The sequence below is a fragment of the Mustela lutreola genome, chromosome 7 (genome assembly GCF_030435805.1).
Source record: "Mustela lutreola isolate mMusLut2 chromosome 7, mMusLut2.pri, whole genome shotgun sequence".
Classification (NCBI taxonomy): domain Eukaryota; kingdom Metazoa; phylum Chordata; class Mammalia; order Carnivora; family Mustelidae; genus Mustela; species Mustela lutreola.
Window position 1 is genome coordinate 141,510,009 of NC_081296.1, and position 203,356 is coordinate 141,713,364.

The following is a 203,356-nucleotide window of genomic DNA, read 5'->3' on the forward strand; positions in this document are numbered from 1 at the left end:
ACTAACATCAAATAAAGTAAATTTTAGGGAAACAGGTATTACTAGACATGAAAAGGGCATTTCATAATGATTAAAGGCATCAGTTGGTCAAAGCAAATCTTCCAAATTCATATACACCTAACAATGTAGCCTCAAAATATATACATCAAAACTTGAAAGAACTAACAGTAGAAATAATTCTACATTGGGGCGCCTGGGTGGCTCAGTGGGTTAAAGCCTCTGCCTTCGGCTCAGGTCATTATCCCAGGGTCCTGGGATCAAGCCCCACGTCGGGCTCTCTGCTCCATGGGGAGCCTGCTTCCTCCTCTCTCTCTGCCTGCCTCTCTGCCTACTTGTGATCTCTGTCTGTCAAATAAATAAGTAAAATCTTTAAAAAGAAAGAAAGAAAGAAAGAAAGAATTCTACAAATACAGATCTGCCCCCTGCCCAAATCAGTAAGAATATACAGGATCTCAATAACATAACAAAACTGACTTAATTAATGTATTCAGCATCAGAAGGCTGCCATAACTGCATAATACATGTTCCTCCCCCAAATGCCCACTGGAACATTTACCAAAACTGACAATACACAGAGCTACAAAGCAAGGCTAAACACATTTCAAAGCATCATTAGGAGAGCTTCCTTGATCACGGTTATTAAGCAAAACCTAGGAAATCTCAAATATTTGAAAATTAACCAAATGACTCTAATTAACTCATGGATCAAAGAAGAAAAATAATGGAAATGAGAAATTCTAATGAAAATTGATAATAATGATTGGTAATGAAAGATGACATGTCAAATCTTGTCTGATGAAGCTAGAATCAATGCTTAAAGACAAATGTACAGCCTTGGGGTGCCTCGGTGTCTCAGGGAGATAAGCGTCCAACTCTTGACTTCACCCCAGTTCATGACGTCAGGATTGTGAGATCAAGCCCTGTGTTGGGCTCCATGCTGGACGTGGAACCGGATTAAGGTTCTCTCTCTCCCTCTTCCCTTGCCCCTCCCTCCCTTCTTGGGTGTGTGAGCTCTCTTAAAAAAAATAAATAAAATAATAATAAAAATTACACCCTTAAAATACATACGGTAAAGAGCAAAGGTTGAAAACCAAAAAGCTGAGTGTCTATATCGACAAGTAAGAAAAAAACCCCAGCGAACTAACCAGAAGGAAAAAGAAAGGAATATAATGTGGAAATAAAGTTAAAGCAGAAAAGACAATACAAGAATGAGCAAAGTCAAAAGTTCATTCTTTGAAAAAATAATCTCTTGTTGAGCTAATCTAGAAAGGAAAGACAAAAATAATCAGTTTTAGGAATGGGAAAGGGGACAAATCTACAGATGTTACAGACACAAAAAAGGTGAAAGAATATTATAAACTACTTTATGCCAATGAATTCGAAAATGGAAAATGGAATAGATATAGTCCTCTAACAGTGAATCTCACCACTGGGAGAGCCCAAGACTCCCTCAGGGAATCCATGAGATCAAAATTACTTTCATAACAATACTAAGATATCATCTGCTTTTTTCACTGTACTGACATTTATAATAATTGTGCAGAAGACACGGTGAGTCAAACTACAGGCACTTTAGCAGGAATCAAGTCAACGGCACCAAATGACTACTGGCCATTGTATTCTTTACCACTGTGCACTCATGGGGGGAGCGGGGATCAACTTCACCTAAGAGCATCCTTGATGAAGCAACAAAAATTGTTAAATTTATTACATCTTGTTCCTTCAAAAGTCATCTTTTTGGGACTTCTGGGTGGCTCAGTCAAAGCATCTGCCTTAGGCTCAGGTTGTGATCCCACTGGGCTCCCTTCTCAGTGAGGAGCCTGCTTCTCCCTCTGCCTGCCGCTCCCCCTTTGTGCTTTCTCTGACAAATAAATAAAATAAAATGGGAAGTATGTGGCAAAATGGGAAGTATGTACAAAGCACTTCTTCAGCATACCAAAACATAGTTTTCTCAAAGAACAGCCCTTTTGTGATTGAGTTAGGAGCTGAGCTAATGATTTTTTTTTTCATGGAATATCATTTTTACTTGAAAGAAAGACTACGAGACAAACTATAATTATTCAGACTTCAGTATTTGACAGATTTTTCTCAGAAATGAAGCGAGTATTTGGCTTTAAAGACAACAACTGACAATATTTGTTACCAATGATAAAATCTGACTCTTGATAAAAAGTTTAGAATTCTTGTATCACCCACTAAGAGCTTTCTACTCCCCAATAAAGGTGTATCTGACTAGCCTGATGTTGATATGAAAAAAAGTGATTTTTTTAATGCATAATGAAATGTGTCAATGTTTGGAGAATCTGCATAACTCAGGGAACCATTACTTTCTACATAAATAATGTAACAAAATCACACCCAAGTGAAAGATCCATCCCAAGTAAGGTATGGCAACGGGTTTTTAAATAATCCAGTACAAATTCCACATTGCAACTAACCTTTAAGAAAGTACCACTTGTCTAATTTTAGTGAAATATCAAAACAAGAATATCAACAATTTTCAGAAAAGGCTATTAAAATAACTCCTCTCTTTTCCAAATATATATATATGAGGCCAGGTTTTCCCCATATGCTTTGACCAAAATAATATAATGGAACATACTGTATGTAGAAGCAGATAATTCAGATGTCTCCTACATTTTTTAAAATTGGAAGCATAACTTAAAATAAAAATGTTTAACATGTAATGAGTTTAATTCATTTAGAAATAATATCTTTAAAATGTGTTTTAATTTCTCATGCAATTAAATATCCATATAAACCACATAAACCAAAACTCTTTGGGATGGGGGAGTCCTCGGTAATTTTTTTCCGAGTATTCAGAAACCCAGAAGTTTGAGAACTGTAGTCCTAGAAAAAACCCCCTTACCAAAACTAACAATAAAGAAATAGAAAATATGAATCCATAATTAGAAGCCTTTGCCTAAAGACCATTCCAGGTCCATACGGTTTCAATGGTAAATCTCCCTACCCAAAAATCTACCGAAGGAAATAATTTACATGGAGAAAAGCACAAATGTCATGAGAGGTTAGTGAGGCTGCCCCCGAGGAAGGAGAACATCTGGACCCATGTCTACCAGTTTCTGATTTTCTGCTCTAGATCTGCTACAGATGCATCTTAGAAGAAACACCTTAATTCTCAGGTGGTCTGAATCTCTGTTTCTTGAAAACGATACTCCGTTTCTGGAGAGTATATACACGAATCTAATGTGGACACTTTAGTCAACACTTTTGTAGGCACTGTGTCGCAACCATCCAGTCTGGGGAATGGACTCCAGCTTCAAGGCTAACTCTGATTTGCCTGAGCCAATCATGGTAATTCTGTTTCTGTTGTCCATGTCAGATCTTTTATTAAAAGGACGCACAGACAAATATGCTGAGGCTTCTGGGAAATTTTCCGATGTAAGAGAGAGAACTAGAAGTTTTTTCTTTCTGGATGATGATGTGTATAGAATGGCGTCTAGAACTACAGACAACTGAAGTCTGAAAGGAAGCCAGCATACACAGGGGGTAGTAGAGTTGAGAAAATCATAGATATACAGAGCTGAAGTAACACAAACAAATCAATCCTAAAAACCCAATCTACCCTTAATTTTGTAGTGAGCCAACTGCCTACATTCAGCAACTTTGAAATGAGTTTTCTCTTTCTTACAACTATAAGCATCCCAAATAAACTAGCAGTTTGAAACTATTTAGATGAATACTGTTTCATATTGCAATTGTACAAAAGGAGTCACTCCCCAATTAATAAGCTAGATACACCTGCATTCTGTCTGAAGGCAGACCTTCCATTTGCACTACACTGGATTGGTAGAAAATCAAGAAGTCGTGGGTGTTGTGGGAGAGCAAACCCATTACCATTGTGAATACTGGGGTGCCTAGGTGGCTCAGTGGGTTAAAGCCTCTGTCTTCAGCTCAGGTCATGATCCCAGGGTCCTGGGCTCGAGCCCCCATTAGGCTCCCTGCAGCCAGCCTGCTTCCCCATCTCTCTCTCTTCCTGCCTCTCTGCCTACTTGCGATTTCTGTCAAATAAATAAATAAAATCTTTAAAAAAAAAAAAGAGTATTATGAATACAGAGGCTCTACTTAGTTATCTGCTTAAATTCAACATTGTCCTGGGATGTTGATTTTATCTGATAAAGACAGGTCAAGAACATATGCTTTAGAATTGGAGACCTGGAGTATTCCTATTCCTGTAAGGGCCAATTATTATGTATTCACACAAGCTTCCGGGGAGAAAAAGGGAGCCCTGGAGCAAAGGATGACTCTTCCCTTTAGCACAGTTTACCGCGCGTTGAAACTGAGTAGTTTCTGGAATGGCTACCAGACCAGAAGGAGTCATCTCCAGCCACTTGCTGTTACTGTGTATTTAAGAAGTTACAAAGCAATCTAGGGATCCTCATACACCAAATTACATTTTCCCAAGTATAAAGTTTAGTTATGCTTAATTTCCTTTAATAAGCACCTAAGATGGGGGGAATAAAACCAGTATTTCGCACACCACGTGCAGGTGAATACCCAAGAAACCACCATTTGGTCACGACCTTACTTTACCGGGTCCTCTTCACCTTTCCGCACGGGAACACACATCTAACCTGGTGAGACCCAGTGGCTACCAGGTCAGCAGAACTTCTGGAACCTTTAGGAGGAAAAATCCCAAGTAAACTAACCACGCTTTAAGAACGATAGAGAGATTTTATGGGACTCAAATTTCATGTCAACCCCCCTTTGAATCTCTGGCTCTAAATTCACGTACCGAGAATTTCTTTGAGGACGTGTTTCCTTTACCGGTAGGTAGTTCCTGTCACTGGAAAAAATAAGACTAAATGCCACTACATCTCCAGTTGTGCCCTGTGATCCTGGGCGGGGGGTCGTGGGAGACAGCACACTGTCTGGGGCTGTGACACAGATGGCGCATCCCGTGCAGCCTGGCAGTTCTGGTCGTTACCGATAGTTAGAATGACTCACTAAAGGCTTCCTGAGTGGTTTGAGTACATCTATTCCTGCTGAGTCCGCTTGTACTTCCTCTAGGTATTACACGCATAAACAGTGAGCTCGTGCTTGTCTCAGGTTAGCGTCTCCCTGATTTTGATGACTATAATCCAAATGTTCACCTCTTTTTCTATGCTGTAACTTAGTGTACCATAGTGAACTTTTATTATCCCGTATGTCCCATCTAATACTCTATCATTAATATGACACATCAGATAAATTCAAGAGCTAAACTACAACCTTTCTACCAAGTATGAAAAGTTATCCTTTTAATATGAAATATGTGTATTTGTTTTAAGCTGAATCACATCTTTATAGGCTTCTGATTAAAAAGATTATTTCAGGACCAAGTACATGTTTCAAAATATACTATGCAGAGCTTAATATGGTATACCTGAATTTTTCTTAATTTGACAAAAATGGACAGAAGGCAAAATGAAAAAAAATTTATTTCCGCAGTGTTTTATCCACTGTCAATACTGTATTTTTGATGCAATATATTTGCAAAGAAAAAAAAAACAATCTCAGCTTTTATTTTCCATTTTAAACAACTACAATATTTACAAGCCATTTAGAATAACAAACACTCAGACGCACACACACTCACAGACCCACGCAAGTACATGTATTCTTATCTCTGGTTTATACTGAATGCTGGTAAAGGCAATGAACGCTTTCAGAGCCCATGATCAGAAAAGGGAAACCCATTTTCCTTCCTCACACAGATCTTCCCGAACCACTGTGAATCTTCTTCCTTCCATTTCCTCATGCAGAGCTCATTGTATAGGCTTAATCAGTTTTTACAATTTATTTTTACTTAAACTATAAGCTTTAAAAAGCATAAGCAGACATGATTTCCCCCACATTTCTGTTATTTTGGTTGTAGAATCAAGCTTCACATATTAAGAAATCTTGTTTAACCACAGTCACACTAAACCCAGGAGTCATCTGGAGCAGCCATCTCATTTTCTACCTGCTACTCTGTTTGGAATCCAGGGCACCACGTCACCTGTGAGAGCAACACCTGAGCATCCAACCCTCCCACCATCTTACACGACTGTTGTTCCTTCTAGCGTGGCCCCACTGAGTCATAAATTGTCAGGTGCAGAGCTGAGGCATAAGAAAAAGTTCTGACCCTATATAATAGGTATAAGTCTTAGGACAGAGTTGTCATGAAACCTCGCGATGACCATTGGCTCTCGTTCCCCCAAAGAATGTTGCTTTGCTTCCATAAAATGGCAGATATTAAAGTCTAGCTCGCAAACAGAACTTATCTACTCTACTTCAGAAAGAACATGTGGCCAATAGGCAGTAAGGAGAAATTCTTATCATACAAACTTCTTGACAGATGACTCTGCTGAGGTGATTCAAAGCAGCAAATATACTTGTTTCAAGCAAAATTAATGCTCCACTCACATACCTACCAGATCTATTTGTATAATAATTAATTCCTTTCCAGTCACAGTTCTTACCTAAACATTTCACAAGTTAAAAATGAGAAGTCCTAGGTGTCTACCAACCAGATTTTTTCAATAGAGAAATGAAGAAGTGAGAGGCTGGTTTTTAAATAGTTAAAAACCCCTACAGATGACCAATGTGATATTAAAACTTATGCTGCACAAATACATGGTCCTATCTGATTTTCCTCTTTCTCTAGATCAGTAACACTCAATTTCCACATGAGACTGAAACCAAAAGTTCATAGGCCATTTACAGGTTCCAAGTACCATTTTAGCCTTAACTGACATTCTTTTTCCACTCATTTTAGAATTACAAGAAAAGCCTCTGGACTAAAAATTGATTGTGTATACCTTATCTGAACAATTCATCATATCAAAGGAAAATGGACTGGGTCTGTGTCCAGGTAAAGTAAGTTTGCGTGATGATATTACACTACAGAAAAGAATAAGAATGAAGCCTGAGGGCTTAAACAAAAGGGTGGGGGATTGTCTATATTAATGGAAGAATAAGGAAGATAAACAAAAAGTAATTAATCTGGCCAGCAGTTTGTAGTTTAATAGCTAGTAAACAATTCAAAGACTTCTCAAGCAAAATTACTAAGGTGTCTTTTTCTCAAGTCATTTATTTAGGAGGAAAGATTTTTGAAAGTTAACTAAAAGAAGAAGATAATTTTAGACCCTGGGCAAATCCTAAGTTGAAAGACCTTGTTCTGGATGAGGGACTCAATGCAGCAATCTGCCAAATGAAGAGTTTCTAAGCATAGGCAGAAGGACGCTGCTCGGAAGCAAAGTGGAATTTATTAAGGCTAAGCTACCCTTGCTTAGATCAGAGGCTTTTTTTTTTTTTTTTTTAAATATATTGTTAGAAGATAGAAAAATAAAGCAACTCAGGAAGAAAGACACATCTTCCTAATGAGCTTAGTCTCTACATAAAAACTTGCTATTTTCATTGCCTGACATTTGGTACACAGAGTGATTTTCCACACCTTACTTAGGATAGAAACATTGACTATCTCTGTTTCAAGGATTAGTAGAAGTATCTCAGATATACTTGAAATATTTTTAAAACTACTTCAAATCTAATGGAAGCTCATCTTCCTATAATAGAAACTCAAAGAATGCAGAACACTGATGAAGTCTGTTCATTAATTTCCTGAAAGATAATTAATTTCCTCTTACCTTAAAAATATACAGCCTCACCACCTACTCTCCCAAGCCCCTTAGATATCAACAGCTTATATGAATCTAGACTCTTGGAAAATTAAGAATACTTTAGAAAAAAGTGAACATTTAAAGTTTTATGAAGTATTTAAAATGGTGCAAAAAAGAGGGCTCACACCAAAGTTATATGCTGGAAGATTAACTAAAAGCTTAATTTTGAGTTATAAAGTGATTTTTGCCACTGAATGAGAAGAAATAAGGGGGAAAAGCTAACAATTTATAATCCACTCCAGGACTCTCTCTCAAAAGAAGGAAAAAACCAAAATCAAACAAGAAAAAGATGAGAGAGATACCAATGAAACTCTGTTTAAGAGAAATGCGTAAAAAGCTAGTATTTTAATTCCATATTTTTATTTTCCAATTATGGAACTCTGAAAGTTTTGGCAATTGTGAACTAAAAACACTAGTGTATGTATACTCGAGTCTTCCACACTAAATGAAGAAAGTTAATCGCGGAATCTTGACAAACAGCTCACTGTTCTCCAAGGTGGGGTGGGAGGGAGAATACGATCAATTACTTAATGGAAGCATGTATATATGTATGTAATCACTCAGGTCCAATTATTGTTAAGAACCTTTCCTTCAATGATCACTGCTTCCTCTGACATAATTATTAGAAAAGTATTTTGACTTTCAAAAGACTATCAGTTTTAGACTTAAAAAAATAAGAACAGGGCTCCTGTTAGGGGTTCCTAACTGATAAATTCACTGAAGGGCTATCTCTGATAATAAAATTCGACTTGCTTTGAGATGGAAGTCCATAGGTGCTACCCCAAATCAAGATGCAATATATATGTTTTGTATAAAATCTAGTCTTGCATTTTTAGAGTATGCAATGTGTTTAAAAATTGGGGGTACGAGGTTAGGAATACAAATAATTCTAACTCTTCTGACTGAATCACCTGAAGCTTAGATTTTCTTTCCCCCATGTAGGAAAATGAATTATCTTCTACTTAAGACTGAAAGGGCTCCACTTATCTTCCCATTTAGGTAATGGCCACGAAAAGATCATATTCATTTCAGAAAGAGAACAAGCAGCGGGAATCATAACTCCTTTGAGAATATCTTAAATAAACATAGACAGTTAGACAGATCATATATAGTCAGTTTCAGAAGAAAAAATATAACAGCCTGAACCTTAATGACGTGCTGCAGATTTGCCAAAATAAGGCAAATACGGAATACAGAATATCATGACAGTTATCAGGAAAATACATTTTAATTGGTCAATTTAGCAAAGGTACCCTTTGTGCAAAGGTTCAGGAAATCACTCAACAAATGTTTTTAAACAGTAAATTTGGCGAAGTGTGAAGTACGGAAACATCAGCACGAGGCACACTGGGTTCTGAATTACCACAAAATTTTTAATTAGAAAAGGGCCTTACAGATGAAAATGCAGTCGGGTGGTGTATTCTTATAGCTACTGATTTCCTCAGTTTTCCTCCCTTCTACTGAAGTGTTGGGCTGCATCTCAGGAGCAACAGCGGGGAGCGAGCGAGGAGGGAGACAGCTCCCCTCTCCTGTCACCTCCTCAAAAGACACTTGAAGCCTGTGCCGTCCGATGCGGGAGCCGCCAGGCACATGTGGCCAGTGTGTACTGGAAATCTGGCTAGTGCCACGTGCTGAACAAGGAACACTTCGGGTGCACTAGATCCGCTAAACTGTATGATTAAAATCAATTCCACCTGCTTCTTTTCACCTCCTACTCACAGCGGGGTAGAAAGATGGCTGCTCCTAAATGCTCAGACGAGACACAGAGTCGTCTTTGGAGTTTCACCCGAAAGGGGAAAGTTTTTTGGAGGCTCTAAAAAATGCCAAAAGTTGGAAATTAAATCTAAACTGCAGTTTCTACCCAGCCCGATTGTAAATCTGAATTATAGATTTCCCTGAATACACAGATTTAAAAAAAAAAAAAAAACAACAATAAAATTTATGAGACAACATCTTAAGTCAATTTCACAGTTATAAATATCTCAAATTACACCTATATACTATAAATTACAGGAAATAAAATTCAAGTAATAGAAAAAGAAGACAGGAGCAAAATAAAAGGCAAGGTTATTTAGAGAGGGATATAACAATCAGAACTGCACCATTTGGAGAATTTCGCTTGAAAAAATTTTACTTGATTAATTGAACTGCATATGAGTCCCTTCAAGAGCTAATACCTCTTAAAAGAAAAGCGATCAATTCTTTCTTTAAATTCCTGGATGTTCATCTTCGTCTTTGAAAAACAAAAATATTTTCTTCCCAGAACCCGGCAGAGCTTGCCCCAGTGCAGAGAAGCTGAGGGCCTGGGGCACACGCAGTGCTGGGGCTCATCTGACATGTGGACACAGGAGCTGGCAGTAGTGTTCACAGGACCGATGCGCTGTTATCGCTGGGGAATGCCAAAGGCGAAGCTAAGTGTGTCTTCCGATCTAGTGCGCATTTTAAAGGAAACACCCAGTGGACTGGCATGAAGTACAGACTCTAACAGAAAAGGAGCAGCACAGTTCCTGCTATGTATGTTTTAGGGAAAGGGAAGGGCTTAATCCCAAAGGCAATTTAAATAATGGTATTTTATTTTTATATATAAATAAACGTTCTGAGAAATCTCAGACTTTAGTGCATTGTTGTAAAAAATTAGTGCAGTTTTCTCATTAAAGTTTTTAGCGCTCAAGGAGTTAGATAAATCTATGTCTGTTCATAGTCTCTTTCGCTGTACATTAAACGTTCAGACGGCTAAATGTCAAACTGAAGGTTTCTACACTGGTCTGTTCTTAAAAATCAAGGTAAATGGATTTCATGTTCTGTGACAAAACATGGCAATTATTTTTGGCAAAGAAATTAGAAAAATATGAGATCATAGTTTAGAAATGAAGAGTTTGTTGATGTAAAGCATAGGCAATACATAGGAAAAAACTTTCTTTAAGGATGTATTTTTAACAGAACTTTATCCTTCATGCAGAATGTTTTCTCGGCAGCTAACTTAAAAAAATATTTCAGCTTTATTTGGGGATGGAGACAGTGACAGGAGTCGGGGCGAAGGACGAAGGCGAGGCGCAGAACCAAGCCCGCTCTCCGTCCCCGTCTCTCCCGTCCCGGAGCCACGGGATACCTGCAGCCATCTTCCATGCTCTCCTCTCTTCTTCCAACGGCTTGGAACGGAGAGGGCAAAGAACCGTAGTTATCCGACACTGGCTCACACTTCAGCCCCAAGTTCTAGTACCCCAGTTTCTATCACAGTCACGTATTTATCATCAATCTGGACCAGCAGTACTGTCTTGTCGATGTGGGATCTAGTACCTGGATCTCTGCTGCAAGGCACCCATCGGTGAATCACCTATTGATTCAGAATACAGTCAGTGAGGGGCAGAGACCTGGAAAATAGTCACAAAATTCACTCACACTTACGGGTAGTAATTCTGTTTAGTGAAAAGGTACATTTAAAATAACATAAGCATAAATTAGCTAAACACATGCCAACAAGTCAGGCTATAAAAAAGTGAGAGGCTGGGTCAGCTTCATGAGAGAACTTACATGGCCTTCCATGCCCTCCTGAGGACTCCAGTCTTTCCAGCTGTTTCTCCCAGCTTTTAACCGAATACCCTCATCAGGCCACTGCAGCTCCTTCCTTTTGGACAGGTTGATCCCATCCAGAATTTGACTGGGATCTACAATCTATATTGCAAATAAATATGGGTCATTTCCAGTTCAATTTTTTCTCGATGATGACAAATTCTATAAATCTCAAACAAAATTTCTTTCATAGACTCCCCGTGTCTCCACTGCCTATAACTGAACAAACAAACAGTCTGAAGGGCCTCCTCCTGAATTCCCTGTAGCCTACTGGCTGACCGTACCACAATGGCCACATGATGGCAGCTGAGTAGAGACAAAAGTCACCACTGAAACGCTACTTGATTTTGGTTCTTATGCGGGCAGAAACTTTTTCTCAACATTCAAACGTGTCCTAGTCTTCAGACTAATTATTACGAAGGTGTGTTCTCACCAGAATGCTTCATTCAACAAATGAGAAAAAAAAAAAAAACCAAAAAACAAATGAGTGACACGAACAGCACAAGAACCACGGGCTTACTCACTTGGACTCTGTAAATCACTTCCCCCCTTTTGGTGTGTGAATTATTGGCAGGACTTAAGGTGTTGCCTGGCTGGGCGTCAGTGGCACTGCTCTGACCTCCCTCTGTCCCAAGAAAGCCCACGAGAGTGTGATGTTTGCAGGCCGGGATGCTCTGGCTGGAGCTGCTGGACGAAGGCAGGCCATGCTGCACACAAGCCATGCCGCTCTGACCGGAAGGTTCCATCTGGTTCACCATGGAGAGGCGGGACTGGATGGAGGACGGTAAATTTCGAAGCGATATCTGACTCGTGGAAGAGCGCCGACAAGGCACAAATCCCGTGGTGGACATCCGGAGGGACGAGTGCCGGCTGCTGTAGCAGTAAGAGGACTGGCTGGCCACTGAGGCGCGAGCAGGGGACTGTCTGACCAGGCTTGACTGCACGGAGTGGGAGCTGTGGCTAGTGCCTAGGGAAGGACAAACAACAAGCTCATTCTAAGTGCGATGATTCAAACACAGGGTTGTTTATTTTTCCTTATAGTTTCCAAGAGTTTCCCCCCAATTACTTGGTCAATTCACTGAATTTAAATTATACCGAAAATTTCTTTTAAAAAAGTTTATATTTCTACCCAAAACTTTTTAAAAAAGATTTATTTGAGAGAAAACAAGAGAGTGCACAAGCGAGCGCAAGCACAAGTTAAGAGAGGGACAGAGGTGGAGGGAGAGAAAGAATCTCCACCAGACTCCTAGCGGGATGTGGAGCCCAACGCAGGGCTTGATCTGACCTTGAGATCATGACCTGAGCCAAAACCAAGAGTTGGAAGCTTAACAAACTGTGCCACCCAGGCGCCCCATACCTAAAACTTTTAATGTTGTCAAAAAGAAATAAATATCTGAGAACTGTTATCTTGTGTGCTTTTGAATTAATAATTTTAATTTGCTAATGCTTTTTAAAATTAAAATTCTGGGACAAAAACAAGACACACATGATTTCTGCAAATATCAGGATTTAACACTGAGGTGAATCCTAAAATATCTTCCACAGATATACTTCAGAAAAATAAGAATACCTCTTTAATATTTCAGAAATGAAACATCTCATGGAAATGCGACCATAGAAATATTTATTAAGGAGGTAGTATGTGGTAGGATCTATAACTACTACTTCTCAAAGTAGAGAATTAATGTCCTTTCAATCCATCCCAATGACAAACGACACAGTCTGTAGAGAGATTGTGATTCCACACTGTAACTTTCATATCCATTAGGGGGTTACTACTAAATAAGAATTATCAGTGATATGGAATGGCAGGTCCTTCTGTGTCCTTTTCCAAATGGCTTGATATGATTCCTCTGGTCTGTCTTTTCCCTGACTTATAACAGTAATATGAAGATTGGGAAATAATTAACTATATTGAAAAAATTGCTCCATGTACTTTCTATCTGAAAATAGAGCTGATCAAAATAAAAGCATTTAAGAAAGCACAATCAAAGTTCTAGCTTTTCACTCAGAAGTTACAAAAGAACATAAAAAATGTTGGTAATACACCTATTTAGAGTCTTAATTCCAATGCTGTCGGATTTTTTTTTTTTAAACAATGAATGTCTTAAGACTTCTCATTCATGTGAAGCAGTAGGGGAAAGACAGCACTGGATCAACCAACTAGCCGTATGAAAGCAGAGTAAATCTGATTCCTACTGCATACCAGGTGGATTACAGATCTTGTGGTAAAGGTAAATTAGTAAAAACAAAACAAACCAAAAAACAAAACAAAGAAACCTGTCATGCCTTGGGACAGGAATAATTTTCCTAAGTTAGGATACAAAAAGTACTAATCATAAAGGGAAAGATCAGTAAACTGCTCTACACTAAAATTAAAAAGACTTTTGTCAAGAGAAGAAGAACCACCCTTCTTAGGAAGAGAATGGAAAGCCCAGGGATAGAATGGGAAGAGATATTTGTGGTACAGAAAACTGACAAAGAACTCAAACACAGAATATACAAATAAGAAAAGGATAATCATGGAACTAGAGGATAGAGGATATTATGCTAAGCAAAATAAGTCAGCCAGAGAAAGACAAATATCCTATTATTTCACTCATGTGGAATTCAAACAACAACAGATGAACAGGGGAAGGGAAGTCAAAATAAGGTTAGTCCAGAGCGGGAGGCAAACCATAACAGGCTCTGAGCGTTGATGGAGAGAGGTGGGGGGGCAGTGGGCTCAGTGGGCGCTGGGCATTACGGAGGGCACTTATGGGGATGAGCACTGGGTGTTTTATGTGGGTCATGAACCACGGGACCCTGCTCCTGACCAGCGCTGCACTGTATGTTAACTTGAAATTAAATTTGGAAAAGAGAAAGATGACCAAAGAGAGTAATAGGCAAGAGACTTAATAGGTACCTCAAAAAGGGAAACCGGTGATAAACTCATGTAAATTAAAACAATGAATTAAAGATCACCCCTTCCTCCAAGCAAGTAGGGAGCAGAGATGAGAAATGATAATACTCGAAAGCTGGTGAAAATTTACAGGATGGGCATTCTGATGTATGACTGGGAGAGTACCAATTGGTAAAAAAACAAAACAAAAACAAACAAAAACTTGCTGGAAAGATTTTTGGTATTATGTGTCATAAATATTAAATATTCTCATAAACATTGACTTAATGATTGTATTTTAAAAGTCTCTAGCCCAGGAAAATAGCGATTACAAAAAGTTTATTATAACATTCAGAAGAAACCAAACCATTGTCCAGTGAAAAAGAAGTTAAATAGATGATACTAAATATTATTAACCTTTAAAAAATATGATATTCCAAATACATATATTTAATTACTATAAATAGGATAATGTCCAACCAGAAATCAAGCAAAATACTCTATTTACATATTTCCAAGTAGGTAATACAGAATTCCTTTTTCTTTTTGAGAGAGAGAGAGAAAGAGAAAGTGAGCACACGCCCGTAAGGGAGGGGTTGGGGAGGGACAGAGGGAGAAGGAGAGAGAGAACCCCAAGCAGGCTTCATGCCCAGTGCAGAGCCCATGGGTCTCAGGGCTTGATCCCACCACCCTGAGATCATGACCTGAGCTGAAATCAAGAGGCTGATGCCTAACTGACTGAGCCACCCAGGCACTCTGGTAACACATCATTCTCTTTATACACGCACACTAAGAGGCTAATTTAGATACATAATTTTGTTTTCACATTACCTAGTGCTGGAGGATAAGATGTGACCGGTGGATGGAGTCCGGCTCCTGACCCTTGCCCTGGATTTCCAGTGCTTCCCTGGGACACACTGCTGTGGGGGTCACTGGCGCTCACTACATTGTTGCTAGTGCAGGACAGTCCCCCTCCAGTGTCAGAATCTTCAATATTGCCCCCGCTGTTACAGCCGGCTCCACAGCCTTTCCTTAACCTAGGAACAAACACCAGAGGAAGCAGAATTATCCCATGATCACTTCAGGCGAGGTGTTTTATTCTACTTCGAGCTATTCTGAATGTTTAATGCTACTAATGTGCAATCAATATTAGAAACAACAAAAAAAGGCATTTACATTTTCAAAGAATGGCCTAAGAACTATCCTCTCCTTCTTCTCGCCACTTCAATTCTCCCCAATCTACCTTCACTTTAATATAGTGTATCATCTTTCCCAATCTTTTCATCTTTCCTTAGCCGTAATGAACCGCACATAACAAAACTGTACCATTAAGGTGGAAATAGGACTCTTGCCAGCGTCTGCTCAGTGCCTCTGACGTGTATACCCCCTGAAAACCCCTCATTTCTGCTGTAGCAAACTTGGGAGAAAGCTGCTGCAATCATTTTTCCTGATTTTTGTGTTTTTTGTTTGTTTGTTTGTTTGTTTTTTAAATATAATTTTTTATTTTTTGTTTGTTTGTTTTTTTAATGTAGGGTGACCAACTATCCTGGGTTGCCCACAACTGTCTCAGTTTTGCATTGAAAGTCCTGCTTCCCAGGACACTTCTTAGTCCTGCGGAAACCAGGACAGCTAGGAACCTTAATCTCTATTACCATTTCTCTTGAGGGAAGAGAGAAATCAATCTCTTTAAGGCAATTCCAGCAAAACAGATAATTTTTTAAAAGAAATTTTGAACACCACTCTGCTTTATGTTCTTCCTTCTGTTTGGATAGAGACTGATATTAAAATGTGAGACTTTTTTTTTTTTTTAGTATGCCTAGAGGAAAATGCCTTCTTGAGAGTTTGCCACCCTAATCCCACATTCTGTTTTTCCTAAGTTCCGTTATTTAAGGATCTAAACAAAAGCCAGTAAGAAATTGAAAAAATACTCTGTGATATTTCTTCACCATCCACCAAACTATGATGTTCCTATACTGAACACCATAATTTACAAGACAAAAGGCAGAGAAAAAATTCGTGTGCATACTTGAAGACACTACAGATTGGAGATCAGAGCGATGACTGATTGTTAAAATGGCAACAGTGTTACATACCGAGGAGTTTGAGCAAGTACAGCATGCTCACCCTTCTGCACCCTGGACTAAAACAGAAGGTGAGCAACTTCAAGTGTCTTAGGTTCTTCTCTAACTTGCTGTTTGTTGACCCACACATCCTACTAGTGTCATTAATGTTGCAATACAGAGTCAAAAAAGTTAAAGAAAAGAGAACTATTCAAGATTCTACCAAATGCTGGATCAGTGCAATCAGAGTTGGACATGAGACTTATCTAGTGAGAGTCTGAAGATAAAAATTGCTCAGATCGACTTTCTGAAGTTCCTGATAGAATAGGTTTATATTGCGCTATGGCATCTGTATTTTTCTGTAAGCTTTCTAGGTGATACTTAAGTGAATTGCCTCGATGAAGGACAGAGCAAACCACCAATGAAATATGCAACCCCACAGCTCACCTGTGCCAGGTTGACACTATGAAGTTTCTGATATTTCCCAAACTGATAGGTCCCCCAAGGATTTCTTTAAGCTGTTCATGGCTGTCAGAGTAAGAAGTCGTCAGGGGTGAGACAAAGATTGGGTAGCCAATAGGTTGGTCACAAGATGAGTTTATCATGTTTCTCAGAGCTTGTTTGGCATTCTGGATGCTACCTCTCTCTGGGTTACGGTTACGTAGAAAAACAAGCTCTTGCTGTTGTCCTGCCCAAAGACCTCGGACGCATTCTTTATTAACCTGAAAACCAGAACACACGGGAATTAGGTTAAGGGGCCAAGAATGAAATTCACATAAACAGAAGAGTATAAATCAGAGGGATACAAAAGACACATGAAAGCCAACTGTAAAAAGCAGGAAACAAATACAAGTTGGTCACGATTGAATAGAAGTTCATCAATTTTCCATTGTCACATGCAGAACTCTTTTCCCTGGTCTGGTAAAAATACCAAGTTTTCCAAATTAACAATGCACTGGGTTTTGTAACTGAGATAACAGATATATTTGACAGAAATCAGAAATAACAAATATTCAGAGTTAAAAGGATGTTTGTGACCTTGCAGGCTGATTAGATGAAGTAGATAAAAAGTGAATCATTATAACCTATTAAAATAAAATTTCAGAAATTATGTCTCCTGAAGCCATGAGATGTTTAAAAAAGCAACAAACAAAGGGAGGTAGATGGGCAATGGGGAAATTGGGGGATGGGCATTAAGGAAGCCACGTGATGAAATGAGCACTGGGTGTTCTATGCAACTGATGAATCACTAAATTCTACTTCTGAAACTAATTTTTAAAAAAAGACAAGCAAAAACCAAAAAAAGTACAAGCTATGGTATTGTTTTGAAACCTGGAAATCAGATTAGCAATATGGTGTTGATGTTTTAAGAAGAAACAGTGCCCGGAGTGTATATATAACAGATAAAAGACTGCCAAAATGGAAATAAGCAAAAATTGTAAGACTTTATGGCACATGAAAAAATTTCAGAGGACAGAATAGATTGCAAAATAAATCAAATTAAGCGCTCACAATCAATGCTAATGTAGTATGGTCATTTTTCTTCTATAAAAAGTTTCAATCCCTTTCTAAACTTGAGTTAAGGTTATGTAACTTTTTTTTTCAGACACAAAAACTAACCTTAATGACCCTGAAGCTCAGGTAGCGTCTATTGAGCATGATGATCTTGTATTCATTGGTGCCGTCATCCATGACATGCCGCAGAGCAAGAAGGGAGGGAGAGTTGGCGAGGACTGCACTCCGCCATGCAGGGTCCCCTTCATGGGCTATTACGAGGTTCTTTTCATGAGACACAATGGCTTCGTAGAGCACAGTAGGGTCGTCATACTCATCTGGAGAAGTGAAATGATCCTAAACAGAGAAATAAAAAATATATACTTTACAGGAAAAGAAGGACTTCCAGATAAATGATAAAAGCTTCTGCAGTTACTAAATGAAAATTCTGAAAAACTGGTTTAATATGAATATTTCATATCCACACATATTATCATTGTCAGAGACAGAGTGTCTTAAATTTAAGCAGGTTAGGAATTAGCTCTTTACTTTTGTAAATACTTCAACCCAACCCTATCTTCTAAGTTTTAAATAAACAAGTATTTTTCCAATTTTTAGATATTTTCTTTGTTTTTCTCGTTCAAGTGAGGTTTTACATGTCTACATTCATACATATTTTTTTCTCATAAAGGACTGTCTCACTGGTATCAGTTAAGGAAGGCTAAACAATATAAAAGTCCCCTAAGTTGTGTTCCTTTTTAATGAGGCATTTTTCACACACAGCCACATCTCTAGAATGATCCCAATAAATATGCATTTTATCTCTTCTAGTTAAAATAAGGAGATTAAGGGCCCCAGTCCTAAAGAAGCTAGTCAAGTCTTCCCTGAGAAATCTCCTGGTCTAGGTAACCACCACTCCTGCATTCCACAGCTGTTATTTAATACCTCTCCTGTGTGGGATTCTGTGGCAGACAGCACGGATGAAAAAGGACTATGTGGAATGTATCCCCCTTCAGAAACCTGCAAGTTAACAGGGGATGCAGGACATATACCCACATAACCTTAAGACAAACTCAAAGTTCTGAAATGAAGAGTATATAATTGTAGCTATTCATAGTTGGGAGGTTGATAAATTTTTACACCCAAGTAAAGTCACTCATTTCCACTCAAGCCAAGTGACCAGTCTGTGTATGGTATCTGAGGGGAGATGGGTAAGTACAAGAAGGCAAGCTCCCCAACGATGCACCTCCACATCTGGGGGCTGGCCTCTACGAGAATAGAAAAAGTATTCACTTGTGTATGTGAATAATGCTTCAGAATGTAAAAAATTCAGGCAACACCCCCAACCCACCCCAGCAACTCTTAACAACCTTGCCAAGCAGATTAAGTACGTAATAACCGGCTTTGCAAATATCAAATCTGAAGCTCAAAGAGTCTTCGCTGCTTCCTAGGTTTAGAAAGTTAGTAAATGATTAAGCCAGGACTTAAACCCATCTTCAAAGAGAATTTACCATTCTAATTTTAAAAAGTGTGTGATTACAAACGTTAAATGAAAAATCTGTAAGCCCAGCTGATGTGATTAGGGAAAGTTACACAGTGCAGGTGGTTTTGAACTGAATCTACAAGAATGAAGACAATTTCCGTGGACGGAGATGGGCACTGTGCCGGAAAGGGAGAGAGCTCCAGGCAAGACATCCTACAGGAGAAGCACAGGTCAGTGAAGAGCACAAAGATGATTATAGCCTAAAGTCTCTCTGGGGAACTGAGTTTCTGTGACGTTGCCAGGCAGCGCTGTGCTAGACACTGGAGAAAGGCCAGTGAGTGAGACAGATACAAGCACTGTTCTCAAGGAACTTAGGGTCTAGTTAGAAAATACTGAAAACAAAACAAAACAAAACTACAAAACTAGCTTTTAGGCAGGTTGTGGAGCATCTCCCTTATACCTTACCCAGATTTCTGCTGTTGGGCTGGTGCACTTCCCTCTGTTACTCCCTCCTCTTAGAACTGCCTTCAACTGATGGGGCTGCCTCGGCAGGAAATGCCAGGGGAGGGTTATTCCCCCACCTGGTTGTGAAGGGGGCGAAGGTCCTTCATATAACTGCTGGTGACACGGACACTCCAGAACCCCCTCTAAATCCAGGAGAAGCCAGAATTCAGCTGAAACAGCTTCGCTTAGCTCCTTCCCTCTTCCTGCTCCCCACCCTTCCTTACAAATTCACCTGAGGACACTTGCAGTCTCTGGCCCAGGGATCCTGGGCTCTGACTCTGCTTCTAAAGAGTGTGGCCTAAGCTAGCGCTTATGACACCTCTGGACATCAGACACCAGCCCTCCTGACCTTCCTTTGAAATACCGAGCTCGCCTTCAGTAGAGAGCTAGATATCGTATGACGGGCTCTCCTTTAGCAAACAGTTCCTTTTAGGGAAGGAATTCTATCTTTGTATAGTAGTCTTCGTACAATTTTTTTTTGGGGGGGGGAAGTGCAGACATAGGCAATAGTTACAGTCTTAATAAAATGGACAAAGTTGGAAATTATTAGACATGCCAAAATGGAGTATGATAAATCTTGCTCAATTATTTCTTTTCACTGGGCTTAAGATGGTTGGATGAGTTGTTTTAGAGGTGAAGTATTTGAAACAAGTAGAATGCTCATGAATAGGGAAATTATATTCTGGAAAACTATAGATTAGATTTCTACATTAAAAATGTAGAAAGCATCCAAGTTATATTAAATATGGGGGAGGAGCACGTAACAGATCACTTTATGTAGCACAAAGGAAAATATTTGTATATATAGATGGAAATGTCTATGAACTCAGGAAAATCAAAAAAGATATGCATCAAATTATTGGCAGTGACTGCTTCCTGGAAGGGCCATACAATGGTACAGGGTGATAGGAATACTTATTCTTAGGGCACGCTCACTTTTTAACGTTTTTCATTATTTTTCAAATACAAAGAGAAAATGTTCCCAGTTTGGGGAAAAGTTTTCAAAGTCATTTTAAAAATATATCTGAAAAGTTAAAAGCCAAAGCACAGTATATATTTTTGAAAAACGAAACGCATTCATTTTACATTCACGAGCAACCAACCCTCGTGCTAAGCAATGAAGATATAAATATCAGTAAAAAATGATTCCTGTCCTCAACCATACATTGTAATATTTTTTCATGTATCACTTATAAGCCAAAATGGACTTTGATTTAGTTCCAACAACCATGTAATCATCAAAGAGACTAATGAAAAAGGTAGAACAAATAAGGATGTAAAGTGTTTTGTTTTACAAAATGATTAAATAGAGGATAAGAACAGGAGAACATGTGAAAAAGGCAATTTGCTTAATTTCTCTGAGTTGAGTCTTCACCTGCCAAACTGGGATGAAAATCATTTTCTCTGGTATTATGTATATGCTAGCACTAATATGCTGTACAACACTACAATTATTAAATATCACACAGATTATGACCATTTTTATTTATAAAGTAAAAACATAATACAGTCAATTGGAGAATTAAAAAAATTTTTAAAATGGTAAAGGAAAAAACAAAAATTAAAAGCACCTACAAAGTGTGCTAAACACACATTATCAAGGACTGTCTGAGAGGCAAGAGTTAAGAGAAATTTTGTATTTCTAGCTTTCTGGGAACAAATCCTTTTCTTTACATACAAAAAATTACACCATTTTACGTGTGCAGTTAGATGCATTTTGACAAATACGCACACCCACGTAATCCCCGCCACAATCTAGATCTAAAACTTTTCCATCACCCCAAAACATTCCTTCCTGTCTTTTGGCATTCAATCTCCACATCCTACGGAATCACTAATCTGCTTTCTGTGGCTGTAGACTAGTTTGGCTTGTTTTAGATCTTATATAAATAAAATCATACAGTATGTACTCTTTTTATGTCTGGTTTCTCCCGCCGTGCATAATGTTTGAGATTCATTCATGTGGTATCTAACAGTAGCTCATTTCTTTTTATGGCTAAGTAATATTCTATCACGTAGATATACCACAGTTAGTATGTTCATCTATTGATGGACACAGGAGTTGTTTCCAGAATGGGTCTATTACAACTAAAACTGCTAGGCACATTCTCTTAAGTAATTATCCAGGAGGGGAACAGCTGGGTTATAAGGAATGTGTATGAATCATCTTTCTTTTAATATATATGCCTATGGTTCACTTTTGTGGGTTGGGTTTTCAAGAGTATATAACTCATGAAATGTATGAGTAAATATGAGTATGAACTTTGGAGATTCCCAGTACTGATTTACAGATCTCTCTTTTCTTGGCCTAAGAGTCCCTCATGGGCAACCCAACATGTGTCTCAAAATGATGCTCACTAAGTGGTTGTTTCTGGCTACTGCAGAGGTCGATCTCACCCTCCTCAAAGGTGTATCAAAATTATGGGACTTTTCCTGGCTGCATTTGTGTTCTCTATCTTCCCCCCGCCACCAACCCTCTGTGGCTCCCCGGTTCCTGATTCCAACTCCTTACCCCCATGGTCTGTCACGGTTGTTGTCAGTCATGGCTACTGAAAGTAAGCTGTAGTGTGTAGCCCATGTGTGTTGGGCCAAATGTAAGGTAGAGAGACCCTGTCACAGACAATAATGCCACAGCCAAAAGAACATGTAAGAAAATGGACCTGACAGCAATAGGGAAGAGCACCTGTAAGGAGAGACCGGCAAAGACCTAAGGTATCCAAAAATTCCCTGTGCCTCAGTTTCTTCTCTGACTGATGGAGAGAAAATACTTGTTATAATGTTTAGAACTGACTGAAGATGTCGCTCTAGAGGTGTTAGATAACCATGCTGTATAAAAGAGTATTTCTTACATACAGATATATTATTAATCAGTGCCTTTTGAGAAATTCTGAAGTTTTAAAAACATTTTAATCTAAAGTCATTATCTTTTTCATTTAAACACATTGACTTGGCTCAAAACTGTAAAGCTCGTCTGAAGACAGACAACTCTTAATTGTTCCCAAATGTGTATTTTCTCAATGATCCTCAAAAGAGTATTCCATTTTCCACAGAGACTTTCAGATAATATATCCCTTCTCAGTAATCTCCTAAATAATACGGGAAATTGACTTTATTCTAACAGTTCAGATCATAGTAAAATCACTTGAGGAGTAATTCACCCTTTATTTGGGGGGGGAAAGATTCAAACAGATCTGAGTAGAGTCAATGCATTTTATTTTATTTTATTTTAAGATTTTATTTATTTATTTGACAGAGAGAGATCATAAGTAGGCAGAGAGGCCGGCAGAGAGAGAAAGAGGAGGAAGCAGGCTCCCTGCCGAGCAGAGAGCCTGATATGGGACTCGATCTCAGGACCCTGAGATCATGACCTGAGCCGAAGGCAGAGGCTTAACCCACTGAGCCACCCAGGTGCCCAGCTGATGCATTTTAATGAGGCTTATCATGTGGTCTCTGTCATCAGATCTGATGACTACTATTACGTGGAATGACTAGAGTAGCTCATACTGGTACTTAATTTCCTAATACAGTTTTGAAATAATCCAGGGCTTGGATATGTATTTTGGGTCTGCATTTTATTACCCTACTAGGATTATTTAAGTAAGGCTAAATCTGTCCTAATCATCTATTATTCTATATAACATGATACATGAAACAGCAGCACTTATAACCCTCCTGAAATGTTACCACAATGCATTGGGAGTTAGCTAACATTTGCCTACAGAAGAGGCTTGAATCACAATTATGTGAAATGTGAGGTCAAATTAAGGGCCTGAGAGCTTTATTCCTAGTTTGTCACTGCCGACAGTTTTCCTCAATTTCATGTCCAGATCAGTTACTCTCCAATATTAATATTCAAATTTACCCTTAGAAACACAGGTTGAGGCTTCTAAGATCTAGTATCTTGTCATAAATCATGTTTTCCCGTGTTTCAAATTACAGCATTTCTCAAAAGGTTCTTAAGAAACATAATTTGGAAGTCAAATGAAGAAGTGCCATTAAACACCAGTAATGCATTATAATTCTCCTCTTCTTACCTGATGAAGTTTAATGGACATGCGGATTCCCGGGACGACTACTTTCCTTAGCAATTCCATGTCAGCAAAGATCCATTCATCTCGAATTGAAGAAATACGGAAATCTCCCTTAAATAGGGCATGCAATCCATAGAGGAATGACTCTAAATTACTGTTAGGATTGGAGATAAAGGTTTACGTATTGTGACAAAGAACTTCCATTACACTGATTCTTACATGTGGTTGAGCATCAGAATCATCTGGGAGTGTTTTGCAAATACAGAGTCCAATGACTATACTAATATCAGAACCCCTGAATCAGACTCACAAGGGACAGGGGCCCTTTGACCTGGGATCCTTGTTTACGAACCACTATACGAGTAAGTCCATGAAAATAAACAATAGACAAAGAGTGTATAAGCCACAAAAGCTTACAGAGGGTCAAATGGAAAACATGTAGTAATCACAAAAGAAATTTAAAATATGTAATATTGCTTAGTTCTAATTCATTCAGAAGCTTATGACAAGAAATTCAGCTTATATTTATACTCCCAAAAAATCTAATGTACTAAGTTAACTATATTAAGAGCATAAATGCTCTGGATCAAAAAAAATTACAAGGAAATATGGAAAAACAAGAAGAAGTAACTCATTAGAAACACAGATGTAAAATGGGAGAAGACCAATCAAACTTTACGGGCGATTATTTTTAAAATGTCTTAAATCCATGAAACTCTCATTATCAGTAGTCACCCACGCATGTGTGAATTTTAAAAGCCAGCCATTAACCACCAGGGAGAACTCAATTATGTCAGCAAAAGATATATAAAAAAACAGTATCAGAAGAGAGTTCTGCAATAAATTAGCATAGAATGCTTCCATGAAAGGCTAATTCAGATTTATGTTATACAGCTTCTCCTACTCTCTTCCTGAAAACAGAAATGCCTTCCTTACCTGGACATATGGTGGGATGCGGTCCCCAGAGCTCTCCGTCCCAGCACACAAAGTCCGTAACAAAGAGTCACTAGGGATGAATCTTTGTCTACATCCAGTGGCTTGAAAAAACAAAGAACACTCATTATCAGAAAGACATAAAGGTATTTAACAAATCGGAATAGCTAATAAATTAGAGGATGAAGAACTCAACTAATATATAAGTTCTAGGTCTTTAAATAGTTCTAATGAGACAAAACTTAACAAATCAGTGTAAAATGAAGTATGAGTGTATATGAGGTGTTCCTGTGAAACCTTTAAATAAAATCTAATGCTTTATAATATTGGGACACACTTTTTAAAAAATCCTGACTTTTATAAATTATTAGGATCTTAGCAAAACATCTCAAAGTACTTACTGGCATACATCATTCCTGATAATGTCCTGTCCTGAAAATACAATATTCTTTCTATTAATTAGTTGTTTGGGGACATAACCTGGCAAACAGGTTATTAGCGACAGCTGTGTTAGCCTACTAGTGACGATTACCAGAGTGAAGAAAATCAAATTCGTATCTGTGAAATACTGCTTCCCCTCAACCTCTCAATTTTTTTTTAAACAACTGAAGGTTTTCAAATCCAGATGGTCAGAAAGAAAGAGGTCTGGAAAAACTGACCTCTTAATAACAAATGGGGATATTCTTTCCATCTCCAAAAAAAAGGACTCAAACAGTTACAAATGAAGTACATGAGCTCTACCTTTGCTCTTCGGGAAGAGCAGTACTCTATCCAGTTGAGGTAAATCACACAAAAACTCTCTCTGGATATGCCAGCCAGTCGATGGTCATAGTCTTCATCGATGTTTGGGTTAAATGTTGGGTCCACATCAACATAATTTCGATCTGCACACAGACGTAGTCCTTCCTGCATTGTCTCATTGGCGAGCCACTCCTCCAGTTTGGAAGAAGTTGTAACATAATAAATGATACCCTAATGGGGAAAGATTAAAACAGCAGCAACAACAACAACAACAAACCCAGGTTAAGTTACAGTTTGAATTAACTCCAATTCTTCATTAAATAAAGTCCAATGGTTTATACTGATTGTATAACTAAAAAACATTTTATTCTAGCTCAATACTCTAAGAATACATTTTAGAAATGCTGTAAAAAATACACCTCAGGCCTTTCTGGATGAACAGTTAATTTAATACTTTAAAAAAGTCACAACCATAAATTCATCAAGACAAATTCAAAACAATTTTTTTTAAATTGATTTTAGAACTTTTGAATTGACATTTTTAGAGAGGTAGAAAAACTTTACTGTGATGCATTTCTCATAGAAAGTTACTAAATCATCTTGTGAAGCTAGGTCAAGTTATAGAAATATAATAGTAAAGCAATAGAAATATACCTATTTAGAACCAGAGACAGAAAATGCCATATACACAGAGACACATAGCACATAAATAGTGCAAACTCAATCTATTTAGCTTCCTGAGTTTGGGTTTAACCAACTACTAATTATAAGACTAACATTCACCCCAGTCAGCACAAGCAAAGTGGTACACAGAGGTAGTAACACAAATACGGAAAATCCAGATATGGGTCACTAAAATTCAGCATACATTTTCCTCTTCAAAATACTGCTTTGCCTGCAAGCTCCAAATCATAGTTTTGCTATAATCCTGTAAAATCTTTAGTAAAAACAGAACACCTGTATAGTAATGAACTAACCTTGCCCAAAGAAAGGTTTGGTCTTTGCCCTTGGGTCCTGGGAGGGAACTTCTACTCCTCTGGAATGTCTTTGTTCACCTATGAGCTTACAGCCATAATCTCTGGAGGAGCTGGGAACTAAGGCTGGTCACAGGGTAGTCAACCACATGTAAGTGACTACGCTCCAATAAAACTACACACCCAGGCTCAGGTGAACTTTTTTGGTTGACAACAACTGGGAGAAATGGGCATTATCTGCATAACTGCACTGACAGAAGACAAGTGGAAACTCATGCCTTGGTGTCTCTGGCCCCTGCCCTACACACCTATTTCCTTGGCTGATTTTAATCTGTATCCTTCCACTGTAATAAACCCTAACCATGAGTATAATGGTTTTGCTGAGTTTTTTGAGTACTTCTGGCAAATTACCAAACCAGAGACTAGTCTGTGGGGATGCCAAAATTGCAGCTGGTGTTGCAAGCGAGGGTGGTTTTGGGGACCTCCCAAATCTTGCAATACTTTTATTCAGGTTATTGAAAGCAGCGCAAGAAATGGTTAGCGGCAAGGGCTCAGCAGCTGGACAAGCCCAGATTTAAAATCCTTAACTCCACCTGCTAATTAGAGGACTTTGGGCAGGTAACTTCTGATTCTTGTTTATTTCTAAAACACAGAAGGAACTGTATGCATATTCCTTAGCCCAGTGCCTTAAACATATGAGGCACATATGGTAGTTATTATTCATGAACAAATGGAATGAGTTTCACTAAAGAAGGAAACAGCAATACCATAGTAGGTATACTTTACTGACTTAATGGATACTAGAGATTTTTTTTTTTTTTTTTAAACAATAGACTCCAGCTGGGCATGAAGCCCAAAGTAGGGCCAGAACTCACAACCCTGAGATCAAGACCTGAGCGGAGATCAAGAGTTGGACACTTAACAGACTAAGCCACCCTGGTGTCCCAATAATACTAGAGAATTTAAATCACTGCTTAGAAGCAAAGCACAAGTATTTTTTTAAAAAGTTTTTTTCCAAGAAGATCAAAAGCTCTAACTGGGCATACAGCCTTACCTTGACATAGTAAGTGGTGAGTACTTTCCGAAGGTCAAAGACTTGGAGCATAGAGGCAGCACTGTTGTCAGTGATACTATAACCCTCCAGAATATACTTAGTGACGATCACCTCCCAAGCTAGCCAGCGCTGGCTAAACGCAGCATTAAATGAAAGCACATGAGGAATATGTCCAGGTTCACAACAGCAAAATCCTTCATCTTCTTCAACGCCTTCAGTAATGGCCTCCACTTCCCGTTGTTGACAGTAAGTACCTTAGAGAGAGAGAGTGACAGAGAGAGAGATCACTGCATACAATGGAGAAAAAAATCACATGCAGTAGAACATGAATGCTCCAAAGACACCAGAAATTTAGGGAAAAAACAACAACAACACACCTTTTATAGTAACTGAAAGTATGGGAGCGATCTGCCTTGGAACGTTCACTAACCAACAGCAGGAAGCTCGACACCAGGCATATTATATATTCACGTCCCACAGAATCACGACATGCATTAGCACATTCCAGCTTCTGAAAACCTGCGCAGTTACCTCCTTTATTTTCACTCACTGATCCCAAACTTTTCAAACCTGGGCTTTCAAATGCAGTCCTATCACGTGAAGGCCAATGAGTAAAGGGACATCACATGACGGTTTGAGTTAATTCAGTATGGGAAGAATGGATTTAGAAATGAATCACTGCAGGGCACACAACAGAGACAGACATGCAGAACCGAAAGAATGGGAGCTCCATTTACCAGCACCATGTCCATGTGGCAAGAAGAAATATTACATACACGTATTTGGTTTTTTTTTTTTTAAAGATTTTATGTATTTATTTGACAGAGAGAGACACAGTGAGAGAGGGAACACAAGCAGAGGGAGTGGGAAAGGAAGAAGCAGGCTCCCTGCTGAGGTCAAACCCAGGGGTCAAACCCAGGACCCTGGGATCATGACCTGAGCCACCCAGGTGCCCCCATATATATGGATATATGAACTGTAATGGTTCATGATAATTTTATCTTAAATTCATAATTACTTTTTCTGTGGCCAATTCCAACAGTAAGTGGATAAAATTACATGATTGGCATTTGAAGCTTACCTGCTGATAAAGTTTCAATTAGCCATGAACTCTGATTATTCAACACTAGGAAACAATCCTTTGAAATTACATTCTTTTATATAAGATATTAGACATACCCTGCATTACTGTTACTGAAGTAAAAATACAAAATCAGAATAAATACAGAATTACACCCACAGCAATCTAGTGCCAGTAAAATATCATCTGTCACATTAATGTTCATTTTTATTTTGTTCTGTGGCCTTGCTTCCACATAAACAGCAAATTCCTTAAATTCTGTAAGGACTACAAGGGGATTACACTTAATTTTATAAAAGCACATTATTTCGGTTATATAATAACTTATGTGGACTTCATAATTTTTTTTTTCCTTTAAAGAGAATATATGCACCATCCATGTTTGAAAAACACTGCTTTTTTTATTTTAAAGATTTTATTTATTTATTTGAGAGGGGGAGAATACTCGTGGGGGATAGGGCAGACAGAGGGAGAAGCAGACTCCCCACTCAGCAGGGAGCCCGATGTAGGACTTGATCCCAAGACCCTGGGATCGTGACCTGAGCTGAAGGCAGAGGCTTAACTGACCGAGCCACCCATGCGCCCCTGAAAAACACTGCTCTGAGAGAAACAGATGCCATGAAAACTAGCCGCAATTGGTGGTGGTGCTATAAAAGATAGAGGCAGAAGAGGTATGAGCTGTGCTGTTTAACTCTCTACAACTCTCTCGTTTCATTTCTTGCTCGATTACATTGCCGAGCACGTCCGGAACAATGTCACCCAGTGATGGAAAGAAAAACCCTGGCTTAAACCTCACGTCAACAGGAATGCCCGCTGCAGTTGATCATTACACATGAGTGGGACTACAGATCTATATACACAAACTTTTTTCTCCCAGAATAAGGATATGTGCAATTTTATAAAGTATTTTTCAAACCAATAATGGAAATGAAATTCAATCAAATGTCTGCTGATATCTTCTGAGAGGATCATATTTTGCTTTTTCCCTGAATTCTATCAGTTTGCTAATATTAATTTAAAAAAAATGAAATGAAAATGGCTCAACTATTGAGAGGTAGGTATTTAAAAAAAAAAAAAGGGGCTGCTGCTAACGTACGCTTATTCGGGTTCTGAGGATTTTTGCATCCAGGCTCTCATGGGAGTTAAACTACACTTATTTTTTTGCCAGTTTAGTCATATTTTGCAATCAGTGTTACAGTGGCTTTGTAAAAAGCCTGGAGAAATGTTCCTTCTTTATCCATGTGCTGCAATAGGCTAGAGAGGGCAAACAAATTATTCGGTTTCTAGAAGAAACATCCCGAGGCTGGGATTTTAAAACTGTGGCCCGAAGCTGGGTGTGTTCCTGAGATTTTCTGTGTTATTACTTCATTTTATTCATTTTGTCATCTTGCTGGAAGGTCAGTCAAAGGTTTTTAAGTAAAGGAGATGACATAATGAGAGCTGTTTTTGTGCAGATGACTTTAAGAGTACACAGAAAAGATATGTGGCAAGAGGGAACTTGGAGATTGACCTTTTCGCAGAAGACAGACTGAGATCCCTGTTCAGAGCAGCAGGATAGAGTGAACAGAGTAACTAACTAAAGTGCGACGTTTTTACTCTACCATACAAATCCCAAGAATATTTTCTACCCCAACATGTCCTAGCAATAAATTGTGCTTAGGAAATAAAGTCAATGATAAGCATAGGAGTTAATATTGGCAACTGAAAAAAGAACTCTGAGACTTGGAAAGGGATGCTAGAATATCTGTAAGAATTATTTACCAACTGTTTCCCAGATTAGCTAAGTCTTTCAGTCACTTCATAGTGACTATTATCAGTAAAACTAAAGCTAGCAGTTATGAAAACTAGATATATTAAAAGTAATTTGAGTAAAAACTGAGATGAATTCAATCAGCATAATACATTTTTGACCCATAAAGTTTGACCTGGATAACTGTAAATGGTTGAAGTAACATTTACAAACAGAAAGTTAGCACTGTAGAAGATACACTAAATTTTTGATAGACAAAAAATGATTGATAATTAAATCTATGACATAAAATTTACACAGAAAAGAATATGAGGGTATCGGTAATATAAAAATGGAAACTAACTGAAAATAAAGGGATTTAAAACCAAGACATACAGGAAACTGATGAAGAAATTTGTTTAGCTAAATGTCATATAGCACTTAGTAACCACTACAAGATGCAATAAAATGAATGAATTAAATTGGCTTAGTGGAGAATACCCCAGAAAATATATTAAAATGCATCAGGAGATCCAAATATCTATCTGGCAACATACTGACACTCTCGAGTAATATTTTGAGAGGCAAGAGGTAGACGGGACAGGGAATAACTCTGAAGGAAAGTAAATAACCAACAATTTTAAGATCTGACCAAGAATATAATCATATCTCACAAGAATTCTGGAATGCAGAGAAAGGAGAAACAGCTATATACTTATATCATTTAATCATTCTACAAAATAAACTAATTATGTATTATATGCTAACTGATAAAGCAGCAACTAGATACAGTGTTAATGAATGAAGCAGAAAGGATTCCCGCCCTTGAGCAATTTATAATCTACAGCAAAGGTTTGCAAAACATAGCCTTAGGCCAAATCCAAGCTAAGAATGGTTCTTATATATTTTATTTTATTAATTTATTTATTTTCAGCATAACAGTATTCATTATTTTTGCACCACACCCAGTGCCCCATGCAATCCGTGCCCTCTCCAATACCCACCACCTGGTACCCTGACCTCCCACCCCCCCGCCACTTCAAAACCCTCAGATTGTTTTTCTTTTTAAAGTATTGTTAACAACAACAAAAACAACAAAAATCAAAGAAAAATATGCAACAGAAAACGTGCATGCCTCCAAAAGCCTACACTATTTACCATCTGGCTCTTTAAGAAAAAGTTTGCCAACCCCTGGGCTCAAGAAGAAATAAACTTTAAACAAACACAAATAAATATGAAATTATGAAATTATACTTATGCTAAGTGCTAAAGAGGTAAAAATGGCAATCTGAGAGATAATCATGTGGGACAGGTGGTTAGAGAAGGCTTCTCTGAGAAAGTGGTATTTAGACTAAAGCTTAAAGATAATTAAGGAATTAGCCAGATGGAAGACTGGTGGGACGAAGGGAGATGGCTGGTACTTTCTAGGCAAAGGGAAAGGCAGTCGGAAGTCCTCAGTAAAGAATTTTGCACAGTTAAGACCCTGAAGGAAGGCGAGTGAGGATGAAGGTATGAAATGGAGCTGCAGAGACTGGCAAAGACGGATCACAGTGTTGGGAGAGCGTGTTCAGGAGTCTGAATTCTATTTAAGTGCAATGGAAAGCTTCATGGACAGTTTTAAGCATGAAAGCGACATGATAAAATTTGCCTCAAAAAAAAAAAAAAAAATCACTATGCCTGAGTGAAGACTTATAGATACCCACTGCTATCCAAATCCACCACAAATTCAGACAGTAAGATGTACTGGGTTCCCAAATCAGTTTGAGTTTTGTTTGGCAAACAGAGTTTGAATGGCAAAAAATTTGTCCAAAACAGTCTCAGTACCAGAGACTGTAAGCTGGGAGAGTGAGAATTTGGATTTCTGACCAATACGGTAAAATGAGCACATCCTAAGAAGGACCCTTTTCCAATTCACACAGACAGAAATGCTAGATACAACAGCTTCCCCAGACAAATATGTTTAAAAAAAAAAAAAAAGTTAAAAAACAAAGGTAAAATCTCCAGGTACTGACAATTTAAAAAGAAGTTAAAGTCATGGCAGTAGTAGGTACAGTGGTGAGGTGAGGGGGTGCCGACTTTTGGATGAGTCCGGTTGGATTACAACTGAATATTAGGTAAGACTCTATAGAGAGATGGAATTAAGGTCCTGGGCTCTCGTGGAGAAGCAGAAACAAACCATAAAGCGAGGACAGGACATTTTGAGAGAGAGACTGGATGACAAACATCACAAATGAATAACAAACACCAACATTTACTGCCTTAATCTGAGTGTCACACAAGTACAATCTTATTTCCAGTCAATTTTATTTTATTTTATTTATTTATTTAAAGATTTACTTGACAAAGAGAGAGAGGGTGCACAAGCAGGGGGAGCGGGAGAGGGAGAAGCAGCCTCCCTATTGAGCAAGGAGCCTGATGTGGGGCTTGATCCCAGGACCCTAGAATCATGACCCGAGACAAAGGCAGATGCTTAACCAACTGAGACACCCAGGTGCCCCTCCAGTCAATTTTAGAAATGCACTTGCTCCATTAACAAAGACATCACTTAACAAAGGTCCAAACCTTCTGATTCAACACCAGTGAGAAAATAAAGCTATACGGTATAAGTCTAATTTGATCCTCTAGCTGGCCTATTTTATGAGCCATCTTGGGCTTATCTGGTTTGAACTGGCTTCTGTGGCTTCTTCACTTTGCAGTATTATCAGGACAGGCCTCTGGCCTTCCCAGAAGTTGGCCCTGGCTTCCTCTTGCCTGACTTCGAGGCATCCTGTTAGGACCTAACCAACTGCCTATACTCACAGCTGTCGAACACTGTGAATGCACTAAATGCAACTGACTTGTTCACTTGAAAACTGTGATTTTAATGTTATGGGAACTTCACTTCAATACCAAAATGTGTCCAAAACAAAGGCATGGTGTATACCTAAAAGTACTTGGTTAGCTACATACGAACACAGCACTCTACGCTCCAGCCGTCCAACAAAGACATGCAACTTCTCACAAAGAGAATGGCAAGAGAGAAAGCACGAAACAACAAAAATTAAACACTGCCAGGGAAACAATGATTTACACAAGAATGATACTACCTTCACTTATTTTAGCATAACACAAAAACCATTTTTCTCTGAATGTGAAATTTGGGGAAAAACCTAATTGTTCTTTTAACAACACTTCTCATTCCACAATTCCAAAGGATCTAACTTTATGTTAATTTTTAATTTGAGATGTAAACAAATAAAATTCAGATGTGACAGGAATACACTGCAGAAATTAAAGGTGAGTATCTTACCTCTGAATTCAAGTCCCCGCAGCTGGAAAGTGACCAACCCATTGCCTATCTCTATAAGGTGTACTAATGCATTGAGGTAGTCAGAGGCAAGAATGAAACAGTCGCCTGTACTGTAATTTCCCCATCGTCCTAGGAGCAAATCACCACAGAGACTGTGTTGTAGGGATCTGGTTAAATGCTCATAAAAGATGGAATTCAGATTGTTGTCATCTGATCCTATAAGAAGGAATTAAATTATGTTACTTTTTACTCTAAGTCTTCACTATATCAACAAACAGGATCGTTAAAAATATTAAAACTAATTTCCAGTTAGGATTATATCTGTATTTTTTTGACAAGGAAAATATTAACACTCTTAGAATTCTTATATAAAAATGAAACACAGGGTAATGAGAAAGCTTTCAGAATTTAGAGTTAGAAGTCACATAACTTCTCTGGTCTCTGGCTCCCATTCATAATATGTGCCAACTAGATTAGATGAAATCGAAGGGTTTTCACCGCTTCAATAACCATGATCTTCTATCACTATTCAATGAACTCCAACTTATAATGAAAACCGCACAAGAAAAATGAAAAAGATAAAAGGAATTCAGGACTGGAACAAAAAATACATTAATAAAGAAAGGGGGTAAAGGAATACCAAATTTGAACAAACAAGACAGTCCAAAATGAACAGAAGTTGGTTTAAAAAAAAAAAAGTAAAATAATAATAACAGTAACAAAAAATCCTGAATATTGATGGCTAAAACTAGCTTAATAAAAATAAAAACATAATAAAAATTAAAAAAATAAAAATAAATTTATTAAAACTTGATAAAAATTTAAAAATAAAAATTAAAAAATAATATATCTATAGAAACAGCAGCAAAGAACCTATAAAATTTATTAGAGTCATCCTTTAAGAAAAAAATTAAAATAAACTAACCATTTTTAGAAGTAACCCATCCAAAGCAATAATCTGTAAACAGGTGCTCACAGTATAATACTGGAGGAAAGCAAAATACACAAAGCTTATTCTTTTAAACTCAGTCTAAACAATAAAATAATGAGAAGGGTACTCTAGATACTAATTAAGTAAGATGGTCATATCTAATGCCCTGTCTGCTCATTACAGAACTGTGCATATTAATTCAGGATACAGTCTCTTTGATAAGCAGGATGGCATCATTAGCATCATGAGAATTCTAAGCCCCTTATATAAGGACACACTAGAGCTGAGATGGTTGTTTTATCTACCAGAATGTGATAATGACAGGCGTTATTATCAAGTAACTAGTCCTACTAGTGCAATTTATAACTATAAAACTATCTGATTATTGTTAGTTTCTCAAGTAGAGCAGTTGAAGGGATCAGCATTTGAAGGAATTTGACAGTCAAATGGATATAAATACTTCAGTCTATCGAGAGTAAGATTTCTTTTAATAAATTAATACACTGGAATTCTGGTTAATTTCTTATGGCTGGATTAGTGAGAGTCACCCCCTGTGTGTCCGATTACTAACAGATGGGCAGACAAAAGGATGTTTCCGAAACAATGAAATGAAGAAACCAGACTTTAGACAATGGTACCACCACCAAAATGCCATCCACTGAAGCTCGATCTCAAGGACTATTTGGCTGCCCCATATGACATCTCTACATTTCATAAACTAAATGAAATTAAATGGACATTTACCTAAACATCTGGGGAAGCAGGAGAAGCAAATATATTAATACACCTGTTGGTCAGACTGCATATTCTTTAATACACTTGACCGGTTTTACTTTAACTGCTCTACTTTTTAACCTATGTAAGAAAAATCTTTGAATGGCATTTTTTTATTCCTATGAATATTCTAAAAATGCATTTTATAAAAGATGGGTATATACATTGTAGATACTTGAGTTCACACTTTGCTAAAGTAGAACAAGAAGCTAAGGAGATACAGTCTTTAAAAAATGACTGTTTGGAACTCAGAGGATTCTCAACAAGTTAGGAATGAACTAAGTACATAACAAATTCCTTGGACTTGCTTCTTTACTCCAAAACAGAGCTTTTACCTGGATTTCTATCAAGCTGGGAAGCCAATCTGGTATTTGAATGATCCACCCGTTTTGTGCTGAAGAAGGCAAAACAGAACATTTTTAATATGCTTTAATGAAAAAGGAGAAAACAGCACAATATAAATGAAATAAACATTACCACTTCATGAACATCTCTGAAAAAAATCTATGATTGGTATACTGATAAAATTCCTGACAAGTGTACTTTCAGGTGGAAGGTTTTTTACTCACTCACCTCCATCATCCATAAACAGCCATTATTTCCTAAGTGATGTTTCCATGAACAGGATGCAGAAAGTTAATGAGTTTAATCCACCCCCTAAAACTTGATCAGGATGAAACATGCATTCTACATGTAGTTCTTAGAGATACATGAAACATTCTGCACAAGGACAAGGTACATTTATTATGCCCAGCTGTACAGTGTTCTTAGAACAGTGGTTTCCAAACTGTGGTCCACAGAATCTGAAGCAGCAGGGAACTTAAGACCCTTTTAGGGAGTTTTCCAGATCAAAATGATTTTCATAATAACACTGAGCTGTTACTCGCTTTTTTCACTGTGTTGACAATTGCACTGATGAATATAGGTAAGGCTCCAGGCACTTTAACATGAATCAAGACAGTAGCACCAAACTGTATTTTTTACTGCCACATATGTACAAGAAAAAATAAAAATTCAAGTTTTGCTTTAAAATCTCTTTAATGAAGCAATAAAAAAAAAATCCAGTTTTATTAAATCACAACCCACCCCTCAGTACAGGTCTTTTCTAAAATTATGTGTAACAAAATACACATAAAGCACTTTTTTTTCCCAAGATTTTATTTATTTATTTGACAGAGAGAGATCACAAGTAGACAGAGGGGCAGACAGAGGTGGGTGGGGATGCAGGCCCCCCCGCTGAGCAGAGAGTCTGAGGTGGGGCTTGATCCCAGGACCCTGAGACCATGACCTGAGCCAAAGGCAGAGGCTTAACCCACTGAGCCACCCAGGCGCCCCCACATAAAGCACTTCTGCTGCATTCTGAAGTAGGATGGTTGTCTCAAGAGAAGCATTTGTGTAGTTTGAACTGTAGGCTGCACTAACTCTTTTTCATGGAACACCATCTTTACTATGATTATTCAGACTGACACACTTGACAGACATTTCTCAAAAATAAAGAAAGTGGGTCTGTCCTGCTGCCAATAACAAAATTCAAGTTTCTAAGCAAAAATTCGAATTTGGGAAAATGTATATATATTTAACCAACAAGCTTGACAGCTTAGCAATACTTAAACACATTTCTTTAGAGATGGGTGGTGATATGAATGAATACACTTTTTAAAATTATATAGTGAAATGTATCAGGATCTTGATCAAGAACTGTAAGATCTACATTACCCAGTGAACCAATATGTTTTTAATGATTAATAAATGCTGTTATAAGATTATGCATGGGTAAAAAAAAAATCCATTCAAAGTGTAAGACACATCAGTGAATTTTGATGTAACACAGTTCCAAAAATTCATGGGGCCAAGGGGAGGCCACCACAAGATGGGTCAGTTGTACATGAACATTATTTTGAGCTAGAAGCAATCAAGGGGCACCTAGGTGGCTCAGCCAGTTGAGTGTCTGCTTTTGGCTCAGGTGATGATTCCAGGGACATGGAACTGAGCCCTGCATCAGGTTCCCTGCTCAGCAAGGAGCCTGTTTTTCCCTCTCCCTGTTTCTCTCTTTCTCTCTCTAATAAATAAATAAATAAATAAATAAATAAATAAATAAATAAAATCTCTAGAATAAAAGAAAAATTAAAGCACTCAAAACCCAGTAGATTCAGGGAAAGAGCTTTACCTCCCCCTCAATTGCTTGCTTGTATCACAAAGAGATCTATTAAGAGAGATTCCTCTTTACCTAAGCAACTTATCTACAGAGTGGGGCAACCTTTGTTTTCCAAACACCTCTTTTCACCTTCTTGCTAATGATCTTTCCCCACTTTGTAACCTAAGACGCTTACCCTTCTCTTTAGCTCACAGAAGCACCATGTTACCGGTCTTTGGAATTTCCATGTCTGTGTGGATTTCCCTCATGTGTACACTAAATTTGATTTTTTCCTGTTTATTTGTCTCATGTCAATTTGATTCTTAGTTGAGCTAGAAGGATCTTGAAGGGGAGAGTAAATTCTTCTTCCCCAACAACAGATAACGGTTTTAGACTCTAACTGCAACAAATCTTTAGAAAACTACCATGTGTTAACTTTTAATGAAGGATCAAAGAAAAATATCCACAATTGTCTAAAAAGGCTATTAAAATACTTCTTTCTTTTCTAACTATATGTCTGCATGAGGCCAGATTTTCTTCATATACTTCAACTAAAATAACATATTTTAAGAACAGATTGCTGCAGAAGCAGATATGAGAATCCGGCTGTCTTTTACTGAGCCAAACATTAAAGAGATTTATAGAACTATAAAAACAGTGACACTCTTCTCACTGATTTTTTTTTTTTTGGTGGGATGGAAAATATAGTAATTTTCATTACAAAAATATTATTTATATTAACACATAATGAATTTGTTATTGCTATTTTAAACTAATAAACATTTGAATTTTTCTAAGTGTTGATTTCTAATACAGTAACTATCTGAGACTTTAATAACTGTGAAGAGAGTAAAGGGGGGCACACGGGCGGCTCAGTGGGTTAAGCCTCTGCTTCAGCTTGGGTCATGATCTCAGGGTTCTGGGATCGAGTCCTGCATCGGGCTCTCTGCTCAGTGGGAAGCCTGCTTCCCCCTTTCTCTGGCTGCCTCTCTGCCTAATTGTGATCTCTGTCAAATAAATAAGATCTTAAAAAAGAAAAGAGAGAGAGAGTAAAAGGGTCCTTCGACAAAAATTGCCACCACAGACATTATTTTGGGCTCAATTTAAGTTAGCTGAGAAGAACAGAATATAAATAACACTGAAATTCATCAAAAAGAGAAACACCATGTGTGATTTTAGATAAAAGAGCAAAAGCTTCAAATTCCCAAGCTAGTCCATTGTTTAAATGGTGAGACTACTACTCTCACCTATTATATATGCTAACGTGTCAAAGTATAGAAAGAAAAGAAGCACTCATGAAGATGGCCTGTAGAATTAAAAAGTAATATAAGCTCTTTCCAAATCAATATGTTGATATACGTTAAAAGGCTTAAAATGTGTAGGCTCCGTGACCCAGTAATTCCCCTTTTGGATAATCTTTCTTAAATTAAAAAAAAGAAAGAAAGGAAGGAAGAAATAAATAAATAAATTCACCTGGAGAGATTACATGTCAGGACAGTTAGCAGGCATCATATAAAACAGCTAACCAAAGGTACTAAATCTAAATGGGCAAAATACTTTATGTAAAAAAAAAAAAATGGATCATTAGGAAGTTATTCTCCTAAAAAGCCAGAAATAATCTACAGAAAAGTAAGCTCTACAAATAATTATTTCTAAGAAAACTATGAGAAACTAATTTTGACTGCCATAATGAAATGACATTGTATAGCATGAAGCTTCAGAGTAGTATTAACATGGAACCAATTCAAAAGAAATAGCATTAAAAGAAAAAAGACAGAAAAATGAGTATACTCAACAATAACTAGGTTTTTAAAAAAATCTTTTAAAAAATCAAAGAAAAAATATAGAGTAGTTATTCTGACTTCCAATTTTATGATTTTGAAACTTTAAGAGTATTTATAAAATAGTTTCAGCAAAATATTTCAACACAAAAAATTACTAGCCGTGAATTATTATAATAATGCTGTTGATAGTTTTTCTTAGTCAAGAATAGATAAAATCTATTTTCAAATGTTTTATTGTACTCACTTATAGTCTCTCTCCCAGAATTTCACAGGTCGAACATATGAAGTGATGAATATTGCACTTCCCAGAAAGGGATTTAGTGGAGTAGAAAAAAAGGCGGATACAGCAGCCTGAACAAACAACATGGCTGAATCTATGAAAAAACTGGTTAAGGATTTTAACATTCACCTGAGTGAGCACGCGCGTGTGCACTCACACACACACACACATACATACATCTCACAAGCATACTGCAATTACAGAAACGAGAACAATGAGGTTCATCAGAGGAACACAAAAGAGGGTGTCATGGACAATATAAGGGGGTAGAGCAGAAAGACACAGCCAGGAAAGTATAACCTGGCATGATGCTTTGAAGGGAGTCAGATGAGTATTTGCTAATATGTATTTGATAAAAGTCCACACACTAACTCTTGAATAAATATGTCTGGGTTAAATTTTCCGAAAGGTCAAACTAAAATTTACAGATACAAGAAGTCTGTATTTCAACATCCATGTGGTCACTAACCTTTATTTTTATTTAGAAAGTACTTTTAAGAAATAATTAGAATAGGACATTTTAAACATAGTTCAAATACAATCATATGATTATGAAGAATGTTTGTATCTTCATTTGAAAACATTTCTAAACATTTTGTATTTATTTAAAAATTCCTAGCCTTCAACACACATGTATACATAAAATTTTAAATCAGCGTTGCTTAATCATAAAATCTTAATACTGTCCTTGTGTTCAGAGGATCTATGGGTCACAGATGGTAATATAAATTAAACGATCAAAATCAGTACAGATATGGACTCAAAAGACTGAGAATATTGATAATTTATCACCTAGTAACCGATCTTCTATACCTATAAAAGGTTATGCCTACAAACCGACATTCACATCAAGGAAGTGACTGCCCTTTCTTACACAACTTTTATTGGAAGGATACGGGGCACGGCAAAGGGCTGAGCAAAAGCATGGAAAGCAGAACCCCATGTAATTTGCCAGGGCGCAATGTAAGTATACACAAACTGCAACTTATAAAGGAGTTCCCAAAGCTGTAGGAGGAAAAGGAAAACAATCAGCAAAAACCTTATCATCAGGTACTTGAATTAGAAAATGAAAGACCTCTAAAAGTTCTTTTTTTTAATAGAAAAATGGCATTGAAATTATGTGCCATATGCGTAAAAGGAAAAGACATGTCAACTGCCAAAACACTGGATATATATTTAAGTAAAGACAGCGAGCTGATTTATGAGCTTGTGGTTCACCTGTTTAAACAACTCTATGCCCTCTATTGGTTATATTCCTACTACTACAAGCAAAACATAGAAAGGTAGGATCCTAATCTAGATGTTTATAAAGCTTCAGAAATTCATACATATTTTTATTCTAAGACACATTTTCCTCAAATTTAGTGTTTTGAAAACTGAGTATGTTTTAAATGCAATGTCAAAAGAAGTGTGAGAGCAGCCAGGCAGGAAATAAAGTTGGAGTACAGCTGTCAGTGCCTGTCTGCCCAAGACTGAGTAGCACATATTAGGCATCTGTTCTTAATTTCAATTGTGACTGTCAGTGGAAACACAATACACATTTTAACTTTACATAAGTTAGGATTTGTTTTGTTGTTGAGCGTGTCCTCGACACCGGGACAGAATGACTGTGCTCGCCTAAACTGCCTCTGTAGCTCAGGCAATGCAAGGCCCAACTCACAGAACAGACACGGGATCTTGGGGCAGGAGGTTCAAATTAATTCGGTGCCGTGACTCAGGCACTGAACATCTCATACTTATATTGCTCAATTAATTGCAAATGAACCTGTTTAACTTTCAATTTAAAAAAAGAAATTACAACTTCAACCAATTACAAAATGCAGATGAACTCCTGCCTTCTTTGCCATGATTCAAAATTATGCCGGTAATCCTTGATCAGGATGTGATCAGGGTAAGAGAAGTAAAAGCAGCATTTGTATTATCAAGATGCCATTGTAACTGCCTAAAGCAGTACTTTAGAAAACTAAACTTCAGGTTCTAAATATGAACCAGACTGAACTCAAATTCTGATGTAATGTTGAAGAAAAAATGATGTGCAGTTGCACAGATAAGTGGTTAGTGGGTAAAAGCACTTTTGTATATATTCATATTTTTTCTGTAAGATTATTTAACTGATGCTTCATTTTACAATGTTATCTTTAAAAATGTATTAGAGAGCTCCTGAAGATTATTTGCTTGCTATCACTGTTAAGTTCTATTAGCTAACCTTACATAATGAAGTCCTTAAGGGCAGAGCTTTCCCTATTTGCTCACCGATCTAGAACAGTTCTGGAGCACTGTATGCGCTGAAGGACAATTTGTTTAACAAATGAAAGTATTAAGAAAATCCAAACTAATACAAATTAAGTCTATTTCAGAGATTGTTTCTATTTTACTGAAACTTTCACTTTTTTCCCAACCAGAACAAGATGCCATATAATTTTCAACCTAAATATTTAAATTTGTGAGGGACCACATGCTTCTTTATACAAACTATTCTTTAACTTTCTGTCTTCCTCCTTTGGTTAACCAAGCTCACTAGAAGAAGAAATAAATGATAAAAATGCATAGAAATTAGTGATTGAACAAACATTATACTGCAATATTTTAGAAGCTACTTAGTACAATATTTAGCACAATATTTTGAAACTGACTATCACTAAAACCTTGTTCAGATTAATGGTTTTACATTTGTACTGTTCCCATCCTAGGTTAGACCTCTATCACATCTAAATTACTGTCACAGTCTCTTAAACTATTCTCCGTACCTTTAGGTTCTCTCTTCCCCAATTCATCCCAAATGTGGCTGACCAGGCTAACTTGCCTAAAATTGGTCTTTCATTGTGTTTTGTAGCTGTCATATGCTTCAGCTCTGTTACCTATCAAATGGGATAATATATGTCAAAGTCCTTTGTATGTGGTCAGTGTTAACATGAAATCTAAATTCAATTTAACTTACAAATAATCTGACTCACAACCTATTTCATTTAGAAAGGTAATATGGTTCAGTAAAAAGATTCTTAGAAAGGGAGGTGGAAGACCCAGGTTTTGCCATCTCATCTGTAAAAGGACTAAAAATACCTCTCTTAGGGGTAGATAATAAATCTTAGAAGTGTTTTGTAATTTTCAGACTATTCTACAAATGTTGACATCAAACTAACTTCTGATTCCTCCCACACGGCCTCACTGGCCTCAGCATCTAACATCTTCATTCAGCTATCAGGTTATTTCCTCCCTCCATCTGTCCAGGAGCCCAAAGCCCAGTTCCATTACTGCCATGTCTATTTCTAAAATTATTCAAAACCACACCCACTTTTAGAAGAGCCTAATACTTAAAAATACATAGCTAATGGTGTTTCTCTAATTTTTCTATATAACTTAATCTTATCTTCCTACCTATAGCAAGAAATATCTTTTATAATGACTAGCATTATCTAGTGATTCTAAAATGCCCCTAAGTAATTGCTTGATTGAAGAAAGGTATTACTTAAAAGATAACAAAGCAAATTAAATGCAAGCAGAATCCTCACTAAACAGTGTATTACTTAGGGTGATACTTTTTACAGATAGGGATATTCCATTCAGTGATAAATTACCTTGTTGAAGAGAATGGACATGAAGAAGAGATCCAACAGCATGGTCTCTGAAAATGCTTCATAGTCAATTTTGAAAAAGAGCACAGTAAAGATGACTGTAACATACTGATATGTAGGGCTGCTAAAAGAGGATCGTAGCAACTTCAGACCAGCAATGGTGATCATTAAAGCACCTAATCTAGAATATAAAGAAAGCACCACTCATCAATCAATGACTGAGAACTTCAGAAAATCTACTAACTTCTGAAAAATCACCATTTCATTAGCCATGCTTACAAAATATATATATCAAATTGTGAACTTCAGGAAATCGCATCCGAAAATAAACTACTATAGTATTTCCTTTTAACAATATGTAATATGATTCTTATTCCTTGATATAAATAAGCATGTTTAAAAAAAAAAGTAACAGCACTGCAATTCTAATATATGGTTCTCCAGTTTCTGGGCATTTTTATTGCTTTACTATTGATAGCATTTGGCACGTAAAAAACATGTATTAAGGCTTACCCAACATGTACCTAGCCTAGTGGGAAGGCTTACAGGATGACCATACAGGCAAGTGATCAACGATACAGCCTCATTTACACGGTACACAAAAACAGGCATCTCTCAAACTTACCATTTAAAATTAAAAATTAATTTTATTTAATAAATGTCCTCTCATGAAATATCAGTTGAGGGTAAGATGTCTGGAGTGTGATATACAAGAGCAGAAACAGATGTTGGGGCAAGGGAAGTTACAGACACAGCATCACCTGAATTTTTTTTTAATCTCACAGTGCACTGCACCAAAGAGACACTCAATTATTGCTCCTTGATCAATGTCTTAGGACATTGCTTATGACGGCCCCTAGCAGCTAAACATAGATGAGAGGAGTATTGTACTTACTCTGTATCCAGTTTTTTTGGACTAGCAATTGTTTCTGCACTGCTACTGAGTTCATTGAGAACAATCAATGGATAGATGATATTCTTCTCCACAAAAAGAAGCCATACGTGAAGTTTCTCAAACCACATCATAGTGGCTGCATCTAACAAGACAATGTAAGAAGATCACATCATCTACTGTGTAAAATACAGGCACACCTTATTTATTGTGCTTTGCTTTATTATACTTTCCAGATCTGCATTTTTTACAAATGGAAGCTTGATGGAAACCCCGTGCTGAGTAAGTCTATCGGCACCATTTTTCAACAGCATTTCTCACTTCATGTCTCTCTGTCACATGTTGGTAATCCTTGCAATATTAAAACTTTTTCATTATAATTATATTTGCTATGGTGACTTATGGTCAGTGATCTTTGATGCTACTGCTGTATCCGCTTTGGGAATACATGAACTGTACCCATGGAAGAGGACAAACTTAACCAATAATGTATGTGTTCTGACTGCTCTGCTGACCAACTGTTCTACCATACCTCTCCCTCCTTTCAGGCTTTCCTATTCCCTAAAACTGAAATTAGGCCAATTAATAATTCTACAAGGGCTACTTATAAGTGTTCAAGTGAAAGGAAGAATTACACATCTCTCATTTTTAAATCAAAAGCTGGAAATAATTAAGCCTAACGAGGAAGGTGTTAAAAGCCAAGACAGTAGTGCCTGGGTGGCTTAGTTGGTTGAGCATCTGCCTTCCGCTCAGGTGATGATCCCAGCCTCCTGGGATAAGGTTAGGTCGGGTTCCCTGTTCAGATGGGAGTCTGCTCCTCCCCTTTCTTCTGCCTCTGCCCCGACTTGTGCTCTATCAAATAAATAAATGAAACCCAGAGAAACCATGAGAAGACAAATATTTGTTGTCAAAACTAAAAACAAACTAAACAAACCAACTAAACTCTACAGATGGAACAACAAAGCCTGGATGACAGCACATCTACACATGACATAGTTTACTGAGTATTTCAAGACCACTGCTGAGGCTGACTGCTCAGAAAAAGAGATTCCTTTTTTTTTTTTTTTTTTTTTAAAGATTTTATTTATTTATTTGACAGAGAGAAATCACAAGTAGACGGAGAGGCAGGCAGAGAGAGAGGAAGGGAATCAGGCCCCCTGCCGAGCAGAGAGCCCGATGCGGGACTCAATCCCAGGACCCTGAGATCATGACCCGAGCCGAAGGCAGTGGCTTAACCCACTAAGCCACCCAGGCGCCCCCCCCCCTTTTTTTATTAAAAGATTTTATTTAACAGACAGAGATCACAAGTAGGCGGAGAGGCAGACAGAGAGAGAGAGGAGGAAGCAGGTTCCCTGCCGAGCAGAGAGCCCGACGCGGGGCTCGATCCCAGGACCCCGGAATCATGACCTGAGCCGAAGGCAGAGGCTTTAACCCACTGAGCCACCGAGGCACCCGAGATTCCTTTCAAAAGGATGCTCTAAGCAATTTTACCAAAAGGTCCAGGAAATTTGCTTTGAGAATGCATAGTCAAGTCTGATACAGAAAGCTTTTAAAAGCTTTAGAATTCTCTGAACAATTAATCTTCAAACAATTGAGGAATTTACTGTCATAATTCACTAACTAAAGAAAAAGTCTTAGGAAAAACCACTGGTTTATTTAATCACAGATATATAATAAATGATGACATAGTTAGGAACTTTTATTATTTCTCTAAAATGACGAAGTATGGCATACCACAGGTCATGGGGCCAATGAATAAAGACCAACTACTTATGACAGATAAGAAAAGTCAGGGTTTAAAATGGACCAGATACCTGCCTCCTTCTGAGTCAGTTTATACCTTATCCCACATCTGAAGAAGTAAAAATGATTACAAGTGTTTTAAACTTCTTTTCATCTGATCTACTCTTACACCCTTCTCTAGTAGGACATAGTGTCACTGGTGGAAACAGAAACAAAGTGCTCTCTATTTCCCCTAAGCTCCGAGTTAAAAATACTTCAAATAGAAGTCTTAAGGAGAACTGGATTGCCTATATATAGAAAAGAACATTTAGGGAAAGGGTAGGGACTGGAAGAGAAGCCACAGACATGCACAGGATTCATCAGTGAGAGGTCTATGAAGAACAACATAGAAAGGAAGGAATTTATTTTGTGGAAGTTAGCATTGTGGTACTGACATTTGTACTTCAACTGAAATTAAAGCATCCCGCAAAAGGTCTGACTCATCACAACTTCAAATCTAAGTATAACAAACACAAGCCAAAGTGTTACTTGATGCTACTCATTTAACCATCATCTGCTAAAGTTAAAAAAAAAAGAATCGTAATATTAAAAAGAGCAGAGTTAACAAAATACTTACTCCGAACTTCGTACTGGTTGTACTCCATGGTCTTCAGCAGAGGGTGGGAGAAGCAGTGCCATGGCAGCTGTTTTCTAAGCTGAGGCAGCACATAATGGGTTACAAAACCCACGAAGCCGACCAATGCATACAACACATACTTGAGAGCAGGCTAAAAGCAGAATAAAATTAGGAAAATTAAAAGTGATTTTGAGATTTATAGAAACTTCTAGTTTGTCAGTTCAATCTTCCAATTATTAATAAAAAATAACAAAGTGAATTTTTGAATCTAAGAACCAAACATCTGTCAACAGTTAACACTGCTTTCTTATGTGGGTTTTCCAAAACTCGTACCAGGGTTGCCCTATATGATCCAAAGGTACGGAAGAAGTGGTGGTGTGTTACATCTGACATCAGTTATAAAGGACTGATGCTTCTGTCCTGGGCTTTCTCTCTCTAGGACGACTGGCTCTGGGGACAACCAGCTACTCAAGCAGCCTATGGCGAGGGCCACACGGAAAGGAACTCAGATCTCTGGCCAATGGTCAGCAAAGAACAACGGCCTGCCTCAGCTGAGGGCAGCCCCATGACTGCAGCACCGTAACGCAGCCTGAACTGGGATCATCTAGCTAAGCTACAGATTCGTAACCCAGAGAAACCATGAGAAAATAAATATTTGTTGTTAAAACTAAACAAACAGAAAGTTATATATTTCAGCATTACTGACAAATACTGCAGTCAAATAAAAAATGAGTCTAAACAGTTATTTCTCCCCCATCCAAAGATCAAAATTCTTTACCTGCAACACTGTGAACACTGTGCTTACGTGAATAGCAAAATATAGCACACCAATTACGATGCATACTACCAGGTCAGACTGTAAACGCTCACTCTGTGGAACAAAACATTATTACCCAACAATTACATAAAATTTAAAAATACATATTTCTTTTATTCCCACTAACAAAGAAGTAATTTTTCATTGATCCTATTCTTCTAGATAGTTTTTATATATAATAATTGGCTATTAATTTTTTCTTTTCCAACTTCCTGATATTTTGGTTTGAAACTGCAATATCAAGAAAATGAAACTAGTTCTACACACTGTATAACATATTAAAACAAAGCCTTTTATTTGTTTCATTTTAAAAGATTTTTAAACTAATCTCTATACCCACTGTGGGGCTCAAACTCACAACCCTGACATCAGGAGTCCTATGTTCTACTGACTGAGGCAGCCAGACGGCTCATAACAAAGTCTTTTAGAATGAAGATTTCCCACCCCCCCATTGCTCTGTAAGTTTGATTTTTTACATATGGGAAAAGGAAATGAGGTACTTAAGTTACTATATCAGTTATAGGGGATATTCTTTTGGATAACAAAGTTATAATTTCATTGATTTTTTAAGATGTTGAAACTGCAAGTCCTATTTCACTGACTAGATTTTGATTCTTTTAGTGGTTGTAGTAAATAAGAAATGTCTCAAAATCTTGACTGGTCATCAACTGACCCACAGATTTATGCTAATTTTAAGCTACATTCAGAAATCTCTTACCACATTTAACATGAAATGACCTTGCTAACATGGAACCTAAAGTCAGAAAAAATTGTTTGAATTCTATCCTGAAGCAGTTTTGTATTTCTAAAGTTTCTGAGAATACATGAAGAGCTCAAGTTCAGTAAAGGTAAACATTATGACTTATTCAATACCCATATAAATGAGAGTTTTTCACAAGTAGAAATAATCTAAAGTAACTTTAAAAAAAATGTTTTATGCTTTGTTCCATAAAGCAGATATGAATTTATAAAATTAATTTTTCAAATAATTACTAAAAGAATACAGACATCATTGAATTCACTAAACTAGAAAACTTAAATTCCTACATTTTCTTAAATATATTATATTAATACAGATAACTGCTCTCTTCTTCAATCTGAAAAATAAACACACATACAATTTTTTGATTGCCCTAGAGGAATAAAACACACTAAAACATTAGCAGATGATTTAAAAAGACATAGTTTTATCAACAAGAACAATAACAAAAAACTATTTTAAAATATGTATTTTTCATATCCTAGTTTAAACTGATTAGGATTAAGAATTCTATAAACAATGAAATTACTTCATTTTACCTACTCAGAAAATGAATGTATAGCATACTTTTTCACATAGAAACAACCTTTGAGAAATGAGCATTTCTTAACAGGTTAAAATTTGACATAAAGGCAGTCAACAATATACACCTGTTCACACATTTTCCCCAATTTCAAAAGGCCTTCATTATATAAAATGATGAACTGTCTAAAATTTACATCTTTCAGGTGACTGTAAAAGCAAAAACTTACAACAGAATTTCTAAGTTTTTCAGGCAGTGGATCTTTTACTTCAGACAGAGGGTCTTCTGGATTTTTCTCTTCTGTTTTTGGAAAAATCTTGGATTGCACCAAAGAGCTTTAAATTTAAAAAAAAGAAAAAGAATGAAAAGTATATTCATAACCTGATAACCTGTACTTCAAATGACAAAATTAGTTTATGATAAAAAATCAAGTGTTCCAGGGGCGCCGGGGTGGTGCAGTCAGTTAAGCATCCAACTCTTGGTTTCTGCTCAGGTCGTGACCTCAGGGTCCCGAGATCAAGCCCCATGTTGGGCTCCCACACTTAGTGAGGAGTCTGCTTGAGATTCTCTCTCCCTCTGCCCCTCCCACTCATGCACGTGTGCTCACTCACTCTCACTCTCTAAAATAAATAAATCTTTAAAAAAAAAATCAAGCATTCCAAGTATATTTAAACGTAGCAAATGATAATGTCTAAAGAGTTTACAATGCTATAAATAAGCATACAAAGAGCATATTTTTATTAAAATATATTTTTAATACCTCTTAAGAGAGAAAATATGAACAAATATTCCCAGCCAAACTGGGATCCAAAATTGATCCAAAATTAATATATTTGAAACCCAATATAGATTAAGTCAACAGCACTTTGACAAGGCAGTGGGAAAACAGATCTTGAAAGTGAAATTTGAAAGAAATGTGAACTTACTTAAATTTCTTTAATTCAATAACAATTGATTTCACTTACAAAAGTACAGATGGATCACTGCTTTGTCGGCTGAGATGATAGGATATTGCCACTAACAAACCACAAAAAACGGAGAAAAGTACTGGAATATGCTGGCCATCCCAGGAATCCTGTTGGAAAAAAGTTTCATAAAACAATATGCATCTTTTTTTATCATCTATCATATAATCTTTTATGTTAGTATTTTGGAGGAAGATAAATTTACCAAAAACTTTTAGCCATATTACTAATTGTATTTTGTTTCACATAAATTTAGAGTTACTACTTTTTGATGAGCTAGAATCTAACTACTAGATCATCTTCAGATTTCTTTTGGTACTAAAGCTGTATTTATATGCTAAGGATAATACATTTGCTTCTGATAACATGCTGCTGTCAATTTCTTTGTATTTCAAGTGGTATAAGGTTTATGGTAAACTACATTCTCCCTTTAGAAAATGAAATAACTTGGTTGACTTCTACATAGTGATGGAATAGAGAAACGGCAACACATGGTACAACACATTAGATAAAACAGAAGAGACACTGCTGTGCTTTTATCCTGATATCTTTGCTCATACATAATATGCCATTATTTCACAGTCTTCCAGAAAATTGAGTAGGCATTCTGTGCTCTTGAGTAATGAACTGCATATTCCCCAAAAGAAATAATGCAAAGGGTAGCTTCTAAAGCCAACCAAACATGTGGATGTGGATATGTCATGTAAAGCCTGCTCACTGCAATATTTCTGGAGTCTACTAGCATGGTGCTTGATAAAAGAGTAGGTAATACTGACGAAAGGAAGAGTCAGTAGTTCTTAAGTATGGCCAGTAAGTAAGTAGCATTCTATTCCTTCTTCTTTCTCTGGGGTTCAAGAGGGGCAAATGAGAGGTGTAAGAATCCCAATAGTAGTTTATTACATAATTTGGGTTTCTTTCTTTTTTTTTTTTTTAAATAATGAAGTCTTCAAAATTGTTACACATCACAACACAGAGACATTTTTGTAATAGCTACATCAAAATATCATTATCATCGCACTGAACACTATGTGTCAAGCCCCATTCTTAGCTCTTTGCTAAGTATTTCCTAAATTAATTATTAAGATCATCCTTGGAGATATGTACTATTACTCCCCAATTTATAGATGAGAAACTCAGGCACAAAAGGGTTCAAGTAATTTGTTCAATTAGGTGGTGGAGCCAGGAACTGAACCACCTGATGTCTGGATTTACTGAGAAGGAAGTTAAACAATACAAGAGTTTGAGAATTTGAAAGAGAGATAAAAATCTTACAAAACAAACTGAGGGTTGCTGGGGGGAGGGGGGTTGGGAGAAGGCGGGGTGGGGTTATGGACACTGGGGAGGGTATGTGCTTTGGTGAGTGCTGTGAAGTGTGTAAACCTGGCGATTCACAGACCTGTACCCCTGGGGATAAAAATACATGTTTATAAAAAAAAATAAAAAATTTAAAACATTAAAAAAAAAAGAAAAAGAAAGAGAGATAAACACAGAAGGAAAAAAGTAAAAGAGAAAATACACTGTATATTGGAATAGCATTTTCACAGTGATAATAAGGGAAACATAATCAGGCTTATGAGAGAGACAAGGAATACCATATGTGGTTGACATGTGCGGTGAGAGATTAAAGAAAGTTAAGCCTACAACTTCCATAAAGCACAGTCCATGGATAATGCATGGACAAAGCTTGACAAAATATAAGAAGTATAAGTCAGTTACTTAGACACCAGGAGGCAAATACCAAAAGAATCAACTCAAAGAAAGAACTGAAAGTGGTAACTCTTTTTTTTTTTTTTTTAAGATTTTATTTATTTGACAGAAATCACAAGTAGGCAGAGAAAGAGGAAGGGAAGCACGCCCCCTGTTGAGCAGAAAGCCCAATGTGGGGCTCAATCCCAGGATCCTGGGATCATGACTTGAGCCAAAGGCAGAGGCTTTAACCCACTGAACCGCCAGGTGCCCCTGAAAGTGGGAACTCTAGGGAAGGGATAAAGAGGTAGGAGATGGTTGTTTCTGGTGATAAGTCTTGTAGAAATATTTGATTCTTTGAAAGATATACATGTACAACTTAAGTAAACATGAAAACTAATAAAAAGATGACCAGAACAGCTGCTTTAGAAAACTGGCAATTCTATTTCTGGGATTTACCCAAGTAAAATTAAAACATATGTGTGTTCACTACAGCTTTATTCACACTGTTCGTAAACTCCAGGGGTGCCTGGGTGGTTGAGTCTGTTAAGTTGTTGCCTTCAGCTCAGGTGGTGATCCCAGGGTCCTGGAATAGAGCTCCAAGTCTGGCTCCCTGCTCAGTGAGGAGGCCTGCTTCTCCCTTTCCCTCTGCTCCTCCCTGCTGCTTGTGTTGGCTCTCTGTGTCCCTAAACAAATAAATAAAATCTTAATAAAAAATATATTCCTAAACTCTGAACAACTCAGATGTTTCCCCTCAAGGGCAGCAGAGAAGCTGACATATGCATACAATGGGAGTAGGAACAATTTAAAACTAAATGGGTTATTTTCTTGCAATAAGAATCTCAGAACATTATATTGAACAAAATACATCAGCTACAAAAGAGGTATGATTCTATTTATATGAAGTTCAAGAACCCCAAATGGTAAAAGTGGTTGGGGCAGGGGGAACTGAAAAAGGAACATAAGAGAAATTTCTTGTGGTAATGGAACTACATTTTGAGAAGGATATGTATTACCCAGGTATATGCATTTGTTAAAACTTCTCAAATTTGTGATTAAGTTACATGGATTTCACTCTACGTAAATTTTTCCTCAATTAAAACAAAACAAGGGTTTGGAGAAAACTAAAGATTACTGCCTTTATCTGACAAATGTTTGACACTACTTTTTATTGCTCTCAGACAAAGGAAAAGCATTCTAAATTGATCTCAAAATCACATACTTAGATCAATAATTCATAATGATCACATATTTAAAATAACTCAAGAATATTTAAAAGTAGTAACTACAACCTTTATTGAATCACTAACTAAAAAAGTAAAAAGCAAAACAAACCCAACCAGCTCTGAGTTTTCAGTGAACTCTGATTCAGAAATGGGAGAAAATTCAGTAACTATAAAAAACAAAAGGGGGGGGCACCTGGGTGGCTCAGTGGGTTAAGCCTCTGCCTTCGGCTCAGGTCATGATCCCAGGGGCCTGGGATCGAGTCCCGCATAGGGCTCTCTGCTCAGCAGGGAGCAGGGAGCCTGCTTCTCCTCATCTCTCTCTCTGTCTCTCTGCCTATTTGTGATCTCTCTCTCTCTGTCAAATAAATAAATAAAATCTTTAAAAAAAAAAAACAAAAAAAAAAAACAAAAAAAAACAAAAGGGAAGTGAACCTACTTCAAAAGATTAAAAGATGGGTCTGTTCTACCCACTGTAGTGGGTTTGAACATTTTCTCTTTACTCTGTAATGGCCCAAATTCTAGCAATCTCTTAAAAATATGAAAACATTAGAAAGTATACACATATTACTAGAATGCATTAAAGTTATTTTAGAAAAAAAATTTAGCTTTTAATGAGCCAAAAAGGTCAAGGCAAAATTAAAGAGTAAACACAAGGAAAGCAGAAATCAAGAAATAATAAATGTAAAAGTCTGCATTAGTAAACAGATTAAAAAAAAAAATTCCTAATGGTATGCAATAATGTCTCCCAATGCATCTAGCTGCCCAGAGGTAGCTACAGTTATCAATGTCTTGCACATTCTTCCAACATTATTCTATGTAAATACAAGCCATTGGAGGTATTTCAGAAACAAAAGCAAAAGCAAAAAGGAAACATCCATTTTGGGGGATAGTACCTTCCTTTTTATTAAAACACACACACACGAAAATGTGATACATATATATGTGTACACACACACACACACACACACACACACACAGAAGTATTACTCAACCTTAAAAAGGAAGGAAATCTTGTCATTTGTAACAACATGGATGAAACTGGATGGCATTTTGCTAACTGAAGTAAGCCGGACAGACAAAAGACAAGCAATGCATAGTATCACATATACATAATTTTTTTTTTAAAGGAAAAAAGTCGAATTCATAGAAACAGGAATAGAAAAGAAGCCTCCAGGAACTGGGAGGTGTGGGAAATAGGGAAAGGTTGGTAAAAGAAGTAAGAATATAAACTTTCAATTAAGGTCTAGCTGGGGGGGTGTGAGAAATGAAGGCAGCACTGCTTATTTGAAAGCTGCTAGGAGGAAGACATTAAAAGTTCTCATCAGGATACATACTCAAAAATCTTTCTGTGTGCTGAACAATGTTGACTTATTGTGATCATTTCACAATACATATAAATATCAAATTATGTTGTGCATCTGAAACTAATAATGTGTCCAATTATACTCAATTAAAAATTTAAATAAACTTAAAAGTTTTTTTAAAAGGATGAATAAGGTCTGAGAATCTAATGTGTAACATAATGGTTACGGCTGATGACACTGCACTGTATAACTGAAATTTGCTTGAAGAGTAGAACTTAAATGCTCTCACCAAAACAAAACAAAAGAAAATGTGAGGTGATAAATGTAATAACTTGATGAGGAAAAGAATCCATTCACAGTGAATCAAATCATCACATATACTTTTAATATCTTAACATTTTGTTGATTATACTTCAATAAATCTTGGGAAAAAACACATTTTGTCTTGAAAATCATTCCACATTAGCACATAAAAATGTTTTAAATCTGTAGATTTATTGTAATGGGTGATATAAAAAACTAAAATAGTGTAATGGAATACCATAACCAACAAAAGAGGAAAATAACCTATCTTCCTGCGGGCCTTAGGATACAAAGTTCTGTTTGGCAGTTTTATAATTGCTGTTCTGCTACTAGATAATTAGAGTTAAATAACCCTTTGTACACTGGGCTAGAAAACTTATTGCATGGTTAATATCTATGATTTCAACTTCCAAATAATCTCTCAATTTCCAAAACATGACTCCTGTAAGCTAGGATGGTTTACAGGTGGTGAACTTGGGAGAAGTTTGCATTTGGATCTCCTTGCTTCCAATTTCCTCCTGGACTTATTAGCTCCATCAAGTATCTCCCTCTCTACTGGATTTCCCGCTCTTCTTTTAAATCCAATCAAGTATCAAATCTTTTTAAAAAATAAAAACCTGAAAACAACCCCCATTATGTACATGTTTAGAAAGCTTATCATATATTTCCTTAATATTTATTCAAACCCAGCCTTAAATTAATCTAGCTTCCTCAGCCAAAACACCAAAAAGCTGTTTTGTTGAAGTCACCAATAGCTTGTTAACTGCCAAATTCAATAAAAAGGTTTTTCAGACAATCCTGCCTCTGAAGTTTCCTTTGTGGGACTCTGTTCTATCCATCACTTAAATACTTGTATTTCCCAGCGATCTACCTGTAACCATTTCTTCTTGTCAGTCCAGGTTAGTAGTCTTTTACTTACACTTTCATTTAGTTGATGAATCCTAAATCTTTCAATCATTACCTCAAGCCTTTCTACATATAACTACCTATTATGCATCTCTGGATACCCCATAAAATCGTCAAATGAGGGGCGACAGGGTGGCTCAGTGAGTTAAACCCTCTGCCTTCGGCTCGGGTCATGATCTCAGGGTCCTGGGATCTGAGCCCCGCATCAGGCTCTCTGCTCTGTGGGGAGCCTGCTTCCCCCTCTCTCTTGTCTGCCTCTCTGCCTGCTTGTGATCTCTGTCAAATAAATAAATAAAATCTTGTTAAAAAAATCATCAAATGAATGTATCCATCTGTAAACAACCACTTTCTTCACTGATCTCAAAGATTTCCAATCAGAGGCACTAGTACTACTATTTAACCAGCTGTTCAAGGCAGAGCCTACCCAGAAGTCATGCTGGACCATCTTCTGGCTTTTCTCTCTTTATCCATAGAGTCCCCTAATATATTCACTGAACCCAATTTTAGCTAGGCCCCTCATAATTTGAAGACTGTAATATAACTCATTCCACTGCTGATCCTTCCTGCTTATATTTCAATGTCCTTTCACACCAAAGACCAAGTAGTCTTTCTGAAACACACACTGATCATTTCCTTACCTTACCTCAAATATTCCAAAGGTCTTTTAAAAAAGAATATTATGATGGTTTTCCATCTCCACCCAATACGTTCAGGGTAAGGTATTTCATAATCTAGCCACTGCTTATCTTTGCAGCCTTACTGAAGGCCATCTTTCCTCATGCACCCAAACCTCCAGCAATTCCAAATTATTGGCTGTTTCCTATATGCACATTATCTTGACAACTCCATGGCTCTCCATCCCTTGTTTCAACTAGCTGATTTCTATTTGTCTGTCAAATACTGGTTAAAAAGCTAGCCCTTGGAAAATTATCTTTAATCCCTCTTGACTAAATAAGGCGATGACTTATATACCTGTACCACTCCATTTTCACAGCCTTCATCATCCTCTGCTGAAAGTGCTGGCTGACTTATTTAATCACAGCTAACAGACAAGCAACTTAAAAGCAGGAAATGGTGTTTAGCGCAGTCCTGGGAACACAGCAAACACTCCCTAAATGTTACTGAATAAATGATGCAAAAGAGGATGCTTTAAGCCACTTCTCTTAGTCCTTTCAACCCTATCATTCTCTGACTGTCTTGCATTAATGGTAAAAATAAAAATAGGGCGCCTGGGTGGCTCAGTCGTTAAGTGTCTGCCTTCGGCTCAGGTCATGATCTCAGGGTCCTGAGATCAAGGCCCACATAGGGTACCCTGCTCAGGAAACCTGCTTCTCCCTCTGCCCTTCCCTTGGTTGTGTTCCCTCTCTCTCTGTGTCTCTCTCAGTCAATAAATAAATAAAACCCTTAAAAAAATAGTAATAAAAAAAAAATAATAATAATAATAATAATAGGTGCTGAGAGTTGTTCACAAGAAATTTAAAATTTTTATGTTTACAACTTGGTGGCAATCTTTAACATGTAGTGAATTAGTGCTCATCCAAATCCTTCTAAGCCAATAATGACGTTAAATTTCAGTGCATTAATTTTTACTAGAATGTATCTTAAATTGCAGTCCTTGCACTTGTATTCACATGTCTTAAGATATCTTGATGTGGGGGTGCCTGGGTGGCTCAGTGGGTTGGGCCTCTGCCTCTGGCTCACGTCATGATCCCAGAGTCCTGGAATCGAGCCCCGCATCGGGCTCTCTGCTCAGTGGGGAGCCTGCTTCCCCCTCTACCTCTGCCTGCTGCTCTACCTACATGTGACCGCTCCCTGTGTCAAATAAATAAATAAAATCTTAAAAAAAAAAAAAAAGGGTATCTTGATGTGAATAGCAGTTATATATATCCTTAAGTAAAAATTTAAGATTAATTTCATATTCTATTACTACCATGACCACCTCTACCCCAGACAACCTTTTTTAAATAATCTGTTTCTAGTATTAACCTATGATTACTACTACATGGAAAAGGGTTTACTTTTAATAATGGTTAACCATGAAACTGCTTTTAAATTCAAAGTAAATGAGAATGATAATAATGTTCAGTATACAAAGACCATGGAAATCAGTGCTAAAATGGCGATAGGGAGAATGCGGGAATGGGAGCTTAAATCATTATTAGTCCATTTAAAACAATCTTCATATAGAAAAATAGCCTTAAAGACAAAATGGGGCCATAGTGTACTGCTTACCTTTAAAGCGCCATAACACAATCCATACAGTAAGGCAACTGCCACAATGCTGCAGATGAAACTGTAAAGTGCTGCAAGCAAGCTTGTAGTGGCTGGACAGGAAAGGGGGAAAAAATTAATATTTTATATACATTTACGGAAAAAACACATCTTAACAGTATTTAAAATGCTATAATACTGACTACAATGAAATATGTACTCATTTGACTTTAGAAAATTCAGTTATGTCAAATTCAGTTACATCATCCTATCCTTCGAAAAGATTCTGAAATGACAAAGGTTTATTACCCACAATTTTTGATAAAAGACAAAATATATTCACCTTGTAAGTAATGAACATTTATACATGGCAGAAAAAATTGTACCTATATTATGCTTTGAGACTTTATCTTCTTATTTACAAAAGTATGGGAAAATGAAGCTGACAGAAACTTAAAAGAACTGGCAATGTATTAAGTATTCATCAAAAGATATTAGGCTCTGTAAACAGAACCTACATTACCCAAGGAAGTAAGTTTATTTTACCATGTGTCAATTAATTCTCACAAAGTACAGATCTGACTAATTACTAACAACAACAAAAAAACAGATCCACCTCAAAACTTGACAGCTATAAACAAAAGAATTAAACTGTAACATTTTCTTACACCACACACAAAAATATGCTCAAGATGGATTAAAGACTTATAATGTAAGACATAATATATTATAATATAAGACTTATAATGTAAGACAATATAAGACATAAAGTCTTATAATGTAAGACTTTTAAAAGAAAACAGACAGTGATGTCTTAGACATCAGCCTTAGCAATACTTTCCTGGATCTGTCTCCTCAAGCAAAGGAAACAAAAGGAAAAATAAACAATCAGGACTACATCAAACTCAAAAAGCTTTTGCAGAGTGCAGGAAACTAACAACAAAACAAAAAAGGCAACCTACTGAATGGGAGAAGGTCATCTGCAAATGACACATCCGATAAAGGGTTAACATCCAAAATATCTAAAGAACTCACACACCTCAACATGGGCAAAAACCATAAGTAATCTGATTAAGATCTACAGAATACCTTAAAAGACATTTTTCTAAAGAAGGTATATAGATGGCCAACAGACACATGAAAAGACATTCAATATCACTAAACATCAAGGAAATGCTAATCAAAACCACGGTCAGATATCAGCTCATACCAGAGTAGCTACCGTCAAAAAGACAAGGAGTAACAAGTGTTGGCAAGGATGTGCAGAAAAGGGAACACTCATACACCTGTTCATGGGAATGTAAATTGGTGCAGCCTCTAAGGAAAACAGTATGGAAGTTCTTCAAAAAAATAAAAAATGGAACCATCATATGATCCAGTTAATTCCATTTCTGGTTATTTATGCAAAAAGAATGAAAACACTAATTCAAAAAGATACATGCACTCCTATGTTTACTGCAGCATTATTTGTAATGGTCAAGACATGGAAGCAAGGTAAGTCTCCATCAACAGATGAAGAGATAAAGACTCAGCCACAAACAAGACTGAAATACTGCCACTTGCAACAACATGGATGGACCGACAGGGCATATCCTAAGTGAAACAGGTCAGACAAAAAAAGACAAATGCCATATGATTTCACTCACATGTAGAATCTAAAAAACAAAATGAGAAACAGACACACAAATATGTAACAGACTGGTGGCTGAGAACCGGGGCGGGGCTGGCAAGATAGGTGAAAGGGATAAAGAGACAAACTTCCAGTTATAAAATAAATAAATCACAGAATGTAAAGTATAACATAGGGAATACAGTCAATAATATTGTAATAACTTTGAAGAGTGACAGATGATAATGACACCTACAGGGGTAAGCATTTTTTTAATGTATGAAATTACTGAATCGCTATGTCATATACCTGAAACTAATATAATACTGTATGCCAACATCAACTACACTTAAATAAAAAACAAAAAAAAATTTTTAATTCTATTCTTACAAGTGGAAAAAAACAGAGTCAATGGGATTACTAATAATAAGCACTAGGGGACAGCTAAAATAGCTCTCCTTTATTTTTAAAATATGGATAACAGATTCTGTTCATAGTAATTTTATATGATAACCATGAAAAAAAAACCTACAGGAAAAAACCTTCTTTAGGAGGTTTTAAAAAACTAGTATCTTGCACAAGTTTTTAACAATATATGATGAAGCTCACTATTATCAATATCCTACCCTAAGTACCCTCCATACCATATATACTTAAAACAGTCTACTACCCATTAAGCTATGCTAAATTTAGACCAGCCCAGTCTTTATTCATTCCCCTTCAAAAATTTTTCAAAACACAGAGATACTTCTAAAAATCTTATTTAGGATAATACTTTTACTAAAAGCATCTGGTTTTTGGTGTTTCTATTCTAAAGAAATAACAGTGCTCTGAAACCACATACAGAGACATATCAAATACACATACTAGTTCAAAATCCAAATATAATGCTACGTATCAGGGGTCAATCTATTTGGGATATATATAACATTTATAAATATTTCATAAGTCTATGAAGACATCATCTAAACTCACTACAACTTTTAGTTTTAGGCAACAGTACTTGATCATTTCTTATAAAGTAATTCCATTATTCCTGGATCTTTCAATAAAGTGGCAGCCTTGACTACTTCTTCCTATCTATGAAGTAATTCCTGCTCAGTCTTTAATTATTAAATAATTTCCTTTTTCTAATTTCAATTCTACTGTTAAAGTATTTTAATGTTACTTTATTAATTAATAATCTGTAAAAGTAATACTAGAATCTGTAATTTTTAAAAGGAATAACTCACCATTACCACCAAAGATATGAATATCCAATTGCTCACAAAGGTACATTACAAATGTATTCACCTGAGGCAGGAGACCAATGAAAAATACTATTGGGAAACAGAGTGTAAACACTACAGAAGAAAAGAAAGGCATATTAAAAACATTTACACAACATCTATGCTTTTGTTCATTTTAAGATCATATGTGATTAAGAAAAAAATCCAAAATGAATATAAACTGGTAAGCAGTTTTTTTAAAAAATCATCTTAAATTATTTCTATGCAATTGCTTGGGTATTAAATAATTTTTTCAATGATAAAGAATAGCTTTTAAAATTACTTCAATCATCTTCATATAATAGTTATCTGAGATACAGAATCCAAAGGAAAATTTCCATCACATCTACTTTGAGAACAAAAGAATTACTATAATATTTATTCATCATTAACTTTTTTCATTCAAATAGTTTTGTTCCTCACTGAGAGGATTACAATAAATAGCAAAGTAAGCCTATTAAAACCATTTTTAACTATATAATTGATCTATTTATTAGGGAACTATTTGTGTACAAATAAATTAATGTTAGATCTGAAACACTTTAAAGATGACTCACCTATAACTAAATCCCTGGCTGATATAAACACCAGTGGATTAGTGAAAGTTATTCCATATAATTTGAACTTGGTTGTAGTAAGGTTTCTGCTACCATAATCCAAGAGCCAAATAAGACCACAACACAAACAGAAATAAACTGGTCTACTGTAGGCAATGATACGATTATGGCCCTGAAAATGATATTTAAAAAAGTCAGGTTAGTTGATTTTAACACTCACAACTAGCTACTGAGATCTTTGATAGCTTATATTCTAAGGATTCAAAAATGTATCTATGTGGAAGCCAAGTTGCTAACTGTGGCAGAAGGAAATCACAAATAAGGGAAGGAAGAAGAAGAGACTGAACCCTGTGACACTGGACTGATATCAGAGGTATCAATATGAACTTTTCATTTTTAATATACACACAAATTGACAGAAGATGTGTGTACACACATATGCATGCACATATGTATATACACAAATATATTTCCTAGCTTTAGCCATTGCGAGGACCTAGAAGCAATGACATTCTAGAATAAAGATTACTAGTCTCAAGATCTTAGTTTATAAATTACATTATTGACTAAAAAAACTCAAGCCTTCACAGAGAAAAGGCTGGTTTGGGCCTAGGGTAGGTAAAGCATATACAGATGAGCCTGGAATGTACTACTGTAAAAAGGAACGAAGTACTTAAAAGACTGATAAGGATATGTCAAAAGGACAGAGAGGGCAGCTTGGTGGGCTCCCAGTGGCCAAATCAGAGATAATTTGTGCCTCAAAATAAACATTAGTAATATTATAGTTCACTGAATAAAATATGAATCCATACCATACAAATAGGTAAATACAGAAAGAAAAGTTCTTCCTTACAGTAAAAAGTCAACTAACAAATATGGAAGGAATGAACTAGAAAATCACTATTTGGCAACCATGAAATGATAACTAACTCAGGCAAGAAATATCAATAGATTTTTACTGAAAACAAGTAGGTGGAAGTTTACGGGGCAAGGGGACATATATGAAATCCCCAAATAGCTCCCTACCAGACACTTATTAACTCCAGAAGAAATATGGTAACATTACAATCATTAGTGGTTCTCAAGGGAGTGGGAGGGAATTTTGCCCCCTAGAGGACATTTGGCAATGTCTGAAGACATGCTGGTTGTCACAACTGGGGAGTATGCTACTGGCATCTAGTGGATGGAGGGCAGAGATAATGCTAAACATCCTATACTGTATGGGACAGCATCCCTCCTCGCATATATTCTCAACAAAGAAGTGTCCAGCCTCAAAAGTTAATACTGTGGAGTTTGAAAAACCCTGCAGATACTACCCTCAGCCAAAAATGAAAGTTAACATCACCAATAAAAGGATGAATCAACATCACATGCTTCCTGAAATGATGCACTGAGAAAAACACATCACTTTCATAATTTTCCTTCCAAAAATGCATATCCTGTATCTAATCAAGAAGAAAACATCAGACAAACTCAAATTAAGGGATGGTGTACAAAATAAATGCCATGTACCCATCAAAAGTGTCAATATTGTGAAAGACACATAATGAGGAACTGCTCCAGATTAAAGGAGGCTAAAAATAGTAAACGCATAATCAGGAATTTACTATTGCCAACTGAGTCAACAGGAAATGCCTGAGTAAGATCTGTAGACTAGAAAATAGTATTCTATCAATGTTCAATGTCCTGATTTTAATAATTATATTGAAATTATAAAGGATGCCTCTGTTTCTAGGAAAATACATGGGTGTATTTAGAGGTAAAGGGGCACTGTGTTTACAATCCACTCTCAGAAAAGCACATGTGGAATGGACGGGGTGGGGAAGGGGTGATGGAAAAAACTAGGAAGGGAATAGGCAAATACGGTAAATGTTCACACAGGATCTGGGTGAATGGCATCAAGAATCCTTTGTGCAAGCCTTGCAACTTTTCAAATTATGTCAAAATCTGAAGTTTAAAATCTGAAGTAAAAAAAGAAAAAGCTGCCATATATCATACACTTCAAAAGCATTCAAAAGCGTATTAAACAATCAGTTGAAAGAAAATAATTTGTTTCCCTGTTCTGTTTTGCTCATCCACAGTCACTATATTAAGTATTCCAGTGTACAAATTATTATATTCAAGAAAGAAGACATCATCATAAACTGTTTTTGGAGTCTGTTTTTGCACTATTTTAAAGAGAATGCCCTTTAGTCTATTAAAGACTATGTTGAGTTCTAAAATTGGATCACACTTCATAAAAAATACCATTTAGCAGCTAATACTCTTTACAAAGTCACAAAGTGAATAATAAGGTTTTTAATCTCTTTAGTGTCCACAGGTCTAAACACGTGATCAGTTTATTCCTTCTTTATTCTTGCTCTTAATGATTACCTAAGCAAAAGAATGTACAGTTCTCCTTACTTCAAAATTCTATTTTACAATACTTACTCGTGATTTATTCTTCAAAATTTGTTAAATTTAAGTTATTAAATAACTATGAGTTTATAGGAACCATGTCTACTTCATTGGTAACCTCCTCCTGAAACAGGCTGTCAAAAAATGAATTATTATGCTCATTTTCAACTAAGACTTAGATTCCACAATTAGAATGCCATTTTATTTCACGCTAATAAATCACCTCTCTTTCTAGTAGAGTCAAAACTTAGATGAGAAAATAATAACATAAATCTTAAATCAATCTGACATATGACCAAAAGAAGGTTTCGATGAATGTGAGAGTACTGTAAGTTACAGGCATATTAGAGTGACTTACGTGTCTGGGAGAAGAAGAATCTGGTTGAACACTCTAAAAATTAAACAAAAGAAAGATTATCCTACTGAGATCCTGGTAACTTTATAAGCAACTTTCAAAATGCCGGAAATAATTTTAAGTAAAGTAATTCCATAGCTAAGAAGTGACCTACATTAAATCTGCTGAAATAACAGAAGATGAAACTCCAGATACTGGTGTCACTCACTGTGTTAGCAAAGAGATCTCAAATCTTTCCTGACTCTTAAGTTTACTACAATTAATTAAAAATTTGCAAATAGCTTAACACTTCTGAAATCGTATATGGTAGGCAGTCTATCTTACTCTTCGGCTCATTACTACATGTAAGTATAATTGAAGTAGGATGCTTTCTTGTATGATACCATTCCATTCGGGATATGCACAAAATATGGGTTCGTTTATAAGAAGAATTCTAGTTCAGCCCACAAATTCCAAGGCTTACTAAATAATTCCATTGTATCTGTATTAAACTTATTATCAGAATTTTCACATCAAAATCTTCAAGTTAAGCTGTCTCCCTGTAAGAGATTTTATCAACTTTCTTTAAAAGCATTTAAAAGGTATTTTGCAGCCACTTCCCAAATCATGACTTTTCTCCCAAGTTCCAGCTCATTTCTAACAGCATACCAAACCATTTCATTAGGATGGTCTATGACCGCCCTACAAGTCTATGACGGACCAGCTTAGTGAGTCTGGCATGTGACCCTTGGCTGGATGAGACCAGGTAAGCTCTAAACTCAATTCCAACATCTGGACTCTAAAAACTTCTGGTCCAGTCTTTCTTTCTTCTCTTAATGGTATTACCATTCTTCTGGTCAACTAGATTTTTTAAATCTAAAAAAAAAAATTTTTTTTTAATTTCAGTCATCTTTTACCTTTCAGGTTCTAACCAGATTAACCTGAAACAGTGGACAAAACTAACGAGACAAGAGACTGAAGCAAAGGAATGAATCTAAATAGTTTATGGTAATAAAAGAGATGGTTTATAGTGGTTGGAATAGAAAGAATAAAAGCCAGAAATTCTGACAAAGAATCACTAAATTTAATCAAAGGGACCTATTATTATTATAATAGATACAAATATAGAAATATATATTTATATATATAATGTAATTATTACTTGTTATTAGGCGTCGAGAAGTAAGGAACAGAAGAGGCTTTAGGATTTTGAGTCAATATACTACTGTCAAAAGCAAAGGAACTAGGAAAGAAAAATATTTACCAGAAGATGACGATGTGCTATTTTTAAAATGTGCCAAACTGCCTGTTAGGTATATAGGACTAAAGCTTGTGAGAAAAATGAAGACTTTGAGATATAGATCTGGACATGATTCATACATAAGGGCAACTAATAAAGTAATAAAAGAGGGTGACTTCACCGGCAAGGAGTCGCAAGCTGAAAAGAGGGCCAAAAAGAACCCTAAAAAATTCTTATAAACTAAGAAGTTGTCCAAAGACAAAGGCGTCAACAAAGGAAATTAAACTTATCTGAGAAGTAGGAAAATCATCATCATAGCATAAAGGCAGATCAAAAATGAGATTTATACAAAGAGAAGACAGTATTCATAGGTACTAAATGATACAACACTCACAAAGAATGAAGAATGAAAAAGGACACAGATTTGGCTACTGGAGATTATTAGCCCATAAGGACTATAATTTCAGTACTGCAATGAGGAAAAAAGCAGGAATGGGTCTTGAAGAAATGGAGTTGACACAAGTAGTCTTTCTGGATGTGTATCTATAAACAGAGAAAGGACAGCTAACAGTATGAAAAGAACTAAACAAACAGTTTTCAGGATGGGGGAGAGTTCTGCATGTTAGCATAAACTGGGTGAATAACCAATATAGGCAAGGGTTTTCACTAGCGCAGAAGAAAAAGGAAACAGTCTACATTAACAGTCCATATTGATTTTGCATGGAAGGTGAAAAATTAGGTATTTGATTTTTTCCCTTTTTAGAAAGCTTAAAGTTAATAACATTTGGCTACTGTTTAAAAAGCAAAGGGATATCAATTTTCTGCCTTCAGTGTCCCCAAGAACATACAGCCTTGCCATTACTATATCTAACCAATGATGGATTTTAATAAATTTAATCTACAGAATAGAAGACTTAAAATATGGGAGTGGGAAAGATGATGTTCATATTTTTTAAACAAATTTCAAGAAAGCTGGGGTGCCTGGGTGGCTCAGTCAGTTAAGTGGCTGCCTTAGGCTCAGGTCATGATCCTAGGGTCCTGGGATCGAGCCCTGCATCAGGCTCCTTGCTCAGGCTCCTTGTTTCTTTGCATGTTTGGTAATCTTTGGTTGGATGTCGTGGGGGATCCTTTGACTGGATGATACTGTGAACATTTTTGGTCATGACGATTTTCAGATTTCTATAAATTTGCTTCTCCCCTGCCTGCCATTCCCCCTGCTTGTGCTTGCTCTCTCTGTGTCAAATAAACAAGTGAAATCTTTAAAAAAAATAAAATAAAAATTTCAAGCATGTTAATTCTCATTTTTAACAAATGCCCAAATATTTTAATACCAGCCCCCCAAAATAGTTCTTAGGAAGCTTCATTTACATATCATTATTTTTTAAAGTTTTTATGTCCCCTTTCTTCCCTATCCAATCTAATATAAACATCTAGGGAAAATAAATCTAAAAATTAACAGCTTACTATAATGCAATGAATTATACAAAACGTCTGCTTTTTATCACAAATATTATTCCCTATTCTGAAAAGAAGAGTGATGCTGGTACCTTAAGTAGTGAATATTGACAGCTGGCTATCACTAGGCAGAACTGGAAGACCCAGATATCTCTGAAGAAGCCTTGTATGAGAAGAATAGATCCCAAAAAAGCCACAAGAATAGCCAGGATGACAGCTAACACATTTTCCAGAATTTCACGATTTCTGTAGACAGAAAAATTTACGAGTAAGTATATCATCAATATAAGAAATTAGAGTGAAAAAAGGGGGAAGACATCATTAGGAAGTTCATACCATGCTTGCTGACATGCTTTTCTTGTACTGGTTTTGAATAAGGTTTTAGCACATACTGAAAGAGAAACTAGTCTGTATTTAAAATTAACAAAAAACCTTATGTAGAGATAAAGCATGCTATGGTAAGTGAAGTTCTAATTAAAGACATAATATTAGTTTTAATTTCTGTTTCAAAAGGTTACTTTTCTTTAACATCTGTTTTTTTGTAACATTTGTTGCTTAATAACTAAGTAACCAACTTGAAAAGGATACATGCAAAGAAACATGTTTAAAAAACAAAATCTCAAAAGTTTCTAGAAAATTAAAATGAGAAGTTATTTTATATGACAAAGTTTATAACCAAATTGTGAACCAAGTGATTTCATTTTCCGCATCTTGAAACCATCTGAGATAACCTCAAAACTAATTCACTAGAATTACTTAAATATAGGCTATTGCATATAGTGAAAATGAAGGCAGTAATAAAAAACCATCAGTATTGTCTCTATCAAAGCTGCTGAGACAGTTCTGTATTTTATTAAACTGAGTAAATTAAACAATGTGATAACCCAGATATTACATGTACCAATGAAGATGATTTTTTTGTCATACCAAAAAATAATCTCATTACTTCTTGGGGAAATTTTATTCATAAAATGCTGGATACTTGCGAAAAGTCTTGTTTTTAAAAAACATTTACCAACATGGAAACATGCTCGTTGTATGTGCTATATAAAGAAAGCAGGGCATAAAATGGTATGCATAGGAAGATAAAAGTTGTTATTTAGAAGCATATACACATAGGTTAAAAAAGACAATATATCAAAATGATACTACTACTAATGTTCTCTCTGGGTAAAATTACGATGGTTGGCCTCTTCTTGTCTTAAAAATCTTCCTATACATTTTTAAATTTTCTAGAATAGGTAAAGAATTATTTTCACAATTCATAACTTGTTTTTTTTAAATTTTAAACTTTTTAAATTAAGTTTTTTATTAACTTGCTTTTTATGAACTTGCTTTTTCATTAAGTCAATGCCATATTCATAATCATTAATTGACCTAATTCACAAACATCTCTGTACTAATTCATTTTATAGTCTTCTTGGATGAAAACAAGTTCAATAGTACTTTCAAATCAATACACTGGCATTCTCATTCGTTCTTCTATTGCAGCTGTCCGTCAGCAGTTCTGCCGCATCATATACCGTCTGTAGTTCTCATCACTGAACGCGTGCTCCCCTTACACTTCTGTTAGTTTTTAAATTTTTGACGAATTCGGTTTATCAACTTTGTTTACTGTTTTTGCTGTCACATCTACAAAATTTTGCCTACCCCATGTCACAAAAATTTCCTCTTACTGTTTTGTTTGGTTCAAGGAATTTTATTGTTTTAGATTTTAATATAGACCTATAATCCATTTTGAGTTGATTTTCATAGTTTTTTTTTTTTTTTTTTTTTTCACATGAAAATCGAATGGTCCCTAGACCATTTGTTGAAAAGCCTACATTTCTCTACCTAACTGATTTGGGATATTATTTTGATGCCATTTATGCCTAGAGTTTCCTCATAGGCAGGTGTTTAACTATAATTTCCATTTAATAGATATAGTAGCATTAAGGTAATGTATCTTTCAGAATGAACTATGATGATTTCTACCTTTCAAGAAATCTGTCCATTGTCAAACTTATTTACATGTAGCAGATCATAATATCCTCTTATAACATCCGTAGACTCTGCAGTGATATCCTATCTCATTCCTGTTAAAGCAAATTGAATCTTGTCTCTTCTCTTCTTTTCCCCCCTTAATCAGCCTGGCTACAGTTTCATTAATTTAATTGAACTGCCCCTCTCCCCACTTGCACTCTGTTTCTCTCTGGCTCTCTAAAATAAATAAAATAGGGCGCCTGGGTGGCTCGGTGGGTTAAGCCGCTGCCTTCGGCTCAGGTCATGATCTCAGGGTCCTGGGATCGAGTCCCGCATCGGGCTCTCTGCTCAGCAGGGAGCCTGCTTCCTCCTCTCTCTCTCTCTGCCTGCCTCTCTGCCTACTTGTGATCTCTCTCTCTGTCAAATAAATAAATAAAATATTTTAAAAAATAAAAAATAAAATAAAATAAATAAAATATCTTTCATGTCTTAACTTTTTTAACATACAGAGTACAAATATACTTGTTTGAATGTCTTTGACAGTTAATTCTAACATCTGTGAAAATTACAGGTTGGTTTCGATTGATTCATTATTTCTCTCATGAATCATGTTTAACTGTTTCTTTGCATGTTTGGTAATCTTTGGTTGGATGTCGTGGGGGATCCTTTGACTGGATGCCACTGTGAACATTTTTGGTCATGACGATTTTCAGATTTCTATAAATTTTCTTCAACTTTGTTTTGCTACTTGGAAACAACAGTCCGATCGTTTTAGGGCTTGCTTTCACAACTTGTTTGGTGAGTCTGAAGCAATGCCCATGTTAGGGCTAATTATTCCCCACTTTTTTAGGCAAGTCTTTCCTGAGTACACAATGCACCATAAAAATGTGAATTACGAGTTTCTTCAATCAGACAGGTAGGAACAGGCACTATTCCTATCCCTGTGTGTCAGGCACTGTCCATCTACTTCTTTCACATGATTCTTACCCTGGCCTCAGGTAGTTTCTTCACATACATTCACTTATCCGTACTCTGCTGAAGAGTTGTGGAGACCCACTGCAGAACTGAGGTTCTCTCTGTGAACAGCAGTCCTCTCTCTGATACTCTGTCCTCGCTGTGTTGGGTCTCCCTGTACTCATAGCTCTGTCTCCTCAACTCAGGAAGTCTGCTGGGCTCCACTTCAGTACCTTCTCCCTATGTCGGAGCCAGCGAGGAAGACAGGGAACTCTCTTAAGGCAGTAAGCTGGGACAATGTAGGGCCCACATAATGCATTTCCCATCTCTCAGGAATCACTGTCCTTTGCCGTCTTATCTCCAAAGTCTTAAAAAACCACTGGTTCAGGCATTTTGTCTCTTTTTTTGTTGTTTCAGATAGGAGAGTAAATCCAATCTTTGTTACTCCAGTCTATAGGAAGCACCAAGTTTTAATAGACTAATACTTTTCATTCTTAAGACTAGTACTATGAAATAGGGAAAGAGAAGTTTCCTCTTACACCTTTTATATTTAGAGTCATATTACTTATAGGGCGCCTGGGTGGCTCAGTGGGTTGGGCCGCTGCCTTCGGCTCGGGTCATGATCTCAGAGTTCTGGGATCGAGTCCCGCATCGGGCTCTCTGCTCAGCAGAGAGCCTGCTTCCCTCTCTCTCTCTGGCTGCCTCTCCATCTACTTGTGATTTCTCTCTGTCAAATTAATAAATAAAAAAATCTTTAAAAAAAAAAAAATAAATAAATAAAAAAAATAAATAAAAAATAAAAAATAGAGTCATATTACTTATAACCTATGATCATTAATACTGGCTTTTAAGTATAGTTCCATGATTCCTACTGATGATAAAAAGGATTTTTTTTAATAAACATACTAAAATTGCCACAAAAAAAATTTTTAATGGATTTAGGAGAGTCAACGTTTGGGAGCTCTATTAACTTAAATTTTACCTCAAAAGAACCAAAATAGAAAACATTTTCCAAAATGATAACCAAGTAAAAGCCTCAATGGGTAATTAGGTTCATTTCAATTTAAAAATAAAATCTACACATATCTTTGATATCACACTGTATTCTCACCTATCAAACAGGGCCAGAAGTGTGAGTCTGTCAAAGTTAATGCCGATCCACAGCTGGGGTAAGATCCAAAAGCGGTAATAGTGTTTGACCTTTTGAGCAGCTTCTTCTGTTGGACCGTAAGTAGCTGCCAAGTCAGGGCTTAGATCAATGTCTTGTTGCTCCAACAAATCTGTATCGATGGTCAATAGTCTGTTCAATCGAATCTGCGGAAGAGAGAGCTAAAAGAAAGTCAGTGCTGAAAGCCTCAAAATATCTTTAGTTAAGTCATGATTCAAGGGCTACTCAATCAGCTTGATCAGATGATCTAAGTCCCCTTAATTCTCTACATTTCTAGATATTTTATGATCATTAGAAACTATAAAAGGTGATAATGGGAAGTAAAGCAAATTAGTCAATCAGTCCTTTGGAAAAGCTGTATTGGGGAAAGTGTTTCCAATCTTAACACTGTGTGATTGTAGAGCTAGGGAATCCATTAAAATCACTTAATGTGAATCATTAGTGGCTTCTCTAAGCCCTGCCACTATGGCCTTTTCTCAAAGCTATAAACTTCATTACTGTGCTAAACCTAAGCTCCTCTGGATTGGATTTGAAGCCTTCAACTCTCATGCCTTCCTACAGTCTCTTATCACTGTTGTTTTCAAATACCTCCTACGCCCCCTTTTTTTTCTTTTGTTTTGGCAGGCTACTCTTGGAGGCTATACAGGAAATTACCACATTACATTTCTTTTAGCTTTAATTCACCCACTCAGCAGTTCACCAGTTTCCCCTTTCTCTGAAGGAGTCTAAAGTTTCCCTTATCTAGCACAACCCTAGCCAGGATTTCACTATCCCAAGGTTCCCATACCATTCAATAGTAGAAAACAGGGGCGCCTGGGTGGCTCAGTGGGTTAAGCCGCTGCCTTCGGCTCGGGTCATGATCTCAGGGTCCTGGGATCGAGTCCCGCATCGGGCTCTCTGCTCAGCAGGGGCCTGCTTCCTTCCCTTACCCTCTCTCTGCCTGCCTCTCTACCTACTGTGATCTCTCTCTGTCAAATAAATAAATAAAATCTTAAAAAAAAAAAAATAGTAGAAAACAACAACAACAACAAAATAATCATTTCCCTATTTTTGGCTTTCCTATGAAGTTTCCAAGAATATACTCCACCAAAAAAGCAGAGACAATCTTTACTTATCAAACACATATGTGGTTACAGTGAAGAAAATCTGCTTCCTATAAATAACATAAATATTTTTATCTCTAAGCATTGACAAGTACCTCCCCAGACACTTTTTTTCTTATCCTCTATTGGCACTACAGGTATTTTCAGTCAGATAATTCCTTGTTTGGGGGTTGTATTGTCCACTGCAGGACATTTTATGGTATCCCTGGTTTCTATCCATTCACAAGACACCAGTAACATTCCCCTGGCTGTGACAAGTTAAAGTGTTCTCACACACTGCCAAACGCTGAAAACCATTGTTCTATGCCAACTCATACCTATGGTCTTAAAACACAGCTCACCACTAAATCTTCTTCAGAAAGCCACTAATAATTAACCTCTTTGGCACTACATTTATTTAGAGGTATCGCTTATGTGTTTCATATAAGAATTTCATTTTATATGTTAACTAATTGAATCTAACTAAAATAAGTTAGGAAAATAATTTCATTTGTTTTGTCTTTTCTAAGTTCAATATATACACCTTGAGGGCAAAAGCAGTGTTATCTTTCTAAAACAGCCTCACCGTATCTCACATGATATACTTTTTACACAGAGATATCATCACTAAGCTTCACACAAACACACTGGTATGAGTAACTAATAATTAAGAATTAGATAATATAATATTCAAAATTATACTTTTCAAACATAAGTTTTAAGATGGCACAACCAGATTATGACATCGGTGAGCAAATGGACCTTTACATATTCTCAAAAGTGTAATTACTGATTCATACACAGCTTAGGAAACTTCCTGGGGTTTTGTGTTTGTTTCCTAACAGGACTTACAAGAAGAGATCCACTATGAAACAGCAAAGGTGATTTTGCCAGAGTTTTCAACAAAATTGGCATTTTTTAACTTCAACTTTTCTGATCTGCATCGCTGCTTAATCTGAATGTACATCATCTTATAAAAATAAAGGAAAACCTACCACATCATGTGGATAAAATCGAACTGAGGTAGAACTGGATACATGAGAATCCGTGTCACTAAAATAAAATGAAAAAATCTTTAGGGACTAAAGAACTTGTCAAGGAACGGAAAGAAAAATAATCTTTTAACAATTATATAATATTTACACTGTATTCTCTTTTCCAAGTACTTCAACATACAAAATAGCATTTTCCTACAGATGTGATTAAGAGCACAGCTTCTGGGCCAAAGTATTTATATTAAAAATCTCTTCATCAGCTAAATGATATTTGGGAAAGTTATCTAACCTTTTACACCTCAGTGTCCACCTAAGTAACTAACATAGGATAATAGAACCTCTTATCACAAAGTCCCTGTGAGATGGGTTTATGAAGGCAATTAACATACTGCCTGGAGCCACAACAAACTTAAGCTATACTATGACAGCTTAAACTGCAACCATTCCATTTCTATAGTCGAGTTTAGATTTTTGAAACTTGAGACCTTACCACATTTATGGTATAAGGAAGTGTTCTTATCCTAAATTACATTGAACAATTATTTCCACTGTTCCATCTTTCTATTGTTTCCACTGTTAGGAAATCACCTCACACTCCAATTTTTGGTCATTCTCGACAGGGTCAGTTTCGAAACTGGATTCAAGAAGCTTTTTAGCAAGTATGTTCTGTCTCTCCAGCGAGTTAGGCTAAGTGACTGCAAGATCCTAGTGCTTTAAATGGCCCCTAGAAACTTTTAAAAAAATAAGTGAATTGCCCATAGATGTGTAACATTTAAATAGGTATGTCCCATTATTAAATATAAGTCCTAAAATAGGATTCAAATGATCCCTGTGAAAAAAGTGAGCTAATCACTTAATAATGGATTTCAAGGCAACAACTTGAATAAGTGAGAAAGATTAAAATTTTAGAAAAAACTTTAATACATTCTAAGTTATAACTGATTGCATGCTCAAGATTTCTATTTCTTATTTGCTCTTCTCCTAACTTCTTCCTTATCTCATAATGTCATTTCTTCGTAAGGGAAGGAGAGAAAAGAAACTAAATGTAACACATGACCCATATTTTAAGAAATTCCTCTTTCTTATAGCTGGTAAACAAATTTTAAAGCAAAAGAAAAGAAGGTCAGGTAAAAAGATATTTGACCAAAACACTTACACAGAAATAAAATTTTTAAATTACATAAAGAGAACTGATGGGTTTGAACTTAGTTGTGCATTTTCCTAATAAGCCTTTTTTAAATATGCTTTTTTATTGATCTTGCAAAGTGCATGCATGTGGGTAGCACAAAATCTATAGTTAAATTCGAAATTGTGGGAAACTACTACCCTGCACTATAAAACCTACAGAAAATTTTTACTTAATTATTTAAAATGCAGAACAGCTTTTGTTTTAAGAAAACAAAATTTGCTCTTTTGTTTTAAGAAAACAAAAATTGCTCTTTTTCCAGAGCAATAAATTCTACCTTATATCTTTGGAGACAAATGCCCAGTGACAAATTACTTAAGCCAATATGAACAAATATTTTCAAGATAACTTTCCCATTTCAAGGCCTAAAAGCAAGGCAAATACATGCAAGTACATACATTCTCCTATGATGACTTCACACATACCAGATATTGGATGCTCTTCTTGCTGCTGGTTCAAAATTCACAAGTGACATATCACAGCCACCAGTCTCATAAAGCGTAGAAGAGAACTTACCTAGCAAATAAATGATTTTTTTAAAAAAACCATTAGAATACTCAGAATTTTTCCATCAGGAAACACTACACTTCAAACTTGTTACAACTTAAGAAAATGTACTATAAACTTTCCCCGAAATATTTGAAAAACAATGATCTGCCTGTAATTCAGCATGATGTGAAGTGAAAAGGAATGCAGAACAGTGGGGCAAAATGTCAACGTACATAATCAGGTTTTAACAGTAAGGGATTGAAGTCAGCTTTGCAATCCAGTCTCCTCTTGTCTCCTCGTGTGACATTCGCAGTTGAAGCAATCACATGAATGAACTTAATGTCGTTTAGGTGCCCGGCTAGCTCAGTCGGTAGAGCATGAGACTCTTAAAAGGCACCTGACCGCTCTGCAAGTGGTGAGTGGCCATTTGGAAAGCTGCTTAAGTGTTAAGATGGCTCAAAACTATGAAACAACAAATTCCTGAGATTACCTTCAGAGAGTTTTGTTTTTTATTTTTCCCTTCTTTGTTTTTTTAAATAGTTAAACACAGCATAATATTAATTTCAGGTGCAGAATTCACTGAGTCATCACCTACAACACGCAGTGTTCATCACAATGCACTCCATAATACCCATTACGTTTGGTTTTTAAGGAAAAAATTAAGCGTCAAAATGAATCTAAGGAAGTTCTATGAATGGAGTATAATAACATTGGTGAAAATTAAATTGCAGTATTTAATGAACATTACTAATTGCATGAATCTGTAAGAATTTTATGAAAAAATTTAGTAACACCGTTTGCTGAAAATAATAAAAGGTTTAGAAATTACATTGGGTGCAGAAAACTCTTAAAATGAACTCAATTAAGATGAAATGGTTTCTCCTAGTGAAATTTAAAAAAATCTGCAGAGTGTCTAAAACGCATTCTTTACCTTGACAACCCATGGTAGCCCTATCAGAGGTAAGGAGCGTAAAGAAATGAATATGTAAGTTTCCAGTAGGGCAATAAGATGAGGAATATGACTGCAACCATTGGGGACTACTCCAGGCTGCTTCTGATTATTTTTTACTGACCTTATAAATATGATGAATCTTAAGGGCAATTTCAACTACATGGCAGGGCTAAAAGATCTCTCTTAGATGATTACAATGTAAACACGGTATAAAATAAAGACTTTTATTTAATGAAATCCTTGAAAAATAACAACAGACCCCTTACTATACTAACTATAACTAAGGATTGCAGAGTATTTCAACAATCACTTCATTCTTTAAAAGGATTAGAAATTGAAAAGTATTAAATAAGATTATTTGAGTACTTTCTATGGGTCAGACAGAATATGCAAATATTTTATTATGATTTTTCTGTAGCAGCAATTTCTTTGTCAGAATAATATACTCCTGAGACAAGTGAGGAAAAAAGCATTCTGTAAAATGTCTTCTTCATTTGCTGTTTTCCCCAGGAGGATTATTCAGCATGTGGATTTGCTAAAACTCTGCTTTTTACCACCCCCACATGCCACATTCATTGTTTAGTCATGAATCATTCACTCTTAGCACCTCAAACACAAAGCAGATTCATTAACTAAAATGAAATAATAAAAGCTGTCCATTTGGCCTCTTAGGTGTCTTACTGAAAACCTTTTAAGGTGGGGATGCCTGGGTGGCTCAGTTGGTTAAGCAGCTGCCTTCAGCTCGGGTCATGATCCCAGCACCCTGGGATCGAGTCTCACATCGGGCTCCTTGCTCGGCAGGGAGCCTGCTTCTCCCTCTGCCTCTGCCTGCCTCTCTGTCTGCCTGTGCTTACTTGCTCTCTCTCCCTCTATCTCTGACAAATAAATAAATAAAATCTTAAAAAAAAAAAAAAAAAACTCTTAAGGTGATTAAGGTGGTTGCAGAAATTGTTAGTGAAGAAAAAAATTTAAAAAAAAAAACCTGACTTGACTGAGATTTCAAAGTTATTTTTAAATCATGTTTTAGGCTGTGCCCTCTCTTACAATGGAAAATGAAAAATTGGCTGTGCTACTATAATTAGCTTACAATAATAGAAAAAAGAAACATCTAATCAAAATCAGATTGCATAAATGCAGAATAATTATAAATCCATGTAAATGACTAAATCACAGAGTAACAGAGAGCTGGCAGGGGTTGGCTACTGTGTGAAACCCAGTAAGAACTGAATGGATAAAAAATAGGTCTTTATATCACCTAATTTGTGTGTATTTTTAGAAATAACTTAATACTATATTCAAGAGAATTTAAATTATTAGAATATATTCTGAGTAATTAGGCACTTATCAGATTTTTAATAATAGAAGTCTTGTTTGAGGAATACTGAGTATGATAAATGTTTATATGCAACTGAAACTGACTAAAGATATTATTTTTTATAATATTCAAATGGAACCGGAAAAGAACATTAAGTCATACAACCGTATTATCTTTTATATACAGATGTCTCCTATGAAACACAGTTGCACTTCAAGTTAACAGAAACATAAAAATAAAGCATGCCCTCCCAAAAGCTCTTTAGATAAAGAAAGCTGGAGAAACTGAGTAGTTTGCTTCTTTACAAACCAATGACTAACAAGTTATAAATTTTGGAAATTTAAACAAAGCTTAAAATATATCTATGAAAAGGGAGGCTATAATTTTAACAAATGTACAATGGCTTCAACAGTGCTTTTTTTTTCCTATGAAGCTTTTGTTTACATACTAACTTTATGAACATGCTCAGGTCAGAACAAGCTAACACTGTATTAAGGCTTCATGTTCTGTTCCTAATAAAAATCCACCAAGAGAATAGATTCTCTGCATCTTTGGACTTGGCAAGTAGGATCACTTCAAAAGAAACAAATTTTATTCAGAGCATAAACAGTTCAGGAAAAATTATACTAAAAAGTATTTAGCTTAAGGTTTCAGTGAAAAACTTAGTAATATCTTAAGGTGTAATAATCTACTAAAGCATCTTCAAAAACCAAAACATAAAGAAGCATACATTACCAATGGTTTATAAAGATTAAGAATATACTAAATTTGTACAAATATCCTTAGCATACATAACAATTTTACATATATCTCATTTAAGATTAAAATCATAATGTAGTTATCCTTTAGGTCCAAAGTGAAATGTGCTTTTAATTAATAATCCTACTTTTATTCTGTGTTGACTATTAATTTTTTTCTAATTAATATAAACTGAGGAGCATATCAATGAAATATGCCATCACATGAATTATGATTAAACACGAAGTCATCTCATCATATCCAACTCCCAGGTCATAATTAATTATATCTAACAGAATGGTTTTGTCATGATTTCAAGAAAACAGTTACTTTCTGACAAAATAAACAAGATTGGAGGCTGGATCTCAGGCTTAATGGTACTGGCCATGAGAGCGCATCTCTAAAAATAAAAGAAAAAAAATTAAGGTACCTGGTATTTCTCAGTTTTGAACATTTGATCGCTATTGCCTATAAAAATTACATTTCATTACATAAAACCATTTTTTTTAGGCAGGAGAATTTCAAACAGGTGATGCACAACAGGAAGATGAGTAAAATTAAGATACTGATTTAAAGAAAAGGACACTTGAAACATCTCCCTGAAGCCACAAATGGTGGACAAAATACACACGGGCAAGACGCTGATAAAAGGCATGAGAAATCAATGGGATCCTCTAACTCATCCTTTCAATAAAATTCCTTGCTACACTGCACAAACTGTATAAAGACTGCTCAGATAGGAAACTGCTAATCATTCTTTTTTTTTTTTTTAAGATTTTATTTATTTATTTGACAGACAGAGATCACAAGTAGGCAGCGAGAAAGGAGGAAGCAGACTCCCTGCGGAGCAGAGAGCCTGATGTGGGGCTTGATCCCAGGACTCTAGGATCATGACCTGAGCTGAAGGCAGAGGCTTTAACCCCCTGAGCCACCCAGCTGCCCCTGCTAATGCATTCTTGATGCTACTCATTTTACTTATGTACTTTGGAAAAAGGTAGTTACTAAGACAGATCATCTGCAGGCTTTTCCAGTTCCAACAACGGAGGCCTCTTAAATTTCTTGATTTCCTTCTTTGGATCCCCCTCCCACCTCCGTTAATTCTGCATCCTCTAAGCCTAACCTTAGCACACTGTTAAACGAGCTCTCTCTTTCCTAGTATTAACTCTTAAGACAGGCAGGGGCTACAAGAGCAAAGTCAGACACAAGAAAGGCAGCTTTATAAAGTGCTTTTCCGAAGGCTATCGGAGGGTGTGCTTGCTTCAGTGTGCCCCACATACCAGAAGGCTGCTGAAGGAACATCCATCTCCATGCCTCACTTAAGTGCTCTAGAAAACGTGCTTATTTCTGATGTGAGGAGTACTCTGTTCACAATGCTACTTCAATGAATACATTATTCTACTTTTAAGAGCAAGACCTTTAAGACTAGTTTCCTGGATAGCCGCCACCCTTATTATTATGAATGGTACCTACGAGTCCCTGAGGAAACATGAGTTTTCACCCTGACAGAAAGACCTCTTTCTATTTCTGCTTATGGGTTAACAGACTTGTTTCTCCACAGACCAGTGGTCAGCACACTTTTTCTACAGCAGGTCAGAAAATAAGTACCTTAGGCTGTGCAGGCCATATGGTCAGATGTGATTCAAGAATGCCACTGCAGCATGGAAGCAGCCACAAAAAACATGTAACATATATTTACTTTATTTCATTTATAAAAATAAGCATCAAGCTGAATGGATTTACCCCCAGGCCATAGTTTGCTGCCCCTGTCCACCACCAAAAGCCTCTGGCTTCCAAAAACCTTTTAAACTATTGTACTACCATGGTAATCAAGTCACTATGCTATTTGTAAGTGAACGTTTCAATACTGAGAAACGGTCCTTTTTCCTGGGATGTTCAACACTATGCTAGGTTTTTTGAACAGGAGAAAAATTAGGAAAGAGCAGGAAGAGGCCTGGTAAGCAAAGACAGAGGTCTCTACTGCTTGGCAGCAGTAAAATAGATTTATTCGCCAACATATTTTACTGACATGGCCATTATCCTCTAGTTCTGACTCAACACCACATGCCTTAATTCATTAAGTCTCCACTCTCACTGCCTAATCCCCAGGGTCAGGTGAACCTTCCAAAAGTGAATGCACAAGTTCATATTCTACTATGATTTCATCATCTGCTCACATTTTCTTTCAAAGAGATGTTTTCCTTTTCTTGGTAAAACCTACAACATGACAACAATACTGACCACATTACAAATGATCGGGTACATAAAAAGACAAGACACAGAATGGGAGAAAATATTTGTAATTTTTATCTAACAAATTTATCTTAAATACCAAAAAAACTGATACCTCAATAATGATGCAATTTTAGAGAGTGAGCACAAGATTTGGATACACTTCACGAAAGAAGATATATGTATAACCAAATAACACATCAAAAGATGTCCATCATCCTTACTCATAAGAGAAATGCAAATGTAAACCACAATAAGATACAACCACTGGGGCCAAAATGTTAAAGGCCAACAATAACAAATGGGGACATTTATGGACAAGCACAATTCATATACACTGCTGTGAGTACGTAAAACCACTTTTGAAAACAAGTAAGTTTTATTAACAATGGCCCAAATCTGGAAACAACACAAATGCCATCAGATGAATGGATACACAATATACATATTCATATACAATGGAATAATACTCCGCACAAAAAGAATAAACTAATCCATGCAACATGATGAACTCAAAAGCATCCTATCAGGTGCAAAAGGCCATATTGGGACTGTCTTAATCCGGACTCCTAGAAGAGGGAGAACCATAATGGCGGAATGTATGCAGGGGCTGCCTGGCGTGGGCTAGAGGAGGGAGAACCATAATGACGGAACCTATGCAGGGGCTGCCTGGCGTGGGCTAGAGGAGTGGGGGACTGCAATGGGGGCAACAAAGAATCTTTTGAAGATGCCAGAAATGTTCTGCATCTCCACTGTAGTAATTCAAAGGTGTGCACATCTGTTACAGCTCAACTGATCGCACACGTTAAATGGATGTGATTTATCATACCTACATTTTAGATCAATAAAATTGATTCAAAAACAAAGAAGAAAAAAAGACCGGTCAGGTAAGAGTCTAAGCCGATCATTGCGTATGAAACAGCACGTAGTCAGCGGAATTCCCACAAAATACGAATCATGATTTTGGAGAGTGAGTGATATTTGTTTTGGTTTTTGTGTTTCTTCATTTTTAAAAGTACTATGTGTCATCAGATTCAAAAGTAGTATATTAAATGAAGAAAAGTTCCCTGACTCCCCAGAGACAGCCACTGTGCTCTTCTGAATCATTTTTATGTACACTTGTTCTGTAACAATTGAATCCCTCTTCTCAAACACACTTTCTAAAACTTCTTTTGCTTACTAAGTAGCTTAACTTTTCACATCAATAATAAAGATGCACCAAGTTCTAAATATTATACTAAGTTTTATGTACTATCATTTCTTTCAGGGGTTCTCTAACAACAGACATGTAGATTGTTTAAAGTCTTACAAAATTACTGACAAAGCTACAATGAATGCTCATGTACATGTATCTTTACCAGTTTATAAAATCTGTAGATTAAAAGCCATTGACATTTTTGGTCTACAGTTCTAAAGTACACTCCAGGAGCATTTAATCTTAAGACCTTTTCCAATAATAGACATACTCCAATTTCAAAGATGAAAAAGATCTCAACTTTTTTTAATTTGCAATTTAAAAAATTATAATAAAGCTTAACTGTTTGCCTCTGATTGCAAACCACTTGTATTTTTTAACTCTTGACTTTTCTAGTTATTAATCTTTATCTTACTGATGATTTGAAGTGCTTATTGTGGCAAAGACTGATGACTGACCTCCCTTCCCCTTCCATAATATAACATTCCCTCACTGAATCTTGGCTGGGCCTATGTCGGCCTAGTTAGAGACATTCCCTAGCTAGTCTCTCCTGCAGCTAGAAATTGCCATGTGACGATGAATGGGCCCACAGGAGAGAGAAAGTGACAGGCCCATGTTTCAAGTCACAACGTGAAAGATACAGGCTAACGGTCCTTACATTGTTTTAGCAACATTTCTCTTCCTGTTTTTCAGATAAATCTCGATGATAGAAGCTGTCACTAGGGATCAGGAGGGAAGTGACATGTGGAAGGTAACAGAACCAACCCACCTGCTGGGGACAGCTCCCCTTAAACTGAGAGACGTGTAAGCTTCTCTCTTATTTCAGGGACTGACTGGTGAGGGGCTGGGGGTGGGGGGCGGGTATCTTCCACGGTAGAATCCAACCTGTATTTCAGTTAATGCATACATTAACCAAATTTAACTTAGGATCTTAAAAATGTTAATGTCAGAAAGTAGGTAATCTAGGCTAGTACTTCACTGAATTCTTTACAACAGAGACAAGCAAGAAACAAACTGGATATCTCAACCGGTCCCTGTTATCTTGTACAACATTCCTAGAGCAGTTGGGGCATCCAAACTTTTTAAAAAATAATATACCAATATACCAGAAGTCTTTCCACAGTAACAGCAATAAACTTCTGAGCATTGTCCAGGGGATGAGTTTGGAGAAAATACAAGTTGGTCTAGGTTTTTCATTTATAATATTTGGGGAGGCAAAACATACACTATCAACTCCTGCCAGATAAAGTATAAACTAGGACAAGCTTCCATAAAGCAATGGACAGTATATGTCAAAGCCCCAAAATGTTTATTCCCCTCGATGATTCCCTTCAACATATTTATCCTAAGGAAATAACCATAGCTGTACTGAAAGGTTTATGTAACGGAGGTCCAGCAGAGAGTTTACTACAACAGGAAATATCAGGGATCATCATGAAGATTAACAATGCGGTTAACTGGTTAAATAAATTTATGTTAACAAAGGTTATTAACATTAATAGCAATGCTTAGTTATGTAATTGACTTATTATTGTCAGGCACTATTCTAATTGCTTTGCACATTTTAATTGATATAATTCTCACCATAAGCCTGTAAGTATTATTATTACTGAGGCTTTGATAAATGAGAAAACTGATGCAAGGGAGAAAAAATAACTTGACCAAGGTCACACAGCTAGTGAGTAGTAGAGCATGGACTGGAAGCTGGGAAGTTTGAGTCTACAGTCTACTATGCTACACTGCCTTTCATGGAGATTTAAGAGATAAAATAACTTGCCATCGCCTAAACAAGTTAAAAACCATAACATGAGTAAATAACACATGTGCTAAGTGAAAAAAGCAAGATATAAAGCTCATACAGTAGCACAAAAGTCACACATCATGATCCCAATTCTATTTCAGAAAAGTATATAAATGTATGCATTAAAAAAGACAGGAAGGAAAGAAATCATAAAGTTTCAATAGTCAATATTTCTAAGTGATAAAATTATAGATGGCTTACTTTTCATTATATTTTCTAATATTTCTAAACTTTTTTTTTTTTTTTAATTTAATTGGTACAGACCAAGTGAGAAAGAGATAGAGAGAGAGCCCAAGCACAAGCCAGGAAACAGCAGGCAGGGGAGAAGCAGGGTCCCCACTGAACAAGGAGCCTGATGTGCAGCTTGATCCCAGGATTCTGGGCTCATGGCCTAAGCCAAAGGCAGATGCTTAACTGACTGAGCCACCCACACAGCCTTAAACTTGTATTTGTGTTAAAAGAATGGGAAATGCACTTTCTAATTTTATCAAAAGGAAGAATATATCCCAAAATCCATTAATATTTCCTCCTTTTAGCTGTAATGAAGGATTTTTACTGCTTCAATAAAAATAAACATTTACTTTCATTTGTATATCCTTTGTGTTGCACTTCACCCCAAAATAAAACAAAATTCAGTATTTTTAATATTCAAAAATAACAATAAAGAACACTGAAGGAGAAGATCCAAGCTGCTGCAAAATGAATCTAACGTTTTGTTTAGATGAGTGAAAATGATCTGCCATAACAAGGGGCACTGAGATACAGACTCAGATCTCTTTTACCTACTTTATATTTACAGTAACAAGGAAAAGTTCCTATAATGTACTACAAATGCTAAGAATAGTACATAATATATATAACCTTTTAAAACACCAGGTCTAACTCTAATAAAAATCACTGAAAGTAGGGGCGCCTGGGTGGCTCAGTGGGTTAAAGCCTCTGCCTTCAGCTCAGGTCATGATCCCAGGGTCCTGGGATCGAGCCCCACATCCGGCTCTCTGCTCTCTCTCTGCCTACTTGTAATCTCTCTTTCCCTCTGTCAACTAAATAAATAAAATCTTAAAAAAAAAATCACTGAAAGTATTATAAATCATATAAGCCCCTGCTCTTTAAAGTAAAAAATTTAAAAGTCTCCAAATCATATTTCTGCTTAATAATGCATAGCTGTTATAAGCCACTTAATAAAAAGAGCAATAGGGTACTGCCAAGATTTAAGACTTTTTCTACAGCTGACCATATTTTCAAGTTGATAAGTTCTGTAGCAAAGCAGATTATCTCAAAGAATACCTTCTTTGTCAATCCTCACATAGCAATGAAACAAAAGATAACCTTAGAAAAATTCAATTCACACATCACTTTTTAAACCTCTAATGCATTAATGAAATTAAGACTCAAATTCATCAAAGGAATACCATCTATGAGAATTTATATGTATACATATATTATTTTTAACCACAGATATAAACTTGTTCTCATTTCTTGTATGTTACAGTTTATTTTTTACATGAAAATTTTATGTAACTTTATATATACTTTTTCAAAGCATATCCTCATCACTGACCACCACTAATTTCGTATACAGAAAACACACATAAATTTTCCTGCTTTATCAGACCTTATCTAGAATATTTCCTCTGAGATGAGCTACATATTAAGAGTTTAATTATCAACTATACAGGCATCATTACATCAATATATTAGTCTTAATTTATAAGAGGAAGCTGAGATTAACATAAAAATTGAGAAGTGATCACCAAGTTTCCTAGAAAAAGCTTAACAGATATAAGACACAACTTTAAGGCTACCCAGACTCAGTCTCCTGTGTGACTTATCTGGGCACTAAGCACAGCTTGCTTTATTAATTGTAATTGCAATTTAATTCAGAGTATAGTAGGAAATCAGCTGAAAACATATGAGTCCACTAAAGGACTGTTGAAAAGAAAATTAACCTTTATGACGTGGTTAAAAAAAAAGCAATAGGTCACAATGATGGACTTAAGAAATTCTTAGATAGTAATCAGATAGTAATCTGTCACTTCCATCATTTGAGCCTTTTTTTTTTTTTCATGGAAGTGAAGTCTGTAAGTAAGAAAATCACCCAAATTTTTCCAACCAAGTTCTAAGTTACATACTTATAATTCAGCTTTTAAAATTATAATTAACAATTATGCCTCCTGAGTATGTGTAATGAAAATATTTTCTTCTGCTGAAAAACTTTCTAATAAAATAGCATATTCAGTGAATCTTTCCACCATGTCTAATGTTATCTGGTAACCGTGAAATGCTAGTTAAAATTCAACAGAGATATAAGGATTCTCAGGGTTTAATATAGGAAATGGATGTGGTTATCTAGTAGGACACCACAAAGTAAATATGTAGAAAGTAGTTAAGGAAAACTACCTAAGCTTAGAATTAAACAGTGCCTGACTGCAAGTTTCCTTGAATCCAAAAAAGCTATACCTCTGCTTAAACAACCAATTATAATCTATACATGCGTACATATGCAAACAATTATATGTACTCAAACATACACGTGTGAATGCTTATATAAGTGTTTTATATAAGAGTATTACGTGTATATATACATTTTCACATATAAAGATTTAAAAATTTTTCAACTGAAGAAGCTAAATTTGGGGAAAAAATCCTTTCTAAATATTCCACACTTTCAGGGGATATTATGACTAACTTTATTAAGATTTTATTTATTTATTTGAGAAAAAGAATGAGAGAGAGAAAAGGCACGCATGGGGGGGGGGGGGCCGAGGGAGAAGCAGGCTTCCCCCCTGAGCAGGGAGCCCAATGTAGGGCTTGATACCAGGACTCAGGGAACATGCCCTGACCCAAAGGCAGACACTTAATGCCTGAGCCACCCAGGCACCACAATATCATGACTAACTTTAACATCTGAGTACCCAAATTCATTTACCCCAAGTCATCTTACCACTGTTAATTATAATCATGTAGAAATTAAACCATGCAACAAAAATATTCTAGTGGAATGTTATAAAAATCAGTGTCTCTACCAATTCCTTTAAGTTCAACTGTAGCCCATCTTCAGGATCTTTTCTGGTCAACTTCATTTGCTATGGAACATGTGTACACTGACCCCTGTGGCTTGTTTTGTGCTCCTTATCACAATACATTCAGTGTGGCAGCACCCAGCTACCACAGGTCAGTAACTAGCTACCAGAAAGCAGGTAAGAAAAAAATCCAAATTTCAAGACAACAGCATCCTGAATATCCACCCACAGATGCTAAAGTCACCTCCAGGCTTCATCCTCAGAGCTGTGTAGAGAGTTCATATATACATATTTTCAATATTCTGCAAGTGGATTAAGGATGGCATTTTACAATGAAGGTTCTCTTAGCAAGTTTTTCGAGTAAATTAGGTTTTTATAGAGGAAAATCATCTACGCATCATCGTATGCTTGATTTGACAGAGGTGCAAAAATCCAAAACAGATCAAAATTAAGTCTTTTATTTTAGCAAATCTGCTACCACAGACCCAATGGGCAATGGTGATGGTCACTGTGATTTTATATGCACAAACTGACAAATCTTCTGTTCCAAAGACTTTGGGGATTAACCTGAGAGAAATAGTGATAGAAAGACATTAATTGCATATATTTGCAACTAAAAAAAGTATCACTATTTTAACTCAAAGCAAGTAACTAAACTGAAGACCCTCCTAATAAATGTCCTTACTTTTTCAAATTACAAACGCAAAAGCAAAAGCACTCTAAAATTTAAATGTTTTGTTGCCTCCTCTTTTATTTACAATAACTATATATGTGAATGTTATAAATATTTCAGTGACCATTTTCAAGTTACCATAAAATTTGCTAAAGATAATCATTTTCATCAATATACATACCTAACAGTTGTTAACCTTCTGGAAACAATAAGGATTTTTACAAAATGGGATGAGTCAACAAACAGCCCATGAAGCTGGGCGCCTCACACCATACAGCCTTCTAGCCAAAGTGTCACGTGCATTATCATCTTTATAAATGAAATAGTTATAAACAGGGATGAACAAGACCACAGTGAGCAAATGTTATGCTTTCAACTGTGTTTTTTTAATAACATTTTCTTCATTGTATTTACTTAAATTGTTATTAATCTGCATTCTGAACACAAGAAAAATGGATTAGAGAAACAGAAGACCAAAGCAGTAATAAATACTGTCTTTAAGATACAAAACATATATCTGCGTGGATATTAATAACATATTTATACACATATGAACAGGAAAAAGAAAAAACCTGATGGCGTTATTGATAGTCATACAGAGCCATGGCACTGCAGAGTGCTATATGAGGATTATAGTAAGTCAGTTTCAGGTGACAGACACTGAAGTAAAATACAGAATACCCAAAAGAAAGAATCTGTAGTAATACACCATGAGAAAGTATTTATGCCTTTCCTGAAGCCAGCGAATTCAAAGAAATTAAAGTCTAATCAAAATAACTTTTGAAACATCAACAATTCCCCTCATGGTATAAGTGCCAAGGATAAGTGAATTGCCCGAACCACTGTAAGAGAACACTAAAGCATGAACATTTATTAATACTTTTAGCTACCTTTCAGTAATAGACATGCTAAAAAAAAAAATGCAGAATGCTGAGAGAAAAATAGAAAATGGGAAAACAAGTCAAATTTTCCTCACACATAGGACATATCCTATAAGAAGTGCTCTTATGCATAGTTCCAAATGAAGCTATCTCACAAAAGAAGAGCAATCACTGTCACCCATTATCTACTGCATTATAGTTTTGTTATCACCAAGATTACATAAGGCCTGCATACCAAGTTCATCGTGCAAACTGCTGCCGCCTACAGCAGATGCATTGTCATGTGAGGCTTCTAAGTGGATACTCCCATTTCTCACCAGCAAGGACGCACTAGCACTGAGCACTGCAGCCTGGGAAGGGGGGCGGGACTGGACTTTGACCTGGGCTGTGGACTGCTGGCCTTGCTGACCATCTTGAAGGCTAGGAGAAAACATGGATTGGGGAGACATTACAGGGAAGAAAAGAGAAAACAATAGCTAGAATGAAGTCAATACAGAAAACTGATTTTGAAATGTAACTTGATTTTTTCAGTGTAACCTAAGAAAGAGCTAACAAACTTTGTAAAATATACAGATTATACTGTTGTCTTAAATCTTCTGGTCCTTAGAAATCTGATGCATAGTGATGAACACAGCAAACATTTAATGTATATGTAAGCTAATCAACCTGTGACTTTTTCCCACCACAAGCCAACAAAATTTTAGTACAAGGACAAAGAAAGCAGCAAAGAAACACAAGCACATTAAATATATGTGGGTTGTAGCTGGTCCCTAATAAATAAATCCTCTTTTTCAGTTTAAATATGAACTTTTATTTATAACTTTATAATAATTCTAGAATTGTGCTTTCAAATATTCTGGCATCTCAAATTCACAATAAAACAAAGTTTTTATGCACTTGAAAACCAAAGAATCTTTATCAAATGCAACCAAGGTGACAATTTTGAATCAAAAGAATCACAAACTAGTACAAGAGAAACAGTAACAAACACCAACTCAACCAAGTGAAATATGAATGACGCTGGGATGCTGGAAGTGTGATTAATTTATAAAGTATTTTCTTCTATGAAAAGCCTACATATTTCGTAAAGAAGGCCACAGGCTCTATCTACATGTTACTACCTTCTCCAATCCATTTCATTGTTTCATTAACAAGGATCCATTATTTTAGAAAATCTTAAGAGTAATTTGAAAACCAGTAATTTCTCAAGGGATATTACAGTCTTTTTAAAATCTTACAGATTTTTAAAATACGTAGTATTTTATTATAATTTTGTCACTTATTAAAATTATTTATAAAGATCATCTAAATATCTAAAAATTTGTAACTAAGAAACTGTATTCTTAACTCATATTTTAGATGTTTATTTTAAAATACTATGAATTTTAACGTTCTTAGTATAATACTCAAATTTAAAGTGATGAAACTCATGGAAATATTTTCAGTATACAGTATTTCATTCTCTACATGACACTCAAAGTAAATCCGCATTTTGTTATTAAATTAGAACTTCTAAAAAAAAAAAAAGAAAATGGTGCTTTGGATGACCTCATTAAATTACTTTATCATTTTCTTTAGTATCAACTCCTTTTTAATGTTTTGAATTCAATACAATGGTTTCTCTAATGCCTATGAAACAAACTCATCTGTACAGACTGTGAAAAGAGCTGTAATTTGAAGTAGCCATGTAATAAAAGACTAACTAGAAAATACTGTTTATGTTGCTTAAGCCTACGGTTATAGCAACAAAAATCCACTCTGGAATTACACTGTCTTCATATGGTAACCACATGTGACCACCTACTCAAATTTTACTTCCTCAGTCCCTCTAAGTACATCGTAAGTGCTCAATAGCCACATAAACAGCTAGCAGCTACCATAGCTAAAAGCTGCCAGAGTGGACAGAAGCTGGTAACAAGCATCCACCACACTGCACAGTACAAATTATATAGTATTTCCACCACCATATAAAGTTCTATTACCCATCACTACCTGGAACATTCACATTTCAGGCTTCTTTTAGGGCCAAAGAAAAGTATACACTCTAAGTAGAGCAGAGGAATGTACAGAACACATGAAAAAAACCAAGTCTACCCAATGTTGACTTGTCAATGCTTATTTGCATTCTTTAAGCCATAACTATGAAAGTATTCATTTGATAACTTCTTTGGAGTAGAATCTTTGTACAATCAACATAAATCAAGAGATGATCTTGGGAACTGATATTATTAAATATGGTGGTATCTTCTATATATACATAGTAAGTCTGTTACTCCTCCTCAAAATTTATCTCAAGTTATCCACAAACCTTATAAAAATGATCAAATTGCACAAGGGAGAAAATTCTGATGAATAAAACATTTAAGTAGTTCAAATACTAGGTCCCTTTTGATTCAGAAGACATTAAAAATTTTATACAATATGTACTCAACAAATTTTTCTTTACTTTGTTGTTTTCCCTTCAAGTCAAAAACGAGATGCTATACGACAGATGTATTTTAATGTGAACACATCTGAGAATACAGTAATCCTCAACATATCCAAATATACAAAAAGGTTTTCAAAATAGCCAGTAATACATGGGAATCAATTCCAGAAAAAGAAACCAAGGAAACAACTGAAAATCTATGTGGCCATCAAGTTTTTGAACAACAAAAGCTAGTCGTAAATGCTACGTCCCTTGAATTCCTGTTTTCAGAATCCTTCAACAACAAAAATGACTGTCATTTTTGCAGAAGTTAGCGGGAAAACTACTCCTGGTGGGTTGTACTTCACCTAACTAGTAACTAACAGGAACTACTATTTTTTAAAGTACCAATTATATATCAAAACATAGCAAAAGGAAAAGGTAGGAATTTAGGTCTATCGGCTATGAACAGCATCACTGACATGCACTCTTATAATGAACATTTCCAGTTCAAATACCTGGTCCTGGTCTTTCCTCCCTCCGTACTACTGTAGTATTCGGCACACTCTGTCTTACGTTATTGTTTTCTATGTGTCTCCACAACTAAAAAATAAACCCTAAGAGTCTGCCTTACTCTTATGAACCTCCAGATTCCAGAGAACATTCAAGAGATTGTTTTAAACACAGTACACAAACAACAAATATTTGGTGGATTTATTCCTGAGCACCATGAAAGGATCCCTATGAATTTCTAACCATGAACTGACTGTTAATACTACTATGAACTTCTTTGATTACAGATCTTTCAATCTTATAATACTTTAAAAAAAAAAAAACTTAGGAATATAATAAACTTTTTTCCTTTCCCCAAAATGTACTAATTTCTTTTCATTCCAGACCATTAACTAGAGTTCTAAAAGATATATTTGGGTTGATAAAAATAGATAAATATGGAACTCTTAGTTTTATAAAATTTCTAAATATTAATCTTTGCTTTTATCTCTAGTAACCAAGAACTGGCAAGGGCCTAGAAAACCTACGTACAAGGCTAACTTAATGAAAAAAAAAAAAAACCACTTTTAAAAATAAAATTCTGAAATAGGACATTCTAACAATTATTTTAAAAATTTGCAAATTCCCTTCATGAAGAAATTTATGATTCATTTACAATCCTTAGAGGCCTATATTTTACCAAGTTGCTTTTGATTGTCAAATACTTAAACTATTCATTAAAGTTTAAAATAAGTTAGTACATTTTTCAAATACATAATTATAATTATCACTCCTATTCCATTTTATTTTGACAAGTAAGTTTTTCAAGTTTTTCATGGCCATACCATCCATATTTACTTAAAGATGAGATTATTATATAACTCAAACTGAGAATTAACACCAATTTACTCTACCTGAATTTTTTTTGCAATTAAAAAAAGATTTTATCAAATTGGTCTTTCTCCTAATTCCTCTAAGCTAAATTTTGTCATATTTCATCCACGATGAAGTCAGCCTATTTAAGATACATGCAAACTTTATACTGGAAATATCCTGGAACCTTAACAAAATCTACATGCTGACTACTAGATGACTTTCGAAAACCTCTAACGTGAGCCCTTTACAGGGAAGCTTCATACCATATCCTCAGTTGAATGGTGACGTATTTAAAACCCTACAAAATTCTACATAATTGGCTAGAGTCAGAACATAGTTCTTTAATATTCCACCAGGCAAAGAAAAAAAGTAATTTGTCTGCATTTGTTTGGTGAGTGGAATCCAGGAGCCTCATTTGTGCCAAAGAATGAAAGGATTTGTAAAGACTAAAAAGAAAATGTTAAATAAAAGGATTAAGAAAGATCAATATGGAGTAAGGAAGCAAACATGTCTATGGCAAGTATTATTCAAGGGGCAAAATGAAGCAGTTAGAAAAAAACAAAACCAAAAGTGAAACGAAATGCTGAGCTCTTTCTGCAGGTTGGGCCCAGACCCCCCAATCCAGCAGCAGAAGGAAAAACTACTCCAGGGAGCAAAGGAAAAGAAGGGAAGGGCATGGAGAAGGGAGGGTTTACAAAAAGCAGCAGAGCTCAGAAAAGTGTCTAGACCAAATCTTTTTTTAACTGGTGCCTTCCCGTTTTTACATTTTAAATGTTGGTTTAACTAATACACACTACTTTTAACAGAATTATGTATTACTGCAGGATTAATTTGGAACATGACCTACTGAAGATGAAGCACCCAACTGTAATGTAAAATCCAGAAGAATAAGCAAGTCTTAAATCCCAGGGAACTATAAAAGCAAACATTTTGTTAATCTCAAGAATAAGATTTTACCAAGAGAAGAGCTCTGGCTCTTCTTATCTATTGTGCATTTAATAGCAGTTATGTCATCAAATGCTCTTCCTTTTGAATGTCAAATTAAAATGTAGGAAAACAATTTGGTGGTGTTTTTCAACACATACATTAATAAAAGCATAAAAGCATAGGTATAACAGATGTGCTGCTTAAGCAAGCACATGTAAAGCATTTTTGTTCATATTTGTCTTTGTAAAATAAAAGACAAATCTTTTGTCTCATAAGACACACTTGAGAATAAAACACTAACATTTTAATCAAAAACTATTCCTAATATTATAAATTGGTGCTTTCTCAATTAGGAGTATTAGAAAAAGTAAAAATGTCTTCAGTACTATCCAGAGGTTGAGAAATTCAACGCAGATATATGCAAATATACAGAAATACCCAATTGACCATACTTTACCATTAATGGAGTATTTTAGTTCCATGTCATTTACCAGGTCCTAGTAATTATGAAATAAAGGACACCAATTTTTAAGTAATACAAAATACATATTCTAGTGAAATAAAATAATCAAGCTGGCTTATCAAGCTAAGGGCAATTATCTGTATTCCTCAACAAGCTCCCTGCTCGGTCCATATTTGTTCCTATTATATTGTCAAGATGTTGGGAGGAAAGATGCTGCATTAGCATTAATTTAGAGCAGAAAAAAAATGAAAAGCTAACTTAAGGCATCTGTTTACATTTATATAACTGCACTCAAGTGATTTTACTGTTTAAAATTGACTAAACCAATCTGATCGTTTTGTTCAAACAGTGCAACGTAAGGCATGCATAATGCAACAAGCTCATGTGACATGCAAAGAAAAGCTCAGAGAACTGAAAACTACAGGAGAGGAACGGGAGGAAAGAGAAAAGGCCATCTGAATGCTTTTTTGGGACTGACAGAACAGGTTAGAAGGTCTGTTACAGGCATGCTAAGCTTGGTGGAATTTTAAAATACCATACCTTAGGGGTGATCCGATGAGCAATGTAGGAGGGGTAGGGTTACTCCCTGCATTGTGCCGGCGCCGAACTGCCTGGCGCCTAAATGTGCTGCGTTCGCGGCGAAAGGACACTGCCTCCTCGCTGGCCTGTGCCGCTGCATCAAGATAGACTTAGGTCAAATAGAAGCCTAGGTCACAGATGTACATAGCAGCTGAGCCTGCCTGTCCCCTGACTTCCCACCCTCAAAGGTAAAGGGAACTCGTCTAGGTGAGCCAAACAGTTTTCATACATAAGCGGTTAATCTATTGTAGTCAGGAATACACAAAATGTACATGTCATTTATTTAAATTGTTTCTTTAAAAATGTTTCTAATGTAGCTGGCCTTACTATCTTCTCTTCGATTTCAATTTCCTATTTTAATATCTCTGTTGCTTTAAATCTTTTTCTAAAAGCCTCGATTTAATCCCATGATCCTCTATTCCCCCTTTAATTAAGTCAACCCCAAAAGTACAGTATTTGTTAGTCCCAGCCAACAGGAATGGGGCATTACTTTCTCACTCTCAAGAGGACAGTTCAAGCAAGAAATGGTAAAACGTCATTTCTGATGCTGAGGAGTATGGCGGTCTGGGCCCCAACTTTGGCAGCTTTTTAAATGTTTAATTCAAGACAGCATGGTCATATCCTAACAGTAAGGTCGTTTGCTTCCACCAAGCAGTATTCAACTATGCACCCTAGCACAGGTCCCCTCAACACTAGGAAGCAAGTATCAGCTAGATGACAAGTACAGAAACTCATAGCTTAATCCAAAAGCAATAAAGTACAAGCTAAAGCCAAATACACAATGACCAAATCACAACAATGCCATTAAAGAATTATGTAAAATTTTATAAAACCATTCTCATTGACTGATTTCAGTTTCTAAAACAACATGCAAAATGATGCTTATTATCTAAATTTAAAACAACTGTTTCCTAGTGATCTGAATGTTGTGATCTAAATATTTTTAAGGATGATCTTGACTATGACAAAGGGTATTTTCATACCAAATATGAATAAAGACAAAACAACTTAGTACAGCAGCATTCTTTCCAAACACTTTTTTCCTATTCAGTATGAAAAGGTTACAAATCCAAGAATGTTGTATTCATATTTCAGTTCTGCTGCAAACTTTTAAAAAATTTTAAAAGCGTAGTTACTAATTCTCAAATCATTATTCCGCTTAGCAATACACATTTCCACCAATGTGAATGTTGATTTTTTTTAGTGTTTTAATTACCATATTTTTAACGTTTTTAATGTTTACATTTTTATCCCTTCGCCAGACTATACCAGTGAACGTTCTTTATGTAATGACTCTCTTATGATAAGGAATGTACATACTACCTCCAGAAGGCATAGAGTTTCTGTGCAGGCATTGTTTTCTTTTATTGCAGGAGTGACAAGCAAATAATTATTTCATCCATTTGGCAAGCTTCTGCCAGTGAGAAGCAGAAGTCACAAATTACAGGACACTTACTTATATATTTTATTTTTCAGCTCATACACCACAGTGACATTCTAAAGTTAGGCAACTACATAAGAATGAGGCTTTGGTGCTTTGGCTCCAAATCGGACTTGACTCCTTGAGCTAATATTTCTTTCCTTTTTTCTTCTCCAGTTTCACTGGGATATAATGAAAGTTCCTTTAAATGTGAAAAAGGTTACTTGTGAGAGCTCACATATGCAAAAATTATATATGACCTATGAGAACAAATGATCATTAAACCTGGTCATCTAGAACCATGCTGTCCAACATGGTAGTCACTAGCCATATGTGGCCATTTAAACTTATATTAATTAAAATTAAGAAGGATTAAAAACCAATTTATCAGATTCCTGAACCACAGTGCAAGTGTTCAATAAGTACATGACTAGTGGCTACCATTACTGGGGCAATACAAATGCAGAATATTTCCAACATCACAGAAAGTCGTATTGGATAGTGCTGATCTAGAAATTCAAGGACGCCTTCCTGTCACCACAATCTACAAAGCATATTGTGCACTTAGCCTACTCCTGACAACTGTGACCTCATAAAAGGAAACTGCAATCAGCACCGTCACAAAGGAGAAAACATACTAGCAGGGTAGGTATTGGATAAAGGATAAAACAAAGAACATGAGCTATTTGCAGGAAGACATGCAAACTTACATGAGTGACTGGTATCCCTGCTGGTGGCTCTTAGATATCAGCAAGGTTAACTCAGGTTATGAAATTTAAAATTACTCTTTTGAAACTCAAGACATTTGTGATCTTATACTAAAGATTTCTATTACCATGTAACAAACAACTGCAATTTACAGTTGTAACTTCATTAAGGAAATTATATACATTCTCTCTAGTTTTAGATATCTAGTTTAGATAATTTTATTCTTTATCTAAGATATAACTTATGAGAAATAACTTAATCCATAAAATGTATTAAAATTACTCTGACAGGGGCGCCTGCGTGGCTCAGTGGGTTAAGCCACTGCCTTCGGCTCAGGTCATGATCTCGGGGTCCTGAGATCGAGTCCCATATCGGGCTCTCTGCTCAGCAGGGAGCCTGCTTCCTCCTCTCTCTCTGCCTGCCTCTCTGCCTACTTGTGATCCCTCTGTCAAATAAATAAATAAAATCTTTAAAAAAAAAAAAAAAAAAAAATTACTCTGACAGATTTCGTGTTTATAATCACTGAATACTGAGAATAAAAGAAGGGAAACAGCCAACAGTATTTTTTACTCTCTTCCTTCTCCTGAAGACATAATGGTATGAATTTTAAGTAAAAGCCAGTTACTCCAGAATACTAATATGAAAACACAAACTACAGTATCCATTTATAGTCAAAATATTCTTTGGCTTCTTCAGAAAACAATTTTTTTTCCTATTATCACACCATTTATATTTTGTCATCTGCCAAAGAACTGCATAATACTACTCATTCTCCTAACCAAATAGTTTTGGAAACACTTCAAGATAAAAGTTTAGCCATCGACTGAACAATGTTTTAAAAAGGAGTTATGATTATTGCCTGTGTTGTCCTTGTAACATTCAGGGTGTAAACATCTACAGCTAAAAGAATTTTCAATGTTTACTATTGCAACTACTTTAACAGCAGCTAGGGTCACACACTCAACTGAAGACGCTATGCCATAGTTCATGTCACAACAAATAAGACTAAACCACACCCCCTGAGGAACATACTTCTTAGACCCATCATCTCTATTCAGAAATAGGAGCCGGAGGGGTCCAGTTCTACTCCTGACAAAGAAAGAAAAGTGTCTTTACAGCTTAAAATAATTTGCTGTAAGCACAATCATACAAGTAAAAGCCACTTGATGTAAATTCACTTCTACAACCCAATTAGAACAAACTCTTTTTGAATCCTTTAAATTTGTAAGAGAAAGAAACCAAAGCACATACAAAAAATCTTTGAACTAGGGAACCAGACAGGAGGGACAAAACACTCTAAAACCTGGTTTTGAAGTTGATATTTTGACATTGCTTGAAACCCAGAATGAGATTAACTACAATAGTAACAGCATAAAATGCAAACAGTGAAAATTTAACACTCTGGCTACAACTAAAATTAAAGGATTTGTAGGTAAAGGAGGAAAAAAAATACAACAATTAATCTAATTGATTGAAAAACCATAAATAACGACAGATTTAAAAATACTTTCAAGGACAAATACTTAGACAATTGTGAATCTTTTAATACATATTTTCAAAATCACCAATCATTTCTTTGTGTTAGAAGACTTCAAGAGACTGAACTATACGCACAAGTTTAAGAGAGAACCTTGGATCATGTAGCTCTTTATTTTTGAGAAAATAAAACATTCATTCAATTAAGTTTAAACATTTACTGGGGGACTAAGGGCAATTCATGCACAAGGCACATAGATCCTAAGATATTTTAGACAGGTGTGTGAGCTATCTATCCTAAAGATCCTAAAGATCAAATAAAAAACCCAAACCACAATACATACCTCCCACTTCAGAAGTGACTTCCCATTTACCTAAATGAGTTAAGGAAAATTCTCTAAATTCTGTACTGAATTGCTTTAGTGAATGATTTATTCTTATATTGGGGATAGTGAAACAACAGACTATCAGTTTGTTTTACTCTGTGAATGGAAACAGGAAAACTATATCAAAGGCAGTAAGTACTTTCGGGATGGCAAGGAGGTACAAAAGAGGGAGGTAGAAGCGAGGGTTATCCATATTCTATCTCAAACACTGGAAAGCTATAATTGTAAGTAGGTACAGAAAAAGATACCACCTGAAAACATATCAATCATACAACTGATTGCTTAACGTAAGGTTTCAAATGTAATAAGTAATCTAGTTGCTATATACAGTTGTGAATGGCCTCTTTGATAGCTCAATTGTTATTAAAATGAATAAAAATTTAGACAAAACTACTCAAAGGTGTTCTTTTCAGTAGGGAATGCTTATTATTGGAAAAAGTAAATTTGGGGGTGGGACGCCTGGGTGGCTCAGTTGGTTGGAACGACTGCCTTCGGCTCAGGTCATGATCCCGGAGTCCCAGGATCGAGTCCCGCATCGGGCTCCCAGCTCCATGGGAAGTCTGCTTCTCCCTCTGACCTTCTCCTCGCTCATGCTCTCTCTCACTGTCTCTCCCTCTCAAATAAATAAATAAAATCTTTAAAAAAATTAAAAAATAAAAAAAATTTTTTAAAAAAGTAAATTTGGGGCAATTGTGAAAATAAAAAGTTGGATTTTGGTACCTCAAAGAGATTAGAAGCAAATGATATTAGAAAATGAGACTTTAAAGAGAGACAAAAATACAGACAAGTATATATAAATCTCAGAAAAATAAAATATATACAGACATCCTGAAATACACTGAATATTCTTCAAGATGAAACTATTTTACTTAAGAATATAAAGTTACTACATAAAGAAATACATATTCAAATGATTATACAAAAGACATTTTCAAAGAAATAGTTTAAGTCTAGGCAGGAAACCCATCTGATTTAAACATCTTTTCCCCTTCTTACTTTCCATGTCAGCCAAGGATGATGCTAACACCAGCATGCCAAGATTTTGTTCTAAAATAAAAACAAATACTCATCAGTGTCATTTTCTGGGAGGCTAAAGAACACTGAGAGTCTACTGCACAACCTCAAAACATTCATCTGAATTAAAACAATTTCAAACTGTGAACATTTTAAAGGACTACTTTACTTTTCGACAAGTAAGCCAGCAAACAGTAACCAACAAGAAAGGATTAGCTCTGCGTCTTGAGTGAGGGAGTTTGCATTCCTACTGATAGCTTCCACAATCCCAGGCAGCCAAAAGTAAATCCAGGTGGGTAGACAAAATGCTTTCAAGAAATCAAACCACACTCTGGAGGCGTGATACACACACAGCAGTTCCTAAAAGCCACAGTTTCAGGATCACTTACTTTCAACAGTGGCTTCTAGTGTTTTTTAATCCTTTGTAAATGGGACGAAAAGATATAGACCCTCTCCCAAAAAACTGCACCCAGAAACTATTTTGCAGATATTCTCAGAGATGCACCTAAGAAGGGGTCACAAGTGGAGTATATTTGAGGTGACATCTATTTGAAGAGGGAACTTCCCTTAACAAATGATTAAAAGGCAGTTTTTAGAGTAAATATATATACTTATATATTATATAATAGTATTCATAATAAACCTACAATTTACAGAGCACTTTTACAAATCTAAGCTCACTGGAGTCTAAGAGTTAATGGTGACTCAGACCTACCAGCTATTATTTCTGTTTTATAACTGAGGAAACTGAGGCACCGATTTAATTACTTGCCTAGCATATCCAGTAAGTAATTAGACGTGGTATTAAAATGTAACGGTTTAATTCCTTATCCAGAACTTCTCTGCTGCGAGAAAGAAAAATACTGTATGGCTGCCTCTGACATACAAAATCAGACATGAGCTGGTTTGGGGAATTCTATACACCTAAGCCTTACTTGCCTCATCAGTATCTTTTCTTCATACTGCTTTAAGATAATTTTCCCAAGTGAATGAAGCATCCAAATCTGTTTACTACACTGAATGAGCATCCTTCTCTGTTTTATATGCCTAAACTTTCTTCTCCATATAGATTAATATAACCCTTTCCCTGAATCAGGGTCAGTTGCATTCACATTTATTACGGAACTGTACTACACTACAGCAATCAGCTATGATCCCACTGTGTCCTTTGAAAACTATCAAATTAAAAAGACAATCTGCCCCTTCATTTAATGGTGTACCCTGTATGCATGGTCATGCAGCTTCTCCTTTCACATGAGTAGCACTTTCTGCCGGTTTCATTACTTTAACCTTTCCAAGCACCAATCCCCTCTACTAACCGTGCTGCTTTTAACTTGCCATATGGACCAAGGGATCAGAAAATGAATGTATTAGAATTTAGAGTCCCTATAGTTAGTAAAGTACAAAAGCTTTAATTCTCATGTTCTTGTCTGTTCAGTGGTCTTCCTAAGGTTCAATGCTATCTGGTTCAAGTAACTGACCTTCAAATTACACACGTGCCAAAAACCCTCATAAATTATTTATTGAGTTTTGGGTTTTCTTTGAATAAAGTAATATTCACTTAACAAAAGATTATCTTTGGTTCACAACACAAAAAGAATAATAGGATCCTATTACAAGCTTGTAGAATAGGGACCCACACATTACATTTAAAATAATTTTCTCAAACAGAAAAACAGAGGTTAAGAAATTAAGGAAAAAAAATTACAAAGAATAGAGTAAATATAAACCTTTCCATTCTGGTTGTTCTTCATAATCTGTTGAATCATGCAGTAAATTAAGGGATGCAAAAGAAAACGGTTTTTTAAAAGCAGTGTAGGCTACACAACATGACACTTTTCCACCATATATAACCATATATAACTTATCTGAAATTTTTCCTTTAAAAATAGCCATAAATTATTAAAGACACACTTTATAATTATAAAAGAAAATTTAAATACAAAAGACATCAACAAAAGAAAAATGCTTTAGTTTGCACCTAAAACTTTTTTCCTGCCTAAACAGAAAAACTAATGAAATCCAATTTTAATATTTTTTTTAAAAGATTTTATTTATTTATTTGACAGAGAGAAATCACAAGTAGATGGAGAGGCAGGCAGAGAGAGAGAGAGGGAAGCAGGCTCCCTGCTGAGCAGAGAGCCCGATGTGGGCCTCGATCCCAGGACCCTGAGATCATGACCTGAGCCGAAGGCAGCGGCTTAACCCACTGAGCCACCCAGGGGCCCCAATTTTAATATTTTTTTAAAGATTTTATTTATTTATTTGACAGAGAGAGAGATCACAAGTAGGTGGGGGGGGGGGGGGAGTAGGCTCCTCGCTGAGCAGAGAGCACGATGTGGGCCTCGATCCCACCTGGGATCATACCCTGAGTGGAAGGCAGAGGCTTAATCCACGGAGCCACCCAAGCGCCCCTGAAATTCAATTTTAATAGAAGTACTTGATTATTGGTGAGAAGTCCTATGAAAACAATCACTTATGACGGAGTATCAAAGGTAAATTATAGGACATACCTATTACCAAAATAAGATTAAAATCCTATTACTTGATTAAATGTTAATATTTTTCTGTTGGTATTACGTAAGAAATTAGGAATACCAATATTCTTATTTTTACGACTATCGAGTTTCACAATAGCTTGATTAGAAATCTCTGAACTATGTCTAAATTGAATCATTTTCTTCTATTTTAAGGACAGGATACATTTGAGTCTGTATAATAAAAATAGTAGCACTATTAAGCATTTCCTAAGCATTTTACATCTGGGAATTCCTTCTATCCTCACAGCAACGCTGTGAGATGAGAAGGCTGAGGCTTCAAGAAGATAAGCAGCTTTCCTCCAACAAAGTGCATATACACGGGCAAGGTTGTCCAAGTTCATGTTATCATGTTAGATCACCTCCTATTTTAGAGTACTGGATTCCAGAACTTTAGAGTACATTTTCTAGATTTCATCATTCCACACTGCCAACATCGTTCAGTTTAAAAATTTTAAAAAAATCATTGGAGAACTCATCAACACTTTCAAGTTCCTTAGAATAAAATCTATTTATGGTTTATGTATGAATGGTCAAACTATATGAATGGTCAAACAGCATCCTGTTTTGTTGACATGTTTGAGGAGTGTGGTACGTAAGAACAGATAGCCCAGAAAAATATCTCCTAAAGTTCCAGTAAGGAGTGTAGCAATTAAAGCAAATATAAACAAATCTTTACCAATTATTTGACATTTTAGGTAATTTTTAATTGGCCCCTCACTACCTCCAATCTTCCAAAAAGCTCAAACAAAACTCTAATAAAATGTAATAAAAAAACCAACTAAATATAAACCCTTCACATATTTAAGCAGTTTAGTTTTACTCTTATTTTCATTCTAAAAACAATGAAACTCAAATAAAAACAGCCCCCACGATGTTCTTCCTTTGGCAAAAAAATAAATAAAATTTTTTAACAGCCCACAGACTATCACATTTATTCCATCGAAGTATATGGAAATTTTCAGTTCATCATCTGTTTCTTATTAACATTCAATGAGTTGTTTGTTTTTAAAAAAAAAAAAAACACAAACAAAAGAAGACAAAACCTGGAATCGGGAAAAATAAAAGCTTATATTAGCCAAAGATCTGCACCAAGAAGCAAATAAAACCTTCCATGTAACTTTTCCTAAAAATCAGAACACCTCATATTCCCTGTGGAAAGGAAATGACATTTTAAATACAAAGACATAAGGATTTACTTATAGCTCTTGTCCATGTGTTTTTTTTTTTAGTATTTAAATTTCCACAGTATTTAGATTCAGAATAGTAGTATTTTTCTACCATAGCATGTTCATTCTTTTAAAATTTACTTTAACGACACCTTGAAAAATTAAACTATACTTTAAAACTCAATAGGTTCTTGCATAGTCGTGAACATTTCTGGTATGACTTGTGTGAGAAATCACTAAAGCATTTCAAGACCTTTTATAAAAAACAGAATGATAACCACATCAAAGATTCAAGGGAATTTAATTACTATATGGTCACCAAATGGTTATAATCATTTCTGATATTAGTTCTCAATATTCAAGTCTGACAGAATATCTCTTCTTAAAGATCATTTTTTAAATTCCCATTAGAAATTAATCTGTGTTAGAAACGACACCAACGGAAACAAGAGAATTTTTACAAGGGATAAGCTTGAATACAGGGAATAAATTGAAGTATAAAAAGATCTATGATGCCAGCAACAGAAGTCGTCCGAATTCTTGTGATCCTACTCAAGAACCAGATTCCATAATAACCACAACAGAATAAACTAACTATTTTGGGTAGGAGGAAATAGCAAGAAACAACTCTGAAATAAATAAAATGGCCAAAACACTGACAATATAAAACCACCCACTGAATTTTGCACAATTTCCCATAAACCTCAAATAAATAAGCTTTTAACCAAAACACCATCACTGTTATCATAGGAAGCATTATGTATCCACGGAGGGATACTAAATGCCGATATAAACTACAATTTAATAAACTGTAAGTGTGAAGCTAAAAGAAAAAGTATGTTAATGCCTGATACTTGAATAAGCAAGAAATAAAACCAAAGCGACAGACCAAAAAAGAGGCACAAGTTTTCAAAGTACGCAGTCAGAGATAAAGTAATATTTGGAAAAATCTTACATAACCGATAGAGTGATCTAATTCTGTGGGCTCCGTGGCACACACTGTATGCGAGATGACTAAAAATGGTTTGTGACCTAATAAATTTCGACATTTTCCTGTTGCTACTGTCGTACAAAGAAAGAAGAGAACCGATTTTTGTTATTCCTGGGAAAACATCAGGAGGTGGCAATGGACTTTTTCAGAAAAACCCAAGGCCAAGAAAGAACTGATATATTCAAATAACACAACTAAAAATATATTTCTCGGTGTTCATACCAAAGCCTCTTCTAAGACAACCATCTCCTCCTACATGGAAGAAAGTTTATTTTAACGGCACCGCGGAAGGAGGGAGAGTAACACCAAGCGTATTTCAGTAAGTACCGCTCTCATCCACAGCACCAGCAGCTGCCGTGACTCGTGGGAAATCCCCTCCCGTGATTTACTTACCTCCACCGCCCGCATCTTGCTCCTCGCCTTCAGGAAACGCAACCGGGCTTGGCAAGCTATTCCTCGACCGAGTGACCGTCTCTAACTGGGAAGCCCGGCCCAATAAAGATAGCTCATCTAGCACCTCTCCCTCTTTGGCCTCGAGATCTGATTTTGAAGTGGTTAAGGGTTTTATACTTTCGGGCGCCATCAGCCTGTTGGAGTCATTCAAACACGCTACCGTGCCACTGTCTAGGCTCAACACCCGGGCCCGAGTCTTGGCACTGTTTGTGCTGGAAGTCCGACGTGCTGTCCGCTTTTTGCCAGCTCCGTCAGGACCCAGGTGGGCTTTGTGTGCGTGCTCGGAGTCAGCGCCCCTTTCTTTAGGGACGTGTTTGGTCTTTAGGGCACTGTACCTGCCCTCAGGAGACTGACACGAATGAGAAGTGGTGCTAGAAGAGCTATCGCTGCTGAACTGGTGGGCAGACTGAACACTCGACGCTCTGCTCAAGTCACTTTGGTCACTCGAGTCCTCGTCGTGACAGAATATAGCACTGTGTGGCTTTGTGCCAGCAACACCTCGAAAGGAAACATAGTCCCTGTGCCGACTTGAATCAAAACTGCTGGCCCGTTTTTTCCCTGTCCGTCTCCGGCCCGATTTATGGGCAGAGGCTGTCCGGTGGATCAAGCTCGACGATTTAGGCCGTACGTCCCCTTCCTTTTGCTTTCCACTACTGTCTTTAGCAACTTTGGTATCCCCTGGAACAGCAGACTTTTCACTCTGCTCCTCTTTGTCTTCGGCAGTTTTCTCAAGTGGTTTGTCCTCCTGTGACGTAACCTCGTTCGCGTGGGGATTTTTATTGGCTTCTTCGGACGCAGAGGTGCTGAGGCCTCTCTGATTGTGCACATCATCGGAGGTACTGGACTCCTTGGGCTCTTGAACCCCACTGTTGGTACTCGCTTCCACGGCGGTCTTTTCGCTGCTAGTCCTTTTGTCACTGGTACAGCTACTCTTGTCCTCAGGGTCAGCACAGCCCTCTTTCTTCCTGCCACCCTTCTTTCCTCCTCTAGGAGACTCCTCATGCTCCGACAGGATGCTCTCGATGTGCGTTGAGCTGGTTTGCTCGCTTTTGTAGCTGCTGACGGTACTGTTGGTGTCACGGTCCGTCCCACTGCAGTAGCTCTCTGTTGACCCGCTACTCCGCGTGCTCAGGCTCCTCAGGCTGTCCATGCTTTTGTCTGCCTTCAAAGGTTTGCTCTTCCCACTTCTGGGAGGTGGCTGAGAATTACTGTTTTTCAGCTCACCAACAAGCTGAAATTCCCCAGACAAACAAGAATTGTCCACCAAGGATTCTTTGGATCCAGAATGAGGCTTGGAAGATTCTAACTCGCTAACTGGATCCAAGCCCCGTCTTTGCTGATAAAGGGGGAAGTCATTCAGGGAAGTGTCTGGGAAAGCCACCGCAGAGCTCGAAGTCCGTGGCACCCCTCGTGGCCGGTGATCTTTTCTGTAAGAGTGTGAATGTAAAGGGACGAGAGAAGCTACTTCCGTATCACAGGCATTGGACAGAGACTGATCGATGTGGTGGTGGTGGCTGTGACTCGGCAAGCTCACTTTGTCACTGAAGTCCCTTGGTAAGTCCTGCCCACAGGAGGATAAGGAAGGCTGAATGGAGATGAAGGAATCATTGGAGACCAGACGGAAGAGCTTCCGATCAGTTGCCAGATCTGTTGCAAACACATATTTGGAAATGTTAACACAAATCTATCATCTGCTTTTCTACTGCTTAACAATGGAAAGAACTCACACCACACTGAAAAACGAGGAAAAACAAGTTCCCAAGTAGTTCACTGAATTAAAGTTGGCCAGACATTCCAAAGAGCTGGTTTCTATTTCACAGCTGCACAAAGAGAGCATTCTACTGACAGAATGAACTAAACCTCTAAATCCTCGAATGGCCAGAGAAAAGGTTTCACAGACTACCAACAATAAGAGGCAACACAGCATTATATTTAAAACAGCCCTGGATTTTTTCTTTCGTGAAGATTTTATCTGAAGTAATTTCTACACCCGCTACGGGTCTTGAACTTCCTCTCCTGAGATCAAGAATCGCATGCTCCATGGAATGAGCCAGCCCGGCGCCGCATAAAGCGGACCTGGATTTTTATGTGAAGTGTGTCTTTAGCTTACTAACTGCATAGCCTTGGGTTACCTTTCCAAGCCTTGGTTTCCTCATCTATAAAACAGGACCTCAGAATCATTAAGTAGCACCATGAAATAACTGAGTTAATGTGCTTTAGCATATACACGGCTTGGCACAATGCCTGACACGATTAACAGTAGCTACACTGGTTTAGTTCACTAACACAGTACAAAATCTTTTTTGAAAAACTAATGTGATTACCTTATTTTAAAAAAAATTAAAAAAAAAATACTAGAAAGAGGGGAAAAAAAAAAATGAAAGGCTGAACAATCCCCAAGGAAGACAAGATACAATGATGTAAGATTTTGCTGTTCACAATGACCGAAAAGATTAAAATAGTTGTGGAGCAAAATACACTTTCTCTTTCATCATTCATGCAACAATTACAAAAGACCTCATGAAAAACTACATTATCCTTGTCAGACCATTCCTTTAACCCTCCACTTAGGGCAGTGATTAGTGACTTGACTGTCCATACTCTCTGTATACACAGATATAAATAAATTCACCTACCTACCTACATTGTAATTTCTCTTTAAACACACCCTGGCAACTGAACTGTACGACAGCTGACTTTTTATACACTTTTGACAGACAAGTATAGCTGAATCTGCTGTTAGTTCAATAAAAAGAAAAATAACTACTTTATTTGTTATAAGTGCATAGTAAAAACACGATAGATTCTGCAGTTAAGTGAGACCCCTCTAAGGAGAATCTCAGTAATAAAAGCATACCCTTCCCAAGATTGATATAAAATAAAAATAAATTACTAGAAATGTGTGTGTACTTTTAAAAAATCTAAACCTAGATTTAAATAAATAAAAACTTAGAAACAGGGCACCTGGGTGGCTCAGTGGGTTAAGCCGCTGCCTTCGGCTCAGGTCATGATCTCAGCATCCTGGGATCGAGGCCCGCATCGGGGGTCTCTGCTCAGCGGGGAGTCTGCTTCTCCCTCTCTCTGCCTGCCTCTCTGCCTACTTGTGATTTCTCTATTTCAAATAAATAAGTAAAATCTTAAAAAAAAAAACAAACAAACTTAGAAACAGCCTCTAGAATATACCACATAAATTGATTTATAAATGACCTATCAGGCTCTATCTTAGGTTTTAAAGTCTTCAGCTTTAAGTAAAATTCATGTTCTTTATCCAGAACAGCTGCCACTGTCCTTGGGTTCTAAATATCAAAATTTAAAAGTTAGCATCATATTTAATCTTTTGTAATATTAAATTATAAAGTTATTTCTAAAAACTCTCTCTATAGCTCTACTAAGCAATTAGAAATAGTGGATTCACATTTCAAAGTTATGGATTTTATAGAACAAAAACTTAACTGAACAAGTAACTGAAAATCATTAATTCTAATATACAAGAAAAAACTTTTAAAAAACTGCTAATAACCAAAACCAATTCCCTTCTAAGACATTAATAAACCAGAAATATAAGTTTTTCATTTAAAAAGACACAGTCAAACTTACTGTAATACATGTACTCTTTTCAATGTGGCTAAATATACCATAAGAAAATTTAATCTTATCAGGAAGAACTTTAGGTTGTTTTAGGAAATTTTCAAATAAATATGCTTGCTTGGACGTTTTTCTTACTGGTAGCAATATAGTCAAAGACAGGCTCAAATCAACACAAAGAGATACTATTTTTCATAAGCAAACTTTTTTTTCAATGACTGCTACTTCTTGGCATTTAGGATAAGAAAGGCATGCACACATGCTGCTTGTCCTGGTGCAAACTGGTATAACCTTCTATAAAGCAATCTAGCAATATGGCCAAAAGTCTTCCAAAGATATACTCACCCTTTATCACTCATCTTTTTCTAGAAAATGCTGCTAAAGGATAAAATCAGGTATGTATATAAAGTTTTGGCCACAAACTGTTCTTTTCAGATTATTATAAAACTTAAAACCTTAAAAGTATTAAAATGTCCAATAAAAAATAGGTTGAATAGACTGTCTATTAAAACATCACACAGGGCACCTGGGTGGCTCAGTGGGTTAAGCCGCTGCCTTCGGCTCAGGTCATGATCTCAGGGTCCTGGGATCGAGTCCCGCATCGGTCTCTCTGCTCAGCAGGGAGCCTGCTGCCTCCTCTCTCTATCTGCCTGCCTCTCTGCCTACTTGTGATCTCTCTCTGTCAAATAAATAAATAAAATCTTTAAAAAAAAAAAAAAATAAAATAAAACATCACACAGGCACTAAAAATGTTTTCAAAGATTACATACTCATATGAGAAAAAGTAGTTTAGTGAAAATGATACTATAGGGGCGCCTGGGTGGCTCAGTGGGTTAAGCCGCTGCTTTCGGCTCAGGTCATGATCTCAGGGTCCTGGGATCAAGTCCCGCATCGGGCTCTCTGCTCGGCAGGGAGCCTGCTTCCCTCTCTCTCTCTCTCTCTGCCTGCCTCTCCATCTACTTGTGATTTCTCTCTGTCAAATAAATAAAAATAAACTCTTTAAAAAAAAAAAAAAAAAAAAAAAGAAAATGATACTATATAAAAAGTATGATTCCAATCTATAAGAGTTAAAAATATTAAGAGTATATTTGCATATGTGTATTAGGAATATTAAAGGTAAGATACCTATGGCATAAAGTCCTGACATGCTATATAACATGCTAAGTCAAGGAAGCCAAACACAAAAAACTACATATCCTATAATCCCATTTATATGAAATATACAGAATAGGCAAATGCATAAAGACAGAAAGTAGATCAGTGGTTGCCAGGGGCTGGAGGTCAGAGGAAATGGGGAGTGTAATGGATATGGGTTTCTTGTTGGGGTGACAAAAATGTTCTGGAATTGGTGGTGATGAGCATACAACCATGTGAAATTACTAAAAATCACTGAATTGTATACTTTTTTTTTTTTTAGATTTTACTTATTTATTTGACAGACAGAGATCACAAGTAGGCAGAGAGGCAGGGAGAGAGACAGAGGGGGAAGCAGGCTCCCTGCTGAGCAGAGAGCCTGATGCAGGGCTCAGTCCCAGGACCCTGGGATCATGACCTGAGCCGAAGGCAGAAGCTTTAACCCACTGAGCCACCCAGGCACCCCTGAATTGTATACTTTAGAAGAGTGAGCTCTGGGACACCTGGGTAGCTTAGTCAGTTAAGCATCTGTCTTCAGCTCATGTCATGATCCCAGGGCCTGGGATCGAGCCCTGCCTGTTCCTTCCTCTCTCTCTGCCTGCAGCTCCCCGTGCTTGTGCTCTCTCTCTTACTATCCCTTTCCCTCTATGTGTCCAATAAATAAAATCTTTTTTTAAAAAAAGTGAATTCATAGTATATGAATTATATCACAATACAAAAATAATTTTAAAAGTGATGCACCAAAAAACATTGTTATTTTGGTGTCAGAAGTGTGAATTATTTTCTTCATATTAACTATTTTTTTCTAAAATTAACATATGTTACTTTCCTAAACAAAAACCACATTTCCTCCTCTCTTCTGGATCATCTCCATCAATTATAAAAACAAGCTGTTCTCTTGCGCATTCTTACAAAATCCAAATCTCTCCTTTACCCTCCCTTCCCCTTCTGGCTTTCGCCTTCCATCTCTGACCCTCTTACACAAATTCACCAAAATAGTCTGTATTGCCTCCTTTCAGTTGTCCTCTAATTCTCTCCTACTTGTATTCTGACCCCTTTCATGAATATGCTTATCAAGGTCACCAACAACCTCTGCACTGCTAACCTCAATGTCAAGTCTCAGTCTCACATCTCCTGGCTTATGAGTAATGTCTGACAAAGCTGACCACAGCACTCTCCTTGAAAAACTGGGATACAACACTCTAGGTCTTCCCGCACCCCACCAGTTGCTCCTACTCAGTCTCCTGCACCTATTTTTTTTTAATTTTTAATTTTTATTTTTTAAAAATTTTTTATTTTTTTATTATCATGTAATGTATTATTAGCCCCAGGGGTACAGGTCTGTGAATCGCCAGGTTTACACACTTCATAGCACATACCTTCCCCAATGTCCATAACCCTACCACCCTCTCCCTAACCCCCTCCCCCTGGCAACCCTCAGTTTGTTTTGTGAGATTCAGAGTGTCTTAAGGCTTGTCTCCCTCCCGATCCCATCTTGTTTCATTTATTCTTTTCCTACCCACAAACCCCCCACATTGCCTCTCAACTTCCTCATATCAGGGAGATCATATGATAATTGTCTTTCTCTGATTGACTTATTTCATTAAGCATAATACCCTCTAGTTCTCCTGCACCTAACAAACTGGAGCGGCTCAAAGTTCAACCCTGGGAACTTCTCATTCCATCTATACATCCTCTTTTCTATCTCTCGTCCAGTATTCTGGTCCCATGATAACTAAAATTCAGGAATCCTTGTAACTAGTTTCCTCCATCTTCTAGCCAGCCCCCACACTCATATGGAATAGGCTAACGTACTGACCTTAGGTAAGGAAAACATGAGTGTGGCCGTAGAGGGAAACTGTATGTAAGTCCTTCTTAACAGTGAAAAAAGCAGAACCCACATCCCCACATCCTCAGGTCACTCTCAATCACACTAAATCATGTTGATAAAACGAGTGCCAAGTAATCACTAACTGCCAACCAACTAAAGGTCGCTATCCTGTAAACCCAAACCAGCTAGAGAACTTAATGCGCCCCAACTGATAATTAAGCCAGAATGAACATCTGCCACTAGGTGGTGCCAAATCACAGCCACGACCCACAAATTTGGATCAGGGCACTCAGGACATGGGAATTCCAGGTTAGGCTAACCATGCAGGCTTGCCCAGTTAGTTTATGAACTTCATGATAACCCATTTAGCTGGTATCTATACACTGAAAACTCCTAGTTTCAAATCTCAGCCCATACTTCTTACCTGAAGTCCAGACCTAATTATACACTAATTACTGCCACTTAGAGGTCTAACAGCATCTCCGACGGATGTGCCCAAAACTGACCTCCCTATCCTAGCCTCATCCCTGCTCTCCCTGCTTCTAAGTCTGCTCCTTTTCAGTTTTCCTCCTTCCCATCTTCCCCATCACTTAACTCAAACAACTTACAGTCATCCATGAGTACTATTTCTCTCACATAACATATCCATCGACATCAAAATAGCCTCTCATTAATATCTTCTACATACACAATCAGACTACTTCTCACTGCCCTCATCTGTGCCCTGGATCACTGTAATCATCCACTAACTGGGCTTCCGGATTCAGCCTCTGCCCTTTTTAATCTCAACATAGGAGCCACAGTGATTCTATAAAACTGTAACTGACATCATGACACTCTTTCTGCTCAAAACCCTTTGGCAGTTCCTCATCTCACTAGGAATTAAAGCCACATCTTTATTTATTTATTTTTAAGATTTTCTTTCTTTCTTTCTTTGAGAGACAGAGAGCACACGCATAAGAGAGCGAGGACGGGGCAGGGAGGAGGGGGACCGGGCAGCAGAGAGAGAGAGAGAGAGGGAAAAGCAGTCTCCCAGGATTCCAGGATCAGACCTGGGCCGAAGGCAGATGCCCCACCAACTGAGCCACCCAGGTACCCAAAACCAGAGTTTTTTAAAATGGCTTACAAGGCTATGCAATCTGTCCCCTTACTTACTTCACACCAACCACACAATTTCTCAAACCTGACAGGCATGTTGTAACTTCGACTCTTACCGATGCTGTTACCTCTGCATAGAGAGAGTCTCTCCCTCCAAATACCCTGAGAGCTCACTCCTTCACCTCCTTCAGATCTTTGCTTCCAGCAAGGCTTTTCCCTTGACCACGCCATTGAATCTAACCCCGCCTCCAGACCCCACCATTCCCTATCCTCTGTCCCTACAACTGCATATAGATTTGACTTGTACTAGCTTGATTCCATAATAGTAGTATAGAAGCCACATAACAGTAGAATTTTTTGTCTGTTCACTGATTTATTTCTGGTAGTTAGAAGGGGGTGCTCTGAGCACATAATGAGTACTAAATAGTATCTTTTAAATGTTATCTTTGTGTGTTATCTGCTGAATGTTTAATGTTATCATAATAAAATGAAAGAAGTTACAAAACTATCTAAAAGTGGTGTAACAGAACTAGACTTCAATGACAGGACTGCCATTTTGTACCTTTCTGACTTTGGGCAAGTTTCTTATAACCTCTAAGCCATGATATGTTCATCTGTAATGTGAGAATCGTATTATTAACCTCAAATGCTTATAGTGAAGGTTGTGTGTCTGCTTTTAAAATGCTCAAAAGAAGACCTAAACCACCAGGTGACACACTAAGAGCTATTGAGCCAAATTGGCTCTCTGCCTGCTTTTGAAAAAGGCTTTAGTATAACACAACCATGCGCACTCATTTACTTGCTGTTTATGGCTCCTTGTGCGCGCTACAATGGCAGTGGAGTAGTTGCAAAAGAGAGCATATGGCCTACAAAGCTATCTGACCATTTACAGAAGAAGTTTGCTGACCCCTCGCCTAAACATAGTGTGTGCTCGCTGAGAGTCAGACATCACTGTCTATGTCAGTATGAATCTGCAGGAGAGGCTTGTGTGCATATAATTCCCAACACAAAAGACTACAAAACGTTTGCTTATGCGTGCTACTTTCCAGATACAAAATAAAGAAATAGGACCCTAAATGCAGTGGCACTAGCCCAAGATCATTACCTAATTTTTGAGACATTCTAATGATTATATATCACAGAAAACAATACTGTAATTCTCAAACTTATCAATTCACCTTAATCTTTTATAAGAAAATAGTTTCTATATTATATAGTGTGTTTGGAAGTTTTTTTACAGGGGAGGGGTATGTTGGCAGGAGTAGTCCATAAAAGAAAATAAATGATGGGGTATTGCAATTCCAGAAAGCAGTTATAGCACGATGAACTTACATTCCGAGTACCTGGAACAAAACGTGCTTGGAAGAATTGGTTCTAAGAATTGCTTGTAAAATATTGAATAGGAAAATGTCATAATTTAGAAAGCTATTTGTAACTATAAATAAATTTCCTGTACTTAATTATGAAACTTATCAGCCTGCCTGCCTTCCAAAAAATCACACATAGGCCAATAAAAACAACAGGTTAGAAACAAGGAAATAGGTTTCTGTCTCATTGATTATGTAACTTGGGATAATCTCCATTTGAAAATGGAATAACATATCCATCCTTTCATGTCTGAAAATTAAAAATGAAACATAAAAATGGGACATTCTTAAAAAAAAAAAAAACTCCATTAAATCCAAAATACTTATTTATAAAGAACTGAATAAGGAGAGAAGGAAAAACACTTAAAGCCCAAATTTCCATTAAAAATCTGCTACAGGAGGCACCATGTCAAAGGCAGACACAGTTTCTCTGTAAGTCCAACAAGTTAGTTCTCTATTAAAACATACTGTCGGGTAAGATATAGAGCAACTGACATTTAGAGGTCATACTGGATGGAAAGTAACAGTCTTACATACTAGGTTACTAAACTAGGCAAGATGCTCTGACCCACCAGACGAGCAGATTATCTCCCATCTCACACTCACTGCAGGGCACAGGCTCATAAAATTTTTCTCTCCATGTCAACTTGGCAGAACATGTGTAACTGAATTCCAGAAAGCTAAAAGTACTTATAACACTGTTTTACTATTATCCTAGTTAATAACTTTATTTTAATGTTGCTTAAAGGTATCATATTAAATTATTATAAACTTCTGCCAAAAAGTAAACAGCATATTCTACAACTCACCGTGGCCCCCACAATATAACATCAGTGTGAAGTATAATGTTCTTACCTTGTTCTTCACTCCCTTCCTTACAAAGACTAGAGCTCTGGCCCAGACTTAAACTGATATCATCAGAAGTCTTAGCGGTGTCTGTATCTCCTACGAAGTTAAGAGAAACATGTGAACACACTATATTAAAAGTAAAGTCTGTACAGGGTGGCATAACAAGAAAGGATATCAACTACACTACTTTACTATATACTATACTAGGATACGATGTCTACGAGAGCAGATTTTGCATATCACAGGTTGCAATAATGGATGACGCACTGAACTAATGGGAAGCATCATGGACTATGAGACCACATCTTTATTCTCACAGCACTATAAACCAAATAATACAAAAAGCTTCATATGGTTAGCCAATAAAACTTTCTTTAAAAAGAAGCACTTTCTTAAGAAATGGAAATTATGTAATAACAAAACACTTAATTTCCGTCCCCAGGAAAATTATAAAAATGCCCCTAAAAAAGTATAGGATAAAAAAATTTGTCTGAAATAAATGCAAGTAAAAGGTATATGTGAGATGTACAGAAAACATTTTCCCTCTTTTTTACTGTCTTATTTGTACCCAATTTAAAGGTTTCACATTAAATTACTTGGTTTTCCACAAATCTCACCAAAACCCATGAAAACTATTGTCCTTCAAGGCAGAAAGTTTCTTATATATCACAACGTATCATTCACACAATATAATGCAAATATTCAAAGATGTCGGTGAGATTTGGATGGTGAAAGGAGAATCCCATATAAATCAAGTAACCTTTAACACAAGATACATAACTGCATCTACAAATTAATTTCAAGAATGATCTTTCATGACATGTGAATATATAGTATTCAGTTTTCTTTATTATGTCAAAAATGCAATGGAATGTTACAGGCAACTTTCAACTTAGATAATGTCTACCTTTAATAGTTGCTGCTGTTCCAAGACGAGAGGAACCAGATCCAATCTGAAAATATGATATTAAGGAAAACTAATTAAAATGCTATGTCATTATCAATATGGCCTAGCAAGATCATCAGGCTAAACAATCATATTATCAAAACACACTATCAGTCACTTATATAGAAAGATACCCGCTGGGCATGCTGCCTCAGAGCCACATAACCTGTTTGTTGCGGCACATTCTGCACGTCTGCTGTAGATGTGCTAGGGCACGGAGTCCCTTTGCTTGCTCAGGACTGACAGGGCCCACAGAGCGGGATGCCTCCTCCAACACCCACCAGTCCACGACATACAATTACTAACTTTTTTTTTCATTATATCATGACATGCTCATATTAGAAATAAAAGCAAAACCCGGTGTTAAGTCTATCTGAAACAAATTTAGACTTATCAGGGCATGTAAAAGAAAGGTTTGGGAAACATTAACATGGGTTTCAAACAGCAACCTAAATCTTACTGTCAATTGTTACTGTATCAATATGTTCTATCCTGAGTTCTAGACAAAAGAAGTAAGTACTTCTTTATTGACCACTATAACATATTTAACAAGATTAAAACACTAAAGGATCCAAGTAAGATGACTGTTTAGCACAAACTATAAACAGAAAACTAAAACCTACTGAGCCTTTAATGCTTATATTCAGATAACACCTCCCTAAAATCTTAGCCTTCATCCATTATACCACCATAAAAATCATATAAACAAATACCAGAAATTCCACAAACACATTAAGGAAATCAAACATAACAACATGTCAGTTACTAAATCCATAAGTCTTAGTAAATTTCGATAACCTGTCTTCAAGGGATTTAAGAAGAACACAGTCAAGCAAATTTAATATTTTAGAATAAAATTAATATTCATATAATACTTTGTATTTTACCAAATCCTTTATTTGTTGTTATTATATTTTTAAGATTTCATTTTTTAAGTAATCTCTACATCCAACTGGGGCTCAAGCTCACAACCCTAAGATCAAGAGTTATACATGCTCTCCTATCTGAGTCAGCCAGGCAGTCCCCAAATCTCTCCTTGATTCAACTGATAGAAATATACAATAAGAAACTTGCTCAAAATATAAGTTAATACTGAGTTTGATGGGGCATGAGAGTCCTTCTTGATCTGGATGACAATTAAAAGGTATATACGTATATAAAAACCCACTGTGCTGTACACTTAAGGGTATACTATGCTGTAAGATAGTTTTATGTCACTGAAAAAGTCAGTAAAAACAAACATATACAAACAGGTTAGAACTAGTGCCTTTTGATGTGGCCAATAAAAAAAAAATGAGTTTTGCAACATTATTTGATCACTTTATTAAGCTGACGCTCCTGACTTTTTCCTAAGTTCTGCTTTCAATTAGCCATAAAAGGTACTGCAACTAAACAGAAACAAGCCAAAAAGCCTTTTACTGCAAAATAAAATTTCATGCTTATCACACCTGGTAGGTAAGTTATAGGATTAATATATGCTATTTTTCACTAGTATAATACATATAGCTTCCTAGACCAAACAAACAAACAAAAAACAAGTAAGCAAACAAACAAAAAACACATTTTATAAGCACACCCTTCTAGAAATTTAAACCTAAAAAACAACTTTTGAATACTGGTATACTTGTCATTTGCCTATAACCACAAAGTGTTCCCTTTTCTTTCCTTAACAAGCTTCCTACTTTGTTCAGATGTTGGGTGTGTATCTTTTGATCTATGAAAAGTGGGCCCCGGTTTTGGTCAGTGAACGTGTGCGAGAGTCTGCTGGTGGGCTTCAGGGAAAGATCTCTGCATGCCTGAGAAGACGACAAGCAAGCACAACTCTGCCCACACTGTTGCCTGCTTCTTACCTTTTGACAGGGTCATAGGACTGACACTGTAGTGCTCATCCCACAATCTGGAGGGAAAAGCCAACCCACGACCTAACATGAATGAATGGCTGAACGAATGGCCCACAGCCGCCTTCAGTCTCGGAGGACAAACACAGACTCTCATTTCTTTGAGTCACTTAATTAGTTGAGTTCTATTACTTGCTGACAAAGCATTCTTAATGGGTACAATGGTGGTTATATTTTAATCTTCATGCTTTTCCATATTATTTAAATTTATCCCCACCAAATATAAAAGAGTCAGGACTATTTATGTCTGAAACAGAGGACTGAGAATACAGTACATCCAAATAGGGGAATGCATTCCCCCAAAATGTCACTGAAGAAAAACACTGAATGTCATTAACATTCATGATATATTCAACAAAGAAAATCAAGTTCCAAACAGCATGAACACTATAATCCCAACTTTTTAAAAAATGGTTTTTGATTATGACGTTAGGGATGATTTTGTTTTCTTCTGTTTGCTTTCCCCCAGTAGCTATTTTTCTAAAAATGAGCACATTTAGAAAAGGAAAATTTTACAGAAAAAAGGTGTTCTGCACCAGAACACCTGGTTCAGTTGTTTCTTCTCTTTGGTAAGTGCCACAGGAAAGGTCAGGAAGGATTATGGGTGTCAGAGAAGAAAAATTCTTCCAACTAAATAACAATCAGGCAAGTCTTTGCCCCTCCTTCTAGCTGGAAACAATTATTCTCTCCCCTAAAATCATTAGCCCCTTTTCTGTATCATTCCTATGACGATTACTACTTTTTATCTTAGACTTACATTTCCTTGGTAACATACATCGTATTTATAACTTTGATTACTTACAACACATCGACCCTAGCACTGTAAACTCTGTGATGGTAAGACCCACTCCCACTCCATTCAAATAAACTGACTTGAAAGCTATTGGGCACTAAAATATATGAGGGAAGACAAGTGACAGAAGGAGAGGGAGGTACAGGGAAATAAAAAACAAGAAAATAGAAAGGGAAAGGAAAGAGAATAGAAGATGGAAGACAGAAGGGCAGAGGCGGCAAGAAGGAAAGAATGAGAATGGCTAAGACACAGCCACCATACTCAAGTTCACTACCCAGTTAAGAAGACATTATATAAACAACTATGATAATGTTGAAGAAGTGTCATATAATAAAATATGGACAAGAAGCACAGTATGTCTACTGGTAATAAATGGGATAAAACTATAACGCCAAAATCCAAGTAATACAGTAACTTCCAATATGCGCCCATTTTTATTCAAGAGTTAATATTTTAAGAAAAATAAAATTGGGTATGTTGCATATTTATGTCCAGACAAGCTTTAATGACACTCAGGATGGGAGTCCTTTCCTAAAAAAGTAGGGGAAGTTCCAATAGACACGATGCCATGGTAGAGCTACCGAATATGGCTGGCTACTGCTGCACCCTTTCAAATGTCCTACTGGAAAAACGGGGAAAAAAAGTTTGGCTCTCCAAAAGACTGTGGGGAAAAACATACACTTAACTCCCTCGGAAATTGGACATTGCCAGTATCTGTCAGTATGGACAAAGGCCAGCGTTAATTAAGCATACAAAACATACAGCCTTAAAGATTAAACCATTTCGTTTCATAAAGAGACTGGGAAACCAAAGCCAACCAAAAGAGGATCAAGGATAGTAATACTTCTCTTCAAACTGATATTGTAAAAATTGAAACTTAAAAGGTATGGATGTAATTAAAATGTCACAGCCCTTTGCAATAATGTTTCTTTTTTATTTTACTTACTGAGAGAAAGAGAGAAAAAATACACTTGGGCAGGGGGGAGGGGCACAGGAAACAGGAGAGAGAGAATCCTGAGCTCAGGGCTCGAATCTCACAACCCTGAGATCGTGAACTGAGCTGAAATCAAGAGTCTGACACTTAACCAACGGACCCACCACCCAGGCATCCCACCATTGTTGTTGTTTTTTAACTCTAACATTTCCCATTGGTTTGTTACAGAAAGAAGACAAATTTAAGGACATATCTGTTCTACACCACACTTAATCAAAACTCAAACTGTGACCAAATATTCATGCACTTTAAGTTTAAATCATGAAACACAATTCAGAGGCAAATCTATCAAAATATATTAGGAAACAAAACCCTAGTCAAGATTTCGATTCACAGAATATGGTGTTTTCCCCAATATTTTTCCAAAGCAGTGTAGGGCTAAACTAGGTGGAACAGTAATACTGTGAAACAGTCGGGATAACTAAGTCGACTACCTCATTATTTGTTAAACGAAGAGACAGGTCAGCTTCTACCTCTGAAGTTCTATTATCAGTATAGACAAAGATAATTAGCACCTGTTGACTGAAAGTCAACTATGCACAAGGGGACGGTCTACTGGACCAAGGAGGAAGGAGGAGAACCCACGCTGTGGGGGATTACGCGCGAAGTGCTAATAAGTGCGCCCTCTGCAGGAGAAAGAGGCAATAGCACAAGGCCTCTGAAAATCCTGAGAAACGGGATGGTTGCAACAAAAGTTAGAGTTAGGAGGAAGAGAGATCTCAACCCACAAGCAGTGTGGAACAGTAGAGAGACTGGCTGAACAGCAAGAAGTGAGGTCCGGACCTTGATAAAAATCTTCTACGTACTGAAAGGGCTGACGGAAGAACCAAACACACGCGTGGTTAGCTAACGCTGGACTATGACAGGACCTCTAAGTTGCTCGCTAGGTCGCCTCCCTTGAGCTTCTCCAGCGTCACTCCAGCTACCTACCAGGTTCATCTTCTGAGAAGGCAAGCAGGCATTAGTGGGACTTGGACTCGTGTGGGAGATGTTCAGGACGGGGGACAGAAATGCAGCCGTGAAGGCCCAGCTGGGGTAGAATGACAGCACAGCTGGCGTCAGCCAAGTTGTGAGAGATTTTCAGAGTTACTATTTCAAGTTAAACGTTACAGAACAGAAAGACATTAAAATTGTCAAAAGCAGATCTGTATTCTACATCTAGCTCTAACACCAACACCTTGAGCAACAATTCTGAGAACATTTTATTAAGTATAATTAACATACATTAAATTAGTTTCAGGTGTACAACACACTGCCTCAACAATTCTATACATTACTTGGTGTCCACCACAGTAAATGTAGATTTTGAAGAAATTACTTTTTTTTTTTTTTTTTTTTTGCCATGTTTAAGCTAGGAATAACCCCAGACACCTATCTCCCTCCAATACCAAAAATGTCAAGGTAAATAAGAGTGCAAGCGAGAGTCTAATTTTCCTAAAGGCATTCACCACAACTGTCATGGTCAAAACTACCCTAGGCAATGAGCATGAGGCGCATGCTCAGCAAAAATGTACTTAGTGAAAGTGAAAATTTAGTTAAAAATAAGAATACCAATGATGATATTATTAATAAACAATTAAAAACTTAAAATCAGCTCAAAAACTTAAACAATTAAAGATAATTAAAAACTTCAAATCAGCACAATATACCCAAACACCAACTGACTATTACATATAGAATTACTTAAGACCACCATCAAGAGAAGGGAAAAATACAAAATAAAATCACAGGTTCCTACCTGGTTGCTTGGATCTAGACCAGCGTAAGAATTTCTTGAACTGCAACCAACTGGAGGTGTGGCCTCTCGAATGAACTCAGACATTTCAATCCCTCCACCAGGATCACTGTGCGAAAAAAATGAGAAAAAGAGAGAGTAATTGTCATTATTCTGAGCATTCAAAAAACCAACAATGGTTTCTCGTTTATTATTTTTTAAGATATTATACCTTTTTCTATAAAACTGAAAGGCTCTAATTTCTAACAAACAGGAATTTTAAAAAAGATCATTCCTCATTTGTAAGTCTTATAATCTGAACTATTCTATAACCACATCACTACTTGAAAATATTTAAAACTCTCTCCCAAACGGTCTACACCTAATCTGACAATAGTAACTCACCTTAATTACAATTATAGATGCTAAATACAGCACATATTTTATGACAAGTGCCATAAAGCCATTCTAGCAAAGACCTAATCTGCCTTTTGTTTCCCAAGAGCACAGAGCAACTGGCTGCAGCAAACCCAGAAAGCAATCAGATCTCACACCACCTCTCTCCAGAGGCACAGTCTGGCTGAGCAGCATGGCACTATGAGGAACATGCAACAGTCCGCCTTGTCAAGCTAACGCTGTCTGTATTTTTCATGTTAATAGCATTTAATTAGGGATACTAATTTGTTTTACAGAGGGAGAAAGCTAAGATTTCAGATTTGTATTGAGTTTGAAGGCTTAAGTTAAAAAAAAATAAAATGATGTAGTAAAACAGGTATTAGAAAGATAGTACTAAGTTCAAAGAATATGTTGAGTACTTAAAGTCTACACAGAGTACTTAAAGATAAGAGGATCTAAAATTAGGGAGAAAGATTACATCAAATTTCAAAAAACTTAGAAAGTTCTAAGAAGATTCCTCAGGAACATAACTTTTAAAATAACGCAGTCCTAAAAGTTACCAAAATCCCATTTTCCTACCCAAAGATTTTTACTCATTCTACCTGGTACATACAGAGGAAATATGTGTTAAACTTTTAAGTTATTGTTATCAAGGATAAACGTTCCAGTATACATGCTAGAATTATAGCAGATATAAACGATCTTGCCATCCAGCATCTAGTTCAATCATCTGGTTAACAAGACCACCAAAAAGCAACCCAAAATTCTTTTGTTGAGCCACCTCATCCAGAACTTGCATATGGTTTTGGGTAACACTGACCATACACTAAGGTCTAGGGGTGAGCACTACTGGCCGAAGCCAATCAGCATATTCCATTCTTTTGGTCATAGAACTTAGTCCTAGAAAAGGCACAAGACCTAACTCAGGCTAGTATGAAATCAGGCCAGGAGTGTGCTACTCTTAAGAGCGGATATTTCTCTACATCTGCTAGTCTTAATGCTAGTCTTACTGCTGAGAAGTCTTAATGCTGAGAAGATTTAAGGCGTGGCGCTGCTGCAGCCACTTTACAACAGTATGGGGAGTGCTGTCTAAGAAGTCCACTGGAAAAAATGGAGATCAGCCTGGTAAAGGAAGCCGGATCGTGAAATGACTGATACTGCATCTTCCCAATTCAAAGACATCCATTCCTCACACACAGACTTTTCAGTAGTGTGTGCCATAAATTCCCATAAGCTTATTTCAATGAGGTAATCTGACAGCTGCAATCAAAAAATATAGGCAAAATAGAATTTGCTTACAAGTATGCGTTCCATTTTTAAGTATTTATCACTATAGCTATTCTAGTGACTTTTTAGTATTAATGGTCTTGTAGCTATCATGTCCCTGTTTACTTAATGGGTTCCCAATTCTAGGCCACTAACTGCAGTTAGTTAACTCATACTCAGTAAAGAAAATCAGCTTTCTAACTTGCTATCCACTTATACAAATAAAATAAAATACTGGAACTCAGTTACAAATCTCATAGCAATTCAGCATGCAAATGTCCACGTGTGAGAGAGGTGAAACATGCTCGAGTTTCTGAGCTGTTTGGTGTTAACTCATACAGGACACGTGGGCCAGAATGAACAATCTTTTTCTAATTTGGCAAAATCTTCAGTGTGTGTGTAGAGACAGCTATCACCACACTGAAAGAGTGGTGAGTACTAACCAGCAACACCACCGTGCTCTCCCTAGTTCTCCAGAACGCATTCCCTAAGTCAGATTCCCGGAAATCAGAAGACAGAGAGTAAGGCAAAGATTAAAGAATACAATATTCAACCCCAGAGAAAGGATAGAGAGCCTCACCTTTCCTACTTTATATACACCAACTTTATTGGTATATGATTCACATATCACCCAATTTATCCATTTAAACTTGACAAATCAATGGTTTTTAATATATTCATAAAGTCATGCAACCATTACCAGAGTTCATTTTAGAACATTTTTGTCACCTCAATAACAAACCCCTTTAGCTATTACCCCCCTTCCCTTCCCATCACCCCCAGCCTTAAGTAGCCAGAAATCTGTTTTCTGTCTTTATATATTTGCCTATTTTGCATGTTTCATAGAAATGGAATCATAATATGTATGTTCTTTGTGACTGGCTTCCTTCACTTAGCCTCAAGTTTTCAAGGTTAATCTGTGTTGTAGCAACTATGAGCACTTCATATTTTTTATGGCCAAATTATCCTGCACTGCATGGATAGAACACGTTCTGTCAACTCATTTGTCAGCTGATGGACAGTACTGCCTACTTATAGACACCACTTCTGATAGCAAGTACAAATTATTACAATCTGAAGGTTAAGTTATTATAAATAACAAATACAAGCAAATATTTACTAAGTACTTAATACGTTCCAGTCATAGGAGCATGTGCTTTATTTGCATTTGCTCATGAAATCTCCTCCTTAAAACCTAAGATACAAATACTTTCCTCATTTTAGAGATGAAAAACTGAAAACCAGAAAGTGTAAAAATCTCCGGTCTCACACTGGTATATGGAGTTCAGGTGGGAGGGAGGATACAAATAATATTTACACAGTCCTCTACAATCTGTCCCATGTCTTCTCTCCCACACAGCTGAATGTACATACTTACAGCCAATGAGAACTGAGGCAAGACTTGAACACCTTGTCTGTACAGCTCTAAAGTCCACTCTAAAACACCAATACTTGTCTTTTAAAAAGAAAATTAGCATTAAAGTTTTCTTTCCATTTCAAAACCAAAAATAAACACCATTGTCTAAAACAGGGTTTTTTAACCTCAGCACTGTTGACATTTTGGGCCACTTCATTCCTGATTGTGGGGGACCATCTCGTGCACTGCAGGATGGTTAGCAATATCCCTGACCACTCTGCTAAATGCCAGAAGCACTTCCCCCTGGTTGTGATAAACAAAACTGTCTCCAAATATTGCCAAATGTCTCTTTGTGGGGAAAATCACCCCCAGCTGAAAAACCATGATACAGAACTTGCCCAGGGGCCAACACTGAGTGGGCAGGAAGTATTAAAGGGAGTAAAAAAAGGAGGAATGAAAAAATGGATAGTTCCTTTTGTAACGAAATAATCCTCTAGCAAAATTACCACACCTCTCTTCTCTACAAATTCAAAAGTAGAACTTTAGCCAGCGGGTCACTGTCCTAAATATAGCAAAACACACAAAATGGCTGAGTAAGAGTTTCTTTATTAGCAAGACTTGCAGATTTTTGGCAATGGCAATTTCAGCACATACCTGGAAAGTATAGTAGTTTACAATTCTCACAGAAGCAAAGTGGTCTACTGCAGTAAGCAATACACCAAATTCTGGGAATCTCTACCTTTATGCCTTAATTTCCCCATCTGTTAAAAAAAAAAAATACCAGGTACACGGAGAGGCAGAAAAGCAGAAGGGGTCTAATCTGAATTATAAAGGAGATTTCACAAACCTGATGTTAGTTATTAGTATCATTTACTGCTCAGGCTTTAATGAGAAACTTCACAGCACCATTACAGTACTAAATTTGCAAATCTAATGTAGATCATAATGATGTTCATAAAAGTATGAATAGGTAAAAACAAAGTCCTTAAGCAAATCTTCACAAGATTTTCCCTAAAATTTACCCACATATAGTTTAAATGGGTCCGTAATTTATAGTATTTCAAGCACTACAGGCATGAGAAACAGAAAATATAGTCTCCAAAATATTTGTATTCAAATCCTAAAATCCAGTGTGCTAATTTCCTCTCCTAAAACATTAAAAAAGTAATATAAATATTAATGACTTTCAATCTTTCTCTAATAAAGATTAAATAAGGATTTTTGAACTGCTGTACCAGAGCCGACAACTGTAAGTCTCAAGGAGTCCTCCTGCGTTCATTCATTCATGCAACAAACTGACAACTATACTGTACCAAGCACAGTGATAGGCTCTGGAAATGAAATTATTTCCTGTCCATTTCTTCTCCTCAGAAGGGAATGTGAGTCCAAGTGGGAGGATGGGGGAAAACAGATATCAAGAACAAAAAGCTACAAAAAAGACTTCATTTAAGGGTGAAACTTCAAAACACTTGAAGATTAGAAAAACACAAGGATGTAAGCCAAAACTATTTTACTTTAACCACGGGCTAGAAGTCATAGCCTATGAAAGTTAAACTACTATAAGGACTAGAAAGGAAGAAATAAAACTGTTGTCACTTATAGAAAATCAAGAAATACCTATAAAGTTGCAACATTAATAGGGGAGTTTAGTGAGGCTGCTAGATAAAAAAACTGTTATATTTAAAGGAGAAAAAAAACCAGAAAGGGCAATTATGAAACATTTCTGTAATGAAAACGCTATAAAATAATTTGGCAAATTTAACAAAAGCTATGCAAGTCTTTTAATGAAGAATTGATATATCTTTACTGAAAGATATTAAAGAAGGCTAAGTAAATGGAGAGATTCAATATTGTAAAGCTATTAATTCCCAGCAGAGGAATCTACATATTCAATGTAATGTCTATAAAACCCTATGTTCTCAAAGACTTTGCCCAACAAATTCTATTAATTCTATATTTAATTCTATATTATATTATACATATATAATATAATATATAATTCTATAAATTCTGTATCAAAGAACAAAGAGCCAAGAATAATAGTCACTCCTGAAAAAGAAGGAAGTAGGAGGTCTGCCCCACCAGACATCCAAAGCCATGTCATGAAGCTACAATAACTGGGACAGTGTGGTAATGACAGAGGCACAAACAACCAGATCAACAGAACAGAAAAGAGAGCCCATAAACACCCCTACCATATATGGAAATTTAGCCTATGACAGAGTGAGTACTACAGAACACCAAGGAAAAGACAGTCTCTTTAACAAACACTGATAAAACCAGTTACTCATAAAGAAACAAGAGTCCAATCCCTACCTGACACTACAAATTAATTTGAACTGAAATCCAAAAACAAAAGAAATATGACTTTTAAAAGAAGAAATGAGATATATTTCTTATCTTTGTGTAGGAAATAACTGCTTAAACAAGACACAAAAAATGCTAATTATGAAAAAATGGTAAATCTTGAATTTTAGTACATATGCTAATCATAAATCCCCTGAAGGAAAGCAAAATGGCAAGACACAAACTGGGAGAAAATGTCTGTAATGTATATATCCGATAAAGTAGTAGTATCATAAATTTATTTTTAAAATTCCTATTATTCAATAAGAAAAACACAAGTCCAAAGAAAAATAAAACAAGACATGAACGGGCCTTGGAAAGAACAGAAAAACTAAATGGACCAAGTATGTATGATAAGATGCCCAACCTCATTAGTAATCAGAAAGTAATTAGAAATCAGTAATCAGGGCGCCTGGGTGGCTCAGTGGGTTAAGCCGCTGCCTTCGGCTCAGGTCATGATCTCAGGGTCCTGGGATCAAGTCCCGCATCAGGCTCTCTGCTGCTCAGCAGAGAGCCTGCTTCCTCCTCTCTCTCTGCCTGCTCTCTGCCTACTTGTGATCTCTCTCTGTCAAATAAATAAATAAAATCTTTAAAAAAAAAAAAAAAAAGAAAAAAAGAAATCAGTAATCAGAAAGTAACTGAAAGTCCCAATGAGGCACATTTAACACTTATCTGAATGGCAAAGTTTTAAGGCTTATCAAAATCAAATACTGATGAAGATATGGAACAACAAGAACTTTCACATACTAATGATGTGAGTATAAAGTCCCAAACAGGCTGGAATTATCTAATAAAACTGAACATGAAAATACCCTATGAATTAGTTTATATTCACTAGATATCTTGTGTACCAAGAAACACATACAATAATGTGTCTTCAGAACACATGGATAAATAAAATAAACAAGTAAATTGTAGTCTATTCCCACAGTAGTAAACTGTGCAACAGTAAATACAAATAAATGAAAGCTATAAGCATCAACATAAATAAGCCAATAAAATACAGTATTTCAGACAAAAAAGTTCCTCATTGAGGAATACATATAGTACTATTCTCTTTAGGATATCCTAAGGCAGATTAATATGTTTAGTAATATGTACAAAGACTGGATAAGAAAGAAAAGCAAGGGAATTATTAACATAATTCAAGATAATGATCATTCTTGAAGGAAAAAGAAAACAATGAAATGGGAAAGAGGTATGTAAAGGCTTGTACAGTATTGGTATAATAACCTATTTCTTAAGTTTTCTGGTGGGTAATCAAATAGTCACTTTATTATTATTCTCTAAATTATACTGAATGATATGATTAATAAGCTATTTAGGAATATATACATTTCATAATAAAAATTTTTAAATTTTAAATTTTAAACTGAAAGAAAATGGAAGAACAATTCAGTAATGAAAGGAAAGGAATTAAAAACACGGGAAGACCTGGGTGGCTCAGCTGGTTAAGTGTCTGCCTTTGGCTCAGGTCATGATCTCAGGGTCCTGGGATTGAGCTCCATGACCTTGGGCTCTGTGGTCAATAAGGAATCTGCTTGAGGATACTCTCTCCCTTGCCCTCTGCCCCACCCCTCTTAAAAGAAAAGGAATGGTTCTAAATGCTTTATATGTATTATCTTTCATACATTCTTTATATCCTATATCATAAGATATAGTACTTTGGGGAAAGCTTGGGTGGCTCAGTTGGTTAGACAACTGCCTTCAGCTCAGGTCATGATCCTGAAGTCCCGGGATCGAGTCCCAGATCGGGCTCTCAGCTCCACTGGGAGTCTGCTTCTCCCTCTGACCTTCTCCTCGTTCATGCTCTCTCACTGTCTCTCAAATAAATAAAATCTTAAAAAAAAAAAAAAAGATATAGTATTTTTATTTATATATTTTATATTTATTTATTTATATGTATTATACATATTTATATTTAGTATATATATATACTTCTAATTTTATTTATTCATTTATTTATAGTATTATTTTATTTATTTACCTCATCATTCAGGTGAGAAAGCCAAGGCATAAAAAGCTTAAGTAACTCCCCCCAAGGTCATACAGTCAGGAAGTGATTCAAGCCCTAGCAGATTAAGTGCAGAGTGTACATTCTCTCTGCTTACTCATAATATAAGGGTATGCATTTCCTAATAAAAATAAGATAGACTTAAGGAATACATAGAACCCATAGAAAATATATGAAATTTTATGAGACAGGTAAAAAAATGGATATATACACCATGTCCCTGATGAGACTTCATATTTTAAAGGTTAAGTTTTCTCCATATTGAATACACTTATCAAGTCTAAAGGAATTTTCTGGAGGATGAGCAAAAGGGGCATCTCACAAAAAACTATGTACAGTTGACCTTTGAACAACACAATTGTGAAATACGCAGGTCCACTTACATGTGGATTTTCTACATTTTACAGTACTGTAAATGTATTGTCTCTTCCTTATGATTTTCTTTAAAAACAATATCTTTTCTCTAGCTTACTTTATTATAAGAATACAGTACATACATAATACATATAACATACAAAACATGTGTTAGTTGACTGTTTATGTTCCCAATAAGGCTTCTAGTCAACAGTAGGCTGTTAGTAGTTAATTGGGGGGAGGGGAGTCAAAAGTTATACATGGATTTATTTTATTTTATTTTATTTTATTTATTTGAGAGAGCGTGAGAGTGAGAGAACACAAGAGGGGCAGCAGCAGAGGGAGGGGGAGAAGCAGGCTCCCTACGCATCGGAGCTTGATCCCAGAACCCTGGGATCACCTGAGCCAAAGGTAGATGCTTAACCGACTGAGTCACCCAGGGGCCCTGATACATGGATTTCTGACTACACAGGGGAAGGGGTTTGGTGCCCCTAGCCTCCTCATTGTTCAGGGGTCAGCTATTTACGCATGAGAAGAACTAAGATAACACTCAAACAAAAAAATACTAAAAAGGGATTCACAATGCTAAATGATAAGCATATTAGTAAGCCATAAAAACAGTACAAAATAAAGAACAAAACAGAACAAAATAAACAGCAGTATGGTATAAACAAAAGAGAAAGAGATCAATGGGTCAGAAAACAAAGCCCAGAAATTGATATAAGTATATATGCATATGCTACATGAAAAGGAAAATATTTAAAATTACTGAGGGAAAATGCATTATTCACTCAATAGTGTTGGGACTAACCTAAAAAAAAAAAAAAAAAAAAAAAGAACCAAACAAAAAAAAGAATGTTTTCAGCTTGACTACAATGTAAAATGAAAAATTATAAAAATGCTGAAAGCAGACACAGGCAAACATTTACATAATATGGTGGAAGAAAAAAATCTCACACAACTTGGTATCAAAGGCAGAACTAATAAACATTCACAGAATAGACTGCACAAAAATAAACTGTGGCACATAAATAAATAAAATGCTATAAATTATTTGACACAAAACATAAAGAACTAAAATCCTTCATAAATACCTTCTCCAAAAAAACAGCAAAAATCACCAACAGAAAAATAAACAATTCACAAAGTAAATATGTAACAATAATAACACAAGAAAAATACATCCATTTTAACTAGTAAACCAAAAACTTAAAAATTAAACAGTGAGCTATCTACCACAGTTCTGTCTAAATACCAAACACTCAATGTTGTCAATGTGCAGAAAAAGCAGCCCTCAAATTGCTGACAGTGGTAATTAGAAGGTTAATCTTTGGAATGTGGCAATATATACTGAAAAACTTAAAAATGGGTATAGCTTTCTAGTATTTTACCTCTGCCAAATTATAGTTAAAATTTTAATCATTAAAAATGAAAACATCCCAGGGGCACCTGGCTGGCTCAGTTGGTGAACTGTGCAATTCTTGATCTTGGGGTTGTGAATTCAAGTCCCACCATTGAATAAAATGTTTTTTTTTTTAAAGATTTTATTTACTTGTCAGAGACAGAGAGAGAGAGCAAATGACAGGCAGAGGGAGAAGCAGACTCCCCACTAAGAAAGGAGCCCAGTGTGGGGCTGGATCCCAGGACCCTGGGATCATGACCTGAGCTGAAGGCAGACACTTAAGCAACAGAGCCACCCAGACATCCCAAAAATAAAATCTTTTAAAAAAAAAATTTTAACATCACAGTGATCTATCATACAAATTTAAATTTGAAAAAAGTAACTAATATCAAAACAGTAAAATTATGACATACCTACAAAATGGAATACTGTAGTTATTAAACATAGAAAAAAATAGTATGCAGAAAAAATGTTTTCACTACTTCAAATATTTTCTGAGTACCTATCAGTGACTCTGCTTTAGAATCTGGGAATAAAATAGTTCACAGGAAAAACAAGGCCCCTGCCTTCAAGAAACATATAATGCAAATGATTAAGTAAGACAATTTCAAGTAGTGATTAATGTTATGAACATCATGAAATAATGTTATGAATATGTGCTAATGAACAAACAGTGTGATCATGTTATGGGTGGAGAAAAGTATAACTGAAAAGGGATAAACTCGATATACTGGAAAGCAGAAACATTACCTACCTTAAAAGAGGAGTACCCACTTTTCATATTATACTGAGTGGAAACATCTCAGAGCGGTTAAAAACATGAACTCCAGATGAGAGGCCCTGGAATATTTCCTCCTGCTCACTCTAGTTTCCTCATCTATAAATCAGGAATAACTATAGTATCTATCTCACAGAACTGTTGTAAGGACAATTACACACAACAAGTGTTCATATAGTAACTTTTTTGAAGACTTATTATTAGTGGTACCTATCATTTCTATGAAATCATAGTGAACTTCTTACTATGAATGAAATAAATCTTTTTGTCAACAAGAGAAAGGGGATGAGGCCGAGGCAATGATGAGAAATGTGACTGGGAGCCACAAGATGAATATTTGGCTGGGAGGGGAAAGGAAACCTCTAGGAGGAGGTAACATCTACACAAACTTAAATCCTAAGAGGTCAGTTATACAAAGATGGAGGGAAGGAACAGCGAAGTTTCTAAGGTGAAAATATATAACTGAAAAATATTTACAATAAAGTGAAAAATGTAGATTAAAAATATCAAGTAAAATATTATCACAATTTGCTTAAGATATATACACATTTTATTTATACATATAAGTAAAATACAAATGCTAAGATTTATAAACCGTGCTTTAAAATTACTTCTTCACAGTTTTTCACTGGTTTTGGTCTTGGTGTGACTATTTTACAATTATAACTTTTATTGGTCTAGCTTGTTATTTAGTAACAAAGCTAGGACAGTTACTTAATCCCTCAGATATGCCTGTGAGCTTTGCTGGGGTCTAATGTGATCATCTGTACCCGTCCTGTTACCTGTTGTGGCAAGATCTGTAACTGCCTTAAACCCACATATCAAAACCGCAGCACAACACAACAAGAGAATCCCATCATTGTACACAAGCGTGACGCACATCCTTACAAACTGAGTGCCATGGGTTTCCTTACCTCGGTCCGTTACTGTCTTTTCTTCTGGTTGAACAGTTGCCCTGCTCAGCCTTGGCTCGCTGATCCGGGAACTCACGCGCATTTCTCTCTACGACTTCTCCGGCGTCCAGGGCTCTGTGGAGTCGGTAGTTGACCATTTTCAGAACAACAAAAACAGCGGCTATCACAGGACAGTAAACTGCTACGATAATCATGGAAGAAGGAAGAGCCTTGGAGAGAAAGAAAATAAAGATAGGCATTAAAAAATATTTTATATTTTATTCAATTAGAGAAATCTGTAACTAAAATGATACACACACATTCACACACAAAACGGCAATGATGTAATTAGCACTAAGTTATAAAAGTGTAAGGCAGTAAGACAGCCCAAGATAGTAGCCACGAGCTACACGTAGCAATTGAGCATCAGAGGGATGGTTAGTGTGAACTGAGATGTGCTCTAAGAATAAAATAACACTGGATTTTGGAGATACAGTATGCAAAAAAGGAGTGCAAAATATCTCAATTTTATATCGATTACATGTCAAAATAATGTTTAGATTATACTGGATTAAGTAAAGCACACAACTAAACTTATTCTCATCTGTTTCTTTTTATTTATTTTTAATGTGGCTATTAGAAAATTTTAAATTACATATGTGGCTTGCACGAGTTACATTTCCACTGGAGAGCACAGTATAAAGTCCATGCCTAAAAGCTTATGATACAACTGGAGAGTCAGGTATCACATTACATAATACATGAGTAAGACAGGATTGTGGTCCAAAATATATATAAGCCCTGTTTATATGCTCTCTGGAACTCTCTTTCAGAGAGTTTATATCTTCAGGATATAAATATTCTTTGGGTTCTAGAAAGCTGTTCGAGTTAAAACTGTTAGAAAAATAACCTTTGAACTATGACTGAAAATGCAGATAAGACATGGGAGACATGCAAAATCCAATTATGTCTTCTTCTAAAATACTTGAAAATTGTAGCCTGACAAATAAAAAAAGAATACAGAACAAATCAAGCAAAAAGAAACAGATTAACTGAAAAAAACAGAGAGGCTTCCTAGGCATGAGGATTGCAGACCCGTCATACCTAAGGATCTACTGATGTGGACCTGGATCCAGGGGTGACAGGCACAGCGACCACCCCATTTGGAAAACATGGCCACTGGCAGAGACTATAAAACCAGAAACTTTATGTCCATTTTCATAAGATACAAATCACTCGCAGTGTTTGTAGCTCTAAATTTCATAAGATTTAACCCCAGTCATCTGAGAACATAGCTCCAAATTTGCTTGGAAAGGTTACTTGGAACTGCTTGAGATGGTAAAACAAAAGGTCCTGGTGAACCAGGTAGGTTCAGAATACAAACATGATAAAAGATTAAAAAAAAAAAAGTTATTTTGTAGGGAGAGAGAAGGAAAGAAAGCGGGTTGGAATTGGGAAGGGGAAAAACAAAAGTAAATAAAGCCCATAGTTTGCTACTTTTGAGTTGCATATGCTTATAGTAGGTATATATTTGGTATTTTTAAAACTTGGATTAAGGAAACCTTCATGTTAAAACATTAAATCCGTGGGGGTGCCTGGGTGGCTCAGTGGGCTGATCCTCCGCCTTTGGCTCGGGTCATGATCTCAGGGTCCTGGGATTGAGCCCCACATCAGGCTCTCTGCTCAGCAGGAAGCCTGCTTTCCCGTTCTCTCTGTCTACTTGTGATATCTCTGTCAAATAAATAAAAATCTTTTAAAAATTAATTAATTAAACCTGTGAATTCAATTTAAATGTCACTGAATGACTGACTTAGGTTTATGACTTTAAAAATGCAAACTGGGGGCGCCTGGGTGGCTCAGTGGGTTAAGCCGCTGCCTTCAGCTCGGGTCATGATCTTAGGGTCCTGGGATCGAGTCCCACATTGGGCTCTCTGCTCAGTGGGGAGACTGCTTCCCCTCCTCTCTCTCTGCCTGCCTCTCTGCCTACTTCTGATCTCTCTCTGTCAAATAAATAAATAAAATCTTAAAAAATAAAAATAAAAATCCAAACTATTTAAAATTTTAAGAAAAATCCATAAATACCAGGTTTAGAGAAGTTTAGTACTTAGATTTATTAGATAATCTAAGTATTTAAAAATGAATGCTAAATTTATAAGTATGATTTAAATTAAAGAGATCCTAAGTATAATTTAAAGGGATCTTAAGCTAAATTAAAAAATAAAAACAACCTCTAAAACAGAATTGTTAAGAATGTATTCGAGTTTGAAACTGTTTTAACTTGTAACTTTAAAATAATCTATTTTTTGGTTTAAAAAAAAAACGCATCCTGAATAAGAAAACAAATAGACACACATTGACAAAAATTCCAAAGTAAACACACAAACACATACAGACACATACTGCTTAGAGTATCTACAAAAGTTTTGCATGATGCCAGTTTCTATACACCATGTTCATGTAAGAATTAGAATTCTTGGCAATCATTTAGTTCAACACCTTCATTTTCAGACAGAAAATTGAGACTTACTAACTTTGAATGACTTAGCCAAGATTACCCATCTTTTGTTTTTGTTTTTAAAGATTTTATTTATTTGATAAACAGAGATCACAAGTTGGCAGAGAGGTAGGCAGAGAGAGGGAGGAAAAAGCAGGCTCCCTGCCATGCAGAGGGCCCGATGCGGGGCTTGATTCCATGACCCTGGGATCATGACCTGAGCAGAAGGCAGAAGTTTTAACCCACTGCGCCACCCAGGCACCCCAATATTACCCATCTTAATGACAAAATTAACCAATATTTCTCATGCCTAAGTCATTGCATGTTTTACTACACACCGATACCAATTCCATTCTCAAATGTAAATTGTCAATGAAAAATAAGTCAGAGTTCCATCATTATTCACCATAGTCCCTATTAAGATAAAAATTATTGATTATATTAATTAAGCAGATAGAAAGAAAAGAACCTCACCATTACATTCAGAGTGGTAGACAAATTCCATGGAAATGTTAATGCCCCTCCAAATGGGAAAAGAGAAAGAGACGGCTTAATATTTGAATGGTCTATCTTATCTGAATGTAGACAGCCAAAGATTACGAATACCTAAAACAGATTGAAATAAATTCTCTCTCCCTACTATTCTATTGCTACCAGTAGTAGATTACTGAGTGCCAGAAAACATACTAAATGTACAGGATCTATATAGTAAGAACAGAATTTCTTCTCTTAAAACACTGAACAGTGAAAAGACTGAAAACTAAATAAAAATTCAAGTGACTATTTCATACCAGAAACAGCTATCAGATGAATGATGAACACTTATATTTTCTACTCAAACTACAGAAGTTATCCATTTATTTTATACCGTATGGTTTAAATGTAGAAGCCCTGTCAATTTACTCTGGAGGTTTCTAGGTGACAGAGGACAGTTGTGCTCTAAGTTTCACTTTACCCAGGAGGGATAAAATGCATAGACACACACTGGGCTGTTGCGTGATTTTATTCAAGTTTGTTGTCTACTTACATTACTTCACTACATAGCACAGTTGAAAATATTAGTATGATCATAAATGTTTCACAAAACTTCCCTGTAACTACCTTACCAATACACAAGAAAATTTCAAATGGTATCTGCCGTTACAAAATTCCTGTGGTTCCTCTAAAATCAAAACCAAACAGCTAAAGACCAGTTAGGACACCTATCCCTCAGTTTTATAATTATATACCAAAAGTGCAAACCAAGTAGTATTTACTATTTGCTTTTATATATTATTAAATTAGGCATACTGATACTGTGTTTTCAAAGAAATATTTTCAAAAACATTCATAATTTTATTTATCAACAAGCATCATCTCATTGGAAAACAGGTTCTTTTTCTAGGGGGAAAAAAACAACTTTATGAGATAAAACTGCTTATTTTTCTGTTACAAATACAATTTCTGTATCCCATTCCACAATCCAATTCTAAATTAAAGTATCTATTTTTAGATTTTTTGGCAGGTACCTTTTTATATATCTTCTAAATATTTTAAGTGTGTCTTTTATTTATTTATTTGTTTGTTTGTTTGTTTATTTATTTTAGTTTTTAGTTTTAAGTAGGCTCCACACCCAACATGGGGCTTAAACTTACCACTGTGCGATGAAGAGTCATATGCTCTAATAACCGAGCCAGCCAGATGGCCCTGGCAGGTACTCGTTGACTTACTATGTTCCATAACAAACAATACTTTAAAAAGTACTAATTTCCAAAGGTCATGTTTCATCCTAGTTATAATATTTTACCACAGATGTTATCTTCAAGTTAATGCTGATGACCAAGCACATTAACTGCTCTCTGATAATAAAAGTTGATCTATTTTATCTTCACTTCAAGGTCTATCTACAGGTACAAATTGCTTATATGGAAAGGGTGATTTGACTTCTTCCCTAGGATACCACAAAGAGTGGATGGCAACAAACGAAGATGGGGTAGCAGGTGCTATAATACTGATGTTGGACAAACAAGGCCCTCCCTGAATATCCAGAAAGGTCAGCACTGGCAAGCTCAAGATAAAGACTGGCAGTCATCACAGACTTCAAGGTCTCTTCTACATCTTAAATATCTATGCATCTTACATATCCTATGTATCAAAAAGTATATCATACGTATCAAAAATGACTAACCTCTTAATACAGGGATCTGCTTATTTATGTAGTCACACTCAAGTATTCATCCCAGTTCAGTCAGAAATCAGTGGTCTATAATTTAAAGTTTATCACAATGGCAAACTATCACCCACAACTGAGGTCAAGACTGTGAAAAATAATTTAACATATCTCCTAAAATAGCTATTACTAATGTAAAACACCTTATATGTTTATTTTCTTTTTTCCACTGTTGAAACTACCTTATTATTTAAAGCAACATTTACCAAACTTTGAGCATCATAGCCTTAATGGTATTCAAGCAAACACGTGAACTCTACATGTATTTTACATGAGATTCAACACATCTTAATTTCTTAAACTGACAGATGGATTAGAGACTTTAACCTAAAGAGCAAAACTTTCAAAATTTTAGAAGAAATATAGAAGAATATCTTTATGACCTTTAGGATATTTCTTAAGCACGATTCTCAAACCACACACTGTAAAGGAATGATAAATTAAAATTAAGAACTTCTTTTCAAGAGACAATATAAGCTGAGTGAAAAGACAAGCTACAAACTAGAAGACCCATTAAAACATGTATTATATAGATATATGTACGTATATATTTACATACATATATACATATAGATGCAATAAAGAATAAATATGTATAAATATTTGAAATCAGTAACAAAGAGGCAAACAAACAAAGGACAATAAAAGGGCTTGACACAGAAAAACAGATACAAATAGCCAATAAAACAACATGTGAAAACATGTTCAACTTTATCAGTAAAAAAACAAAATAGAATCTAAAGCCACAGTATAGGGGCGTCTGGCTCAGTCAGTAGAGAACGTGACTCTTGATCTCAGGGTTGTGAGTTCAAGTCCCCATGTTCAGAGTAGAGCCTACTTGGAAAAAAGTAAAAGAAAACCACAATATATCATTTAATACCCCTCCATATTAAAAAAAAAGAAACTAAACTAAATATGGAGAACTAGAATTCTTATTAAGTACTGGTAGAAATACAAATTGATAGTTAGATCACCCAAGATCTAGCGATTCCTATCATTAAATATAAAATTGATAAAAACTCTTGTATATGCAACACTATAATAAGACTTTCATACAAAAAAATGGAGAAAGAACTTAATTGAAAATGGAAAGGAAAACGGAAAACTGTTAGACTAGTTGCCAGTGGAGTCTGACAGTGAAAACTGCAGCAGAATACAGTCGCAGTAACTGTACAAACACGGTGTGTATTATATTCCAAATATAAACTTGTGCTTTACTGTATTTTCTTGATTTTTTTTGGTAATGAGTATGTATTTATTTTATAATTAGAAGAAAAGAGTTAAAATTTTAATAGTGACAAACGGGTTTTCATATTAGCTTTCATCTTTCACAGAGACATGATCTATATTCATCTCAATAATGGATGACTTAGCAATAGATCAAGTTCCAATCAAGGCAGTTTCTCACCCTCACTCCTTATTTGCAAAAAGTTAAAAAATATCTCAGTTCTCAGTTATACATCCCTAAGGACAGCAGCAAGTATTAATGGCTGTTAGATAGCTCTAGATATTCAGATCAAATATAGACCCCAAAACAGTGGTAAGCCTCCTTACTGCTATACTGTGTTAGATGCCTTTTTTTTAAAGATTTTATTTTTATTTATTTATTTGACAGAGACAGACAGCACAAGCAGGCAGAGAGGCAGGCAGACAGAGAGGGGGAAGCAGGCTTCCCGCCAAGCAGAGAGCCCGAACTGGGGCTCAATCCCAGGACCCCAAGATCATGACCTGAGCCGAAGGCAGAGGCCCAACCCACTGAGCCACCCAGGCGTTCCCTGTTAGATACTTTTAATAAGATCATCTCTCTTAAACGTTGGATGGATAGAAATGCCTATCAAAACTACAATGAAATAATACCACACACCATTAGGATAGCTACTATCAAGGGAGAGAGGGAGGAAAGATGAGAAATTAATAAGTGTTGGCAAGGAGGAAGAGAAACTGGAATCTTTGTGCCCTGTTGACAGGAATGTAAAATGGTGCAGCCTCTATGAAAACAGTATGGTGGCCCCACAAAATTAAGAATTACCATGTTTGATCCAGCAATCCTACTTCTGAGCACTTACCCAGAAGAACTAAAAGCAAGATCTCAAAGAGGTATTTGTACACCCTTGTTCACAGCAACGATATGCACAAGAGCCAACAGGTGGAAGCAATGCAAACGTCCATCAGCAGATAATAAACAAAATGCGGTCTCTACGTATCATGGAATACTATTCAGCCTTTAAAAGGAAGGAAATCCTGTCATATGCTACAACAGAGATGAACCTTGAGGCCATCTGCCAGGTGAAATAACTCAATCCCAACAAGACAACATACTGGATGTTTCCACTTATATGAGGTATCTAAAGTAAAGTGCAGAATGATGGTTACCAGAATCTGGCAAGAGGAAGAAACAGTAAGTTGTTAATAGGTATAGACTTGTTTCATAGAATGAAAAGTTCTCAAAATCCAATGCACAATAATGTGAATATACTTAACATTAGCAAATAATGCATTTTAAAAATGTGTTTAAATGGTAAATTTTATGTTACATGCACAGTTTAGTCCCTTAAATTCTGACAGTTTATCCATAAGATTAAAAAAAAAAAAAAAAACCTGTAATAGGGTCAAGCTATTAAACATGCCAAATACATTTCTGATAGGACTCTTTGAGAAAGACAATGGGAATCACAAAAATAATCATACTAGATTTATCACAATCATGAAATAAATGTCTTACATTTCATTTCAAACATCGAGTAATTCCCCCCAATGGATAGCCCACTGCATGGCAGAAAAACAATCTTCTATACAATGTTCATTTTATGTGCAGCAGCAATATAAAGACATATGCTCACTATGCTTTGTGTTATATTCATCATTTCACTATTTTGAACACCGGTTCATCAAAATCTGGAAGCATTCACTTAACAAATAAGTATTTTTTTCACTTTATCATAAATAAGTATTTTATTCACTTAACAAATAAGTATTTAATAAATTTGTTACTATTCCCAAACAGAACTGATTTCAAAGCATATTTTCCAGTTCCTATTACAAAGTGATTATCTGGTATCTAATACTTAGAAACAACTAACATCTTATACTTAAATATCAACTGAAAGCTAATACTTAGTGATTACCATGCACCAGGCACATTTCTAAGTGCTTTACATATATTAACTCATTTAACCCTCATGATCACTTCACAAAGTCAGCACTGTGATTCTTCTATTTTTACAGATGGGGAAACCGAGGCACAAGGCGATAAGTAACTTGTCCACGGTCTCAGAATGAGGCATTAAGGAGCAATTTTAACTCCAGACTCCTTGGTTCTTCTTAATCATGATGGCTACCTGCCTCTAAATCAATGGTTGGCAAACTTTTTCTGTTTAAAGCCAAACAAAAAATATTTCATGCTTTACAGGTGATACGATCTGTTGAAACGAAACTCTGCTGTTAGGTTAGCAGTGTGAAAGATTCCCTACACAATACACACACTACATGAACACACAAGCAAGGTGTTTTCCCATAAACTATGTATGGACACTGAAATTTGAATTTCCTATAATTTTCACAAATAGCATGAAATACTGCTCTTCTTTTGCTACTAAAATAGGTTAAAAAAAAAAAAAGTTGGGGGAACCTGCATGGTGCAGTCAGTTAAGAGACCAACTCCGGGTTTCAGCTCAGGTCATGACCTCAGGGCTCAGGACCTGAAGCTCACATCAGGCTCCATGCTCAGCACAGAGTCTGCTTGGGACTCTCTCTCCCTCTGCCCCCCAACATAATGCTCTCTCCCGCTCTCTTTAAGATAAATAAAAGAAATCTGAAACCAAAAAAAAAAAAAAAAAAAAAAAGTATAAAACAAAAACAGGGGACACACCTCTGCTTACTCACCCTGATGGAAAATCGCTTTTGGCTTATTCACAAAAAGAATATAAATGGATGAGCTAATTCCTACCATGTGCAGAACAATTCCCTATCTATACCACCTTTCCTTTCTGGCAAACAGAGAGAACGCTGAGGGGAAAGGGAGGAAGGATGGGCTTAGTAGAAAATGAGAGTCAACTAGGGGTAAGGAAAGAAGTTAGATCAGAAAGGAAATGAATTAAGCCTTACAGTTTTCGTATACAGGCTGTCCCTAAAGAACTTTAAAAAGGCTTTCGTAGCACAATCACAGCTCCAGGAATTCAGGCCTCTTTCCATAGGCTCCTTTGGGGGTAAGATAAAGCATTCTAGGTAAATATTTCATTTCAGAAGACAGGGTTGCAGAGGGAAAGGGAAAAGTTCTCCCCGTGTTGAGATTCATGCATACTTTCGCGTAGGAAAAAAAAAAACCAAAATACAGAAATATAATTTTCTATAAATCCAACTATACAATAAGTCAAATTGATTTCAGAGGGCCAACTGGGAACCTGTAACAAACTCTGAATACATCTTCCCCAAAGGCAACTAATTTACAAGTGAACCATTAGAACTTGAGCCTACCCATATTTCTGCAGAAGTTTGAATTTTATCTATGTAATATTTTAATATAAATAGAATCATAAAAATACTAGATATTATATATTAGATCTGTTTAATTTGCATTTTACATTTATGTCACTCTATAGTATATATTTGTATTTACATTTTTAGTTACATTTGAATGCTCTTCTTAGGGAAGTAACACTTAAAATTATGTATTACCCAGATAAAAAGGGACCAAAATAATATAGTATATAACTCATCATCAACATATATGTACTAGGAGCTACAGATGGGCAGCTTAAAATATGAACGAGAAGATGGCGTGGATATGAAAAGCAAGGAGGAAAAAAAAACCTAACAAATAAAAGTAAGGATACATACTGATGGACTAAAATAATCATACACACTTTATAGAAATTTTCCCACCTTTTACCTTTTCCAATAAAAAAAAAATTTATGTATAAATATAATAAACATATTCAGATATACTATTTCAAAATATATATTCCCAAATACAATTAGCCAAGAATGTAAATGATATAGATGGAACTAGTGAGTCACAAAAATTCTTTTTAAAACTAAGCCATCCTCTCCTCTGTGTTGAAATGGCTTTCTAGTGAGATTAAGATACCTATTCTGAAGCCAACAAGTAGGAGCCAACCTCATTTAGAATTAAAAAAATAACTAATACATTTGGAAATTTTAACTAGTTATTAAACTGTCAGAACAGCAAATAAAAACAGAAAGGTAGAGATATTTATGCATTTAAATTTAAGACTCATACAAGTTTATCTTTCAACATTACATCTAGAAAATGAACTCCATTCTTTACCAAAAAATTCCCCAAATGAAGTCTGAATTATTATCTAAGAACATAACTTGAGAAGCACCAATGTTTTGATTTACAAATGCTTTTCTAAGTAAACCTAATCATGCTAGAAAGAGAATGGGGGGGGAGGTGCCTGGGTGACTCAGTCATTAAACATCTACCTTTGGCTCAGGTCATGATCCCATGATCCTCGAAGGTCCTGGGATGAGCCCTCAGCTCCCTGCTCAGTAGGGAGCCTGCTTCTCCCTCTCCCACTCCCCCTGCTTGTGTACCCTCTCTAGCTGTCTCTCCTGTCTCTCTCTCTGTCAAATAAATAAGTAAAATCTTTAAAAAAAAAAAAAAGGAAAGAAAGAAAGAAAAAGAATAGGGTATCCTATGGTAAGAATTATCTTGATTCATATTTCCTTTCATAAATTAGTAACCTGACACTATAATATAAATCATTCTTTTATTAATCAATTGAAATAAATCACTAATTTGAAAAAACTAATTCAGTAAATTGATAAAAATAATTCATTTAAGTAGTAAATACAAGGACCAGAAGCTGTCTCACAAAATTCAACTTTAAATAGCTTGACCTACTTCTTTATTCCGTTTGTTTTCGATATACTCTACTGAAACAATTTTTCCAGGATTCATAGTAAATGAAAATAAGAAATCATTACAAGGTCTGTCAACATGACTTTGCAATTTTGAAAAATAGCAGCTACGTTATTACCTCACAAAATGTCAGCTGAGGATATACCCAATAGGATTATCTTCAGACCAATACATATAAAATGGATTCCTGGGGCACCCCGGTGGCTCAGTCAGTTAAACGTTCAACTCTTCATCTCAGCTCGAGTCATATCTAAGGGTCGTGAGATCAAGTCCTGCATGGGGCTCCACATTGGGCATGAAGCCTGCTTAAGAGTCTCTTTCTTTCCCTCTTCCCCTTCTCCCCCCGCCCCGGCCCAAGCTCAAATTCTCTTACAAAAAAAAAAAAAGGTAAATCAGTAAGATGTATAAATTAAATGCATACTCTTAAGAATCATAACAGAACCTATATATCATTCTGGCCTGAGCTCACTGAATTTGCTGAAACAGAAAGATGGTATAGCACGCTATATAATCCATCCCTATCTTTAAATGTTAGGGGTGTCTGAGAGGGTCAGTCAGTTAAGCACCGGACTCTTGATTTCGGCTCAGGTCATGATCTCAGGGTCAAGACTGAGCACCCCCCCCCCCCACCCCACACTCACCAGGTGGGCTCCACACTGGGTATAGAGCCTGCTTAAGATTCTCTCTCCCCCTCTCCCTTTGCCCTCTGCCCCTCCTCCCCCTACTCACGTGCGCATGCTTTCTCTCTCTCTCTCTCTTAAAAAAAAAAAAAGAAAGAAAGAAAGAAATGCTAAAATCAGGCAAGGTATGATACACGCTAGATTTAAGATGAGGTAAACATGTTTAACAGAAAAAATGAATTAAGGAGTGAATATAGAATATTTAACACCACCATTTACTCATTTTCCATAGAGGCAACTCTGACACACTTAACTCAGTGCATATGAGCTTTATTCATTGATCGAACATATATTTACTAAATGCCTATTAAGTCCCAGATACTCTTTGAAAGAGTAATACTGCCCTGCACGTGGGTGGCTCAATTGGTTGAGCTTCTGCCTTTGGCTCAGGTGGTCCTGGGATTGAGCCGCTGACTGAGCTCTCTGCTCAGCAGGGAGCCTGCCTCTCCCTCTCCCTCTGCTTGGGCTCTCTCTCTCCCTCTTGCTCTGTCAAATAAGTGAATAAAATCTTTTTTAAAAAATGGTAACACTGCAATAAACAAGATCCTTACTCTTCCTGAGCCTTTTAGAAGAATGACTAATTTAGTGTTCTACTCAGCACCAGGAACTGTAAGAGATTATCTCACAACAATGTTTGAATGAAGTACTAGTATTACCTCTACTTTATAGAGAAGAAAACTTGAGGCTATTAAGTTATTTGCCCACAGCTGGTAACTGGTAAAAATAGTCTAACTCCAGTGGTTAAGAATCTGAGTTTTGTGAGAGTTTAAGTTTTATTTAGTAATCTCTACATCCATGCAGAGATGGGGCCTGAACTCCCAACCCTAAGATCAAGAGTTGCAGTCTCTTCTGAATGAGCTAGTCAGGGGCCCCTAGAATCTGAGTTTATAACACCACACTAGGCAGTCTTCTCTCCAAAGCAACATTCCACAACTTGTTTTTTTTTGTTTTTGTTTTTGTTTTTTATTATCACCCTAATGCCTTTTCTGACATTTTTTCCTCAATCACTCCTGTGAAACAACTGAAATTTTATATGTATTTCTGCCCCTGGTTCCTGGCACAGACCTCTTAAAACCCTTGGAATTCCTAAGTGAGAAGAGCCCTAGAAGCATCTTTTGTTCTAATATTGGTCTTTGACTCGGGTTCCTGACATGTAAGTTCCTTGGAATCTTCTGGGTGATAGCAATGTCTTTGTTCTAATGAAGCAGATGTTGGTGGATTCCTTGATGGGAGCTTCTCACCAGAAAGACCAAGCCATGATTAGAAGTTTGGGATTTCAGGGATATCTGGGTGGCTCAGTGGGTTAATCCACTGCCTTTGGCTCAGGTCATGATCCTAGGGTACTGGGATCAAGTCCTGCATTGGGCTCCTTGCTTGGTGGGGAGCCTGCTTCTTTCTTTGCCTCTGCCTGCTTCTGCGCACTCTCCCTCTCTCTCTCTCTGACAAATAAATAAAATCTTAAAAAAAAGTTTGGGATTTAAGAGAAAGAGAGGGGCTGGAAATGGAGTTAATAATTGATGATGCCCTACATGATGAAGCCTTCACAAAATCCCAGTTGTATGGGGTTTGGAGAGCTTCCAGGCTGGTGAACATGTGGAGGTGCTGGAGAACGGTGCACCCAGAAAGGACCTGAAAGCTCTGCATCCCCTCCCAAACACCCTCCCCTACGATCTTTCTAGCTGGATGTTCATCTGTCTGCTTTATCACATTCTTCTGTAATAAACTGGTAAACAGTAAGTAAACTTTTCCTGAGTACCATGAGCCAGTCTAGCAAATTAACAGAATCTGAGAATGGGGTCGCAGGAACTCCGATTTATAGGCAATAGGTCAGAAGCACCGGTGACAACCTGGCCTTGTTACTGGCATCTGAGCTGGGGGGAAGGAAACAGTCTTGTGGGACTGAGTCCTTCAACTGCTAGATCTGATGCTCTCTCCACTAAAAATTAAATTGTAGGACACTCAAATGGTTACTCAGAATTGCTTATTATGGGAAAAACCCCCACACATCAGAAATGTTTTATGTGTGGTCGTAGCGTAAAGAGTAAAAGAGAAACACATGGAAGCATAGGTTTTCGAAACACTCCTCCTCATGAAATTTTATCACCAGATACACTAAAGCTCTATGTACCGCGCACGTACAGGGGTACTTCATACATAAAAAGATTTCTTCACCACCACCACCCACCCTCCTCCAACAAATAATTTCCACCCCCTTAAGGGCAACACTATATCCATTGAGAAAGTATGCATTACAACAAGTTTCTTATCCTTTGCAATGCTGGTATTTAGGGCCAGTAATTCTACCTTAGGGGCACATCTCTAGCCTCCCCCACCGAGAAACCAAGTGGTAACTGTAGCCAAATTTGGTTGAAATCTCCCAGCCCTAAAAACATGCAGGTAAGTAGCAGCAATTGTTTCTCCTGCTGCCCTTTACACAGTCTCAAGAACTACAGATCCTGATTTTGTCTACAAAAAAATTGGAATGGATGGGCTATAGTAGCCCACAGACGCTGTCTCTCCGCAGCTGATAATGAAGGGGCACATGCAATAGCAGGAAATAGTATTTTATACAAACATAGCAGGGAAAGAACTCCACAGTAGACCAGTAAGTGAAAGGACATTAAAATTTAATAAAATCCATTTATAATACATGCCACAGAAGAAGTCTAAGTAATCCCTCCCTCCAAAATGATGAGCGAGACAAATTATCTCACTTTAAGTATAGATGAGAACCATAACAAAATCCCTGGGAGAACATTGTGTTTTATAATGGGCTTCCATTGTATTCACACAATATGCTGGTCAAGAGGAGCCAAGATTAAGGATATAATTAGATAGTGACGGGAAGGGCAGCTCTGAGAGTTCCAGATTCAGAATATATATCAAAAAAAGATCAGGGACACCAAATTCATCTTGAACATCGCAGGTTGGCTTCACCAGGAGATTAATCGGAAAAGCATCTTGCGCGTCTGTGTGGAGGAGCATGGTGAAGAGTGATGTGCTGGTGGTCTGGAGGTCAAAGGGGAAAAGCGGCAAGGAGAGACGCATGCCCCTGAGCCAGGTTGCTCAACTGTAAAACGGGATAACAGCATCTTCATTTCACACGGCTATGGAGACGATTGAAGGAGAAAATGTGAAAGTGGGTGATGCGTGGGCATGTAATAATGGCACAATAACCATGTTTTAAATCACATTTAAGCAATGTAGTGGCAACAAAACAAAACAAAACAAAAAACAACAGAAAGTTCTAAGACAAGCAAACAGAAAGACCTCCGAATAGAAATGGCTCAGAGGAACCAAGATGTGCTACAAAAAAGATGAGCTAAGACAGACATGTGAGTCCTCAGAATACCCAGAGGTAAATATTTGTCTGATAGCACACAACTGAAGTCATTAAAAAATAGAGACATGTTTCTATAACACGGTAAAGAAAAAGGGATCTATACTTCAAATAAAATTATACTTAACAGAAAACACTAGCATTCCCATTAAAGTAGGGAACCAGGTAATGCTGTCCACATTTTCAACATTACTTAATACAGATATAGAAAGTAATATGCAGGGCAATTACACAATAGAAAAAAGTATAAATATTGGAAAAAACTTCAAATTATTTTTCACAAACAGAATTGTATACTTGAAAGTGCTTTTAAAATAAGCAGAGATTATTAGAAAAAAATAAGCTAATTTCATAAAGTATCTGGTTACAAAATCAATAAATTAAAATCAATTGTTTTAGATGGGATCCTAAAACAGGAAAAGGACATAAGAAATCTGAATATGGACTTTTCAGTTAATAATGATATATCAAATATTGGTTCATTGGTTGTGATAAATGTACCATAGTAATCCAAGATATAATCTATAGGAAAAAATGAGTGCAGGATATATGGGATCTCTTGTACCACCTTTGCAACTTTTCTGTAAATCTACAACTATTCTAAAAAAAAAATTATTTTGGGGGCGCCTGGGTGGCTCAGCCATTTAAGCGTCTGACTTCAGCTCAGGTTGTGATCCCAGAATCCTGGGATCCAGTCCCGCATCCAGCTCCCTGCTCAGCAGGGAGCCTACTTCTCCCTCTCCCTCTGCTACTCTCCCTGCTAGTGCCTTCTTGCTCTCTCTCTCTCAATAAATAAAATCTTAAAAAAGATAAAATGTTATTTTTAAAAAATCAATAGTTTTCTCATACATAAGCAATTACCAGTTAAAAACAGTAAAATAAATGGTTCTATTTACACTACGTTGGAAATTAAAATCTAAGAATAATAATACTAAGGGAAAACGTATAAGGTTAACGGAAAAAAAACTTAAAGAGAAAATTTTCTTTAGGGACCTAAAGGAAAGGAAGATATCACCTTAACTCAGTATTATAAAGACATCAAATTTCACTCTTTGACATAATCTACAAAATCACTGCCTTCCAATCACAAATTCCATTGCATCCCTGAAAAACTTAACAAAATGGATAAACATGTAACAACAGCAAAAAAAAAAAAAAAGGCAAAACTAAACAAAAAATGTAGTAAGACTAAAAACACTATGAAAGAAAAATATGTACATATATAAAATAAGGGTTACCAAAACGGATAAAACAGAAACCAAATACACCAGTGGAAACTTAAATTATGAAAAAGATGGCATTTAAACTACTAAGAAAAATATGAGATGGTTTAATAAATTAGGCTGACTGGGACAACTGCCTGTCAAAAAAAATTTTTTAACCAGATGTTCACACATTACTTACAGCAAAATAAATTCCAAATGGGCTAGACTATAAAAATTATTAGATGTTTGCAATTATATTACAAAGGACTAATCTCCTTAATATGTAACAGTGCTCAGATATCAGTAAGAAACAAGCTAAGAGAAAATGGATAAAGCACGTGAACTCTTCACAGAGAAATGAAAAAAACTCCTAAGCTTATGAAAAGCTGTTCAAACCCACTCAAAGTAAGAGATATGCAAACCAAACCACTCTAAGATACTATTTCTTACCTATGAAAACAGCAAAACTATGTGAGGCTGTGGCACGTGTGAGCATGAACATACTCTCCTGTACTGCTTCCAAGCATGCTAGGTGAGGAATACAACACCTCTGAAGACAATTTCGCAGTATCTTTCAAAATTACAAAAGCATTTATTCTCTGAACAAGCAATCTCATTTCTAGGAATTTACCTTAATACTATACCCGGACACATGAGATGACATTTATACAAATTATTTACCCCAGAATGGTTTGTGTTAGCAGGAGTTGGCAAACAAATTAAATGTCTATCTATCTATAAAACCTGTATTTATAATATATAAAATACACAATATATACTAATATATACGTTATGTATGCATTATATATAACATACATAAAACATATATATATACATTATATATGATATATAAATTAAATATATATGTATATATAACATATCCACACAATGGAATTCTATATAACTATTTAAAAAAAACTGAACCCAACAAACAAAAATCCAGGACCAGCTAGCTTCACTTGTGAATTCTACCAAACATTTAAAGAATACCAATCCTTCTCAAACACTTCCAAGAAAGAGAAAGGAACAGTTCCAAACTCATTTTATGAGGCCTGCATTACCCTGATGCCAAAACCAGACAAGGACACCACAAGAAAATTACAGACCTATATCCCAGATGAACACAGATGCAAAAATCCCCAAGAAAATATTAACCAAATTCAAAAATACATTAAAATAATTCTACAACATGACCAAGTGAGATTTATTCCACTTGATGCAAGAATGGTTTCACATCTGCAAATGAGGGGTGCCTGGGTGGCTCAGTTAAGCATCTGCCTTCGGCTCAGGTCATGATTCCAGAGTCCTGGGATAGAGCTCCCCATAGGGCTCTCTGTTCAGCAGGGAGCCTGTTTCTCCTTATCCCCCTGCCTGTTGTTCCCCCTGCTTGCACTTTCTGTCAAATGAATAAATAAAATATTTTAAAATAAAATCTGCAAATCAATGTGATAGGCCACATTAACAAAATAAAGGATAAAATCATGTATCAGCTCAACAGATGCATAAAAAGCATGTGACAAAATTTAACATCCATTTATAAAATTCTCAAAAAAAGCAGATATAGAAGGAACATACCTCAACATAAAGGTCTTATATAACAAGCCCACAGTTAATACTACACTTAAAAATGAAGGCCTTATATGAGTGCTGTGAAGTGTGTAAACCTGGGGATTCACAGACCTGTACCCCTGGGGATAAAAATATATGTTTATAAAAAATTAAAAATTAAAAATTAAAAAAAAAATAAAATAAAATCTACTATTTCAAAAAAAAACTAAAAAAAAAAAAAAATGAAGGCCTTATATAACAACCCCACAGTTAATATTACACTTAACAGTGAAAAGCTGAAAGCTTCTCCTCAAAGATCAGAAACAAGACAAGCATTCCCCTCCTTACCACTTTTATTCAATATAGTATTAGAAGTCCAAGCCAGAGCAATTAGGTAAGAAAAAGAAATAAAAGGCATCCAAATTGGAAAGGAAGAAATAAAACTCACTATTTGCAGATGGCATATTATATTTAGAAAACTTCAAAGGCTGTTTAAACAAAAATACCAAAAAAACTGTTAGAAGAAATCAATGAATTCAATAAAGTTGAGGATTTAAAATCAATGTACAAAAACGTGTTCCCTTTTTAAAGATTTATTTTTTGAGGTGGAGGAGGGAGCGCACAGAGGGGCACAGGGAGAGAATCTTCAAGCAGACTCCCTGTTGAACACCAAGCCCAACAGCGAACTCAACCCCATGACCCAATATTATTAACTGAGCTGAAACCAAGAGTCAGCCACTCAACCAACTCAGCCACTCAGGCATCCTTGTAATGTTTCCATACACTAATAACAAGTTTTCAGAGAAATTAAGAAAACAAGCCCATTTACAACTGTATCAAAAAGAATAAAATACCTACGAGTAAATTTAACCAAGGAGGTAAAAGACCTGTACACTGAAAACTATTAGACACGATGAAACTGAAGGCAAATCACAAATAAATGGAGTCTATGCTCACAGGTTGAAATAATTAATATTGCTAAAATATCCAGGGACACCATGGTGGTGCAGTCAGTTAAGCATCTCACTCTTGGTTTCAGCTTGGGTTGTGATCTCAGGGTCAGGAGACTGAACCCCGAGTTGGGAGACTCTCTCTCCCTCTCCATTTGCCCCCCCATGAATCTTTTTTAAAAAATTGCTAAAATGTCCATGCTACCCAAAGCAATTAGACCAAAGCAATCCCTATCAAAATTCCAACATCATTTTTCACAGAAATAGAAGAAACAATCCTAAAGTTTGTATGGGACCATAAAAGACTCAAAGGAGCCAAAGCAATCTGGAAAAAGAACAAAGCTGGAAGCATCACACTCCCTGATTTCATTATAAAGCTGCAATAATTAAAACAGCATGGTATTGGCACAAAACACACATAGATCATAGAACAGAATAAAGAGCCCAAAAATACACCCACACATATATGGTCAATTGATTTACAACATTGGAGAAAGAACAGTCTCTTCAATAATGGTTTTGAGAAAACTGGACAATCAGCTGCAAAAGAATGAAACTGGACCACTGCCTTACACCATACAAAGTAACTCAAAATGGATTAAAGACTCAGAAACCTAAGACCTGAAACCATAAATCTCCTAGAAGAAAACATAGAAGCTCCTGGCGAGGTTTTTGGAGGGGTTGACACCTTAAGCAAAAGCGGCGAAAGTAGAACTACAAGTAGAACTACATCAAATTAAAAAGCTCTCCACAGCAAAGGAAACCCTCAACAAAATAAAAAGGCAACCTGCTGAATGGAGAAAATACTTGCAAATCCTATATATGATAAAAGGCTAATATTCAAAACACAGAGAGAACTCCTATAACTCACAGCAAAACATCAAGCAGATTAAAAAAAATGGGTGGAGGACCTGAATAGACATGTTTCCAGAGGCATAAAGATGGCCAACAGGTATATGAAAAGGTATTCAGCATCACTACCAGGGAAAGGCAAATCAAATCCACAAGGAGGTATTACCTCCCACTTGTTGGGAGGGTTATTATCAAAAAGACAGGAAATAACAAGTGTTGACAAGGATGTGGAGAACAGAGAACTTTTGTGCACCATTGACGGGAATGTAAATCGGTACTATGGAAAACAGTATTGCGGTCTCTGAATAAGTTAAACATAGAACATATAATGCAGCAATTCTACTTCTGGGTATTTATCCAAAAGAAACAAACACTACCCTGAAAAGATATATGCACCCCTTCATTCACTGCAGCATAACTTACAACAGCCAAGACATGGAAACCAACCTAAGTGTCCATCAATGAATGAATGGATAAAGAAATTATTTTATATATATCATATATATATATGATATATATATATATGATTGAATGTTACTGAACCATAAAAGAGAAGGAAATATTGCTATATGCCACAACATGGATTGACCTTGAAGGCACTATGCTAAGTGAATTAAGTCAGGGGGGGGGGGGGGGGGTGGACTAAAACAACTGAGCTCATCAATACAGAGAACAGGCTGGTAATTACCAGAAGTGGGGGTGGGGTGATAGACAAAATGGGTGAAGAAGGTCAAAAGATAAAAATTTCCAGTTTACAAAATAAATAAGTCATGGGGATATACTCTAAAGTTAATAATATTGCATTGTGTATTTGGAAGTTGCTAAGAGAAAAAAGGTTTCACACGAAAAAATTATAATGCTGCATGGTGACATGTTAATTATACTTATTGCGATCATTTCACAGTATCTACAAATATTGAATTATGTTGTATACCTGAAACTAACATAATGCTACACATCAAGTATATCTCCAAAAAAAAAAAAAAAAACCCAAACCACTGAAGAAGCCCTTTTGGTACTGATGCACATATGTTTAAGATATATTAAGCATGGCGGAACAATATATAGAATACCGTAGGTGGGGGAATTTGAATCTGTAGGTTGTGGTGAGCTTCACAGTGGTTTCTTATGGGAGATGGTGCAGGTGGAGAACTGGGAAGATGGTGGGCTGGTATAAAAGGGCAACTTTTTACCACCTTTAGAGTAGTATGCGTGGTTTTAATCTAACCATGCAAATTTATTCCCAAATTTAAAAAATTAGATGAAAACAGGGATTCCTTTCTTACAAACTTTTAGCACAGAAGGGCCTCATAAGCATGAAGAAAACTAGTAAATGTGGCTACTAAAAAATGTTAAGTTTGTATGTTCAAAAAACGCAATTACAAAGTTAAAAGACAAAGTAGGGAGAAAATGTAATACATGACAAAGAGCTGATACTTATAGGGCTCTCAAAAATCACTTAGCACAACAACATGACTTTCAAAAAAAGATAAAGGATACAGGAAGCAATTTAAAAAACATAAACGTCTGGGGCACCTGAGTGGCTCAGTGGGTTAAGCCTCTGCCTTTGGCTCAAGTCATGATCTCAGAGTCCAGGGATAGAGTCCTGTATCGGGCTCTCTGCTCAGCAGGGAGGCTGCTTCCCCGCTCTCTGCCTGCCTCTCTGCCTACTTGTGATCTCTCTCTCTGTCAAATAAATAAAATCTTTAAAAAATATATATACATACATATAAATGTCTAGTAGGCATATGAAAAGACACTTGAACTTACTATTAAAGAAACAAATTAAAACAAGATGCCATTTCACACTATCACACTGCAAAAAATTTGTAATAATCAAAGTTGATGAGAAAAAAGGGAAATAGGTCCTTTCACACTGGTAAAAATATAAACTGGAATAGCTTTTTTTGAGGTGTAATTTGGCAACATCTGGGTGAATTTAAATATGTGTATTCTTTGACCTAGCCATTTCTTTTCTAGAAACTTAATGCTGTACACTCGCACAAGCAAGAGTTTATATACACAAATGTGCACCACAGCACTGTTTGTTCTTACTGTGGTCTTTTGCTTTGGATGATACTTTTATTATGGACTGTATATATGCATACAGTTTCTAGAGATAGTATTATTTTCATGATAATACCTAATGGTGGTTTTTTTATCTGGAAAGTGAAATGCTCAAGAAATATACCATACCAGGTAAAAAGCACTATGTAAGCACACTATTATCAGTACTATACAAGTACTGATACTGATAATGCAGGCTACAGCCTGAATTACTTATGCAGTAATTCACTCACTGCTGGACAGTGCAGATGACCTAAACCAACAACCTAACCAGGAAACAGTAAGGTATTTTCAGACGTTCACAAAAAAAAGAGTAAGACCTCCCAGGCTAGTAACTGTTAACTTGAGGTGTCTATCAGAGTCACACGTATAGGCATTTTCTGTTGGTACATTTAGGGGTTGCTGTTTTTCAAAATACACATATCCAGAATCTCCTCTCTGGTACTGATTTATCGGAATGAAGCAAAATAGAACCTAGGGCAAGTTAATTCACAGGATTAGATAGTGGGTTTGGGTTCTTTTTTTAAGAAAGTTAACATCAGAGGCGCCTGGATGGCTCAGTGGGTTAAGCCTTTGCCTCCAGCTCAGGTCATGATCTCAGGGTCCTGGGAAAGAACCCCGCATCAGGTTCGCTGCTCAGCAGGCAGCCTGCTTCCTCCTCTCTACCTGCCTCTCTGCCTACTTGTGATCTCTGTCAAAAAAAAAAAAGGAAAGAAAGTTAACATTATCTCTATCCCATGTATCACCTATAAATAAGCCTGTGTCCCATGCTACATGCCAGCAATTCTCAAGTAGAGCATCGTGACAGACACTAGTAAAGAACATAAACTCAATAACTTGCTTTACAAATAAAAAGCAGACTCAGGGTTATCTCTACAACAGCCTCACTCTAGCCTGAGCTGTGATACACGTTTTGCTGCAGGAGAAGAAAAAAAGAGATGAATAGTGAGTGTCTCAGACTGAGCAGAGGAGTGAAGGGCATAGTTTGAAACCAACCCATGGAGAATTCTAATTCTCCTCAACCTATTAATAAGCAAAAAACTATAAGTTATAATTAGCTGAAAGCCACATGCCCATGCCTAAAATAGTGGGAAGAGCTATGTGGTGCATTCTGTGATATTACAATGACTTTGACTTTCCTTATTTTATGTACCAATACAGTTTCAATAAGAAAGCCAAAATAGACACATAATGAAAGCTTGAGTAACAGTGACCTGCATAATATGAAATAGGAACAAAAATGATGCCAGTAAAATCTGTCAGTAGATATGTAAGATTACCCAAACAAAGGAAAAGCAACAATACATATTTTAATTTGTAAGTTCTAGAAACTATAACTTTGGACAATAAAATAAAGGTTAAGTTTGCAGGAACGACAGAGAATAGAGAGGAAAAAATGACATCACAATTAGACAAATCCATAATGTAGGACATTCTATAAGATAATCAGCCTTCAGGTGCCTGGGTGACTCAGTGGGTTAGGTATCTGCCTTGTTGTGATCCCAAGGGTCCTGAGATCAAGCCCCTCATCAGTCTCCCTGCTCTGCCCTACCCCTCACTTGTGCGCTCTCTCTCTCTAGAAAATAAAATCTTAAAAAAAAAAAAAAAGATAATTAGCCTTGAGTTTTTAAAAAGTCAGCTATGATTAACACTAGATCCCTGGTTTGGAAAAACTAGCTCTAAATGACATTTTCAGGATAACTGGGAAAGTTTGAATATAAACTAGATGTTAGGTATAAGAGAACTATTAATTATCTTCAAAATGGTAGAAGTGTTAGGAATACAAAGATGAACCCTGAAGCATTTAGTGGTAAAGAGTCATGATGTATCAGATGCATACATGTGTAAGAGTGTGTATACAGATATATGTACAGTCCATCATACATCAGCATATGTTTGAAGCAAATATGATTTAAGATTTTTATTTATTTGAGAGAAAGCATGCGTGTGCCCTAGCAGGGTGAGGGCTGGAGGGGGAGAGGGACAAGTGGGCTCTGCGCTGACCACTGAGCAGAGAGCCTGCGGGGCTCAGTCTCCTGGCTCCGAGATTGTTACCTGAGCCAATATCAAGAGTCAGCCTCTTAACCACATGAGCCACCTGGGTGCCCCATAAATATGATTTTTTAAAAGGTTCATAATTGCTGAATCTAAATAGACATATGGATGAACATGGGTTATTCTTTCAACCCTCTTGTTCATATGAAAATTCATGTTAAGAAATTTTTTAAAAATTTCTCAGCTTACTCTTCAATAGCACATACTGCATATTTTAATATTCCTGTGGCATAAAGGACTGAAAAAAACATATTTTGATAATAAAGTATAATTTTATTAGATCAAGTAAATTTATTCTCATTTTTAAAAAAAAGTCTTTAAATTGAGGATTTTCTTACTAAAGTGCCCCAAAAGCCCTCTTTATTCCCTTGCAAAGTTCACTTGGTTTCTGTCTTAAGGGCCTGTGATGCTTGTGGAAATGACATGCAATGCTTCATCTGTGGCATATGCTGTGGCATCAATAAGATACTGCAAACGATAATGGTATATTTGGGTTCTTTTTACCTATTTGTTTTTATATGTTTTATTTAACCATTCCAGATAACTTATTCAGAAGCAGTAATATTATGAGCATAAATGCTATTGTGTGAAGTTTAAAAAATAATTCACTGAGGAAGACTCAGTATGTTGGATATATTACTATAAAAGTCTTCATAACAGAGCAAATCACCACACCTCAGAACATATTCTCTTTTAATAAACAATCTTTCCTCCAGAACAAAGATTCATTTCGCTGGTGGGAAGATATGGGATCCATTGCGCCAGCTCACATAACAAACCTCATAAAGGCCCTCCCGCAAGGCCTGCCACAGTGCCCAGCATACAATAAATGTTTTCAACGTAGAATTATCCTTTGCATAAAGACTTTCAGGAAATATCTGCATCCTCCTTCCAATTCCTGAACACTGAATGACACATAAGGAATTAATCATATTCTACCCTGTAATATGGTTGTGTATTTGTTTCATGGCCTCTAATTTATAAATTAGGAAGAACAGCAGTATACAGGAAGCTAAGACACTGCTGTCCATTTTGCATGAATGATGTCTAAAGCCAGGGATTAGGATTACGTCGTTTCTTACAATTTTTCGTCTGTGAACTATCTCAACTTTAAAAACAGTATAACACAGGTTAATGGTCAATGCATGATTCAAAAATCATTCAGAATACACTGCTCTTGTGTCCATCTCAAGTGTACTGGTCCCAGACATAAAAACTTTCACTAATTTTTCTTATAATATACAATTTGATAAGTAGTTATAAATCATAAGATTCCTTAAAAAATAGAATCCCAACATGGTAAAGGAAAGCAGGAAGAGAACCGTATTAACAATGAGGATACGAAATTCATAAAGATTTTTTTTTTTTTTTTTTGACAGACAGAGATCACAAGTAGGCAGAGAGGCAGGCAGAGAGAGAGGAAGGGAAGCAGGCTCCCTGCTGAGCAGAGAGCCCGATGCAGGGCTGGATCCCAGGACCCCAGGATCATGACCTGAGCCAAAGGCAGAGGCCTAACCCACTGAGCCACCCAGGTGCCCCGAGGATACTAAATTCAATTTAGTATCCTGGATTGGATCCTAAAACAGAAAGGGGACATTAGTGGGAAAACTAGTGAAATCTACATAAAGTCTATAGTTTGTTAATAGTACAGTACCAGTGTTAACTTCTTCATTTTAGTAAATGCACCATGGTTATGTAAGATTTTAATATTAGAGAAAGCTGGGGAAAGGGTATACAAAAACTCTCTATACTATTTTTGTAACTTTTTTGTAAATCTAAAGCTATTTCAAAATACAAAGTTTTAAAGATAACTTCAGTGGCTGAATCTGTTTAGTTTATGTCTAGACAACACTCAGGGAGTAAGGAAGGGTATAGGAAAAGGAAAACACCCAGATACATAATTCAAGCTTCTCAAATCTGTGACTAATCTTCCTGCCTATTCTCAGCACAGTTGGCACTCAGGGTTCTATTTGGTCTGTACAAAGCTCTACAGAATAGGACTTTTTTTTTCCCCCTAAAAACCTCAAAAGGAAATGGCTTGCCTTTCCCTAGGTTTTTTCTTTCTTATCATAACACAAAGCAACAGAGACTAGCACCAGCAGTGCAAGTTTAAAAAGATACAACCCCTTGGGTTCTAATGATAAAAGAAGAGAAGGAAATTCTGAACTATTTTACAATTCTACCAAAGAAAGCATTTGACCAACTTTTTCAGGAAATAAGCAGAGCAATCAGAATCAGTAGCTACTAATTTTACTGTAATTTGGTAAAGTGTGCCTATATATTAAAGATAGATGACAACAGTAGAAAAATATGTGTTGCAATCTGCCCTTTTCCATACCATTAGTCAATGCCATTCTTGTGTTACTCTTCCTGGCTATCTCAAGTGTCCTAGCCCACCTACAGAATAACTCTCCGCCCTCCCCAGCTATGCAGAAACACAGGAAAACCATCTGATTTACCTCAAATTGGATAACAGGAAGAAACAATCAACCTCTTCTCAAAAAAAAATTCTGCTTTTTTATCAGTTGCCTGCTATGAAAATTATCCGACTACAGAACATGGGAAAGAGAACAAAGATGTTACGTGATACACATCAGTGCCATAAAATCCTTTATCTGTACTGAGTGTGCATTAAGTATTTCAAGAGAAACTCTAGTGTCAAAAACAGAATATTACTGAAATGACTTTATTTAACATTCTATTGAATAAGACATTTACAACAATAGCACCCTGTTTGGTAAAGTATTGAGTGGAGGTGGGAAGTACTCTCAACACTGGTTTGGGGGGTTTTTTGGAAGATTTTATTTATTTTTGAGAGAGGGAAAGAGAGAACAAGTGGGAGAGAGGAGGAAGGGCAGAGGGAGAAGCAGACACCCTGCTGAGCAGGGAGCCCAACACAGGACTCCATCTCAGGACCCTGGGATCATGACCTGAGCCAAAGGCAGATGCTTAACTGACTGAGCCACCCAGGTGCCCACTCTCAACAATGCCAATGAAAAATTTAAATCAGGACAGCCTTTTGAGAGGGCAAGTTGGTTTGGTTTGGTCTTGACCATTTTCTTCTTTTCAAAATACTCTCTTTCCTGGACTTCTGTAACAGATCCCTCTCTTCGTTTTCCTCTTGCCTTTCTTGCCTTCTTTGCTGATTTTTAACCGCTCATTTTTAAGGCCTTGGAGTTCTGTCTCTCATTTTCTTTATAATGAATTACACTTTTTCCACAGATCTTATCTACTTGTGCCCTGGGGTTTATCCCCTGTAGGTGACAACTATCCAGAGGTGATAACTTATAAGTAAATTTTACCCCAAATTTCTCTCCTGAACATTCCTCTTCAACAATCTGAACTCATGCTCTTCAAAGGTTTCCCCAAAATTGCCCGACAACCCTATCACCCCTTGCTGGTCAGTTCACTTCCCCACTCTGTAAAAACCAGGATAGCATTTCATCTTCTGGAAATCCTCCTCAAACCTTGAATATCCTTCTCCCCTCCCCCCTCACTCTCAACAGAAAACACTGTATTTCAAGGAGACCATCAAAATTTTTAAAAACCTCCCTCAACTTTCAGCACCAACTGTTCATCCCCTCTTCCACTAGCATTCCTCCTCTCCGAGGATGATCCCTTACGACCTGCGCTCTCCGAACCATAAACCTCTCCCGCCTTCTCGGGAGCCTTGCATTATTATTCAGCATTCCCTCACTATGTTCTCTCTCAATATAAAGATTCACTCATTGTAAACTGCATGGTTATCAAACACAAATATGCATATTCCTTAATAAGTCTACTTGTAGGAATTTATACAAAAGACTAACACAAAGATTTAACTGTAAGAATATTCACCCTAGTGTTTTCTCAACAGCTAAAAATTACAACCTATATAATAACGGAAAATTATTCCATACACTATAATACATCTATACTATGACCTACTACAGAGCTATTAAAACTGTTACTTTTTTCCCCACGTGGAAACATTTACAATTTATAGTCAAGAAAAAATAGAAGGCTTCAAAACAGTACAAATTTCACAAACCCATTTTTGTAAGAAAGAAGCGTAATACATATTTATAAGCTCCAAATACACTCTGGTTACTAAAATGTTCAACAAACTGGGTGAATGGGATTACACGTGGTTTTATTTTCTTCTTTTTACTTACCTGTAATTTCGGAGTTAGCAAAAAAAAACCCACGAGTATATATATAATATATAACAAATAATATAATACACACACACACACATACATATACAATTGAACAAAGATTCTACTACACTGATGGAAAAATCTAAATACTAAGCAAAGAGAAGTACACTATTAAGGAGCACAAAAATTGAAATGAGAGGATAAAGTATACAATTATCACTAATTCATTTTAAATTAAAACATGTTCTTATTTGGGGAGAGAAGATACTTTTAATAATTAATAAAGTTTTCCAGTTTCTTTTGAGTCCTCATAAAACCTACCCTCATGTTGGGGTGACACCTTTTACATAAAGCCAAAAAGTGAAAGAAGGTCCTCTCTACAGGAGACTAGATAAAGATGAATAAACTCTCATACATTCATACAAAAGAACACTGCTCATCAGTAGAAAAGGAACAAGTTACTGATATATACGACCTAAATAAATCTCAAAAACATTATGCTGAATGAAGAAGGCTTACACAAAGGTAATGCTGAATGACTCCATTTAAATGAAGTTCTAGAATAGGATAAACTAATCTACGATGGGGAAAAAATTCAGAATAGGGGTGAGTTGACTGGGAAAAGCAAGCAGGAAGTTTCTGGGCTGACATAAATGTTCAACATCATAAGTCGTACTACACAGGTGCATGCATTTATCAAAATTCAAAATTCATCCAATGGTTTACTAGGATTTGTGCCTATTAGAACTCTAGCTAATGATATGCACGCTGAAATGTTTAGGGTGATCTATAATGGTGTCTACAACTTACTTCACAAGCATCCCTCTTTTAAAATAGGTCTTAATAGATAGAGGGATACAAAGACACACAACATGTAATTTTAAAAAAGATAGGAGCCAGGTGGTGGGTAAAATTCTCTCAACTCTTCTCTATGTCTGAAATTCTCATAAGAAAATACTGGAGGGGCGCCTGGGTGCCTCAGTGGGTGGGGCCTCTGCCTTCAGCTTGCATCATAATCTCGGGGTCCTGGGATGAAGCCCCGCATCAGGCTCTCCGCTCAGCAGGGAGCCTGCTTCCCCCTCTCTCTCTGCCTGCCTCTCTCTTCCTCTGTCAAATAAATAAATAAAATCTTTTAAAAACAAATGAATAAAATAAAATACTGGAAAAATTTAACTTTCAGTAAAATACTGGACAAATTTAACTTTCAGCAAACTATGTGGTTAAATATATGTATTTGAAGGCAGGAAAAGGAATAGAAACATTCCTAGTTCTTCAATTACCAAGTGATTTAACAACTGGGAGTAATTTCTCAAAAGGTAGAAAATATTCCATCTTTAACAAGACACTAAAAGATTTTAGCAATCAATAGCCATTTTTGTAAATTCACAAGCATTTCTACAAGATGACAAATATGGCTGCTTTCTTGGGAACTTCATTTGTAAACTCTCTTTGCACAATGTATCCTTAATTTATTATAGGTGACATAATATAGAGACAAGAGTTATAAAAATGTTATAGCCAGGGGCACCTGGGTGGCTCAGTAGGTTAAAGCCTCTACCTTCAGCTTAGGTGATGATCTCAGGGTCCTGGGATCAAGCCCCGCGTCAGGCTCTCTTCTCAGTGGGGAGGCTGCTTCCCCCTCTCTCTGCCTGCCTCTCTGCCTACCTGAGATCTCTCTCTGTCAAATAAATAAATAAAATCTTTTTCAAAATGTCATAGCCAATTATGGAAACAATTGCATATACCTTAATACTAACTGTATGTTAGGTATGAAAAGGCACAGGATATAGGTCAAAACAGACCACCAACTATTCATCAATTTTTTTCCTAAAGGACATAGAAGATACTTATAAATAATCACATTTAATTGTTAACTTATAATACAATAACTTACCTAAAACTTTTTAGGAAACATAAGCTGTTTTAGTCCTATACTCATCATAATAAAATCTTGTTTACATATTTAAAATATTTTTAAATCTTTGCAAAAGAAAATGACATGAGGGCCTCAGAAAAATCCTTCTGAATAAAGGGTTTATCATTCTATAGATGATAAACATCATCTACAGAAAATACAATAGAATAATCTAGAAGAAAAATTGAAATCTTCATAAATTTGATATGGATAATTTAGTTTTTTAATATAATCTCTCCATAGATTTATATAGTATATATTACTTTATGTATGTGTGTATATATGTTTATTTAGTTGCATATACAAAAAAAAACATATATGCTACACTCTGAGTGATTTAAGGGCTTTTCAAGAGTTATTCTACATTTGATTTTTCAATAATTCTATATTTGATTTTTGTCGTGCACACTGATACTGAACCCAACCCCCAGGTGAGATATAACTCCACCATACAATATGGCCTACCACAATAATTCCCCATCCCCAAATATTCTCTATCAGTTATGTTAATAAGTCTAAAGAAGGTTCACATATATCATAAAAAAATTCCTTTAACAAATATTTAGTCAAAGCTTCTAGCAGCTAAGCATGAGGACAGACACTGGATACACAATGCCCGCGAGATCACATGATGCCAAGCGTCACAGAATGTACAAGGCATTGGTGGGGGAGAGGTATTAGAGACAGCAAATAAGTGAACAAAGATGTAAGTACGTGTTTATGGTTAAAACCATGAAAGCACGTTACAGGGTGGAATGACGGAAAAGAGAGGAGAACTTGCTTATGGTTATTAGGTCAGACCTCTCTGAGGAGAGGATATCGAAGCCCAGCCCTAAGGACCAAGCAGCAGCCAGCTCTGCAAAGAGCAGAGGTTAGAGTATCCCTTCAGGAGTCACAGCATGGGCAAAGGCCCTGAAGGAAGATGGGCCCCGTAGGCTGAAGTAACCGAAAGTCCAGTGATGTATCTACAGGACACACTGCAGACAACGGCAGAATCAGTGTCATCGAGGCTTTAGTAGACAGACAAAAGAAAAAGATAAACAGTGTGAACTTGGAAGTGGAAGGAAGGTCTGAGATACTCTGACAGAAGAACTGGTAAGATTTGCTCATAACTCAAGGGGGAGGGAGACAGTATGAGCAACTACATACACAATGCCATGGTGCCATTAACTAAGGTGACAGATGAAGAAAACAAGTTGGTCGTGGTGGTGTCGGAAGGGTTAGCAGGGACTCAAGACCAATTTAGACCTGGTATCTCTGAGATGCCCGCAGGACAGCCAAGAGGATATGATGAGTAGGCAGCTGGATTTAGGTCAGAGGATGGAACTTAGGGGTGTATCAATCAGGTTTTTTAAACTGGCCTGGATGTCTATAAAATACAAACAAACGGGCCACCCTCCAGATACTCTGGATCAGAATGACCACGCGCACAAGCTCTTCTTTAACATGTTCAAGCGATTCTGACATCAAATGGAGTCTAAGAACCACTTATGTAAACAGATTTTAATGTTATATAGTTCATCACCTAAGGATATAGCTCTTTGGAGAAGAAAACAATAAGCAATAAGATAATGGTTTGACCAATAAATCAAAAGTTATCTAATGTCCTCCAGTCATACAGCATTATAGAGGTAACACGGTTCTAATTGGCCATTCTTTCAAAAAATGGCATTTACTAAAGGCCACTCTGAAGGTGAATAATTTTTTATTTCATAAATATTTGCTTGCAAAATACACATGAAATACCTCACAATGAGTAAATCAAGGTTCAGAAAGGTAGAGAGTTATACCCGAAGGACTTACAATCAGTAAGAGACAAAATTCACAAATCAAGATAACACCAATTACAATCTGCTTTCCACAACACAAAGAAGCCACAAAGCCATGACTACAAAGCTCACCATCTGTCACATGTCATGTGCAAAAATGATTACAGTTGACCCTTGAACAACACCTGCTTGAAGTACATGGGTCCACTGACATGCAGATAAATACAACACAGTACTATAAATGGAATTTCTCTTATGATTTTAGCACTCTTTTCTCTAGCTTACCTTATTAATTATACCTTATATATATATATACCTATATAATAATACGTTATTATTATAACACAGCACATAATACATATAACATACAAAATATGTTACTTGACTATGTAACCAGTAAGGCTTAGGGTCAACTGTAGGCTGTTAGTAGTCAAGTCTTAGGGGGTGGGGGAAGTCAAAAGTTACACGTGGATTTTCAACTGAGTGGGGGTTGGTGCCCTTAACTCTCATGTTGTTCAAGGGCCAACTGTACAGCAAGAGCAAATGGGGTGAGTGCCTTAAGAGAAACAGAAGGGGCAGTGAAAGAAGGAAAAATTACTTCTCCATTTTCACTGCTTAATGATTTATAATTGCAGAAACTATAAATTCTACATTTCAAAGTATCCAAAAAAGCTAATAATAGCAAAAGTGTTTTACTTCTATACAGAAAGTCCTGAGACTCTACCTAATTTAACACACTACGTCTTCATAGACTTTGGGTCTTTCATTTAAAAAAACAAACAGGGGTACCTGGGTGGCTCAGCTGGTTGGGTACCTCCCTTCGGCTCAGGTCCTGGGCTCCTGGGATCGTGCCCCAAGTAGGGTTCCCTGCTCAGCAGGAGGCCTGCTTCTCCCTTTCCCTCTCTGCGCTGCCTTACCCCAGCCCCCCCACCCCGGGTTTATGCTCTCCCACACACATGCTCGCACTCTCTCTCTCTCAAATAAAGAAAGTCTTTAAAAGTAAAAAATAATTAAAAATTAAAAAAGAAAAAACAAAAACTACCTAGACAGTGGCTATACAATGGCTACAAAAGCCCTTATAAATCCCAGCTCTTTATCTGCCTGACCCCTGGGGCTGACTGACCTCAGGTGTCCTCATCAGTAAAATGAGAACACAGCGTTTGGGATACAGAACCTATTCACTTTCTAGGCACTATCCTTTATAATTATTATTGGAAGAACATACAAATAATCTATAACTGTCAGATTTTATTTTTACATAGAATGCTGGATTTTGCTTCAAGTGTATACGTTCAACCATCTGCCTTAATACAGCAGAACTAGTAATGTTTCTGAATATGCTGACAAATTGGGATACCGAGGTGGCTTAGTCAGTTAAGCCTCTACCTTGGGTCCAGGTCATGAACCAGGTCCTGGGATCAAGCCCCATGCCCAGCTCCCTGCTCAGGAGAAAGTATGCTTCTCAGTCTGTCCCTCCCCCTGCCTCACATGCGCACTCTCTCTCTCTGATGAATAAATAAAATCTCAGATGAATAAATAAAATAAATGAAAATGTTGACAAATCATCTTTGCTGACTGCCCCTGACTAGAATCAATCCTGACTATAAACTCAAGGTCACTCTGTACTTACCTTTTCACAACAGTTCTAATGCTTGTAAATTGTTCCTTACGCCCAAGCTAGATAGACTTCAAGTTCCTTGAAGGCAGCTGTGTCTTGTACACTTCTGATCATTCAATATCTGCGTGATTACTACGTGCCTGGCACTGATCTAGGTCCTGACAACACAGCAGTGAACAAAGTCAAGTCTCTGCCCTCCTCAAAGCTAATACTCCAATGAGATAGGAGATACTAACATGTATCAATTAGTGATAAGAGATATTAAAAAATAAAAAAAAAGGAGGGAAGGAAGGCTAGAAAATACTGTAGGAGCTGGAAGGTTGCTATGTTACATAGAGTTATCAGGGAGAGCTTCAAATAGAACTGAATTCTGAGTAAGTGGAGCAAGTCACACAGATATCTGGAGGGTAGGAGTCACAGGGGGTTGGAGGGAGGCAAGCGCAAAAGCCCTGAGGCAGGAATATTAGTTATTATGTGGGAAAAATTCTAAGAAGGCAAAGGGGTGGGGCATAATAGAGACACATGGGAGGGCAGGCTCTGAGAGCAGAAGAGTGCCATGATCTGATTCATGTTTTAAAGAATCACTCAGGAAGCGCCTGGGTGGCTCAGTGGGTTAAAGCCCCTGCCTTCAGCTCAGGTCATGATCCCAGGGTCCTGGGATAAGCCCCACATTGGGCTCTCTGCTCAGCAGAGAGCCTGCTTCCCTTCCTCTCTCTCTGTCTGCCTCTCTGCCTACTTGTGATCTGTCAAATAAATAAAATCTTTAAAAAAAAAAAAAATAAAGAATCACTCAGATTTCTGTAACAAGAAGAGAGAATAAAGAATAAAAGCAGTGGGGGCGCGTGGGTGGCTCAGTGGGTTAAAGCCTCTGCCTTCGGCTCAGGTCATGGTCCCAGGGTCCTGGGATTGAACCCCGCATCGGGCTCTCTGCTCAAGCAGGGAGCCTGCTTCCTCCTCTCTCTCTGCCTGCCTCTCTGCCTACTTGTGATCTCTGTCTGTCAAATAAATAAATAAAATCTTAAAAAAAAAAAAAAAAAGAATAAAAGCAGTGAACCTCATTAAAACCCTGCAATAATCCAGGGGAGCCATAATGGTAGCCTGAACCAAGTGAGTGATGACGATGATTAACTGGGCTTGAGTTACGTTTTGAAGAGAGAACCCACAAGATTTGATGAACCAGATGTGAAAAGAGAGAAAGATGAACCAAGGAGATATTTTAAAAGATTAGGAAAAGGGCGCCTGGGTGGCTCGGTGGGTTAAGCCGCTGCCTCCGGCTCGGGTCATGATCTCAGGGTCCTGGGATCGGGTCCCCCATCGGGCTCTCTGCTTGGCAGGGAGCCTGCTTCCCTCTCTCTCTCTCTGGCTGCCTCTCCATCTACTTGTGATTTCTCTCTGTCAAATTAATAAATAAAATCTTTAAAAAAAAAAAAAGATTAGGAAAAAGCAGGCTTGCCATTAACAAGACAATAAAGTCAGTAAAGCAATTTCCCCAGAACCTAGCAAACTGCCCAGCACGCAGTAGACACTCAAATGCTTGTGAATTAAATTTAACTGAATAAACTCCCAAAATGAAAGGGTAAACGCAATGTATTGCTTTCTATTTGCTCTAATTTCCTTTAGTAATGTTTGCTAATTACACAAAGACTTAGCCGCTAACACAGTTCACGTGCTTACAAGGAAACATCACACAGCAACACAGCAACTAATCCTCACATCTCAAGTACCAGTTTCAGTTTTAAATTTACAATTCTCCTGGATAGAAGAGAAATCTGCTATGAAAGCTCTGTGACAGCCTGAGGATTCTTACACCTGAAGTAATTAACCTGTTCCTTAATGATGTCATATTCCTGGAAGGTAGAGCAGTGCAAACAGAACCCCCTAAGCCAGAATTAATTGAAAATTATAACACTTCATGATCATGATAAATTTTCAGAATGGGACAAGACTGAACAAGTCCCCTAAAAAAATAAGTCATCAGTCATCAGCATTTTTTAATCCTTTTTTTTTTTTTTACCTCCCGCATAAGTCCCTTCAAAACAAGTTTAATGAAAAACTAAAATCCGCCTGAGAATGTGAAATTTCGCACATCTTCCCCCAAGCTGGCACTTTTCCTGCCAATCAGTGAAAAGGAGCTTCACTTAGGGAAGAACTGGTATCCTCTCTTTAGCACTTAGGCGTACTCCCAGACTTTCTAATCCAGCACTTGTACTATACAGCTCGAGGAAGAGCCACAAAGTTAACAGACAGATACTAAAAGGAATTCTAAAATAAAAAGTTTTCACCCTGTCCTGCCTTCCGGTTACTTTAAAAACTTAACTGAACCTTTAAAAAAATAAATAAATAACTGAAGTTTAAGTATCATCTCTCTTCCACGAGTAGCCCTCATGCCCCACCCTAACCTAATGTGTTAAAAAAAAAAAAAAATGCGCGTACAACTTCCAGCGAAAATACAGCGTAACAAACTAGATCATTCTGAGAAGCTGATCGCACTGACTTCAGCAACAGGCAGTACTTCCTTTTCCCTATCAGTAAACGGCCTTGAACGAATCCAAACAAATCTGAAATGCCAGCCAGATTCCCCGTATCTCCCCCGCTCCCTCCCCCCACCCCTACCGAGGCTGGCCTGGAAACACAGCAGCCAGTGACCACAGAGCTGGACAGAAAAGAACCCGTGGTAAGCAAAAACAATGATTTTTAGAGGCAGGGAGGTTAGGAGCCGGGTTGTCCACCACGATCCACTCTGGAGTCCGAGCCGGCCGCCCCACAGTCACGTTCCCAACAGAGCCGCGCGCGTTCCCCTCCCGCTCCGAGGGCCCCCGCACGCGGATTAGAGGCGAGGTGCAGAGCAGAGCGAACCGCCTCGGGTGAAGGGAGTGCCCAAGGGGTGCCCGGGCGCCCGGGGAACGGAGCGCAAATAAGCACGCGTGCCAAGGATGAATGCGGCGTCCCTCAGGGCAGAGTGCTCAGCGCCTGCCACAAAACGGGGAGGGCAGGGAGCCCTAATTGGGCTTCCCTCCCGGGGGGACAGGCTGGAGGGGCTACAGGTTCAGGACCCCCTAAGGCCGGGCCTAGAAGGCTACTATTTCCCCGTAAAAGGGTGGGGCACACGGGGGAGCCAGCTGGGGGCTGCTGCTGCTGCTGCTGCTTCGTCCCTCCTGTCATCACCGCCACAGGGGACACCCTAAAGAGGAGACAGTGGGGACTCGGTGGGGGAGGGGAGCACCACAGCCAGTGGGGCGGCGGGCCCCGAGGGGGCGGCGGGCGCGCGCCGGGGAGAGGAGAGGGCGCGACCCCGGCCGGGAGCCCGGGAGGCGCGAGCACCCGCCGGACTCGGGAACGCCAGCGCTGCCGGGTCCCCGACGAGGGCAAGCGGGAAGGGGCCACCCTCCTCCCCGCCCCCACACTCACCATGTAGAGGGTGAAGGGCAGGCCAAGCAGAAAGAGCCACAGGTAGAGGTGCAGCGCGTTCACGAAGGTGGCCTGGTGCGGGTCGTAGTACCAGCCCCCGCTGAGCGCGGCCCACACCCCCTGCCGGAGGATCTGCAGCGTCTGCGACCCCATCCCCACCCGGCGCCGCCGCCGCCGCCGCCGCCGCCGTCCCCGCCCCGGCCCCAGCTCGGCCTCGGTCGCCGGAGCCCGCAGCTGCCCCGTCTATCCCCCTCCGGAGCTCCGGGAGAGCGGGCCGGCGCTCCGGCGGTCGCTAGGGCTGCTGCAGGAGGAGGAGGAGGCAGCTAACGAGGAGGAGGAGGAGGAGACCGAGGAGGCGGCGAGCGGCGGGGCGGAGGAGAGCGGAGAAGAGGAGGAGACCAGCCTCCACAGCGCCGCCGCCATCTTGTCTCCCAACACCCGGAGCCAGAGCCAGGCCCCCGCGCCCGCGGCCCGCCAGCGCCGCCGCCGCCGCCGCCGCCGTCGCCGCGACCCCCGCCGGCCACCAGCCTCGGACCCGGCGGACAGGGAGGCCCGGCGCCCGGGAGGGACCCGGAGCAAGCCGCGCCCCCTCCAGCCCCTCCTCTCCTCTCCCTCCGCCCCCCGGGCCGGCTTCCCGCGGGTGCGCGCGGCGCTTCGGCCACCGCGGGCGCCTCCTGCCGGCGCCCGGGAGAAGCGCGCGCGGACGCCGACGGGGCCCCGGGGGCGGGCTCCGGGACACCCCTTTCTGCGCGGGGAGAACCACCCTGCCAGGTGCGTGGACGGGTCCCCAACGCGAGCCTTCACTCTCCCAAACCCTGTCTCTAGAACCTCGTCAGCATCCTGGCCGACGTTTTATGATGTTTATGGAACACCTGGGAACAGTGAGGCTAGTATTTGCGATGCTTATTAAAGGCCCGGGAGAATTCTATACAGCTGGTGACTAATGAAAAGTCACAAATGCGCCCGATGTGAGCAAGAACTGTGTTGGCCCTTGGCGCGAGCTGGAGGCCCTCGGGTGAGAAAAATAGCCACGCCAGGGTTGGAAGGATGTACTACTTCCAAAGGCAGATAAATTAATAGAAATTTCAAGCGATGGAACAGGATGGGGTAGACAGATTTATCACGGTACACGGTGATTTTATATTTTAACGTGCCGTAACGTAGCCATTTTTATAAGTGGACCAATCTAAACGGCGTTGAAAGATTAACTGTGACTCCACCCCAAGTCACGATAGGGTCGCGCAGTTCTCTTTTTTACCGCTCTACACTGGGAATCATTTCTGGCTCTTTGTAAAGTTTATAAGGCATGTCTGATCTCATTGAATGAATTTTTCCCCCTAAGTTTGAGTTTATTATAGCAATACAAGTATTCGATATTCCTGGGTTAAAACTGCTGTAATTAATGAAAAAGCAAGAAAGCCCAAAAACTGGTGCTGTTTTAAGAAGAGTATTGAAAGGGATATTGAAAGGGACGCCTGGGTGGCTCAGTTGGTTGGACGACTGCCTTCGGCTCAGGTCATGATCCTGGAGTCCCGGGATCGAGTCCCGCATCGGGCTCCCAGCTCCATGGGGAGTCTGCTTCTCTCTCTGACCTTCTCCTCGTTCATGCTCTCTCTCACTGTCTCTCTCTCAAGTAAAGAAATAAAATCTTTAAAAAAAAAAAAAAAAAAAAAAAAGAAGAGTATTGAAAAACCATTGTAATACCTCCTGGTGCCATCCCACTCTAGAGTTCAAACATTTTCCTACCCATTTCATTTGACCTGCACAGCGCTCAGGTCGCGGCAGCGTAGAGGCATTATTTTATGGGTGAGGAAGCCGACGTGCAAAGAAAGTAAGTGATTGTCCACGTTCTCCTCCGTAATCGTGGTCGAGAAGACCTCTGCAGCCATCAGTTGTTCTAACTGCACCGACAGGAATTAGAAGCTTATTTCTCTGCACCCTCCACCTTATCCGTTCAGACAAGAATTTGGAACTGATCAACACTGCCCCGCAGCTTTTGGTTACCTGTGGCGGGTTTAAACGTTATGACCAGTCATTCTCCAAGTATAATCCCAGGAGCAATTGTGTCAACATCGTCTGAGAACTCTGTCAGAAATGCAAATTCTCAGGCAACACTCCAGAGAAGCTCGGGTGTGGGACCCAGCAATCTGTTTTAACAAGCCCTTCGAAATATTCCAGTGTGCCGGAAAGGTTGAAACTACCATTGCAGGACACTATCCCCCAGCCTTGATTACTTTATTTCCTTATAACCACAAAGCCATCAAGTTCTGAGCACCTTCACATTGTGAGACACGAATGAACACTGGCCAAAATATACTTTAAAATATATGAGTATGCCTGAAAGCACGATCGAGTTTAAATAAGGTAATTTTACAATTGAAATAAAGGCCTTGAGCCTTGGACTTAAATACAAAGTATTGTCAAGTGTTCATTTGTTTCTCCTAGAAGAGACAGGAAAGCTCTCTGAGCTGGTTTTGGAAGTGATCCCAAGCTCTTCCAACACAAACAAAGATGTAAACAAGGATAAAATTCCAATACCACTTCAGTTTCCACACCAGCAAATATCTGCTTTAGTTTAATGTAAAAGGATTAACTGTAATAAGGGTGAGGTCGATTGGAAGAAGTGGAGACCAGATCTCGATACATCACGGATCGGAGGCAGACCAGCTAGCATGATGAGCAAGCGGCCAGAAGACAGTATCTGGAGGGTGTGGAATAATGGGTGGTAGCCAGGAAGGCAGCCAGCAGGAGGCTGGTTCAACACAGAGAATGCAAGTGTTGTAAGTCAGTGGGCAGCTGGAGCACAACCTTGGGCAGTCCAGCAGCAGACAAAAATTGGGAAATCCTGGCAAGAATTAAGAAAATGTGCTGCTTATAGCAAAGCCCCAGGTTCAGTGCTTTCTTCAAGGTCTGAATTCCTCTCCCTATAATAAAGGAATGATGAAAGAATCCAGGTCCTTGAGGTCATGTGCTGGGCAAGTTTGCAGGGCAAGGACTTGGGTTCAGGGCTACAAGACAAGTATCCAAAGGCCAGATTTGACAGAGAGAGACTTAGAAGCAAAGAAAGAACTTGATGCCTAGAACTGAGACCAAATTTCACATTGATGGCAGTTGCCTTGTGTTGAGATCCCAGAGATTTAATACAGAACTCAAAGTCTATTATGGGTTCGGAGAGATCCAGGAGCCTAGAGATGAGAGTCCAGTGACTCTGGCCACTGAATAAAGGAGGTTAGCAGAATAAGCAAGCCCAGAAGGTTAAAAAAAAAAAAGGCAGCTATAGACTACATTTTTCAGCTCTGGACTGGTAAATGCATTTTTAAAAAATGCTAATTAACTTAGCAATTGAAAGAATTCAACAAAATGGAGGAACTTTTTGAAAGACTGTCTTTGGAGTGGGGGTCACAGGGGAGAACCCTATAATTCTTTTTATCTGTGTCTTTCAAAATGTTTTTGAATGCTGCCACAATAAGATTTCTATTATATGGACAGGAAGCCAAGGCACAGAGAGGTTAAATGGTTTGCCCAAGGTAATATAGCTCAAAATGTAAGAGCAGTGTAAAAACTAAGGAATCTAATTTGCTAAGTGTTAGTCCTCTGAGCCCTGCATTAAAAGCTATTAATAATGTCACACTTAGCATGTCAAAGTTAGCAGCAATGACATACTACCAAACCACCACCTGACATTTGCTCATCTTTCAGCTAATTCTATTAAAATTATACTTCCTGACTACTTCATGGGCCCTTTGAGGACTGGGAATGCTCTGAGAGCAAGTACTCCCCTCGTGCCTGAAAGGAACAAAGCTGAATGTTCATAGCCTTCCTTTAAAAAGAGAGAGAGAGAGAGATTGATTGATTGATTGATTGATTTGAAAGAGAGCGTGAGAGGAAAGGAAGAGAGCATGACTGGGGGAGGGGCAGACAGAGGGAGAAGCAGACTCCCCACTGAACTGGGATCATGACCTGAGCCTAAGGCAGATGCTTAACCAACAGAGGCACCCAGGTGCCCCTGTGCAAAGCTTTCTAATAACCCCCAACCCAGCCCCCACTTGGAGCAAAAGTGAACAAACTGCAGCCCTGGTCAGTTTATACAGCAACAACTATATACTTTGGACGTTACAGCCCACATGTCCTGCCAACAACCTAAATGGAGCAGGTACCCATGTTGTTCAATCCAAACCAGCCCTTCTTATTTATTTCTCTTAGTGAAACCAATATTTTCCATCTAACTCAGACTTTAAAGTTCGTACACCCTCCCCCCTCAGTCTAGTCACTTGCAGCCTTTGTCCTCCATAATCTTGCCTTTGGTGGAGGCAAGCCTTGATTGCCTCCCTTCAAAAACCATTCTACATTCCACCAACACATTAATCCCCCTAATCCACTTTTTCTGTGCCCCTCCTTTTCTCAAGCTTTCCACTCCCTTCTGGTGCCTATAATCGGAATCACTCTATCTTCTCTAACTTAACTCCCACTACTCCCAAGCATAAACCATTTTGACTGGCAAATATCAGCATACCCACTTATTTAATTTTATTTATTTACCAGCCCATCCACTTATTAATCTCTGTCTCTATGCTCCTACTGATACCATTTGCCTTATCTAGAAAAACTTACTCCTTCATCTGCCTACTAAAATCTGTTAAGAATACTTCAAATCCATTCATCTATTTCCTGAATGGCCTAAAGCACTCATATGTTCCATTCATTTAGCACTTAAATGTGTGCTACTTTGTATCCCTCCAACCAAACTGCACATTCCTTGAGGGCAAGGCACTTCGCAGCCTGTCCCACAATGCCTAGCAGAAGGCTGTTCAGGTCCACGGACACTCAGTCCATGTAAGTAGAAAAAATAAAGCATTACAAGAAGCAGCGACTTTTAAAGATTTTATCTGTTTCGGGTTTCACTTGGTAAGTCTTGAACATTTGAAAACATTATCAGCTTGGAAGAAATATGGAATAGAGATGAGGATCCTTTGGAAGAGAGGGAAGTGCCCTAGAGTCCTTCCCTAATTCTCTTTTTGGTTATTTGCTATTTACCACTTTCTTTTTTTTTTTTTTTTTTTAAAGATTCTATTTATTTATCAGAGAGAGAGAGGGGGAGAGAGCAAGCACAGGCAGACAGAATGGCAAGCAGAGGCAGAGGGAGAAGCAGGCTCCCTGCTGAGCAAGGAGCCTGATGTGGGACTCGATCCCAGGGCGCTGGGATCATGACCTGAGCTGAAAGCAGCTGCTTAACCAACTGAGCCACCCAGGCGTCCCTATTTACCACTTTCTATCCCATCAGAAAAGTAAATGTCGAAGCCGGGAAGGGGAGCTTCCCAAATCTTACATTATATATAATTATAAAATACCAATATCTGGATATGGAGCTCAATAAGCTCATTCTTTTGGGAAATCTCGATTCAATCTACGGTTTTGTTTGGTTTTACTTTTTTTTTTTTTTTACGTTTTTATTTATTCATTTACTTAAGTAAAATCTCTACGCCCAACATGGGGTTCGAACTCACCACCCTGAGATCTAGCGTTGCATGATCTTCGGTCAGAGCCAGCCAGGTGCTCCCCTATTATGGTTTCCAAATGCCAATTCTACATGAGGACTACTTTAGAAAATGTTTTAACTGACAGTAAGTAGTTCAGTAATTCTTGCTATGGTTTTAGGTCATCTTAAGGGTATCTTCTTTTATATCTCAATATCCCAATTCACTTTTCTTAAACTCACGCCCAAAACTTTTGGGACAGGGCAGTGAAAGGAAAGGGGAAGTGTATAAGATATTGTAAAACTCCCCCAATGCTGGGAATCCCTGAATTAGAAACAGTATGCACATGTATTACTTCCTATATTTTCCCATGAAAGGATTCTTCTATGTCAGTGGATGGCTGATGTGTTTAGCTGTACCATATTAAAGAACTGGTTTACCTTTCTGTTTCAGCCAAGGCAACGTTATTCTGGCAGGACCTGTTGGACCAACTGATCTAGCTGGGGGATTTTGTGAGGAGCTCCCCTGGTTAGTAACTTCTGGTGTCCTCTAGAGCACCTGCCTGTTCTCTAGAGCATAGCAGAAATGAGAGTTGTCGCCTCTGGAAGCTAGATGTCTGGTCCTTCTGGAAAGGAGCACCAAGAACATTCCTTGATGGGAAGTGGTATCTGGAAGTAGAATATCATGAGGTGTGGAATCAACCAGTGTTTCCGTCCAGAGGTTTTTTTGTTTGTTTGTTTTTAAATTTATTTATTTAGCAAAAAGAGAAAAAGGGAGGGGGGAGAGAGCAAGCACAAGCATGGGGAATGGCAGGCAGGAGAGAAGCAGGGTCCCTGCTCAGCAGGGAGCCCAATGCTGGGCTCCATCCCAGGACACTGGGATCATGACCTGAGCTGAAGGCAGACACTTAATGACTGAGCTACCCAGATGCCCCTAAGAGTTTTTTACTTTCTAAATCTGTCGTAGTCCCAACTCAAGAAATCCAAGCAGAATTGAAGAATCCTGGGGAATTCTATGTTGTGGACTCATTGCATTTAATTCGGATTGCTTCATTTATTCATTCATTCATTTAAGGGGACCCCCTGCCCAATGTAGAGCTTGAACTCATGACCCTGAGATCAAGAGTCACATGCTCTACCAACTGAGCCAGCCAGATGCCCCTCAACTGCTTTGTCTAATGGCAAAGATAAACGATGATGTAATAAAAAGATCTTTCCCTTGGAGATTTTTCACAGCTTTCTTTATGGGAAACTTGACAGCATGCGAGACTGCGTTTCTTAGGAGTTTTGTTTGTTCCTTTGATTTGGTTTTTTATTTTTATTTTTGTTTTTGCTTTGCCTATTGCACCAGGACTCAGCAGCTGTTAATATACATAACCGTTTCCTAACTGTGCACAAATAGTATACTTTGTATATATGTCCCAGGGCAGTGATATCTTCAGGATAAAATCTCCCAAATAAATCAATAGAGATCATGATGCAAAGTTAAAGCTCCCAGTCCGTCCAGTTTTCTTCCTTCTCCTTCTCAGTATTTCCATCTTTGAAACTCATTATGCTCTCATCCTGTGTCAAGTGTTTTTCAATGTGTAGTCCATGAATCCCCACCCCCCCATCACAATCTATTAAAAATGTAGAACTCCGGGGCACCTGGGTAGTTCAGTGGGTTAAGGCCTCTGCCTCCGGCTCGGTGAGTCATGATCTCAGGGTCCTGGGATCAAGCCCCGCGTCGGGCTGTCTGCTCAGCAGGGAGCCTGCTTCCCTCTCTCTCTGCCTGCCTCTCTGCCTACTTGTGATCTCTCTCTCTGTCAAATGAATAAATAAAATCTTAAAAAAAAAATGTAGAACTCCAAATTCTGGCACATCTATACACAGGGTACTGGAAAACTCCTCCATGGTTGGCAATCCCTGAAATAGAGAATTAATATAAGCATCTTTTGTCTTCCATCTTTCACTATTAAAAGATGGAATTCCAAGCAGCCAATGGAACACCGAAGAATCCTTCTTTTAAAAAAAGGTTTATTTATTTAAATAATCTGTACTCCCGCGTGGAACTCGAACCCACAGCTGAAAGATCAAGAGTCACACGTTCCACCAACTGAGCCAGCCAAGCACCCCTACACTGACTGAGATTTCAACAGCTGATATGGATTGATCTTTAAGATATATGGCTAAGTGTGGGGAGGGAAGCGTAGGACGGTATATATAATATGCTGTTGTTTGCATAAAGAAAAAAAGGCAGGGGCGCCTGGGTGGCTTAGTGGGTTAAAGCCTCTTCCTTCGGCTCAGGTCATGATCCCAGGGTCCTGGGATCGAGCCCCGCGTCGGGCTCTCTGCTCCGTGGAGAGCCTGCTTCCTCCTGTCTCTCTGCCTGTCTCTCTGCCTACTTGTCATCTCTGTCTATCAAATAAATAAATAAAATCTTTAAAAAAAAAAAAAGGCATATTTTGTATGGGATTAAGTATTGAATGTCCCTAACAGAACATCTGAGACAACAGCAGCAGGAGTTGCCACAGGGATGAGAGAAAGACTGACTTTTTGTTGTGTATCTTTTGTACTTATGAGTTTTATGTCACATTCATGTTACCCAATTTTAAAAAGGTAATTAATAAGTTGGAAAATAATGCAGATCCCTAGGTTCTGCTTAAGTCTTAGTAAATTGAAATCTCTCACATGGGGCCAAGAGATCTACATTTTTAAGCACCCTATTCTGTAAACCAGGATTGAGAACCACTGTCCCCAACCTTTCTTTCTTTCTTTTTTTTTTTAATTCCTTCTTTTCTTTCTCTTGACCCCCTACCACCACCACCACCTCTCCTGTCCTCACTTTCTTATCCAGTGCAGGTCTCAGGGTTTCACAATGCAATCATTCCAAGACTAGTGCTTTTTTCCCTCCTTCCCCTCTGCTCCTTGCCATCCAGTAAAACCACAAATCAGGATGGATCTGCCTTTTCGACCTTCAGCACACAGGTTAACTTCCCAGGTTCTAATCTCAGCTATGACCTGGATTCTCCCTGACAATTCTTTGGTTCTTACTCAGTAACTTGTAATGCCTTCTAAAAGATCACCAATGTTCTCGAAACATATAGACTCCTCTCCCTCCCATAGCACAAAGAAAATAGAGGATATCAGACGGGCATCTCTCAATTCCCTGCCTTCCTACTTCTATGTCTACGGACGCATCCATCCTTTCTTCTCTCTCTTTTTCTTTTCTACCTGCAGTCTCTGGACCCTTCTCCTGTAATCTCTGAACCATACGCAATCTGTTAACCTTGGCTCCTTGGGCACCAAAAGCATTCTCTTTCTACTGATTCTTTCCTTCAGCCTACAGACAAGCACTCTCCTCCGCAAGCCTTCCGTGTGCTCCAGCACCCATCCTCTTTCCTCTCTCCTTTCCAGCCAAGTTTCTTAGGAGTGGAGCGTTGGAGGGCACCTGGGTGGCTCGGTCGCTTAAGCATCTGACTCTCGATTTCGGCTCAGGTCATGATTTCAGGGTTGAGCTCAAGCCCTGTGTGGGACTCTGTGCTTCTCTCCCTCTCTCTCTCTCCGCCCCCCTGGTCTGGCATGCTCTCTCAAATAAATAAATAAATCCAAAAAAGGAAGGAAGGAAAGAAGGGAGGAAGACTCTTCACCTGCCTTGAACTTAACTCTGGCCACTGCTCTGGCCCAAGTCACCAAGGGATTTCCTAGTTGCCAAGTCCAGCAGGCACTTCTCAGTCCCTGCTTTATTTGACCATTTTGTTTGCTCCTAGGTCATCACTCTTTCTTCCGGTTTCCTCTCACCTCCTTCCCTGATTATCCTAGACTTGGTCTCCTTTATGGAGTCCTCCTCTTCTGCTCCTCAAAGGTTGTCAGTGGATGAAGAAGGGAAAAAACTCCCTTCGTCCACTTCCAAGAGATGCTAACGCCCCCACCCAGCCTGAGTCCTGTAGTGACCCTCAGCCTGTGGGAAGTACCAGAAAGTGAAAACAAAGTCCAATGAGCAGAGATGAGAAACACCCCACCTCAAAAGTGTTTGTGAAAATTAGAGTCTCAAGAGCAGAAGACCGAGTTCTGCGGTATTACAACTATGCTCTAAATTTGCTTTGGGGGTTTTGCTGGCTTTAAATCCCTTACTCCTAATAGCCTCAGGTTACTATGAGTTCTTAAACCTCCTAATCTCTAATTTATGAAGAGCTTTTTTATAAGCGTTTATTTATTTAGCCTTCAGGCTTGTATTTTGAAAACCTCACATTAACTTATTGGGATTTGCTTGGCCCAGCCTCTCTACCAATCTGCTTCCAAGAGGCCTTTTTGGCTGGTATTTAGCTTTTCATCATTAAAAAAAAAAAATTACATTTTTTTAATCATAGAAATTATAGAAACAGGAGCTAAAACTTACCCACCAGGCCCCCTACCCAGTCACAACCACTGAAAATGTTGGTGTTCTCCTTCTCCGCCTCTCCACTCTGACCCCCTCCCCCATCTACTTCTGTACCATAATCTAATCGGAGTCCAGAGCCTGATTGGGAAAGTTTTTATGTCAACACATGCCATGTGCCTTGGCAGTCTGCTAAGTCTGAGAAACTTCAGGAGGCATTTTTTCCTTCTGACTTACCCATGTGTTTCTCTCAGATTCTTGGAAACATTCCTCTGTGCGACATGGGTATTAGCCTACAGTCTCAAGTAACAGAAAATTCTATTCAAACTCACATAAACAATAAGGAAAAGTATTGCTTCATAAAACTACAAGTCCAGAGGGTAGGGTGGCTTCAAGGGTTCATTTAGTGTCTCTGGATCTATTTCTCCACGGTACCCTGAGATGACCTCCTTCATGGGATGGCTTTCTCCTCGGGATGCTCCCTTCATGGGGGCAAAATGGTTGTACCAGTTACTGGTTTCACATAGAAATGCCATCCGTCTGGGTACAGTTCACCTAAAAGCAAGGAAACTTCTTTCCCAAGAGCCTCTAGCATCCTTGAGTCAAGCCTTGTTCTTAGGGCAATGCCGCGCACCACCTTTAGCCAGAGGTCCTGAACCAGTTACTGGCCCTGAGAACAGAGCTGCCTTTAGACGAGCCAGTCCCTGATGTGGGCTGAGACACAAGGGGTTATTGTTGAGACTGGTAGATCCTCAAATAAAACCCGGATTACGTTAAGAACCAGAAACAATGAATGCAGACTAAACAGACAGACAACCACACACGCGTTTACAAACTTGGCCATTTAATTCATTACTTAATGTATCAATAAAATTAATTGTGTTTCACTAAGTAATCAACAGTTTTGGCTTATTGTTGTTTTGTAGCTCATTTTTGAAGCTTTAATAGGTGACACTTTCACACAGTTCAATATTTAAGAAAAAGCAAAAACCAAGCAAAAAGTATATACAGTGAAACATCTGTTCTATTGCTGACCCCTAGCCCTACAGAGATATTTGATGTTTGTACAAAGGAAAAACCAAGAGTCTAGACATATAAGCTCTTTCTCTGTACATAAAGTATGGCAAGCTACACACACCGTACTATATCTTGCTTTTTTTTTTTTTTCTGGCTGAACAATATATATTGGAGATTACTGTATCAACACCTGAAGAGCTTTGCCATTCATTTTTCCCCCTGCATTGTATTATACTGTATGAATATGCCACAATTTATCCAATACCTATGGGATGACATTTAGGTGGCTGATAACGTTTTGTTGTTTAAATGCTGCTATAATGGATGAGATCATATATATTTCATTGTGTACATCTGGGGACTATCTAAAGCATAAATTCCTAAAACTGGAGTTAATGTCAAATTGCTAGCTATTCCTGCACCGGTTTATACTCCCACTGGCAGGTCTTCAAAGTGCCCGTCTCAGAACACCCTTATCAGCATAGCATGATATCAGACTGTGGGGGTCTTTGCTAATCTAATCATTGAAAATTGTTATTGCCGTATAATTTTTTAAAGGATTTTATTTATTTGAGAGAGACAGACAGAGAAAGAGAGAGAGAGAGAGAGAGCATGAACAGGAGGGTGCAGGGGGAGGGATGGAAAGCAGACTCCCCACTGAGCAGGGAGATGACACAGCCTGAGTCTCAGTGGCCAGAGATCATTATAGGCAGACAACGCTTAACTGACCAAGCCACCCAGGCGCTCTGTTATCTCAATATAATTTTAATTAATTTTTTTAAAGATTTCATTTATTTATTTGACAGACAGAGATCACAAGCAGGCAGAGAGGCAGGCAGAGAGAGAGGAAGGGAAGCAGGCTCCCCACTGAGCAGAGAGCCTGATGCAGGCCTCGCTCCTAGGACCCGGAGATCATGACCTGAGCCGAAGGCAGAGGCTTTAACCCACTGAGCTACCCAGGCGCCCTGTAATTTTAATTTAAATCTCTTCCGTCCTGCGTGAAGCTGAGCCACTCTCCGTGCCTGGGGGATGTTTCTTGCTCTACCAGGGCTTGCCTGTTCTTATTCTTTGCCCATGTTTGCGTTGCACCATTGGTCTTTTGCTTTCTGATCTGTAGGAGCTCATATGTTAAGGGAAATTAGTCTTTGGCCTGTAATACAGCTGCAAATATTTCCATCCAATTTGTCATTTGTCTTTTGCCTTAGCTTACGGTTCTTTCCAGGCAGAACATTTTAATGCTATGAGATTGAACATATCCATCTTGTACAGTTCTGGGTTTAATGTCATAACCAAAAAGGCCTCATCCTATTCTTAGGTGAATAACTCTGTTTTAGTTTCTTCTAAAAGAGAAGATGGTTTCATTTTTGTACCTTTAAATATTATATCTGCTTGATATTTATCCTGGTCAGGTATGAGGAATAAGTCCAACTTTGATTTTTTTTCCCCATTTTTCCCCATTTCTCCCCATTTAGTTTTATGCCATTTCATGATGATGCTCCTTCTTGTTTTATGACACTGAAGGTATTGTCAGTGTTCTCTGTAAATGTTTTAAAACATCTAAGTTTTCATTGACTTTATTTCTTTTTAAGATTTTGTTTATTTGACAGAGAGAGGGAACACACACAGAGGAGCAGCAGAGGGAGAGGGAGAAGCAGGCTTCCTGCTGAGCAGGGAGCCTGATGTTGGGCTCGATCCCAGGACTCTGGACGCTTAACGACTGAGTCACCCAGGCCCCCCTTTCATTGACTTTAATTAGCAAAACCCTAACTCAGAGTTTCTATAGCTTCCCCTAGGCCATGATGTATGTTGGATGTTGGGGAGACAATGGGGTAAAAAGGTCCTGAAATCACCCAAGGGATAATGATAATAATGCTTGCTGCATATTCATCATGATCACTATTTGGAAATGCGCTTGCTCAGGACATGCTCTACAACATAAAAACGGAAAACAACAAAGTGGGGGTGCCTGGGTGGCTCTGTCAGTCAAGTGTCTCCGGCTCATGTCATGATTCCATCCCAGGGTCCTGGGATCGAGTCCCGCATCGGACTCCTTGTTTAGCAGGGAGCCTGCTTCTCCCTCTGCCTGCTGCTCCCCCACCTTGTGTGCGCTCTCTCTCTCTCTCTTTCTTCCTCTGACAAATACATAAAGTCTTTTTAAAATATAAAGAATTTTAAAAAAACAAACAGTTAAAAAAAGAAAAGAAAAGAAAAGAAAACAGGGTGCCTGGGTGGCTCAATTGGTTGGCTATGTACCTTCAGCTCAGATCACAGTCCCAAGGTCCTGGGATCGAGTCCCACATCGGGCTCCCTGTCCTTGAGGAGCCTGCTTATTTATCCCTCTGCCTGCCCCTCCCATTGCTTGTGCGCTCCCTCCCTCTCTCTCTTTGTCAAATAAATGGGAAAAATCTTTAAAAGAATAAAAAAGAAAAAGAAAACAACAAAGTATAGCTGAAGTGATTTAAGTCACTTAAAACTGACACGCGTAATGTTCTGTTTATTAATTCAGGCTCTTTTTGGACATGGCATGATTAATGTCCTGTAGGACTGGGCCCGGTAGCTTACGTCTGGGTGCGCTCTAAGATAACTGCTGAGCACGCAGAGTTTTAACAAGAAGAGCACATGGCCTAGGAAGCCCCCTCTGAAGCCAGCCAGGGAGAGGGGAGCCCAGCAGGAAAAACAGAACGGAGACACATCTTGGTTTCCTAAGCTGTGGATTTTAGCAGTGGGGTGGGCCAAATCCAGATACCCAAGGACACTTACCCAGCTCCCTTTTACTGCAAGAAGAATGGAATATACATTGTGATTCTCCAGTGGAATAAAAACTACCATTATCCACAGCCACGGAACGCCATGGTCACCGCTGAGTAAAAATCCTTTGACAAGTACAAACAGTCTTCTGCCGTGGCACTGTCACATCGCATTATACTTATTTGTTTCCATCTCTGTCTTTCCCAGGAGACCAGGAGTTATTTTAAGGGCAGAAGCTCTTTGTCTTCTTTGAATCCCTATATACTAAATCCTTATCCCTCTCTATAGGAATGTGCTTATCGCGTGCTTTCTCTGCTTACGTATCCCACACTTCAACACTTGCTATTGGCCCAGTAGCCAGTGTCAGCCCCTGAACTACAGAATTCCCCATGCGTTACCTTTTTTTCAGTTCTCACAGCAGTGGTATGAAGTGCGCCCTATTATTTCCCCTTTTATAATATTGAGGAAACCAAGACACCGTGAGGTTAAATAAGTTGCCCAAGGTCACACAGGTAAAAGCTGGTGGCGCCAAGATTCAAACTCCAGATGGTCTCTAACTCCACTACATTGAATTTTTTTTTTTTTTTAATTTTATTCTTGAGTACTTTCTACATCCAACACAGGGCTCGAACTCACAACCTGAAGGTCAAGAGCCACATGCCCACCTGACTGAGCCAGTCAGGCGTCCCCACCATTTAATCTAATTTTTCTTTTTTTGTTACTGACAAATTCTTGTGTGAAACATCTCGCAGCTGACTGCCACACAGAGGAATAGAACCTCTAATTTACTGGAAGGCGGTGGGAATGGCATTCAAAGAGATTGGGTTCATTTTTGGGTTGCAACTCGCCAGCGGTTGCTTAAGAAAGCGCATCTGTTTCCTCATCTGTAGAATACAAAATTAAATGACCTCTTTATCTCGGGCTTGTTGAGAGGATTAAATGAGGTTTAAAACAATCTGCTGTAAATGGCTAAACAAGTGTGGATCGCTGTGCTTGCCCCCCCCCCCCCCACCGACGCGGTGCGATTTAGCCCTGAATGCCGGCTTTCCTCCTGTGGCAAATCCGGGGAAAGACTCCTTAGTTATGCAGGACACATGTTACTTTCTGACAATGAAAAAGTGATTCCTCCACCTTGGGGTGAGTTGAAATAACTTTTCCAATCCAAACATCAGGTCCGCTTAAGCAGCTGCTCAAGGAAAGGGATTATCCCAGCTCCTACTCAAGGCTGCGCCCACAGAGCAGAAGCGCCAAGTCGCTGAGTGCCAAGACTCTGACACCAGCTCCTTTCTCATCCTTCTAGGCCAGTATCCTGGGATCTGACATGAGCCATTAGGAATTTCTTAAGCAACCGCCGACTGGGAAAGGCAACTGCCAGTGCTGAAAAAGTATGTTAAAACTCATTTTTTTTTTTACAGTAAAAGTCCCAAAGATAGACAAAGACGCTGAGTTGACTCATCGCCCTCAAATAGAGGAGTCATCTTGATGGTGACATTCATCCTGACGTCCTGACGGTGCTGAACAGGTGGCCTATTCTGTCAGCCACGGGATCCAGGGCTGCGGGAACACAATGTGTCTCACTAGGTCATCTACGGGGGAAGAAGTGGACGACGGCTCCACAATCCTAAGGGTTTCAGTTAAAGGGAAAATTTGATTCTATGGGAGTCACTAAACAAATAGGAGGGAAATGAGGAATCGGCATGATCAGGGTGGGGAGCATAGGCAGGAAACACGTCGGAAAATGCCCTTTAGGCTTGTGATTGGCACTAGTGCAAATCAAGGCCAGGTGAGCTAGGAGCATGGAACAGGCCCTTAGCCCCAGACAGCAGCAGCTGGGAGTCACCATCACGGTCATTCTGACCGTGTTCTCGTGTCGGGCAAACTCCACTTCCGTTCTCTGGGTTCTACAGTCTGAGTGCCCACTAGCTGTTCCCGTGGTGGCTTCCTTACAGCCATGAGGGGCTTAAGGATCCCTGACTGGGCAGGAACAATGAGGAAGCTACCCCAGGGCATTTCTTACCCTCTTCTCTTTGCTCCCCTTAACACTTTCCCCCTGATGCCCAGAATCTGTTCTTCCTTGCTTAAAAAAATTCAAGCCCTCCCCCAAAGCTCACCTCTCCCATGAAACCTTCCTCGATCTTTCTGTTTTCATAACACGTACAGCTTGTACGCGCAGAGCTGACGGACACACAGACCTATTCTTCCCTGTCTGATGTGTGCTGACCTTTTCTTCCCCCAACTAGATGATAAAGTCCTTGAGGACAGAACCACGTCTCCCCTTTCTTGACATCACATGCCCGCTGCTATGATTTGGCAGTGAGTGTAGCGGGGGACACCCGAGGCGCTCAGACGGTCTCTGCTGGGGAATTTAAGGAGCCCTAAGCTGGCTTCTCAAGTGGATGGCATCAAATCAGCCTTGCTATTGGGCATCTACCAACCTTTCCCCTGCTTCTAGGAGCTGGGGGCATGCCTGGAGATTAAGTCCCTTTTCCGAGACCCTTGCCGTATCCGATTTGTTCTGGATTGGGTGTGTGCTCTTCTGTCAATCCCCCCCCACCAAGAACGCAAATCTGAACCATGCTTCCAGCGGCGCAGTCCCTTCTACTCACTACTCACTATCGAGAGCAGCTCAGCGGAATTTCGGACTGCCCAGACTCTACCTTGTGGGTTGTGCTCCACCCCTGTGTAGCTCATCCCTCATCCTCCCCGGCACCAACCAGCTCGCCCATCCCTCCATCTGACTCTTTCTGCCAAGACCTTCTGGAAACGCTTGCCTTGCTCCAGGGTTTCTGGCTGGTCTCTGAGTCCTTTCCACTCTGCCATCAACTGAGCCATCATTCCGAGACTTCAAAAAAAAAAAAATATTCACCTCAAAATCCGAGACAAACACACACACACACACACACACGCCCGTTTTCACAAATTCATTTATCAGTTGAGAAGATTTCCACTACCTTCCTAAATTAATACTCTCCATCTTCTGGCATTTCTCATCATCGCTAATTCTTCCAACATCCAGCCTGGAATTTGCTTTAAGTCAAAGGAGATCATTTACTCCAACCCTCTTATTTGGTTCCCAGTCTCTATTTTACTACCCTACATTTATGCCTATTTAGAAGCCAGGGGTATAGGATTTTTGCTAATGATGACTTTAGCAAGGAATTCTCTTTGTCTGTTAGTAAATTGCCACGGCGCTAGAAGACTGTGTGGGAGGTCTCAACTTGGTCACCAGTTACCATCAAAATGCATTTATCCATTGCTAAAATGAGATAATCTCCTCTCAGCCTCAGAAACACACACACACACAAGTTCTCTCTCCCTCCCTTTCTCTCTCTCTCTGTGTCACTCCCCCAATGCCACCGGCCAGCTTTCTGTCTGGAACAATCAAAATACCTCCCAGCTGGAACGACAGCATCATTTTATTGACTCCGAAATCGGAGAGTGATAAAGCAAGTCGCAGCAGGCACAGCAGAAATGCACGGCTTTTGTGATTCGTATTTCAGAAATGATGCCTGACACCAAAGATGCAAAACAGAGTTTGCTATGTGTTGGCAAAAAATGGAGTTAAGGGCAGTCACCTCGGCTGAACCTTTCACACTCTAGAGGAAGCAATACCGCTACTGATTCCCGCCTTCACTGGGAGGTCACAGTGGACAGTACATTTCCTGCAACCATCCCCTCGCTGTTCTCTATGGGGGGAGCTGGCTAAGCAAATTGTGGTGTTTCCTAGGTAGTGATCTGGCTACGAGAATCGCAGTGGAAGCAGCATCCCCGGATTACAGCTTGCCCAGCCCCACCTCTGGACAAAAAGCTATCTTAGTCCACACTCTGCAAACCCAGAACCCCGGGGTGTGTGTGTGTGTGTGTGTGTGTGTCTTTTAACATCTCTCTCTGCTTTCCCTACTATAGAAAAACCCTGGAAATTCCCTCCCCCTGCAGGTTTCTACAGCATTTTTCTCTTCTTCTTACTCTGACTTGTCTTCTCTCAGACCCAAGTACAGAAAAAGGTGCTGGGTTGACATTTTATGAGCCCTGGAATATAGGACGGTGTTGTTGGCAGAGAAACAGGGACAGAGTCACAGAAGATGGACCAGAGTCCTGAGACCTCAGTTAGATCTTTGCTGTTGGGGTCTTACAAACTCTCCTTCTTAAACATGTCTCCCAGGTCCCAGCATCTACAGAGCACTTAGACCTCCAGGGGAGAAGCTGCTGCTTGCCCATAAACCTCACTACCTCTAAAGTCTTGTTTCTGGACATCGGTTATGAGTCAGTGAAAAACCCCAAATGATCTCTGTATCAGGTGCTGTCCTGCCCCCTTGCAGCTTATGTCACAAACAAGAAAAAGGACTGAGCTCAATTTGCTGGAATCTCCCTCATGACAGCTCATTTTTATTTTGAAACAAGTGTTGGAAATTCTTAACACTAGGGGAGAGGCTTACAACAAATAAAAAATGAAAGCAGAAATGAGGCCGTTCACACGGTCTCCACTTTCACGAGTCTAAAAACGTCCATCAGTCAGCAACGCAGCTCAAACACTTTGTAACAGGCAGAATTCTCAGAGGGTCTCCAAGACGTCTGGCCCCTGGCGTGCTCAAGCCTTCTCCTAGCTGGCCGGCCACTCACCTCCGTCCTGCTGGGAAGAAATTCTGCAGATGTAATTAAGTGTCCACATCAGGTGATCTCACGACAGGGAGGTTGTTGGGGTGGTCTTGACCGAATCACATGGCCCTTTAATCTGGATCTAAAGGTCAGAGACAGAGGAAGTCCAAGAGATTTGAAGTCCGAGAAGGATTCAACGAAAGGGAAATACTCCATTGCTGGCTTCGAAGACGGAAGAGCCAAGACATGTGGCAGTCCCTAGGACTGCTGGGAGCAGGCCCCCGAGGTGACAGCCAGTCAGGAAACAGGGACCTCAGCCCTCCAGCAGCAAGACACTGAATTTCATGTTCATGGACAACGGCACTGAGCTCCAGATGAGAGCACATCCTGGCCGACACCTTGATCTAGGCTTGTGAGAAACTGAGCAGAGAGTCCCACTGTTCCTCAGACCCCTTGCCCATGGAGTCTGTGAGATAATACTGACTGTTGATTTAAGGTGTTAAATGTGTGATAAAAACAAATACCAAAAGAACGGGTTAAAAGCATTTTATCCAAGACTAAAACTCAACCTGCTCTGGCGAGGAACCCAGCAGCCTATCAACCACTGTAAACCAAATCCATCGGGCAAGCCCCTTCCTGCTCAAAGTCTGATTGATGGACCAAAAGCATACACAGAGCCTGGGAGCTGCTGAGGAATGCAGCATCTCAGGACCCATCCAGATTTTCTGAGTCAAATCTTCATTTTAAGAAATTCCCTGTGACTCATATGCATTTTAAAGCGGGAGAGGCAGTGGTTGGCACCCTCACTCAGAGCTGGAAATCTGGAATCAGTAAAACCTGGACTCTCCACGTGGCACCACAGTTTTACTGGCTGTGTGGCCTTGGACAAGTTGCTTAACCTCTCTGAGTCTCTATTGATCCATAAAATGGAGCAAACAACAGTACCAACTTGTTAGGATTGTGGTGAAGATTAAATGGGACAGTCTGTAAAATACGTTAGCCCAGTGCCTCCTGGCACACAGTAAAGGCTTAATAAATGTTGGTCATTATTGGATTGGGCACCAAGAGTGGGGTGAGTCATATCTAAAGGGGACAAATCCCATCAGTTGGAAGCCTGTAAGATCACTGTGGCGAACGTCCTTCTCTGATGAAATACATGGTCACAAGCTCCTCAGAGACTGCGGAAGGTCGTGACCTTACTTTTCTACCCCAGTAAGCATCCCCTGACCCCAGGTTGGGTCAGTCCCGCCCTCCCATCACAAGCATGGACTCTTGTAACCACCTGTGTCTCCCGGCCCCCGCCCCTGAGAGGTCTCCCCTACCAGCATTAACCTCTTAACCCCACTGGGCTCCACCTCACTTAGCTAATGAGATCTGGCCAGAAACCATGGCGACGGTTGTCCGACACCCTGAGCAGCTGGCATCCCTGGCTATCGATGACAGCTCCCCCCACAGACAAGATGAATGGGCATGTCAGCGGCCGAGCACGAGCCATGCGGCTGGTTAGGCAGAAATCTAAGGTTCTTTTCATTTCTGCTGAAGGGAATGGTGACAATGGCAGCAGCATTGAGTGTGAGGACAAATGAGCACACGGACAGTTACAAATGGCCAGAATGAGAGAGAAGTCATCTGCCACAGGCTCGGGGAGGTCCTGCTCCCCTTTCTGGTTTCTCTGCTCCCGGCACACGCTCCTCTCCCTTGCCTGATCTTCGGAGTCCGGGCTGAAGAAATCTCCGTGGTTCAATATAAGTAATGAGGACGACATTGACAATAATAATAGCCCTCATTTGCTGAGTGCTCCAAGTGCCAAGCACTTCTCATGAATTATGTACACTCCTTATGACGACTCCGTGGAGAAGACATGATTAGGTCTCTTTTTAGGCAAGGAAACAGGTTCAGGGAGGTTAAGTGGCTTGCCCAAGTTTACACAGCAGCTATATAGTTGCCCTTGGTGTCAAGCCTGGGTGTGCTTGACTTGGAAGCCTGCGCTCTCTTCTCTTTGTCTCTGCAACATAGCCGTTGCCCTGACTCCTTGAAGAGGCTCCCGCCCCTCTGTGTTGAACCCCACCTTTGGGTCTTTGATGCTAAGGCCAGTCAGCTCCTGAAGGGCCTTTCTCAATCCCTCCCAGGTGTGCACCAACCACTCTTAGATCCTGTCCTCTTTCCTTAGATGCCCACCCATCCTGTCCTCTGTCCTCAGACGCTGGACAAAGACAGCACACACCACTTTCTTGCTGTCCACATGGTTCTGCTCTACGGGGTTCCTCATCTCACTGCTTGCAGGGGTACTGGCAGGGTCTGCCCAGTAAGGGACTGGATTGACACCCTGAGGCTTGGATAACCATCACTCCCCCCGGACTTCACCTCACAAGTGGAGTCTCCTATGTCCTCCAGCCTGACTCATGGTGGCAGAATTGCTTCCGGGATGTTCCAGGTGTTAAAGTAATTAAATAAGGAAGCCATTGGATTGAGATGGCCTTACCGCCTTGGCAGCCTACGTAAAGAACCAAACTCTAAGCCAGAGTCGATGCATTTAAACCCGAGAAAATGAAACTTAAGAACAGCCCGTCGCAAGCACACAAACAGGCTTCCCCAAATAAGGCAATTGCGTAAGCCATGGTCAATGGAGTAATCTCCTTGCTTTGTTTCTCCATCCTCTCTATAAAAACCTCTCCCCTAGCTTCTGTCAGTGGAGTGCTCCAGACCGTTGTTGGTTTGACTTCCAATTCGAAAGGATGTATATTCAAAGAAACCCTTGAAGAAAAGTTTTACTATGCCTCAGTTTACCTTTTAATGCAGGGAAACCCTTCCACTTCGGTTCTGCCTTCAGTTCCTGGTCTGTACTGTCTTGAATATTCTTTTTTTTTTTTCCTTCCAAAACCACATTCTATAGCTTCAATTCATACCTGATTCAAAATCCACTCTACTGCTCATGGAATAACTCCTTGATCTGGAACCATATTCTTCCACGATCTGACCTCAATGACCCTTCCAAGTACCAACCCCACTTTCCAGCCAACCCTTCCTTGTCCCTTCTCTATTATTTTTTGCTGGGACTTTGCCCAGCTCTACTCTGTCAGGAATGCCCATTTTCTTCATACCATTTCTGTGTTCTCCAAGATCTAGCTCAAAAGCCATCTTCAGCACAAAAATGGCTCCAATCCTGCCAGCCAGAAATAATCCCTTCCTTCAGTTGATCTGCTGTGACACTTTATTCGCACTTTTCTGGTGACACAATCATTTTATAGATTTCACCATAGGTAAGTAGGTACATAATTTTTCTCCCCCTTTAGACTATCAGGTGTCTGAGACCTGACCATCTGATTTTTTTTCTTTTTGGTAGACTTACAATGCCTAGGAAATGCCTTAATAAGTACTTGCTATAAACCTATTGATCCATCAGCTGGATGGTGGATGAATGGGTAAATGGACAGATAGATGGATGGATGGATGGATGGATGGATGGACGGACAGATGGATGGATGGATGGATGGATGGATGGATGGATAGATGCATGGAAGGGAGGTTACAGGTATTGGGACTCTGGCTGTTTTTTTCACTGGGCTGCTATGACAGGAGAAAGCTGTGTCTGTCAGGTAAACAGGCCATCACAATTATGGAAGAGGAAGAAAAATTTGGACAAATGAGCCATGCTGGGTGTAAAATCAGACTATGCATGTTCACTGTTTTGTTGTTGTTGTGGTTTATCTTTATCAGGCTATATCAGTAAGAAAATTTAAAATATGAGTTAAAGAAAAACCCAACTCTTCAACCTAGCTTTCATGGTCAATACATTTGTTGGAATGAATATAGGAAGTCAGAGATAAGGGGTAGGATCCGGATTGGTGGCTTCAAAGCCTCTTTCCATTTTTCTAGTGTCCTGTCCTCATCCTAAACTTCATCCTAAGATAAGTTCCCTGGTTTCAGGAAGTCTTCCAGTAGTCAATGGGCTAACTGTCTCCCTTTATATATTCTGCTAATTTTCTATGGTTCTTTTTTAAGGATAAGGAAGCATACTTGCCAGAAGTGCCTAGAAAACCTCTCTCCATGACTCATTGGCCCAAACGGGCCTCAGTCAGCCTCACCCACACCCATTCATGGTAGTGGGGATGCGGATGGGGCTGAGACCCCTGAGGGTCTCCCTGGAGCTGTGGCAGAACCCATGATGGAGAGTCACTACAGGACCCATTACACAGCAGACTGTTTTATGGGTTCTACACCCATTAAGGGCTGGTTCTTGGGAACTTATCATTTTAGATAAGCAATAAACAATGGAAAAATGTGGCCTCTGAAAGATCTCATTGCGCCAGATACTACAATGCATCTGCTGTTCTTAAAGTCCTTCAGAGCTTCTCGTGCAAATCCATGGTTAGTCAGTAGGGTTAACTGAACACATATTATTTGGGTAGCATTATTCTAAGCACTACGCAAAGCTAGAAAAAAGGATACAATGCAATGACTTTTTAAAAAAATAGGATGGGGTTTGAGAAAGTAGCTCTCTTTTTTAAAGGCAGTCTTAATTCTACTCATTTATTTTCCAGACCGTAGAAACTACTTAAGTTGTGTCCTCCTCTCTTTGCCCTCTCTCATTTAACTCTCCCTTTTCTTGTTATTATTTTTCTCCGCTAATTCTTTGCTTGCTTTAGGAAGGCAACATAGTAGAGATTACTAGGGTAGAATCTGGAGTCAGGCTTTCTGGGTGGGAGTGCTGACTTTGAGCCGAGCTATGACTTTCTAGCCAAGCACATCATTGCTCCAAGCTTCCGTGTTTCAATGGTGAATCATACCTAATTATTACATCTTCTTGGATGGTGCACATGGAAAGTGGTTAGTAAAGGTTAACTATTTTAATTCTCTTCCTCATTCATTCTCTTTTGATGGTGCCATATTTTTATATCCTCCTCTTCCCTGTTATATCCCAGAGTGATAGGTGGTTCAGAAATAGAGTCAAGGTTAGAGTTATTCCAGGGAGGAATAGAATGGAACCACTTCATTTCTGTCTCTTCTCCTCATTATAATAAGGGTATTTAAAGAGTGAATATAATTAAAGGGCGAACATGTGCAAAACCAGTTGAAAGGCACACATATGTGCTACATACGCGAGCAGGAGGAGAATGTTCTAGAATCTGCAAGAATCTCCCAGCTGACAATTTCAGTTCATCGAGGCCTAGTTTTGCTCAGCTGGCAAGGGCACTTTCTAATAAAACTCGGTGATGGCTTTACTTTCAGAACGTGGTGCCCCAGTTTATCTATTTTATGGCTGCAGACTGCTTCCCCGATCCTGGCCAGCCATCTGTAAATACATCCATTGTTTAGAAGATGATCAGTTGGAAGAATCTGATTGAAGCAAGTGCAGGTCTATCATCCTGGTAGAAAGCAACAACTACTACACTCTCATGGTGGCAATTAGTGGGATGGTTGCGCATGAAGAGAACGCAGACCATCGCCTTGGTAGAGCTCGTGGAAGACCAAGCAGTGGGAAGCCAAAGATCAACAGCAGTTGACAGCCCACAGCAAATACTATTCCTGTGTCCCTTGCCTTCGGTGCCCCTGTCTCTGTCCAGAGACGAGAATGTTGTAGACTATTAACATTTCCTCTCCACACCTGCCACAAATGCTTCTCCACTGACAGCTTCCTCTGCCTGGAATGCTCTTCCTCCAGATACCCACAGGGCTAGAACCATCACTTCTTTCAGGGCTTTGCTCAAAGATCACCTTCTCAGGGAGGCTGTCTAGCCGTTCTATCGGAAATTTGCCATGCCTCTAACATTGAAAGGACCCCTTCCCTGCTTTATTCTTTTCTCTTTGGGCTTTACAAGTATCTACCATACAATATAGTTAACGTATTTATCTTATTCATTTTCTACCTTCCCTAATAGAATATAAATGCCCTGAAGGAGGGCTTTGGGGTCTCTTTTGCTGATTATATTATCCCTGGTACCCAGCGTAATGCCTGGCATATATTTGGCTCTCAATGAATATTTGTTGAATGAATGACTTAATGAATTTGGGTGATTAATTGATCAGTGTATCTTCTCTGATAATGTGAACTTAATGAGACCAGAGACCAAGATGTGTTTTTTTCCCCACTTCTGTATTCCTAGAGCTAATCACAGGGCCTAGCAGGTAGTAGATACTCAGTATGTATTTTTAAAATAAAAAATTGAAAATACCAGTGATGCCAGAATTGACAGAAGGAATCTATTGGAGGGAACATGGTTATGCAGATGTCTTCACAGCTATGAGGCTGCCCAAACAGTCTCCAAGTTAACCTGAGAGTAACATTGGGTATTGTTAGGAGTCACTTTTCACGTACACTTAGGGTCTGACAACTTGAAACGACACACCCTAGGCTGTGGCAGTGGTGCTACACCGTGCTTGGGGTTGGGGTTCTAGAAACATATTTAGAAAAAAATTACATTAAAAACCTCTTTAATCACCCATATGGTACAGATCACAGTGCTTCACGCATTCGGTGCCATCTCTCAGTAAGTTCAATACAGCCAGTTTTTCCCCAGAGTTGGAACAGATGGCCAGGGCTGTTTCTTTGGTTAAGCACCAGATGAAGTAGTTGGCGTGAATGTAAGGGCCATATTGTTGGGGAGGAAATGACATCTATGTATATGTTCATCTGTATTCTTTTCTTTTATTCAACATATAGTTGACTTCGAGCAACTTACTTGTGTACATAACACCACTGGACTATTTGGCCCTCAGTGGTGCCAGACCCTCTTTATGGTTTATCGTGGAGAAAGGTATAAAGAAGGGTGCGAAATAACCCGTGGGAGGCATTGCAGTGGCTGGTGTGGCCAACGGGAGAATGTCAACCATTATGATTTTCCAAATTAAAAAGTAAAAAAGCGTTTTATCTAAATTGTATACAGAGCCTAAATCCCTACAGAAAATAACAAAGAGCATGTATGAAGCTGTTCCTAGATACTGGGTACTAGGTTCCTAGGTACTGGGTACTGGGTTCTTGATGTATATTCTCATTGACCTGCCTCATACAACCCTTTGAAGAAGGTATTATACTCCCTGTGACTCTGCTGTGATTCTTCAGAACAGCCAGGCAGGCATGCAGGTTTGGCCCATTCCCCAAAGAACACATTTAGCTGTAGCCAATGACGGAGACACTCTGAGCCCTGGGTATGATACAAATAGTTGTATCCTTTTTTCTTGAGTTGTCTTTTAGTCCATATCAAGTCTGCCTTATAGGGGTGCTTAAATACCTCTTCCCCACTTCATAAAAGTAACTGGGGTAGGGGCACCTGGATGGCTCAGTTGGGTAAGCATTGACTCTTGATCTCATCTCAGGCCTTGATCTCAGGGTCATGAGTTCAAGCCCCGAGTTGGGCTCCATGCTGGTTGTGGGAGTTGGATGTGGAGCCTACTTTAAAAAAAATAAATAAATAAAGTAGTAAGAAGAAATCAACTTGTTCTAGGAGTTGTACATTATGGTGCTCCCTTTACTGGTAGGAGTGGAAAAGAAAAAATTCCATGTTGATTAGAACTTGTCAGTTATTCATAAACCAACTCATTCGAGGGGTGGAAAAAATGATTGTCACTTCCTATGTACCTCTTTTGAACATGGTCTCTACTCAGTGTCCTATTTTCTACATTGGGTACATTTTTTCTTCAATCTGCTTTCAATGGAACGACTACTCATACAGCACCATCGCCCTGGACAGGTAGCACTGGAAGATCCACCTTGCTCATTTGTGATAGCTCCTTTTGTGCTTTTTCCTTAGCCTCTCTAGGTATCACAATTTCTTCCACATCATCCAAAAACATTTTCAGTATTGATCATAAGTATGGTCCATGCTGTCAATATGTCTAAAACTTCTATCATTTTCACTTCCTTTCTTTTCAATCCCTTCTTCCTTAGGAGCCTGGCTTGGTCCTACCACCAGAAACCATGTTTGAAGAACTCTCCCTGATCACACTGGTGAAGACTGGCAAGGAGCAAAGGGGAAGAGGCAGAGACATGGCAATGCTGCTTCTCACATTTACAGATGGTGACGGTGGTTTGTGGGGACTTTAATCAACTTTCCCCATGTTACTCACCTAGTAAGTACCTGAGCCAGGGACTGAACCTGGGTCAACAAGGCTCCAAAACACTGTTTCCATTCTACCACACTGCTCCTCAGAGGCAGGAAAATCCCATTAAATGCAAATTTGGGGCAAAAATGATGGCCAGATTTTGTGTGAATGGATAGAATCTTATATGACTCACTAAATGGGTCTGGCAGTGTGACCTTGGAAGGAAGGACAAGATAAGTGAAGAACTTCCTGAAATCATCAAGGGCACGAAGGACCAATATTTACTCTGTGCACGGGACCATCCTAGATGTTTTGAAGGAGACACAGGGCATCCTAGAAGGTCACGCTCAAGAAGCACTCCCTTCGCTGAAGGGAAAAGTTATGCCTTATAATAGGGCACCTCCTGGAAACAGAATGCATTCAAACTACAATTAAGAAGAATTTAAGGGGGGCGCCTGGGTGGCTCAGTGGTTTGGACTGCTGCCTTCGGCTCGGGTCATGATCTCAGGGGCCTGGGATCGAGCCCCGCATCGGGCTCCCTGCTCTGCAGGAAGCCTGCTTCTCTCTCTCTCTCTCTCTCTCTCTCTCTGCCTACTTGTGATCTCTGTCTGTCAAATAAATAAATAAAATCTTTAAAAAAAAAAAAAAGAAGAAGAATTTAAGGGACTAATATGTTTATAAAGGTGAGGGTGAGGTTTAGGGAACTGGAAAAGGAACATGCAGTGCCCTGGGACCAGCAGCGGTGGGATTCTATGACCTACCCCTCCCCGCAGGCAAGGGCAAGGGGAAGGAGCAGAGTAGAGCTGCTTGAGGAGCAAGGGACACTCTCCTACCCCAGGAGCTGTGACCTCCAGTAGGGAGAAGCGGCCGGTCCACAGCGATCCATCAGGGAGGGGGCCATGGCCATAAATATCTCAACCTACTCTTCAATATCCTGGTGATGCTTCCCATAGCCAACCCCAACCAGAAGCTAGAGGGTAGGCATTGATTTTATTCATAAAGACCAGCCTCCCAGGCACAGCCAGGGATAAAAAAGGGTAAACAGTGGATCTAAAAGGGCAAATGAAAGCTAATTTTATTAAAAAAAAAAAAAACCAGCATATCATTTAAGTGTCTTACAAAGTTGGCTATTATAGGAGTATTGCTATAGATTATCTTGCGTAGTAAAATACACTTTATGCACCTTTAACTGCCATTTTTATATATCCTGTTGTTCTCTTACTAGGTTAGTTTTTTTTTTTTTTAAGATGTTATTTATTTATTTATTCTGAGAGACAGAGCATGAATTGGGGGAGAGGCAGCGGAGGAAGGAGAAGGAGAGGGAGAAGCAGACTCCCCGCTGAGCAGGGAGCCCGACGCAGGGCTCAACCCCAGAACCCTGGGATCATGACCTGAGCCAAAGGCAGACCCTTCACCAAGTGGACCACCCAGGCGCCCCTCTTATTAGGTTAGTTTCCAGTAAGAATGGCCCAAGGTAAATATTGAAGTCCACTGGCTTCCTGGCCCAAGCCAAATGAAAGGCAAGGTGACACAAAGCTTTCTGAAGGAGCACATTTCAGCTGCATTGCATGAACAGTGCTTTTGCGCAATCCTTTTCCCATTGTGCTGCTTTATTTCATTCACTCAGATTTGTCTCCATTATTTAAAAACTCTTGCTTTCTTCCATTTTTGCCCTCTCCTTTTCCTCCAGTAAGAAAGGCTGCTTGGCTCACCCCTCCATTAACAGATGCTTGAAAATAATGCACCATGGCAACTTTTCAAGGATTTTCCTCTTTCCTCCCTCCAGAGAGAGAAAAAAACAAAAGGGTGAGGATAGCTTGAGGGATTGGACCAGAACATTGTTTTACTGGAATTTGCAGCTGTTTCTGGATTGCAGAAGGCACTAGAGGGAAACAATGTGCTCAGGGACTGAAGGAAATGGTTTGGCTCCAATCTGTCCCAAGTCATCTGGGGAGGAATTTTCTCATTGTTACAGAGGTTGCGACGCTGCAAAGATTTTGCATCTTTTGACACAGAGTGCGCAGGGAGGGCAAGAAAAGAGAAATCCACGTATGACGTAGGACAGGAGCAAAGAAGGCAAAGGCAAAGAAATAACTGACCTTTGGTTAGTGTACAAATCATTCTGCAGGCTCTGGCCTAAATGTGTGGTCGATAAAAGGGTCACCATTTTTTTCTTTTTTTTTTTTTAATTTAAATTTTTATTTTTTTTAAAGATTTTATTTATTTAGTTGACAGAGAGAGATCACAAGGAGGCAGAGAGGCAGGCAGAGAGAGAAGAGGAAGTAGGCTCCCTGCTGAGCAGAGAGCCCAACGCAGGGCTCAATCTCAGGACCCCGAAATCATGACCTGAGCTGAAGGCAGAGGCTTTAACCCACTGAGCCACCCAGGCGCCCCCCCCACCTGTTTTAAAGATTTTATTTATCCATTCGAGAGAAAGAGAGAGGGTGTGTGTGCCTACATGTGAGTGGGGGGGAGGGGCAGAGGGTGAGAACCTTCAAACAGCTGCCCTGATGAGTGGGGACCCCAACACAGGACGCCTTCCTGCCACCCATGAAATCATGACCTGAACCGAAAGCAAGATGCTCAACAGACTGAGCCACCAAGGCGCCCCTTGCCATTATTTCTAAGAGCTTGAGGGCTAGGGTGAGTTGATGAGATTTCCATTTTCACCCCACAGGCAAAATAAAGGCGGGGTTTATATATGCATATGGATCTAGTTGATGAATGAATGAATGAAAACAGTCCAATAGCAGATTTTCAAGCAATATTTACATAAGAGGCTCATTGGCTTCTCATCAAATGTGAAAAGCTAGATTTATATGCTGAAATATTACTGGCCCTATAGATCTATAGGACAAATAAACCCATATATACCTCTGTACTCATATGTCTATATTTCTGGTACTATTTGAGAAACTTCTGAAACTGTATTTTCCTCCTGGTTACTATCCCTGCCACAGAGCCTGGAATCTCTGTGGAAAGAGTCTATAAACACTTTTTAAGTCAGGCAAAGATCAAACTAGGTGGATAGCTACGGAGAACCTACCCAGCATTCGTTCCAACTTCTGTTGGTAGATATTTCAGCTTACTTTGGGGTTTGCATATATTCTCTCGTTGATTTTTTTATTTTTTTATTTTTATTTTATTTTTTTAAAGATTTTATTTATGTATTTGACAGATCACAAGTAGGCAGAGAGGCAGGCAGAGAGAGAGAGAGGAGGAAGCAGGCTCTCCGCGGAGCGGACGGCCCGATGCGGGGCTCGATCCCAGGACCCTGGGATCATGACCTGAGCTGAAGGCAGAGGCTTTAACCCGCTGAGCCACCCAGGCGCCCCAAAAAAAGATTTTGTTTATTTGTCGGAGAGAGAAAGAGAAGGAACAAGCAGGGGGAGGGGCAGGCTCCCCACTGAGCAAGGAGAGGAATGTGGGAATTACCTCTCCTAACAACATGGGGAAGTCCTAACCCTTATTCCCTATGAATGTGACCTTATTGGAAATAGGATCTTTGCAGATGATCAAGTTAAGACAAGGTGATCCAATGTGCCTTGTGTCCTCATGCAAAGGGCACATTTGGACCGAGAAACAGGTACAAAGGGATGAAGAGTGTGAAGACACGGGAGAAAACGGGCATCTACAAGCAAATGAATGCCTGTCGCTACCAGAAGCTAGAAGAGAGACAAGAAACAGATTCTCCCTCACAGCCCCAACCCTTCCACCTCCTTGATAAGCCATCAGTTTTGTGATGCTTCGATCTGGCAGCCCAAGGAAATCAATACAGATTAGGTCTGATGAGATTTTCTGGCACAATCTTTTGATTTCTTCAGTGAAGAACCTGAAGCTTTAAAAGTAAAAAGGCTTAGGACTCACGGAGCGCCGTCATCCCTCTGCCTGGCCCTATAACTGGTCTGGTTTGGATAACGACAACAGGCTTCCCCTCTGCTCAAGCCAGTGGAGGAAGGACATCTCTATCCTCCAGTACAGTTGCTCCTGGGCCTTAACAATCGAAACAAGACTTTGGCATTATTAATATGAAGTAGAAATGTTCATTCCGTGACTCTCCGTCTCAACGGATTTCACTCAGTGCTCACGGGCTCATCATTTCCACAATTACAGAAGCTTGATGAGATGGTTGATCCAGATTACACCTTACATATGCAAGGAGGGAACTTCTTGGGAAAGTCACTTCTTGGGAAAGTCAAGGACAATTTCACCTACATCTGGTGGCTTCTCTTGTAAGAACCTAAAGCTCTGGGGAAGCTGCTAGAGCTTCCGAGGCAGGCAGAGCTGTGACTGGTGAGAGGCACAGAGTGGGAAGGCGCTCAGCCTGCCCGCCCCATTCCCCTTCAGCTTCTCCTGGGTCCCGCACGTCTGTCCTGCCCAGTGCTGCCCGTCCTTGGGGGCGGGGGATGGGAGGGTCCACTAATCTCTGACTCAGTGCTCTCAGTGGCCTATCCCCAAGTGCCCATTGGACAAGGGGGAGTCAATCCTTTTGCTTTTTTACTCTCTGGATGCCAACACGGCATGGTGCTAGGAGCACCGGTGAGGCCTGTTGAAGAACGATAATTCAGCGGAATGAATTTGAAGATCTAATTGGCTTTATGCAATAATTCATGAACCCGGCAGCATCTCATCTAGCAAACAGAAGGGTGCTCCCAGCAGCTGTACACAGTGGAAAGATCTGGGGAGGGGGGACGGGTTAAGTGGGTGATAGGCATTAAGGAGGGCACTTGTGATCAGCGCTGGGTGTTGTCAGTGATGGATCACTAAATTCAACTCCTGAAACTAATATTCTACTGTATGTTGACCAACTGGAATTTAAGTAAAAACTTTATGGGGGGGGAAGGGGGAAAAAAAAACCCCAAAGTGGGAAGATTTTATAGGCAGAAATAGGGCAAGACCAGGAGGTTATTAGCAAAAGAAAAGAAAGGATTATTTCAGGCGAGGTCACCTTCCTGTGGGGGAACCAGAGAGGGTCCCATGGTGGTGACCTCACTCGTGCTGACCAGGATATTTCAGACCGACTGGTTTAAAATTCCATTCCCAGGAATTGCTGAAACGGAAGTTAAATGAGGTCTTTTATGCTGGTGGGACTTAGCCAAAGCGACTCCATTTGGGGCCTGTTGTTTCTTTTTCACAGGATGGTGGAGTTAAGGGTCGTTTATGATCTGTTCCAGAAGGGAGGCCTAATTCAAAGAGCAGTTGGGATGTAAGAGAAGGGCTGGGGGTCAACCTCAGCCTCGGTCAGCTGGACGGAGGCGAAGGCATGCAGACAGGACCACGGATGGCCAGACCCTTGGACGTGAGGCTCGAGGCAGAGCCCTGTGAAGGTGAAGCGGGAAGATCTCGCAGAGCTGGGGTTTGGTGGACAGTTACGACACTCGCCCGAAGAAAGAAAGAGGGAGGGAATAAAGACGAAGATGGAAGAATCGAGACACGGTCAGCGAGGGGCTGGCCAGGACGCAGGGAAGACAAGTTTAAATCGGGTCTGCTTAATGCAGACGTCATTTTCATTTTACTTTAATGGGTTCGCCAGACAAGCTGACTCTTACATTTGCAATTTTCCTAATCTTTTATAGGAGCATTTCCATTGCCTTTCAGGCTCTGATGGAAGATTAGCTCCAGTTAGAGTTTGTTAAATGAACTAGCTTCAGCGAGCTCCGTGAAGTCGGCCTCATCAATCAGCAGCTGCTTTCTTTAATCATTTCCTCCGCTCTTTCCTGGCTTCTCCCTCGCTTATCTTTTCCCGGTGTGGGGGAAGCAGCGACCCAACACGGTGTCCTTGATCGTGACTCCCACTCTTATCGCTGTTTCTCCTTCCTGTCAGCCCGCAGTGCTTTCTTCTCATTCCTCCTCTCCAGGGTCTTCCCTCCAGTGGAATGTGTTCCTGGGGCAGACACTACTTTGTCCTCAACTCTGCCCCCAGACAAGACTCCAGACCAGATCTTATCTGGGTACTTCTGTGGGTGTCTCTGTCTCTGCCTACAAACTTGGCAAGCGTCTTCAGGCAGAGAGTCACGGACGGAACACTCCTGTGACAAGAAACTCCCACAGAGAGTGTCAGGAAATGGGGGTTCTCAGAGGCTCCGGGGAGCCGGAGCTCAGTGCTAATGGTGAGAAAACTGTGGGGGAGGTCACAAGGCCGGACTTTCAAACTTAGACAAAGCTGCGAATCTGGCCGAATTTATCCCCAGCCCTGCCACTCTGCTTACAGCCTCCCCCATCCCCCACCGTGGCCAGGTTTTCAAGGTCACATGCTCTTCCTGGATGCTCTGGTCTCCTTTCCCAGCCTGCCAACCTGGACTGCCAGTAAGATTCAGAATTGAATGTTCCATGCTTCTGCTTATTCGAATTTACATTTAATTCGCTTTCAGTCAGTGATGGAGAGGACAGAAGATCTGAACAGATACGTGACTGGAGAAGACATAAGGATGGCAAATAAATAGATGGAAAAGTGAGCTACATCGTCCGCCATTAGGGAGATACAACTTAAACCCACAGCGAATTACCGCTACACAGTCACCGGAATGGCAAGTTAAATTGCCATCAAAAAACTGAATTTTTTTTTTTTAATTAAAAAGATTAAACATACTGGGGCGCCTGGGTGGCTCAGTGGGTTGGGCCACTGCCTTCGGCTCGGGTCATGATCTCGGGGTCCTGGGATCGAGTCCCACATCGGGCTCTCTGCTCAGCGGGGAGCCTGCTTCCTCCTCTCTCTCTCTGCCTGCCTCTCTGCCTACTTGTGATCTCTCTCTGTCAAATAAATAAATAAAATCTTTAAAAAAGGGCGCCTGGGTGGCTCAGTGGTTAAGCCGCTGCCTTCGGCTCAGGTCATGATCTCAGGGTCCTGGGATCGAGTCCCGCATCGGGCTCTCTGCTCAGCAGGGAGCCTGCTTCCTCCTCTCTCTCTCTCTGCCTGCCTCTCTGCCTACTTGTGATTTCTCTCTGTCAAATAAATAAATAAAAATCTAAAAAAAAAAAAAAAAAAAAAATCTTTAAAAAAAAAAAAAAAAAAGATTAAACATACTAAGTATTGGCAGGAATGTAGAGTGACTGGAAGTCCCATACGCTGCTGGTGGGCGTGCGTGCAGAATGATATCGCCCCCGTGGAAGACCATGTCGACGGTTTCTCAGAAGCATAAATGTACCATATGACCCAGACATTCCCCTTCTAGGTATTTACCCAAGAAAAATGAAAGCAGATGTCCACACCGTGATGTACACAAACCTTCACAGCAGCCTCATTTATAACAGCTCCAAACTGTAAACAACTTACATGAGTCTAATCCAGCGGTCATAACAAAATTGCACAGACTGCATGGCCTTCACCACGGAAATTCATTTTCTCACGGTTCTGGGGCAGGAAAAGTCCAGGATCAGGGCTCCGGTAGGGTTTAGGTTTTGGTAAGGGCTCTCTTCCTGGCTTGCAGAGGGCCACTTTGCCCTCCCATGACCTTTCCTCTGAGGGCACTTGGAAAGATAGAGAAAGAGAGAGCGTGAGCAAGAGAACTTTCTAGTATTTCTTCTTATAAGGACGCTAATCCTATCCAATAGGGGCCCCACACTTAGGACTTCATTTTACCTTGATCACTTCTTAAAGATCCGTTTTCCAAACACAGTCACATTATGGGGGGATAGGGTCTCCCCATAGTAATTGGGGGGAGGGGGAGTCCCATGTCAGTACCCAGCACAACCCTAACATCCATCAACAGAGGACCGGCTACCCCACTTATGGTTATGTATGGATGTACAATGGTACACTCTTCAGCAATTCAAAGGAATAAACTATTGTACTCAGCACTACAGGTAACGCTCACAATAAGCATGCAGTGAAAGAAGCCAGACGAGAAAGAGAATACATACCAGAGGATCTCATGTAGATAAAATCTTAGAGGGCCACCCGGGTGGCTCATTCGGTGAAGCATCTGGGACTCTCTCTTTCGACTCAGGTCATGATCTCAGGGTTGTGAGATGGAGCCCTGCGTCAGGCTCCCTGCTGAGCGTGGAACCTGCTTAAGATTCTCTCTCTCTTTCTGCCCCTCCCCTGCTTGGGTGCGGACTCACCTGCTCTCTCTCTTAAAAAAAAAAAAAAATCTTAGACATGCAAGGTTATCAACAGCGACAGAAAGCAGAGTTGTTGAGGGTGGGGGATGGGGAAAGGTGAGAGGAACAGGAGGGGGGGATTACAGAGCGGCCCGGGAACATCTGGGGAGTTGTATGTCCATTACCCTGTTCTGCTGATGGCTTCGTAGATAACGGTATTGTTATGTTGTCTGCTTGAAGTCCGTGCAGCTTACCATTTCAGTCATAGCTCCGTGAAGCTGTGTCACAATTTGCATTCCATAAGCCCTCACTTGGGCGGGTTTAATTCATTTGTAGCAGTGTTGACCCCTCGTACGTACCCTGTGCAGAGCTGTTTCCGGCCCTGCCCTCACTGCCGGGCCACCTGGCCTGAGTCAGGATGTTCTTCTGCTGCACCAAATACTGAGAGGTCTGTCTATAAAGACGAACAACAATCAACGGTAGCAAACTATTTTCTTCTAGAACATATTTTGAAACCTGAAGAAAAGGACGAAACACATTTAATACGGTTTTACTTATGCTTGTGTTTTAATCGGTCTTTGGAGGACTGATGGGCCATGCCTGGGGACGCCAGGATGTCACCTGAGAAATCAGGTGCCCACAAACGTGTGATGCCTGATCTGTTCACCTGTGCGTCGATGCGGAGGCAGCAGTGATCACTAATGCGTCTACACGGTGATTGCGAGTCTGCAACTTCACTGATCATTTCAGCCTGTATTTGCAATAATATCCCAGCAGTTCGGGGATCATCCGAGGGGTATGACTAAGTCCCCAAGCTCTGAAACTTCAAGGTAGTAGTTCCTGCCACTATCCCCCCATAGGCAGTAGGGGCTGGTGGATGCTGGCCAGGTCCTAGCAGGGCCGGTAATAGCCAGAATGCATGGAGTGGTGGGAATGAGGCCCAGCTACCTCTCGTTGTGAAAAGCATGGCTACAATACTTTGCAGCTCCTATGTCCCTGCTCCATGACTTTGGGCTGGCCTTGTGACTTGCTTTAACGTATGGGATGTGACAAGAGTGACATCACTTAAGTTCCAGGACCTAGGCCTAAGAGATCTTGCTGTGCTTCTTGGCACACTCCTGCAGTCCTGTAAGCTTGCATTAGACTACCGAATGACATCAGCAGGACAGGAACATCTGTCAGCTAGCATCAAGGCCCCAGGCCCCTAAATGAGGTCATTTCAGATCATCATGCTCCGGTCCACCCACCAGAAGTTTGCCAGCTCACGAGTGACCCCAGGTGAGGCTGGGTAAGCCCAGACCCACCCGCGGAATCATAAGCAAATAGATAATTGTTACTGTAAAAGGCTCGGTCTTGGGGTGGCTTGTTATGCAGTAAAAAGAGGCCTACGAGACTCACCTACGGGCCCGCCGCATGTGAAATCTGAGGCACTTTCCCAGGAAGCTCCTAGGAACCACTTTCTAGTGTTTCCACTGCCTTGTGTCGGAACAGTGGGCAAGCCGTTCATCATCTACGCCTCAGTTATTTTGCTCCTCAAACAGGAGCATCATTATGTATTAACAGAGAGTGTGCGGAAAAAATCCATTCTTGTAGGGCATTTCTATATGCAGTTGTTGGGGAGTGAAAAGTTTAGCAACATATTTAGAAAGTGGGTCTGTTTTGATAGCTTCGGCTAATAAGATCTCTCTGTTGAAGCTGTCTTTAAATAGAATGCACGTCGAGCTGTGCTGGTTCTGCTAGCAGGCAGCCTTCAGAATACTGATTACTGCCTCTTCCTTCTTGTCTACCCTCACTCCCCTTCCCCCAACCCATGATCTTCTTTGTCATCTTTGGGGCAGGAAACCTGGGACAAATGACGTTTAACTGATGGTGCCACCCGGGTGCCCCTAGGACTTATTTCTACCTCTTGCTCCTAGCACAGTGCCCTAAAGGTAATCCGTGCTCACTCTAAGTTGAATGATAGCACTTTTACTATTAAACTGCCAGTGCTTGGGTAGGAAAGCCCAAGGAAGGTAAAGACTTCATTATTTGATTATAGAGGGAAGCTGCCTTTTAAAAGAGGCACCTGCTAAAACCTGTGTTTGGAGGCTGCAACAAAGGACTTGGGGCAGATCGTGGTATGCAAGAATTGTCTTGAGTTGGCTTTTTGGTTTCCTAAGACAAAGCCAGTGGTGACCTATTTTCCTGGAGGAAGGAAGCCAATAGGATGCGTTTCCCGGCTAGGGCTTGGTCCAGTCCCTTATATGTGGTTGACTTTTGGGAGCAGGTTGGAGAAATAGGCACTGGAGGCCAGGGACCCTACTTGAATGAAAGGGATCTAATACCCAGATGACATTTCTGTGGGGTTTAATATTGTTCAACACTTCTGATGCTTCAGATCAGCCCAGCTAAGATCAACAGGCAGAAGGGGATACAAAGGCTCCCCAAAGGGCAACTTAAATTGGTGGTGAGGGGAATCTGGAAGGGCAGCTTGGAGTCAACCCCAGCACTGAGACTGTTGTACTGGAAAGGCTCATCTGGGCAGAACGTGTGTAAGCCTGGAAACCTCTCTTGACCTAATCACCTGGGACTTGGACTAAGCTTCAGAAGCAATAACTGTGTGTTTTATGTGTGAAACACACCATGAAACTTTAGGAGCCCTGGCCTTTAGAGGTGTGGCAAGACCTCTGGTAACACCCAGAGGTTCAAACTCTAGCCTAGTTACCAGTGAGAGAAGAGACAACCTCTTTCTCTATTGCTTACACCCTGACAACTGTTTTCTCTCTGATTAAGGATGTGGGGAGTGGAGCCGAAGTCTCCGGATCCAATTCCCAGTCCTACCAATACTGCTCATAGGGTTCTTCCAAGGATTAAAAGAGAGATGCACGTAACTTGCTTAGAACAGATGCAGGGTAAAAGGTCAATAAATGTTGGTCATGGGCTTTCACAGGGACAGGCAAGGCTGGTACAGGGCAGGGCTGTGCAAAATGTCTTTTTTTTTTTTTTAAGATTTTATTTATTTATTTGACAGATGAGATTTCAAGTAGGTGGAGAGGCAGGCACAGAGAGAGAAGAGGAAGCAGCCTTCCTGCTGAGCAGAGAGCCCGATGCAGGGCTCGATCCCAGGACCCTGGGATCATGACCTGAGCCAAAGGCAGCGGCTTAACCCACTGAGCCACCCAGGTGCCCCGAAAATTCTCACTCTTAAAGAAAGTGAATTGCAATGTGGAAGGAGGCATGACGGTGTGGACAGGACTCTGGTGAGGTGGTAGGAAGACCCGAGCTCTCTCTTAGATCTGCTGCTGGTTGGCTCCCTGTTACTCAGTATACTGAAATGCCAATTGATATTACCCCCACCTTAAAAGACCACCAGAGACATGAGCCAAAGCCAACCAGCAAGGGTCGTTTATTGCAGGTTTGAACCTGGACCTCTGCGCCGCTCGTTGCGGATAACGCTGAGAGGTCCAGAGCTGGGTTGGTGCAGGATTTTTATAGACAGATACAAACAAGGTTCGGGTGGGGCTGAGCTGATTGATTGATAGTTTGAACAGGCATACTTGGCGTCAGTGGATTGGGTCAGGGGACCCCGCGCGAAAGCAAGACAAAGCAATCTTACAGAAGCAGAACTGGCCGGTTAGCCCA

General features: G+C 38.4%; 1 protein-coding gene across 5 annotated transcripts; it reads right to left on the reverse strand.

The window, feature by feature from the left end:
• Positions 1 to 5,422: 5,422 nt before the first annotated feature.
• Positions 5,423 to 165,954, reverse strand: PCNX1 (pecanex 1). 5 transcript variants are annotated; one of them, XM_059182932.1, is made up of 36 exons: positions 165,465 to 165,954; positions 129,353 to 129,561; positions 118,550 to 118,655; positions 113,088 to 113,133; positions 112,187 to 112,276; positions 102,257 to 103,963; positions 92,124 to 92,256; positions 86,654 to 86,838; positions 73,548 to 73,638; positions 71,937 to 71,994; positions 69,803 to 70,005; positions 65,868 to 66,021; positions 63,105 to 63,137; positions 60,350 to 60,521; positions 59,757 to 59,867; positions 56,937 to 57,028; positions 49,280 to 49,389; positions 48,544 to 48,649; positions 46,993 to 47,085; positions 46,215 to 46,365; positions 43,859 to 44,000; positions 42,967 to 43,144; positions 40,288 to 40,396; positions 39,356 to 39,485; positions 35,529 to 35,587; positions 33,489 to 33,704; positions 27,390 to 27,643; positions 25,362 to 25,592; positions 24,624 to 24,724; positions 23,691 to 23,841; positions 17,796 to 18,026; positions 16,623 to 16,897; positions 14,947 to 15,152; positions 11,759 to 12,201; positions 11,196 to 11,336; positions 5,423 to 10,998 (listed from the first exon to the last, which is right to left on the reverse strand). In XM_059182932.1, the coding sequence occupies exons 1-36, from the start codon at positions 165,615 to 165,617 to the stop codon at positions 10,858 to 10,860; spliced, it is 7,011 nt and encodes a 2,336-aa protein (XP_059038915.1). In that variant the 5' UTR covers positions 165,618 to 165,954; the 3' UTR covers positions 5,423 to 10,857. The 5 variants fall into 5 exon arrangements, with proteins under 5 accessions (XP_059038915.1, XP_059038914.1, XP_059038919.1 ...); XM_059182931.1 differs by having other exon boundaries at positions 69,803 to 70,020; XM_059182933.1 differs by having other exon boundaries at positions 10,897 to 11,035; positions 69,803 to 70,020.
• Between the last annotated feature and the right edge of the window lie 37,402 nt (positions 165,955 to 203,356).

What these genes read in the sequence shown, in the direction of transcription:
- PCNX1 (XM_059182931.1), bottom strand. Translation starts at nt 165,617, where the DNA reads ATGGGGTCGCAGACGCTGCAGATCCTCCGGCAGGGGGTGTGGGCCGCG. An exon ending in GCGGGGACTTGAATTCAGAG is followed by an intron (nt 27,644 to 33,488) that starts GTAAGATACTCA and finishes TCTCTCTCTAAG; the next exon opens with GTACTTACTGTCAACAACGG. An exon ending in AGGAGGGCATGGAAGGCCAT is followed by an intron (nt 10,999 to 11,195) that starts GTAAGTTCTCTC and finishes CTGAATCAATAG; the next exon opens with GTGATTCACCGATGGGTGCC.